A 243,793-nucleotide genomic window follows, 5' to 3' on the forward strand; every position below is an offset into this window, starting at 1 on the left:
TGGTTAGTAATGTTAATGGGACCAGAAGATACAGAGTTAATGAGCTGCATTTATATGACAGAGAGAGAGAGAGAGAGAGAGAGAGAGAGAGAGACAGAAAGACAGAGAGACAGAGAGAGACAGAGAGACAGAGAGGGAGAGAGACAGAAAAACACAGATAGAGAGAGAGAGAGAGAGAGAGAGAGAGAGAGAGAGAAGCTTGGTGTGTCAGATCCCCCGGCAGTCTAAACCTATAGCAGCATAACTATGGGCTAGTCCAAGCCTGAGCCAGCCCTAACTATAAGCTTTATCAAAGAGGAAAGTTTTAAGTCTACTCTTAAAAGAAGAGAGGGTGTCTGCCTCCCGGACCTTGACTGGTAGATTGTTCCAGAGGAGGGGGGCCTGGTAATTGAAGGCTCTACCTCCAACACTACTCTTAGAGACTTTAGGTACCACAAGCAGGCCTGCATCCTGGGAGCGCAATGTTCTAGAGGGGTAATATGGCACTATGAGCTCTTTAAGATATGATGGTGCCTGACCATTAAGAGCTTTGTAAGTAAGAAGAAGGATTTTAAATTCTATTCTAGATTTTACAGGAAGCCAGTGCAGAGAGGCTAATACAGGAGAGATGTGATCTCTCTTCCTAGTTCTTGTCAGCACACATGCTGCAGCATTTTGTACCAGCTGCAGAGTTTTTAGTGACTTATTAGGGCAGCCTGATAGTAACAAGTTACAATAATCCAACCTGGAAGTAACGAATGCATGGACTAGTTTTTCTGCATCATTTTGAGACAAGATGTGTCTGATTTTTGCTATGTTGCGAAGATGAAAGAAGGCTGTCCTTGATATTTGTTTTATGTGGGAGATGAAGGACATATCCTGATCAAATAGAACTCCCAGATTCCTAACAGTAGTGCTGGATGCCAGGCTGATGCCATCTAGGGCAGTTATATCATTAGAGAAAGAATCTCTAAGGTGTTTTGGGCGGAGCACAATAACTTCAGTTTTGTCTGAATTAAGTAGCAGAAAGTTTCTAGTCATCCAGATCTTTATGTCCTTAAGGCATGCTTCTAGTTTAGATAGCTGATTGGTTTCGTCTGGCTTCATAGATAAGTATAATTGAGTATCATCTGCATAACAATGAAAATTAATGGAGTGTTTCCTCATGATATTACCCAGAGGAAGCATATATAAGGTAAAAAGAATCGGTCCGTGCACAGAACCTTGTGGAACTCCATGACTAACTTTGGTTTGCATAGAGGACACATCATGAACATTAACAAACTGAGATCGATCTGATAAATAAGATTTAAACCAACTTAGTGCAGATCCTGTAATGCCAATTAAATGTTCTAATCTCTGTAACAGGATGTCGAAAGCGGCACTAAGATCTAACAGGACGAGTACAGAGAGAAGTCCTCTGTCTGAAGCAGTAAGTAGATCATTTGAAACTCGCACAAGTGCTGTCTCAGTGCTGTGGTGGACTCTAAATCCTGACTGAAAGTCCTCAAATAAACTGTTGTTATGAAGAAAGTCACATAATTGATTAGCGACTGCTTTCTCAAGGATCTTTGAGATAAAAGGAAGGTTAGATATAGGTCTATAGTTAGCTAAGGTGCCTGAATCTAGGGTAGGCTTTTTAAGAAGTGGCTTAATTACAGCTAGTTTAAAAGACTGGGGTACATAGCCCGGCGATAAAGACATATTGATCATATCTAGTAAAGAAGTGCTAATTGAGGGAAAGACTTCCTTAAGCAGCTTGGTTGGAATCGGGTCTAAAAGACAGGTTGATGGTTTAGACGAGCAGTTTCCAAAAATACATCTGCACCAGTTAACGGCAGGAGGTTACAAATTTTGTCTCTAATCTTCAGGATTTTGTCATTAAAGAAGCTCATGAAATCGTCACTGCTGAGGCCTATAGGAATACTTGGCTCAGTGGAGCTGTGACTCTCTGTCAGCCTGGCTACACTGCTGAAAAGGTACCTGGGATTGTTTTTATTTTCTTCTATGAGGGAGGAGTAGTAGACACCTCGAGCATGCCGTAGGGCCTTCCTGTATTTATTAAGACTATTTTGCCAGAGTAAACGAGACTCTTCTGTTTTGGTGGATCGCCACATTCTTTCAAATTTACGCGACATTTGCTTCAAGTTACAAGTTTCTGAGTCATACCATGGAGCTAGCCTCTGTCGTTTAATAATCTTCTTTTTATTAAGGGGGCAATCGAGTCTAGAGTACTTCTCAGCAAACCTGCAGTACTATCAACAAACTGATCAAGCTGAGAGGGAATAACATTAGCATAAGAGCTTTCTGTAGTAAACAGATGTGGTAAAGAATTAAAAGCAGCTGGAATTGTTCCCTTAAATTTAGCTACAGTCCTATCAGACAAACATCTTGTGAGTACATTTTTGTTAACTGGAGAGTAGTCGGTTAATAGGACATTGAATGTTACTAAATAGTGATCTGATAGAAGAGGATTTTGTGGGAAGACAATTAAGTTTTCGGTTTCAAGGCCATAAGCTAGAACAAGGTCGAGGGTGTGGTTAAAGCGGTGAGTAGGCCGGTTTACACTCTGAGTGAAACCAATAGAGTCCAAAAGGGACATAAATGCCATGCTAAGACTATCATTATCAACATCTACATGAATATTGAAGTCCCCTACAATAATTATTTTATCTGAACTCAGGACTAAATCTGATAAAAACTCTGAGACTTCAGTTAGAAAATCAGAGTATGCGCCAGGAGGGCGGTATACTATCACAAATAAAACAGGCTGTAAAGTTTTCCAAGCTGGGTGTGAAAAAATCTGAACAAGGCTTTCAAAAGAGCTGAAACTAAGTTTTGGTCTAGGGTTGATTAGAAGACTAGAACTGAAAATAGCTGCCACTCCACCACCTCGACCAGTGTCTCGAGGAATATGAGTATTAAGATGACTGGGAGGAGTGGATTCATTTAAGCTGACATATTCTTCCTGACACAGCCAAGTCTCAGTTAGAGAGAGTAAATCAATATGATAATCTGATATCAGATCGTTCACTAATAGAGCTTTAGATGACAGGGATCTGATATTTAACAGACCACATTTCATTCTCATATTTTTTGGCATAACTTTGGTTGTTGTTTTAATTTGTATTAAATTGTTTTGATTTACTCCTTTTTTATTTAAGTTTGAATTAACTGTAATAAAAGGCCTGGGTTGGGGGGCAGACACAGTCTCTATAACATTAACATTGTGGCTGGGAAACTGCTCACAGGGAAGCTCAGAGGAGTATGTAGGACTACAGCTCTGCCTCCTGGTCTCAACTCTGGTTTGTCAGGTTTTACGACTAACAAACTTAGCCATATTACGAGACAAAAGAGCTGCTCCATCCAAAGTGGGATGAATGCCGTCTCTTCCGATAAGACCAGGCTTTCCCCAGAATGTCTGCCAGTTATCTATGAAGCCCACATCGTTTGCTGGGCACCACCTCGACAGCCAGCGGTTGAATGATGACATGCGGCTATAAATGTCATCACTCGTCAGATTGGACAGGGGTCCAGAGAAAACTACGGAGTCCGACATCGTCTTTGCAAATGCACACACCGACTCAACATTAATTTTAGTGACTTCCGATTGGCGTAACCGGGAGTCATTAAAGCGGACATGAATTACAATCTTATCAAATTTACAATAATCCTTTGTCAGCAGTTTTAAATTTGACTCGATGTCGCCCGCTCTGGCCCCAGGAATACATTTCACTATGGCCGCTGGCTTCACTAACTTCACGTTTCTGACTATGGAGCTGCCAATAACCAGAGTTGGTTTGTCGCTGAGTGGGGAAAACTTGTTCGAAACGTGAAGTGGTTGGTGGTGAACCGTGTGCTTCGTCTTGCGGCTATGCTTCCCTCTGATAGTAACCCAGCCACTTCATCCCGGCTGCTCGGGAGTTGCCGGGGGAGAAGCTACGCTAGGTCGGCCCGCACCGGCTACTGGCCCTGGGGGCTTGCTGCTGACTACAGCAGCTAGCGATGCTTGGTTTTCCAAGGTGCGGAGCCGCGTCTTTAATTCCGTGATCCTCGCCTCCATAGCTCCAAAAATACTACATTTCATACAAGTACCCTTATCCGTAAAGGAGGTCGAGGTAGAGCTAAACATCTGACACACCGAACAGGGCAGATCAGGAGAGCAGGAGGGAGAAGGAGAAGACATTTCAATTGATTAAGCTAGCTGCTAAGCTAACGGCTAAGCGAGTATAAAGTTAAGGGTTAGCAGATATATGACGCTAATGCAACAACGAGAGTGCTCGATGAAAACTAGTGTCTGTTTAAGTACACAGCAGCTGAATAACCACAGTGATGATAATAACAGAAGATTAATCGATTTAGCTCGAGCTCTAGCAGCAGCTACAAACAGCACAGAACAACACAGTAGCAGCGAGAAAACAGGAAATGACGCAATACGCTCACCTGACGCAATACGCTCACACATGCAGCTCTTTTATCCAAAACAGCGAAAAAACTCTTTATGCACCAGAACTTGCATTTGTGACCTTTTTATCCTTTCAATAATTTTAGCCTCCTCCTTGCAGTGTGGTCCTCGCAGGAGATCCAAAGCAAGCTGGAGGGATCAACCAGGACAGAGGCAATTTTGGACGAGACGGCGCAAGATGGCTGCAGCAAGGTCTGACAGGAGTGTCGAACAGATCAGCAACAAGCTGAAAAAACTAAAAGACAATTACTGGGACCAAAAGAAGGACCTCGGATGAAGCGGCAGCGGTCAGCCTCGAAGAAATCCACACTTTGAGGTGCTTGACTCTGTGCTAGGCATCAGATCAGCATGCAGACTAACCTAGGGTGACCATATGTCCCGATCAAATCGGGACATCCAGATTTACATCTCCACCAAATCCATCACCACAGCAACCTGTACCACTCTGACCAACTGCCTCACCGAAATAAAAACATGGATGCAAGCAAACTTCCTCCAACTAAACTGTGATAAATCTGACATAATAATCATCGGCCCAAAATCCCTCACTAAAACCACCCACGACTTCTGCCTAACCATGAACAATTCCCCTCTGTCGCCATCACCACATATCCGCAACCTTGGAGTCATTTTTGACAGTAACCTCAGCTTTGAACAACACGCCAATCAAATCTCCAGGACTGCTTTTTTTCACCTCAAAAACATCGCTCGTCTTCGTTCATCACTGTTTATTACAACGAAAAAAATTACAACAAAACTGCCCCTCAGATGACAAATTGAACTAAATAAGAAACACATATATCTGGAGAGACCCAACTTTCCATACAGCTTGGTTTAAGGCTTTTATTTCAACCCTGAATAAGTCATACAGGCTGTTCATGATTCAGAGGAGCTTTGTTGAATCAATCTTGGTCTCCTCTTTTTCACTGACCTCTGACCTGCCTAAAACGTATCGTTTCCTCTTTGAGACAAAGGTTGTTGCGCCATCCTTCACCTGTGACAGATGCATGTGTATGTGAGTGTGTGTGTGTGAGAGAGAGAGAGACAGGGAGACAGTCAGACAATGTGTCTGTGTCAGGGCAGGAAGGAGTCACACTCATCATTAGGAAATTAATTCTAGACTTTTTACAAAAAAAAGGAATAATTGAAGAAAATAATTTATGAGTTTAAAGCCCCTGGAAACTCAGCTTGAAATAGCAAAAATGCATATATGATATCAGTTGTGAGTGTGTCATAAAGCATCCACAAAAATCTGAGTGATAATAAACGTTCAGAACCACTAGAAAATCTTCTTGAAAAACAGCTCGTTTGGCTGTGCAGACAATTTCTCAGGACTGTGTAGGCGTGGCAGCTCCCGTGTTGATTGATACCTGCCGGGGTCCGCCTGTCCGAGTTCTCATGGCAACTGTCAACACAACAATGGCGCATGTGAAAGCAGTGTTTCCTCTAGGACTTTCAGCAGCAGGGTAGAGGGTTTGTTGTACCACCCAGGTATGTGCGCATGTGCACATCATATCAAAACTATTGCTGTCAGGTGATTAAAAAAATGAATCTAATTAATTACAGGCTTTGTAATTAATTGATTTCAATTAATCTCATATATCAATGATTTCTGTGAGAAGCACATCACATGTAGACATACCCTCTTACTAGATGGTTATTTCTTACTTCCACACTTTAATTGTACTTTCTTCTTCACCTCATTAAGTTTTAATTCACAAACTACTTTAATCTGATCACTTTGCTTCAGTCCCCCAACACACCTGCACCTCTGCTCCCTGCACCACTACTGGCCCCCCTCAACCCCCCCGCCCCCACTTCTGTCTGTCTCTCTGTCTGCTGTGTTGTCTGTCTTCATCAGCAGTCTGTTTAATTAAGTCACAACAGTTACATATTTTCTCTTTTGCAATTCAGTTCTCACAGCATGTGAGTCGCGTGTGCACAAGGGATGTTATTAATGACGTAGCGATCTAAACGATCGATCGTTACCAAATGACATCTCCTTTTATAAGCTTTATGAAGTGCGACAATCAATGTATTTACAGTAGGGACGTACGGAGTTAGATAGACAATATCTCCTCATTTCAGTATGATATTGTGCAGCTTGCTGGAGGGAGATCGCCAGGGAGCTGAAAATTTGATACTGAGCACACAGCTGATATGGGCACGTGGATTGTTTACACTGCGTGTTAAAACTGCGTATGTATGCCGATGCGGAGCGGACCCTCTTTTGCCGTTAGAAGTAAACTGGTTCCGCTGTTGTTTATGTGGTTGCCAAGACTTCACGAGTTCACTGTTTCAGTGGTCTTCCTCAATGAGGAGAGGATGGACAATCTTTGATTTGCAGCGGAAATCTCCAAAGAGTCGTTCAATTACAACTTCTGAAGCAGCGGCTGCAACAATTCATTAAATGTATGTGACGGAAACACTGCTGCTTCTCCAAGTCCGCCGTATTTAGAAAATAAAAGGATGACACGTTGTCATCTCAGATGGTGGATGTGCACCCGGGGACAGCACACACAGGCATGATGGACGAGTTAGCCCAGAGTCAGAGAGAGGGATTGATCGCGAGCCCAGAAGTGTTATTGCACCTGTGAGGGCGGGGCAACTGCTGTTGATTATTTCACGATTGGTTCGAGAAAATTTATGAGGACATAAATATCTTCACTGACCACGCCCAATTTAACCCCAGCGTCAGGGAAGTTAACAAAGTAAAAATGGCAATAACTCCAGTTTGGATTAAAAGTCATTTCTAAAAATTTTAACATGCTTACAAGTATGTACATAAGACTTTAAATTGCATAGTGAGAAGGATTTTGTGGATTTGGGTTTCCAGGGGCTTTAAAGTTTGTTTGCACATTGTGTATATCTGGTATTAACCTGCTGTATCTGTATCTAAATATATTATTTATATACTGACATATGATCACTGAAGCAATGCTGTTATATGGGCTCTTTAGCATTGCTTTTCCTATTTGCTCCTTGGAATGGTTTTATCATTTATATACCTTCTGAGCATTCTTTACTGGTATTAGATTGTGAGAGTAAGGAGAGATGACAGGAAATAAGGGAGAGATTCCTGTCAAAATTCCATCCATGGATGCTACACTTTAAGGTCAGCATTTTAACCCCTGCCATCATCAATTTTCTACAGATTTTTTAGCTGGTGGCTAGTCTGCCTTTCCCAGTGTGTACTCAGTGCATTTAATCTTTATGCCAAAAAACAAGCCATATATTTCTTACTTGTGTAAATGGGTCTTTGTGCCCCAGTGTACAAGCGTTGAAACACTCAAGTCCAGGACTCAGACTCAAGTCCGACTCGACTCCTGATTTTCAGGACTCTTGATGCTTTTACTTGCGGTCTTGTTCAGCAACTGTTCCGGCTCCACAAATCGTGCATTTTGCTTTCAAAGATTTTACACCAAATGTTAGAAAGCTACCTGGATATCTTGTGAGTGCAAGTGCACAAAAAGAATATCTGCTTGCTTGGATTTTGTGTGATGTTGATTTATACCAAAGTTTAAATGGTAAATGGTAGCGCTTTTCTAGACTTTGCGACCACTCAAAGCTGCTTTTACACTACATATCACATTTACCCATTCACACACACATTCATACACTGATGGCAGAGGCTGCTATGTAAAGTGCCCAACTGTCAATCAGTTATCACATTCATACCCGTTGGCTATGCCACCGTGAGTAATTCAGGGTTTAGTGTCTTGCCCATGGACACTTCGAGATGTAGCCCGAGGGAGCTGGGGATCGAACCTCTGATCTTTCCGATTTAAGGACGATAGCCGCCCCTAGTTTAGTTTACTGCTATGTTACTGTCACTGTAAATATGTGTTTGCAGCATTAGGTGTGTCGTAGTGATGCGCGGATTGCAGTCATGTTACTGTGGATGGGGCTAACGGGGTCTTAAAAATTAAAACTTTTGTTAATAGCGGGTGGGTTGCAGGTATTTTTAAGTTTATTAGACACCTGCAGTGATTGCACAGCAGCAGAAACGAGCACGGTGCGCATTAATGCATGACACACAGCGCTGTAACTTCATTGATGATTTAAAGAGACACACCGACAGGATCAGTCAGTATCTAATTATAATTAAATGAAATGTGTTTTCTACACATCCAAAAGGTCCCACAGTCAGTCAAGGTTACAGTGAAATAGTAGAGTGAAACAGCGGCCCTGCTTATAAATCCTGAGCTCCATCAGAGCTGTCTTCAGAATGTTATTTAAGATGCTAAAAGTTTATTCAGTTCTCTCTGGAGTTTCCTCTGTCCTGTCAATTTATAACAGTTTAAATCAGTTGTTTAGGTTTTGCTGCTTAAACGTCCCACGACATTTGCTGCAGTGACATTACTGCCCACATGCACAATTATAACAGCTTCTCTAATCTTTTAAAGTAAATAGTTGAGAAGACATTTATACATCAATGCAACACACTAAAGAAATCACCTGGACTGCACTGCTCAATATCATTTATAATAATTTATTGATCATCTGGCGCCATGTTTTAACAAAATCACACCCTGAGTACAGTATAAACATGGACTCACAGATGATAGATTTAAAGCTCAGCTTAGTTTGATCATAATTAGACCTTGACTTGAACACTGGGGACTTGAGACTTGACTCGGACTCGAGGTTTGGTGACTCAACTACAACACTGACTGTGTATACCTAGTCAAGAATCTTCCCCAGATCAGGTAGCTGTCTGATTTTAAGTTGATAGTAAATGCATCGTAATGGTCTTGAAAATAGAGAAAAAATGGATATTCATCCATGTTTTTGCAAAAGAAATAAAACTGCTAAAGAGCAAATTTTAAGTTTTCCAATTTTTCAGTTGGGCACTTTGTGTAGCAGCCTCTGCCATGATGAATGTGTGTGTAAGGGTGAATGTGACATGTCGTGTAAAAAGCGCTTTGAGTGGTTCCAAGACTAGAAAAGCACTATAGAAAAGCACTGTATATGTAAGTACAGTCCATCTACCATTTTCATTCACGGCAGTTTTTGATTTAATTAGCTATGTACCTGCTGATAGGTCAACTATATAAGCTTGCAATCTAAGAGATTCTTTTAATTAGGGTCATGGCTAATCAGAAAAATGAGAATGAAATACATACAGGGTTCTTTCTCTGTGCTTTCCTTTATAACCTCTCCCAATGTTCTATTTCACCTCATAAATCACCAAGCCCTTAAATCAGTAATTAAACAACCTAAATTTGTCAAGTTTTTGCAATAACAAATAATGTTAACTTCAATATGTGAGTGCAGTGATTATTTTTTCAGCTGATTAAGGACAAGGGAACTGTTTCCAGATAGTTGTAAAATGTTGACATTACTTTAATATCAGGCTTTGTTAATTTATAGAAACTGCACACAGTCCCCGAACAAGGTAGACTGTGTTTTGCCATAATGTGTTATTAACTTGAGACAATAATGGTCTGTGTTGACAAATTTAACTGGGGAACATTAAGGAGTTAAGGGATTGTTGAGAAATATAGAGGAAGGAGAGATGCATTATTCGATTAAAGGGAAGAGAAAAGAGGAGAGATACAGAAATGTGAAGAAGTTAGAGGTTATAAACAGTATTAAACCTCAGCGAGAACTTCAATATTCCCTTAACTCAGTGTGATCTGTCTGGCATTGCTAATTGTGACAGATGTAGTTGTCTGAGCTTCTGATCTTTTAAATGTGTAAAAGATGCCCACTGTCCTACAAAAATGTTAAGCTAACAGAAAAACTGCAGTTTTTCTGGAATATTTCAAAACCAGTAGAAATATTAGTTTTGCAATCTGTAATTGATTGATTGATTGATTTTATTTTGAACATGTACAAAAGAAATAAATAAAAAGAAAACAAGACAACAAAAGAAAACAATTGAAGAAAAAAAACATCATCTCCAGTGTGATTCCACCCATTGTACACATTAAAAAAGGAGTAGGAAGAAGCATACACTTGTCGGGTCCTACCCCCATGTTCACTAATTATTCATATAATAATAATGATGATAATAATAGTAATATAACAAAATTAATAATATTAGTACCAATTATAATATTAGTATCAATAATAACAACGACAACAATTTACACTATTTAAACAGATGTGCACAAATACACAGAATGACCCAACCCAAAATGGCTGGTGAACATCAAGACCCCTCCTGCCTGTATTTTGTGAAGATTATGCTTTTGTAACTGTTTTTAAAGTGAATCATGCAAAAATCGGTTACTTTTTTTTTTTACATAACCAGACATCTACATCTGCTACTTCTGAAGACTTTCCATGGACACATATTTTACATAGTCTGGACTAAAGATTAATCCGGCACTGTGTAATATTAGTGCAGGGGGAGGCCAGTGAGGGTGCATGTCTTGTCCCTGTATACTAACTTTTAGTGCATAGACTGGGTTCCTGTCTATTAAATTGACAAGTGGCAGAATTATCAGGGATGGTTTGTGTTACATTTCTGAGACAAACAGTGTTGTATTAAAATGTCAACAGAATGCTCAGCTACAGTCTCATAACTCCTGCTGGCGTAAAAGAGGAACTCCCTATATAAAAAGCATGCTCTGAAAAACATTGAATAGAAGCGTAGCATCTTTGCCAAGGGAAACACTTTAAATTCCTTAACCTCCTTATACAACAACAGCCTTCTGTACCCGAGGAGCTTGCATCATACTGTAGAAGCCTCTAGTGAAGTCTCCAGCTGAGTCCCCTCGATGAGCGCTAACCTTGAGGCAGTCCTCTTGACAGCCCTTTCTGCATATATTGCACACAGTCCCTTTCTTCTGCATGCCATTTTACTGCCAACACTATTTTAATGTTTCATTTGACCAGTCAGTACAAGCTTTCATCAGTATTCAAATGGGCACTAAATTACACTGGTGTTGAGTGGTGTGCCTGTTTGTGTGGGTGTTTACCAAGAAGACGACCTCTGTGTAAGTAAAACTTGATTAAAACTAATCTGGCAACATTATTACCTGGCTTGCTCCTTTTCTCCCTTGCACATATGGGATTTGTTTTTCTTTCAGCTGATGCATAGGCATACAGGCATGTAAAGTCTAACTCTAAATGTAATTTCTACGGGGGCCCTGAAGCGCAAAACACAACAGCATTTCTGTGCTGTAGTGTATTCTGCTGTTGTGTTTTCTGAAATGCTGTCATGTTTTCTAAAAGGCTTTGCACTTCAGGGCCACCGTAAATTACTCATAGTAAGTAGCTTTTTAGTTTAGTTTTAACTGAAGACATTCATTGTTGTCCAGCAAAGAATAAGAGAGAGGTTGACTTTCCCCTATCCAGCAACCTTTCCAAAATAAGGGAAATAAAATAATGCTCTGTTTTTATCTTCTTTTTTTTTTTCCTGTTTCATTGGAAAGATGTACCACAAAACCAAATAGTTAACTTAACCCTCCTATTATCCTCCAATAAACTAACCCTTGGGGTCAATCTGACCCCAGGGATATTTGCCTCCAGAAAATGATTTACATTAAATTTTGACCAAGTTTTTGTGTCAGGTACTTTTTTTTATTTTTTTAATACATAAATAACCCTTTGATAATGAAACCTATCAGCGAGTCGACCTGTTCTCTAGCGCCACCATCAGGCCAAACTTTTAAATTAGAAGTAATGTATCTTGAAAAGTTTTCATACAAATATTCTCAAATTTACTGACAACATTAATGAACACAAGAGTATGAACCCTATTGGTTTTGGTGATGATATGACCTTTCCTGTAGCGCCACCATCAGGTCAAACTTTCAGTTTTAGAGTTAGTGTATCTTGAAAATCTTTCATCCAAATCTTTTCTAATTTGGGGTGCACATTCATGACTCTCACAGAATGAACCATATTGATTGATGTTGATGACCCCCCCTTTCCTCTCATAAACATTTTATATATTTTATATTTACTTATTTTTATCTCCTTTTTTTGTAACATATTTGTGGTTAGTCACTATAAAGTCTCACTCACCCCTCCTCTTTTGTTATCCGGGCTTGGGACCGGCAAATTTGTCATCCCAAGTACAATATTTTCAATCGATGGTGTTATGAAGAGCTCTAATGATGACTTGATGTCTTCAACATGGCTGATTGCATATCTGGGGGGGCCTGGAACCATTTTGATAATATCAGTAGCGTCTACCCTGCTGTTGAAGTGGGGAAAGGGACCATATTATCTTTCCATTTTTACCCCGCCCTCCACAGCGTTCTACTTTGGCAGGTTGAGTACAGTAGGGGCCCTGTGATTGACTGGCGACCAGTCCAGGGTGTGCCCTGCCCTTCGCCCAATGACAGCTGGGATAGGCTCCAGCCCCCCCACGACCCTGAACAGGATAAGCGGTATAGATAATGGATGGATGGATGGATGGAGTACAGTCACACATACACACACAGACACACACAGACACACACACACCTTCATGCCAATGGTGCAGGAAAGTTCTCATGAGAATATTGTCCCCCCCCCCCCCCCATGTCATGTTAGCACCAAAAAAGAAAAATGATGGTCCCTCTACTCATTTCAACAACAAGGTAGACAAGGTGCTGCTAAGAGTGTGTCCCACCAGACACACAGTCAGCCATGTTGAAGACATAAAGTAATTATTTGAGCTCTTTATATAACCATCAATTGAAAATATTGTACTTGAGATGATAATTTTAGAGGGGAGGCATGTGTAGTTGGAAAGACTATCAAAGTTCTGGTGGGAATAGTTGTTTTCCCCACCCCCCTGTTATGCATCAACTCGGCACCTGCAGGTGTGGGGATGTCAGGTCACACACACAGAGACAAGTTTTTTTACACAGTTAAAACAGCTTGGGGTCCCCAGAGGAACACCAATGCGTGCAATATGTGTTCAGCACATTGAAAAAATATCATCACGATAATTTTATGCTTGATCAGTTGTCCCCATCAAATTAGGAAAAGTCATGAAATATGAAGCAAAAAAAAAAAAGTACACTATTTTTTTTGAACATTGAATGGGGTCAAATTGACCCCAAGGATAACAGGAGGGTTAAAATTAGGAATGTCAGTATTTTAGAAGGAAATCTCAAATTTTAACTGGTGGTGTGCACCTTTGTCACAAATCAGTCAAGGAACTGGAGTTCATTTGCTATCTTTTTTAGTCATCCAGGTTGCTGATTGGTTTAAAGACCAATCAGCAAAAGAAAGAGGAGCCTTCCCAGAGAAAAAACTGGACATGCTTTCAAGCATGTTGGTTCTTGCCACACTGCAGAGGGGAAAATATCTAAAGAATTGTGCAGTGAGAGAGCTTTCAGTTTATTTCTACAACCATAATTTTATTGCTCAGAAAACAAATGCATTGTTTAATCTACCTTCATTGCAGGTAAATTGTCATATTGGACACTGTGTGCAGCGGTCATTCACATGAGATCACTATGTTTAGAAAAACAAAACTATTTTGCTACTATCTCTTAAATGAGTTTGATAAAGCAAGCTGCAGAAAATGTCACATATTTAGCCCACATCTTAAAAAAAGACTCTTTTATCGAAAATTAAAGTTTAATTAAAGTTTCTGCTTTTGTTGTTTTGAATTAGACAGTTCGTCTAAAACAGGGGTGTCAAAGATACGGCCCGCGGGCCAGATGCGGCCCGCCAGGAGGTCTCATCAGGCCCGTGAGACATTTTGGGGAAGGGGAAGAAAAAAAAAAATAATAATAATAATAAAAAATAATATATATATATATATATATATATATATATATATATATATAGGAGCGGTGCTCAGACGCTTCTTTCAGTTACGCACAGAGATCGCTCAATTCATGGCACAGAGAAGAAAGCAGGTGGCAGAGTAAGATAAGCCAGACAGGGTTACAGGTCTTGCTTTTTCAGTGGACATTACAGAACATTTAATTGTGATGAATGTTAACATGCAGGGCCGCAACAAACTCGTCACAGAGTACTCCGACAGCGCTCGTGCTTTCCAAATGAAATGTGCTCTGTGGCAGGCGCAGCTGTCCCAGCACAACCCAGCCCACTTCTCCTGTCTAAAATCTGTACCTGTGGATTACCAAAGTATGGACACGTACAGGAACACACTGTTGGGGCTCATAGCCGAGTTTAAAAGTCGATTAACTGTCTTCACTCAGCTGGAGAGGGATTACGCACGTGAGAGAGGAACTCTGAATGGAGCTGATCAAACTGCAGTGTAGCGCACCGTTAAAGTACGAATCTACATCTGATCGTTTGACATTACTTTATAACGGACAGCATTTGCATCAAAGGTAGTCTGCATGTTCGGGACAACATATGTATGCGAGCAGGTATTAACGTGAGGGATGAAGTCCAAACTGCGCAGTCGGCTGGCGCACGGACATCTGAGGGACATAATGAAAATCTCTCTCTCTCTCTCTCTCTCTCTCTCTCTCGTCACTACACACTGGATTCCACAGGCCCTGATCCCAGAGCAGCTGGTTTAACACCGATATCAGGTCGGACTTTTTGGACAACAGGTGGCTGTTTTGTAGCCTTAACCAGCAATATTTAAAATGAATAATTAATGAATCACAGTGAGATTTAAACACTAAATGTATTGTTGTTTAGAGTAGTGTATAGGAAAAAGTTTACTATGCCACTTGTTGTTACACTTCCCTGTTGTACAGTATTATTATGTGCTATTATTATTAACATATTCTTTCAGATGTAACAACATGAAATGCTCACTGATTGTTAAAAGTATCTGTCGGCTCTTATTGAATGATTTCAAATAATAAAACTGCAGTAGCCGATATATCTTTGTGTTAAGACATCAGTTAGCGTCCTAACTGTCCGGCCCCTTTGAGGTCTCATCGGAACAAATCCGGCCCACTACCTAATATGAGTTTGACACCCCTGGTCTAAAATGAAAAAAAGTGTTCATGAAACTAATTGAACATCCCTTAACTACTTTTCAAACCTGCACTGTTATCAGAGACTGACAATTTTACATTTCCTGACATTACTGCTCAACAGTAAAAGGGCTGGCACACATGTGGTGTTTTGATGTTACACCAATCCAAATGTCTCACAAATTGACATAGTGAAAATTAATGCCTGACCACAGTGTTTTGATCCACAGGGTGCTATAGAGCTCATCTGGAGTGTGCACTCCAAAAGAACAGACCGTTCTTCTCCATATTATGTTCAAATATATATAATTACAAACAAAATTACATTAAAGCAAATACATTTTGGGAAACATTGTGCAGAGATCATGTTTTTATATTAAAATAAAGAAATGCACTTAATAAACATACTTGGTTACTTGACTTGTAAATGTGAATCCAGCACAGTAAATTAATGTAGTGTTTCTTTCACTCTAAAAACATTTTCTTTGAACATAATTGAAGAGGAAAGTAATTAATGCAGTGCTGTGAAAAAGTATTTGCCCCCCTCCTGATTTCTTGTATTTTTGCATATTTATCACACTTAAATGTTTCAGATCATCAAACAAATTTTAATATTAGACAAAGATAACCAGAGTAATTAAATGATAATTTCATTTATTAAGGGAAAAAAGTTACCAAACCTTCATGGCCCTGTGTGAAAAGGTAATTGCTCTCCCTTGTTAAATCACAAATTAACTGTGATAACCACATTTTTTGGAAAGCTGAGTTCAATTTCACTAGCCACGCCCAGGCCTGATTACTGCCTGACCTGTTGAAACAAGAAATCACTTAAATAGAGCCTATCTGACAAAGTGAAGTAGACTAAACGATCTCAAAAAGCAACACATCATGTCGCGATCTAAAGAAATTCAAGAACAGATGAGAAACAAAGTCATTGAAATCTATCAGTCTGGAAAGGGTTACAAAGCCATTTCTAAGGCAAAGCGAACCACAGTGAGAGCCATTATCCACAAATGGAGAAACTTGGAACAGTGGTGAACCTTCCCAGGAGTGGCTGGCCTACCAAAATTACTCCAAGAGCACATCGACGATTCATCCAGGAGGTCACAAAAGAACCCAGAACAACATCTAAAGAACTGCAGGCCTCACTTGCCTCATTTAAGGTCAGTGTCCATGATTCAACAATAAGAAAGACATTGGGCAAAAATGGCATGGGAGAGTTCCAAGGCGAAAACCACTGCTGGCTCACATTTGACAAAAAAAATCTTGATGATCCCAAAGACTCTTGGGAAAATATTCTGTGGACTGACGAGGCAAAAGTTGAACTTTTTGGAAGGTGTGCGTCCCGTTACATCTGGCGTAAAACTAACACAGCATTTCATAAAAAGAACATCATACCAACAGTCAAACATGGTGGTGGTAGTGTGATGGTCTGGGGCTGCTTTGCTGCGTCAGGAACTGAACGACTTTGCGGTAATTGATGGAACCATTAATTCTGCTCTCTACCAGAAAATCCTGAAGGAGAATGTCCGGCCATCAGTTCAAGACCTCAAGCTCAAGCGCACTTGGATTATGCAGCAGGACAATGATCCGAAACACACCAGCAAGTCCACCTCTGAATGGCTAAAAAAAACACAAAATTAAGGTTTTGGAGTGACCTAGTTAACGCACGTAAATCTGATTGAGATGCTGTGGCATGACCTTAAACAGGCCGTTCATGCTCGAAAACCCTCCAATGTGGCTGAATTACAACAATTCTGTAAAGAAGAGTGGGCCAGAATTCCTCCACAGCGATGTAAAACACTTATTGCCAGTTATCGCAAACGCTTGATTGCAGTTGTTGCCGCCAAGGGTGGCACAACCAGTTATTAGGTTTAGGGGGCAATTACTTTTTCACATAGGGCCAGGTAGATTTGGTAACCTTTTTCCCTTAATTAATGAAATCATCATTTAAAAACTGCATTTTGTATTTACTCTGGTTATCTTTGTCCAATATTAAAATTTGTTTGATGATCTGAAACATTTAAGTGTGACAAATGTGCAAAAAAATAAGAAATCAGGAAGGGGGCAAATACTTTTTCACAGCACTGTATATGGCAGCTGTGGCTCAGCGGTAGAGTCAGCCCTGGCTTGGGGGTTCGATCCCTGACTAATACTGTCACATGTCAAAGTGTCCTTCGGCAAGACGCTGAATCCCAAGTTGTTCCCAGTGATATGGCCATGGGGTATGAATGGGCATAAGTCCTGAATGGAAATTGGCACTTAGGTCATTGCCATCAGTGTGTGAATGGGTGAATGTGACATGTAGTGCAAAAGCAGCTTTGAGTGGTCGGAGGACTAGAAAAGTGCTATATACAGTAAGTACAGTACATTAACCATTTATTTACCATAATATAGATACAACTGTGTTTTCTAAAAGTCAGGGTTTTGAAGGACAGGGAGAGATAGTGCGCAAAGAATCATTAGTTAAGGGATAGTATGATTAGGTGGAATGATTAGTTCAAGGCCACAATTAATAAAAAATGTAATTGCAGGTTTGTGATGAGAAACACCAGTTTGACATCCATAATATAAAATTGGCAGATTGTTTCTCAATGGTGCTGAGCGTTTCCATTGTGGTGCCTGATTTTGACTTTCTATATTTTTTTGCTGAGGTAGTGAAACTGGATTTATTTTCTCCTATTCCATGTACGTCACTTTGGTCAAAAGCATCTGCTAAAGGAAATTGTAACATTGTACCACACAGCCAATAACAGACAGCACCATGGAAAGGTTTGGAAAAAAGACGTTACCTTTATAACATTTTATAAACACTGTTTACACACACACAACACACTGAGATACTAAACTGCCGCTTTCCTCCTTCTCTGTCCTTCACTCAATCTCTTCATCTCTATCTTGTAGACAGAAGGGTGAGATAAGCGATTCAATAAGTGGCTCTCCCACCCTATATCCTTCTCAGTCCTTTCTGCCAAAATTCATGTTTGTATCTTAACATGTCTCATAAAAAAATCGTTTCCTTTTTTCTGTCGATTACATTGTCCCCTTCCCACTGTCTTACTTGCCATCTCTGCATCGGTGAATACTCACAAGTCACTCTCCTCCAGTAGAGACCTAATAGGGATTGCCTTTCACTCCACAATTTCCCCTCCCTTTTAGTCTTTTTCTCCCTCACTTTCCATCCTATGGCCCTTCCCTATCATATGCTCTGGTGGACTATACACATTGATAACACCTGATGGAAAGGGAAATAGTATTAATATGCCAACCCCCCTGACCTCACCGCTTTGCTTCTTTACTTGCATTTAAGTCTTGTCTTCCCTCATTCCGGCTTATCACCTGATCCATACTGTGAGACCAGAGGGACAAATGTGGTCATGCTGCAAGCCACTGAAGTGCATATCTGTGTGTGTGTGTGTTTGTGTGTGTGTGTGTGTGTGTGTGTGTGTGTGTGAGAGAGAGAGAGAGAGAGAGCGAGAGAGAGAGAGAAAGAGAGAGATGCTCCAGACATAAATTAACAATTCAGGATGCAGACAGAGCGAGAAAGCATCCTCATCCTGATCCAGTGTTGCTGCCAGAGGATGGTTAACCCTGGGATTTATGGTTGTGTGTGCATGTGTGTGTGAATGATGGGGATGGAGCAAGCAACTGTGTGGTGGCTCTATGTTTGCCTGAATTATTTACTGTGATGGGTGATGGACTGCTTTGTGATTGACAGGGACAGCAAGGGAAATTTTATTAACAGCATTGAGCCCTAACCAGCTCTCTGTCTCTCTCACTTTGCCTTTCCTTATTGTTCTTCAACAACCTCTAACCTCTACCTCTTTGCTCTCTTTCTCTGCTGAGCAGCCTGAGCTCGGTGGAAGAAAAAACAAAACAGTTTTGTATCAAATGTGCATATATGTGAAATCACTTGTGGACATGCTCTGACACACCTTCTTTGTTACTTGTTTCTTTAAAAGTTCTCTGACCTAAAATAGAAACTTAGCCATGATTTTAAAGGGATAGTTCAGATTTTTGGACACCAAGTTGTATGAAATACTTGCCAGTAGTGTGGTGGATGCAAAGCTATAAGCTTACTCACCGAGTCCCCTGGTCGGAGTTCTGTCCGGTTCTGAACCAAAAAGTTTTAGAACGGCCCAGTTTATGAAATCGTAGGATGATAATTTTGTGTTGAAAATGGATCACCATTACCTGCATGTTTTTTTTGTAGGGTAAAACGTTTTGGTTTTATGACCCTGGCATCTCACCGGAACTACTTATTCTACGTTCGGAACTGGACAGAACTCCGACCATGGCTATGACTTATAGCTTTGCATCCACCACACTACTGGCAAGTATTTCATACAACTTGGTGTCCAAAAATCCGAACTATCCCTTTAAGAGATGAAGGGCGGGAGCTAATGACAAAAAGAAGGTTTGAAAGGAAAAGGAGGATGTCTGCAACTATGATTGTTCTTTAATCGTGTAAAGAGAACGTAGAAGCCTGGGAGACAAGGATAAAGCGGGACACAATGAGATGGAGAGCTAGAGATGTGGGTGGATGTTGGAGAAGGGACAATAGTAACTACTTTAAAAGCCCTGCTGCCCTGGGCGCAAACAATAATTCATTTTCTGCTGAGAAAAAAAACATGAAAACAGGCCCACAAAGGAGAGGGCATTTACAGCTCTGCCCATACTGAGCAGTTCTTTCACCGTTAAAACATTAACCGTTAAGACAAACACGTAGCAAAGTGCATGCCCCTAAGCATGCAACCACATGGTTCACGTGCAGAAACAGAGACAGACCAAAACTAACACTGTTCATGGAAACTAAATGCAAGTTTGAGGGATTCTGCTCGAAGTGAAAGAATATTAAAAGTGGAGTCTTAAGTCAAACAGTTCTTTGAGGCTACACATGCATTTCTAGAGAAAACCAGGTATAATATGGATAAAAATCATGATCATGAGAGGACATGATGAAATACATTTAATACATACAAAACTGTTTGGGGTGTTTGCAGATTATAATTGAAAACAAATAATAGTGTTTGCAATGATGATTTGGTGCCCGCATTATTTAACAAAGCCATTAAACAATAGAAGCAGTTTAAAAAATAAAAAAAATCTATCTTAAAACCAAACTTATGTGGTCATGTGCATCAAAACAGTTTTAATTGTCCATTATTACTATACCTATTGTACAGAGATCCCATCTTAACATGAATAAACAAGGGAGGTGTGAATAAGGGTGTAAATAAGGAAGGTGAGACAGGATCCTAAGACTTTTTTCAATATTGATTATATGCCCTAATTTAGCAAGATTTTAAGGTCTGAGTTACAAATAAATAGTGGAAACCATCTTTAGAAACATATTGACACTGTCTATCTTTATACCCAGTATGGAAGGGAGGAATATAAACAGTGACCAAAATCAGTTTCAATGTACATATTGGCTTGTGAGTTTGGTTTAATAACAGATGTGTCTTAAAACTATCTTTCAAGTTAACAACTGCTGGGCAACGTTGTACCACAGACCTGGGGATTACGCCAGATGAAAAGAGATCACCAAAGATACTGAAATTTATCTTTTAGATAAAATAACTCGACAAATTTCATTGCAGTTCCATACAACAACCGTGGCTTCAAAAACAGTTACCAGATTCATTTTAGGTTACAAAATTTTTGTCTCTAATCTTTAGGATTTTGTCATTAAAGAAGCTCATGAAATCGTCACTGCTGAGGCCTATAGGAGTACTTGGCTCAGTGGAGCTGTGACTCTCTGTCAGTCTGGCTACAGTGCTGAAAAGATACCTGGGATTGTTTTTATTTTCTTCTATGAGGGAGGAGAAGTAGACACCTCGAGCATGCCGTAGGGCCTTCCTGTATTTATTAAGACTATTTTGCCAGAGTAAACGAGACTCTTCTGTTTTGGTGGATCACCACATTCTTTCAAATTTACGCGACATTTGCTTCAAGTTACGAGTTTCTGAGTCATACCATGGAGCTAGCCTCTGTCGTTTAATAATCTTCTTTTTTAAGGGGGCAATCGAGTCTTGAGTACTTCTCAGCAAACCTGCAGTACTATCAACAAACTGATCAAGGTGAGAGGGAATAACATTAGCATAAGAGCTTTCTGTAGTAAACAGATGTGGTAAAGAATTAAAAGCAGCTGGAATTGTTTCCTTAAATTTAGCTACAGTCCTATCAGACAAACATCTTGTGAGTACATTTTTGTTAACTGGAGAGTAGTCGGTTAATAGGACATCGAATGTTACTAAATAGTGATCTGATAAAAGACGATTTTGTGGGAAGACAATTAAGTTTTTGGTTTCAAGGCCATAAGCTAGAACAAGGTCGAGGGTGTGGTTAAAGCGGTGAGTAGGCTGGTTTACACTTTGAGTGAAACCAATAGAGTCCAAAAGGGACATAAATGCCATGCTAAGACTATCATTATCAACATCTACATGAATATTGAAGTCCCCTACAATAATTATTTTATCTGAACTCAGGACTAAATCTGATAAAAACTCTGAGAATTCAGTTAGAAAATCAGAGTATGCGCCAGGAGGGCGGTATACTATCACAAATAAAACAGGCTGTAAAGTTTTCCAAGCTGGGTGTGAAAAACTCTGAACAAGGCTTTCAAAAGAGGAGCAACTAATATTTGGTCTAGGGTTGATTTGAAGACTAGAACTGAAGATAGCTGCCACTCCACCACCTCGACCAGTGTCTCGAGGAATATGAGTATTAAGATGACTGGGAGGAGTGGATTCATTTAAGCTGACATATTCTTCCTGACACAGCCAAGTCTCAGTTAGAGAGAGTAAATCAATATGATAATCTGATATCAGATCGTTCACTAATAGAGCTTTAGATGACAGGGATCTGATATTTAACAGACCACATTTCATTCTCATATTTTTTGGCATAACTTTGGTTGTTGTTTTAATTTTTATTAAATTGTTTTGATTTACTCCTTTTTTATTTAAGTTTGAATTAACTGTAATAAAAGGCCTGGGTTGGGGGGCATTGTGGCTGGGAAACTGCTCACAGGGAAGCTCAGAGGAGTATGTAGTACTACAGCTCTGCCTCCTGGTCTCAACTCTGGTTTGTCAGGTTTTACGACTAACAAACTTAGCCATATTACGAGACAAAAGAGCTGCACCATCCAAAGTGGGATGAATGCCGTCTCTTCCGATCAGACCAGGCTTTCCCCAGAATGTCTGCCAGTTATCTATGAAGCCCACATCGTACTGCATTCTATAGGCTTAAACAAGCTTCTAAGCTGTATGTAGACAAGCATGCATGGATTTTGTAGATAAATGTGTGGCTGTTTATTTTCAACTTGCATGCAGTGTTTGTTCTCCCTGTTTTGAAGCTGCCTTCCGACAGGAGGTTGATTGACTAATCAGCTTATCGAGAAGAAGTTTGCTGTACGTGTATCTTAACAAAGAAACTATTTTAGTTTAACACATGGGGTTTTACAAGCATGAGACTGTCACAGCACCGTGGTGGCAGAGAAAGCCCTTGATATGTCTCTGCAGTGAAGATTTTACCTCTATAACAGAACTTACAGCACTTATGATGGATGTATTGAAGAGGATTGCATTCAAGTATGATGTCCATGAATTACTACTACGTTCTTTCCCCTCTGCTCTTCTCCCTGTACACCAATAGCTGCACCTCCAGTCATCAGTCCGTCAAGCTCCTGAAGTTCGCGGATGACACCACACTTATTGGACTCATCTGTGGTGGGGACAAGTCTGCCTACAGGTGGAAGATTGACCATCTCGCCTGGTGTGGTGAGAACAACCTAGAGCTTAATGCTCTGAAGACGGTGGAGATGGTTGTGGATTTTAGAAAGACAGCAGCCACACCCGCCCCCATCACCATCAGTGACTCCACTGTTTGCACTGTGGAGTCTTTCCGCTTCCTGGGGTCCATCATCAGCCAGGACCTCAAGTGGGAGCTGAACATCGGCTCCCTCATCAAAAAGGGACAGCAGAGGATGTACTTCCTGCGGCAACTGAAGAAGTTCAACCTGCCAAAGACAATGATGGTGCACTTACACCGCCATCGTTGAGTCCATCCTCTCCTGCTCCATCACCGTCTGGTACGCTGCTGCTACTGTCAAGGACAAGGGCAGGCTGCAGCGTATCATCCGCTCTGCAGAGAGGGTGATCGGCTGCAATCTGCCATCTCTCGAGGACCTGTACACCTCCAGGACCCTGAGGTGTGCAGGTAAGATTGTGGCCAACCCCTTTCACCCTGGTCACAGACTCTTTGAGACCCTCCCCTCTGGCAAAAGGCTGTGGTCCCTCACGACCAAAACCTCCCGAACCAGGAACAGTTTCTTTCCCTCTGCTGCCAGCCTTTTCAACAAGGCCCCCTGATTTCTGATTCTGATTACTATGCTCACTGAGAAAAAACCCCTTGGGTAGCTTCTGCACGCTTTTGCATTGCTTCCAGTCCTCTAAGCTAAGCAAGTTAAGAGCATATAGCATGGAGACTCATGCTAGCTAATACAGCATACTTCTTGTTGGCTACCTGAACAAATAAAATTATTTAATCACATAGCTCTTGTAGAATTTCAAATTATTTTATGTTATTTGATGGAATGAATTAAACTCTGATATAAAATGAGTCATTTTACACTGTTTGAACCATTACATATGTATTCACCCATTTACATCTGCTTCTTTTTAAACAACAGTTTTTTAAAGAAATATTTATTTTATCTAGTGTTGGTGGATCAATACATCAAGGTCAAAGTGCCTCACAGCCGAGTACTGGTTCTGGAGGCTTGTGCTTGATCAACCCAGGTGATGAGAGAGTCTGACCTGATGACCCAGGTTACATCACAGATGCATTTTATTGCAATAGAAGCAAGGACATTTTGCACAGTGGTATCAGTAGAAATTCCAGGTCACATCATGTCCAGTGGCTCAAAAACACTTTTTCCAAACACTTAATAAGAGAAATAGCTTTAACTTGATGAGAAAATGTATCAGTGCATGCTAAAACACTCCGGGATGCGTTGAATCTAGGCTCTTTGCCCAGACAGATGCAGACGTCTTATAAAGTTAATTTGCTCGCTTAGAAACAGGAATAATAGGGGAGCTACCCAGAAGTTGGTAGCTCATAATTAATTAAGCCCTGGTTGCAAAGCCCTCCATTTAACATATTTCAGATGGGAGGTTTTGTCTGCAGGATCTACCAAGATGTTAGAGGATTGGATAAAAGAGCAGCCTTAGCAGAGGAGAGAACCAAGACAGGAAAAAAGGAACAAAAAGCCCATTCAGCTAATCAATACAATAGTGTCCATTTTTTCTACTCTCAGCATTTACATTGTCCCACAACAGAAGGAGTAATGCAGTCATGAGTACCTGCTTGCATAACACAAACACACACGCACAAACAAAGTATTAAGTGCTGTCTTTATGCAAATGGTTCAGAGAGGAGTAGCACATTTGTCGCACACACTTCACCTGTGAGGTTGGATATCATTTACTGCTCATGGGGTGCAGGAGCAAAAAACACCAACAACACAGTCCTCTCCTAATTAGAAGCTATCCATCTGGTATCACACTGCTGAAGGATGTGTCGGGACAATATTGCAACAGAGGTGTTAATGTTCCATGTCACTCTCAGAGCTTCTCCATTGGAGCCACAGAATGACTGTGTTAGCCACAGAATTACAGTATGCCATGTACGACAACAGAATCTTCAATGTGGCCATCTGAAACACATTCAGTTGTAGATAAATAGATGGGTATAATCATTAACATTTGTATACTACATTTCAGCAATGTATTGTATCTTTCTTGCCTTAGGGTTAGGCATAAGGGTCAAAGGATTGAGGTTGTAGTGTGCTATACAGACTGTAAAGCCCTCTGATGCAAATTTTGACTTGTGAATTGGGCCGTTACAAATGAAATTGATTTAACCTGACAATATTCCAAATGACATGCAATCTATGTTCTTTGCAGAAAGGTGCACCAATAGGCCTATTTTACTTTGTAAGACCAAAATATCTATATCTCTGAAAATAGTTATTTTAAGCTCCATATGCATACTTTACAGTTGTCACAAACTATAAGCTGTAGGCTATATGAGAGCCGATGCAGGGTTGCATTAAAACAACATGATTAGAGGGTTTTATCTTTACGGTTTACGGTTGTTTGTCTGTTGCCATGAGCAACATGTTTTGCCCTTAGCTATAGTCCAAAGCCCAGGTCCAAACAATATGGCCATGGCCATTATCCTCACAGCCAGAGAGCATTAACTGGCACAAACTCAATAATGACTCACAAAAAGAAGAAAAAAAACAATGTCACAAACATTTTCAATTGCATCTTTGTTTTCTTCTCAATTGTTGTGACAGATTATATACTTCCACATTAAAAAGCTAACTACCATATTTGTGATTTACAAAAAGCATACGTGTTTCTGCAAAAAAGTGACTCTTTGACCAGAACTTCTTGGTGAAAGTGGTAAAATCCCAATCATGACTGGTCTGCCCTACACCTTAACATGAGCACCATAAAAATGACCTCTCCACTCACATGTGTGTGTGTGTATGTTTGTTTGCGAAAGAAAGCGAGTTATAGAGGACATTATTATGCGACAGTGAATTAGAGAAAGAAAATAGTGAGGAGTGTAACGAAAGTGTAAAAAAGAAAGAGAGTGATAGAGAATGCATGGATATCCACAGTGAAGGGAGAGCTTTCTAAAATACGAGTCTGTTTCTTTGTGACAAATCTATTTGTGTGTGTGTGTAAAAAAGATTATATTTCATTGTCATTGTCCTTTTCATTCATCTACAATGAAGAGTAGTATAAAGCTCACAGCTTTCACAATTAAATTAAAATTTCTAATAGTTTGTTTGGGATTCTAGATCAGCCAGTCATGGAGAATCACCGGCATTTTGCATCATATGTAGCCTTTTAAGCCCGGGACTTTTAATGAAGGTCTGCTTAATCTGACATAGACGGCAGAATTTGTGGAGGTCTTTGACATAAAGATGGCAATTACCAATCAATTGCGACAAAAGCCATCTATTGTTTACATGGCAGTGTTGTCAGAGCTAGTGTTGTACTTCACTTAACAAGAACTCACATCTGGTTTATGCTTCAACAGGCCTGAACACAAAAAGCCATACTTCTTCTTTTTTTTCTTTTTTTACAATTTATCTATGTCAATGGGATTAAATCTATTTCATTAAACTGCAACCAAGTGTTGGATTGCAGGGGTTTGTGCATGTGATTGAGTATGGCTGTGTATGTGGGTTTTGTTTAGTATTAATTTCATAATGTGCAACTGTAATTGAATCTCCAGCTTCAGGAGTCGCAGGTTGCAAGCACTGTTGATCTGTAAGAGGTGACTGTGTGTATGTACATTTTTTAACGTGCTTGAAAAGATACTTAGTAAGATAAGTAGATTTAAGAAAACATAGTTTCAGAGTTTTCACATGACTACAAAAGAGACAAATATCAATGATACTGTTTTCATTTGACTGTGATCTAGCTTTGTCCTCATCTATTAACATCATGGGTGGCTAGGTGGGAGAACCAAATGAAAACTATGCATTTCATGTTATTTTACACAAGTGGAATACCTATATCTGCTGGCTACTTCAATACACCACTGCCTCACCTTCCCAGGTACATTTGGCCTGTGTGCCTCTGTCTCCCTGTGCCATTTGTCTGCGAACCTGTATTCAACTTTTTTCCCCCCTGTCTGCCTCACCATTTGTGTTTTGTCTTTTTCAATCAACGTTTTTCAGCATTAATCGAAAAATACATCATAGTTTCTATTGTTGGGCCCTTCCCCCTGTGGTCTTGCTTATGTAGACACAAGTCAGTACATTATGCTTGTCTAAACCTCCCACTTCTCCTTTCACCACACAATAAATGTCACACTGAGCCCAGCAATTGAAACCAGTCTGGCTCAATTAGAGTGCCAGATTTATTAATCCTTTATCTGGTGACAATTTCTAATATTACAAGTAGAAGAAGCTTGGGTTAGGGTGAGGAAATAAAGCTCTGGCTAAAGTTCACTCAGAAGGACAATATTTTGCATGTCACGCCTTTGTAGCTCTTCATACCAATCATCTTTGTCCTCCTCTTCAGCCTCATTGGTTGGTGCATAGCACTGCAAGATGGTGAGTCTGCAGGTTTTGGGTTTTTCCTTTGAGAGTATGATGGCGACTCCATGTGTGTGGGTATTCTCATGACCCGAATGGAGGATGACAGATCCATCATACAGCACAGACGTTCAGAGCCTTACCAGTGACTTTCACTTATCTGTAGGATGTCCAGGTGGTACCTTTTCATCTCATAGAGGACTTGTGCTGTCTTGGAGGTCTTTACATTCTATGCTCCAAGGTGGATCTTGGTTTTTGGTCCAAGGAGACCCTCTCTCACACTCCTGACTTCCTTTCGGCTTTCATCAGGAGTGGTCATACTACCACCCAAAACGTTTGGGTGGCTGGGGTCTTCTATGGGCCTGGTGTCAATAGTGTTACTCATTGTAGTTTCTGTAACAGTGTGTTTTTTATGGGTTGGCATTTTTAGTGCCACACCCAACCCCCGACCTGGAGGGCCAGTGTGTTGACTTTCATCTGGCTCCTCGCCCAAGACCAATCTGGTAAGGTTAGACCTGCCAGGAGCAAGAGGCTGACCATCTATGCCTATCTTCTGACCATCTGGTCATAGCATATCACAATATAAAAGCCCTGTTGGCATCATAAGTATTGTCTACATGAGCATATGTAAAATATGTACAAGAATGTGAATCTGATCAAATCCTTGGAGCAAAAACAGAGAAAAAATAGCAAGAACTGTTCCATAACTCATCGCTCTCTTTCTATCTCTGTTATTCACCACTCTGTTTTCTAAACTTTCCCTTCCTCCAGCTTTAAGGGCTGAGCTCTCATGCAGCAGATACATAAGCAGTGGGATTATGCTAGAGAGCCAGGCATCTAAAAGAAACACTAAAGCACATGCCTTGGATTACTGAAGGCTGTGAAATGATCTATACATCCGGGTACAGATGAAGAGAGTTACTGTTACGCAAAAGTCTTAGGTAGGTTTATCTGCAGATTTTGCATTAGTGTGATCTGATGTTTCATTGTATGTAATAGTGCTCATATTGCATTGGTTTACTGGAACAGCTGACATGTTTGCAACGCAAGCTCTGTGCTAGTTGTTGGGGAGCCTTAAGGTGATTTAAAGCTTAATGTCTTAACATGATTCATGAGACTCTTCGTAGCCTAAAGGTGCGGAGAATTGACTTACAGAATACCATGCATCTCAAGATTTATATCAGATTATTATTAGGCAACAAATGTTGCATAAAACCTTATTAAGCTGTTGACCATTGGCAGACCAGAACTAATGATAACTTCTAATAGACAATCACTCTCTCCTACCTCCAACCTCACATTAGATTGCTATCTCAATTCATCTGTCTTCTCTTGGCCAATCTGTGACCCTTGCATTTTTCAACAGGGAAGTCAATCTGGTTGCAGATCATGACGCAACACTTTGTGGATCGATTATGGTCTATGTCCGGGGTGTCACATTTTCAACACTCCTGCTTTGCCTACAACTCGACTTGCCTGCAGTTCTGCCAGAATTGACCGACTGTCTCTCAGATAGCAAGGCTAGACAGTGCACAACCCCTTATCACAAGCAAGATGGCATTGGAAAATGGTAATTGGTAATTGGACATGAAGCGCCTTTTGAAAGTTGATTTTATGCATGTCAACATGAAAGCATTTGCGCAGAAGCTTATAAAAAAAAAAGGTTGCCATGCTAGATGCCTGCTCATCAGGATCTGATTTAATGCACGTTCACATTTTTGGTTGTTAAAGGTTCTTTTGTTCTTAGTTTTGATTTTCAACTGATTACCTGCTAATTTGTGGGCCAACCCCCTGCTGCAAGACGCTTCAACTTTTAACTTCCGGAACTGATGTCAGTGATCCTGATAATAATGAACAAGCATGTTATGCATTGTTGAGCATTACTAATTGAACTACATTTCTCAGTAGCAAGACAGTAGCATTGTGTTTTCTGAATTGAATAACTTAACTGACTGCAGAGTTTTCTGAGGTCTTAAAAACAATTACCAAAGATCTGTTGATCTGAATTTGGAGCTGAAAGAGGTACTCTTGTATCACAGTGACATTTGACACAGTTATCAATCCTTCAGCTTTTGCCCGTGATATCTCTGCTGCAGGGAAATATATAGACCCAACCTTTTACAAAGCCATAGAATAAAGAGATTAAAAGGCTATGACAGTATAGCTGCAGATCTAACAGTTGTTTTCCCCAGGCTCTGCTAATGTCTCCCTTTATGGATCCTTTAATCCCCCCCTTAAACAATTGATAACTGCTTTATGTATTGATTGAGCCTGAACAGAAAATAACACAAGTACTTCAATTTAGTATTTAATGAGTTTGAAAAGAGCAAAACCCTAGGCATCTGGCTTCTGGTAGTTACTGTAGCAGGAAGAGCCAATGTATTCCCTCAGTGCAGACACAATGTTGGAAACCAAAGAACTCTGTAATAGCCGAGATCACTCACTGGTGCCCCAATTATATGAACAGAGCTGTGGCCCCAGGACAAGACCTAATGACCACCATGGTAAGGCTTGTCTGTCTGCTCAATATCAGCTTAGTGCATTCATAGTGACCAACAGCATCAGCCTTAGTTCAATTTAAACAGGCAGCATGAGGAGGTGCTGGGTGCTTGATGGGACAAGAAAGAGACTATCCTGACTGTGTTTCCCAGGCAGATGGACCAAAACACATAAGCTCTCCCCAATTTATAGCCTTGATGAGGATTAATTTGGACTTTGACATTTCTTGCGGCTGTGTCTGCTCTTTAATTCAGTATGGCTGAGCCGTCTGTGATTACTGACAGGTACTTAGCTGGCAGACTGATCAATAAATGCACTGGCCAAGCAACCTAATACCAAGCTATACAACAAAGTGGCGACAGGCTTTCTCCAGGCAGCAGCAGCAGCAACAAGATCAGAGGGTGTTAATAGGAGCAGGCAGCAAAATGGCAGTATGACTGGTGTCCATTTAACACATGTGTGTCCCTTTTGGGAAATGAAAATCCTGTAATCTTGTGTTAAACACAATGACCACAACATTAACTAATAATGACAGTAGAGTGTAGGGTAATGATAAAACATAATAATTTCACATGCAGGCTATGTTAATGTGCATCCCTTTAAATGCATCCCTGAGGCTGAATGTATGTTCACAAGATGGCTGTGAAGAAATAATATTGCGTATCAAATGTTCATCGGTGTGTGTGTGTGTGTGTGTGTGTGTGTGTGTGTAGTTTGCTCCTCCGGGGCTGGCTGTTACAATACTGACCTCCAGTGTGCGCACAGAGGGACAGATAAGAGCGTGATGTCCTTGGTGCGGGACTGTAGCTGTCAGTGTTTGCGTCTGTATGCCAATGTGACCTCCCCTCCTTTACTTTATTTATTTAAATGGCTTCCAGCACTCTGTTTAAATTGATATAGACCTTCAAAAGTCAAATCAGGAGAAAGAGTCACTGATCAGCTGTGACTTTGCGCAGACGTTGCAGATAAACTGGACACACATTAAACAGGCGCTCCTACAGCAGTAGCCCACGCTGTTCTGATGTGTAGAAATAAATGATGTTATAAACCATTTAATGTTAAATTTCGTTTTCATCTCCTCGTTTTTCGTTTTCATCTCCTCTCCTCTGATAAACGCTCCGTACTCTCCCCCGTGCCGGATTTATCTAATGTAAAGAAGAAAAAAAAGGAAGAAGAAGAAAATAGACACGTGGTTGTACAAACCTCTCTCAGGACACAGCGGGAAGCTGGAGGTGGAGTGATGCGGGCGCAGTCGAATGTCAGAGGACGCGTTGAGAGAGATACACGCTTTCTTATCATGGACATTTTGCCGATAAGCAGCCTGCATTTTTTTCGGATAAGGACTTAAAATACTTTGCATTTTCCGTTCTTTAAATGCTTCTTTCTCTCTTTCTCCTATTTACCCAAGAGAATCTTACATGCAGGATGTGAAAGATCGCAGGTGAGGAGAAAAGAAGAAAAATACCATTCGCTGTAGATGACGTGGGATATTTCTAGATTCAAATGATTTCCGTTAATTTATTTATTTATTTCCTGAATACCTTGACTTTAAAACAAAGACAATAAAAAGTCACTATGGATTTATTTAATAGCTCCAATCTAGAGGACGAGATTGAAGCAGTGAATATCTCTTATAATTCCACATCTCAGAGCCAGTACACCCAGCTCTCGATCTGGAGTCTGGCCGGACTTGTCAGCTTTCTGATTTTATTTACAATAGTCGGGAACGTCTTGGTTGTTATCGCTGTTTTAACAAGCAGAGCTTTGAAACCACCTCAGAACCTTTTTCTTGTGTCCCTGGCCAGTGCGGATATACTGGTGGCCACCCTGGTTATGCCCTTTTCTCTGGCAAATGAACTCATGGGCTACTGGTTTTTTGGCAAAATTTGGTGCGACATCTACTTGGCTCTTGATGTTTTATTCTGCACTTCTTCTATTGTTCACTTGTGTGCTATTAGTTTGGACAGGTACTGGTCAGTTACACAGGCTGTAGAGTATAACTTAAAGAGAACGCCTAAAAGAGTAAAAGGCATGATTGTGGTGGTGTGGTTGATCTCAGCTGTCATCTCCTTCCCACCGCTAATATCAATGGACAGGAGCAGCAATGAGTCCAGTCCACAGTGTATCCTGAATGATGAGACCTGGTACATCCTCTACTCCAGTATTGGCTCGTTCTTTGCCCCCTGTGTCATCATGATTCTGGTCTATATTCGGATCTACCAAGTTGCAAAGACCAGGACCAGAACAATGTCAGAGAAGAAGAGGGATGTGGACGCCCCTCTGGAAAATGGGATGGATCAAGTTGAACCAGGCAGAGGAGGGTCATTAAAGTCTAACAGGGGTGGCAGCATGAAAGACCAGGAACGTGAGAATGGGCACTGTCAGGAGAAGGCAATTCGATCCTCTCTAGCGAATGTGGTGAAACAACCATCAGCTGACCATGATGATGATTTTGATGACAGCAGCTCATCCGATGAGAAACCTAAAAAAAGTTTCAGTTCCTCCAAACATCAACATGACAACAGAAAAGAAATGAAGTCCAGCCGGAAAAACAGCTCAGCCTCTAAATACTCCAGCAGGAAGTCCCGTGCCAGTTCCAAGTCTATGGAGCTCTTCTCATCTCGCCGCAAACGCAGAAGCACCATCAATCGGAAGAAAGTGTCCGCCGCTCGGGAGAAGCGTTTTACCTTCGTCCTCGCCGTTGTCATGGGCGTTTTTGTTGTGTGCTGGTTCCCATTCTTCTTCTCATACAGCCTGTATGGAGTCTGCAGGGATAAGTGCAAGATCCCTGAGACACTTTTCAAGTTTTTTTTCTGGATTGGCTACTGTAACAGCTCCCTCAACCCGGTCATCTACACCATTTTTAACCAAGACTTCCGCAGAGCCTTCCAAAAGATCCTCTGTAAGTCATGGAAACGCTCTTTCTAAATGGTTGCTGCATGGATGGGGTTGTAACAGACATTTTACCACATGCACATAAATTGAAAGTGTTCGGAGCTGAAGGACGAAGTGCTGGCTGAAGAGAGGGTTACACCTTTACATTCAGGGATTTTACTAAAAATGATGGATGGCTTAATGTATCAAAGGATTGAACTTAAGTGCAAAAAAGACTTTTAAAATACAAGAGTAAGCTGACAATATTTACAGCAGAGACTTTCATTTAACACATCAAGCTCTGATGGAGCCTGAGCTTTCCCTCTCTTCTCATAGACTTGTTCTTCCTTCATTAAAATAAAATAAAGTGACTCATAACAGTCATCATGATATATGCACATCGCAGTGGCTAAACATGCACAGGATTCAAATGGTTTACAGAAACACTTTATTTATAATGTGACCTTATTCACTGAACACAGTGTGACAACCTACACCCAACTGTTGCTACTGACAGTGTTATCTATCTTCTCTTTCTGTCTATCAGTCAATTTTTTCTAGCTTTCCATTACAACACACTCCCAACATTTGACCAATGGGATGACAGGGCTCCTTGCTCACTGTTTCAGTGGCAAAACTACAACAAATGTATCTTCAGTTTTCTGTGTGGGGCTCAAAAGTTTCTAAACCAGGAACTGCAGAGGATGCTTTTTATCCTGACACTTCTTTTTCGGTAACTTGTACATGTGGCCTGGACTGTTGCAATGGTTACATTTAGGACATGTAGAACACAAGTGGCATCATGGGCAATTTCCTCTTACAGACAAATGTTTGCAACTTTCTCTGTACAGTCATACAGCTGAAGCAAATGAGGCTTTCAATGTGTGTATGCGAATTTGTGCTTGTGTTTTTAAGTGTGTGTGCATCAGATAAAGAGACGACGAAGTGTGTAACAGTTGGGTGGAATTGTGTTGTGTTTTAGTGTGACGGAGAGTTGACCACATCTTATCTCAATTGTCAGGTATTGATTGTGTGTGTGTGTGTGTGTGTGTGTGTGTGTGTGTGTTAGCCTGCTTTTTAAAATAGCCCTATTAAGTGTCACCACACAGAAGTCACAATCAGACATTTATCAATATGTTCAAAATGTATTGTTTGTATAATGAACAATGCTCTGAAAGATTTTTGTGTTACATCAACCTCTGTTCTTTTTTAAAAGAACAAATGTTTACTTCTCTGCTTTGAGCGCATTCATAAAGATCAAATAAAGAGATGACGTTATTTCAAAATTGCAAGAGTGTACGAGTTCATTTTCCAACCCTGGTAACATCTAATATTTCTGTGCAATAATTGTTTATTTATAATTCATACTGATGCTGTCAGACTGAGAATAAGATCTAATTGAAACAGTAGCCATATCGTAAGCACTTGAGACAGTCAACCCATCCAAAGGTTCTTTGGGTGCTTTTATAGTCACAGAGAGTGATGGTTGCTAAGCTTACACAAATATAAAAAATATATTAAATATAAATAAATTAAATACATTTTGATTAATAAAATATGTGTCACAATCATTTCAATTTTGTCCAATAACCTTTCAACTATGATAAGCAGAGTTGTACCAGAACACCTAGCATGTTAGCATATGTTTATGTACCATCTAAGATGACTGAAAAGTCCTGCTTAATATCCTGCAAGTAAATGCAAACTTAACTACAGACTTTAAATCATGTTATCATTTTTGTTTGTGAAATAATTCCTTTTGAGTTATGTGTAACAGCATCTGGTTCTGGTATAAACATCTTCCATGTTATTATAAATGCTAATACAAAAAAAAAACTGATGAAGGTCCACTACCAAAATGTTGTTGTTCCAATATTGTCTCTGCTGACAGTGTGCAGGACTTGAGACCCACATGAATTGAATGTAATGTATTTGTTTAAAAACATTGTATTATTGTACTTGAGGTTGGAAATACAGAAGCTTGGATCAGAAGAGACAACCAATGATTAAAGGGAAATACGTAAATGATGTGAGAGCTTAAATGTTTAGAGTCCTTATCCATGCAGAAATGATGACTTCAACTCTGACCTCCGATATCGCACGTCTCTTCTGCCTCCCTCACACATGTCATAGCTGGTATCAGCAGATCTGTAAGAGTGCTCAGTGGGCGGAAAGTGGCAAATCAAGATGGGCCAGGTTGTAGCGTATTTCAGTATGTAGCGGTTAATACTAATAAGAGGTTTGAAAGCTAAATTCACCAACACTCATTTTGAATTAAGCTGTTTTAAAAGAAGTACATACTGTTTTCTGAGTGATTTGTGTACATTTCTTTTGGGGGAGTATTTGAGGTATAGATAAGAGGATCTGACTTTATGAATCCATGGAAAATTGAAAAAGCCACTTTCTCACAAGATCCTCAACCAACTTTTCCTCTGTGTATGATTACTTATTCCGCACATTGTGAACTTAGAAACACACACTGTGCAAAAGACTTGAGCCTATCAGCATGAGAATGTACTATGAAGATGTGTGACTGAATTGAAACTCTGACATCCACCTTTCTCTATTGTCTAGCACACATCATTTTGTCAGTGATGGATAAAGGCATCTGTAACAGATTTCACTGAATGTCACGTTCATACCTGAAAGCAAAAAGGGTGTGACCAATACCATTTAATTTGTCATGCTTCTATCAGTGTTTACTCTGTTATAACTCAAGAGTTGCAAGTAAATACAATTGCAAACCTGGATGTGAATACAAGAATATTTGATAAATAAAATAGAAAGGAATGGTAGGATAATATTTTACTGATGAAAAAATAAGTCAAGAGATATATGTGGATAACAGGCAATACAGTTGCAAGGCAATCAATCACACTGTCCTTTTATTTCTCCAGGGTTCTTCATGCTTTTCTCTCATCCCTGCAAGGATACAAAAGCAGACAACTCTATCGCTAACACACCATCTGCCATCAGTCTCACACTCCTCACGTCATTTCAACCTCTGTCTTTCACCCTCCTTCTCTCTCTTACCATATCAATCTATCTCTTCTCCTCAGTCTGACAGCAGCCATTTATCCTGTGAGTTCCTGCTCCACTTACATGAGAGAGCAGAGGTGGTGTTAACACACAGCCTGAGTAAATACGCCCCCATTTCCTTGTGTAGTTTTAGTTGGCTGCATCGGGATTTCTTTGTATCCTTCTAATAAAGCCACCCTTACCAATTGTTTTAGCTGAATTACTGCTTTTCAATTAAATTAAGATGTCTTTCAATTCAAATTTAATTAAAAACTTAAAGACAGAAGATAAGTCTCTGTGGACAGATTATGGCTACTCAAATTAGCAGTAGGGAAGAGCTAGCAGTTGGCCTAAAGGAAGTTCTGGCAAAGCGTCCGATAACTCAGGAGGGGACAGCAGGGCTTAGCTCATGCATCTCTTACCAGGATAGAAGACCTGCTTCATTGGGTCATAGGAATTTGCCCATCCATTCTACATGTGTGTTTTGGACTTGGAGAAGGCTTGCAACTATGGTGTGCACTGTGGGAATACTGGGTACAGAGGCCATCGCCATCGGCTTCTCAGCAACAAAGTCAAACATGTTTTCGGTGAATGTAGGCCTCCGCCATGGTTATCCACTGTCACTGATTCAGTTTGTGATATTCATGGACAGGAACTAGAAAAAACTGAGCTTTTAAGACTGGACAGACTTGTATATGTTCCGTGACTGTGGCGATTATTAAACGCCGACATTGTCTGACACTGTCACTCCGCTTGTCTCTGTAAACAGAGACTCCAGGCTGCAGTTTAGTTCCAACACTTTAATGATAAACCTGAGAGTTACACAGAGCTACATCAGGCTTCATCATCATGACTAGTTTTCCTCTTATTTCCGCAGTTCTGTTCTTACCGTATCGGTATGTGCCCTCTCTCTCGCCCCCTCCGTCTCGCTCTCTCCAGCAGTCCGTTTAAATGTTATTTATTTCATAGTCATTGCCTGTTTTAAAACTCACTATGACTCACCATGAGAAATGTGTAATGCAACTGCATTTTGGCAAAACATTAAAAAAAATGGCAAAAATGAAATAAAATATGAAGTGAATCCCCCTATTAGGTTCAAATTTTTGATAATTCTGTCAGGAGGCAGAGAGATAGCAGCTTAAGTGAAGAGCTGTCTCTCTCTTTCATTTGATTTCTGCATGGACAACATTATACTACCAGCAGTAACAGACATTGTATTTGTATTATATTTGTATTTGTATTTGTTTTCATTTACAAATAAAGACACTTCCATCACAATCTGGGGCATAAAATAAAGAGACCCCCCAGACCCCCAACATACAAGCACACACTATATTTCTTTACCAAAATTGAAGTATTCATTATTATTATTGTAAAATTATGAGAGCTCTGTGTTAAAGTTATTAGTGTTGTTGTAAAAATTATTTAGCCTAATTGTATTTTCTTTATTTGATTTGACAGGCGTTCAAAATGTATAAATGTATGGTACTGAATCATAACGCAGGTTCGACATTATGATGTTGCGGACCTTTGCTTGAGAAAAAAAATCTCTAACTGGACCTCTTTCAAGTTTAATTGAGAGTAAAATGACTGACATCTTAGTGCAGCTTCCACCTACAATACAACACTTATCTGTTGTCATGAACTTTGGGAAGTGACAGAAAGAATGAGATAGCAGATACGAGACGCCAAAAGGAGAGTTCTCTGCAATTCAGTTGGCTCAGGTGACAGCGCTATCCACTGCCGACGTTTTCACCATTGAATAAAATGATCTATTGTACTGTATTGTAATGAAACCTGCTGCTCTCAACAAGAGGTCAAGAGGACATTTCTAGCTCTAACAATATTTCCTTCCTCTGTGCAGAAAATGATAGATTTGTTGAAAATTATTTAACTATCTGCTACTGTGATAACCTCTGACAGGTTTGACTTCATCTTTTCAAGATAAACATCAGAAGTCCTTTACATTCAGTAAAGCTTAGAAGTATTGTAGAAGTGCCAAATCTGTTGTTACACAATTCAATTTCAGTGTAGAAGCTTACAGAAGTGTAATGCTGCCCCCCGGTAATAACAAAAAAACAAAAACACAAATTAGTATCACATAATAATGTGAAAAGCTCATTTTTATTAACAAGATGATTTTCATATTATTATGAGATACAAACTCATCATGTGATAACATGATAACAAATGTTGTTATAACGGGAAATGTTTCATGTTATAAAAAGATTAGTTGGTCTCACGATGAGGTTGACTTCTGAACTGGCACTTGACATTTTGCAATGAGCACATTGTTGTATCAGTGAAGATGAAGCCTGCTTTTACAACCATATTAGAACCTTAGATATAATATTTACATAGATGTATCTTTATTTATAATAAAGCTGCTTATAGGAACTGTACATGTGCCAACAAAAAGGCAGCGTGATGTCTCAGTGTAGCTACTTCAATCGTCAGAAAAAATTACAGTATATAAAATGTGTCATTCATAACAATGCCAGGAAATGAATCATATTTATCTTATTGTGATTAATTAACTACTGTTATCAACCCATTATATCAAATGGTGTCATCTCTTGGTAGGATGGGGGACTTTGGGGGTCAATCCCTTAATATTGAAAATTCTTGTGTCTGAGATTAAGACTTCATGGAACCATTGTTTTGTAAGAGAGAGGCATGTCTAAAACATTAAGTTAACTCTCAAAGTTAAAATCAGCAAAAGCGAGTGAGAATCCAACAGAAGGACTGTCACAATCTCACTTGCTGCTGATTGGTCATTGGTCATAAGTTCATATGTTTGTGTGTGTGTGTGTGTGTGTGTGTGTGTGTGTGTGTGTTTATTACTTTTGTGCATTAAACATACATTTAACACACTAGGACGTTAAAAATTAACACAAAACACGGCCTTCGCACAGTTGCAAGCCAAAGGTGGCTGACAGCCCTGTGTCCTGGGAACAGCCTTTATTTGCTCTAGCACCCGCACCTGGTTAGCCAGGGTTTACAGATTGGATTGGCTCCTGCCCCTTACAACCCACCGCTGCCCTGAAATACAGTAATACACTGCTCAAATGGATTGCACAGTGGTATTCTGCTGACATGCATGATTATATACATCTAAATTTCCACATTATACCTGTATATGCAAAACAGACTGCATAAAAAAATACAGTAATGAAATGAATCATGATAATAATGCAGAAAGTGCCATGAATAACAATCACCTCATTCCAACTGCCTTTTTCCCTTACATGAAGCGCACAGAGCCAAGCCCACTGTGGGCACACGGGTCAGTGAAGGTGTGACAAAGCAGGAGATGTGACAGGGTCATTTTGATTCAGCCTGAAATTTAATTCCACCCAGGAGCTTCTGGGGGAGACAAACCACAATGTGAGCACATTGACTATCTCATTACCAATTGCTAGCCATGTAAGAGCACGCAATAGTCAGTTGCACAGCCACACAATCCTTAGCAAGTCAGTGCCCGTAACTCTCTTCCCACGGGAGTATTTATTCCAGAGCACAGATTGGAACGCCGGTAGGGGACATAACTAAGCCTTACATGACAGTAATTTAACTTTCCATAACCATGAATGTCTGCTTCACACCAACAGTATGAGCTTTTTCTCCAAACTGCTTTGACCCGAGCATTCTTACAGTTTCATGGGGAAGTTAAACGTGTGTTTTGTTGAGATTTTTATTTGCAAGTTAATTTTATTAACCAGCTTGGTATCTGAAACAAAAAGCAGTCTATATGTTACGATGTGGCAAACAAGCAGGTGAATTAGCTGGAAGTGAAAATTTTGTTTTTAATTTAAAAAAAAAAATAGTAGTTAAAATCTGAGTTAACTTGCTCTGTTGAAAGAAAGTGTTCTTATGTGACTGTGCTTGAACCTGAAACAAAGCCAAGAAGCGTTTCAGCAATTTATTCTCCATCACTTTGCTACGAAATATTACTTTACACAAATGGCTCCAAATTACATTTCCAGTGCAAGATGGAAGTGCCACATCTGGGATATTTTGACTTCGCTGTATTTTGGCCATCTTTATAAACAGTCAATGTCCGGGACCAACACCTTAAAAAAAATGTAACTATACAACATGTTGAGTGGGGGTACTGTATGCATACATGAGTCAAAACAGGCTACGTTTAATGCATGGAAACAGCAAAACAATCACACAGAATGCAGCTCTTACCCATATCATTTTCATCACTGTTCATTAGCAAAGCTTTGCAATTTCATTCCTCTAGGTTTTATGGGCCTTGAGTGTTTGCAATATAGCAGTGAGTCATTAGGTTGAACAATCTGCACTTATTAGCTTGTTAATCTACCTAATTAATGTGACTCTTGGGTAAACAGCTGTAAACAGGCAATCTCTTGAGGGCCAATTTTGGAGTGGCACACAGTGAGTGCACATATTGCACAAACTTACCCACATGGGACTGCAGATCTGCAAGCATACACACTTGGTTGAACACAAAAACTTGAACAGACAAACTTCTCAACATTCTCACAGACACAAACAGTTAGTCGCGTGTGTGTTTGTGTGTGTGTGTGTGTGTGCGCGCGCGCGTGTGTGCGTGTGTGTGTGTGTGTACAGATATATGATGGTGAGATACTGATATGCAGATATTAATGGTGATCCTCAAATTAACAATGGATCATTGAGAAAAAAATGGGATGCAGAGGGAGATATTAAGACATGACATCCACAGGGTCCTAAACCATTTGATTTATGTTTGTAGTGATATCATAATTGCTTTATTTCATAAAATGAACTTAAATAGACATGATGAATTTGCTACAGTGGATATATTATTTTACTTTGTAGCAAACAACAAGTTTACTGCAAAGTCCATGGACTGTATTGAAGATGTCAGTACAATAGTAAAATAGATAGCACCTTTCCAATCTTCACACTGGCCTTCACATGTCTCATTCACCCTTTCATACACTGATGGCAGAGGCTGCGGCAAAGTGACAATCTCAAATCAGGATCAAGATAACTTTCTACACACATTCATTGGTGTATGAACCTAATGGTGTGTGAGTAAGTTTAGGTTTATTATCTCGCTCAAGGACAATTCGTCATGAAGACTGCAGGACCTGAGGATCAAACCACTAACCTTTGGATTGAGGGACAACTGATTCTGCCACTGAGCCGCAGCTGCACCAGTAGGGGAAAAAAACAAATGTGCATGGGAACACAAGTCCAGGCGGATCAGGTGTCAGTGAAGGTAATACTTGTAGCAAGTCAACTCAATGTAGTTTTAATATGCAGTGCTGTGTAAGATATTTCTAGACCACTATGGTAATGTGCCCTTTTTGCTCTTGTCCGCACGAGCAAGGAAATTGTGCAGCCAGAGTGCTTTTCCTTAGCTTTAGTGCTCGACTGTCATCACCTGTCTACAAAAGTGAAGCATGAGTGATGACACTTTTCACATGCACCATTGCCATTAAGAACCAGTGCACGCCCCCGCTTTCACCTGTTTGCATATAGTTTGCACAACTACGGGTTTTCAGTATAACATTGTATTACATCTTACAGAACTGTGCTCATTGCCCCTAAGGAACCAACTTCCCTATCCTACCAGGTGCTATTGCCCAAAACAGCACAGCCCCAAGGGTCAGAGGGACAAGCAAATGCCTCCACCATGTTTAGGTGGTGATTCTTTACCAAATGTGTTTTTTGTTGAACTCTATAAGAAACTTGTCTTAGCTTATTACTTTCATTATCAGCAAATGAATATTTAGATTGTTTTGTCAAAATTTAATAACCAATGTAAGACAAAAATAATCATAAAAAATAATCATAAACTGATAAATCTATGAGATTGCATCCCAAGCCTGCATGTTTAGATAAACATGCATGATTTTCACAAGGGTTATACATCAGTTTACTCAAAGGGGACTGGTGTATACTATGCTCTTTACATTTGTGTCATTGGAGAAAAATAGATTACAGGTATCAATGCACATGTCTTGAGCCAATTAAGTTCAAGGTAAGTTGTAGATGTGGTTGCAGTACTTAAAGATTGTATTCATCAGTTCTTTGTTTTGTGTCTTTTTTGTTTTAGTATCTTTTTTACTGTCTCATCTCTCTCTCCTAGCTCTACCTCCTTGTCTCTCTACAAGGTCAGTTCACCCAATTACTTGTTCAGAAGAGGAAAGTGTCCTTTTTCCCTCTTCAGTACTACAAGTGATGAGATCAATAGCACTCCTGTTCGAAAGTTAGAATGTCTCTTGGCTTATTAGAACCAAGCCCCACTCCTGACAACTACACAGTCAACTATATAGCATGTGAACTGCTTCACCCCAAAATTATATATCCTGCTTTTAAAAGGGAAATCTAACCTATGTCCAAGTATTGACCCCTTACATGAAAGGGAAGAAACCATAGTTTAATTTCCGGTGAATTTATATAAATATTGCTGTGCTTCATATGGACAACCAGCCTGTATGTTAGAAGCCAAGAGATCCAGAAGAAAGACTTTGTTCACAGAGATGTTTAACTATATTAAGTTTGGTATTGGTTTAAGAAATTGTTACTTTATTTAAAATACTGTATGAACTCCATAGCAACCTAAATTCTTCTCATTTTTTATCCATAGATAGATAGATAGATAGATAGATAGATGTACTTTATTGATCCCAAACTGGGAAATTGTGGAAATATTTCTTTATATTGTTTCATATTTGTATAATAGGTATGAGTGCGAAAGGTTATCTGCCTCTATGTGTCGGCCCTGTGATTGACTGGAAACCAGTCCAGGGTGTACCCCTCCCTTCGGCTAATGACAGCTGAGATAGGCTCCAGCCCCCCGCGACCCTGAACAGGATAAGCGGTACAAATAATGGATGGATGGGTGGATGGATTTGTATAATACTACAAAACCCCTACAAATGGAAAATATACTGTAATTATATAATGCTTTTCTAGTCTTTGCGACCACTCAAAGCTGCTTTTACACTACATATTCCATAACCCATTCACACACACATTCATTGTCCGGGAGCAATTTGGGGGTCAGTGTCTTGCCCAAGGACACTTCGACATGTAGCCTGAGGGAGCCTTACGATTGAAAGACGACCGACTCTACCACTGAGCCACAGCCACCCCTTCAATAATTTAACTCAGTCACGGTGGTCCGTATACACTCTCATGTTGTTTGATTACGTGTCTCTTTATTGTGTACAAGCTGGTTGTTTATTTTCTCTGATTTACTGAGTTTGAATGTAAATGTATTACCAATGTTGATGATCGTTGTCACATGGAAGTACGGGGGATGAAGGATTTTCTAGATTGATTGTATTTGGGCCTACCATTTTATTACAAATGAGATGAAAAACAAAAGGACAAAACTCCAGATTCTGCAATAGTTGTGCGTGGTTTTGTTGTTTGGTTTTGCGCGTGATGGGTGTGTGATGGCTTAAAACCGGATTAATAATATTTGCGTAAATATGAAAATTCGCAAACTTAAAGAAGCGCATCAAAATTAACTTAATGTGGCAAAATTAACAAAATACAATATGGCACAGATGCTTAATCTTACAGCTCTTCGTATATATTTTCCAATGTTTTGAAAGCTGTGTGTTGTTGTTGGCCTCTGTCAATAGCATCTAAATAGTTTCTGATACTTCCTGCAGAGTAATGCAACATGTATGCATTTCAGGTAATTTAGCGTTTTTAATCTGAAAATAAGAAAGACGTCAGTGAGTTCAAATACTGCTGCTTTACATGGACACTGTATAACAGCATGTGTGATGGGGTTATTGCTGTGAATTACACAGTAAAGGAGAGTTACTGAATGTTACTTTCAAATGTGGACGTTTGGTAGTTCATTTAATATTTTAAAACAATCGACACCACAGAGAGAGAGAGAGGCCTCATAAGGAGCCAAAGAGCGGGAGCGTGCGATTATGCACAGGAGTGGATCATCTGGCCCTAATATTACTTTATCAGGGAAGTGTGTAACTTCACTGAAGACTTCAGAATGACATAGACTCATAAGAACAGCCCCAACATGGTCTGATTTTGCATGTTTTGCGAATCACTCATTTCCTGTATGAAATGATATCCTCACTGTGCTGCACTGTACGATTATATGTTACTGTATGAGGAACAGGCCACATCTGTGTGAACTCTTTGCATCACTCCCTGATTGTTACGTTCCCCTGAATGGGCTAGGGGATGGGGGCAGTAAGAATGTCTTAAAAAACAGGAAAAAGAAGGGAAAAACAAAGTATGGGCAAAGTTAAAGGAATTTATTAGCAAACTAACACAAAGCGAGCTTCTGTTCAAAAACAAACAAAAGAGAAGCTGATATACAAGGAAAAAGACTATAAAGCAAAAACTGTAACAAACAAACAAACACACACACACTAAGGCCTCGAGGGAAAACGCACCCTCCTCCAGTGACTTAAAAGAAGGCTGTGCAAAGGTGATGCCACACTTGACAGACACCAAGAGCTGAACAACTTGCCATCCAGTTGACCAACAGAAGGCACTGACAAAACATCAAACATGGATCACACACATAACAAGGTGGACGACACCTCACAGGGGACAGCCGACATTTTTGTCTGCTTCGTCTGGGCCTCCTTCTTTGATTCGGGATGTCTGGGGTTGAACACATGGTTGGGGAAGAAGCACTCTTATGGCCACTGACTTCCTCTTTTGTCAGCGGCAGAGGCACAACTGGAGCAGCAACAGGCTGCTCAGATACACCTTCAGGCTCACCTGAAGCACAGTTCTCAAGGTCACCAGCAGGTGATGACCTTTCCTCTACCTTTCCTGTAGGAGACACTGGACAGTTAAAGATAACAGGTTCAAGACGTGCATTATCAGGCCCTTTTGGAGCCATTGACTTACCGCCAGAAGACAAGGTCTTATCCAAGCCCACACCTTTGGGAGATTTCAGAGTTGGCTCTTGCCGTTTTGAAGCAGACACCTTCTTCTTACGCTTCAGTGCCTTGCAGGTAGCTATGTTTTGGCCAGGCTTATGGCAAAAGAAACAACATTTCTCATCCTTATGTTCTGACACCAAAACATTGCTGTGTGAGACACCAGCTAGGTCAAACTCATCTGCAAGAGTGGCAGCCTGCTGTAAAGTGGTTACCTTTTGCTCATTAAGGTAAACCACTGCACACTCAGAAAAACGGTTCTTAAATTCCTCCAGCAAAATAAGGTCACACATTGAGGGTTGATCTTTTACTTATAAGGACAAACACCACCGGTCAAACAAAATCCTTTTATCCCTAGTAAAATCAACATAGGACTGGCTAGATGTCTTTTGAAGGTTCCGGAATCACTGTTTATAGGCCTCAGGCACTAACTCATATGCCCTAAGAATGGCGCCTTTAACTGTTATAATTAAGGCTGTCCTCCACTAAAAGAGAAGAGTACCCCTTCTGAGCCTTATCAGATAGTCTAAATTGTAACACTATAGACCACACATCTATAGGCCAGCGCAACACAGTTGCAATGCGCTCAAATATCACAAAAAAAGACTCAATCTGAGACTCCTGGAACACAGGTACAAGAAGAATATTCTTGCTCACATCAAACATGGGCAATGAATCAAAATATGGGCTCCCAGTCAAGAGAAGTTATGTCATAGTGTCGCTATACTATACTTTACTAGGAAACACAAAACACTACTAGTAGTCCAAATCTAGCAATGCCTAACCACTAGGCTACAACTGCTGCTAACAAGCCAACGAAACACTAACAGATAAGAGTGGTGCTGGATGCAACAAATGCAAAACCCAGAGGCAAATATACAAACGTTCAAACATTTTACACAAAAACCTCCCCAGATCCTGCTTAACACAAACTTCACCTACCTATATTCTGGGGCTTGCCGGGCACAAGGCAGCTTTAAAAGCCTGCTATCAGAGGCCGAAACCCTGAAACGCCTACCCCCACCAGGGAATTGGATCCCCACCTAGGATTCACCTCGAAAATAAAAAAGGCGAAATAATAAATGAGTGCCCAAAGGAAGGACTGGCACAGCCCAGCTGGACACTCCTAACTAAACTGAGGAAGCAGTTAAACACTTTACTTGAAGGTTTTACAACATGCATTCAAACAGCAACACTTATCATATAATCACAGGAGATAAACACATAGAAAAAAAAACTTGCACTTGTATATACAAAATTCACTCCAACTCCTTTTTGGATCCTGTGAATTGTTACATTCCCCTGAATGGGCTAGGGGATGATGGGAGTAACAATGAATTAAAACCCAGGAAAAAGAAGGGAAGAACAAGGTATAGGAAAATTTAAAGGAATTTATTAACAAACTAACACAAAGCGAGCTTCTGTCCAAAAACAAACAAAAGAGAAGCTGATAGACAAGGAAAAAGACTATAAACCAAAAACTTCAACTAACAAACAAACAATAAGGCCTCGAGGGAAAACACCCCCTCCTTCCACAAAAAGAGTAAAACTAGAGATGAGTTGAAGTCCAACACACACGCAGATGAATGGCCCACTGGCCCTGCTGCCTTCTCTCGCCTGCTCTTTAGACTCCTGCCTGATTGCTGAAGTGAGCCTGATCACCTGCTGCAGCAAGGGGAAAGCAGCACCTGAGGAGCACACAGGAGAGAGAAACACAGAAAACACAGCACAAAATACACAACACTACGGCACGTAACACTGATACAGTACTTCTTTTTGTTTTTTTGTTTTTTTTGTTAGTGCTTTGATAGTCAAGTTAGACGTGTTGCAGAGTAGTAGGTAATTAATGCACTATTTCTCCAATAAAATCACACCTTATAGTAACCACATTTCAGCTGTAGTATCTAATAATGTTAAGATTCTTTTAAGTATATGGTATAAATTTAGATTTCAGGTATTGTATGAATTCAATGCAAAAGTTTATCTATTTTTGCAGACAGACTGGCTAGTGGGAACTAGATCTTTATTATTTAAATTGAATTAAAAGTATATTATACTCAGATTTGATTGATAAGTCTATAACCAAACTTTAATGAAATGGTGCAAGTTAGACATATTAAGAGATTAACACAAGGAGATAATAGGTAATATTTATTACACCTTAACGTGGTGGAGGGGTTTGCGTGTCCCTGTGAGGCTGGGAGCTATGTTATCGAGGGCACTACCCCCTGGTAGAGACTCCCAAGGCAAATTGGTCCCAGGTGAAGGTGGGAGGGAGCTCGCCGGGGAGCACATGGTGGCTGGGCCTTCGCCCAAGGAGCCGCCGCCCTTTGCGCTCACCCCCTGCAATGGGGCCGGGTGCAATAGGTGGGAGGCAAAGGTGGGGATCTAGGCGTGCTGATCCCCAGCAGCATAGACTTGCATCATCTTTCTTGTAGGGAAGGAAGAGCTGGTGTGGGAGGTGGATCACTATCATCTATTTATAGTTGGGCTTATGTCCACACACAGCACTGGTACTGGAACCAATCTTCTGGAGATGCTGGACTCTCTTCTTCTCTTGAGTTGCCCAGGGTGAGAGGCGCTGAGTGGGTGTGGGGATATTCACTAACCCCTGGCTGGAGTTTTCCCCGGGGAACGAGAGGGACGCCTCCATGCGACTGCAAGTTGCAGAGAGGAAGGCTCTGACTGTTGTTTGTGCTTATGCACTGAATAGCAGTTCAGAGTATGCATTCTTCTTGGAGTCTCTGGGGGGAATCCTAGAAAGGGTTCCACCTGGGGATTCCATAGTTTTACTGGGGGATTTCAATACCCACATGGGCAATGACGGAGACACCTGGAGGGGGTTGTTTGGGAGGAATGGTCTGCCTGATCTGAACTCGAGTGGTGTCTTGTTATTGGACTTCTGTGCTCATCATGGATTGGCCATAACAAACACCATGTCAGACATAGGGTTGTTCATAAGTGTACATAAGTGACTTTGTGGTCATTTCATCAGACCTGCGGCTGTATGTCTTTGACACTCAGGTGAAGAGAGGAGCAGAGCTGTCAACTGATCACCACCTGGTGGTGAGTTGGATCAGATGGCGGGGGAGGCTGCTGAACAGACCTGGTAAACCTAAACATGTAGTGAGGGTGAGCTGGGAACGTCTGGCGAAGGCCCCTGTCTGCGAGGTCTTCAACTCCCACCTCTGGAAAAATCTTGCTTGCATCCAGGGGGAGGTTGGGGACATGGAATCCGAATGGGCCGTGTTCAAAGCCTCCATTGTGGAAGCGGCTACAAGGAGTTGTGGCCAGAAGCCTGTCGGTGCCTGTCGTGGCGGCAACCTTAGATGCTGTGGTGGACAACGGTAAGGGAAGCCATCAGCCTGAAGAAGGAGGCCTTGTGGGCCTGGTTAGCCCAGGGGTCTCCAGAGGCAGCGGACAGATTCCGAGTGGCAAGAAGGGCTGCGGCTTCAGTGGTTGCGGAAGCAAAAACCTGGGTGTGGGAGGAGTTCGGGGAGGCTATGGAGAAGGACTTTCGGTTGGCCTCAAAGTAGTTCTGGCAAACTGTTTGATGACTCAGAAAGGGGAAGCAGGGATTGGCTCAAGCTGTTTTTAGCAGGGGTGGAGAACTGCTGACCCGGACTGGGGATGTCGTTGGACGGTGGAAGGAGCACTTTGAGGATCTCCTGAAACCAGCCAAAATGTCCTCTGATAAGGAGGCAGAGTCTTAAGGTCCAGGGAGAGCCTTATCTATATCCGTGGCAGAGGTCGCTGAGGTAGTCAAGAAGCTCCTCAGTGGCAAGGCGCCAGGTGTAGATGAGATTCGCCCTGAGATGCTAAAGACTCTGGACATTGTTGGGCTGTAGTGGCTGACATGCCTCTTCAATGTCACGTGGAGGTCTGGGACAGTACCTGTGGAATGGCAGACCGGGGTGGTGGTTCCCATTTTCAAAAAGGGGGACCAGAGGGTGTGTCCCAATATCGGGGTATAACACTACTCAGCCTCCTGGGTAAAGTTTATTCCATGGGTGCCGGAAAGGAGGCTCCGGCCGATTGTCAAACCTCAGATACAGGAGGAACAATGCAGATTCTGACCTGGCCGTGGAACAGTGGACCAGCTCTTTTCCCTGGCAGGGCTGCTTAGGGGGGCATGGGAGTTTGCTCATCCAGTCTACATGTGCTTTGTGAACTTGGAGAAGGCCTATGATTTTGTCCCCCGGGGGGTCCTGTGGGGGGTATTGCGGGAGTATGGGGTACCGGGGCCATTGGTAGGAGCCATCCGGTCCCTGTATAACCAAAGCGAGAGCTGTGTCCGCATCCTCGGCACAAAGTCAAACTCTTTCCCGCTGCATGTTGGCCTCCGCCAGGGTTGTCCCCTGTCACAGATTCTGTTTGTGATTTTCATGGGCAGGATCTCAAGGCACACCCGGGGGAAGAGGGTTTTCAGTTTGGTGACATCAGAATTTCATCTCTGCTTTTCGCAGATGATGTTGTCCTGTTGACTTCATCAAGCTGGGACCTCCAGCAGTCACGGGGTGGTTTGCAGCCGAGTGTGACGCGGTTGGGAGAGAGTCAGCACCTCTAAATCTGAGGCTATGGTTCTCTGCCCGAAAACGGTGGATTGCCCCCTCCAGGTGGGGAGTGAGTCTCTACATCAAGTGAAGGAGTTCAAGTATCTCGGGGTGTTGTTCACGAGTGAGGGTAAAATTGATTGTGAGATTGACAGGCAGATCAGTGCAGCATCAGCAGTAATGCAGGCATTGTAATGGACCGTTGTGGCGAAGAGGGAGCTGAGCCTGAAGGCAAAGCTTTCAATTTACCAGTCAATCTACGTTCCAAACCTTACCTATGGTCACGAGCTTTGGGTAGTGACCGAAAGAATGAGATCGTGAATACAAGCAGCTGAAATTAGTTTCCTTTGGAGGGTGTCTGGGCTCAGCCTTAGAGAGAGGGTAAAGAGCTCGGAAATCCGGGGGGAGCTCGGAGTAGAGCCGCTTCTCCTTCGCATTAAAAAGAGCCAGTTGAGGTGGTTCGGGCATCTGATTAGGATGCCTCCTGGGCCCCTTTGGAGGTTTTCGGGGCACGTCCAACTGGGAGATGACCCCGGGGCAGACCCAGAGCTTGCTGGAGAGATTATATATCCCGTCTGGCCTGGGAACGCTTCGGAATCCCCCAGGAGGAACTGGAAAATGTTGCTGGGGAGAGGGACGTCTGGGTCACTTTGCTGAGCCTGCGGAAGGATAAGCGGAAGATAATGGATGGATGTTACAAGCAACATATTCTGTTTTTTTTGTTTTTTTTTTATAAAAATGTATGATAATGATTTAGTCACCGTATTTATTATACTCCCTTTAAAATGTAATTGTATATTTTAATTTAGTAAAATATTTTGATTTTCTTATAGAAATGCATGTCAAAAGATGCTTACATGTGGATGGTAACACTGTTACAATTGCCCTTGACCCAGCAGCTTTGATAAAACCTCATATACTATCGAGCAATACTTAACACTATTTTAATATAGGTTGTCCATGTTAATTTTTAACCAATAGGCTAGAGATATTTATCTCAGTTTAAATTCAATCATCTAAACTTCAGACAGCAGAGAAATAATAAAGAACAACCAAAAAGTAACTTTCATAACTCAATAATTTTTTCTGCTGTGCAGAATAAGTTTCATAACTGTAGCTTGTTTCTTATTGGAGAAATTAAGTGTGTTACAATTGCCCCCTGTTACAATTGCCCCAGTCTCCCCTATATTTTTCTTCTGTTTCTTCTTCAAAGGGTTTTTTATATAATAACAACAATTATTATCAAGCTATATGCCTACATTTGAACCTTTCAAAATAAAAGGAGGGGAAAAATGGGAAAATTGTTTTTTTTCATTAAATGGATCCAAATAAAAATCTTTCAGGTAAGATCAATTTCTCTCAAATGGGGAAGCTGCATGTTTATAAAATAACTTTGCAGTGATAACCAAGGAAACCGGAAAAACCGAAAAAAGAACTGTAAGCTGAAACAGCAGGAACAAAAACCTGGAATCCTGGAAATGAAAAACAAAGCATCATCCAAAAGTTTTACTCACGCTCTTATCTGTGAAGACCCTGCAGATAATATTTACACATAGCTGATCAAGCTATCGGCAAGTCAGTTGATGGACTGTACTTATATAGCACTTTTATAGTCTTTGGGACCACTCTTTTACACTTCATATCACATTCACTCATTCACACACACACATTCATACACTGATGGCAGAGGCTGCTACGTAAAGTGCCCAGCTGTCAACATCATCATCACATTCATACCCGTTGGCTATGCCACCGGGAGCAATTTGGGGTTCCGTTTCTTGCCCACTTCGACATGTAGCCTCTTTGTCTATATGTCTGTCTATAGCCTATATGTCTGTCTCTATATCTGTCTATGGCCTATGTCTGTTTGTGTATCTGTCTATATGTCTGTCTGTCTATTTGTCTATACGTCTGTCTGTCTGTGTATTTGTCAGTCCATTTGTCTATACGTCTGTCAAAATATCTGTCAATAGCATATATATGTCTGTTTGTGTATCTGTCTATATGTCTGTCTGTCTATTTGTCTGTATGTCTGTCTGTCTATATGTCTGTCTATAGCCTAAATGTCTGTCTCTATATCCGTCTATGGCCTATGTCTGCCTGTGTATCTGTCTATATGTCTGTCTGTCTATTTGTTTGTCTGTCTATTTATTTGTCTATTTGTCTATATGTCTGTCTAAATATCTGTCAATAGCATATATACGTCTGTCTGTATCTGTCTATATGTCTGTCTATAGCCTGTATCTGTCTATATGTCTGTCTATAGCCTATACGTCTGTCTCTATATCTGTCTAATTGTCTGTCTGTCTGTCTGTCTGTCTGTCTGTCTGTCCATTTGTCTTTGTGTCTTTCTATTTGTATGTCTTATTTGTCTATATGTCTGTCAATATGTCTGTCTAAATATCTGTCTATAGCATATATATGTCTGTCTGTGAATCTGTCTATGACCTATATCTGTCTATATGTCTGTCTATAGCATATGCCTGTCTTTGTGTCTGTTGATATGTCTATTTGTCTATATCCCTGTCTGTTTATGTTAGTATATGTCTGTCTATAGCCTATGTCTGTCTGTGTATCTGTCTATTTGTTTATGTGCCTGTCTGTATATGTTAGTATATATGTCTGTCTATAGCCTATGTCTGTCTGTGTATCTGTCTATATGTCTGTCTGTCTATTTGTCTGTATGTCTGTCTGTCTATAGCCTAAATGTCTGTCTCTATATCCGTCTATGGCCTTTGTCTGCCTGTGTATCTGTCTATATGTCTGTCTGTCTATTTGTTTGTCTGTCTATTTATTTGTCTATTTGTCTATATGTCTGTCTCTATATCTGTCTAATTGTCTGTCTGTCTGTCTGTCCATTTGTCTGTCTAAATATCTGTCTATAGCATATATATGTCTGTCTGTGAATCTGTCTATGACCTATATCTGTCTATATGTCTGTCTATAGCATATGCCTGTCTTTGTATCTGTTGATATGTCTATTTGTCTATATCCCTGTCTGTTTATGTTAGTATATGTCGGTCTATATCCTATGTTTGTGTATCTGTCTCTATATCTGTCTATGGCCTATGTCTGTCTGTGTATTTGTCTAAACGTCTATTTGTTTATGTGGCTGTCTGTATATGTCTGTCTAAATATCTGTCTATGGCATGTCTGTCTGTGTGTCTGTCTATATGTCTGTCTGTACCCTATATGTCTGTCTCTATATCTGTCTATGGCCTATGTCTGTCTGTGTATTTGTTTATATGTCTGTCTGTCTCTATATCTGTCTATGGCCTATCTCTGTTTGTGTATTTGTCTATATGTCTGTCTGTCTGTCTATATGTCTGTCCATAGACTTTATGTCTGTCTCTAAATCTGTCTATGGCCTTTGTCTGTCTGTGTATTTGTCTATATGTCTGTCTGTCTAAATATCTGTCTATAGCATATATGTCTGTCTGTGTATCTCTCTATATGTCTGTCTATGGCCTATATCTGTCTATATGTCTATTTTTAGCCTATGTCTGTGTATATGTCTAAATGTCTGTCTATAGCCTATATGATTGTCTCTATATCTGTCTATGGCCTATGTCTGTGTATCTATCTATATGTCTGTCTGTCTATAGCATATATGTCTGTCTCTATATCTGTCTATGGCCTATGTCTGTTTGTGTGTCTGTGTATTTGTCTATATGTCTCCGTCTGTCTGTCTATATCTCTGATATAGACTATATGTCTGTCTCTGAATCTGTCTATGGCCTATGTCTGTCTGTGTTTTTGTCTGTATGTCTGTCTCGATATCTGTCTATAGCATATATATGACTGTCTGTGTATCTCTCTATATGTCTGTCTATGGCCTATATCTGTGTATCTGTCTATATGTCTGTCTGTCTAAATGTCTATTTATAGCCTATGTCTGTGTATCTGTCTATATGTCTGTCTGTCTAAATGTTTGTCTATAGCCTATATGTCTGTCTCTATATCTGTCTATGGCCTATGTCTGTCTGTCTATAGCCTATATGTCTGTTTTTTTGTTTGTCCGTCTGTCTGTCTGTCTATTTGTCTTTATGTCTTTTCGTCAATATGTCTGTCTAAATATCTATCTATAGCATATACATGTCTCTCTGTGTATCTGTCTATATGTCTGTCTATAGCTTGTCTGTCTGTGTATCCGACTATATGTCTGTCTGTCTTTATGTCTGTCTGTATATATGTCTGTCTATAGCCTATGTGTGTCTGTGTTTCTGTCTATATCTCCGTCTGTCTATACGTCTGTCTGTCCATTTGTCTGTATGCCTGTCTGTCTATATGTTAGAAAAAGAGACAGACAGAATTAGGCTATAGACAGACATGAGTGTCTATATATCCGTCTATAGCCTATGTCTGTCTATCTGTCTATAGGTCTGTCTCTATAACTGTCTATGGCCTATGTCTGTTTGTGTATCTGTCTATATATCTGTCTATAGCCTATATGTCTGTTTCTATATCTGTCTATGGCCTATGTCTGTCTGAGTATCTGTCTGTATGTCTGTCTGTCTGGTTGTCCATCTATCTATTTGTCTGTCTATTTGTCTTTATGTCGGTCTATAGCCTATATCTGTCTATATGTCTGTTTATATCCTATGTCTATCTGTGTATCTGTCTATATGTCTGTCTGTCTGCCTTTATGTCTGTCCAAAGCCCATATGTATATTTCTATATTTGTCTATGGCCTATGTCTGTTTGTTTATTTGTCTATATGTCTGTCTGTCTGTCTATATGTATGTCTTTCGCCTATATGTCTGTCTCTATATCTGTCTATGGCCTATGTCTGTCTGTGTATCTGTCTATATGTCTGTTTGTCTGTCTATTTGTTTGTCTACCTGTCTATATGTCTGTATGTCTATCTATTTGTCTATATGTCTGTCTGTCAATATGTCTGTCTAAATATCTGTCTGTAACACATATAGGTCTGTCTGTGTATATGTCTATATGTCTGTCTATTGGCCTATATCGCTCTGTATGTCTGTCTATAGCCTGTCTGTCTGTGTATCCAACTATATGTCTTTTTTTCTATCTATCTGTCTGTCTGTCTGTCTGACTTTGTCTTTCCGTTTATATGTTTGTCTATGTCTGTCTATAGCCTATGTGTGTCTGGGTATCTTTCTATTTCTCTGTCTGTCTATACGTCGCTGTCCATTTGTCCAAATGACTGTCTGTCTATATGTAAGTATATGTCTGTCTATAGCCTCTGTCTACCTGTCTCATTGTCTGTCTGTTTCTGTATCTGTCTATGGCCTATATATGTCTGTGTGTCTGTATATATGTCTGTCTATAGCCTATATATCTGTCTAATGTCTGGATATAGCCTATATGTCTGTTTTTATATCTGTCTATGGCCTATGTCTGTCTGTGTATCTGTCTATATGTCTGTTTTTATATCTGTCTATGGCCTATGTCTGTCTGTGTATCTGTCTATATGTCTGTCTTTCTGTCTATTTGTTTGTCTGTCTATCTATTTGTCTGTCTAATTGTCTATATGTCTGTCTGTCAATATGTCTGTCTATAGCCTATATCTGTCTATATGTCTATCTATAGCTTATGTCTGTCTGTGTATCTGTGTATATGTCTGTCTGTTTCTCTGTCTTTTTGTGTGTCTATTTGTCTATATGCTTGTATGTCTGTTTGTCTATAGGTCTATCTTTAGCCTATGTACATGTTAATAACCATCTTAGTCAATATATATGGATATTTAATATCCGGAAATTGGACGCTCTGTTTCACTCACCAACCTCGCATACAGCGCATGGCGGCATATATATGCAGCGCACCTTGAGGTAAGGAAGAATAATGCTGTAAATGTGTGCTAAGGATAACAATAGAACTTCCAAGTGTGCAGCCTTGGTCGTGCTACAGCCGTGCTACAACCTCCTCCTGGAGGTTGGCGATGTGCGGCAACCTGGAAAGGTATTACGTTACCACATTGGCCTTGCTTGATCGGTGTTGGATGGTGAACTTGAAAGGCTGGAGTGAGAGGTACCATCGGGTCAGTCTGCTATTGTGGTCCTTCATGGAGTTGATCCAGGTGAGAGCTCTGTGGTCAGTTTCCAGATCAAACTCCCATCCGAGTAAGTAGTACCACCCAATCCTGTACCTGCTACTGCCACGTGAGACCAGGTATTCCACGGTGGAAAAGGAGGGCCTGGCCATGAAGTGGGCATTGGAGAGTGCAGTGCTCTTCTCCAAGGTCTCTCTGGGCCATGACTGCTCCAAGGCCGACTGCGGATGCATCCACCTGTACCAGAAATCTGTTGTTGAAGTCTGGACTCCTGGGCCCAGTTTTTCAAAAGGTTTAATCTGGATCAGAATGATCTGGATAGGATTAAATCTCAAAATTGGGTATTTCAAAAGCAGAGATGGGATCCTGATCCTACAAAAGTGGGATACAGATTTGGTCATCCAATCCTGCCCAGAATCCAGAACAAATGTTGATTTTGGGTATTTTAAAACTCTAAGGTGGAGATTAGGATAGGTTTGATGCTAAAAATCAGGATTATCCTGATCCCACTGGAAGGGTGGATTCAGGATGGATTCAAGGTGGATGTAGAGACATGAAGAGACATGTAGGACACATGACACATATTTAATCATTCTTTTATTCAATGCTTGCGTAGTAAAGCAACACAGACCGTACTAAAACAATATCCATTCTAAATTAAATAATTAAACCTAAAATATTTTCAACTAGAATTAGAAAAAATAGATGCAAAAACAGTAATTTTACATTTCATCCTCAGAAACTGTAATGCCAGCATCTTTCAGCCTCTCTTCGAAGAGGCCAATACGCAGCTTTGTTTCCCTTTGTTGAAGCAAAGTCAGTTTTATCTGCTCCTCAGCAAGAGTGATCTGTTTCTCTGCCCTCTCAGTTTCTTTCCTCACCAGATCCCCATAGCCATCTTGGCTCTTGGGGTCTTTTACCAGGGGGTTCTTCAGGCTCTGCCTCAGCAGGAGTTAGGATAACAACTTGCTCTCCCAACTCATTAGCAGTCTCCGAATCTGGAGTTTCTGTCAAAGTCCCACACAGTCCAGACTCACCACCTTGTGAGACTGACTGAATGCCATGCAGAGCCTGGGATCTCTTTCCACCAATGATGTCTAGAATGACATCAGTGAACTCCCCCCGCTTAAATGGTCTGTTGCCCGTTTTAGGGTTTTTAGAGTCACTGTGGTCTTTTGTGGCCTTCTGTTTTAAATTCTTCCAGCGAAGTTTTACCTGGTCCAGGCTTCTTAATTGACCACTCCCTGTGGCGTTTACACTCTTTGTGATGTCAGTCCAGATATTGTGTTTCATCTTGGCTGTTACTGAGGTGCCAAGTTTAGCCATCATATTGCCATAATTTTCCCTTACACCATCCAGCAAGGCATATGTTTCAGCTACGGTGAAATTGCTCCCCTTTGAAGTACTTGCTGGCACATTCATTTTCTCTTTCTGTCTGTCTCTCTTGCACACTTGTATTAAATGTGTTCAGGCGTGAACTGGGAAGTTAATTGTGGAGTCTTGAAGCAGCTGTTCTAACAAGGGACCATTCCAACACAATGACATCCATTGTTCACGGTCTACAAAAGAGAAAATTCAACCAAAGGGTGCACATTGCACACCCAAAACAACTTCAGGAGTACACAAATGATGAACTGTATGCAAGATTTAGATTTGGTAGGGCTGACATTATATTCATTGTCAGTCTGCTTCAACCACAGCTGGAACATACTACTAAAAGAAGTTATGCATTGACTGTGGAGGAACAGGTACTTATTGCTTTGCGCTTCTACGCATGTGGATCATTTTACCAAGTCATTGGAGATGGTGTGTGTGTCCAGAAATCCACTATCTGCTCTGTAGTACACAGATTGTCTTCTGTGTTAGCCAGCCTTGTCAACCAGTTTGTCAAATTTCCAACAAATCCTGAACAAACCACGCAGATCAAGCTCAAGTTCTATGAAATGGGGAAAATGCCAAATACGGTTGGGTTAATAGACTGCACTCATGTCCACATCCAAGCACCCTGTGAGCAGGAATGGGAGTTTGTGAACAGGAAAGGACGACACAGCATCAATGTGCAACTTGTGGTAAATGCAAACCTCCTCATCACTAACTGTGTTGTGAAATGGCCAGGATCGGTCCATGATGCAAGGATCTTGAGGGAGAGCCATATTTTTAGACAATTCCAACAAAATACCCCAGATGGCATCATATTGGGTGACAGCGCATACCCACTCTTACCATGGCTTATGACACCTTTTGTCGTTGTAAACAATGATGCAGAGGAGAGGTTTAACTGCGCTCATGGAAGAACTAGGAGCACAGTTGAACGATTGAATGGGGTGTTGAAAAGGTGCTTTGCATGCCTGAACTACCTACGTGTAGTAGACCCACAGTGAGCATGCAACATAATTCTTGCCTGCATCGTGCTTCATAATGTCGCTGAAGAACGCAAGGTTCCTGAATGTGATGGAAGGGGTTATGTATTCACAACCCCAAGTAGATGGCCCTGACCTACCACTGGCAGCACTTCAACCAGATGAAGCAGCTGGACGGTCAATGCGAGAAGCTATACTGAACCATTATTTTTCTTTTGATCAATAAAAGCATTAGTATGCTGACAAAAAAGTGTTTTGACTTTTTTTTTTATCCAGATGAGACATTTAATATACATACCATGTTAATGAAATGTATTACTTTGACTAACAGATGCTGGCCTATTCAAAGACTGCAAATCTAGATTCTGTAATCCTGATCTTGTGGTATCTGGATCAGAATGATCCTATCTGAAAAGCCTTTGAAAAACCAGGACAAAATCTACAAGATCACTTTGATCTGGGATAGCAAAAAAAGGGATTACAAAATCTGGATCATTTTGATCTGGATTAAACTTTTTGAAAAACTGGGCCCTGAGGACTGGGGAAGAACACAGGTGTGCTTTCATGGTGTGGAAGGCTGTTTCACAGTCATCCAACCTGGTAACCGGGTTCCTCTGATCCTTGCAGGCGAGTGCTGTGAGTGGGGCTGCGATCATAGCAAACAGTGGCACGAACCTCCTGTACCAGTCAACCAACCCCAGGAAGGATCGTACCTCCTTCTTGGTGCGAGGTCAAGGGCAGTTCTGGATAGCTTCCACTTTATCCACTTGCGGACGCACCTCTCCTCAGCCCAGTTGGTAACCCAGGTATCGTGTCTCCTGCCATGCTCATTCACACTTGGAAGGCTTAAGTGTCAGCCCTGCCTTCTGGATTTTCCCCAGGACCAGCGTAGTTTGTTGGACATGATCCTCCCAGGTGTTGCTGAAGGCCACCACGTTATCCAGGTAGGCAGCACTGCAATGTCCACAATCCTGAAGGACTCTGTCCGTCATTCTTTGGAACATGGCAGGGGCCAAATGGCATCACAGTGAATTCAGCATGACTCCTCCAGTGGCCAGTACTCCTTACACAGATCCAGCGTAGTGATGTATCCGGCTGCTCCAATCTTCTCCAGCAAATCACTGATCCTGGGCATTGGGTAGGCATCGAACTCTAAGATGGAATTGAGTTTCCGGAAATTGATGCAGATGTGGAGTGACCCATCCTTTTTGAACATGATGACCACTGGACTGCACCACTCGGAGCTGGGAGTAATTGAGCGGTCCGACTCTAACATTTCTTCCCCTTCCTGCTGCAGTTTTGCTACAAGCTGCTGGGGGACACGGTAGGGACATTGGCGAATTTGTCATCCATCCTTCAGACGGATGAAGTGCTCCACAACAGTGGTTTTCCCCGGGCTGGCAGCAAACAGAGAGGGAGCCTCCTGGAAGACCCGCAGAAGTTGTGCAGCTTGTTCTGGGCCGAGATGAGCCAGGACAGGAGAAACGGGTGTCACTGGAGTTGTTGGACCAGTCTCCTTTTCCTCTTTGAGGTCCACGTTCCTCACCAGCAGAGACATTCCTGGGGATTCGCTTTGGCGCTCCTTCCACTCTTTCAGGAGGTTCACATGGTAAGTTTTCATTTTTTCTTCTCTGGGTGATGGACCTTGTGACCGGGCCTATCTTGCGGGTGATGGTGTAGGGACCTTGCCTCTTTGCCAGGAGCTTGCTGTTGGAGGAAGGGAGAAGTAGCAGAACCTTCTGGCCAGGTTGGAACTCCCGGTGACAAGCCTGTTGGTCATACCAGGTCTTCTGGCTTTTCTGGGTCTCACGCAGGTTGACCTCTTCCTTACTCTTGGTACCGGTCCTGGTAGCCGGTCCCTCATCTCCAGAACAAACTGGACCACCCCCCTGTCACTTGTAGTGGTAGATGAGGTCTCCTACCCCTTTCTCAGCAGATCCAAGGGCCCCTGCACATCCCAGCTGTACAGCAGCTCAAAGGGAGAGAAACCAGTCCAGGATTGATGTACTTCCCGATAGGCCAAGAGCAGGAATGGCAGCCGGCGGTCCCAGTCCTTGCCCATGTCAACCACAAATTTATGAAGCATCTTCTTCAGCGTCTGGTTGAACTTTTCCACCAGGCCATCAGTCTGCGGGTGGTAAGGTGTGGTCCTGATTGCCAAGATGCCCAGTTGCTTGTACAGGAGCTGCATCAACCTCGAAATGAAGTTGGTCCCTTGGTCTGTGAGGATCTCATCTGGTATCCCCACCCTCGAGAACAGCTGTAGCAGTGATGGTGCGAAGGGGAAAGGCCTCTGGAAACCCAGTGGGGTAGTCACACACAACCAGAATGTACTGATGGCCACCGCTGCTTTTCATTAGAGGACCAACAATGTCCATGGCAATCCTGCGGAATGGTGTGTAGATGACAGGAAGTGGCTGCAAAAAAGCTCGGTCAGACTTACGGGGAGTGTAGGTTTTCTGGCATGACGGGCATGTAGTGCAATATTTCTGTATGTCAGTGTACATGGAAGGCCAGTGTGTGCTAGGTGCATGACAAGTGCTCTACATTTAGCAGGGATTACCAAATGTCTTTGATCACCACAGACAGCATACAACACATCCTGACCCACAATAAATTTCTCCTTCCCCACACAATCTCCATCAGTCTCTTCCACCACCTTAGCAAACATGGATTTTAAAGTTTCATCTTCCCGTTGCAGCACAGAAATATTACCAGGTACATCCCACATTTTATCACACAGCAAACCCTCCCTTCCTGCTGGTGTTGGCCTTGGCTACTTCTCAGAGCGGCGCTGGCAACAGGATTTTATTGGCCCCTTAGTGCCACTCTCACACAGACTACTGTCAAGGTCTAGGAGTGGTTGGACACCAGCTTTCATTTAGGCTTGGGTCAAAACAGAACGAGAAACGTTCAGATTCATTTCACTCTTCACAGTCTTCCAGTCACTTTCTTCTGGCAGTTCTTTTTCTTGCAGTAAGCCTATGGGCACTGGTAAATCCCATCCCAGGAAGGTTTTCGACCACACCACAAGTCAATGGGTAAGGTTGTCCATCAATTGTGACAGTCAGATCTGCTTTGGGATAAGGATGCCTATCCCCATGAACACACAAAATGTCCTCCTGTTTGCTGTAGTCCACATAGCCTACTGGCACCAGACTGTGTTTAACCAGAGACATGAAGCTACCAGTGTCCAACAATGCAGTAACCTGCTGTCCATTCACAATAACAGTTTTATGTCTAGTTTTTACTTCCATCTCTCCTTCAGGCCCGACCCCCAGCCGGGGTACATAGTACGGTGACCTTAGCTTTGCGTATGGGACACACAAGCTTTGTGGTCTGGCTGCTGTTAATAGAAACAAACAAGGTCCTTACTAGAGGCTCGTTGGTTTGTGGCAGTGCTGGTGTCACCTGAAGGCTCCTGGCTGCTCTCTCCCCTTGTAGGCCTGTACTGGGGTCGCTGGAATGCTGGTTGGTGCGGTGCACTGGAGGAGCATGGAAGCCTCCAACACCTTCCCAGTCAGCAGAGAAACAAGACAGCATGCCCACTCACTCTCCTGCCATTTCCAGGTTTTAGCAATGCGCTCAAAGGTTCTGTGCAGGCGGTGCAACATTCTGGCGAGGCTGGTGGACAGGTTGATGAAACTGCTCAGTCTGTGGAGTAGAAGTCCTCAGGCTTCGGAGTTCTGCCAGCATACCCTCCTCTCTCCTTTGCTGCGCTGCCCAAAAGCCTCTCATCACTGTCACCAGTTCCCCCCGAGTCAACTGCAGACGCTGGGGCTTAAGGAGCTGCCGGGGCAGCCCAGGACCTGTACTCCTCACCATCCTCTTTTGACGATGTCGGCATGGTATCCCAAGCCGGATCAGCATCAGCAATAACGATCTTCTCAAGCTGCTCTCGCCGCTGTGAACGCAGGCCAGTGCGCTGTCTTTAGGGCCGGGACATCTGCTTTCAACTAGCCATCCCAATTCTGACACCAAATGTGGCAGGGTTCTCTCTCAAACTCCTCCAAACAATGGGGGGGGGGGGGGGGAAACACAGGCATTAGTCTCTTTGTTAGTCTCTACGTCTGTTTGTCTGTCGGTCTATACGTCTGTCTTTCTATTTGTCTATATCCTTGTCTGTCTATAGCCTATGTCTGTCTGTGTATCTGTCTACATGTCTGTCCGTCTCTTTGTCTATATGTCTATTTGTCTATCTGACTGAACATATGTCTGTCTTTCTATATGCCTGTCTATCACCACAATGTCCCCAGGATTTAAGTTCTTTTTAACCTTGGACCACTTCTGCCTCTTCTGCATCAGTGTCAGGTATTCCTGGGCCCATCTCCTCCAGAACGAGTCAACCAGGTACTGTACTTGCTTCCACCGGCGCCTGGTGTAGGAGTCGGCTCTGGAAAAATCAGTGGCTCAAGATCAAAAGGGTCAGAGGATGTAGTGGTAATTGGGCAATTGTTAAGGATTGCTTCAACTTCACATAGTAGTGTCTGGAGAACTTAGTTGTCAACTTTTTTTTGTTGTAGAAGAGAATTCAGGACCCATTTCACTGATCTGATTAATCTCTCCCACACTCCACCATGGTGAGATGCTCCTGGTGGATTGAAGCTCCAGCTTATTCCCCTGCTCATCATGACATTTTGGATTTTATTGGACAAAGCCCTTCTTAATTATTTTTCCGCAATGACAAGATTGGTGCCGTTGTCGGACCAGATGTGTTTTACCTGACCTCGTCTGCAAACAAATCTCCTTATGGTGTGGATACAGGAGTCTGTGTCGAGGGAGCAGGCCATTTCCAGATGAACAGCTATGGAAGACATACAGGTAAACAGCACACCATATCTTTTCACAAGACCTCTTCCTCCTTTTATTTCTATCGGACAAAAATAATCTATGCCAACATGTGTAAAAGGTGGAAGATCTTGTAGGGTTCTTTCTTGAGGCAAATCAGCCATCTTCTGTTCCCCTGTTCTGCCTTTAAACCTTCTGCAAGCAATACACTTTGAAATCACTCTTCTTGCTGCACTATTTCCATTAATTATCCAATATTTATTTCGCAGCTGACACAGGATATAGTTTCTTCCGCTGTGGCTGTACCTTTCATGAATGTGCCGAAGCAATAGATCAGATATGTAACACTGTTTGGATAATGGAACGCTTGATGGTCTCAGACATGACCCGTAACAACCTTCCTCCTACTCTCAGCAGCTCATCCATCAAGACTGGACTCAGCCTGTAAATTGAGCTTGTTTTTTGAACACTAGATGATGCTATTGTTAGTTTTTCATACTCGCATTGGAGTGCTTGTTTCTGAGTGTATGATACGATGGCTTTCTCTGCAATGCCAAGATCTTTCAGGGTTATGCACTAACAACACTGAGCATAGATAATTGCATTACACTCAGCCCCCTGGAGGCGTCATCTGCTGGATTGTGTTTACTGTCAATGTATCACCATTGTTGGACACCAGTATTCTCTGTTATGACAGAGACTCTATTTGCCACAAACGTGTGAAATCTTGCACTCTCTTTGGCTATGTATTTTAACACTGTTTGGCTATCAGTCCAGAACAGATAACTTTCTAGGGGGAGCTGGAGCTCGACTTTGAGCATCCAAACTACTCCAAATGGTAAATGGACTGTACTTATACAGCGCTTTTCTAGTCTTTGCAACCAATCAAAGCTGCTTTTACACTACATGGCACATTCACCCATTCACACACATACATACACTGATGGCAGAGGCTGCTACATAAAGTGCCCAACTGTTTATACATTTATTGTTTATACATTCTTTAGCATATGCAGCAACGTCTTTGGCTGATTTTGTCGGCCACTCTTCCACAGGTCGTTTCAGAAACTCTGGTCCATTTTGCCACAAAGAGTCCTCTTTGAGGTCTTCTAGGGTTGCTCTTCTTGTTATGAGGTCAGCAATGTTCTGCTCACCTGGAATCCATCTCCAGTCTTCAACAGATGTGGACTTCTGGATCTCTCCAACTCTGTTTGCGAAAAAAGTCTGGTACCCATAGCTGTCTCTTTGGATTGCTCCCAGCATGGTTTGACTGTCCAGCAGATGGAGCCAACGTTCAACTTGCATTCGACTGTGCTTTTCGATGTATCTTCTGAGTCTTGCAGCGAAGACAGCACCACAGACCTCAGCCTTCACTGCTTCTCCCTTTTGGTCAAGTGGTGTGAGCTTTGCTTTGGACTCGACAAGCCGGACCAGGATCCCTTGTTCGGTTTCCCATCTGAAGTATGCAACAGCTCCATAGCTCTGGTCACTTCCATCTGAGAAGGTTATTCCCCAGGGTCCTCCAATCCTTTTGACTGATGTGAGGCTTCTGTGGAAGGTTATTTGGTTGAGGCGTGTATATTCCTCAAACAGGTGGATGGCTTCTTCTCTCAGTCTTTCAGACAGAGGTTTGTCCCATGTATCTCGGGTCAGAGTTTTGCCTCCAGCTTCCTGAAAAGCTTTTCTGACTAAAATGGCTCCCTTCTGTTTGGCAGGTGTTGCGAGGCCTATTGGGTCATACAAGCTAGCTACTTGGCTAAGCAGTTGTCTCCTAGTCAGTGGGTTTGGGTTTTTTTCTCTCACCTCTTCTCCAAGGAGATTTTGGCTGATTCTCAACTTCTTTTTTCTCTTTGATAAGTTGATTGAGGTCATGAGGTACAGTTTGTCTGATTCGACCAGGTAGCCAACTCCAAGGGCTTTGTTGCCTCCTTCTCTCATTTGGTTGGGAAGAATGAAGACTTGATCTGATGATGCTGGATGTTCTGATGCATTCTTCTGCCTCCCACTTTGACCTGACCGGATCCACGGCCTGAGGAAGAATCCACCTGCCTTCAGGATTTCTTCAACTGTTTTGGTGGTTTCGTCTAGCTTTTCCAAGTTATTGTGGGATGTCAGGATGTCATCTACATAGGAATCCTCTTCAAGGATCCTACGCTCCTCCTCCAGGTGAATGAGCATGGGCAGCTTTGCTGTCTCTCTCATGGCCAGTTGTGCGATGCACCCTGCTGGTCGATCGCCAATGTTGACTCTGGTGATGGCATATTCCTCAATTTCTCTATCTTCACTGTCTCTCCAGAGAAATCTGTGGAGGTGCATCTCCAGGTCTTCAAGCTGCACAGAATTGTACATTTTCCTGATGTCGCCTAGGGCAGCGTGGACTCCTCTTCTGAACCTTAGTAGCACTGCTCAGATGGGATTGAGGACATCAGGCCCTTTCAGAAGGAGGTCATTCATGCTGATCCCTTTAAACTTCTGGCTGCTGTTCCATACCAGTCGCACAGGTGTTGTAATGGAGTGTGGGTTTGGCGCCACCAAGTGGCTGACGTACCATACTGGTCCTTTCCAGTCAGCGATGGTCTCCTTAGTGAGTTTCTTTGCTGCTCTCCTCTCCACCATCTCATGGACTTGAGTTGTGTATGCCGCACACCACTCTGGTTCTTTTTTGAGCTGTCTCTCTGTCCTCAGAAAGGTGGCCTCCACTGCATTCCTGTTGTTGGGCAGGGAACTTGGATCTTCAACCCAGGGATATTTTGTGTCCCAGTGAGGCTCCTGACTGTGAGCATCCGCTTTCACATAGGTGAGGCCTTGCCTGATAATCTCCAGCTCTCTTTCCTCACTCAGAGTCATGTCTTTGCCTCCCGGTTGACAGTTACCGCACCTGCATCCTCCACACATGGGTTGCCAATGCTGTCCCATTTCCACCAGTCTAAGAACTCTCTGCCAGCAACTGTGCCTTTGGTTTCAGCTTTGAATTCTTGCATCTCAGCAACTTCTTGATACTTCACTGCTTTGGTTCTCATCGATCGTGCAAAGTGAGTCTCAGAATTGTGCAGAGCCATGTCCACTACTTTACAGAGGTCTGGATGTGCTCCACCAACGGTCTTTCCTAAAGGGCTTTCCCAAAGGACAAGATCTCCTACTACCTTTACTCTTTGTGGAGCGAGTCTTCCTTCACGGTGGCTGATGAGAAGCTCAACGTGCTCTGGTCTGTGAAGGTCTTCCAGGTTAGTGTCGGGGAAGAACTTATTGAGCTGTTGTGGTTTGATTGCTCTGTGCACTTTTGCAATTTCACCCAAGCCATAGCAGATAAGCTCATGAGCTCTCTCTGTGCCTCTAGGTGTCTTGACTCTCACCTTGAGTAAGTATGAGCGTGATCTTTTCACAGGCAAAGAAAGAAATGGTGGTCTGAGGAGCTCCCTTTCTTGCAGTCCCTGTTCCTGCACAGGTAAGTGTCCATACATTCCTCATCCTCTGCATGACATATGAGGCATCTTCTGCATGCTCCCAGCTTTTCAACAGCATTTAGCTTCTTGCCAGGCTTTACTTCTTTGAACCGCTTGCAAAAGAAGATCTCACGGTGCCTTTCATCTCCACAGACAACACATCCTCCTTTCCTTGTGGACTTTGTGGAGGCATACTTCTTCTCCGGGTAAGTAGGCTTCTTTTCAGATTTTTCACTTACACCCAGTTGGTCTAGTCTCTCTAGAATGTCCTCGAAGTGATTGTCAGGTGTGACTCCGTTTCTTGGATTGGCCATGAATGTCAGCCAGTCTCTCTTGATATTGTCTGGCAGCTTGCTCTCTATGGATCTGATCACCAGGGGATTCTTGATGGCTCCAGTGCTTTCAAGCTCGATGAGGTCATTCAGGGCCTTTTCTACAGCTTGAATTAGGTCAATCACCTTCCTTGGCTGGTGTGACTTTAAAGGGGGGATCCTCTCCAGGTCCTCAATTATTTCCAAGGCAATTGTTGGCTTGTTTCCATACCTGTTTTCAAGTACTCTAAATATGTCTTCAGCACTGTTGTACGTTGACAGGTGCAGGTCTCTGCATATTCTCTCATCCACACTGTCAAGGAGTTGGAACTTCTTCACTTCCACTGAGCCAGTCAGCTCTCCCTGCCTTTGCAGGCTTTCCCAGTCTCTCCTCCATCTGTGGAAATTCCTCTTGAACCCAGTGAATTTAGGTAGACTGGTTGGCTTTATTCTCATCACTGGTTGTGGAACTGTCATGAGTCGAGGCTCTCTTCCTCTTCTTTCCTCCTCTGCTGTTCTTTGTGCGGTGAGGAATTCTGCCCTCCTAGCTTCGAGGTTGTTGCCAAATGCTCTCAGGTCCTTTACTCTGCCCTCCAGGTGTGCTGTCTGATCAGGTGGGATCCATCTTTCCCAGTCTTTCAGGCTTGCAATTGCATCATGGACAAGCCTCCTCACGCCTTCCAGCTGCAGTTCATAGCCATCTCTATTGATAGCAGTGATGGGGCTTGCATGAGCTCTTTCACAGGCTATCCCTGCTTCTTGAATTGCAGAGATCACTTCATTTTCACCATATCTTTGCCAGAGGTTAGATGGACTGCTTTCCGGACTTCATCCAGTTTCGCGTCACACTCTTCCATTGTCTTTTCAAGCTCATCCTGCTGGTGCTTGCCAAGCTTGACTTCTTCACCCTCACCGGTTCCAGCTTCATTGTCTGCCAGTAGGCCAGCCCTGTATTCCTCATTTGCATTGCTGACATGCCTTGCCAGGGAACTGAGCTTGCTGAACTCCTCTTGTAGCTCATGCTTGATCATGCCATTTGCAGCTCTGCTCAGGTAGTTCGCTTGCTTGGTGAAGGCAGTTTTAGCTACAGTCCTCTCTTGCTTCAGTTGCTTGACTGTTTTCCCAAGAGTTTCCTTCACCATGGTGAAGAGTTTCCAGTCAATTCTCTCTTCCTTTGCGTCAACAGCTTGACTGCAGGCCTTTGATCCTAGTCATCACTGCCACGGTGGTTATCAACTGTCAAGTTTTGTGTGTTTTGTGACCACAACTCTGCCCAAACTTGAAAACTGCTTGATCAACTGTTTGAAGCATGCAAAGGACAACTCAGTTCTTCTTATTCTTTGATTTTATTTTTTTGAAGATGGTTTGGGGTTTGATGGTTTCAATGGACATAAACAGAATGATGGAATAGAATAGAATCGAATAGCATCGCATAGGTTGATAACCAGTTGCGTCTTCTGATTGATCAGGAGCTGTGGTCCTGCCTTGTTTCCTGGAGCAGGTGAAAGGGCTAACTGAGCTCCATCCAAACATTTCATGCCATGCCTTTCCAGTGAGTGCGCAGGTGAATATGGTCCCTCTGAGCACTTGCAGAGAGTTTTGGTTCCACCAAACTCTTTTGTGTGCGTGGTCGCCCTCTGCAGGTTTGGAGTGCATCAGAGTGTCTTGTGAATGTGCTCTTGTGAATGAATTGGGATCTGACACAACAGCGATTGACGTACTCCGGTGGTAACTCCATTCACATCGACACATCGTAAATACAAATAACTTTTGTCTTGTCGGGAGAACCATCTAGCAGGGCTTTGAGGCTGAACTTGCCATTTAAAAGACCCTTTTCTTTGTCAATTTCTGCTCACGGTGGATTTTTTTCTGCTTGCTATCCACAACATAACGGCTGCAACGCTTCCGGATTTCTCAAACTATGGGGCTGCGGAGGGTCATGATGATAGAACATGTGTGCGTTAATCACGTGTCAAAATACATTGTGCCGTTAAAGGGAATGTGCATTAACGCGTTAACTTTGACAGCCCTAGTCATTACATTCATACCTGTTGGCTATGACACTGGGAGCAATTTGGGGTTCAGTATCTTACAGCCAACACAGCAGCAGTAAGTTCAAGCCTGGATATGGTCATTTGCTTAAAAGGCACTACTCTTCCCTTTCCTGCCATGAAAGAGATGTGAATCTCAACTTGGTCATTTGTCATTCTAAGGTAGCTTACTGTTCCATATCCAGTCTCGCTGGCATCAGCAAAATGGTGCAATTGGAAGGACTGTGGCTTTCCAAAATTATTGGGTTTGATACAGCGTCTAACATTAAAGTCTGTTAGTTTGGGAAGATCTTGAATCCAACTAATCCACTGTTTTGACTGAAATGCAGGAATTGGCTGTTCCCATCCATAGCCCTGTTTACAGAGCTGCTGTAACAGCTGTTTGGCTGGAAGAGTGACAGTCCATTTACCATTTGTGAGCTGGAAACCTCCTTTGCTACATGGCTCAACTATGTCTGATGTCAGCTGGACCGCTTCCTGGCCACCACAAGAAGCGCAGGAAGCCTATGTCTGACTTGCAGACCCTGCCTTGATGAAACATAGACTTTATGTCTGCCATGAGTGCAATAGGCTCTAGTCTAAACCTGAGTAGGACACCAATTAATGACTTGGTTAGATCAAGCCCTTGAAGGAGTTCAGAGTTGAGCGACTTACCCTGCTACACAGCACCACAGTCAAACACCACCCGGAGGGTTTTCTTCTTGGGGTGGGAGACTCCATGATGTGGCATATACCAGGTTCTTCCTTCTTGATGCATTTCTTCCTGTGGAGCAGTCTCAGCATATCTATTAGCAATAACATCACTGAGTAAGGCAGTGTACTCTTGGTGGAAAGATTAATTTCTCTTAAACTTTCTTATTAGGCTGAGGAGACGTTGCATAGCTATGTGGTGATTGTTAAGCATTTGCAACAGAGATCCTATTAACTGTGGGGGAATGGGAAAAGTCACTGCATCCACTGGACTCACCACCTCTTAAAGGTCCATTGTTAATCCATCCCACCAGGGTCCTTACTGCATAGGGTCCATAACCCTGACTGTTTATGACTTCCCAGGGTTCCATGATTTTGGAGGCATTGGTTCCTATCAGTAGCTCAATACGGCTGTCCATCTCTGGAATGTCAACATCTTGCAGGTATGGCCACCTAGCATGAAGTACAATGCTCCAAAGTTTGATTGCTGCTGCACAGAGAGCAAGAGAGTAGTCCTCTTAGGATTTTAGTGGGTTGAGAGACAGCAGTGGAGACTGGTTGAAAAAATGGCTACCATTGGACTTCGGCTTAGTTTTGATGGACAACTGTTCATTAGTTCTGGTGGGCTTATCCTGAATGTCACCAAACACTGGGTCAGAAACTAACTTCACTTGCGTCTCTAAAAATCCAACAAGATCTGTGAATTGGGTCGGCTGCTTTGTCTCTCCTCAAATTGAAACACATGATCTCCATCTTTCTCTCAGTTTGAGAGACTCCAGACATCCAGACATTTCCTTCCATTTCCTTGTAACTGACTCCTTAGTTTGTGAAAGGCAAAGAGGGTTGTACATACCATGCTCTCAAACAATTAGGCCATGTGCTCATCATCATCCAGCTCTCCATTTTATGCTCCAGTCTACTCTTTTTTGCTGAATGTCCTGTGATCCTTCAATTGGTGAGAGTCTTTTGACTTGATGTAGTGGTTATTCCTGTCCCCATTGTTCTTATAACCACTGTGGTGGCTGAGCAAAAATGTCTGACTGGACACAACCAAGAATCTGTCTTGGGACAGACTTTGAGAATGCTATGCTATGCTACCAGAAATATTTAAAAGACTGGATAGCTTCCCTTGTCTGTCTGTTAAAGACTACACAAAACTGAGGGAACTCAGTGATCCTCTCATGGAGCTGTTAGCAGCTAAAGACGACGGATATCTCCCTGGCCTTGCCTACCTCGATACTCCTCAGGCAATAAAGCCTATAGTGGAGATAATGCCTACAAGAAAAATGTCTCCTTACAGTTTCTCGGTGCAAGGAACAACAAAGAGTAACCTTTCCCCCTTTTTGTTTTTGTCGACTTTGTCCATGAACAAACTAAGGCCAGGAATGACCCAAACTTTGTCTTGTCAAGTGGCGGCCAGTCTTACGGCGAAGGTGAGAGAACACCATCAAATACAGTCGATTCAAGACTGCTATATCCATGAATAAGACAAATGTTTCTGCAACTGTTGACACAGGTCCCACAAGTACAGCAGAGACTGAGAGCAAAGACAGTAATCTTGATTGATATCGCCCTGTTCACAAGATTCCGCTGGATACATTTGTTTGAGCCTTTGTTGTGACTAAAAGGTCACAGGCCAAGGGCCAAATGAGGCCTGATCCCCCTAGACAACACACTATGTTCAAACTCACAAAGTAGTTGAAGTATAAGTTCAAAAGCTCTTAAAGTAGTTAAGATATATGATGAATGCTCTGAGAAGTAGCAGGATTCCAATGAAACACTAGTTTATTGAGTACAGATGATCAAATACAGCAATAAACTCTGAGCTTCACCAGGGTGGAACTGAATACACTTCATAGAGTTTGTTTTTATATATTCTGCAATGCTCCTCCTGTTACGGAGCTTCCTAGCACTGATATATTAATATTTAGTCTGTCCTCTGTTTGTCTTTTAAGCGTGTCAGAAGTTATAGTTTTCACTTTGTTTTGGATTCTATTGGTGGCACACCCAGCTGGAGGAATCAGGCTATTGCTCTGGAATTTGCTGGTGCCTTTACTTCACACTGGAGATGAATATGGTTTTTCAAAATTTCTCGGACACCTTCACAATAAAAATATTGCAAGAACTAAATGCTCAAGTAAAAGACACTGCATTCTGATACTTCCCAGCCCCCTCCTCCAATGCCCATACCAGAACCAGATGCAGAAGGTAGCACTCCTCTCGAGGTAATGTCACAGTGGGGCGGCTGTGGCTCAGTGGCTGAGTCCGTCGTCTTTCAATCGGAAGGTCGGAGGTTCGATACCCTGCTTCCTCAGGCTACATGTGGAAGTGTCCTTGGGCAAGACACTGAACCCCAAATTGCATAGCTGCATAGATATGTGATATCTGATTGACAGTTGGGCACTTCAGTGCTCGCAAAGACTAGAAAAAGCGCTATATAAGTACAGTCCAAGGTCTGCGGAGAAGGCAGTGCTCGCTTGGTGCGGGTCTTCCCTCAGGGCCAACCAGGACTCTCCATGAAGATGTATACTGTGAGGATGGGGACATCTGGGACACACTGATTTGGGTGGCCAAAGCATTTAAGTTACAGAAGCATAAGCACTTTTTCACACAGATCAAAATAGGTAGCTCAAAAGCTCAAAGTTACAGGAAGTTAATTGTCTGTGCTGATTCATTAAACTGCACCGTCACTGAACTGCACTGAAATGATGCCGGCCCTCTGGGAGAGCGCAGGGCTTTTGGACACAGCCGCTCCTGAATGTCTTTTGAGATGTGAGAAACAGGGAAAAGCCAATTAGGCTGTATCTGGTGCATTTTCATCCTGAAGCCTTTAAAGTGGAACCAGCCAGGCAACAGGACAGACATATGTCTTATCTTTAACTTGAACAACAGCTGTCCCGACCCGTTCATCAGCCCCAGGATAAGTATGTGCCACTTTGCCAACAGGCCAGAGAGCCTAGAGCTGTTGGTCCAGAATAATAACCTTGATCTATCGCCAATGACTTGCTGTTCCTTCATCATTTTTGCCTCTACTGGAGGCTGGGCAGATAGTAGTGAATGAATGAGGACAAGAATTGGTCAGCCAGGACCTGGCTATGCCTCCAGTGATGTTTCCTTGGGACATCAATTGAGTCGTACATCACCTGAGGGATAGAGGCACCGTGACGTCCCATGAGGAGGATACTGGGTGTTATTGGATCTGGGTCTGCTGCATTGGAAGATATGTAGCCCAAAGATTTGGCATTTAGATTGCCCTCAACCTCTACGAGCACAGTTCGCAGCACTGGTTCTGGAACAGTTTGTTCCTGGAAAATAACCTTAAGGGCTGTTTTAACTAATTTCACCTCTCTTTCCCAGGTACCCTAAAATACGGGGCACTTGGGGGATTAAAGTGAAAGATGATCTTTTTGAGCCAACTGGTCCTTAAAGCAATTCTTACCTTTCTGGCATGTCCCTCAGCACTTAGAAAAAATTTGAACATGAATAACTCCGCCTCCCTTCAAAGCCCCACCCTCTTCCCCCTGCCTGACCTCTGACGCTCCCCTCCCTCCCTCCATGCATCCCTGACGCGTGCGGTGAGAGAAGCAGCGCGCGTGAAACGGGTCAATGGAGTCAGAGTCAGAGGCACAGGTAAGTGAAAACTAACCAACAGTAATTTAATTATATTCAATTCTGCATGTGGTATAAAATAAAATTCCCTCCCTCGTAACATTTAGTTACCTTTTGTAGTCTGACGAACTACCAACGTTACTATCGTAATTATAGCATTTCATCGCCTGTTTGTTTACAGTCAAATGCGTCGTTTTTCGGCAGAATTAATATTTTCTTGCTGTCATAACGTCTTACCTTGCCTGAATTGTCCCGGTAACGTTTGTCATTAAATTAGGAGCAGTTGAAGCAGTTTTGTTTACAGGTTAACTTTGTTGATAACCTGCTTTGTCAGCTAACGGTAGCTAACTTTAACCCTCATTCAGACGTTTAGCTTCAACATTATTTTCTTTTAACTTTATGTTATATAGTCACAAAGTAAAAGGCTCTTTCTTTTTTTAACGTTACTATCGTAATTATAGCATTTCATCGCCTGTTTGTTTACAGTCAAATGCGTCGTTTCTCGGCAGAATTAATATTTTCTTGCTGTCATAACGTCTTACCTTGCCTGAATTGTCCCGGTAATGTTTGTCATTAAATTAGGAGCAGTTGAAGCAGTTTTGTTTACAGGTTAACTTTGTTGATAACCTGTTTTGTCAGCTAACGGTAGCTAACTTTAGCCCTCATTCAGACGTTTAGCTTCAACATTTATTTCTTTTAACTTTATGTTATATAGTCACAAAGTAAAAGGCTCTTTCTTTTTTTAACGTTACTATCATAATTATAGCATTTCATCGCCTGTTTGTTTACAGTCAAATGCGTCGTTTTTCGGCAGAATTAATATTTTCTTGCTATCATAACGTCTTACCTTGCCTGAATTGTCCCGGTAACGTTTGTCATTAAATTAGGAGCAGTTGAAGCAGTTTTGTTTACAGGTTAACTTTGTTGAGAACCTGTTTTGTCAGCTAACGGTAGCTAACTTTAGCCCTCGTTCAGTCGTTTAGCTTCAACATTTTTTTCTTTTAACTTTATGTTGTATAGTCACAAAGTAAAAGGCTCTTTCTTTTTTTAAATTGTGGTGCTTCTTGGAGGAGAGTGTGGTTGGAGATCCCGACTACGTTCCGGATCTTCGGGAGGAGGATGATGATGACGCTGCAGCTGATGATGATGATGACGACTCTCCCAGCTCTTCAGCTGTCACGAAGTTTTCTAGGACAGAGAGTGGAGGGAGAAAGGGCCGCCCCAGGGGTAGCAGAGGCAGGGGCCGACAGCAGCAGCCCACAGCAGGAACCATCACAGGAGGTGTAAGAGCCCCGAGAAGGGCAGGTCCTTCCCGGGGCTGCCAGGGAAGGAGCAGCAGGGGCCGTGGGGTGATGCAGAGTGGGGAATCTGCTGAGGAGAGGCCCGGAACCAGCAGACAAGCTGCCCCAAGATCAACATCAAGAGCCAGAGGTCGGAGGGCACGTGGACCTGCTGTACTCAGTCCCGATGATCTTATCCGGGTCCAGCAGTTTCAACACGACAGGGTAGCAGCTGAGCAGGTAAAGCAGTACATTATTATAGTCATCATTGTAATGATTCATCTTCTTATTGTTGTTACCAGTACTGCTGCTGTTGTTGTTGTTGTTGTTACGGCTGAGATGTTCAGCAGCTTTTCTATATTTGTGCTGACATTATTGCTCTTGACAACAACATCTATTGACATGAAAATATCTACTCTTACAGGCCAGAATTCAACAATTAGATCTGGCATCAGCACAGGACCTCCTCTTGACCTGCCTGTGAGAGACCCAAGCCTGATTTTTGACCTGATGGCATCCACCCAGGTTCAGGGCTCTCCACAGCTACATCCCCTGCCAGGACAACCAACGTGGTGTGTCTGCAGCAACTGCAGGGAAATGGTTAGAGACATCGAAAAAGTGTGCTGCCGGCAAACACCTCCCAACTGCATCTCTTTACTGCCACACATGAATGCATTCATACTGCAGCCTGGAGTCCTCCGTCTCGCTAGAAGGATGTGGAATGACTCTCGAGCATTGCAGGATGCAAATACACCCGGAGAGAGCAACAAACAATTTCGTTTTGCAGCATACAGGCAGTATGTCATTTGGCAGTATGGTCAATTGGGCCAAGGACACAGGGTTGTAATACCAAGTTGTTGTGTCTGGCAGATCAGAGACAAATACCCCAACCCAAATGGAATTTACAGAGGTTTTATACCGAGCAGATATGGCCCTGACGAGGTGTAGATTCTACCTTATGTGTAAACTTCAAAAAGTTCCTGTTGTTTAGTACCCGTTTTTGTACTCAACCTGTTGAGTATCTTTTTTTGCACAAAAAAGTTTGTTTACATGTTCAATAAAACCTTACCTAACCCTAATTGCCTTTGTCTTTTTACTCACATAAAGTAATGTTTATTATGCTTTACTTCCATTATGCCCCTTTTTTCATATTCCCACTTCATCTGAATGAACTGCAGTGAATTGCTAAAATCAATTTTTTAGAAAAACTATTATTGTTGTACACAGTGTATCTTTTTTTTTACAGCTGTCTTCTATAACAAATTAGTTATTTGGTCCCAATAAAAAAAACAAATAAATAACATAAGGCACTTGCAAGATTACTGTTTATTAATGCAAAATCTTTTACATGTAATATTCAGCTCTCCATGAGTTCCAGGGGTACCAAGTCTTGGCTGGTGCTGGATGTCCTCCATTACTGTGGGAGTGGTGTACCTTGACAAAGAGTGAAAAAAAAAAAATACGTGACACAGGATATAAATTGCATAAACTCAAACAGGCTAGATTTTATATAGATCTTAGGCTGCTTTGGCACAGAGTGATGTTATCACAATGTACAGTAAGTGGAGCAAGTGTATGTATCAACTTACCAAGACCTCTGCTGCGTTGCCTCTCCAACAGTTCCTCAGTTGATGGCGCAGGGACACCACTGAGAGGGCCAAGATGGCGAGGGTCATCTGGTCTCAGTGTTCTTTTCCGGGGCATGCCCTTCCCTTTTGCCAACTGGTCCAACTTGACACAAAGTATGGCACCCTGGAGGTCTGGGATGTACTCGTACTTCTTCTTTTCCCTCTTCATGTATAAGCAGTATCCACCACTTTTTTTGTTATACATTTTTTGGTAACTGAAAGGGGGAAAAAAATTAAAGTTACAAACTTATGAAGCTAGGGTAATTCCATATTGGCTGTGTTTTCCTGTATTAGGAGAGTAACACAATTGAAGGTTACACTGTCAAGAGATCATAAATACTGGGCATTTTTACTTCCACTAATAATGCAGGCCCTGCAGCACTAAAACATTTAATTGATGCGAGAAGTATGAGGCACTGTCACTAGTCAGGTGAGATTCTTCTTGTTCAGCACAAGGTTCTGTAATATGAAAGGTGATTTATGTCTGATTTTTTGAAGACTGCTCATGAATAAACAATCATTTTGCATGATGAGTACCTTGGTGGGCCTATCAATGATGGTTTCACAAATGATGTTATTTTGATTTATAAAATCTTCAGGGTGGGCATCTCTCTCACATCAACCTACCTGTATTTACCATCTGCCTTCACATAGTAGGGTCTGCTGCAATGCTCATTGTAGTCCACGGCAGCCAACAGTGTTCAGGCCGCGTACACAGGTGGTACAAAAGCGATTCTTTTTGCTGCATACATTGTAATATGAGCATTAAAGGACTCAAGGGCAGCAGTGGACCTGATAGCACAAACAAAAGAACATTAATTTATTGTTACATGAGGGGAGACAGCGCTTGTTGAACATTCCAGGTAAATGAATTCAAAATTTTAAAAACAACACATTTTTGCAAAATAATAGTTTACATCGGTTATCCTAAATTACACACTAAATACAGTGCCACTGTTTAGCAGGAAAATATTTAATAAAACCTGTTATTGGCAAGTAATTCGAGTTTGTAATATTCAAAGTTGGTTCATTACCTGAAGGTCAAGTACTTTGGTACTGTCTTTGACCACCTCTCATCCATGATCAGTTCTGTAAGTTTGTGGTGAGCTACGCTTCCCTTTGGGATTAGCTCCTTGTCATTTTTGTCCTCCAATGGCCCATGGCTACATGCACCAAGTCCCCACTGGTGTTCTCCGGTAACATGATGTAACAGACCTGTCCACATGTCCTGATGTGAAGACAATTGAAAATTAAAATGTATTACTGTTTTTAAACATTTAATCATGAAATAGCAACCTCAATAAAGGATTCTTCTTCTCTCTCAATTTTTGTGACATACAATTAAAAACATAGATGAAACACTTGGTAACAATAATTTGGGTGACAACGTACCCAGAAATCCTCCACTGTATTTGCCACCCTACAGCAGTACCAAAAATGGTTGCAGATGTCTTTTTTCCATAAAAGGAGTAGTGAGCAACCTTTTTGGAGGCCAGCCTGGAAATAGAAAAAAATACATTGATTTCACTTCCAAAAGAGGAACAAGAAAATAACAGAGACAAAACATAAACATAACTTACAGCATGGATTTTTTTTGCCCAGATTTTTTGCTCCGTGCCACATGTCTAGAGTGTGCTTGATGCCACTGTCCTTGTAACGTCCTTTGTCTTTGTCTGGGGATGGAGAATAGAGATAACAATAACACATGCATAGTAACCTATGTCACAAACTGCCATGCATTTGTTTTCAGTACGTTTTCTCTTCTTTGCTGGTTTCATTAGGTTTTAAATTGATGATACAATGACTAGAAGATGTATCTACAGAGACACTTACTGAATAGGGCTGATATTTGGCTGTGTGCGTCAGTGCAAAACTCAGTGAGATGAAGGTCTTGTGTCAATGTTTCAATTGTCTTCACAAAGGCCTCTTTTTCCATGTTGACAGACTTCCTTGATGTCTCACGCTTGTCCATATTGACTACGTTTATGATAGTCTTTGTGGCATTGTCCATGGCAACATATGTACAGTACTGTGCACAGAATCCAGGACTGTCCATCCTTGCGTCTCCTTAAAATGTAGAAGTCAAAAAAATATTGTTTTAACACATTTAATTACTTTGTGGTTCCATAACATGAGGAATGAGAGTGCATGAGAAATTCTGATGTGTCCTTATTTAGGCCAACGTGCAGGAGGCTCGGCGCATGCTGGCCGAGCAGATACTGTGTGTGGAGCGGACAAACCCGGACTCTTTAGTTATTGTCCTCAGTGACTTTAAAAAAGGTAACCTCACCCGTGAACTCCCCAATTACAGACAGTTTATTAAATGCCCCACCAGAGAGGAGAACATTCTATCAGAATCAGAATCAGAATCGCTTTATTCGCCATCGACAGCTGTATACCATCACGCACCAGGGTGAGTTACAACAACGACAAACCCTGGTTCACAGCCAAACTAAGACAGCTAAGGTTGGAGAAGGAAGAGGCATTTAGGAGTGAGGACAGAGTCATGTTGAAAGAGAAGTACAGGTTAAGCAAGGAGGTGCGAGCAGCTAAAAGACTGTACTCTGAGAAACTCCAACATCAGTTCTCAGCCAACGACTCTGCCTCTGTCTGGAAGGGGCTCAGATAGATTACCAACTACGAACAACAAACGCCCCACTCCATGAACAACTCACGCCTGGCCAACGACCTCAACGACTTCTACTGTCGCTTTGAGAGACAAAGGGACAGTCCTGACGACACCATCCCCCGTGACACCATCCACCAGCTCCAGCCCTCCTGCCCCACCTCCCCCTTCACAGCTACTCACCTCAGAGGCCCACCCCTCCTCCCCCACCACAGTGACCACTCTCTCCATCCTGGAGATGGATGCGAATGCACGCACCAACAAACCACAGCAAATTCCTTGTATGTGAAAACCTACTTAGCGAATAAAGCGATTCTAATTCTGATTCTGATTCAGGAGCCCTGTGTCATGTATCATAGTTGAAACTTCAGAAGTATACAGATTTTTCATTAACCTATTTGTGATGCTTCCACTGCCTTTGGTCAAATGCAACTTTGTGACTTTGTGTATGTTTGTGTATGTGTGTGTGTGTGTGTGTGTGTGTGTGTGTGTGTGTGTGTGTGTTACCAACCTAGCACAACGGTTGGTCCTGATGTCTTCACATCCGAAATAACTTCAGCTCTCTTTGCATTCCAGAAAGTCTTAATGGTGTCCACACAGTAGTTGTCTTGGATGTCTGCGAAGTATCTGTCATTGATCATCCCCATATTCATAAATCTGAAAAGCAGCTTGATTTTGGTGTAATTGTTCCCTGAGAGCAATATGTTTGAGGCCATAAGGAAGTCACCCAACTGACTGCCAAATTTTAAAGTTGGTTGTGAAGACCACCGCCAAACGACATGACCTTGAGGACAGTGCTGAAAAAGGTTCAGGACAGAAAACACAAAATTTAATACAAGGGATAGAAAGGACCAATTGCAAAATTCAAAAAATATTTCTATGTGTTGTAAACACAAGACTTACCCATTCAACAATGGCAGCTGTGACCCTTGATTTGACATGAATTTCAAAAGGGCCTTGTGCCTGACACTGTTTGTTGTTGCTGGGGTCCTTTGCTTTACACATGTCAACTGGTACTGTGACATGATCACAAAGCTGTCTCAGACAGTGATGGTAGGCTATGGAAGCCGGTTTGCCAATAATATCTTCCTCAACTTCAACTGTCATCTCTGCTTTATTTGGGTGACTTCTTTTCTTTTTTTGTGGAGGGGCTGGTGACTCTTCCTCCTGCTCTGGCTCAGAGAGGTCTTCCTCATGCTGTTCCTGATCAGTTTCATCTCCTGCATCGTGAACAGTGTCTTCCATGTTCACAGATGGGCATTCTTCAAGGCTGAACTCTGTATCTAGAGCTCTGCCTTTCCTTTTTAAATAGAAGTATTTATGAGATTTATTATTGTCATTATTATTAAAGTCATAAATATAAAATAAATATTTTTACATGTTGGTGTGAAAAATGGTTAATTAACGTACCGCACACAAAGACGAGGTATGTAATCAGGATCGTCGCTATCATCATATTCAGAGTCTTCCTCTAAAGTCTCATCCTCTTCCAACGACGATACTGATTGTGTCTCCATTTGTGGTTGCCATGTGGGGTCATTGTCCTCCTCGTCATAATCAATGCTGTTGAAAAAAGCAGGAATACAGAGGGAGTGTTATAAAATCACATAACTTCACTCAGATATTGTTCTGTAAAACATCAAAGTAATCACAACATTAACATTCCTATTAGTAACAAGCTAGAATACAGTAGTTATACGAGTACAGCCTCTTCAGCTCCTCAATGCCTGGACACAGTTTATCACATTGCTTTCGCTGCAAACTGTATGCCCTTTTGTCATGGCCTTCCCAAGGCCTAACAATGAATGTTTAAGAAAAAGAAAAACTTACATAGAATTTGTTATATTGTTGAATTGGTCCTCTGTGATGCCAAACAATGTTGGATCTGTTGAGGTAACGCTGCATTTAGAAAGAAATTAAAACATTATGGCTTATGAAATGATCAATTTAAATAACTGAATATGGGCCTTAATTTGTTTGAAATCACTGGCACTTTCAAACCATTCTAAATTCTGAAGTTATGTACTACTGTACCTTGCACGTAATGGGAGAACACAGGTCTCCTCAGCAGAACAACTGGGTAACTCTTCCACCCCAGGTACACCAAAATCCTCCTCTCTAAAGATATTATGAATAAAAAATGGACATTTTGGCTATATGAAACAAGTAACCACACAGCATGTATAAATGGAGATTATTTGTTGTGTTCTAACATAATTTTATATTTAGATTTTCAGGTGAGGTGTAGGGGGAAGTGGAAATAGAACTTGATATGAACTTTTTCATTGTTACATCAAATGAAAAAAACATATGTGATCCATGTTGAGCATCAACAATAACATTAGAAAATAATGTGTTTTTCTATATTATATATAAATGTACTGACCGTTCTGAGATAGAGTCTGCAATGGTCGACAATGGCAGTGGAGGAGGCCTCATAAATCCAGGCCTTACTGGAGTTGAAGTTGAAGCTGAAGTTGTTTTCTCATAACTGTAAAACACACATACATGAATGGACACACACACACAAACACACAGATTACATAGACAGGTTATAACAATTTAAAATTCTCTACTGGTAAATAGTACTTCTTCCCAAGGATGGAAAAAGTCACAAACATAGACAGATCGGTTTTATTTACACAGTCGCAGCTAGCCAGCATTATCTATTAGCCTGAGAAGTCTTCTAGCAATGTGCTGAGCTAGCTCTGGTTACTGTACAACCAACCAAGTCAAACGCAACACCGGAGTTATAATACTAGAACTGGGTTAATGACAACTTCAAAATAAACACTGAGGCTAACGCTGAAGCTAACGTCACCGGTAGTGTAACGTTAAACTAAACAAAACAAGCTGCGGAGTCAGTTTGTTTACAGTACTGGCGCTAACGCTAACGCTAACGCTAAATTTCCCTGCACAAATAACATAATATTACAGAACGATAGTAACTGGTAACTGATGTTATCACATGTACTGTTGTGTTTTAGGATTAGGCAAACTAAACGTACCTGTCCAGCAGAAACTCCGCGACCATCTCATCCCTTTTTAGCTCCGGATGAAGCTGCATTAGCCTCCTCCATCGCTGAAAAGCAGAGCCGATGTTTACTCGAGTCTTGCCTCTTGCAACATCAAGCTCTTTCTTTGTGGAAGCTTTCTGCGAAACAGTTTTCTTGGTCCTGATAATTTTCTCTGTGGGGGCAGCTGATGTTGGAAGTGGCGGCTTGCCTTGGTCAGTCATTGTCAGGTCTAGTTCGTTTCTCTCTCTCACCGCTCTACCGCTCTACCGCTCTGCCAAAGAGGCGCGCGACTTGCGAGCCGTGACAGCGGTGCAACAGGGAGGGACACGGCGACGGATGACAGACAGGAAGCTCGGCCAATCAATTTATTCGGACCGAATAAAATGATTGGTCAGACTTTTATCAGAAATATATGAGAATTAAATATTGATGAGTTTCAACGCCTAATGGATTTATTTTACATTATATTGTGCTATACGCTTATTGGGAGCATTTTATGATTACAAAAAAAAGTGTAAAAATGCCAGAAAGGTAAGAATTGCTTTAAGATGAGGGGCCATGGATTGGAAGGCTTCATGCAGAAAAGTAAAGCTCGGAGAAGGTCAGCCATTATTGGAACTGCAGGCTTGGCTCTCCATCGTTGACATTTTCTGCAAGTGTGCTGCTGTTTTCCGGATAGCTTCCCTCCCTCATAGGATCCAGAACCAAGTTCAGCCAGCACTTGTTCTGGTCCTGGGTGCAAGAGAGCCTGATCAGTTTTTGATCAGCAGTTTTGTGATGGAATGGTGTGGATCCAAGATAATGGGGTGGATCGTATCCATCTCGAGAGCTTAACACCGTGGCAGTCTACCGCCTACCCTCAGTAATCCTGTGACCTCGTCATGTTCTGGTGCGAGTGACTTAAGACTTCTTAAGCTCAATGTCCTCAGGTTCTGGATCAGAAGCAGACATAACTGGCCACTGCTCTGGCTCATGAAGGAGGAAATCTGGACCTCTCTGCTATCAATGTGGATGCCTTAAATCCTCCAGGGATAGACCACGAGTGATGTCGCCTGCTGGGTTACTGGCAGAGTCCACATATTGCCACCTCTTGACATCTGTCAGGTTTTGAATCTCTGTGACACGGGTTCCCACAAATACCTTGTATCAGCAGGATTCAGAGCCAATCCAGTAAAGCACAGTAGCACAGTCGGACCAGAGTATGACTTGCTGGAAAGGCACATTAAGTTCTGTGCGGAGGACTTTTGCTAGTTCAGCACCAGTGAGGGCAGCACACAGTTCAAGGTATGGCATTGATAACTATTCAGCACTACCCGGGACCGGGCAAGCACATGCCTAGTGTTGTGACCAAGTCCCAAATAAGTCCCAAGTCCCAAGTCTCAAGCAAGTCTCGAGTCATTTTTCTTGGGCAAGTCAAGTCGAGCCCTTAGTCAAGGCAAGGCAAGTCAAGTCCCAAGTCAAGACACTTTTTTTCACACAAGATACAGCACTCTTACCTGTAGTATCCAGTCTTTATAAAGAGAAAAGACGGTATTTTTAGCAGGTATTAGTAGCTTGTCTAATAATTATATTATAGGCCAATTTATATAACTTGTTCAAAAAGTATGACAATGAATTGTATATATATTGTCTTGGCACAGACGCAGCCATGATGATGGTCTGGTCTGAGATCGTATTTATTAGTAATGAGTATGACTGATGAGGCTTCTCTTTGGGGAAAAAACAGGTAGCTGGGGTCTTTGATGTTGCGTGTTGCCATAGCGAGGCAGACTGTGTGTGTGGGGCAGACCCTGGCCACATTAAGTGAAGGGCGAGAGCCTTTCTGGATCTGCAACCCCAACCCTTACCCCGTAGAGGTCCCTCAACGCCAGGCATTGGCCCGAGTGACAGAGGTGGCCACGCTTAAGATACGAGGAGAACAAGAGCTGGTCCTCAACAGTGTGGCACGAGATGTTGTGGAGGTGGCGGTAAGACAGGTAGGGGTCGAGGGGGTCAATGATATTGAGTCGCATCCTGTGATGTCCTCACAGGGAGATGGGCTGACCACTGACCAACAGGCAGAAATGACCAGCCTGCTACAGAGATGACAAAAGACAATTTTTCAAGGCATGGTGAGGACTTTGGCTGCACTGGTGCTGTGAGGCTCCAGATACCAACAGGTTCAGCGCCCTCCAGCCATGAGAGGTACAGACCTGTACCCCCAAGTCTCTATGCTGAATTACAAACCTTGCTGCAGAACATGCTCTCCCTCACCACACCATGAGGGTGAGGGAGCCCATAGGCAGCCCTAATTGTGCTTGTCAAGAAAAAGGATGGCAGGTGGAGGTTCTGAGTAGACTTCTGGAAGTTGAATGCACTCAAGCATAGGGATGCTTACCCCCTACCCTGCTTTGAGGAGTAATTGACTAAGGCTCAAGGCGGCTAAATGGTATTCCACACTGGACCTGGCAAGCGGCTACTGGCAGGTTGAAATGGATCCCTCTGACAGAGAAAAGACTGCCTTCACAACGTCCTTTGGCCTGTACAAGTTTGAACGGATGCCATTCGCCCTGTGCAACCTGGTAAATGATACACTGCTGATTTATCTGGATGATGTGGTAGTGTTCTCCCCAGATTTTGAACAGCCATGTACGGCACCTGGAAGAAGTGTTCCAGTGGCTCCACCAGCATGGACTGAAGCTACAGCACATAAAAGTGCCACCTGTTCCAGCGAGAGGTGACTTACCTGGGACATGTTATCAGAGTAGCTACGGATCCAGCTAAGACAGTGACGGTAAGACATACGGTAAGTGTCTGATTTACGGTTGTTCCTTCCATCTGTCCCAGCTGCCTGCGCTGCAGCGTCCTTAGACGCAGACAGTGAAAGAGCTCAAATCTTTTCTTGGCTTTGCTGGTTATTATGGCCGTTTCATACATGCGTTCTCTAGCAGGTAGCTAAACACATGGTGTTACTAAACATGGACAAAAAACTGTTCCAATCAGCAGGTCAACAGAGTGCCAGCAAGCTTTTGACCATTTGAAGGAAGCCCTGTTGGGTGCACCTGTATTGATATATTCCAACTTGTCTCTCCCTTTTAGACTGTACACAGATGCCAGTTTCGAGGTCCTGGGAGCAGTGCTGGCCCTAGTGCAAGGGGACAAAGAGCGACTTATCGCCTACGCCAGCTGCAGCCTCCACCCAGAGAAGTGCAACGATCAGGACTAAAGAAAGACTATCTCTGCTGTGCTTAATTTACTGTCTTCACAGACAATAACCCCTTGGTGCACCTCGAGACAGCCCGACTAGGAGCAGTGGAACAACATTGGGTGGCCCAACTGGCGAACTTCAAGTACACCATCAAATACAACCCAGGTACACAAAATAGAAATGCTGATGCTCTGTCCAGGTTACCTGAGAAGGTAAAGGAGACGGTGCCATTGCACGCTGAGCAGGTCATAGTTGAAGGAGATGGAGTCTGGGAGGAGGTCTACCAGGTGATTACTCTGAAGGAGGAAGCCAGAGACGTGTGGAGAATGTACCATGATGGAATGGGCCACCCTAGCAGATGACTAGTACCCCTATATCCTAGTGATGACTGACTGAAAGTATGCCCTTGCAGTACCTACCAAGGACCAGTCTGCTAATACGACAGCCCAGGCCCTATACAGCAGTCTCATCTAGACATTTGGCTGTCCAGAACGCATTTTGTCAGATTGAGGGGCTACTTTAAAATCACCCTCAATGAGCGAGCTTTGCCAGCTTTATGGATACCAAAAGGGCCGAACAACAGCATTACCAATGAGCTTGTTTGTAAGTTTGTACTGCTGCCGGGGGAGCAGGTGCTTGTTTGCGTACGTCGCTCTCAGCAAGCTAACTTTGAGTTGTCTCTGGCCAGGTATGGCAATGAGAAACAACTAGTTGCCCCGACCAATCCCGTTTTATTATTTATACTTATATTTTATAATTGGCTCAGTCAGTTTGGATCTGTGTGCAGGGGTTTTACAATGCATGGTTGTGATTATTTTACTTTGCACGAGTTTATGGATTGTTTTATACTGCATGTATGTTCTTATGCATTATTTTACATTTGATGATTTTATGGATTGTTTCACATTGCATGTTTGGAGGATCAAGCTGATGAAAGGATCAAGCAGTGCGTGGCGAGGAGAAGATGAGTAGGATTGTGATTCAGGAGAGCAGGATCGTATTAAATGAGTAAATGAAGAATTAATTGGCCACCTGCAAAAAACCTGCTGACTTGTGTTCAGTAAGACATCAAAATTGACAGGTGGTTGATTGACTGGTAGCCCAGAAAATCTCTTCTATCCCATCTAAGCCTTGATTACAGATACAAGCAGCAATCTGTAACCAGCTCCCCTTGCCACTCTTAGCTTTGATTCCTTCTGGTGATAAAGAGAACTTTATGGACTTGTGAAGTAGCTATTTGGTCAGGAATAGCCTTGGAGCCTTTAAAACAACTCTCTGCTGTTGTTGTAGATGGAAAATTGCTGGCCAATGTCAGACATTAAACAGAAGTCATCACTTTGGAACTCTTGAGGAATCATTATGAAAGCATCAGGTTTAACATTATTTCAGTATTGGCATTGATCAATCTGCTGAGAGAGTGGTTTCTCATTTTGTTTGTGGTCTGCTTTGTCTCCCACTATGGGTGCCATTTGACTATCCAGTTCTGAGCCACCGGATCTGTCTTCGATTTTTGCTTGGTGAGGTGAGATTGCACTCTCTCCTCAGACCTTTTGACTGCGCTATTGATTCCTCCCTTATGCTCCTTTGCTTTTGCTGAAATATAGTCTATGGGTAAGTATGTCAAATATTCTCTGACAGCTGGTATAATCTGCCTATCTTCATCTCCTCTTGGTGGTGAGTTCTTCTTTGTGGCAAAGAAGCACCCAACTTTACGTCACTGCATTGATATTCAATGTTTGAACATCATGAAGAGAAAACAAGTTTCCTCTACCATTAATGCCTTTTGCCTCAAACCAGATGGTGAAAAGGCCCCTGTAACCAATCTATTCCAGATTAGCAAAGTAGAGGCGGTTTGGCAAGAGGAAACATAACTATAAAAATCACTACAGTCATTGAACTTTCCATATCTGTGAATGTTTGCTTCAGACCCAAACAAAGAAGCTGTTCTGCTGTTAAATAAGTTGACGTGCGGAATTCTTGCTGGAGGTTTTTCAGTAAGTTAAGTGTGTGTGTGTTTTGTTTAGCGGAAGTGGCTATGGTGGCTCCACCTGCCTTTGTCTACTACACAATTCTGGCTCCAAATGATGCCACCATCGCAAGATTCCAATACCTTTCACGGGGGCTATTTTGGCTTTAATTTCGTACAGTGAGAGTAGATGGAGACGCTTCATCCATCTATTTATACAGTCATTGGTGTGGACAGACCATAAAACTCTTGCCTACTTTCAATCTCCAAAGCTATTGAACTTCTGCCAAGCTTGTTGGTCTCTGTTTTTAGTGGATTCAATTCCACACTTACCTTTTTTCTTGGCTCTCATAATAGGAAACCAGATGGCCTTTGCCCTCCACACATTGCTAAAGACACTGTGGCGTGGGCTGAAGGGGTGTGTAATCAGCAAGCAGGGTTGGGAGGGTTACTTTAAAAATGTATTCCGATACAGTCACTCATTTTCTGTTAAAGTAATCTGTAACATAATCCAAGTATCACAGTTTTAAAGTAAAGTAGCTGATTACTTTCTGTAACTTTTGGATTACCCTCAATACTAAATCTGCAAATAAAGAAAAGAGAAAATACATTTTAATACTTTTGTAATGAGCAAATGCTCATTCAAGTTAATAGCGGTAATAAATCCAATTAAGTGTTTAAGTATGTTATTCACACTACTTCACACTCAAACTTCGAGTAAACTTATTCCAATCTGGGGCTTGTGTTTTTACCCACACCATCCCGGCCGTGGACATCACCGATTTAAGTTAACGAAGGGAAGGTAAAATGATTGGAGGCCAGCAGTGTGTAGGCTGTGTTCCAGGAGTGCAACTCAACCACCACTTGATGAACTCAGCACAATCAACAATCACAGCAAAAAGGTGTATGTAAAGGTGCATTCCAGTGCTCCACCGACAATGCCTAGCCTCCAACACAAGCCAGCAAACAGCTTCACTAAAGGAAATACTAAAACATATCAGGCATAGACAGGCAATTACATCAAAAGCACTAGTTAAAACAGTGACAATATACTAGTGGTTAAACAGCAGCCGATAAAGGCCTACAATACAAGAAAATCACATTACATGCTATAACAGGTTTACAACACTGCAATAATCGTGTAATTACTCTATACCTCGGACATTGATCATGCCCTACTTAGCACAAACTAATGTTACCCATAACTGGACATGATGATGCATTGACTAAACAAACTTAAAGTTGTAGCCACATCCCTCAAGGTAGACAGAAACAACAGTATAACAGATTAAAAAAAACGTCATTTGCAGTACCACTTCACATGTTATTATGTTGACACTACCTTTGAATTGAACTCACAAACTTTATCCGACCAGACTCTAATACAACAAGGTAGAGAGGCAGACAGGAGACCATTAAAAACAAATGCAACTTAGGCATTTAGTACAATCGCTTTACCCACCTATAAAAAAGTAGCTTTACACTATCTTTTGACTCCATTCCCTACCTCAGGGATGACCTACTTCTAGGGGGGGGGGGGTTAAAGCCATCAGGAGCATATTAACCTGAAGAAGTGTTCTTACTTAACTTCCTCCTGCTTGATGTAGTAACAACAGTAACTTGGAAGATTGACTCAGCAGTAGGGAGGCCTGGAAGGATCAGCCAGAAATTGTCCCCCTTACTACAAGGAGAAGAAGAAATGCCACTGTAAAAAGGTAGTAAGAAGAACTACAGCAGTAGCGAAATCGAAGTACTTTTAAATCAACTTAAACAATGTAAACTTGTGACCTTCCAGAGCATGAGTAGTGGTGTTACAAGTAGCCTACATCAAAAATGCAGCAATGGCAAAAGATCTGTGATGCTGTCAATGCCGTGTCAGCCGAGGGATGCGCGGTTATTGAAATTAAAAATAAGTGGTTTAATATGAAGATGGAAGCAAAAAAGTGTATTGCTCAAGTCAAGTGGTCCATGATAACAACTGGAGGAGGACAGGAGGAGGTGGTGATCTCTCCAACAGTCCAAAGAATCCAGGGAATAATTGGAGAGGTGGCAGTGACAGGAAATGTATTTTTATTTTATTTATTGGTTATCAAGAAACAAATAAAAATCCAAGGAATATAATGTTAAAGTGAAAACACTTATTTCCAACATGGTCCCAAGGTGTGCAGTCAGGTGCTCCACTCGACAGTGATGTTCTGGGTTTGTCAGTTTCTGAAGCCCCCGACACGGACGAAGATCCACTTCCATGCACATCAGGGACTCAAGCCCCTGATTATATTATGCTTTTCTTAATGTTCAGTTTAAAACTTCTATTTCCGTGCATTGGAAAAACAATTTGTGGATGGTGAACTGTGAGGGTTTTTTTTTCTTATCTTGGTAAGAGTGCACTCCACCAATCGTAAAATTTTCTCTTACCTGAGAGAAGAGCAAAAATAAGAAAACATTGGTGAATCCCAGAAATCAGTGGGTATGAACAAAATAAGAAAAAATTATTGATAAGATAAAAAATATTTGAAAAAATGTGTTTGTATGTCGCTTCTTGCATGAGGCCCATTGTCTTGCCATTTTGTCAGTAATTTACCACAGTGGACAGTTGTTTCTAATGCTGTTCATTTTGTTGCTTAGCGCCTAAACTCCTTTTGACGAATCATGTTTTTTGTCTCTATGGTATCCCAGCAGATAAACTGTCTGATCAAGGCCCTATTTCTAGGTGTGGAGAGACTTTAGTCAAGTGTTTAGTGCATCAGTTAGCCTCTCTAGTTTCCATTTACAAACAGTCAGGCTAAGAAAGCTAACCAAGACCTGAAGTCAGCTCTACACTGTTGCTGCATCTAATGCTGCCGCCTGGAGTACCAATCTGGACTAAGGGCGGGTTCACACCAGCCTGATTTAGTCCGATTGAACCAAACCCTGGAGCGTTTGTCCCCTCTGTGCAGTTCGTTTAGGTGGTGTGAACACCGGAATGAAACTCTAGTGCAGACCAAACAACCGGAATGTGGTCTGCTAGAAAAGACGGGTCTCGGTCTGTTTCCAAACGAACCACAGTCTGGTTTGATTCTGGTGAGAATCTGAACAGACTTAAAGTAGGACCAAATACAGGAAACAAACCATAAGACTCTGCATTGTAGTTTACGGGTGCTGATATTTGCGGAGATGCAGACACAGCAAGATGAGTAGAGGACAGACGTAGGGTAGCAATGAGGAAATAGAAATGTGGGCTAACCAAACAATTTTGGAGACTTGGAAAATAGTTTTCCACATATTTTGGTGTGCTAGAACACAATGAGAAGGAAACAGAAAAAAATGTTTCTTTCAAGTGGGGAAAAAAGCAGAATAAAATAGAAGTAGGAGAGAGGTACAATAACATTTAAAAAAGGCTTGAGGTGAGGGTGAATGCATTAACTGTCACTTTGGCTCCAGAGAGGTAAGACTATTTACATATAGCCATCTTTTGTAGAAATTGGCAGATGAACCTCTTAAGGAATATATTTAATCTTTTCTGACAACCAGGATGTGTTTAGGGGCAGATTAGGGCAGAATAGGTCTGGGAGCTATAACTAAGAAAAAAGCAACAACATCAGACTTTTTCTTAGTTAGACTGGCATGGGGGGACCCCAAAGATGGCTATTAGCGGGGAGTGTTGTAGTTCAAATATAGGGCTTTGCCTAATTTATTATTGCCTTATTACTTAAGAAAGAAGAAGAAGAATATTGGCTCATACATAGTTGAAATCATCCTAGTTGCCTTAGCAACTTAACAGCAAGGGAACCCATGGGGAGTTGAGGGAAAGACAAAAAGTGTGTGAACATGATGGCGAGCTTGAAAGTACCTGAACAAATGAGAATGGGGTCAATTGTCCCCATGAGGTCATTAAAGGTGGCAAATGCAGTCAAAATATAAACCAGTGAAGTGAGTCAGACTGTTTTCTCAGCACAAAGTGAAAGCAATATCTCAGTCCGAAGACAAAAACGCGTGGTTATTGCAAATGGGACTGCATTAAATGGGATCAAAAGGTTTGACGTGTCGCCTTAATTGATTCCAGAGTTTTAAAGAGAAGAGCACAAATGGATACTTTAATGAAATCGGGGGAAGAAAAAGTAAATGGGGAACCAAAGATGATCAATCAATCAATCAAATTTTGTATTGTAATTTGTATAGTGCCAAATCATAACCAGAGTTATCTCGAGACACTTTACAGAAAGAGCAGGTCTAGACCGACTCTTTGTTATGTTATTTAAAGAGAGGCCTAACATAAATCCACCATGAGTAGCACTTAGCAATATTCGGCACATTGGCAAGGAAAAACTTCCTTTTAACAGGCAGAAACCTCGAGCAGAACCAGACTCATGTTGTACAGCCATCTGCCTCGACTGGATGGGCCGAAAATGGGATAGAAGGAGATGCAGGATAGAGACAGGCAAAGAGAGCAACAATAACATATGTTCTTGTTACAACAACAACATATGTCCTTGTTACATGAACAACAACAGACACATACTTATGGTTACAATGCCAATAATAGTGGTAGACTAGGGTGAAGATTAGCAAAATAAATAAATAAATAAATTAGCGAGAGAAGCAGAGTACTGATAAAGGCTGAAGTAATCGTAATTGTAACAGTTGAAGTCAACAGGTCTACTATTAGCATTAGCAGCAACAATAAGGATACTATGGGGAAGGCCAATGTTAGTAATTGTTGCAGTCGAGCAGGTCCACAGCAGCAGGTGGTCTGCAGCAACGATCCCCAGGAACCTTCAAGACAAGGGAGCACAAGAACTCCCGGGAAGATATGTGGTTAGTAATGTTAATGGGACCAGAAGATACAGAGTTAATGAGCTGCATTAATATGACAGAAAGAGAGAGAGAGAGAGAGAGAGAGGCAGAGAGGGAGAGAGAGATAGATAAAGAGAGAGAGAGAGAGAGAGAGTCAGAAAGAGATAGAGAGGGACAGAGAGGGAGAGAGACAGAGAAACACAGAGAGAGAGAGAGAGAGAGAGAGAGAGAGAGAGAGAAGCTTGTTGTGTCAGATCCCCCCGGCAGTCTAAACCTATAGCAGCATAACTATGGGCTAGTCCAAGCCTGAGCAAGCCCTAACTATAAGCTTTATCAAAGATGAAAGTTTTAAGTCTACTCTTAAAAGAAGAGAGGGTGTCTGCCTCCCGGACCTTGACTGGTAGATTGTTCCAGAGGAGGGGGGCCTGGTAATTGAAGGCTCTACCTCCAACACTACTCCAAGATGGACGGCAAGAGTTTAAATTTTAGCTGCCCAATAGTAAAATAAGAGATTAGGCATTGTAAAAGAGTGCGGTCTAGACCTGCTCTTTTTGTATAGTGTCATGAGACAATTTTGGTTATGATTTTGCAATATATAAATAAAAATGTATTGATTGATTGATTGATTGACCGCCAATTTGTTTTGCATTTCAGGAGTACTACGATTTGAGCTCTTGGATTTTTGCCAGCCCAAAAACCTTTGAAAATGATTAGTCTAAATTTATAAAAAAAAATAAAAAATAATAAAAAAAGACTGGTAGAAATATTGTTAGACACTGGAAAAGAAATAAGAATCAACCTTGACAGGTTCCACTTGTAAAAGAGAAGAAATTGTACTTTTAAGAGCAGAAATAACATTTATTTTAAATATAAAATATTAAAGAAATAAATTAAGGTCCATAAGCAAGTTTACCCAGAGCAGAAAACAATCATCTTTGGCGGTGCCGTAACATCTACAATAAATATGTGTAGTGCTTCTTGCAACGCCCAGCAACAACAAGCGTATGGTGGAAGGACACCTAAGATTGGCTCAGGATCCAAGCCCAGTCAGACTGTGTTGACAACTGTTTCCAAGAAATTGTCACTGTTGTCAAGGTAAAACTGATCAGTTCGATAAGGATTCACCCAACTTTCAACAACTGTCTCCCAGCTTTAACCTGGGGTAACCAGTCCTTTGTTAGTACAACCATATTTCACCTATACCAAGTCTAGAATATCATTTAAAGTCCTTCCTCTTACCTACAAAGCATTTAATGGTCAATCTATCATATCTAAAAGGGCTCTCAAATCTAAAAGAGCTCATACTGCCCTATTACCCCTCTAGAACATTGTGCATCCAGAATGCAGGCCTTCTTGTAGTACTTAAAGTCTCCACGAGTAGTATGGGAGGTAGAGCCATTCTCTACCAGTTGTGGTTCAGGAGGCAGACGTCCTCTTTACTGTCAAGAGTAGTCTTATAACTATCCTTTGTGATCGATATTATAGTTAGGGCTGGCTCAAGCTTGCCTTAGACCAGCCCCTAGTAATGCTGCTGTAGGCTTAGGTTTTTGGAGAACTTTATACCGAGCTCCTGTGTCTACCTCTCTATAACCGTATGCATTCATGTCCTACTAATGCATGTTATTAACTTTATCTACCTAGGAGTTTTAGTACTCCCTTGCCTCACAGGTTCTTGGGGATTGCTGTTGTGGTACTTCAAATTTGTACTTGAGTACAGCACTTGAGTAGATGTAATAAGTTTCATTCCACCATTGACATGGTTTTTATTTCCATGCTGATAAGGGTGGTATAGGGTAAAGGAGGCTCGACAGACGTCCAACAAACCACATCTCATTTCTTCCGTCACTCCCTCCCATCCTACTCATCCCTTTCTCTTTCAAACTCTAGTTGGCATCACTTCCTTTCTGCTACTCTCTTCTGCTTCTCAGCCTCTTTAATATAATCAATCATCAGTGAACTCAGGAAACCGAGACCCTTATTGAGTTGCAAGGACAAAGGAAGTTCATAAGCCCACACACACAGACCAACAAGCAAGGCAGAAAAGGAAATGCTATTCCTGCTTGGTGTACACCATGACCATCTGCTGGATAAAAGACTAATCAAATTTTCCCATGATTGACTTTCAGCAGACATATTCAACCCATCCACTCACGCTGTCAGCCTTTTAAACAAAATGAGGAAGCTGAGTGATGCGAGTTATGTTTTTTCCTTTCACTCCACTTCATATTGTTTCAATTGTCTTAGTGTTTCTTTATGGGTTATATGCAGCGGTGGAAATGGACATGTTTTACTGGGGGAACCATACTTTTGAACATACGGTTTGATTGGAGGGATCGCAGAAACAAAATCTTGAAGCAAAACTGAATTGTTGCAAATTTTATTTAAAACGGTTCTGTAAACCAAAATATCAAAGCAAACACTCACGATAGAAAGTTGCACACACTTCTTTGTTTATACTATTCATGAGTTATTGCAAATACTTTTGCCAGTGTGCATTGTCCCTTTTCCCCCATGAATTGTCTTGTAATGTATTTTTCTGACCATGCTTAGCTCTAAACATGATATGCATGATGGGAGTTCTTGGCTAAGCAGCCCCTGGCTACTTGCAGTAAAATGGGCTATGAGCTGGACTGTGGTGAGTCTAGTGAGGTCTGTAACTGTTTTCTGAGAGATAGGGGAGAAGGATGTCCTCGTCTCCTCTGTGGTCTCTGCTGGGATGTTGTAGTTTGTCTCTTTTCTGGGACAGAGGGGAGAGAGATTTGTCTTCTCCTTCTCTTGCCTGGACTCTCTGACTGTGCTGGAAGTCCTGGGGGTCTGTGCAGGAGGGGATATTTGTTGTTGGTCAGGACGAGACAGCATTCCTATTCATCTCCTGTTGTTTTACAGGAAAATCACACTTATCATTGGTGCAAATGTCCTAGTGTGCAAAAGATCTGCAATGTCAAATCACATTTCACTATTCTGTAGCTGAAACAATCAATCATTATGTGAATAATTTCTTAACAGCATACTTACTTGTGATCGTAAATATCCATGCCAACTTTTGCTCTCTGCATCTCCAGTGTGCATGTGGGCAAGATGAAGCAAACTTTTCTTTACTTTGAGCTAAAAATTATCGCGTCTTCTGTTTGGTACACTAAACACACACAGCCCAGCCTTTGAATCAGCCAGTCCAGCAAAGTTGAAACACTTCATATTTGCTGCAAAGGCAGTTGCTTGATTTGTGGTTTGTTCAAGTGCACTTCACTATATTTGTTTAATAAACACACTTAAGAAACAGTCTTAAACAGCTGTATGCGATTTCCCCTTATAAAAACATAGGTCTTTAAAATGGAAATGCTGGTCCCTCCTGACTGTTACTCAGGGATCAATTCTACAACTGCTCATAAGAGGCTTTTACATTATATTGTAGCTGAATCCCTGTTTGATCCCCCTGTGTTGAGGTGAAGTTAACAATAAGAAATCTTTTTGCTATTAGCGTCATTTAAAAGGACTGAGGAGGCATATAAATATGTTACTACCGGTATGCACTGAACTTTTAACCCAGGTACTCGGGTAGGATTAACTTTGGTATTTTGACTAACTAAATGTGGTCGATAAGAAGAGAAGAAAATGAAATCTCAACGAAATATAAAGGATAAGGCGAATTATATTCTACATTTGTCTCATTATCTTATAGACAGATTCTCAGTACTTTCTGGCTTCCCCAGACTGTCTTTGACACTCAGCCCCAAGCTCATCACTACTGAGTATGTGAGTCTTTAAAAACTAACCAATGTTTTCTTGAAATTTTTGGGGCTATAATAATTTTATTTTTTCGAGTATAGGGTCAACTCTTTAAGCCTATACTCAAGTGAATATTTATGGCAGCAGGGAGGGAACTAACACTGTTTTGTGTTATTTAATAGTTCCTGGACTCTAAGGCATTATATCGTTCAGGCATCGGTTACATAAACAATAATTGTTACAAGGATCACTTGGTTGTGGTCTTTTCGTGGGGTTTATTTTAAGAAAAAATAAACTTTATGTCCAGCCGTGTTATTAATAGAATGTATAAATAAATATAAATATGGGCATACCTGTTCCACAGTCCACAACACAACTTGTTCCACAAACCACAGAACAGCCTGATCCACATACCACAGCACTTAGAACCTAAAATAATTCGTAGTGATGTTTGATACATGTCAAGGAGTTTATCCTTTGATAATACATTTTACCTATGCAGTTAAACCCTTTATTTTCATATACACTTTAACTTTGTCCTCATCGTTCTGCTCCTCTTCTCCTCTCCAACATCAGTCAACTATCTCCAGCTGATAAGCATGACTCCCTTCCTCTCTGAAACTGTGAATAAGGTGGTAAATGGACTGTACTTATATAACGCTTTTCTAGTCTTTGCGACCACTCAAAGCTGCTTTTACACTACTTATCACATTCACCCATTCACACACTGATGGCAGAGGCCACTACGTAAAGTGCCCAACTGTCAATCAGATATTACATTCATACCCGTTGGCTATGCCACCGGGAGCAATTTAGGGTTCAGTGTCTTGCCCAAGGACACTTCGACATGTAGCCACTCTCTCCACTTTCCCAGCCAACACCACAGTTAGGGGACTCCTCCAGTGACCCGAAGTTTTGAGTCGCACCACAGTTGTGGATAGTTGTAATAGTTAATGTAATACATTAAGAATTAAACCAGAACTAAGTCCTGTTCAGGAGGACTCTGTTTTTTACATGTTTTGACATTCATTGTTATTGTACATTATCTTTGAAAAGGATACGTGAAATAAAAAAAAAAGAATCAACCAAAGTATCACAATAGCATACTATTTAGTAAAACAAAAACACATTTCACTGAACTGGCATGTAAGCACATCACAGCCTGTGAGAAAAAGGACTGAAAATGACAAGAGATAGCATAACTGAGATTTATTGGCACGGTCAGAGCGATGAGATAGCAAATAACAGTGCACTTACTCAGTTTGATCAGTAGCATTTCTCTGTCATGAATCCGTAGCAGCACTGAACCTGTAGGACTGAGTAATCATTAATATGCTATTTATGTCGTAGTCAGTTTCCCAGTCACGTTTGTGTTTTCTTAGTCCCTATTGTGCTATTCTCCACCAGATGTCATAGGACTTTTGCTCCTTTCCCCATCTACACACTTTTTTGAGCTTCTTATGTATGTAGGTATGTTATTTGTCTTATGTATGTAGGTATGTTATGTGTCCATTCTATATGTAAAATTGTTTGTGAGCACGTCTGTGTGCTGTCCTGTGGGCTGTCTTGTGAGGTGTCCTGTAATTGTAAAATTAGTGGTATGTGTTTTTTTTAAGAACCTGCCTTAGGACTACAGATGACATTAACCTATTGTGCTAATTCCGGCATTTTCTTTTTAATCATATTGCTGATAGGTTGATTAATGTGGACTGTCCTCATTAAATAAATAATAAAATTAAATGAATAAATTAAATTAAATTATCCGTGCTGAACTTGCCATATGTTACCCGCCTACCTGCCTAATTTTCCTCCTCAGCTTCACTCTACATATATATAACCAATTTCTGTTTTTGTTTGCCAGTTCATCCTCATTGCCATTTGCTTCGGTGCTGTACTGACACGGACCTAATTGATGGCGGAGAGAAACTGCACCACAAAAAGAACAAAACAAACAACCTGGAACCTGAGGATCATAAGACTTGTGTTTTGTCTTTGAAAATGTCGTCACTTGAACCCGGACCTGTCTTAATCAGTAGTACAAAGCGAGATTAATGGGTAAGCAAAGTATTTTCAGCCTTAAACCAGAGTATTTAGAGGCGGGCTCCTTTTAAACATGGCTAGATCACAAAAAAAACATAAGTTGCTCACTAAAATGGTCAGGAGGAAGTCTGTTCAGAGATTCTGATTTAATTTGGCTGTACTGCACTGCACTTTACTATTTATTTTCCTTAAAATTATATTTGCTTTAGGTAAAATGTATTTGTGTTATTACCTGAAGCAAGTCAGAAAACTGTTTGCTTTGCACTTCTGTGCAATAAAAAAACAGGAGAAGCATTAAGTGGTAAAATGAATCTATTAATTTACTCCAGGGTAACACAACAATTAATGCAAGGGTGATTTAACCAATCCCTCTGCATTCTGCGCGACATTGCAATTTTATACATCACAGCAACTTTTAAGCAAATTTGACCAACCACCCAATTCCCTAGTGTGTGTCATCACGTACGTCACCAAGCTGAATTTTTTGATATTTAAAATATTCACTCACTGAGGATGGCAATGTCATACAAAGGGTATTGTTTACTGTATATTTAATATCTGTGGATACAAGAGACATGCTTTTTAGCCGTGAAGCAGACAGCTGTGAAGTTCCAATGAGGGCTCCAATGTGATTGTCTCTCCTTCAAGAGCTTCCTAATTAGGCTACGAACTCCAGTTTCTTCTTGGAGACTCGATGAATTCATGATAATTAATCCTATACTTGATTATTTATTTTTATATGTTGAAAACAACATATGTGGTTGTCAACTTAGACTAAAGTGATGCTTTGGGTTGAATCTTTCAGCCAATCATAGTTTAGTTTATTTGAAGTGGGGTTGTATGAGATACTTTTCAATGGTAAGTGTACTACATACAGTGGATGCCGGTCGGCACTGACCCGGTGTTTAGAAACTGTCTGGAGTGCCAGCATGGAAGCTAGGCTATATGCCGCTGCAGATCAGGTCAATTTCACATGTCATTTATCCACTTATATGGATTTCCCACCTAAAAGTCAATAGTGGTTTCAATGGTACGCTATATTTGAATATTTACCGCGTTTCACTTTTCAGTAAGAAGCCTCTTTATTTGGTACTATTTGTGTGGACCATAACACATACGTGCCTTTAACACGGCAATGTGAACGCACAGTGCAAATGAGCATTGTAGTTTCAGCCAGTTTGATCATTTGCTGGCAATTGCTCATTTTTGTGCAGAAAGTATAATGGTTTGTCCAGACCCTTTTGTGTAAGTGCACACTGCCTAAAGAACAAACCTCTTATCTCTGACTGGGGCTTTGAGTTTTGTCAAGCCGCTAACGCAAAGAGAGCTAGGGTATGACAAACATGCTCTGTAGTACACCCCTCTGGTTTAAGTCCCTTTCTAATGCACAATGAAGTCATTGTAATGTACCAGTATTCCTGTTACTGTTTGCGTTGGGTTCTACCCTGCTGCCAGCACTCCTAACCTTGACAGAAAGAACTGGACAGCCATGAACCCCTCAGATGTGATGTTTTCTGTGAGATAAGGGGGTAAGTAGGGTGACTTATAGCCTGGTCTCCATAATGGCTGAAGATATGTTTCCAATAGTGATGATTCGATGAAAGCCCTGTCACTGGCCTGCCTGGAAGTGTCTTCTGAGCCTTTTAAGAGGTTAGACTGTATTTAAACCACTGACTCTCCGCATGCTCAACATTGACAAAACAAACAATTATTTGAAATTTGATGCTCTGCAGACCTGCTATTTGTACTCAAATGCAATTATATCTATCTGCGCACACACACACACACACACAGGTGCCCTGACTTTGTTACAGTCCATTACCCATAGGCTTTGCTACTGTGAAAGGAGGAGACAGGCAGGTATTGATTCACAACTGCAAGTCCTGGCAAATACAGAGTGAGAGAGAGAAGAGTAAGAGAGTGCACATCTCATTCTGTCACTTTCCCTCCATGCTCGATCTCTCATCTTTTCATACACACACACACACACGCAAGTTATGTGAGGAAATGTTCTCGGTCAGGTGCAGTAACAGCCTGGAGTCTCCTGGTCATTTTATACTACCGGGTATTCTGCTGAAAACACGGACATATTTTGGGTTATTCTAGGTGTCATTTTAACCTATTGATTAATGGCAGCTGTCTCTTATTACTTTTAGCCTTTATGCTAAGCTACATCGGTCACCTGCTGGCTGTAGCTTCATTTAGTGAACAAATATGACAATGGCATTGAATTTCCCATTTAACTGTTGGCAAGTAAGCGTGATCATTATTGTTTTATTGTTTGTTTATTAAGAATCCCCATTAGCAGCACACCAATGTGAGTGCTAATCAATCATTATTTATTTAAGGCAATGTCACGTTAGCCTTATCTCCAACGTGATTGCTTTGTACTCTGAAAAAAGGATATTATGTCACAGCTCAGATTCCTTAGTACCAGTGAAGAATGAATGCATTTGAGGAGATAACTAAAAGTGTGAGCCATGACCTGCATTCTTTTTTCTGGCCCATTTCTTGCAATAAACAGCCTATGGGGTTGCATAAGGCAGTGGTTCTCAAGGCAGTGGGTATGTTTTTTACATTACATCACCTCTAACAGTGATAGAATTTTCCTAGGAATAGATTTTATTTAGTGCATTTGTGAGTCCCTGGGCAATATTTACAGAGCGCACAGTCCGACCCACTATTGCTAGTTACGTGGTGCACAATCTGGGCGCAAACCGAGGTGCAAGGTGCCAAGAGGTTGGTTTAGGTCCCTTGATTATTAATTGGTGTGTTTTGGGCATAACATGATCAATCAGAGTGTCAGCCCAAATTCCCTTAAATCTAGGTGCAAATAAACTGGGATCAGGCCAACAGTTCTTGGTACCACAGGTAGTTGTGTTTGAGGATTATAATAAATTTACCTCTCAGTTGCGTGTGTGTAAGTGTGTGTGTTTCTGCATGTATCAGAATGAGCGCGCATGATGGAGAGCTGGGTTAAAACCAAACCAAAGTAGTACCATGATGTGACAAGACGAGGAAACCAAAAGCTTGCCGTCTCACAGTCCTCTGCAAGCAATTGATTACTTTGGGGGGGTCGTAACTCTAAAAGGTTGAGAACCACTGGCATAAGGCTCTCTCTCTCTCTATATATATATATTGAGTTAGGTGTGTAAAAAATAATAAACATTATTAGTAAGACCTTGTGAGGAAATCCTCTTCAAAATCTTAATAAGACCATCATAAAAGATATAGTTGGTCGTCAGCTCTTTACCCTAGAGAGTTGGATGGAGACTTAAGCACCCTAGGAGATGATTTCTTTGTCCAGGTGAGTAAAAATATTCTGAAGCATTTGCCACGGTTTTCAACGTTATTTTAGAAGTATTTAACTGGCTGGGGAGGGAGAAGAGTTACGCCAGGGACACATCGGATGACGAAGCACTGCGAAGCGCTGCACAACGAAAATCGCGTGCGAGCCGGAGCACTTCCGTTCACACCAGACGCGCATTTCTCCGCGCTGGTAATAAGCGCCTCTGCTCCTCAGCTGTCGTTTACTCACATTTGGAGCTGTTTCTTCATCATGTTCTCTCTCTCTTGCTCTCTCTCTCTGTTTGCGTGTGTGTTTTGACACCCCGCCCGCACTCCCTATAGACAGTCCACTTTGTGTCTCTCTCTTTCTTGTGTGTGTGTGTGTGTGTGTGTGTGTCTGTGTGTGTGTCTATGTCTGTGTCTGTGTGTGTCTATGTCTGCGTGTCTGTGTCTGTGTGTATCTTCGTCTCTCTCGCACTCTGTTTAGATACTGACAAATATATAAAAGCACACAAATATAACATATACAATATATCGCATTTGTCAATCGCAGTGTTTTATTTTGAAAAATGATCGGATTCTCTCGTTGTTTCATGTGCGACTTCCTGCCAGGATTGACGCGATCGCTCGCGGCTCGCGCAAAAAATAGACCAGACGCCGAAACGATGGCTGTACTCACAAGATTGTCTGATAGGGCTGTATAGGGCTAAATTGAAGGAAGCAATTGCAGCTGCTTTTAATTATGTACCACATCTGTTTACTACAGAAAACTCTTATGGTAATGTATGTCCCTCTCAGCTTGATCAGTTTGTTGATAGTACTGCAGGTTTGCTGAGAAGTACTCTAGACTCGATTGCCCCCTTAAAAAAGAAGATTATCAAACGACAGAGGCTAGCTCCATGGTATAACTCAGAAAATCGTAACCTGAAGCAAATGTCGCATAAATTTGAAAGAATGTGGCGATCCACCAAAACAGAAGAGTCTCGTTTACTCTGGCAAAATAGTCTTAATAAATACAGGAAGGCCCTACAGCATGCCTGGGGTGTCTACTACTCCTCTCTCACAGAAGAAAATAAAAACAATCCCAGGTACCTTTTCAGCACTGTAGCCAGGCTGACAGAGAGTCAGAGTTCCATTGAGCCATGAATTCCTATAGCCCTCAGCAGTGCTGATTTCATGAGCTTCTTTAATGACAAAGTCCTAAAGATTAGAGACAAAATTTGTAACCTCCTGCCGTTAACTGGTGCAGATGTATCTTTGGAAACTGCTCAAAAACCTGATGTTTACCTTGACTGTTTTTCTCCAATTGACCTTCCTGAGCTAAATTCTCTGATATCTTCGTCTAACCCATCAACCTGTCTTTTAGACCCGATTCCAACCAAGCTGCTTAAGGAAGTCTTTCCCTCAATTAGCACTTCTTTACTAGATATGATCAATATGTCTTTATTGAATGGCTATGTACCCCAGTCTTTTAAACTAGCTGTAATTAAGCCACTTCTTAAAAAGCCTACCCTTGATTCAGACACCTTAGCTAACTATAGACCTATATCTAACCTTGAGAAAGCAGTCGCTAATCAATTATGTGAAACACTCCATTAATTTTCATTGTTACGCAGATGATACTCAATTATACTTATCAATGAAGCCAGACGAAAGCAATCAGATAATCTAAACTAGAAGCATGCCTTAAGGACATAAAGATCTGGATGACTAGAAACTTTCTGCTACTTAATTCAGACAAAACTGAAGTTATTGTGCTCGGCCCCAAACACCTTAGAGATTCTTTCTCTAATGATATAGCTGCCCTAGATGGCATCAGCCTGGCATCCAGCACTACTGTTAGGAATCTGGGAGTTCTATTTGATCAGGATATGTCCTTCATCTCCCACATAAAACAAATATCAAGGACAGTTTTCTTTCATCTTCACAACATAGCAAAAATCAGACACATCTTGTCTCAAAATGATGCAGAAAAACTAGTCCATGCATTCGTTACTTTCAGGCTGGATTATTGTAACTCGTTACTATCAGGCTGCCCTAATAAGTCACTAAAAACTCTTCAGCTGGTACAAAAAAGTGCAGCACGTGTGCTAACAAGAACTAGGAAGAGAGATCACATCTCTCCTGTATTAGCCTCTCTCCACTGGCTTCCTGTAAAATCTAGAATAGAATTTAATATCCTTCTTCTTACTTACAAAGCTCTTAATGGTCAGGCACCATCATATCTTAAAGAGCTCATAGTGCCATATTACCCCTCTAGAACATTGCGCTCCCAGGATGCAGGCCTGCTTGTGGTACATAAAGTCTCTAAGAGTAGTGTGGGAAGTAGAGCCTTCAATTACCAGGCCCCCCTCCTCTGGAACAATCTACCAGTCAAGGTCCGGGAGGCAGACACCCTCTCTTCTTTTAAGAGTAGACTTAAAACCTTCCTCTTTGATAAAGCTTATAGTTAGGGCTGGCTCAGACTTGGACTAGCCCATAGTTATGCTGCTATAGGTTTAGACTGCCAGGGGGATCTGACACACCAAGCTCCTCTCTCTATCTATCTCTGTCTCTCTGTCTCTGTTTGTGTGTTTCTCTGTCTCTCTTTGTCTCTCCCTCTCTCTGTCTCTCTCCCTCTCTCTCTCTCTCTCTCTTTCTGTCACATTAACGCAGCTCATTAACTCTGTATCTTCTGGTCCCATTAACATTACTACCCATATATCTTCCCGGGAGTTCTTGTGCTCCCTTGTCTTGTAGGTTCCTGGGGATCGTTGCTACAGACCACCTGCTGCTGTGGAGCTGCTCAACTGCAACAACTACTAACATCAGTCTCCCCCATAGTATCATTATTGTTGCTGCTAATGCCAATAGTAGACCCGTTGACTACAACTGTTACAATTACGATTACCTCAGCCTTAATCATTACTCTGCTTCTCGCGCTAATTTATTTTTTGCTAATTTTCACACTAGTGTACCACTATTATTGGCATTGTCACCAAGTATGTATTACCTGTTGTTGTTGATGTAACAAGGACATATGTTGTTGTTGTAACAAGAACATATGTTGTTGTTGATGTAACAAGGACATATGTTGTTGCTGTAACAAGAACATATGTTGTTGTTTCTCTCTTTGACTGTCTCTATCCTGCATCTCCTTCTATCCCATTTTTCGGCCCATCCAGTCGAGGCAGATGGCTGTTCAACATGAGTCTGGTTCTGCTCGAGGTTTCTGCCTGTTAAAAGGAAGTTTTTCCTTGCCAATGTGCCGAATATTGCCAAGTGCTACTTATGGTGATTCATGTTTGGCCTCTCTTCAAATAACATAACAAAGAGTCGGTCTAGACCTGCTCTTTTTGTAAAGTGTCTCGAGATAACTGTGGTCATGATTTGGCGCTATACAAATAAAATTTGATTGATTGATTGATTGTGTTTCTGTATGTCCTGAAATGGACACAAAAAGGGACTTCCATGCATGGGTTTTTTAAATAAACTTTACTCAAAGTGTGCTACACACACAGTCTGTAAAAGGTTATTAATATTTACAACTCATCTTTTACTGACTGATAACAACTTGTCTTCCCTCAAATCGCTGCTGCAAATCAATTGCCCAATATATTTTCTGGGATGTTTGACTTTCTGAGCTGTTTCACCACCACCTACAAAGGTTTTTCTTTTGCAGTCGGGCTGCTTCTTTATACTTATGTGTACTGAATTTAATAGATGATAATAATAATAAAAACGTAAAAGAAAGTATCGATGCAATTTGAGTTTTACAAATAATAAGCAAAGCATTGCAGTCATGATGTAGCTCCATCAGCAAAGACTTGGAACAGGCAGGGGTTAGGGTGCAGTACATAAACACAACATGATGCTAATTAGTTTATATACTTTTGTTTGTTTCCTGTTTACAGGGCCAGGACTGTGTAAAACACTGGACAAAACATTTTAGGAGATATTCATTGATATGTGATATGTTTAAGAGGCAGAAGTGCTGTTTGTTGAGTTGGAGAAAGCGTTACTAAGTGCTGTCTAAAAGATTGTCATGGCTGAAGATCCTCTCTCCCTCTTCGTCTTTGTCTTCTCTTACTCCTCTCTCCTTCTTCCTGCAACAACTACGGTCTCTACGGCGTGATTTCAGCGCAAGACTGTTCCGTGAGCGAGACTTGGTTACAGACAGCAACAGAGAGCATAAGGTAAAGTAGCATGGCTGCCACAGTGTTGTCAGACACTTATTATAACGTTCTGAGCCTGTCAGTAGCAAAAACAAACGCTTTTAATGGCTGTATATTGGCGTATGCCCCGTTTAGTTACGCTGTATCTCATTCTGCGGCTGCCGGCCAGTGCTCCCTCCCTGGATACTGGATCGATTTCAATAATTGTTGGCTCCACTAGTCACTTACACACAAACACATGGGAAAATAGGGTCTAGGTTGAAAAATCCCGAAGTCATCTTTTAAACTGTCTAACAAGAATTGCAAATGTAAAGGTACTTTACGAAAAAGTAGCTAAACCAAAAATGTATGTAGAGAAATGTTATAAAAATCTGCAAAATACAGTTTTTAAGTTAGTTAAAGTAGTCATTAAGCAGACTAGTTGCTTTTAAAGGTTTATATTGTTATACACTATGTTATTAAACTTCATTATTGAGGCATTAATATGGAACAGTTGCAGCTGCACCAGTTAGATCTTAATTTAACTTATTTATTTAACATTTTTTTAAGCATGCATTATTTTATTCAACACAATTGTGTTTTTTTGACAATTTTTGGTCTGAAGACAGAAATGATGGCTGTGGAAATAAGGCTGTGAAATGCAGTGGAGTAACTGTACAATTTAGCATAAAGTGGGAAAACTAAAGTTAAGTACACCACTGTTAAAAATTTAAAGTACAGGACATGAGTAAATATACTTAGTTAGCTCCCAGCACTGCGTAGTAAATACTGAGAATGACTACGTGTGGGTTTAGACAGCGAATAAGATAATAATGCCAGCCTGCTCACTGTCTTATAGCAGTACTTGATGGACTCTGGGAGAACCTGCACAGTTGTTGACACTGGTCCCTTAATATGAAGATGAAACCTAGACAATGTTTCAGCAGCTACAGAAGTTGTCAGTGTGTTAGTCACCATCAGGCTACTCAAACAAAGGTTGCCTTCAATTTACTCCGGTCTATCTGCCCTTTGCCATCACTCTGCTCCAACTGTCTCTTGGTCCTGACCATGGATGGCATGTCTGAGGTCTGGTACACTGCTGACCTCATCCTGCTGCCATAGCAGCGCAGCTCTAAGGCCACACCCTCCCATTTCCTGTCCAGCTCTGAACCATGGGAGCCTCTGAGGTCCCGGGATCCTCTGCGGGTTTGCCTGCTTTCTTCTGGTTCAAAAACGGCCCCAATTTTGTCCAAATCCAAGGCTCGTTTTGGGGTTGGGTGTTTGGAACTGGATGATGATGACTTGGATTTACGACGTGAGCGAAGAGGAGGACGTGGTGGAGGGGGAAGAGGAGAAGGAGAGGGAGGGGTGGGCTTGGAAGAGATGTTTCCTCTGCTGCCTGTTTTCAAACCTTCTCCTCCTCTCTCCCTCCTTCTCCATCTGTCTCTGTCTTTTCCTGAGGGAGAAACGGCTGCTTTAAAAAGAGAGATGACAAAAGACAGCCAGACAAGACAAAAGAAATGACACTCACCAGCACTGCAAACCATCCACATGCCAGGATCAATCACAGAAAACACTAAATGAGACCACAGTGTTGTGCTTTGCACCACAGTCTGTGGTGCAGTGAGAAATGGAAACACAGACACACACAAACACACACACACACACACACACACACTGCTGTTCTAAACTACAAGATATCTTTATCTCTTGATATGTAATGAGGGTGAGATATTAAGAAGGTTATTCGCATTCTGTCAAATTGAGTAAATTATCACACTCTGACAGCCATGACCAGCACATAGCCAACTGTTCCAACACCATGGATACAGTTAGACGCACATGCATGCTTGCTTGCACTCTCGCTCACACGCAGCATGCTGGGTGGCAGCAGAAAACTAAGTGAATGTGACAGATATTCCCATGCTGGCTCATGGCTATAAGAAAAAAAGGGTCAGATGGTGCTCAGTGTGAAAGTGTGTGTCTGAAACTGTGCCTCTATCATAATACAGACTGCTGCCATCTACTGGTTGAGAGAGAGGAGGGACCCAGTTTTCTTACTTTTCGCTGAGAGCTAATTTTCCTTCTGTTTGCTCACATAGCTGTTTTTTGTTTTGTTTTGTTTTTTTAATTAAAATACTTTCACCTGAAACCTGTTGTTTTATCTGCTATTTTCTCAGTCAAAGTTATTTTATTCTTTTTTTAGGTCTTTATCTGTATTGAGTGGGCAAACAGGCTGCTCGGTGGTGCAGTGGTTAGTGCTGTTGCCTCACAGCTAGAAGGTTCCTTCAAACCCCGGTTCTGACAAAGTGGGCCTTCCTGTGTTTTGCATGTTCGCCCATGCATTCATGGGTTCCCTCCGGCTACTCCGGTTTCCTCCCACAGTCCAAAGACATGCTTGTTAGGTTCATTGGTGACTGTAAATTGCCCGTAGGTGTGAATGTGAACATGAAAGGTTGTCTGTCTCTGTGTCATCCCTGTGATTGACTGGCGACCAGTCCAGGGTGTACCCTGGATCCAGCCCCCCCAGCCCAATATTATTCAACTCGACAGTAAATTACTCAACTGCAAGTAACTGCTTACAAGAGTATTCCTCTGTTGATGAATGGATGTCATAATTAGCCATATAAGAGAAGAGGAAAAAAGAAAACCCTTGACACTCTAGGTGTTTAAAATTATTGCCAGATTACAACACTCCTGCAGTTGCTCTTTATTGATCTCCCTTACTCCTCTATTTGTACATGTGACACAATTGCGTTAGCACAGACATTGACATAATGCACAGCAGTTTAAATGTTTTAATTATTTCAAATGAACATGGAATTATTAAAATAATGTTAAATGTTACTAAATCACCTATAAGTAAATTAAGTTCATGTCAGTTAATAAGTTCAATACTAAATTCAGTATAAATGGTTCCCTCAGTGAGTCTTAGCAAAGAAAATGTTTTCCTTCCCTCGCTTTCTCTCCCTTTTCCTCTATATGTCCAGCATTTTAATGCTTTCTCTCACCAGCAGATGGGGTCATTTGAGATGAAAAGCTAAATTGTGCTAATGCACTAATTATTTTTTTGAAATGAGTCAAAGGCCCCAGCAAGAGCCAGTAAATTGAAACATTGGGCCAAGACTGTGTAACAGATTCTGTAAACAAGGTTTTCCCATACAATTACTGCAACAATGATAACGCCCAAATATTGGCTCATCATATGGAAAACAAAGCACTTCCTTAATATTTAAATAATAATTTTCAACCGCAAATTAAGCTCTTTTTTAAATTTAAGCAGAAAGTTGAATATGAGACACTTGATTATCAGCTGTCCTCACAGATAAAGATTTTTTTCCCCTTCCTTATCTATTTTTCACTGCCATTTAGTTTTCTTGTGAACAATTAAAAGATCCCACAGACTCATTCATCACAGCAAACTGTGGAACATATATAAATATTTTATCTCACTATCTGTCTCAGCAGAGATTTGTTTTACACTTAAATAAATTTTTGGGTGCTGCTGTCACATGTGAGTCCCAGAGGAAACAGAAACACAACAAAAAACTGTGGAGATTCAGTCAAATGAAAACAGCTACAGAATAACACAATCATGTGATGGAAAAGCTACACACAGATGTAGATCTTCTGTTTCTTCATGAGCGCAACGATGTGTGTGTGAAGGGGATATGAATATATGTGTGTTTGTGTGCGTGCATGTGTGTGCGCGTGAGAGGAAGAGTAGGAAACAGAACCTAGTTTTGTTTGTTGGCTACGAAAGGGCCATGCATGACAAAGCTTGCCTAACAAGGCATTGAGCAGGGAACCCATGCATAGCTGATAGCCCAGTTCCCCCCAAAAGCCTTTGTACCCTGAAACAAAAGTCCTGTCCTGCAGAAAACACAAACACACATAGAGAGAGAAGGAGAGGCAACAGAGAGAAGACAGGAATATCAAGTAAGATAAACAGGAAAGAGGCTTTAAAAAAAGATTCCAACTAGCTGTTGACAAATAAGGAAATCTGATTAAGATGATCGATTAATAACTTTAGTTTATGCCAATTTTAGTGGAAGAATTATTTAGATCCTTAACCTAAATAGCTGAAATACAATTATAAAATAATTATAATAATAATGATAATAATAATAATAATAATACTTTAAATATTAAGTTTTAAAAGTAAAAGAGCACATTATGCAGCAGAAACATTATGTTAAAGGATAATATTATAATTTAGTTTTAGTGTGATTTGAAGCACTGTTGTGCAATTGTATCTGTAACACTTCATTAGATTGTATAAAACAATTTCTTTTTTTGTAAGATCTGTAACTAGAGTGACTAAAAACTATCGCTGTCTAATAAATTAGTTGAGTAAAATGTACATATTTCCCTGAACTGTAGTGGAAGAACAGTATAAACTATAGCAGAAATATGAAATACTGATGTACAGTTATTCCAATGACGATATTTGGTTTGAAATATGGATATGAAGATAATTATAAATACTTTCACCTTTGATAAAAACACAAGTTGTAAACACAGAAACAAAATCAGCAGAGGAGCTGAGAACAGTTAGAAACACACACTCATGACAAATGAAGTGAGGAGAAACAGATGATACAGACATTATTGAAAGTCTAAGAAAAGAAATGAGGCCACTCACATGAGGCTCTACAGAGAGAGTTCAACTTTTAAACATTTATTTGATCTATTTACAGACAGAAAAGTCAACTGAACAGAACAGATGAGAATTGATTCCTATTATGACACAACTGAAGAAAACAGTATGTCTGCATTGCATTTGAACAATTACTGCAGCACTGCGTTTCACAAAGATGACTATATACAAATTAATACTTTTAACTGACGGATCTTAAAAGTGAAAAGGAGGTTGGGATAAATTACAGGATAAACTAAGAGTAAAAGCTTTAAAGAGTGAAACCATTTGACTTGTTAGTCTAAAACTTCCAGCTAAAATCCGAAGAAAAGACAGTTTGAAACACTGCTGATTTGTGAGACTGTTGATGGGGAGGAAAAAACAGATGCTGCTTTGCAAGTGCAAAGAAGAAAACTGCTCAGTGCAGAGGTTTCGGAATCATTTGGTCCGAGAGTTGGTTACATGTACACTCTCTCACCATAATCTGTCATCATGACACGAGAAATGCCTGAGGGGAGGGGAGAGAATAGTGTTGGAAACACAGAATATACTGTGCTCGAGTCGATAAACAGCTGAGCAAATGTGTGTGTCTAGCTGAGCATACGTTCAGCATGCTGAAATGCAGTGTGATAAAAAGCATGTAATGAGTTTTGAAATAATGCATTACTTGGTCAACCAATAGTGGATTTAGGGCTTTAGTGATTACTAGAAAATTGTTCACCTGTCCTACAGCAGCTTAATAAAGAAACTGGAATATGAACAGTTGAAATAACAATAAAGCAGGGAGGAAATTATTCTTCAAAATGTGACTAATCAAATAAGTTTGTAATATTAATTGTGTTTGTAATTTGCTAAAGTGCATTTTTAGATTCTGTACACTGGGGGTGAGGAGGTGGTGACACGCGTCATATTTATCTTGTGCTCATCCTCAAGCTTAAGTCACCTGAAGGAAATCCACAGCAAATCGTTCAAAGGTTCACACAGATACACACCATGCAAGAAAACACAAAGGACAAGACCTGTCCCTGCATAATGCATCAATCTTTCCTCTCTTCATGTGCCTGACTTATTTTTTCTTAAGGGTGTTGTTGACTTACAGTAGTGCAATTATCTCTCTATCAAATAATGAATAATCCAGCTAAGTTTCAGACATTTCCCACTGTATCTACACTAATCTGATTTAAATGTTTCATCATTTTACTTAGATAGCTGAAAATGGTTTATACAGTTAAGGGAGGAGAGCTGGATGCATTCTGGGCCGCAAACTAACAAGGAACTCTGGGCTGACTTGACTGGGTCAAAAGTTTCAAGATTTCACACGGGGGAAGTACCTGAGCTAGGCTGACCATCCTGCGCTTCTTGTTGGGGTCGAGGGTGGGGGTTGCACTGTAGGGCTGAGGGAGTGACGTAGTTGAGGCTGAGGCAGTTAATGTCCCCCTCTCCAACAAGAGTTAGATCAGACAGGGCATCCTCCTCCAGCATCTGGACTGATTCCCCCCTGACAGGGTCCTGGAGGAGACCACACTGGACTCCCTGGGACGGATGGATGGGGGAGATAGTGCCAGGAAATGGAGGAGGTGGCCTGGTTTTCCTCCCCCCTCCACTCTCAGTGCCGAGCGCAGAGTCCAAGCTCTGGGACTGATGGCTTGCAGTGAGCAACTGGGTGCTGCCTCCTCCTCCCCTGCCATTGGTGTTTGCCTTGTTGCCCCAGCGACCGCTACTAGGGAAGCTGCCATTGTTGGGGTTGCGGGAATATGGGGTGGAGCAACTGGGCTCGGAGTCATAGGGAGGAGGGCCAGCCTGGTTGGTTGTCACTGGCGACAGGCGCAGAAAGTCTGGGAGCTGCAGGTCACTTTTGTTTAGCAGGCCTCGCTGGTCGTCTGCTCGGTTGCTCTGAGCTTTGGATATGAGGTTGAAGAACTCTGCAGAAACACACGCAAAAACAACAAACAGAACATGTGTAGAGACACACACAAGCACACACAAAGGTGTTTGCATGTGTCCACACAACACACACAAGCAAACTCATGAATAATCACACGAAAGAACATTTTATAACAGTCAAACACATTCTTTGTAGTCAGAAAACATGCAGAAGAGGGTGTGTATTAATTAGTAAAACAAGTCAAAGCTACATTCAGTGTGAGCAGCTACATGTAGCTAGCTAGCTTTGAAAGCATTGGATGCTGCTGCAAAACAGCAGACAGGCAAAGGGTTAGTGTGATCACAGCAACAAAGATACAGAAACAAAAGAGAGAGGCAGGTCGTATAGTTGTTACCTTCAGCTTCGTCTATATTAATCTTTTTCTGCTTTCTTTTCTCCGGAGCCTTATGGAGAGAGACAGAGTGGCTGGGTAAGGGCTGGCTGCTTGTGTCAGGGTTGGGCCCAGCCTTGTCAATTTCCCCATGGGGGCGGGCTGAACTGGCTTTCCCTGACGGCCTGTCCTCACCCTGAGGGCCACAAGGAGAACGAGCGGGGCATTAGAGCCCTGGTGAGTCTTCATGGTGTGAGTATGGGCAAAAGTAATGACAACACATGGAGACTAGTGCTACTGACTATGAGGAGGGTCACACATTGTAAAATGGGAATAACCAAGACGTCCAACACTGTATATACTAGGCACTGCCAACATGTACAGTAACAGTTAAACACACCACAACACCAGAGGGACCAACTTTCCTACTAATTAAAGCCACACTTTTGCCCTTGAAGTGGGAATTCAGTAACAGATGGACTTCAATCAGGTTAAACACCACTAAATCAGGAAAACCCGGACAGCGATCTACAGTGCTCCTGCCACCGCCAACTAAGTCCCTTCCAGGTGCACAGGGAGTTTTTGAAGTTCAAAGATCCAGCAAATGCCTTGTGAGGCTGGGGTACTATCCTCTGGCCAATGTGTTTGTTACAGAAGAAAGAGAACCAGCAAACCGGAGTGAAAAGATGATGAAGCATTTGGCCACAGGCAGACCATAATAACGAAACATCAAGAACCTTAAGTGTTTGTTGAGGCTTTTAGCCCCACATGAACAGTGCACATAAAGACAGTCACAAACAGCCAGGATGCTGCCAGAGACACACATCATATACCTGCGTAGATTTTTTGCACATTTTTTACACGTTGCAAACAGACATGGGAGATTGAAGATAGGGAGGGACACTTAGTAGCGTGACATCATCAACAGGAAGTGGGGACATTCAGTGTGTTATGGAACATTCCAGTGCAAGACAAAAATGAGAAAAGAAGTTGGAGGAGATCTTACTGTTGTTGATTGGTTTCTGCTTGTTGAGGCAGGGACGTGGCTCTTAGAGGGAGTTACTTTCTGTTTGTCTACATAAAGGAGAGGGAGCACATGTAGAGATACATAAAAAAAAATACGCAAAAATGACAATATTTGAAATACAGCCTTTGTGTGTTCCCTACCTTTTCCAGGAGTGTGTTCTGCGATATCTAATACTACTCGCAGCCCATCTAGGTTGGATATAGGAAGACCTAGATCTAATGGTTCCATCTCCCCACTCTGCATCACACAGAAACACAATATAAGTTTGACATTATCACATGTAGTGCCGGTTTGTCTACAGGCAGACACAATTACAATGCTGCTTACAATGCGTGCCACCAAGTCAGAGAGGTGCAGGCCATACTTGGCCACCACAGGCCTGAGGACCTCAGTCACTGGCTTGGTAGGCTTTGCTTTCAGACCCACCGAACGGTTAATGGGAACCAAGTCGAGTCTGGAAAAGGAGAAAGAGGGTAGTTTGACCAGCATTTTCTCTTAGTTTTAGTCCTAGTATTGGTTTCAAAACTGAATATTGCATATAGCTATACCTGAAGAGAGTGCGTTTTTCTAGTCGGAGGTCCCGAGAGCACAATGTCATACAGTCTTGGTCCAGAACAAGAGGCTGAGAGCAAAATAAGAGAGACACACAAAAAAAGACAGTAATCATCATTATAGTTGACTTGCTTGTTGCCCAACTCTAAAGTGTAATTACTGACTGTTAAAAAAACCTATAAATAAAGCTGCAACAACTACTGCTCATTGATCCCCTGACAGATATGAAATGTATCTTATTGCGTAGTTGTAATCATCATTTATAAAACGGCATTTATTTTTGAGCAGCCAGCAGAACTCCAAGATGCTGAAAGTCAAACTTGTTTAACATATTATATTTGTGAATTTTATTTTAAGAATGTTAAGGCATAACATCAAACTATTGCCTGTTTGAGCGTCAAGACTTGACCAAAAAAATGTTTTCTGTTGATTCATCATTGCAACAGAACTCAGCGGCTGGTAATCCTGCACAAATGAGACAAGAAGTGTATTTTTCAAACAAAGCTTACACAAAGGGTTAATGCCCCCTACATTGTGCTGCAAAGCAAATATTGTTTTGGTGTTCCGGTGCTCTTTTTTTTTTTTTTGGCATGTTGCCTTTATTGTATAGGACAGCTGAAGAGAGACAGGAAATGTGGCGAGTAGAGAGTAGGGGAAGACATGCACCAAATCGGCAGATCGGCAGACCAGTAATCGAACCTGTGATCAGTGCGTCGAGGACTGTAGCCTCTAGACATTGGGCGTCTGCTCTACCAAATGAGCCAAACCAGCGCCCCGTATTCCAGTGCTCTTTGTATAATTTTTCAAATCAGTCAATATACATACAATTAAAATTGCTCCCTTTTTCTGCAAATGATTTTCATTGCCAAAAATTTCCAGTTCACAGACAGCAGTGCTAACAGCCACACAGGGTTAAAGTGGACCGCAATCCCTGGGGCACGAGTCCCTCTGATGTGTCTTGTCAGGGAGCGTATTGCGTCAGGTGAGCGTATTGCGTCATTGCGTCATTTCCTGTTTTCTCGCTGCTACTGTGTTGTTCTGTGCTGTTTGTAGCTGCTGCTAGAGCTCAAGCTAAATCGATTAATCTGCTGTAGTTATCATCACTGTGGTTATTCAGCTGCTGTGTACTTTAACAGACACTAGTTTTCATCAAGCACTCTCGTTGTTGCATTAGCGTCATATCTGCTAAACCCTTAACTTTATACTCGCTTAGCCGTTAGCTTAGCAGCTAGCTTAATCAATTGAAATGTCTTCTCCTTCTCCCTCCTGCTCTCCTGATCTGCCCTGTTCGGTGTGTCAGATGTTTAGCTCTACCTCGACCTCCTTTACGGATAAGGGTACTTGTATGAAATGTAGTATTTTTGGAGCTATGGAGGCGAGGATCACGGAATTAGAGACGCGGCTCCGCACCTTGGAAAACCAAGCATCGCTAGCTGCTGTAATCAGCAGCAAGCCCCCAGGGCCAGTAGCCGGTGCGGGCCGACCTAGCGTACCTTCTCCCCCGGCAACTCCCGAGCAGCCGGGATGCAGTGGCTGGGTTACTCTCAGAGGGAAGCATAGCCGCAAGACGAAGCACACGGTTCACCACCAACCACTTCACGTTTCGAACAAGTTTTCCCCACTCAGCGACACACCCGCTGAGAAACCAACTCTGGTTATTGGCAGCTCCATAGTCAGAAACGTGAAGTTAGCGAAGCCAGCGGCCATAGTGAAATGTATTCCTGGGGCCAGAGCGGGCGACATCGAGTCAAATTTAAAACTGCTGACAAAGGATAATCGTAAATTTGATAAGATTGTAATTCATGTCGGCGTTAATGACTCCCGGTTACGTCAATCGGAAGTCACTAAAATTAATGTTGAGTCGGTGTGTGCATTTGCAAAGACAATGTCGGACTCCGTAGTTTTCTCTGGACCCCTGCCCAATCTGACGAGTGATGACATGTATAGCCGCATGTCATCATTCAACCGCTGGCTGTCGAGGTGGTGCCCAGCAAACGATGTGGGCTTCATAGATAACTGGCAGACATTCTGGGGAAAGCCTGGTCTTATCGGAAGAGACGGCATTCATCCCACTTTGGATGGTGCAGCTCTTTTGTCTCGTAATATGGCTAAGTTTGTTAGTCGTAAAACCTGACAAACCAGAGTTGAGACCTGTAGTCCTACACACTCCTCTGAGCTTCCCTGTGAGCAGTTTCCCAGCCACAATGTTAATGTTATAGAGACTGTGTCTGCCCCCCAACCCAGGCCTTTTATTACAGTTAATTCAAACTCAAATAAAAAAGGAGTAAATCAAAAAAATTTAATAAAAATTAAAACAACAACCAAAGTTATGCCAAAAAATATGAGAATTAAATGTGGTCTGTTAAATATCAGATCCCTGTCATCTAAAGCTCTATTAGTGAACGATCTGATATCAGATTATCATATTGATTTACTCTCTTTAACTGAGACTTGGCTGTGTCAGGAAGAATATGTCAGCTTAAATGAATCCACTCCTCCCAGTCATCTTAATACTCATACTCCTCGAGACACTGGTCGAGGTGGTGGAGTGGCAGCTATTTTCAGTTCTAGTCTTCTAATCAACCCTTGACCAAAACTTAGTTTCAGCTCTTTTGAAAGCCTTGTTCTGAGTTTTTCACACCCAGCTTGGAAAACTTTACAGCCTGTTTTATTTGTGATAGTATACCGCCCTCCTGGCGCATACTCTGATTTTCTAACTGAATTCTCAGAGTTTTTATCAGATTTAGTCCTGAGTTCAGATAAAATAATTATTGTAGGGGACTTCAATATTCATGTAGATGTTGATAATGATAGTCTTAGCATGGCATTTATGTCCCTTTTGGACTCTATTGGTTTCACTCAAAGTGTAAACCAGCCTACTCACCGCTTTAACCACACCCTCGACCTTGTTCTAGCTTATGGCCTTGAAACCGAAAACTTAATTGTCTTCCCACAAAATCCTCTTTTATCAGATCACTATTTAGTAACATTCGATGTCCTATTAACCGACTACTCTCCAGTTAACAAAAATGTACTCACAAGATGTTTGTCTGATAGGACTGTAGCTAAATTTAAGGAAACAATTCCAGCTGCTTTTAATTCTTTACCACATCTGTTTACTACAGAAAGCTCTTATGCTAATGTTAGTCCCTCTCAGCTTGATCAGTTTGTTGATAGTACTGCAGGTTTGCTGAGAAGTACTCTAGACTCGATTGCCCCCTTAAAAAAGAAGATTATTAAACGACAGAGGCTAGCTCCATGGTATGACTCAGAAACTCGTAACTTGAAGCAAATGTCGCGTAAATTTGAAAGAATGTGGTGATCCACCAAAACAGAAGAGTCTCGTTTACTCTGGCAAAATAGTCTTAATAAATACAGGAAGGCCCTACGGCATGCTCGAGGTGTCTACTACTCCTCCCTCATAGAAGAACATAAAAACAATCCCAGGTACCTTTTCAGCACTGTAGCCAGGCTGACAGAGAGTCACAGCTCCACTGAGCCAAGTATTCCTATAGGCCTCAGCAGTGATGATTTCATGAGCTTCTTTAATGACAAAATCCTAAAGATAAGAGACAAAATTTGTAACCTCCGGCCGTTAACTGGTGCAGATGTATCTTTGGAAACTGCTCAAAAACCTGATGTTTACCTTGACTGTTTTTCTCCAATTGACCTTCCTGAGCTAAATTCTCTGATATCTTCGTCTAAACCATCAACCTGTCTTTTAGACCCGATTCCAACCAAGCTGCTTAAGGAAGTCTTTCCCTCAATTAGCACTTCTTTACTAGATATGATCAATATGTCTTTATCGACGGGCTATGTACCCCAGTCTTTTAAACTAGCTGTAATTAAGCCACTTCTTAAAAAGCCTACCCTAGATTCAGGCACCTTAGCTAACTATAGACCTATATCTAACCTTCCTTTTATCTCAAAGATCCTTGTGAAAGCAGTCGCTAATCAATTATGTGACTTTCTTCATAACAACAGTTTATTTGAGGACTTTCAGTCAGGATTTAGAGTCCACCATAGCACTGAGACAGCCCTTGTGCGAGTTTCAAATGATCTACTTACTGCTTCAGACAGAGGACTTCTCTCTGTACTCGTCCTGTTAGATCTTAGTGCCGCTTTCGACACGATAGACCATCACATCCTGTTACAGAGATTAGAACATTTAATTGGCATTACAGGATCTGCACTAAGTTGGTTTAAATCTTATCTATCAGATCGATCTCAGTTTGTTAATGTTCATGATGTGTCCTCTATGCAAACCAAAGTTAGTCATGGAGTTCCACAAGGTTCTGTGCTCGGACCGATTCTTTTTACCTTATATATGCTTCCTCTGGGTAATATCATGAGGAAACACTCCATTAATTTTCATTGTTATGCAGATGATACTCAATTATATTTATCTATGAAGCCAGATGAAACCAATCAGCTATCTAAACTAGAAGCATGCCTTAAGGACATAAAGATCTGGATGACTAGAAACTTTCTGCTACTTAATTCAGACAAAACTGAAGTTATTGTGCTCGGCCCAAAACACCTTAGAGACTCTTTCTCTAATGATATAGCTGCCCTAGATGGCATCAGCCTGGCATCCAGCACTACTGTTAGGAATCTGGGAGTTCTATTTGATCAGGATATGTCCTTCATCTCCCACATAAAACAAATATCAAGGACAGCCTTCTTTCATCTTCGCAACATAGCAAAAATCAGACACATCTTGTCTCAAAACGATGCAGAAAAACTAGTCCATGCATTCGTTACTTCCAGGTTGGATTATTGTAACTCGTTACTATCAGGCTGCCCTAATAAGTCACTAAAAACTCTGCAGCTGGTACAAAATGCTGCAGCACGTGTCCTAACAAGAACTAGGAAGAGAGAGCACATCTCTCCTGTATTAGCCTCTCTGCACTGGCTTCCTGTAAAATCTAGAATAGAATTTAAAATCCTTCTTCTTACTTACAAAGCTCTTAATGGTCAGGCACCATCATATCTTAAAGAGCTCATAGTGCCATATTACCCCTCTAGAACATTGCGCTCCCAGGATGCAGGCCTGCTTGTGGTACCTAAAGTCTCTAAGAGTAGTGTTGGAGGTAGAGCCTTCAATTACCAGGCCCCCCTCCTCTGGAACAATCTACCAGTCAAGGTCCGGGAGGCAGACACCCTCTCTTCTTTTAAGAGTAGACTTAAAACTTTCCTCTTTGATAAAGCTTATAGTTAGGGCTGGCTCAGGCTTGGACTAGCCCATAGTTATGCTGCTATAGGTTTAGACTGCCAGGGGGATCTGACACACCAAGCTTCTCTCTCTCTCTCTCTCTCTCTCTCTCTTCCTCTCTCTCTGACTCTCTCTCTCTCTCTATCTGTCATATTAATGCAGCTCATTAACTCTGTATTTTCTGGTCCCATTAACATTACTAACCACATATCTTCCCGGGAGTTCTTGTGCTCCCTTGTCTTGAAGGTTCCTGAGGATCGTTGCTGCAGACCACCTGCTGCTGTGGACCTGCTCGACTGCAACAACTACTAACATCAGCCTTCCCCATAGTATCATTATTGTTGCTGCTAATGCTAATAGTAGACCTGTTGACTTCAACTGTTACAATTACGATTACCTCAGCCTTTATCATTACTCTGCTTCTCTCGCTAATTTATTTATTTATTTATTTATTTAGCCAATCTTCACCCTAGTCTACCACTATTATTGGCATTGTAACCATAAGTATGTGTCTGTTGTTGTTCATGTAACAAGGACATATGTTGTTGTGGTAACAAGAACATATGTTGTTGTTGCTCTCTTTGCCTGTCTCTATCCTGCATCTCCTTCTATCCCATTTTCGGCCCATCCAGTCGAGGCAGATGGCTGTTCAACATGAGTCTGGTTCTGCTCGAGGTTTCTGCCTGTAAAAAGGAAGTTTTTCCTTGCCAATGTGCCGAATTGCTAAGTGCTACTCATGGTGGATTGATGTTGGGCCTCTCTTTAAATAACTTAACAAAGAGTCGGTCTAGACCTGCTCTTTCTGTAAAGTGTCTCGAGATAACCCTGGTTATGATTTGGCGCTATACAAATAAAATTTGATTGATTGATTGATTGAAGTGAAATGACTATCCGTCTACAGAGAGTTGGTAACTGCAGCAAAGTATTACAAAAGGTGTCATGCCAAGACTTTCCAGTAATCATGACAACAATTTCCACTCTTTTTGGCATAAGAATAAAACTGTCTGTTAATATAGCCTTTAAATAATATTTCAAGATTATTATTATAATTAGGGACTGTCCAGGGCCCTACCCCTGCACAAAGGCACACTTTTTTTCCCGGATGGTTGGAGACAGTTTTAGGCCACAAACCATTCTTTGTGAATTCGCTCCACTGTCTTTTGACCTATTGTATTTACGAAAATATGGATTATGGCTGCTTAAAAAATGCTTGTTGTGCTTTATACGTATAGACCAACCCAGAACTAATGTAGGAGCAATTCATGATTTTTACATTTACATTATATTTATGTTTCCTAATGTCTTTGTTATTAGTATGAGATGACCAATCTAATTGTGAATTGAACAATTACTTGCATAAGCACATAAGTACCATAGTGGTTTACTCTTCTTTTTTCTTTTGATATTTGCACTGGAACTCTTGTGTGTTGAAATCATACCCCCTATATTGGTAAGTGGCTCTGGAATTGTTTTCAAGCCACAAAACTTAATTTCATTTGCTTAATTTAGTGTAGTGTTAGTTGATACTATTGTATAATAGGTTTGAAGCCCTGAATAAAGATTTCTAGGACAGCCTCACATCCACTTGTATTGTACCTTCTCCCCTCCGACCAGGAAGAGGTCTATAGCTGCAAGGTTGATGCAGAGCTTCTCACAGATGCCCAGCAGCAAGTCCCTGATGGACACTCCGGCCCTCAATGGCACAGAACAACATGAGCCATCAGGCAAACTTATGTTACACTGCCTCAAGGGGGCGCTGCCCCCTCCACGCTCTGTTGACACTGATACTGCGCCACGGGAAACTTCACCCTGATAAAAGAAAACAGAGATGGGGGGTGATAGTGAGTTGGTTTAAAAAATAAGAGAGACAATGGAAATGAAGGTTGCAAGGAGGAAAAACTGTCAGCATATGTCAGTATTCCCTTTTCCCCATATAGTTTGACTTACTTTAAGGCAGATTAATTGGCAGGAAGAGGGTATGGATGAAGCACCACTATCATGAAATTAATGTCTCCGTGCCCATTACTGCAATATCTAAAATAACTCATCTGGTGATGTGTGATGTGATGTGTCTTTCAAAACTGACCTCGTTTTTCCCCAACCCTGACGTCCCCAGCTCCAGACTGGCTCCTGAAGATAGCGATCCCTGGGATTCACGGCGACCATTGCTGCCACTGAAATCTACAACAATGATATTATCAGAGTCTAGAAAAGGGACAAGCCTCTGTAACCAACATAAACTAGAATGATTGCCCTGGGGCTGTATTCCTACACATCATTCAGCCATGCCTCACAAGACTTATATTATACAGTATGAAGTGAGGACTTTCATATTATAGCAATTTAATGAAAGATATTCAGTGTGAAAATGAGAGTTATCACTATATTGACAAAAAATATTTTAGCAACTACTTTCCATTGAGAAAAATAGTGTTTCTCTTAGGCTGCTATTACAGAAGGGAAGAGAGGACAGCTTTAAAAAGAATGGGATGTATGTGAGATCATAGTGATCTTGACCTTCGACAACAAAAATTTGCTCAGTTTTTTTCTTGAGTCTCAGTGCAGAGGGAAGAAGTTCAATGGCATTACTGAGATATGGCATTCACAAGAATGGGACAGACAGATGGCCACCAGCCTCAGCAATCCATAAAGATAACCCTTCAATTATGAATTTAGACTTTAAGAATCACTGTTTGCTGATTTGTGTTATTGAGCTAGCAATGCAACTGTTTCATGTTCGAGGAAGGAATTTTGTGTTCTTAAGAAAATAAATGCTCAAGATTACTGACTGTAGTTGAAGTCGGCAAGTTCTCGTTTCTTTGGGCCTTTGCCAAAGCTCCTGTTGCGGGACCAGGAGAAGAACATGCCTTTCTTCCGGTCTCCTGAATCATCCCGACTGTCCTCATTTAAAGATCTTCCTGACTTGCTCTTCTTGTCCTCCTACAAGAAACAAACAAATAAATGCAGAAGGGCAGACACAGAGCAGAGGACGCCCAGATGTACACAGAAAAACCCTCATTTTGGTGTGTTTCTGACTGTGACTTCCAATAATAATAATAATATTATTCAATAAGCAATATTAGAGTCCCCCAACTCTCTTTTTCATAATTTTCATATATTTCAGTATATCCCAATAATGTAAATATGGAAAAACTGTAACAAGACATTGCCAGGTAAAGGTGTTGATGAAGTGTTTGTTGTGTGTTACCTTCTTGGGGGTGGAGATGTTGGAGCGGTCAGAGCCGGTGGTGCTGTGTTTGGAGGTGGGGCTGCTGGGGATGTGGTAAGGGTCAGGCAGGGGCCTCCCTTCCACCTCAGCCAGCATACACTCCTGGTATAGCAGAGATTTAAGAAACCGTGTGTAGCTGTCAAACTTCATCAGATTGAAGATCTAAAGAAGAGAAAAGGAGGGAAAGAAGTCATTCCTGGGCAATAAAAAATGCAGGAAGGAATGAACACGCTGCCAAAAAAGGAAGGTAGAAAAAGGCAAAACAAGAGCGAAAGAGAGGTTCAAGGTAAGAAACAAGAACGGAAAAACAAGCAGGGTAAAAGGACTGAGAAAGGAAGGTAGGATAACAAAAATAAGGAAGACAGAGAGAGAAAGGAGCAAGGGAGAAAACAAGATGGTGAGAGGATTAAGAATGGCAAATAGTATCGGATGTACAGACTGAAAGAAATCCCTGATGCTTACACACTTTGAAAGTAGAATGATGCTAACTTAGGTATTATGACAAAAAGTGTCGATTTTGGACAACATGACAACAATAAACACATCTGGTCAGTGAAAAGTAAACAGAGGCGGTGAGTTCTGAGATTGAGCATGCTCAGTTTCGTGTGTCTTCAGCAAAAACCCCGGATGCCCGTTCATGTAGCGAGTCTCTGCACGAGCGCATACAAGAAAGTTGACTGCTGTTCCCTCAGCGACCAACCGTGTCACTAGGAATGAGGATTTTCTTACATATAGTACATAGTTACATAAAGCACCTTTAAAGTTAAAGTCAATTTTCCAAAAAGGAGCCCCTTAGGTTGTTCATAATCACAGATGACTACCGGGACCAAAAATAAGATATTTTCTTAGAGCCCTCAAATCTATCATTCAACCACAGAACAGTGCTAAAGGCCATCTATCCTATAGGAAACGGCATTTCTGTAAATACATACCAATTTTTTAGCTCTTGGTCTTGTGTAAAAGTGCTGCTTTTACATTTATATATATATATATATATATATATATATATACACACGAAAGGAATAGAAATAGTTGAGAGAATAGTGCAAAAGAAGGAAGAGCTCGGTTTGTGTATTGCTGCACGTGTTACTGCAAGTGTTTGTGTGTATTTTTGAGCTCGCATGCATGAGTAAAGCTGGGCTCAAAAATCCTTAACTATGTCTGGTTGCATCTTGTATATTAGGAGAAACTTTACAGATGTTTTCTCTTAACACTACAAGATTGAAAAATACTGCATGTAGTGGAACATATTTCATTAAAAAAATATATTATCATAGCAAATGATTTTATTTTGTTAAGAGGAAGGAGCAGATGTACCTCACTTTACCAGGCTATCAAGTACGTCAACATTTTTATTAAATAACAGAATTTAACCAAATTAATTAAAGAAGTCCCAATCTCAAAGTTGCACAGTTATTGATTCTGTGAACAGTGACATAACATTCCTTGTAAACAAAACCATGGAAAAAAATTATATTAACTACAAACAAGTAATAGCAGTGACTTAACATTTATAACTACTAAACCTACAGATATAAGGATGGGCTAAATGGATGCACTCAGATATAATTATGAAACAAATTCATGAGCCAAAAAGCCAAAATGAATGCACCATGAAATAAAGAAAAAACCAATGAATACAAAGGACTAAAGAACAATAAATGGCGAATGAATGATTTGAAGGACTGCAGGCTGAATTAATATGGTAATGAATAAACCAAAATACAGGGTTTCTAAATAATGATCACATTAGAACAGAGAGGCATAATCTAGCAGGATTAAGTTTTGGAAACAGAGTGAAAATTAAGTGGATTCAACTTTTAAACCAGTCAGGAAAATATCAGGATAAATATCAGGATCTGTAGTATCAAATACATTTGAAACATGAAAAAGTCCTGCAGTCTCCTTGATTGTTAAACAAGGGTGGATCAGGAAATAGCTGAGGAGACTTCTCTCTCATTGGCTATTCAGGTACCACCTAAAAGTACTGATGAAATAATCCAGATCACAAATTTGAATAATTTTTTGGGCTGTTTTCCTTTATTTATAGGACATCTGAAGAGACAGGAAATGTGTGGCGTCGAGCGTGGGGGATGGCATGCACCAAATGATCGGTAGACTGAGAGTTGAACCTGAAATCAGTGCATCGCAGACTGTATGCCTCCAGCACCCCAATATCAAACACGTTTTAAATTATCATGGCAACCTTGATCAGTCTTGGCACCGTACAGGAGGTTTTCAACCGGATCGTAACCATATAATCTGGGCTGAAGATAGACCTAACCAGGGTCCAAGACCAGATTTCTCCACCAATTCTTAGGAGGGGTGAAACAGGAATAATCAGCCCGGCTTAAAAGAAACTCAAAATCTCATGTCAGTGGCGCCAGGAGATCCTGACAAGCCCAGGGATATTTTGGAAAATCTTATCTCATGCTTTGAAGAGTGTTTTATTGGAAAAACACGTGTGTATATTTGATGTGTAAAAATATAGAAGGTGATGATGAGGATACCCTTCTAGTCTTGTGACTCTTATCAGAGTTTAAAAATCTTAGGCTGGCTGTTGAAATCAATAGAGCTTTTCAGCAACATCCCCCCTTCACGACAAGCACATCTATCAAAGCATTCACATTCATAATGTTAGACGGCAGGCAGAGATTAATAGTTGACCTTATGTTGTGTGAGCACCCAGTTGTGAAAACTACATTTTCAATAGGAGTCTGTTTCAGTTTGATAAATTCGTCCTATGGGTTAAGCCTTTTTCCACTTGCCTCTCACGTGGAAAGTCAGAGGTCAGTGTCATCTGAGTACAACTAGAGCAAACACTTCCTGTTTGGCAAAAGTTGTTACAAATCACATTAAGTTCGAAATAAATAGGGTAATGGGTTTGTTTGGTTTATACATTACCTGCAGTTGCTGCTCCTTGAACATGTCAGGCCGTGGGGCATTGAGTATGTCGTCAGCGAGCTGAGCTTGGCTGTCTATGTTCACTGGTGTTGTGGCTTTACTGGACAGGAAACTGTTGTAGATCTCCCTGGCACGCTGGGAGAGCTGTGGAAGACAAGGAAAAAAAACAATTGAATAAAACTTTCCTTCATATTTGCTAGTCGTGAGTGATCACACAAAATCTTGCATGAGTATTACCTGCTTTTTGTCATTCTCAGGGACGTGGCTGAAGAACTCACAAGCCTGCCAGAACAGGATATTCTCCTCACTGAACTCTTTCTTTAAGAACTCCTGCAGCACCAGAATCAAATTTAAAAGTCAGAGGTCAAAAGTGAGTTCACAGTAATACAGTAGGCTATGGCATGCTGCAGCCAGTATTAAAAGGCAATAAAGAATTAAACTATATATTTAAATCTGAAATGGTCCACCTGGCATGGCAAATCAAATGATTCCACAGCCAACAATTAAAATAAGGCTTTTAACTTGTTTGCAACTTTTCTACACAGAAAGTCTATAGAATATACCCAGTACAGCATTCATGATGCGGTTGCCTGCACCACTTATTAACGAGACTTCCTGGATTTTATAATTTTTTTTAACTTTACCTGAGTCACTAAAGAGCTCCAGTCCAATCAGCTATCAGCTATTTACATTTGATAAGATTCCTCCCATTTTTTTCTTGTGGAAAACCAATCTTATAGAAACTAATTAAGCTTTCGACTTTCACTGTGCATAATTAGAAAAAGATCTTTTTATAGTAGCAATGAAACACAGGATTTCTGTTCCATGAATGAGCTGGCCAACACTAGTCATGTGCTGTAATAGTACCGAGAAGTAACGGACTCCCACAGGGTCCTGCAGCAGTCTCTCAAAGCACACAGCCCAGCTGGCAACTCTCCTCTCAGTGTGGCGTCGGTGGCTCTGAACGCTGGGCAGGCTGGCATTGCTGTTTAGACTGTTGTCACTGCTGCAGCCCTGCAGCTCTACGCTGTTAAGTTCTGTTCATACACACAAATAAACACATAAAAAAGTTATTGGTGGAAGTGACACTAGTAGGGTTGAGAATCTATAGATACGTCCCAATTTGCTTTAATCCACAGTTAAATAAAATAAAAACATATAACTTTGATGCATCTCAGTTTTTCATATCCATATGTTTCGCTCTATGTGCACAATAAAGAAATATAATCATTTGGTGGTACAGTCCATTTAGCATTCTCTAGTGTGTCATATGCCAAACTAGTAGCAGGTGAAATGAGACCTCCTCTACCAGCACATTTCCCCTCCGTTGTGTTGCTCACTCACTTCACTTTGCACCCCTACACACTTGGCATGGCATCACTCATGCCATATCAACAATCTGATACCAGATTTGACCAACACATTTATGAGAAGTCTTTTCAACTCATTTGTTCAATTAACTTTTATTTTATGATTTAGTTTACCTCCATGTCTGATATATATTTTTTAATTCCAAGCACCAGAAGCCCTCAGAACATCTCTGCTCCTTATGTTTAGACAGACTTGCAAAGGTACAGAGAAAAACTGAGAATAACCAGAAAAGGAGAGCTTCCGGCCTGTTGAACTGAAAGTGGGCTGCTCAGTTGAGATAAAATAAAATAACAAGAACAGCCAGAGGGAAGGCATCACCAGTCAGGTGCCCTAGACGACGCAGATCCTGCAAATAAACTGAAAGACAAGCATGATGCCCAGAGCTAGAGTACTGTCTGCTTTAAACTTGGCTTTTGATGGATAGTTCCAGTGTGCTGATCGCTTTTGCACATTTTGTTGCTGTAACACTGACAGTTTTCAAATGTTTCAAATGTTTCCAAACTGTTGAGCTCATTCACTCTCATTCAGTTTCAATGCTGTGCATGACAGACAAACATAATTCCAGCCATTGTGTTCCTGCTCATTGTCACAGGACTGCAGTCTTTCACAACACATATCCTGGATAGATCACCAGTCTATCACAGAGACAGTTATCATAACATATAATATAAAGCGATAAACAAGGACTCTCAGACACCATTACATATAAATATTAATTTAGTGAAAAACAACAACTGAATGTTTTTGCTGTGATTCCCACATTTTACATTTTACAAATAACATTTTTAAAAACTGTTGATATTCTTCTGTTTTTCAGAACTCATTCAAACCAACAGATAAACAGAACAAGTGGATTTCATGCTGAAATGCAAGCATAGTCCACAAAATTAAAGTGAAACAATCTTAAATAAATAAGAATTTAAAAATAGGGCAGACAAAGTTTCTTACGGAAATTAAATAGAAATAATCAAAGAATAAGAATTTAAAGGTAAAAAATAATAAGAATGCTGCATAATTTAATGAAAATATGACGACAATTGTGTAGTTGTTTGCTACCTGTTAATCAAATGTGATCAAAGAACAAAAATAAAGTCCTTATGAACCAGATTGGCCGACATTTCAAGGGTTAATTCTTGTTTGTTGCTTAACATTTTTATTGTAGAGCCATACTGAAGATAAGAAACATAAAGTTTTTAGAGGAAGTAAGGGCAACTGGATAACTTTGTACATTTTGACATCTACATTCACCAAAGGTATATTTTGCTGAACATGCAAAAGGAATCAGCTGCCTAGAGAGATATGACTATGAAAATGCTCAACAGACCTCAGTCAGCAAAGTTAGGCGTCTATATTAGAAGAGCAGAAAATGAATTTCCTGTTTTGGAATTTGGTTTAGAGAACACACATCTCTTTATTCTTAATGAAACCAACATCCAATTCAGTTTTATCTTATAATGCTGAGGGGGAAAAGAAACAGCAGAGCTAAGGCATTTCACATGACTCGTACTAGGGACAACATGGTGAAATAAAGCAGCCGAACAAGCCTTTGTACAAACAGTGTACACTCATCTGATCCCCTGTCTGCAGCCGGTTGTTAAAGAAGCATATTTATACCATTTGCATCTTGTGTTCAGCTGATTCCTCTTAAACTTGGCAATCCTTACAAGTATTTTGGTGACTAAAATAAAGCTTAACATCAAAGCTTTTGACAACAATGTTTTATTTACTGGTTCTCTGTGGCTAAAATCAGCATTTTCATTAGTTGGAAAAAAGCATTTAAAGCACCAGCTGAATCCTCACCTGGGTAAAGCTGGTAGGAGCCTGTGTGGTGCCAGCGGGGCATGTAGCGAATCCTGAGGGGCATCCAAGCCCCTCCATCCATACTCACCCTATCCGGGCCACTCACACACACTGAGTTGAACACATTAGTCTAAGACGGGACACATATACACACAGCAGACAACATCACAGGAAGAAGGCGAGCGAGTGGGGGGAAAAGGTGGAGAAGAAGAAAGAGACTGAAGGAGAGAGAGAGAGGCTACCTGGCTGAAAACCTGAGAGACCACAGAAGAGTCAGGTCACAACACGCACACGCACTTGCGTGTCCATTCACAAGCGCACACACATACACACCTTTGCAAGCAGGTAGGTAAGTGATACAAGCACACGCAGGCCTTGTGATGAATAATTCAAATTTAGGAACACACAGGGAACTAGAAACGCTGGAGCACAAGCAAATACATTTGCACATATACACACATGCATGCACATGCACACACACACATACAAAACTGCAGTATTGATGAGGAGCTTGTTAAAGGAAGGCCACTACTGGCAGTAATGAGGTCTGTAGCCTGCTATATTGCTACACACACACACTGATTCAGAGGACGGAGAAGAATATCTGTCTACCTAAACTTTTCTTTGCTTTTCTGACGGATAAATAACCCAAATTTTAAATGTATTTGTTCAAAGTAAGGCGCAGTAGAAAATGTGATACCAATTTACGATATACTTTTCTATCAAAAATCATGTACAAGCAACTACAGTCACTTGCTGTATTCAACAGAATAGTTGGGTGACATTTTAAAGAGGTACCGCACACTGAAATATCATCATCATCATTAATGAATTAATTTCTATTTTGCTTTTTTTTTTTTGTGAACAGTAATTAGTTACGAGAGCTTTCAGATAAATTAAACATACAAAACATACAGTACAGTATTTCCCTGTCAAATATAGTTACAGCATAAAGTAGCATAAAAAAAATAGCTAAGCACTGCTCTGAATTACATTTTTGAGATACTTGTTCTTTGCTTGAGTAAATAAACTAAGTTACATTCCACTACTGGAAGCAGGTAAATGAATGAAATGAACAGAATGCCACAGAATGCCCAGAGCTTAAAAAATGTTTAACTGCTTGTCTATCTGCCATCAATCCAAAAACTGCAGCTGAGGAAAAGGCTTCATTAAAGTAAATTATGCATTGCAAATGGTAGTGGGGTTCTATGTTAGCCAGCAGTTAAACTGACAAAATTGTACTCAGTAAGGCTGGACAGCGTTTGGTCTCTATTCTAATATTGAGATCATCACACATAATATCTACCTCCAGCCCAGGGTCTCACAAACATTTAATCCCTTTTTTAAACTAATGACATTTAAGTCTGTAGTTGACTTTAAAGAGGGGGTATTATGCTGTTGGACATTTTAGGACATATAAAGAAAATATAACAATCCCAGGTACCTTTTCAGCACTAAAGCCAGGCTGACAGAGAGTTAGAGCTCCATTGAACCATGTATTCCTATAGCCCTCAGCAGTGCTGATTTCATGATTTCATGATTTCATGATGGTTACCTTGACTGTTTTGCTCCAATTGACCTTCCTGAGCTAAATGATCTGATATCTTCATCTAAACCATAAACCTGTCTTTTAGACCTGATTCCAACCGAGCTGCTTAAGGAAGTCTTTCCCTCAATTAGCACTTCTTTACTAGATATGATCAATATGTCTTTATCGACTGGCCATGTACCCCAGTCTTTTAAACTAGCTGTAATTAAGCCACTTCTTAAAAAGCCTAGGGCACCTCGGGCACCTTAGCTAACTATAAACTATATCTAACCTTCATTTTATTTCAAAAATCCTTGAGAAAGCAGTTGCTAATCAATTATGTGACTTTCTTCATAACAACAGTTTATTTGAGGACTTTCAGTCAGGATTTAGAGTCCACCATAGCACTGAGACAGCCCTTGTGCGAGTTTCAAATGATCTACTTACTGCTTCAGACAGAGGACTTCTCTCTGTACTCGTCCTGTTAGATCTTAGTGCCGCTTTCGACACGATAGACCATCACATCCTGTTACAGAGACTAGAACATTTAATTGGCATTACAGGATCTGCATTAAGTTGGTTTAAATCTTTTTTTTAATTTATCAGATCGATCTCAGTTTGTTAATGTTCATGATGTGTCCTCTATGCACACCAAAGTTAGTCATGGAGTTCCACAAGGTTCTGTGCTCTGACCAATTCTTTTTACCTTATATATGCTTCCTCTTGGTAATATCATGAGGAAACACTCCATTAATTTTCATTGTTACACAGATGATACTCTATTATACTTATCAATGAAGCCAGACGAAACCAATCAGCTATCTAAATTAGAAGCATGCCTTAAGGACATAAAGATCTGGATGACTAGAAACTTTCTGCTACTTAATTCAGACAAAACTGAAGTTATTGTGCTCGGCCCAAAACACCTTACAGATTATTTCTCTAATGATATAGCTGCCCTAGATGGCATCAGCCTGGCATCCAGCACTACTGTTAGGAATCTGGGAGTTCTATTTGATCAGGATATGTCCTTCATCTCCCACATAAAACAAATATCAAGGACAGCCTTCTTTCATCTTCGCAACATAGCAAAAATCAGACACATCTTGTCTCAAAATGATGCCGAAAAACTAGTCCATACATTCGTTAGAACATTGTGCTCCCAGGATGCAGGCCTGCTTGTGGTACCTAAAGTCTCTAAGAGTAGAGTAGGAAGTAGAGCCTTCAATTACCAGGCCCCCCTCCTCTGGAATAATCTACCAGTCAAGGTCCGGGAGGCAGACACCCTCTCTTCTTTTAAGAGTAGACTTAAAACCTTCCTCTTTGATAAAGCTTATAGTTAGGGCTGGCTCAGACTTGGACTAGCCCATAGTTATGCTGCTATGGGTGTAGACTGCTGGGGGGATCTGACACACCAAGCTCCTCTCTCTCTCTCTCTCTCTCTCTCTCTCTCTCTCTCTCACACTGTGTGTGTGTTTCTCTGTCTCTCTCTCTCTCACTCCCTGTCTCTCTCCCACTCTCTCTCTCACTCCCTGTCTCTCTCCCACTCTCTCTCTGTCATATTAACGCAGCTCATTAACTCTGTATCTTCTGGTCCCATTGACATTACTAACCATATATCTTCCCGGGAGTTCTTGTGCTCCCTTGTCTTCAAGGTTCCTGGGGATCGTTGCTGCAGACCACCTGCTGCTGTTGACCTGCTCGACTGCAACAACTACTAACATCAGTCTTCCCCATAGTATCATTATTGTTGCTGCTAATGCTAATAGTATACCTGTTGACTTAAACTGTTACAATAACATAACAAAGAGTCAGTCTAGACCTGCTCTTTTTGTAAAGTGTCTTGAGATAACTCTGGTTATGATTTGGCGCTATACAAATAAAATTTGATTGATTGATTGATTGATATACCATGTTAAAATGTTGAATATCCATTCTAAACGTGGGTGAAGTTTCAAAACTGTAGGTAAAAGTATGTTGGACTTATCCACTGCTAAAAACATCTCAGTCTGCAGGCGGCTATGAACACTTGCTTCAAGAAGCTTCACTTTGTGATTTCACAAAGTGGAGGAACTCTATATTTCGGCATCTGCCCAAGACACAGCAGAAATTCCTCTGAATTTTTTTGCTCTGCTCAACGGCTCTGGCCGTGAAGTTGGCAAATCAGAAGAAAGTTGGATTGTAGGGGTGGGGTTTCTTAAAGTGACAGAGCTGACTGAGTCATTTTAGGCAGAGGCTGTATGAGGGCCTGCACAGAGCACCAGTATGAGAAAAATGAGGAGTTTTTTGTAAATTATGCTAAGCTACTCCACAGGTATCACAGGGTGAAACATGGAGCTTGAAATAAGCATTTTACCCCCCATTAATGATATATTCTGTGTTACTTACTAACCATTTCCTGGTGTATTTATGGATGGTGTATTTACACACTATTCAATACTGCTATGGGCATAAAGGGAGAAAATGTCATTTTTTTTATACCATCATCAGCTAACCTCAAACCCTAATAAGCACCGATGAAACATTCACACAAAGGTCTATAAGGTGGGCAGCAGCATTACTCAAATATTAGCTCTGGAAGGCAATACAGGGATCCTCAAATAAAATACAGGAAGAAACAGTTTTATCAAGTTTTAACAGTCTTAACAAATGTAAGGACCACTACAATTTATTGGTAGTGTCTATGCCATCACACTCTCTACATCACAAGCACATAGATTTGCAAGGTGAGCACGCTTTCCACTCTCACTGCTCACTGACAACACATCCACTCAACACACACAGCATTCAAATGAATGGCCATAAACACTTTTAAATGGTTAAATGGACTGTACTTATGTAGCGCTTTTCTAGTCTTCCGACCACTCAAACCTCTTTTACACTACATGTCACATTCACCCTTTCACAAACTGATGGCAAAGGCTACTATGCCAATCTCCAGTCAGGATCTATGCACAATCAATTTGGGGTTCAATGTCTTTCGCAAGGACAATTCAACATGTGGACTGTAGCAGTCAGGGATCGAACCCCTAACCTTCCGATTCAGGGACGACCGACTCTATCTGAGCCACAGTCACCCCTTTTACATTCAAGCTGATTGTACACGTCTGCCATGGATTCTACTCCCCTTTGTCTTGTTTATCACCACCTCTTCCTCCTTTAATCTCCCATCTGCCATAAATTGTGTCTTTCATGTAAGGTGTTAAAGCACAATTAGAAGTCCCCCAAGTGTGAGACCTTTTGTTATTATTGACACATGCTTATTGTCCACATGACAACAGCAGTTATCCATGAGGTCCAGTACAACACAACATGGCACAATGAGGGAACACTCAATTAAACAATAGAAAATAACTTCTGAAAGATTTGACATGCTGATTAAAACCAAAAGATTACAAAAGTAGTTGTTTACCAAACACACACAAAAGAGTCGAGTTAATGCAAAACCACACATTTAGCCCTTTCTGGTCTGTTTTGAACAGCACCATGTGCTGTGTGTCTTATCCATGATTTGCCACAGCAATTGCTTGTTTTTCATCTTATGTTTACAAGTTCTGGGACTATTTTGAGGTTACAGCCTGCCAACCTCAGCACAGCATGCAGAGGTGGGGCAGAAGTTGAGCAGGTCAAACCAGACTGTCTTTTGTTTCTGTGAATTTAGTGAAAGCAGTCAGATATTAATGAGCCGTCCACAATGAACATGGCCGTAACCCTTCACACTACACTACATACAAACTGGCTCAACAAAAAGCCATTTTTTCATTGCATTAAATGCTGCTTCATGTAGATCATTACAACTGGAGGATGAGCTGAAAGTAGTGGAAAAGGTTTTGTCAAAAGGCAAAAAATGGACAAAGTAGAGAAAGGAGATAATGAAAAATGGTATGGAATATCAAAATCTACATTGAGAGTGTTAGATGTTGTAAAGACATTCCTACTCACCTCCATCAGATACTGCAGCAGACTGTAAGGAAACACAGAGAGACATGGATTAGGATATTCTCTCATCACACGGATGACACATACTAACTCACACGGTACATGAGTGCCAGAAGACAGCTGCCCGGGCACGCTCTGTAAGTCGCATGGAAAACACAGACACATTCTCACAGGACCCGGGCCATTATCACACAAACTCTCACATTATAACAGAGTCAGGTTAGCTCCCACACTCTTTGTCTTGTGTGTGGGCGGAATCATCTGTAAACTGGCTGTGCTTGATTTGCAACAAAAGCAAAAGGGGCGGGGCTTACTGCATGTGTAGAGGTGAAGAAAAGAACTTCAGGGCTATCTGCCCCTGATTTCACAGTTCAGTATTATGTTTCATTTCCAGCTGCCTTATTTTTTCACACACACACACACACACACACACACACACACACACACACACACACACACACACACACACACACACACACACACACACACACACAGCTTACAATGCAGGGATTTTTATCTCAGACATGCTGAGCTGGGATGAGATGAATCAACGCAGACAGTAGTATTGTAGCTAAATGTGGAACATAGTTGAAACACTCTAAGACTAAGAACGAGTTAAGGGAGCAGATAGAAGCATGAGAGAAAGGGAAGAAAGGAAGAGATAGAGAAAGGAACAAGCCAAGAAAGAAGGGGTGAGCAGAAATACAGACAGAACTGGTTGTCAAAGACAGATAGATACCAAATAAACATGAGCTCTCTGATAAATATCTGAGCAGCACTGTAGCTGCTGTTAATCTGACCACTAATCTTGCTTTATGCTCATTAATTGTAGGCAGGCTATGGTGAAGCTATGTGGACGGATTATGCTGGTTTTCTGAGGTATATTTGGATTCAGAATTTAACTTCTCATCTGTGGAGTCATGATCTCATCATGACTCAATACAGACACATAGAAGTCTCCACATGGAAGATTTGATGTTTCTATTCAACTCATAATAAATATCCTAATTTTTCCAAATTAAATCTTTTATCGTGACCCAGACTCAATGCACACCCTTAATCTAATAAATCTAATTTAGTTAACCTCTGGCGCAGCATAAGTTCTGGTTTGATTTATGTGCGTCTTGTCTTGGCTATTTTCTCACTTGAACCAGGCTTTCCCTGCCAGATGGCAAAGCAAGCGTAATCAGTGGGATTAGCTATTTCAGACTGTCCCTGGAAGAGAAGAGGTTGGCACCAGTGTATGAAAAGAGATTTGATGCGAATTTATAGTAGTTGATTGTGGTCGAGCCACGGGGAAGACAAGACAAAATGACGGAGGCAGAAACCTCAGCAGTGGAAACTGGTTACTTGATCCTTACAACAGTTAGAGTCCCTCACATTTCTAATCTCACACATTTTAACTCCACGTATTCTGTCTGTGATGTGAGTGCGTTTCTTGTGTGTATTAAGACAACGTGTATTTTATATGGGTGTAGCCTATGGTTGCATGTGGCCAACATCTGGAGTTGTCTTTTGTATGTAGGGTGCATTCTTTTCGTGTGTGTGTGTGTGTTCACCCCCATCCCTACTCAGTTCTAGTGTGATCACTTCCAGACGTTCTCTGTAGTGAAGCGGTGTGACCCCTGGTCGAGGCCCCAAGTCTCCTCTCCTCTCTTTTCCAACCCACACTCCCCTCTAACCCATTTTCAAACTCTCTCCTTTGTTCGTGCTTTTCCTTCTATTCGGTCATTTCACTTTTTCTTGCTCTGTTCCTCACAACCACCTCTCTCCTTCCACTTTTCAGTCAAGTCATTCTCTTCTTCTCTCCATACATCCCTCAACCCTTCTTAAGCCATTTCAGTGGTGTTTCCCCTCAGACCCTTGCCATTCCTGACATCCCACAGAGAATGACTGGAGTTTTTCAGACTATCCATCCTTATGCTCCTCTGTGGATATCAGCTTGGGAAGCAAAGCTGATATCCACAGAGGAGCATGCAGCTGGAATATGTTACAGTCTTGATAATAGTGAATTATTATATTATATATACATTTACACACAATATGTAGCAAAGAAGTCCTGCCTCCATTGCTTTCAATCTTAGTATTACTTAAGTCTAGTATTACTACCTTATTATTACTGTTACCGATTTGTCAAAGGCCCAATATTGGCTGCATAGTTGTCAGCAGACTGCTCATAAATATTAATGGGGCCTTTATTTCCCCATCACACGATAACTGTACTGATAAGTCAAGTCAAAAAATGTAAACAGATGGCAATGATTACGGCTTCCACGGAAAAAAGGTCTAAGCAAAATCCAAGAGTATGTGTGCGCTTTTGAATTTGGCAGATTCAAACTAAGCTGAAGCAGTTTTTTCTTATCATCAGTCATGTCAGCATTATTACATGACTGCCATTTAAACTGTCTCTGATATTAACAGTTTTAATAGAATTAATTTTATAGCATTTCAGTGTACAAGCTTGCCGATTACTGTTACTCATAACTTTTCAGATGCAATTTTAAAACAGTTTTTCAGTAAAGAAAACAGTTTGGTCCAATGATTTTAGCATACTTCCCCACAGCACGCAAATTACATTAAAATCTTTGAATTACTATCACAATGATGCCAAGGTTGGCCCAGCAACACAAACTAAGTCAAACATGGACCAGATCATTTTTGTAGTGTTTTTCATACTTTAGAGGCTCCACATCAGAATATTCATTTTTCAAATTAACCAATCTCGGAACCTATCGCCTGAAGACTATGCCTCTGGTAATGATGGCCAAATTCTATGTATTTCGGGTGTAGCCAGCAGTTAGCGATAAACAACTTCCACCAAGACCTTTTTTGTGCGTGGCATTGTTTACAGTTCAATTAGCAATTAGAGAAGAAGTGACAGTGTGTTCAGATTAAAAGCAAAGCAAAATTCACGTCTCCAAATATGGCAAAATAAATTGATTTGATTTAAATGTCTGGGCCCATTTTTCATTCCTAGTTCATCCAACTGGTAACATGAAAGGGGTGTCAGTTGGAACATGGTGTGGTGTTGCTTTATGACTGCTGTTGGATTATTTGCATTTTTTGCCTTGAGGTCAGAAGTTCTTACACCTACATTCTCCTACGTTCAGCTCCCTGAATATAAAATGCGACCTTGTAGCCACATGCCTGGCCAGTTCATGCTGGGTTTATGTGAGTGTCACTGTGTTGCGGTCACTGTGTATACAGGTCCCCAGTGCTTTATTAGCTGTTAGCATTGGGAGAGGGATGGTTTACGTCATCTTTTATGGAGCCTGGAGGTTGGGGTTCAAAACAGAGGGTACAATTTACAGCCATTCATTCTCACTGTTATCATAATATTAATACTTGAAAAGCCATAAAAGTCGGCTTAAACAAGCTCAAGTTTCCAAAATGTTCCCTGTCTGTGTGCCTGCCTCTGAGTGGACGATGATTCCAGGAAAAAGACATTCTTTTTAAGAGGATGAGACACAGAGCAGCCATTAACACTAAACAGGGTAAAATGTCCATCTGAGACAGTCAGGGATAACTGTATGTACTCACACACACAAAGAAAAGACTGTTTGTACCACAGGAACCCTTTTCCTCCTGGAGCTGTAACTGCCAGCTTTGGTAAGGAATGAGATTCGACTCGTGTGTAAATGAAAGATGACTGAACAGACTGAAATATAATACAACAGTGAACGTCCTAGTCCAACCCTGAATCTGTAAACACTGGCATTACTGGAGAAGACCACACCTATAACTGAACAACTGACACACACACACACACACACACACACACACACACACACACACACACACACACACACAAACACACACAGCCACACACAGTTCCAGCTGAGGAGGAAGCTGTTGCGCCAACAGTATTAATGTCTGTGTGCCTGAGTGTTGACTTTTGAATATGAGGTGAATAGTAGCTGCCATTGAGAGGACCAGTCACCCTGCCAGAATTTGTAGCCATGACACTGCTTAGCTTGAGTGTAATTGAAAGAGCATGCAATGAGGGAACAAGCCGATTAGGTCAGAATGATCCAAAAGAGGGTCAAATGAGGCTCCGCTCTACAGGTGTCAGCATGGGTGACAATGCTTAAACGCACCCTAAGATCTGCTCAAATCTATTTACTTCCTGTAAAAAGAGATATTTGGGCAGATTTTCAAAAACGCAACTGACTAAATCAATGAATAAATAAACAGCATACAGCAAACTCACTGTCAATGGACTCTGTGTCCAACATCTCAACCCCCCACAAACATTTAAAAACATAATTTTTATTCCAAAGTAGAATCCTCTGTGACGTCTCTGGAATTCTTGGATAACATCCTAAATCTCTGCAACGCATTCAGGAATCGATCCCCACTCCCTATAAAAGGAAGGAATGCAGATAATGTTTGTTTCCCTACAATAGAGCCACACAGGAGATGTGACTCAGAGGCTGAGCTGGTGATGAATGTTTGTTTTACTTGGTTTCTTGCCTTTGACACACAGACAGTAGAGAGAACAAGATGTAAACACAACACAATCTGATCAAATAGCTTTGTCTATAATTTTACAAGCATTCCGAAAGATTGGTTAGCTCACCTTCCAGTGTCTAAGAGTTGTTTTTTTGTCTCTTTCTTCAACACACAGGACAAGAAGTCAAGGTGAAATGTACAAATCAGATGACAAACAACAAAGAAGCTCTTTCAGTCTTCTGTGCACACCTCTGCTTTCCTTCTTTTCAATTTCTATCTCCTGCTCTGGTTGAGAATACATCTGGTGTTGAGAGAAAGGGAAACAGCCTACAGCTGTCTGAAATTCTTATTAGTCTTTCTTTTTTTTCTGGCTCACTTTACCTTTGAAATCAATTTCCAATTTCCCTTTTTCATGACTTGTTCATTTAAACTTCTGTATTGTCTTTCCCAAGAGCCCCGCCATCCTATCTCCGTGCTTTCTGAAGCTATTGGATTTGTCTTTGTGTACTTTGCTTTAGGTAATAGTCCGCTCTTTCCTCAAAGTATACCCGCCGTAGTCACTTGTAAGAAACACGACAACACTGCTTGCACTGAATGACACTCTCTTCCCCATACCACTCCACACTGATTGTTGACATTAGCTGAACAGAATGAAAACCAAAGCAAGGGTACAAATATAAGTCGCGAAAAGTGCTGCTGAATTTTTGATGTGGCTGAGTTTTTCCGCTCGTTGCAGCATTACAGCCAGACTTTGGTTTGTTTTTAAAACTACTCTGGCTTACAAATTGTATAATGTTTGAATATTTTGAATCCAGCATTTGTTTACTTTGCTTCTTTAACATAAATAAATGGGTTAGAAAGTCTGTCCTTCCATTCTATTCCTCTTGCCATTCAAAAGTTGTGCACTTTCTCTATACAAACCACTTGTAAAGCACTGTAAGTATGTGAATGCATACTACTCACTGTATTGAAGTTCCAGACCCGCTTGAAGGAGAGCCTCTTCCTCAGGCTCATCCTGTTCTCCTCTCACACAGGAGGAAACACACTGACTGCTCAATCTACATATCTGACCAACACACACACACACACACACACACATGAAAACAGTTACACTCACACACACAAGAGCACTGATGCTGACGGAGCTTCTTCAGGAGTTATCTATGGCAGGAAATACATGCACACGGCTGACTTGGATGGAGCCATGCCTCAGCATGCCTGTCTCACACACCCACACCCACACCCCCACCCACACCCACACTCAAATAGTATACAAACACATACAAACACACAGAGGTAAGAATTAGCCTGTAATCTGTAAAGGTGTCATCGAGTAAAAATACTGTATGCTATTGTGAACATACTATTTCTAACTTTATACCTCTCCCTCTCTTTCTCACACACTCCTCCACACAGTGAGCTGACAGACTGACTAGGAAGTTCCATTCTCTGGCACACACACACACTCAGCTCAGTTTCCATAGTGACACGCCCCCATTAGGCGGCGGTTACTGAGAAGGGGCGGGACCAAAGGTTAGTCCACCAATCATGCAACGGCAAAGCCCTTACCTCTCCAGATAATGCTCTAGTAGAATGTGTTTTTGCAATAAAGTAAAAAAAAACTTCTATTTCATAAACATACTCAAACATTTTTTTAAGGGGGGAAAGTCCTTCAATATTATCAATATTTATTACCCATCTTATAAACCACGAAAAACTTCTATTATTAATTATATTAATTTATATTTATTTTCTAATCTTTGCATAACTGCCAGACCCTAAAGCTATATTTCATCTAAATGTTCTCTTCAAATGCATATAAAACTGTCCAGTTATTGAAATATGTATTTTCATTTGTCTGTGTTGATTTATATTGATTATTATTATTGATCCCTGACTGCTACAGACGACCGACTCTACCACTGAGCCACAGCGGCACAGCTGGGAAGAAGAGAGTGGAGTTGACATGCACCAAAGGGCCTCTTATTTTCAGCAACAAAAGTGTCATTTGAGGGCATAGAGCTCAAGACATGGTGCCATATTGTTGTTAAAGTTAATGCCAACTTTCCACATTCCTGTATTATAACCATATCGTGGATAGTTCCAACTTAAGGCCCTCATTACCAGAGATTTGAATGGTATACAGGCCCCCCCAGTGCACCCCTTACTTTAAAAACTATTTTATGGTTCTGTTTTTCTCAAAAAGGTCAGTCAAGCCAAGGGTCACTGGTCTGTCACACATTTGACTAGCCAGGAAAACAATTAGAAGACTATAAGACAATATGTACACCGATTTAGCCCAAAACATATCTGTCAAATGAGGGGAAGTAAGAAGTAACTATCACCAAACAGAATAAGATAGATGTGACAAAATATAGTCCAGGGAAGGAGAGATTAGAGGAAGAGAAATGTAAAGAGAAGAGTTTTCACATGTTGCTGTCCTCTCTTGAGCCTAATTCCTGTGGTCTAGCTGAGCAGCTCTGTTTCCTTTGTGTGTGTGTGTGTGTGTGTGTGTGTGTGTGTGTGTGTGTGTGTGTGTACACTCTTAGAAACAAGGGTTTCAAAAGAGTTCTTCCTGAGGGGCTAAGGTTCTACCCAAGAACAATTGCTTCTGAAAAATCATGTGTATGCTAATACACATGAATAAAGGCTTCTTTGTGAGACTAATGGGCTCCATTAAGAACCCCTTTTATCCACCAAACATTGATATGGATTTATCTGGAATCTTCAATTCATTTTACTTGTGTTCTGCCATAGTTGATATCTTAACCATAATTTCATGCCATACAATAGTTAAAAGTGCACCTGTAATGAACTGGCACTATGTTGTATGTATGTACAGTACGTAGCTTAGTGCATCATACTACCTTACTGGTATACAGTGAAGAGACTATGACTGCACATTATGCAGAGATGAGGTTCATTCCAATCCAGAGCCCGAATGACTACATGTGTTTTTGCTTTTAATCACTGGCCTGTTTTATATTCATCTGTGGTATCTGTGGACGATGGTATTGGTTCCTGATAGAAGAAGGGGATACCCTGTCTATATATTAACTTTCTCTAAGAAATCAGGCCAGCCTTGATTTGACCAGGTCATCATTCAACACACTTTCCTTTACAGATGTAGACACTGGCCTGCTTCTCGTCACATCTCACTACATGCTCAATACTCTTTTTTTGCATTCCTATAGACCTGTGTGGTGAATCTGGAAAGAACCGGATTATAAAACATCTTTTTTTTAAAAATACATTTTATAAGCTCTTCTTTTACTGCTTATTTTTTTCTCTGAACATAAGAAGATAGAGATGAGTAGCCAACATTTTAGCAGACATGATGATGTGTTCTCATATACACATGCAGGACACATGTTAAAAGTTTAAACTGAGAAAATTATCTTTCCAGATCTGTAATACTGTGTCAAGCAGACCACATATATGTTTTCTAGATTAACAAACTAAACACTTCGGTTATTGTTTACTGCCTCATGTGGGTCATATCAGGTTCCAATGAGTATTATTTGCCAGCCATTATACTATCATGTCCCTGTTGGTTATTGCTTATAGGGTTTTTTTTGGGTGCATGGAGAACATGCTGAAATCCTTCTTAAAGTTAGTTTGCAGGTTAGCCTATCACAAGGAATAAAAGGTATATTGTGGCTAAGTACACTTTCTGGAAATTCAGTTTTCAACCTGTTTTTAATTTTTTTTTTCTTCTCACCGATTTGCAACAGCAGCCCTTGAAATAAGACATCCAGAGAAACAGACTCAGCTACCTTGCTATGAACAGTTTTCAGTGCAATTCCCAGTTTCAATGAATTCCCTGTATACGACAGGATTTTGTACTTGTAAAAAAAGTTAGCGATAAAAACTTACAGCAATACAGAAGGAATCAACAAGTGTTTTTGGAACCAGCTCAAAATATTTTTTGAGAAGACTTTATCATCTCAATGTTTCTTTTTATTTTTGCCTTGCAAACAGAAATAAAAAAAATAAACCTCAACACTGCCCTCTGCTGTCATGAAGGAGGCAAGGCACTGAATATAGCACAGGAAAAGGTTTCTTTCACTTTCTTTCACTGCTACTGTAACACTATTCAGCCTGTGAATTAATGATCACTTAGCTGATCAGGCTTATCACTGATCCCCACTGTGCGTTAGCAATATTAGCCACTGAATAGCTAATGGGGGTGGACAAGTCATCAGTTGTGAACAGACTGACATGAACCTACCCATACCAATACTGCTTGGACAGTGCACTTACACGTGCTGGCCAAAAGAACATAAACACTTATCGGGATCCACAGTGTTTGTTCTTAATGCACCATCAGACAGTGAATATCTGGCCTCTTTGTTACTGGTATCTCAAGCGAAAAATCACTGTCACATCTTTATTAATGATGACGCATACTGCTACTTGGTATTCATTCATTCATTCATTCATTTGACTTGCATGTGTGGGTGGTGCCTTTTAAAAGTGGTGATTTAAAGGTGGTTACTGATGTATCAGTGACACACTCTGCAAAATTATGCAAGAAATAGGAGAAATCTTGACATTCAAAATGACTCATGCTAAACTGGTCAGACGTATACTGAGACACACTACAGAGTGAAAAGATACTTGGCAGAGTGTTTGCGTAACTACTACTGCAACGTTAGCTTTTTTCCTGGTAAGCTTCTTAATTTATCTGCACTTTTAACTGAGAACACAGTCATTCATTTGACTTATCACATGACACTGTTTGATTGTGCCTATGTGGTAAACTGCACCCATCTAGCACTGGATGAAGATAAAAAGAAGCGTTTATTTAAAGATGCAGCTCCATCTGATGTGATTCCTGGCCTCCTGAGGTGTTACATGCACAGGAGCAGTGTTGATCCTGTGTTATCATCTGATTTTCCCTTACCAACACATTCTGCTCACAGCGGGTATCACGAGGAACACACACACACCCTCACACGATGGGGATACACACACGCACGCATGCATGCACACACACACACACACACACACACACACACACATACACACACACACACACACACACACACACACACACACACATGCTGGGATGCTGGGTCAGAGGGCTGGAAGGCCTCTCTTTTCTCACTGCTGTGTTTAGTGGAATAAAGTCCTGTGCTGTTTTCCACCAAAGTGCCAAAACCCTTCACACACACACACACACACACACACACACGCACACACACACACACACACAGACACACACACACACACACACACACACACACACACACACACACACACACACCACACACACCACACACACACACACACACACACACACAGTAGTGCTACATTAAAACAATACTTTGGATACCATGATCTAGTTGCAAACACTATTATATATACATACTTGAACTTTTTCAGATATATTCGAATTATTTTATAATACTCAAATAAGTGGTTTAACATTACTTGGCAGGTGAGATTTCTATGCCAGATCACATCAGCCAAACAATTACTAAAAAAAAAATCAATCCTAAGGAACCATGAAACAAAAACAAACCAACAGAATCAACAGGTTTCCCTATCACGCAACAGAACCAAAAAGACCCCGATGATTGGCCTGTACAGGTCACATGAGATGTTTAGCTTTCAATGACAGCTTTGCAAGAACAGCAGGAAAAGATAGCACAGCAGTTAACAGATGAAAATAAGGGGGAAACCCAGGTTTAGTTAGGTTGTTTATACATATAACACAACTACAGGAGTCGATGAGGTTTGAAATTCAGAAATTAACCTGTAGTCTTGCTATTTGTGACAAAAGCAAGACTTCTATCTTGCGTCTTCAATGGATTCAAATATAGACTGCATCAGGTAGAAGAAAAAAACACATAAACAAACATTTTTCCACAGCTCTTTTACTCACTGGATCAGCGGCTCTTTCAGAATCCACGATCAAAGTTTGCTGCTCCATGAAGGAAGTAATCCTCAGCACTGCATGAGAGACCTTCCCCCAGTACACATTGTTATCAGCTGTTGAATGTCTGTGTGTGTTTGTGCCTGAATGTGTGTTGTGAATGTTTGTGTGTGTGTGTGTGTCTGTGTGTGTATCAGCGTGTGTGTGTGTGTGTTTGTGTGTGTGTGTGTGTGTGTGCTTGTAGAGTGTCAAAGCAGCAAAACTTGATGGCTTTCAAATGTCCAAACCGCTACAATGTCACTGCTGCTGGTTTCCTCTTCCCTCTCTCTGTCATCCCCCATCCTCCTCCCTCTCTTTCGTCTCCCTCGCCCTGCCTCTCTGCTCTCCCCCTCCTCTTTCTCTGCTTTCCACCCACCCACTTATAATTTCTATTCCACCCACACTGCTGTGGGATGAGAGATGCACTATACAAACACTCAGACAAATGCGGAGGCACGGTTGCAGAGGGAGACCCCTCGCCATTAAGGAACACACACCCACACATAAAATCAGCGCTGAGTTGAATGTGTTACCCTTAGTGCTCTTCTGTCATCTGCTTAGTATGCTTCATGCATGTCTGGGGCACGGAGAGTAAAGTGACATTCACAATAGCTGGAGGGGGGGCCAAAGCAGAGAGGACAGTGAGACAGAGAAAGAGACATGTAGAGAACATAGGGAGTTCTCCTAGTTGACAGCAAGAACTGATATATAGAGATGATAAGGCTGTTTACAGCTGAACTAAGAAGAAGCTGCATTTCTCAAAATGCCTGGACACACAGTGGAGGTACTCACCCTCACACCCCCTCCTGCCTAGGGTGAGGACAGCAGGTAAAGCACCATCACTCACACAAAGTATAAATAAATAGCAAAAAGAACATTTCACTAAAAAGAGGTAAACTATTCAATATCAACCCAGAGAATCACAATGTTTTCCACAATATGGCTTATCAGAATGTCACTCTAAAGCAACTTTGACAATGTTCTGTGTATATTCAATGTGCTCTAAGGACCCACAGACAGAGTTCAGTCAGGTGTCCATTACACTTATTCTAGTCCAGGCTTACAGTGAACTTTAGTGAATCCCAGCACTAGTTTCAGCATATACGTATATGGGCTGTTCATAAAAAGAAAGCCAGATGTGATTTTTTTTCTTTGTTGAAATATATCTGTTTTATTAAAGGAACTTTTACACAATCAGTTATTTGTTATGGTTAGTACTGATTAGTCTGGAAAAACAGTGATACAATGTCTTTTGTGGCTGCACACCAATAAAATAACCGTAATGATGTCATTTGGAATATCTCCATTTGGGGATTACACTTCTCATTTTTTTTAAAAACCTGCATTAAACAGGAACATGGAGTTTTGCACAGACTGCAAAAAAAAAAAAAAGCAAGTGCACATATAAATATAAAGCACACACACATACACACACAAACAATGTTGATGCGGATAAGTTAAAGTTATATTTTCAAAGTTCTCAGTTTTGTTCTATTTGGCGGCACCTAATGCCGATAAAAAGGTATTGAGGACACATACATCCCACTTTGACCAGATGTTTACGGTTGTCATGTTACGGATGTTAGTTGAAGTTCTTGAAGACGTTTCACCTCTCATCTGAAAGGCTTCTTCAGGTTAACGACTCACCCTTGATTACACATCTATTAGCATACTAATGACCTACAGAGGCTTATATTTCTAGCTCCATCCACCAGTCAGACTAGAACTGAAGAAGCCTTTCAGATGAGAGGTGAGACTTCTTCAAGAACTTCAACCAAGTCCAGCTGCCTTTTGGATTAAGCCTAGAATTTAATGCAAGAAGTTTCATCTTCATTCGCAGAAATATGTGTCAGTAGAAACTGAATTTCAATTATTTGTATTTGAATTTGAACAAGCTGAATAGTTGAATAAAACATTTGAATTAGAATCAAATATTTTTTAATTGAATTTATTACTTTAAAATTGAATTTCAATAAACTTGAAACTGAATGTAAAATTCTGAAATTGAATTCAGATGATCGGAAAATTTAAATTCCACATTTAGTTCTCACAATTCAAATTCAGTTCTTGACATAAAATTTCAATTTACTGAGACAAACATCCAGTTGATGAGGAAGAGCAATCAAGTGCAGATTCACAGCACACCTTTTTGGCCAAAAAGCAACAATTTTGTTTCTGACCATTTCCTTCAATACATGGAGCTTCGGTTAGCTACCAGAGCTAATGATAATTAGTTATATTATTACTTCTGGCGGCTACCAAGACCTGCCAGTGGAACTGCTGGTAGCTACCGAGACCTGCCAGAATTAGCTAATTTAGTATATTAGCTGTTTGCCCTACAGCAGCAGAAGCTCCTGGGGGCTGCTGCCACATATTTTGTTCCCATATCCTCCACCCATCATTATGTTGCAGCTTATGAAGGAACATCAGCAATCAGCCTTGCAATCAGCCTATTGTGTGCAACGTTTTGCACTTGTATTTTTGCATTCGACCTGAATGATAATTGGTCTGTTTAAATTTGTCATGTTGCTTACACAGGTGTACCTACGCAATTATCATGCCTTCCAGATTCATCTGAGGACCACTTGAGAATTGTTTGTGTGATGATTTAATCAGTTGGGAGCATGTTAGGCTGATTTTTCATCGTCTTGATGTTGGCCTCTAAAATGTATTTCTTTCTATAGTTTTTTCTTATTATTTTTTTTATACAGCTGGAGGAGAGAAGATGTTTACATTACAGCTGCCCTTTACTGCTGTCATGATACATTGTCTTTATGTACGTTTCTTTTGTGCTTGTGTCTAATGGTTAAGCTCTACAATCACAAGATATGCTGCAAGTCAAGCCTCAAGGTAGTAACACACAAATGCTTACAGTACACAGAATACACACATGCACACTCACACAACTACTGTAGAGAGTCTGAAACTGCTGGAGAGGCTTAACAGTTAAATGTCACGGCTTGCAAGATGGCTGTGTAGTCTGTGTGTGCAATGGTACTGCAATTATCCCTGTGTGTATTGATGTTTTTTTGTGTTATTGATTCAGCGTTGCAATTTGCTTGTGTATGCATGGCTCCTGGTGTATGTGTGTGTGTGTGTGTGTGTGTGTGTGTCTGTGCTGTGTGTGTATATACTGGATGTGCTTTTGTGTTGAGGCCTCACTAACGAGGGGAATGTCAGCTTGTTGGTCATCAGAGCTCATTAGGAGTGCAGGCCAACACTTCAAGCCCCATTCCCCCCACCACCATCACCACATGAACACACAAACACACACACACACACAAAATCTCTCTCTCCTCCCCCCTCTCACCACACAAAGACCTCTCTGTTTGTGGACATTACCGCATGTGCAGCAAGAGAAAAAGGCCTAACGACCGGAAGAAAAGGTAGAATAGACGGGGCTGGAGGGTTGGGGAGTAATGAGGAGAAGAGAAGAGAGAAACCCTGCCATGGGATGGTCCGGCAATGAGATAGAGAAGGATTTAACCATGTATGTAAACACACACAATGGTTGGCAATTCAAATGTCAGCAAAAATTCTGATAAAACCACCATATGATAAATCGAGAGCCTTTAGTTTGAGGTGATGCCAAAAGACGTGGAAATTTGTGGGCACCAACTTATCTGGAAATTGATTTTCCCCTTTTGGAATTTGATTAAATCCGAAGATTCTTCACACAATAAAATATACACAGCAGCTTTAACTGTAATTAAAATAGTTTTTAGCACCATAACTTTAAATCATAACATCTCTCGTTTGAACTCAGCTAATTTTGTATTCCCAGTCTCCCCCTGGTTCATGTCTCTCTCTCAACTGTGCTGTCCAATAAAGGAAGTATGCCAAAAATGTACATTTAAAAAAATCCCCAACCAATGGAACAGTGTGGGATCTGCTTATCTACTCTGAGCTAGCCTCTGTAGCCACTAAATGGAGGAAACATTTAGCTCTCTTCTGATCATTATCATAGGACCAAAACTAATGTTATGAATTGTCCTCGCAGACATCAGGGCTCATAACACACACCATGACGCCGATGAGAATTACACTCAATATTTTCCACTTCAGTTTAACTTTAATGTACAGAATTATCCTGCAGCTATTTAAGAAACTGTTTTTTTATTCACTTTTCCTCTAAAAGCTAACGAATTAAGCTCCAAGAAATGAAAGGTCTCACATTAACGACATTAACATAATTAAAAAGAACATAAACTGAAAAACTAGGCCTTGTCTTGAGGACATTTATAGTGGTAGAAATGATAGCAGTGTATTGTGTTGTTTCTGCCTGAGTATTACAACAGCGGCTGAAGACAGAAAATGCTGTAAAGTAGAACTAAATAGGCATATTGTTAAGCAAACCTCATGCCTCTCAAATGACTGGATTCTAGGTCATTTCTTGCAGCTAAAAGGGAAGCAAAAGTATAATTCTTTCAACAGTGTAGACGTACTGCATCAGGTGAGCAGAATAGGAATTACTAACACATCCAGAGGAATGGCTGCATGTATGAAAAAATTACCTCAATTATTATTAAGTAATTCCCCTTTTCAAAATGCACAGCATGAATACCATCCTGTACATGTCTGTTGGCTGATTCTATGTACTGGCTACTGGCCACTACTGTGTGTATGTTGCTACGGTGATGTGAGAAGAGGGCTTGATGTGTCACGTGAGGATGTATGATGTGCATGAGCTGCTATTATTAGAGAAAGATGTTGCATGTGTGGCTAAAATGTGACAATAACACAGTGGTCAGACTGAGCTAAAGCAGTGAAAAAATACTAAACACCACAGGTGTAAGTTGGGAGATGGAAGTACTTCATATACTCAGTACATAGTTTGTTTTCATGTGTACACTCCTACCTCCAGGTCATCCAGAGACCGGGCCAGGCTGAGACGTTTGGAGCGTCCAAAGGAACGTCTGGCTGAGGAGCGCTGAGGAAGAGGAGGGAAGCCCATGGTCAAACCACGAAAGCGACCACCCTGAGGAAAGAAATATACACATGTTCAAATCACATGCGATACAATGTGTTATACAGGACATATAGGTGGGGGTGGCATTAGCCTTACAGTCAGAGAAGCAAGCTGGTGATGTGATTGTAATTCTAATCCCAAATGACAAAAAGGTTGTGAAGATAGCTAGTGTCACCCTCCCTCAACAATTGCTAAAGGCGCCCCTTAAGTGAGGCACTTCATTTCATACTCAGTGTATACATGAAAGACAGATGCAAGAAATTATATTAAAAAAAAAGTAACAACTAATGTCTGTAAAGGTTCTCAGTCATCCAGGTCATGGTAATTCTAAACTTAATCCAAAAAGCAACTGGACTTGGTTAAAGTACTTTAAGACGTTTCACCTCTCATCTGAAAGGCTTCTTCAGTTCTGACTGATTGGCAGACAGAACTGGCTCTGTAACTAACAACTCATGTATTTAATACGTTTTAATAATAATAACTAATTTTTTAAAATAGTTTTAATGCTATTGAATGGAAACTTTACAGTGTTTACGCTGTAGGTGGAGTGTCTGTTTGCACAGCTATAACAGCCAGTAGCCAGGGTAATGCAGTGTTAATTTATCCATACAAGTTTGACATCAAAACTTCCCATGGACCATAAACCTTTTTTGCACTATGCAAATATAAATGATCAAAGACATACTAAAGTTCAAAAAGGTTATGATAAATGGCACCATTATAAACAGCATTCCACTGTTTCTCACACACTATGACTGATGCATGTGTGGGACAGGTGATGTAGAAATTTGAATGTCTAAAGTGTCAATTTATTAAAAATACAACATGACATGTTGCCATTCTTACATGACAGCTTAAATGAGGAGATTTCTGCAGCTTTGCCTGAAGCGTACACATGCATGTCTGTTGAAGATGGGTTTCGTTTCTCCACTTAAATGTTAAATTCCACATGTTAGACACGGGCATGTACAGTCCTGTGATTTTGCCTCTACTACCTGGTAGTACTTAGTCAAGCCCTCAACCACAGCTGACACACAAACAGGATGGACATTTTAACAACAACACTTTGTTTATTCCATTAAATAGTAATACTATACAAAGAATATTCAACATGGTGTAACAATTTTGTAAGGTATGCTGCGGTGGTAGCCCACTGACTAGAATTACATTATAATTGTCCAGTTGCTTTGAACTGAAGGAGAATACAGTAAGCTCAGTCAATCACTGCATTTACAAGTCTTTAGTAAGAGTTTCACAACTTTTGTCTTTTTTTATTTAGAGAATAGCAGAAATATTTGGAAATATTCAGCTTATTTCACCCCTCTCACAGATAGCATTTATTCTGCAGGAGAGAGCGTCAGTCAGTGGACCCCCATGGATAATAATGACTAATTAATCAATGCTGCCAGACTCTAGAGGCCAAACTGTGACACATGTTGAATCTGACTGTCTGATTAAGAGCAGGTCTTGTCAGCATTTCATCAGGAGATGACCAGTGGTGTTGCCTGGATACCGAGTCAACCCTGTGTCTGTGTTCGTGTTTGTCTGTCAGATAACACAGACTTGAACACTTGATTACATGTGTGCAAAAAAATTCTTACATGACCTCTCTTTAGCCTGGTCAGAATAAAACATGACTTAATTGTAATCGCAATCAATCATAACAAAAGCATGACATAAGAAAAGGTTTTATGAGAGAAGCTGTGATTTGGATTAAAATGGAAATGAGAAAGAGTTGATCTGACTCAGTAGTGCTGGGGTTGTTTTGGGTGTGGCTGCAGCAGAACTTTTTCAAAAGAACATCTGAGGACTACAATTTTGTGGAAAAGCCTCAACTGTTATCCGTGCAGCTGATCTTGTGCCCCTCTCCCTCACACCAACAGACACACACACACACACACACACACACACACACACACACACACACACACACACACACACACACACACACACAATGTCACAGAAAAGAGGCATCCTTCCTGTTTACAACAACACAGCTGTAGACATGGAAACCAAACACACACACCATTTTTTCATAAAGTGGGCAGAGGGTTTATGGAGGGCGAGGGGTTTAGATGGTAAAACAGTGCCACCATGTGGCAAATACGTAAAATCAAAATAGTTTTAAAAAGGATAAAAAGAACTACATCGATAGTACAGCACAGCTACATTCATCACAGCACAATCTGCACTTATTTGAAGGCCTGAAATAATGGCTTACCATTACCATGACAGCCACATCTTTCAAAGCCAAGTGTCTCCAGTCAGCCTTGTTCAGAGGTGTTAACATCCACCTTCCTGTCACTCACAGCCTCTACCCTGGCTCTGGTCTTGTAAACTTTTCCTCTGACTGTCCCCAGGGGGTCCCTGGAACACTTTTCACCTCAAGTTTTACTTGGTGAAGCACCAGCTTTGCTAAATACCAAGTGACGAGAGTTCATCCCAAGTACAATGTAAGATCATTCAGACCATATGCAGTCAGGCTGTATATATCTTTCCCTCTATGACTCTTTAATGCTTCTAGAGATTAGAATAGAAGAGACACAGTCAATTATGTAATGTATATCAATTCAAGAGGAAATGTATTCTGCAAAAAGAATGCAGCCAAAGTAGTCTAGTCTAGTTTTGTACTAAGTCTCATTACGGTGGGAAGCAGGTGGCTTACAGGGGAAGGCAGATGCGTAGCTGCTGCATAAAACATGATCTGATACTGGAGTAGTGGGGATAAATTACTTATCTATCCATTTGTACAAAGTCTGGGGAGAGAGCCAACTAGGGTACTCCCAATACTCAATATAGTACAGGGATGTTTGGTAGGGTAAGGTTCATTGCAGCTTCAAAACCACTGGAAAAATGTCACATCTGTGCGAGAGAAGTTCAATGCTAGGCAATGAAAAGAAGAGGGTGAGAATGTGATGGGGAGCAGTGGGATGAAAAAAGAAGGATTTATGGCCTCAATAAACTGCACTCTTGGATACACTCTAGTCACAGTAAATTTCCACAGCAGGGGTATGTGATGGGGGATGCTACCTGCTATCTGGGCTTCTCATCTCATGGTCACTTTTAACACAACTCTTCCAAAAGTCTAATGCCCACAATTTGGCACAGCATAACACATTACTGAATGCAGTATGACTAAAAAAAAGTCTCACTATCTAAAAGGATAATATTTTGAAATACAAATGTAAAAAAAAATAAATTGATAGGAAAGACAAATAGAAATGTAAAACTAACCCTTTTCTCTCCCTCCTTTGCATTCCCTCGTTTTTTCTCCCTTTCACTTTTCTCTGCTCCGGCTCTCTCTCTGTCCCCAGCACCAAATAGCTTCTTAGCCCACTCATCTTTCTGAACAGCCAGCCGGTGGGTGTGGGAGTGGGGATGTGTAGGAGGAGGAGGAGGCTGACTCCCTCCAGGTGGTGGCAGGTGGTCTCCTGGGGCCAAGGGGGCCCGGTAGCGGTCAGCTGGGATCTTATTCATGGGTGGGGGCAGGGTGCTGCAGTTAGCTGAAGACCATCCGTCCGTGGATTCAGCGTAGGACTCCTGATCGCTGCTCACGCCCTGAAGGTGGCTGTGGTGGTGCTGCTGTCGCCAGTCTCTTAGCACATGGACTGGCAGCCACCGCTGCTGCTCCACCCCTGCTCCTCCTACCACTCTCTTTTCTCCTCCCCCCATAGCTCCTCCCCGCTTCCCTTGTGAGTAGTGGTGTGGGTGGACCCCTCTGGAGTGCCTGCCAGGAACATCTGGGTGAGCCAAGGGGAGAGGGTGTGGGAGGTCAGCCAGGTGTGGTTCGTGACGATGGTGGCCATTTCTGAGAGCTGGTGGAGGAGGAGGAGGAGGAGGTGGGTGAGGGGCTGCAGCTCCTAGGGTAGGGCTCCAGGCCTGTTGTGAGGAAGGTGGGCTGTCCCAGTGGCGTGGCCCAGAGATGTGGTTTGGAGGACCTCCAAGGTCTACTAAGAGCACCCTGTTGCTCTTCTCCTCTGGTAAAAAGTTGCAGATACCACTGTCACTGTTGCTGCTGGTGCTGTGGTTCTGCTGGGCATCGTTGTCTGGATCATGGAATGCCCGAGCCCGGACCCCCTCAATGTTGTCCCCCATGTCCCTGTAAAGGACGGAGACAAACTGGAGGAGAGGCTGAGAACTGGGTGGGAATTCCAGGCAGCCTCCTGTGTCTGGGTCTGGGGTGCACTCAAAGCCAAACCTTTTTGCTACTCCTGAATGGACCTTGAGAAATGAGCAAAGGAAAATGTTTGCTAAGTTGCTATTTATTTATTACATGAAATGTAGCCTTTTGGAAGCCTCTGGCTGATAAGCAGCATTAAGACTTAGTGAACTTTGGTGGGCACCAGGTTTTCTGTAAAACATCCATGGCAATGACAATGTCATAACTTTATTACTTCCTTGTTAATATTTACTCATTTAAATCATTAAATTCACTTTTTAAATGCCATTTTCAGCGGCTTTGTTAAGATAAAATGTAACACTAATGAATACGGTTTTCTATTGGCACAATACAAATATCCAATACTTTATAATGTCACAGGAACAGCCTATGTCTAAATCTGTATAAATAAAATAACCCAGATATTGTTTTAGTAAAGGGAAGTTAAATTCTGTCAGAAATGTTATTGTATCAACTCACTGTCTCTCTATTCATACCTGGTGGTGACAGAGGTCTGGATCTACGATGAACACATGACAGGAAGTCCTCAAACTGCCCTCTTCACCTCGCCCGTGGCTAAAGAAAGAATCTTCCTGGTCATCAGTGGCCTGCATCGTGACCAGCCCAAAGAATCGGCGGTCATCTGGACAACAGGCACTGAAGGCTAGTTTTTCTGCAGGATAGGTGGCCAGAACCTGACCTCTGTCGCTGCACAGACGCACACTGTCATGCATGACCTGGTGGGAAAGAGTAAGTACATGTTATAATATAAAATAAGGCAAAGAGAATGCAACAATCACAATGTCTGTTAAGCAGACACTCTCTTTGCATGTGGTTTGAACTTCCCTTACTGATAAACACTTTAGTTATGGCTTGCTCAGGCTTGCCTTGGACCAGCTCCTAGTTTGCTGAAACAGGCTTAGACTGCCAGTGGACATCCCATGATGCTTTGAGCCACTCTCTCCTCCATGTGCGACAGACTGACATACACTGCTACTATAATTATTATGATAAGTCATATTTCTATGGTCATCATAGTTGTTATTGTTGAGTATCTTTGTCTGACTGACTGTGTCTGTCTTTCAGTCTCTCTCGTCCTCCCTCTTCTCTTTTTATCTTAGCCCTGGTCATGGCAGATGGCCGTCCACCAGCCAGGCTCTACTCAAGGTTTGTGCCCGTAAAATTGGAAAAGTTGGATCTCTGTGAATAACGTTTATGAGAATTAACATGACTTGATTTACCAGACATGTATTACATATTAAAAGACATTGCATGTTGATACACAGTGTTTAAACTACTAAAATGCAGTAGCTTTATTTACTATTTTCTATTTTTCAGTACTTTCAGAGCAAATGCAGTATTAAAGATCAAACGTTTCAGAAGCCTAGGCAAAATTAATAAGAAAATATTCTCATCAGATACAATGTTACAATGTTACATTTTCATTTAGCAGACGCTTTTGTCCAAAGCGACTAACATCTGAGAGTTAATACAACACAAGCAACGATCAAGACAGGGAACGAAATCAGTAAGTGCCAAAAAACATGTGCGATCGGACAATGGTTCCCACAGGCAGTATATAGGGCGTTTTTTTCCCCCGTTTTTAAAAATAATAATCATCAACATCAGCAACATCAACAAGATCAGTATAGAATAGAATAGAAATTTTTATTTTACCACACCTTCATAAGAACCAGTGAGTGGATCTTTTGCTCGGCCCGGAGGCGTCTCATGCTGCATCTTATCGCTTGCAGGCTGTCATTCTCTAAACTCATCCCTGTGGAGGCCAGCTCAATAGAGCCCAGATAGCCAACAATCATGCCCACATTTAGGATGCCCTCGCTGGGCTCTAAGACCAAGTCACCCCCATCTCCTACGTCCAAGTCATGCTCTTCATGGTGGTGAAGGTGGAGCTGACGAAAATCTGAGTCCAGAAAGACGGAGTCATCATTTAGAACTTGGGCCATCTCCTCTTCAGAGAGAAGGTTGGGGTTGCTCTGGAAACAAGAGGAGTTCTGATATGGAGAGAACTCTGGATCAGAGAGCGGATGTGGCTTTGTTGATGGGCTAACTCCGGGTCTCTCCTTGTCGGAGCTGCTGGAGGAGTGACTGGAGTTTTCAAAGATCATGTTAAAAATTCCTCCGGACTGCAGCTCCGCCACCACCTTCTCTGCCCTGTTGATGCCTTGCTGCTTAGAATCCAGCTTGGGTTTGTACCACCCCCCACGGGTTCCACAGCCTGACCTGCTGTTATTAGTGTTGTTAACACTGTTGTCATAGAAACGATCCAACTCATCCTCACTAGAGCAAGAGTCCAGGTAAGATGCTGCCATTGCATTGCTGCTATGGTGACGACTTCCGGTAGACCGTTGGTGGTGATGGTGCCGCCTGTGATGTTCTCCCTCAGCGATAACCAGTTTCAAGACACCAGAGCAGCGTCCAATCAGTTTGACCACATCTTCATGGGACGCTTTGGAGACATTAATGTCATTGACAGAAAGAATGTAGTCTCCTGAACGCAAACCTACATACTCAGCAGGGCTCCCTTTCAGGATGCAGCTGAGGACACATGGACTTTGGCCTGAGAGTGTAAAGCCATAGCCTGTTCTTCCTCTTGCCACTTCCACAGCTCGGATGCGACCTTGCTGCATAGAGGAGGTGGATGGTTGAGGCTGGTTGAGCCCACTTCCACCACGGGGCCGTCTTTTGGATGATACATCCCCTTGCCTAAACATGGTACCAGGGAACTTCCTTTTGTCCATCAATCCAGTAAGTTTTAATCATTCATAGTTGTCCCAGAGCTCCGATTAAGGAGGAGCATAAGGAGGAGAAACATAAACAATATCTATTGGGTCGTCAAACTTGTCTTCGGCCAAGCTGCTTGAATACTGATCAGTTCTTTATGCAGCAGAGGGGTGGAAGTTTGGCCGTTGTTCAGCCTTGCTGTGGAAGAATTCCCATTGTGGTATCACTCTCTCTCACCCAATTTTCAGGTGCAGTTACCTGCAGCATAACAGAACACAACTAAGTTAGAGATAAGAGCATCTTTAACATGGTTTGGTTGTCCCATTATGAGCCTTTATCATACATTTATTCTGTACATAGATCAAATATGTTGTCTGTCTAGTATTAGAACTATTATTAAAACACCAAAATGTTAAAGAAAGGCTACAGTGTTATGAATGTCAATACTTATTATTGTGAGCACACGTTACTGGGAAGAGACCCTATACACAGCCACACCTGCGAAAGGTGGAGTCACTGTAGCTCTGTCCAATGAAAAATAAGTTTCCACACCAGAAACGTTTTCACACCTGGCCGGCATGCAGGTAAAGTTAGATCCATCCTAAAACAAACGTAACTTCTGGGAATGTCAGTTTTTATCTATAAATTTCGCTTATTGTCAACTTGACTGTGACTTGTTTGTGTTAACATCTGTTTGCTTGTAAAACGTCTTAAACATTCAAAAAAAGACTGTAAAGCCAATGTTAACGTTAGCAGAGATTAGCTAAGGCGTCACTGTTAGCTTAGTTAGCTGTACATGCTAGCACAGCTACACGTAAGCAATGCTTGCAATTGTCGCTGTATTATGACATGTAATATGTTATATGTATGTACATGTTAAACTATGTTTTTCACTTTACAATCAGTGGTGTGTAATTTTGTTTCTGATAATTAATAAGAGTTTAAAAAAACCCGATTCTTTCCGAGACTTGCTGATCCAAAGTGCATTCACCCCTGCTTAAACTATAGTCCCGCCCCCCGATTTCCACTTCTTTGGAATGTCGGTCTGTAACTATAGCAATGGCAGTGTACACAGACTTTTATATCCTGTCATTGGTTTTCCGAGTTGTCAGTCAGACAGCGAACAGTTATGTGGATAAATTGGCAAAAGTTAGTTTGAGAAATCACAAATAAAAGTAGCCACAGTATCATATTCCACAAGTGTTAAAACTCAATATCACAAAAGTAGACGTCTAAGTCCCTTTTGGAATTATTTAGAGACGTTTCGGAAGTAGAGTGCACATATCGATCTGTCTTTTACCATCACAAAGCGAAACAGCAAACGACAACAGCTGGCTACAATACATATGAGTTGTAAAGCAGGGATGGCTAAGTAAAAGGTGGATTCGTTTAATGTTCCACAACAAAGATGTTTGGTCTAGCGGTTTCACTCAGATTTTTAAATACCTTACGTCTTGGTGTCCGACGGTGGGGCTAGTTGGGCAATGCCCATAATTACGTATCCAGGCTAAGTTAGGTAAACTCAGGGACGATGGGTAAACAAAAGAAAAGGCTGCACCATCTGGCGAAGTTGCCTTAAGAGGAGGAGGTCTGGAGGAGAGGGAGGTGTGTTCAGAGCGGGCAACCGGAGTGGGGGTGGTGGGTTAAAAGTTCATTAACTTGCTGCTGCATTCTCTCTGATTACTGTATTTCTGACACAAAGTGTCTTGGCTGTTTGTCATGTCAGTCTCTATGTATTTTCGGGGACTGAAGGCCCTTCAACTGTAGGCTACCACAGCTAACACCTTGAAAAGCTTCCACATAAGAGCAGCTCAATCTAATACTTTCGAGTGGAAGAGTTGTTTTTCCATGCCAGTAAATAGAAGCTGAGAAATAAGAAATCTACTCGTCTGAATGTCACAATAAATACATTATGTTGGAGTGCTTAACTATGATACATGACCCATTTCAGCACAGCGCATACACACATTACACATGTTCTTTGTTTATAACACAATATCACATTTTTACTTACTAAACTTTACTTACTAAAGTTTTAAAATGTTTCAATATAGAGTTGCAGTGGGCTCTATAAACATATCTAAATCACTGTTTGGACATTAGTTCATTGTCTCTCCAACTTTTAATCAAAACCTGTTCAGCTCAATGTGATGTTTGCTTTTTTGGTTTGTATGGCAAATATGTAAAGTGCTTTGTTTATGTGTTCATCATACAGATAATATGGTTAACCACAAAAAATTCAGCCATGTACTGTCTGTGATGTACAGTTGTGCCATCACGATTTCGGCTCATGAACCATATGGCAGCTGTCTGGTAATCCTGTTAATACCTTTTAATCATGAGCCACCCATCTTAATGTATGTTGTAAAACCAGAGCAAACTGTTGTGACTATGAAAGGACATTATAGCCTGAATGAGAAGAATAAAATTAAACAAAATGCTCTAACTCTATAGTGGTACAGGTTAGTTGGAGTTACAGTTAAAGGTTTAAAAACAGGCTTTAAATGTGTTTTGTATAACTCATTTAAATGTATTATCTAATGTCAGTAAATCATGCATTCTTTCTTAGCTTGATCATTTGACGCTTTAGTGGTGAAAGCTTGTTTGTTTGGACAGAGTGAGAGGAAGTAGAATATTTTAATGGTTGTATCCTCATAGTGGATCCTGTGTGTGCGGAGCAGGTGTGTAAAACCTTTATCTGAAACACAACAACCCATCTAGTAGTTTGCCAGCTCAGTAGTTTAGTTTACATGGAGAAAGACACACAAGTCAAACATCACAAAGGATAATATTTACATTATTAAATAATTTATTCATTTCTACAACAAAACAAAATGCAGGTATTAATCTCCTCAAATATTAGAATTAACTGAAGAACACAATATCTTTCATCCATAGACATTACAGGTAGTAAAAATAAATAAGATGGTAAAGAGGGTCCAGTGTCCTGTTAATGGTCCTTTTGCAGCCTTTGCTTCTTTTATAATCTTCAGAGAATTCTTGGAAAATGTATTACCAAGTTTTGGTTACCTGTGTTTTCTAGAAAGAGGAAAACAGCGTGTATTCTTTTAAAAACAAGGACAGACATGCTAATTTTCGAAGAGAAGTGACATTATAATGCATCTAAAACATTTGACAGAGAAAGGAATTAATCATTGATTCTCAACTTTTTTTTTCTTCTTTCTGAGCAGTTGACTCTTCATCTGGAGAAAAATTAAGTCTTAAAGGGAAGCATGTTAAATTAGTTGTACATGACCTTTGTCCACAACCTCCACGCCCATCTCCAAAAACCACAAAAGATTTCTAGTTAACTGCATTATCCCTGCAGGGGTCCCACTCAGCCTTTGCCCTAAGCTGGGTAAAATACTGAAAGACAAGATGAAAAGAAAGGATTCTCCTTCCTGTTTTTGAATATACTTCAACATTTTCAGTAATGCAAGAATTTTTTTTTTCTCCACATACATCCGAAGACTGTTTATTTGAGAAAACAGGGCTCATTTAGGCCTATTTAATCAACTTAAGGGAGACCTAACGTTGGACTTCCAAAAACAGCTGAAGAGGACTCAGTTTTTTATTGTGTGAATACATTATTTTAACATGATCAAAAAGAAGCCAGTCACATTTCTTCTAAGGTTGGAAAGTGGTAACATATTTAGCATACAAATAACCTAAGTTTTTTACTTTTATGAATTGTACGACTCATTGCATATCCAGAAAGCGCCTTACATCAACAAGAGACACATTTCCAAGTTTTCAAGTGCTAGGTGTATTTAAAATTCTGCACAAAGACAATGAATAATGAAATATTAACCAATCTCTAAAAGAGGCAAAATATTCAAAGCTCAACAAAAACAAAACTGCTTTTCGACGTTTAATCACTATGCTACACTTCCTCATCTGTTGATTTGTCAAAGCTGCTGTTGGTTTCTAAGGTTACAAGGCTCCCTTTGGATTGTGTTGCATCTCTTCTGCACAACGGTCATGGCAACCATACCTACAGAAATACACTATTAAAGACTATGCACGAAAATAGCAGTAATGCTAAGCATGCTTTCAAGCTTTTCAGTGTACAGGACATACATATATATTCAGTCTTTATCTAAGGCAAGTGTATGTACAGGGTAACAACGCCCAGCACGCTCCCAGGCAACTCGGGGTCAAGTCTTCAATAAAATACCATAAGCTTGTCGATGTCTGCATTTTGCAATCTGCTAATTCACCATTTTTCTTTTTGTCACGTGTTTGTGTGTATTAAGACAGAAAAAACATCACATAATCTTACTTTCTATTTTAGGCTCTCTCATCTTTACACATTTCTTATTTTATCATGCACCATGGCTTTCATATTACTTTACAATTACTTTTTACAAGATACGAAGGTAACCCCATTTAAAGACCGACTGCAAATTACTTCCAGTCTTACAACAACAATAAATCACATCTTACATCCTGAGAATTAAAAAAGTACAAGAAATGGACAGGTGTAATCATTCAGGTACAATGCGGAGCATACAGGACTTGAATACAATTTAAAAAAAGACGTGGCAGATTAGCAATATCATATAATCATACGAGGAAATGCTTTGTCCCCCTGCTACTGGATTAAAAAAAAGTAAAGACGACATCACTGCTATTTTGGTATTTCTCTTGCTTCATAGTTTCAACCCTCTCAAGTGTTGCTATATGGGCCCTAACACAGTTAAAATTAAATATAATTTTCAAAAGGAAGAAGAAAATGGGATTTAAAAAAAAATTATATATTTTAAGTATGTACCCGTCTAGTTCTTTGTCCACTCAATTCAACATTCACGATAGGTGACCGCACAGACACAGGAATAATAGCAACTTGTTGAAATGGGGGCAAACAAGTCGATTTCTGGTGTGTCAAGTATAATTTATGTATGTATGTATAATTTCATCATTCATCCCCTTCTTCTCATCATCATTAGAAAGAAAAAAAAACAATGGCTATAATTGATCATAATTACACATAAACTATTTTCTGTTTTACTTATGTGTTGAACTGACCACATTAAGGGAAATTTAGCAGGTATTTCTGACCTTTGTGTCAGCCTATTGTCAGTAGCCTAACCAGACCTTAAGCACTCTTAAAATAACGCACCAAAAAATAGATTCATTGAAACTTTCAATATAGTAAATACTTTGCATTTTATATTTTGCTTTACTGACAACAAAATACTTAAGAGAGTTTTCACACGAAAATAAAATCCAAATTTGTATTTTGTTAGTGTTTTTTATAGCTCTTTATTCAACGTGCTGGGTAGGAGGAAGTGTTCAAGGTGCTGTTATTCGAGGAATGGTCTGTGGGGGGCTGGGTGATAGTGGGCAGAACTGGATTTTGAAGGATTTGCAGCCAATGTACTTCAAATAGGTGCACTCTCCAAACAGTCCTGTTATTTAACAAACATCCTAAAACTGACATTGACTCAGACATCCCCTTAGTTTTGCCTTATGCTCACTCCACTGAATTCATCATGGTGACTTCAGTTGTAGTCATTCATATCAGTGTAAAGAAGGAAAGGGATGAGGCTACAGTAGATTTTTCTAAACATTCTCTTCTTCCCCTCCATCAAAACTCAAGGGGAAACTTTACATGGAGATGTAATTTTTTTTGCCCTACCACATTTATTTGAATCCACTTTTCACCCCATGCTTCTCTTCCCCCCGCCTTTCTGTGCATTCAGGTTCATCTCAGTCCGTTGCCTTCAGAGCGATGTGTCTTGATGGATTGACTGCAGGCAGCCCAGCAGCTGGTAATAAGGGCTGCCTGGTGAAGCCACAGTCTCAAAGACAGACTGGAAAGCCCTGCGGTCCAGCTCCTCATCGATCTGGTGCCGATAGAAATCCATGGCAACCAGGCAGAACAGGTTGACATCCACCACCTCGCTGGAGCCCATTCTGCTGATCACTTGTGGCAGTCTAGTTAAGAGGAGGGGGTCAAGGACAACAGAGCAAACTGTTTCGTAAGCTGTGCATTAACAATTTGCTGTTACATCTCCACACATTATACAGCATGGATACAACAACCAAATCACTGTCCCACTTATGTTAGAGGGACTGTTATATAAGGATACAAAGCTGAGATCCACTGGGAGGTGGAAGCCGAGACAAAGAAACAGGAGAGGCTCCACATTGCCATGGCCACTGGTGTCCTCTGAGTGAAGTTGGACAAGGACAGCAGCACCCAGTCCCGCACCATAGAAGACTGGCCTGTGGCATGGAGTGTCTGGAAAACCTGGGGTGGTAGCAGATATGATTGATATGCGTAGAAGGTTTGAAATATGATTTGGAGCTAAAACAAATTGTCATTTTTGTAAGTTTGTTATTTTGTAATCTCTGTCTCGCAATTCTTGTTTCAAATATTAAAAGACATATTTAGCTGTTTGACAAACCAATTTTTTTACTTTTCAATGTTCTTCAAAGTCAAAATTTCCTGTGTTTTACCCTTTCATCTCTTCACAAATTAAGAACAAATAAGTAAGTATAGTAATGGATTCCCTTAGACATACAGCACAAAGACAGTAGCCTTTACTTTTTATATCTGGGGAACAAACTTAATTATTGTAACTATTGCACAGACCCCCAAGATGGTATTTAACCTTCATATAAGAAATGTATTAACCTGAGATTCAATTGTTCCTCACAGTCTATTCTCATTCAGTACACATACATTTAGTCCAGGTTACCGATTTTAAGCACAATATGCGAGTTTCCTCTGTGAGTTCCACGTTACATACATATTTAATTTTTGTACATCTTTATTTCAAGATGTTTGAAATTTGACTTTTCTTTCTTTCTTTCTTTCTTTGTTTGTTTTGAGTATGAACGTATGTTTTGATGTGAATGTAATTGTGAGCCTAATGTACAGAATATTGTAAAAAGTTCTTAATCTTACTGCTAAAAAAGACATTATACATTTTCTTCCATTTGCACGGACTCATGTCCTGCTGCTGACCTTGTAGACGACAGTGGCCATGAATTGTGGATAAGGTTGCTGATTCGATAAGAACTCTCCGATGACCTTATTCATGACATCCTGTGGCGGGAAGAAATCGTCCAAGAACTGGGGCAAAATCCGGGACACCACCCGAGCCTCACTGGGTAAACCTTTCCGGATCCTAGTAACAGGAAACCCCCGAAGAGCAAATGATAATAGGAAATAAAATAAGGTCTTTATGGATATGTACATCAGCTACCGACAAATTATTTTGTACACAGCACACCTGTAGAGGTCAAAGATAAGGAAAGAAATCTGCAGATTCAAACGTGTATTACTGTGTACGGGTTGTCTTGGGTGTTTATTTTAAAACGTGTGCAATTCTTGTGGAATTGAAGTTGTTTGAGTGTTTGTGTACCTGTCAAAGAGCACAGACACCCTCTCCATGGCAACAATGATGGACTCACTGTCAGGGGCCTGAGGGTCAGAGTGGGTGGGGCGACTGGCAGGGCTGGCTTTCTCCTTGCCTGAGGAGAAACCAACATGACCCGTTGTGACGCCCAGCGCCTCTGCTACGGCAGAACCAGAGTCAACCTGACCTCTAACCCCTGTCACGTCTGAACCCGACGCAAGCACCGCTGAGAGGACGAGAGGGGGGGTGGCACCGGTTGAACCAGTGGGGGAGAGGTTAGATTGGGTAGGAGGGACACTGATATCACAAGATTCAGATCAGAATTTAAGCACCAGTGTCTTAAATCTTCAGAATGTGAATTGACTGAACTAAGCTAAAGTAGCTAAATTACAGGGATTTTCAATGCCATGTTTCGTGGGCACAATCTATACAAGATTATCCTCTCCTGTGACCCGAATGAGCTTCAGCTTGTTTTAGAGTACAGGGAGAGGTATGCAGAGGGTTATAAGTCGGTTTACATTTCAAAGAGGGGGTTCAGCAAATAATTTGCTGGCTAGCTCTTGGCAAGAGGTGTTATCTAGCCGAGCACCCTATGGACGAGAAAATGCCAGAGGTTGAAAAAGTTAGTAGAGGCTGACGTAGGGGTTTGAGGTAGGGTATTTAACATATGTACTGTAGGTATACAATACATGTATGACATGCAGGAATCAAGCAGGTGTTTTTGCTTAATACTTTCACAGGCTTCATGAAAAGGTTAGTTAAAGCTTTAAAAATGTCAGTTATGCTGTAAAGATGGATTAAAAAAAGGTTGATCAGTATTATTAGTAATGATGAAAAGGTTCAAAGTAAATACATGTGGGTGTAACTGGCAGTGGTTGTAAAGAGGACTGATATGTATACTTTTAATAATTGTGTCCAGAAAATAAAGAATTTTTCAGTTCCCCCTGTACATTAAAGGGGTTAATAAACTTGGTTTCTTCTTATAAATATACAATATTATATAAGGAAAGTTCTACTTCTTGTACATTTTTTGCCCTGTTGTTATCTTACATACACAGACCTGAAATGCATACAAAACAGGATGTATACATAAGCAACAATATATGGAGAGATGTCAGAGCAAAGGGGACTGCCACATAGTCAGGCTCCCCAAGCAGTTAGGGGTTAGTACCTTGCTCGGTGGCAGTGTCCAGCTACCAGTTCTCACTCTGTACTGACTGCTTTATTCTAGACTTGAAATGCCAACCCTCCTGTCCCCACATATTGAGCTACTGCAGCCCTTTATTGTGTGTGTGTGTGTGTGTGTGTGTGTGTGTGTGTGTGTGTGTGTATATATATATGTATGTATATATTCATGATTTAACACAAAAGTGGAATACTATGTATGAGCCCTGTTAGCACCTTCCTTACCAGTGTACATGCAGGTGAGCATGAGGCCCAGGGCAGCCATGGCTCTGTGTGGCGACGGCATGTTGACTCGGTCCACACTTAGTTTAACCAGCGCTTCACCGTCCACACGTGACAGCTGCTCTGACAGCAAAAGGCGCTCCAGACCACGCAACACACAGTGATAGATGACGGAAGGAGTGGAGTCCTCGCTGGCCGACACTATCACACCACACAACTGGAAGACAAGGCAAGAGATGGAGTAAAAGATAGAAAGAAGATATATTTTTTACAAAGAGGAAATAGAAAGAATGCTTAATGCTAGACAGAGTAAATAGCTAACACTGACACATGAACTATATATGTATATGTTCAGTGTAAAAAAACAAAACAAGAACCCTTTCTTTTTTTATGTTTGATGACATCACATCACATCATAAAAGAATGTATTGTACCTGTATAACTCCAGCCATAAACTCAGATCCGACATCAAGAGGGTAGTTCTCCATCATGTAGAAGGCCACTGCGCACATCACCAACACATGCTGTTGGTTATGCAGGTTCACACAGCTGCAGAATACAAACAGGAGGTCAATTGTTGAAAATTGTGGGGCATCACATAATGGATAAATGTAGCATTGCTGTCTAAAGCTTGTTTCACAACTCCTTTTACATTCTAATAGCTATATATTGTTTGTGTGTGTGCTTAACCACTCTCTTTCCCTCATCCCTCAGGGCCCCACAGTTTCTCATTCGATACTGCTCCTTCTAGTCTTAGATTATTGTCCAATATGCTTGATTTTCTGGAAGGCAAATACTGTATGTGTCAACAATTTAGGTGTCAGGCACAGCCAACCAGGTGTTAAACAAAATGCCTTTGGCCTGCAACATAGAGGTAAGCGTCTGGCCTGATTAGCCATTTCAAACTTCTTATTCATATGGCATTTAGTGCAACATAAAAGCCTCCGGGGACATTTGCAGCCAACGCTTTATATGTACATGGACAATCCTCCAGTTTGTTTTACACTGACGCACAATGAGAATTCAGAATGTTCAACAACAATGGCACTCATCTTTGTTCTTTACAAACATAATTTCTCAATGCCACTTAAACCAGCCCATAAATGAATGGTTGTTATTACAGGGAAATGGATATCAGAAAAGTATGTCGTACAGCAAATAGTTCCCAAGCTAATGTTTAAGACCAATTAAAGAAATTGACACTTGCACGAAACACAACTGCTCCCTAAGGCCCTTTCCTCATCAGTTCAGCTTAATTAAATTATACTCACTGAGCAATAGCCCTGAGGTTTGACAGCAGATAATCAGAGATAGTTGGGATGAGCTGTTTGGCAGTGTCATCCAGCAGGTCACATTCCAACACATATAGCACTCCATGCAGAGCCCCCATACGGCTGGGCAGGTGGGTGCTACGCAGGGTTGTTTCCAGCAGTCGGCACACGGGCTCTGCTATTGCTTTATCCTATAAATATACATTCAGTTTTTATACACTGTAGACTATAGACTTCTATGGTAGAATACTACAACCAATTATAAACACATATCTCTCCACTATCAAAAAGGTCCCATACCCACACACAGCCATACTCACCATTCCCAGTACAGCAGCAGCCTTGCAGATGGCAGGCACCAGGTATTGATTAAGGATCTCATCTTCTGGAGGGTGAAGCTTCTGCAGTTCCATCAGGGTGGAGAACATCATGTCAAACTGATTCCTCTCTGTGAACAGGTCTGACACTGCCAGCAGCTACAGAGAAAAAATGAGGGGAAAGACAGTGGAACAGGTGAAAGGAGAGCGAAACCATCTTAGTCACTAGTCCCTTCTAGGGACGGGTATTAGATACTTATGTGTGTGTGTGTGTATGTGTGTATATATATAGATATATCTATATCTATATATAGATATATAGATATATATCTATATATCTATATATCTATATATCTATATATAGATATATAGATATATATCTATATATATATATATAGATATAGATATATCTATATATATATATATATATCTATATATATATATAGTAGCTCACCGATCGGACCACTTCACTGATAAGTATTGTTGGGGTCCTCCTGTTACTTGGGGAGCCTGGGATCAGCCACTGGCTGTAGAGCTCCAGGAGAAACTGTGAACATGAATGAATGTCCACACCTGCACGATGCTTCCTGAAAGCACAGATGGACAGAAAGTGGTAGGCCATCGTGCTTTCTTATTTCAGTGCATCATGTGTTTAGTTCAAAGAAGCGTGTGAGTGTATATTTCTGCTTTTATTTCTCTGACCTAGAGTTGATGGGAGAAACAGGTGGGGAGGTGGGGGCCGGAGTGTCTGTTTCATCTTCTTCGTCCTCACCCCATTCTTCCTCTCTCAGTGGGGTGATGTTATTACCAAGCCACACTGAGTGGATGGAGACCTGAGAGGAAGAAAAATACATTGGGCTACAGAAATCCAGTAAACATTAAAACACAACTTCATGTTACCTTCCACTTTTCCACCTTTTTTCGCGCATCTCTTACCTGTCCTAGTTTGTAATCCATGTTTCCCATCTCCCTCTCTGTGTTAATCTGAAGCAGCAGCTTCTCATGGCTGATCAGCGTGCCAGCTGAAAGAAAATTAAATAAATAAGAGAGCAAGGTAGAAGAACAGCAGCTGCAGTTAGAAACACATCTAGTTTTGATTTTGAGTTACCAGCTGATGCTGATGAAAGTGATGGTACAGGGTCCCAGGCGTGGTATGGGTGGTGCGTATGGACATTGTCTCTCTTCGACACAAGAGCCTGAATCTCTCTCTCCACCTCACCCCTGATCACTGCAAGTTTCCTTCCAAACCTTGGTGCACATACACAAACAACCATACTTAATACTTTTGCATGCTAATTTAGTTACTAGTTAAGTAAAATACAAAAAGCGGCAAATCACCGTGTCTCCAGGGCTTTGAGGCTCTTGTTGCGGGGTTGCTGTTCCAGACAGCTGACTGCAGGGTTACCAGCAGTAGGCAGGGTCATGGCACTCAGCACCAGGCTGGTGATGGCCTGCACTGCCAACACATTCAACTGGGTACGCTCCAAGTCCTCCTAGTGAAAAAAGGAGAAACAAAACATTGTTCAGTCTCTACATGCTCATTTTGGCACCTGTGGTCCTGTTCTTGGTAGCACGTTAGCCAGTTAAGCCAGACAAAATAAAAAGTAGATTAAGAAAACAGACAGTTCAACAGTGAATGGATGGAGAAGTATGTGTATCAGACACCTTAACCATAAGGAGAGTAGAGGTCCCAGCATCAGACATCTTCAAGTCTATTTTGGACAAACTCAGGAAAGGTTTTGCATCAATGTTAGATTATTTTATGGTGAATGTTTTTGGGAGGATCTACATGGACTAATTCCTTTGGAGGGTCACATGACCGGTGAGATAATATTTTAACAAAACTGTCTCATTCTTTGAGGAGAAAAAGTCGGATTTGGGACGTATTCACATGGTGGAAGCAGATGGCGCACCCACAATGGCGGGCAGGACACAAGGACCATCTGCATCGCAGGAAGTTGTGGTTCTACAGCTGAGATTGCTACATTGCCTGATCTACCAAAGTCTCCTGTGTAAGTTAAAGCAAACTATGGTCTCTGTCATGGAAGATAACTCCAGCTTACCACATCTCCTTTTCCAACAGTTGTTGTCAGACATGTCAGGCCAGTATAATGATTTGCTCATCCACAATGATACTACATGGCTTAGCAAAGGAAACGCATTAGAGCATTCCTTTTTAACTCAGGGAGATCCTGGTGTTTTTTCATAATTTAAAGCAGAAAAAAGCCCATACGTTTCTGTGTCTTATGGAGAATGATGAATTTTCTCCTGCTGTGAACCAACTCAACATTGAGCTGCAAGGCAGGGATAAAACAGTCACTCAACTTGTGGAGAGACTTAATGCATTTTAAAGAAAGCTCACACTTTTTTCTGCTGATCTTAGTCCAGGCAAAATGCTTAATTTCCCCATATTGTGCAAATCAGTCAAACGTATCATGGAGGCAATGAGGCATCTTTACAACACAAACTGTCTCAGGTCATCTGATGACTGAATGTCAATCAGTCATGAACTTTTCAGATCCTGCCAGTTGGAATGACTCATGAAGTCAGCGACAAGAAATTGTCTCAATTCATTTTCCTTACTTGGCTCAACTTACATGTAAATCGTCATTCTCAAACATGAATGCCATTAAGACTAATAATCACTCACTGTCTGTGCACTGTTTTGATAATCTATAGGATCATCAATAGGATGATTAAGGACATACAAAAATATTCTTGTGTGTATATATACCTCCTGCTGCGTCTCCTCTTCCTGGTCCATCGTGATGGGTTGGGTGACCAGCACCCCCAGAAGAGTGGCCCAGGTCTCCTCAAACTGAGTTCTGCTGCTCCAGCCTGTGCATAAATCAGCAAAATATTTCATATAGCAGAAAATACGGTACGTATCTGTCACACTCGCACCAAAAACTGTATTAATGTTGGCATTCTGAGTTTACTATGCTGAATCATTACAGATATGACATGGGGTCTCCCTTTACTGTCTCCTGTCTTAACTGTGCGTGTTTCTGTACCCAGTGTGTTGATGCGGTAGAGGAACTCTCTGAAGACATCCTTTTCCTGCAGGAAGTCCACAGGGATCTCAGGCAGCGTTGTGCCAAATTCCCCTCCTGGTTGAGGGGACCAGCCCAGTTTCCAGACCTACAGACACACATAATATTCATAGACCAAAAGTTTCATGTACACAAACTTGAGGCATAATGTCTTTATCGCACTGACCAGTGGAGGTACTCGGGTGTAGCTGTTGACCAGAGGAAGGCGGGACAGACTGATGACAATGTTGCGCAAGGTTGGTGTAAGGAAAGCAGGGAATGCACTGTTTCTATGGTGACCCAGAGCAAGGACGCTCTGCAGGCCTTCAACCAGCTCTGCCATGATCTCACATGCTTGCCACTCTAAAATGTCTGCAACACACAGGGGGGATTTACCATGATATATCCTCTATAGCTTTTATTGAGATTAGATGCAAAGTAAAAAAAAACACCATTAGACATCAAACATAGTTGCAACATTATACTGAATCTCTAAGTGAGTGCTTACGGTCAGCGTGTGCTGAGTCAACTTGATCTTCTTCATCATCCCTCTCTGCCTTCGTCTTTTTCTTCTCTGGGTGCAACAGCTGGTCGCCAGGACTCACAGCCACTGGGAAGCCAAGAGAAAAAGTCTGACCAGCATTGGCATTGAAATGGCACGGATACATTTTAAGTCTATGTGCACTCACTATGGTCACATGGCATGACTGCCTTAACATATTCTGGTTTCCCGCCTAACCTGCAACAATTATGAGGCGTAGGCAGTAGATGAGGGAGCAGGTGTGACTGCTGTACTCCGGGGTGGAGAGCTTGTTCCAGACGCAGGGCTGCTGCAGGGCCAGACAAAGACAGGACAGAGCCCACTGCAGGTCCACACTCAGGGGCAGGCGGTCCTGGAGAAGACGCCACACAACCACCTGGGCAAATAAAAAGACACAATAGTGAAAGATAAACATGGTAAGACCATAAATGTAATGTAGAGGGTCAACAAAAAAACAAAATGTCAAAATTGTATTTTGAAAAAAAAGTCATATTTATCATCCTTCTAAAAGACCAAATGCACTCAAATGATGTAAGTTTCTTTTTACAACTTTTGTCCCCAAAAATCAGAAAAATACACTATGTGTTGGCTTTTGGTTTGCATAAAGGTCTCTTACAGTGTATTTGTAATTTTGCACACAGGACTGGAATTATGTTCTTGCATGCATGGGAAGGCAGATTTTCTGGGAGGATACGTAGTAGGAAGAAGATGTAATAGAAGTAAGAGGTGACAGAAGTAGTAGCAGAAGAAAAGGAAGAAGTGATGAAGTAGGTAAACGAAGGAAGGAGTAGGGAGGAGGAGGAAGAAGGGGGAGGAAGGACGAAGAATAAGGAATAAGAAAAAGCAGCAGCAGCAGGAGGAAGAAGACAGAGAAGACGGAGAAGAGTATTGCTGTGTTCGAAATGGTGAACTATATACTATATGCTACATACTATATACTGCATACTGCGTTCGGCGGTAATATGTAGTATGGAGGAGCTTTTCAAATTCATTTTGCAGTATGTTACGGCAGGCGGAAGTAAACAATGACCGCCGCTTCTTTAGCTAAAGCACCCCCTTCTGCTGGAATGCTGCTGCTGTCTGTCTTTTCAACTGCCTCTGTGACGTTCCAGCGCTTTGCATTGTGGGATACAGCAGGCGAGGTAGACTGGAGATTTTTTCCGAATCAGTACAACATCCGGGCATTTTTGGCATACTGCACATTTTACTTTTGTTTGCATACTGCATACTATATTTTGGCCAAAGCAGTATGTACTTCTATAGTATGGCATTTCAGACACAGCATATGTTAGGAAAAAGTAGAAGAAGTAGGAGGAGGAAAAAGAAGATGATCCTGACCCCAATCTTTTTATTGATGTCAACCTTTGAAAACCTTGGCTGAGCTGACCTATCCTGTTAAGTAACTTGTAGCCACATGTTATCATATCATTCACAAAGAGCACAACTTATATTGAAAAAATAAAAAATAAAGAGCATTAATCTGTATACATTTATCAGAGCTAATGGAGAGAATATCTATCCTGAAAATTTGAATTGGAAAATTCAGATACCTCTATGGGATACCAATTATATTTTTTGTGTAAATCTATGAACCAAACAACACAATATGTATGTTTTTAGTCATTGCCTTTTACCTCAGTGGCAGTGCAGGTGAAAGTGGTAATGAGGTGCTCCTTTTCAGAGGGGAGGTGTAGTGAGGAAGGTAGCTGGCTTACACTCAGCAGGTACTGGGACAGAGCTCTGCAGAGTGACAAAACCTTCGGGTAGAATCCTGGCTCACCTGAAAAACAGGCAAGAACTTATGAATAAACAGAATACTTAAAACTGTACTCATGGCACAATATTTCTGAAGAGAATTAGCAATCAATGTGGGCACTTTGCTACTAAGTGTTTTTGATAGGGTGGAAAGAAAGGCCCTTGCTATAAAAAAGGGAAGAAACATAATTTTAAATCAGCAATAATTCAACAGCACCACAAAAAACTAAAGGCTGTAGGGGTAGTAGTCGTAATAAAGGCTGGATTAGTATTACTAACAGTAGTAGCCCCTTGGCTGGAATTGAGCAGGTGACCATCAATTCCACTAAGTAGTCATTGACATATATTGTAAAAATCTGTTGAAAGCACTCACGTTTAAATGGTAGAAATCTTTTCCAAAAAAAGAAAACATAGCAGACATGTCTTCAGAACTGGACATTGATATTTTAATGGTTTTAGTAGTTGAAAGCCAAGCAGGAATAGTAGTCGACCAAAACACATCAGATGGCTGAAAATGCTAAAAAGCAGTTAAGGTTAATCTAAGTCAACCCACCAGCTATCGCCTGACCAGGATATGGCCCCTGGGAGCGACGGCTGACAATTTGGGCCTTCCGGGTAGCCAGCAGTTAGCTACAAAAGACAATTGTCCAAGACCTCACATTTCCGGTGCTGCTCGTGGTTTACACTCTCACAAGCAACTTCAGAAGCCAGAATGGAGTTGGGGTTGAGAGATGACATGCAAGACAGTCTGATGTCTTCTAAACAACAACGACGATGACGACATTCCAGCTTACAGCAAATGCCCACTTAACAATAGTAGATAACACTACAAGACTAGAAACAGAAACCAGAATGCTTCCAACACCAACAATAGTGTTGCTTGCCTACAAATTGCTCTGATGAAGTCACTTTAAGTGCAAAGTCAAGTCAAGGACTTAAATCAAAGTTCTGTAATTATAAAAACTGTGATTTAAAATCTCTTGTGTATTCTCATCCCACAATCTCTCCTTTCCTTGCACTCTCACCATACACATCAGCCAGTTGCTCCCAGTAGGGCTGTTGCTGGGAGGGTGGCAGGAAGGACTGGTGTGGGACAGGAAGTGATCCAGTGATGGCCGCAAGACGCTCTAGGGTTGACTGCAAGGTGGTCTCAAACAAGAGCGATCCCTGCCCCCGGGCTAACCGCTGTAACCCCATACTCAGGCATGGACACAGCAGGCTTAGATTGAACTCCTGGGGAGAAGGAGGCAGGTTTATATGCAATTAATTCCAGTTTGCATTTATACATTTGTTCAAGAATATTGAAAACTTTGGGCTGATATTTTGGCATGGCATGTCTGTCTCACCTTGCAGCTCATGATGCTTAAGAGGTCAGCAGGAGGTAGTTTGGTGAGGAGTTCTGTAGTCTCCAACAGGGAAACATCTCCACGCAGACAACACTGAGACTTCACCAGAGCCACGTACCACTCCTAAAAACAACATTTAAATATTTTAGAAGAATGAATTTCTTTACTTTGCAAGACCAAGATAGATAGTTAAAACATGTAATACAAACTAGCACCCCCTAATCTCTCACCTTATCTGCAATGACCTGTTCAGGGGCAGGTGGTGGATCCCCATCTAGGGGGTGTGATGTTACAGGAGGTGTGGGGCTTCTGGTGTCGGCAACAGTGGCTCTAAACCTGTCCAGCAGGGAGTAGAACCTCTGATGCCTGGGATAAAACAGATTAACAGAGGATGTAGCAACTATAATTTAAAATGCCACTAAGAAAATATCAAATATCAAACTTGCAGCAATAGAAGAGTGTTACCTCTGAGCCAGGCCACTGGTCTGGAGGTATTCCTGGATCCTGTCCAGTTCCTCCACAGGCAGCTGAGCTATACTGTTCTGCAAAGTTGAAGGACAAAACACATCAACATGAGGGAAATCACAAGTATACTACAACAAAGTACAACATCTATTTAACATGAGCCCCTCTCCCATCCAGGGTGAGGTCGTGTTGGCAGCACGCTAAGTATTTCTGATGTCCCTCTGATCCTCTCCCCGGATATCCTCTCAAATGAATTTACTAGGAAAACCTTTCAAGGGAAGTGCCCCAGAGGAATCCTAATCCAATGCTCCCCCCACCCCCTCTCTAAGGCTGAGCCAAGCCACCCTACAAAGGAAACACATTTCTGCCACTTGCAAACCCCTTCATTACTTTAAGGTGTAGATATTTGGGGTTTTACCTTTTTCTAAGAAAGAAATTCACAACTTGACCCACGCTTTGCAAAGAAGTGTTTGCATCTGAACATTCATTCATTAATTCATTCATTTTCTGCATTCTGGTAAATTCTTATGCACCAATTTGTAGCTTTTGTGCATCATTTTATGATGATTACTTACTCTTTTGTTCTGAGAAGTAGCCTCTGTATTTGTGCAACATTGCACCAATTCACATTGATTTTACATGCCTTCATCTTAAAACATTAATACATTATATTTATCATATACATTTGTATTCCATTACTAGAAATATTTTATTTTAATTTTGTGCACTTGCAAACGTAGCAACAACAACTATACATTCTCATTCTCTAGGGCAGCAAAATGAAAATTTACTTCCTTGTAGCCTAATGGCAATTTTGAAGGTTTCTGGCCCTTCTATTTATCAACAGAGTGACGGAGCGCATCCCTGTAACCATACCAATTCACTCTTGCTCGCATGCACACAGGTCAAGAGACAAACACATTCAGAGGCACAGAAAGAGAGAGATGCAGATACTGAGACTCACAGAAACAAGACACTCATCAAAATGTGCTCACTTTTTGCCATGCAAGCACATCTGTGTTGCTACGTAGTGGCTAATGGCTGCTCATAATAACCTTACTTCAAAATGATGCGCAGCACAGAAAATAAACACACACAGCCAAGTCATTTTAAGATTGGCAGGTTGAGCTCAAGCTGAGCATCATGTGGGTCAACTTTTAAGGTCAGAAAATCCAGAATTCCAGATCTCTCTCTCCCACCCCCACCCCCACCCCCCAAAAAACATTCCTGATGTTAACTATTGTATCAGTAGATACTATTGTATTGTAGAGTATCTGCAAAGCCCATTAAATCTCCCTACCTGTGTGCTTGTAAGTTGAACTTGTATAGGTAAACATTTTCTTGCCACACAGTAGTTTGACACTTAATTGGAATTTACTGCATAAAGCTCTACCTGTAAGGTCTCAGCCAGCAGCATCTCTACCCTGCGACATGCCAGTGTGTCCACCATGCGAGCCAGAACCCTGAAGGGTGTACTGAGCAGCTTGTCCACATACAGCATCAGCAGGGAGCCAGACTGACTCAGGTGGATGCCTTCCAAACACTGCAGAGTCTTTTTTAACATGGTAGGCTGCGAAGGAAGAGAGAATTCAGTTAGCGAGGTAGTCAAGGTATTACAGATACTAAGGCAAGGAGAAAGGTGAGGAAAGATAACGCTAAATTTACAACAGTGAAAAAACAAACAATTAATGCATAAAACTCTTTAAGAGAGAAAAGGATGTAATCTCACAGTAGTGAGGTTGTCACAGCGTGACTGGATTGCCTGAATGAAGAGGCCACTGGCAGCTGAGTTGCGGTGCACAGCGCTGATGAAATCCTGCACTGGAGGCTCATGGGAAAGGCTGATGAGGTCACGCACATGGTTGACAATCAGCCAGGTCAGATGTTCTGAGTCATGGAGGTTCTGACACTATAGAAGTGAGAAAAATTGTCATAACAACCTCATATTCACATGTGACTAGTATTACCTGGGTCCTCTTGTAATTTGTAATAATTGCAGAGGTCATCTGTGATCTTAATCCCATTTGTTATTTAGCCCAGCATTTTAATCAATGAGAGACAATATTTTGTTTCTCATACATTCTTTAAGTCTCACCACATAGTCACAGAAGAGGATGAGGGCTCCCCTGCGTACAATCTCTCTGTTCACCATGGATAACCGAGTCTCAGGCTTGTCCTCTTCTCCTTCCCCAGAGGAGTGAGGGCTCAGCAGCTTTGTACATGACAGGCTGTGTCTCCTGATAGAAGAAAGAGAGAGAAAGATTGAGACAGGGCAGATGGTCCAAAATCAAATCCCTGTAAGAACTTTTGCAGAGGACTGTATCTTATGACTATTTTCAGCTCCACAAATTAATCCCATGATTATACAGATTTTAAAAACAAAGAAAATGGTCCATTTTGGTCACAGAACATCTCACCAGTGGTATACAATTAATGTATTCAATATTATGATAAACTTGTGATTTGATATTCTGTGATACTGTACACTTGCATTTACATTACTACATTACATGACTGTAAGATGGATGTCCATACATTTTTAACCAGCATTTTAGGAGTATTTCTCCATCCAATTGTGGTTGAATGATTAAGCTCTACACAAAAAACTTTGACATCTGTTCTTACCTAGGTGTCTGGTGCACCTCCGCCCACCAGGAGTAGTTAGTGTAGTTGATGATGAGGAGGACCTGGCACCACAGCAGCACCAGAGAGGGGTGGGTCGTGATCAAGCACTGCACCATACTGTTGAGACCCTCCAAGGGGTAAAACAGGTTAGCATCAGTGCTAGTCTGTCCACCTCCGCTCTCACCCTTAAGGAGACGACTAGCTGCAGCTGTGATCCTGCGAAACATTCCTGTAATAGAAGAGAAAGAAGAGGGAAAGGACTGTAATACATTTTAATAAAGATGGCTTACATATCAAGTGCACGACTTTAAAAGATTATGCAAAGAAGCTTTTCCTACATTTTTCACGAAACAAAATCACTGATAAGCTCACCACTTTTGAATACATGTATGAGACACATGAGCAGTGTGCCCAGCTGCTGGCAGTAGAAGGTGTGTTGCTGCTCTGTTATGTCCACTTTCACCTGTCTGGAGGAAATGTCATCCAGCAACACTCCTACCAGCTGGAGCAGGAACCTATAAGGAGGAGAGAGGGGACACATTTATCAGGGGGAAAACAACACATAGAGGCAAGTGAGTGGTTGCAAAAAAGCAGGGATGGAGCTTTAGGAATTCTTAAAAATACAGACTAAGGAAACTCACTCACCTGGCAAAAGTTTCCTCAGGTGGGGATTTCTGTGCCTCACCATTAGGCTCCTGGTTACCAAGCATGTCACTAGAGGGCGGTTCACTTGGGGTGGGGCTCTGATGATGCAGACGACGAATTGTGTGGCATGAGAGGAGGTGCGGAGAGAGGGAGAGTTCTTGGATCCGGGACAGGACAATGTCCTCAGTGGACTGGGAGACGAGTACTCTGAGCACAGCCAGGATACCAGACACCCACAGTTGGACTGTAGCAACTGAAGCCTGGAGGAGCAGAGGTTTGTAAAAGATAGCGATATGACAACAAATTAATCACTTTAACAGCTGATCTACTATCTGATACTGATCTATCAAGATAAATTAAATAAGTAAGTCAAAAGTTGTTTTCGCATTCTATTATCAGATAAAATGTCTCACCATGCTGGCCGGGGTGGTGAACATACTCTTGAGCAGCATGTCTACAGGTCTGAGAGAGGAGGGTGCCACAGTCTCAAACAGAGTGTTCAACACTCCCAACGCCTCCGGGGAGTCCAGGTGCATCTGCACGACAACACATGCAAATAAGGGTTGTTACAATTTCATGACCTTTGTTATAGTCCATGTCAGGGGTTGTTTAACTAAATTTTTTCTGTCATTGACTGTCTTCAGGTTTTTCAGTCACTGTTGAAAAGAAAAATGTATTCTGTCAAAATGATGGACTGAGGACAATCTATGCCACTGTTATCCCTGTTAAGTTACTCACAGGCAAAATATAGAGGCATCTGTGGTGATGGACAAACTGGTAGCGAGTGTGCATACAAATTAGCTAATTTTGTCTCTAGTCTCACATGCATGACCTAGATGTCTCGCTGGCTTTTAGCCAAGAAAGCTATAATCAAAATGCCACAACTGCTGATTGCCCAATGTTGCTTAAGAAGGCCCAGAAATTGTGACATGTTTAATAAATGGGATGAAAAGTGAGATTGATTTGGTAGAGGATAAAGGATAATCAAGGCATCTTGCTAGTGGGAGTTAACGATAATAAGCAAGCGACTGCAAAGAGTGGGAGTAGTTCACGTGGCAGAGGGGGCAAGACTGCAAAATGTTTTGTGAATTCAGTGTCCTTTCTATGATCCTATTGCATCCTAGATAAATCTGTCACACGTTAGCTTTTACTACAGGTATAACAGAAGCAGGCAAAGCGACATCATAGCTATGAGTTTTTATCCAGTTTTTCAATTTTATATACTGAACATATTACATATGCACTTATAAAAGTTGAAATGCTATTAAAAAGTCTATGTCTGTTCATTATTGTCCAACATTTTGATTTTTTATAATGATAGAATAATACACGACCCTGTCCTTCAACAGGACAGACAACAAGAAAATCATAGATACAACATATATACCTGCGTGGATTGTCCTACCTGCTGCTTAGCAATCATGGGAAGTATAACATCAGCAATCTGCCTAGACAATCGCTTCCACTTGTCCTCATTCTCTTTGTGACACTGCTGCAGCACAAGGATAAACATCTCCAACACCTACAACACGAGTCAACGCAAAATGTCAGGCAGAGAAGAGATTAGCTGGATTAGCATGCTGTGTCTGTTTAAATCTGTAAACATACCTGATGGTATTGCACAAGTCTGAGCAGCATAGAGACCACCACTTCTTTCTGTGTATCTAGCTCTTTGCCTGCATCTGCTTTGTTCGAGCCCCTTAAAACAAACAGGTCGTGCACTATTGGCTGCAAGGCTGGGATGGCTTGGAGGAAGGAGGAAAGTAAAGTTTGATTATGTTTATTTTAAAAAAAAGCAAATACATTTTAGTGTCCCCTCTCAATAAAAAAATAGAAAAAGTAAAGTTTGGTGAAAAAAGGAGAGGATGTAATTGTGTATGTATTGAGCATTGCTTGTATTCATCTCACCGTGAGTGACTGCTTTCCTTCCACTTGCCATGATGCCGTCACACAGCTGGATGATCTTAGGGATGCTGATTATCTGCTTGGAATGGTAACGCTCATAAGACAGCAGCACCAGGAAGAAAAAGATGTTGGGAATGATGGCCTCCGAATCTCTGCCAAAAGTAACACAACAGTTATGTTTTTTAGTTCACGTGAGGGCACTGGAATATATAAACTAGTCTACAGTTAAGCCAAGCTTGATCATTTTTGCAACAAACTCAGACAGGCCTGAGAGCCCATTGGCTTCTGAAAATACCACAATACGTTATTCTTTAACTGAAGTAAACCCACCTGAACTGGCCCACTTCAATGTACTCAAACTGCTTCAGGACAAAGCCGATGAACACCTGAAAAAAAGATCTCTTATAGTAAATAAACTCTTAAATATCTCTTTCTGAGTAAGATCAATTCCAAAAGTGTAAAATAAGCTCAGACCACAGAATGTGTGTTTTGGTTATTTTGTTTCACCTGATCCGAGTCCAGCAGGCAGTAGTTGACTCTGAGCTGCACAAGTTGGGCAAGCAGGTCCAGAACTTGTCTCTGCAGGTTCACGGAGGTGCTGGTAGTGTACTGCTTTAAAGCTTTGATCACCAGCGGCTCAAACAGACGAATGTGGTTGTGGATAGCATTCTGGAAAAACAAAGATGAGCTTATAGAACAGCACATTACTTTGCACTTGCATCTCCTTCTATCCCATTTTTCGGCCCATCCGGTCGAGGCAGATGGCTGTTCAACATGAGTCTGGTTCTGCTCAAGGTTTCTGCCTGTTAAAAGGAAGTTCTTCCTTGCCAATGTGCCGAATATTGCTAAGTGCTACTCATGGTGATTCAAGTTGGGCCTCTCTTCAAATAACATAAAGAGTCGGTCTAGACCTGCTCTTTTTGTAAAGTGTCTCGAGATAACTCTGGTTATGATTTGGCGCTATACAAATAAAATTTGATTGATTGATTGATTGATTGATACTATAAACAAAACTAGGTCAAAACCTAGTATGTGGCCGACCGCATTAGGTCTATGTGCGCTTTTGTGGGCAATGTGTTACAAGGACTGTCCTTATGAAGCTGATGACAACATGTTTGAAAGCAGGTGCGCACTGTGGACGTAGGTGAGGACAACGGATAAGCAGCGGAGGAGCAGCCCCGCCTACTCCTCGAACAAAGTATCCAGAGCCATATAGACAGAGAGTCATGTCACTGGAGGTCCAATATGCTCCATGATCCGCCATTGCGATGTCGCAACTTTCTCTCTCTACGGCTCTGAAAGTACAGTCAGTCAGTCAGTCAGTCAGTCAGTCAGGTGTAGGGCTGACCCCGGCTGTCAGCTAAAAATTAGCTATAAAATGATAATTCATAAAAAAACCATTTGGTGTCTTCTGATCTACAACAGCCATTCCCAAACTTAAGAATGCAGCATCCCGCTAAAAATATTCTGGGGCCTACCCACTATTACCCACTATTCCAATCACACAACTTTGATCAACACCTGAGGCAGAGATCAAGTATTACACAATATATTTGTATTTCTTACATGGAGAAAGAAAAAAAAATCAATTGAAAGGCAATACCATTCAAATAAAGAACCTGTCCACATAAAGGTAACAATTTGTTAAGCAAAGAAATAAGTGCAATTGTAAAAATTCAAATTGAAAAACAAAAACTACTGTATTGTTAATGACCTCTTTTGGCCCATCTAAAAAGGACCTCCACATTCCACCAGGAGGCAGGGACCCACACTTTGGAAGTCACAGATCTACAATCCTCATTTAACTTGTGCAGGAAAAATGCAAGTTTACCTTGTCTCCTCTGTGGCGTGTTGCATTTGCAATGTTGGACCTCAGCTGGTTTGAAGCTTTTTGCATGACATCAAACCATCTAGAAGTGAAAAAGAATGCAGGTTCAGTTATGTTTGACCCATTCTATTTATTCTGTGCATTTATCTGGAAGCATATCAGCATAAGCATGTATGGACGGAGGAGAGATGAGAGTCAATAGTCGTAAAATGTAGTCCAAAAATAGCCCTTCCCACTTTTTAGAGCAAACTATGTGAAATTAGACAAACAGCTTTTAATCCAAGAATGGACAGGCTCTTGTTAATTTTTCCCCATGGGTAGTTAAAACACGTTAGACAAACAGATTTGAAGACCATGACTCTCTTAAGCTCCTTTCTCAAATCTGTGTAGCTACAACTCACCCAGAGGTGTCCTGCTCCTGTTCGGCCTGCACCATGTTGCGCAGACTTGCATCAGCAAGAGCCTGAGTGAAGTGAGTGTACGGCGCCATGAAGCAGTAATGGTAGAGGCCGGGTCGCAGGCTGGACGAGCCAAGGCGGAGAGCCTTTCCCTGGGATCGGCTCGGTCCACTCAGGACGCCCTCGTATTGGGAAGCCAGATTGGTGCCAAACAGAGTCTTCAACAGCTAAAGAAAAAAAGGTAATCAGTTACTAGAAAAAGAAAATACAATAGTTTGGACTGCTTGTTTGTTTAGATGTGTTGTATTCTTTAATATTTTACTTTAACAATAATAAATTCACTTTAACTTTAAGTGTTTAATGTTTGTCTTAGTATTGGACCACCTTTTTCCAAACCTGAAATATATCTGATTGTTTAAATTTTTTTTTACAACTAATTAATATTGATCTTGAATGTTTGAGAGTTAATGTATCCGAGCAAGCCCTGGAGCGGACTCAGCCTATTTTATTAAAAAAGAAAAAAAAAACGCATCTCGTTAACAACATTATTCAGATAGACTGGCTGTGCTAATTGCTCCTATTTCCGTTTTAAGACTAATTTCTGTATTAATATAGAGCAAACTACTTTAACCGTAAGGCAGAGAATTACTTCCTATATGTTTTGTAATGCTGATCCTGTCCAGCTTTAATTTTCTAAGGGAATTTAATGTGTCTGTATATAGATGTATGGAACCATCGCACAGGGAAACCAATGCCTTTACAGGCCCTGTCGGCAGGAACCAGCCTCAATCTGTGTGGAGTCACACTGGTTGCCGCACACTGCTCAGTGCTGGAACCATAAAGACCACCACACACAATAAATGTGACAAAAGAACAAAAAAGTAATCTGGATTCATTGCAAACACACACGTTACTGACCTGTTGTACACAAACCGTAGCCATTGTTGGTTCTCTGGAGAAACAGGACTTAAGGTAGCCCAAGATTTCCTCAACACACTACAATAAAGAAATCCATAAAATTATATGATACATTTTTTATTTTCTTCTGCGCATGAATGGTTATACATTGGCTAATGAGAATGAAACTAATCTGATCTCCAATCATCCAGTATCTTCTCCATCCTGCTTGCACTAATAAACACTTAAACAGTGTCCGATTTCAAATAGAGGTGTTACCTTGCTGATGTCATGTAGTGTGGCCAGCTCCAGGAGCTGGGACAGAACATCTAGAGTGGAACGCAGGAAACCTCCAAACTTCTCTTGGCTACTGTGGAGGTCCAGTGTCACCTAGAAGATAAATAGTTAATGCCATTTCTAACACTTTGATGCTATGATAGGAAGTTAAAAATGGAGGCATGTTCTGACCTTGTAGTTGGCATGAGTAGCTTTGAGGACATCATACAGCTTGAGGTAGGGTGGCAAATGGTAGAAGTTGCCAAGGGTGGTTGATTTGTTTACGGCAGTTGACCCTGTGTTGTCTGCTAACCTGCCTGCTAGCAAAAAGCACAAAATTAAACGTATTGACCATTCACAGACACCTCACTGTGTTTATCTGTACCTGCGCTAGTGCGTGGCCAGGTGTGCATGTACCTGTGTTGACCTCATTGCCTTTCTTTGGGCTCATCGGAGCAACACTAGGCTCAGCTGCATCCTTCTCCTTGCCTTTTCTCCGAATGGGACTGAGGGAGGGGGTGTTGCTCAGGGAGGGGAGGGTGGCCTTAAAGATATGTAAAAAGTTAACTAAATACAATGGCTAACTTGTTATCATAAAAAGATAAATGCCTTTTAAAGTTTAAAACAACCACCTTGTTCTCAGTGATTGCATCTGGTTTGATTGGCTCATATTCAGTTACCTTCACAGCTGGTCCAGGTGGTGTGTCATCCAGCACATGGGCACAGATGTTGAGGATCTTCAGTAGGTGGGAGAAGAGCTGCTCCACCATGGCCACCAAGGAGCGCTCAGCCAGCCCCACCCAGGGTTCCTCCATTTTATTTGGGCCTGCACTGGGGTTCGTGCTACCACTGCTGCCTTCTTCTTCTCCAGCCCAGGGGTTGCGCATGCATTTAGGAGCCACAGCTGGGAAAAACAATAAAATACTGGTTAATCTATTACAGGCTGATGCTTTTTCCCTAAAAGTTTTGTTTTATTAAATGGTGTGTTTGCAAGACTATACAAGTTCAAGCTACATGAACAGTATTTTTAGGTAACATTTGTATGCATATTACCCACCAGAAAGCAAATTGCCAGAAAGCACAAGTGCGTCCTGGTGTGCAGAGAGATCCAGTGGAAACCAGGCAGATGAGAGTAAGGACAGGACCATGTTGGCCATTCCCACTGTCAGAGTCCTCCGCTCAGTGTCTGCAGCAGAGGAGGTGCTCAAAGAGGAAGGGGCACTGCTGAGCACAGAGGGACAAGGACAGAGGAGTTATAGTCGTGTACAGAGACAGGGGAATGGAAATGAATCACAGGTAAATTGTGTTGAAATTGTGCGGCAGACGCAGTATGCAACAAGGATGGCACTAAATGTACAGGTAGAAAATAATTATTTCAAGAGAGAGGTAACAAACCTGAGAGCTCTGCCCCTGCTGCGGTTGAGACTAGAGCGAGAAGAAAAACTGCTACTGGAGCTAATATAGCCGCAGTGCCAGCCTATGCTCCAAGTGCACACTGGAAAATTTAAAGTCAGGAGGCATAATGCCTCACAGCAGCCAAACTGCAAAGAAAAATACATTCGATTTTTAAACACAAAAACAGATGAAATGTATTATATAGTGGGCATAAAAAATGTTAAGTGTTATGTGTGAAAGCTCACAGTCAGGGCTCTGGAGGTAGAGGAGGTGAAAGCATGGGAAACGGCAGTAACAACTCTGGATAAATTGTTCTCCAGTGTGACATCAGCCACAGTGTTGGACAAGTTGAAGCCTCTGTATGTCCTGGAAGTCAGAAAAGAAAAGAACTCTTAAAAGATCTTGTTTTGTGATGTGATTTGTGTGTACATGAGCTTTGCAATTTAAACTCTTGAACAAAGGAAAAAAATAAGGTAAAGCCTAATTTCTACAAGAGGTGACATCAAATGAAAGTGTAGTACCTTGTGATTGTGCTAACTGTCAACTGGGAGGGGGGTTGTGTCTCGTGCATCAGCAGCTGCAGGTAGACTGAACTCTGGTCCCGGGCAATAGCCACCACTGGATCCACTTGACCCTGGTCACAGTCATAGAACAACCTGGGAACCAGCCTGGTGGGAGGCACAGAGACATGAGGGGATGTTAGGGGAAATGAGAAGGGTGACATTACAAGTATTATCTATCCACAAGATAGATAGTGAGAATAGTGTGTGTACATTAGTAGTGTGTGTACTACTAGTGAGAATAGAAAAGATAGTGTACCTGCTGACAGAAGAGGCTGCCACATGTCGGACTCTAGGGTCATCATCTCCCAACAAGCGGATCACCACGTCATTCAGGACTCGTTCCTGCAGCCGCAGCCGCTAGACAGAGAGGAAACACGGACACATCAAAGCCAAACTCAGTTACTCTAACTGAAAACTTCAAATACACATTGCGTGTTAATATATCCACCAGTGGTTTCTTTTGTTTGTTTGTTTGCTGCTTGTATCTGCAATCGCATTTTCTCAGTCACTACCCTAAGCTCATGACCATGGGTGATGGTTGGAATGTGGATCTAATGGTAAGTTGAAAGCTTTGGCTTCTGGCTCTGCTCTTTTCACCAGAACTGTTTGTGACAATACCTGCATTACTGCTGACTAGGGATGCACTGATGGAGAAAATCAGGGCTGATACCGATACCAATGTTTTTTTTCAATAACTGTAATGTTTGTTATTATTAATGCCCTCGTCTGGATAAGGGGTCAAACTTAACTTAAATTATAAAAAAAATATATGTATTGAGGCCTTCATCACACTCTTTGAGAAAGCATGAATTCAATCTTTCAAATTTCCAATGCATCTTTGTATTTTAACTTCTTTCACATAAAAATGATCTTTTTTCAGAATTTGAATCGGCTTTATTGGCCAAGTATGTTGGCACATACAAGGAATTTGACTCTGGGTTTTCTTTGCCATGGTGTATGACCTGTGACATGAAACTGTCTTCCACAATCTCACCTTGGTAGCAGAGTTTGGCTTTTCCTCACCCAGTTTTAAGCCTCCTACATAGCTGTTTCAGCTAATGACCGTTTCAACCTACATGTGAAATTGATGATCATTAGCACCTGTTTGGTATAATTGGTTGATCATACACCTGACTATAATCCCACAAAATCGTGCAAGCGTACCTATAAGAATTGACGCCTGTTTGAAAGCAAAGGGTAGTAACACCAAATATTGATTTGATTTAGATTTTTCAAAAAATAACTGCCCAAATAAAATCTTTGTGAAAACAAATACTTTTATGTTACAATCAAATTTACTGCACAATTAAAGCCCTTAAAGAATAAAAACATCGGCTACTGCCATTGGAGCCTCAAGAGGCTATACAGTCATCGAGGAAAGTTGATGGGTTCCTTGAATGCTGTCCAAGAAACATCAACAAAACACTAAAAGACCTGCATTTCCGCAGCAATAGCACAAGAAAGGAAGAATGCAGAAATTACCCCAGTGTAGTGATGATCCCCTTTGTGTAAAGCCTCCGTTTTCCTCTCCAAGAAATTGAGTAACCTAAAAGCGGTAAGAGTGAAAATGTTTAACAGGTGTCACATGTTTTTTAATAGAGTTGCATTATATTTAGTGCTGTCAGGCCATTAAAATAATCTAATTACAGGCTTTGTAATTAATTCATCGCAATTAATCACATTACATGTAGATTTACTCTGGATTACAGTTTCTAGATGGTTATATCTTACTTCCACCTTTGTACTTTTTTCTTTTACTTATTAAGTGTTATTTCACAAACTTCACTTTGCTTCCCTTCAGTTTAGACATTTCATATGCAGTTTATCACCATTTAGAAAATGCACATTTCACAACAGTGGACAAATGCCTGCAGTTAGCTACAGTAACACACACACACACACACAAAAAAAAATTAGCCTACCGGAAGTCCATCTCAGCCAGGGTCTCCAAGAGCTCAGTACGAACAAGCCAATACGATGAGTCCCTAAGAGCAAGCAGGTCTATCACCAACTGCAGGCCAAGCTCACTCAGGGTACTGCTGCACACAGTCATGATGCAGTGCTGAAACACACCCAAAAGGTCAGACCCACAAACACACAGACTACTGACTTACTCTTGCAGATCTTTCTTACCCTCACTGCAGAACAAGCCATCTTGCAGGTGACAGACGATTCATCTTTCAGAGTTTTCTGGAGCAAAGGCACCAAGTCCACCAGGGACAGAGGGTTACCTGAGGAATAACAAGACAGGCATTAAATACTCTCAAAGCTTTCAATATGTCATACTCCTGACACAAACCTACCTGTTGCACTTTGCACACTGGCCAGCCAGGTGTCTATGTTGAAACGTGTTTTGGTGAGTGCTGCCTGAATAATGGCTGCAGAGAGGATGGCCGTGGCCCCTCTAATCTGGGGGTCCCCATGGTCAATGAGGCCCAGAATGTCACTGACATACTGCTGCTCTACAAGTGGACAGAGAAAGAGAGCGGGGTCACAGAAAGCACTTCAAAAAGTCAGCACTTAATGTATTTCTGACTGCAGTTTAAGATAAGATAAATAAGATAAGATGGTACTTTATTGATCCAATGAGGAGAAATTCGGTTGTTACAACAGCACAAAGACAAGTAGCAAGAAGGCAAGTACAAATAGAAATAGGAATAGATAAAATTAAAATAAAATAAAAAAGAGGTATATACAACTAGTATACAAAAGTGACAATCTAAAGTGACATATATGGGTAATAGCAGCAACATGTAGCAATATGAAATGATACAGTATGAAGTATGAATAGTGCAGTATAAATAAGGTGCAAAATGAAAAGTGTCACATAAATACAGTATGATAAATACAGTATATTATATTACAGTATGTATACATATACATATATATACATACATATATATACATATATATACACATTTCACATACATATATACATATATACATATATACATACATACATACATACATACATACATACATAGTATGATATGGAATATTAAGTCAATAACGGTGTATATTACAGCAGCAAAAACAGCATTAAAAATGCAATGATATAGGTTTTTGCATAGCACATTTTTCTGTAGGCCTTTAAATTATGGCTGATTAAGTCCATTAAGTTTCTTCAGTTTCAAGACTCTGACATTATGAATTATGGCTCTGTATCATATTCACTCGGACACTTAAGTATAGCAGAGCATTGATTAATGTTAGAAACATCTTCCCTTTTGGGACTTTGGCAAAAGTCTACTTCATAATACTCGTAATACTAGAGAATGTGAGGGAACACAAATCAACAAAAATGAACAGCTATTTTAATAAAGATATTCAGGTTCATTCATTCATAAAAAATGATTTATATTCTTAATATTCTTAATATTATACTACTAACACTACAATGTGAGCTCTTAAAGAACAATATTAAACCCACACAGGTGTTTGCACTTACTGCTCAATTAGACCCCTTCTCAAGACATCTCTCTTACTTATCTGTTACTGGTTTAAGAACTTAATTGAACACAGCTGAATCTCAGCATAGGTCCACCCATTGTCAACCTGAGCAGAGGTCTAAAAACAAGAATCTTAGGAAACACTGTGTGGGTGTGCAGAGCCTCGAAATATATGACCCACGCCCCCACCACCGGAATATTGTATGATGTTCATCTTTTTCATCAATTTTAAATTACTAATGTAGACTTTGATAATTAATCTTGCAAAATGAGTTTATTCCATAAACATGAGCCTGAATATAGGGCTTTAGTTGTTACTGATCATTTTGAGGGTCATGACTCGGTTGAGTAAGTTTGTTTTTAAATTCTTACACCCTTACCTCCCACTGGAATGCCGTCCAGCGGCTCCAGGTAAAGGGAATTGAAGAAGGCTTCTGGATGCAGCGCAGCTGCTGCACCAACACAGCTGACCGCCAGAGCCTTTACACTCACTCGCACCTCCTTGTCAGGGGTGAGACCTGGAAACGCATAACGCAGCGAAGATAAACAAAACACACACATACACACAAAGATGTCAGATAAAAACTAATGAAGTGAATGCTGTATGCTGAAAAGCTGATGCTAAACACACTGTTTGGTTTATATGTACAAAAAACAGTAATGTATTAAATATGTTGAGAACTCTAAGGTTTGTTGAAACCTTAAGTTAAAGTGAAAGTGATTGGTTTTAATGTTTATGAAGAAGCAGTTGAAGGAGTATGAATACTTTTGTAGTCTAATGTAGTCTGTGAGTTAACTGCTGACTTAATTTTTGTTTAAAAAGTAGGAAGGGTTCTTGTTGGAATAGATTGATTTTAAAGTTGATTAAAACTCATGCTTGATAGATGTAGTATATCATGTTTAAATGGAGAATCCAGCAGAAAGTAAAATTAAATAAGTTTTAAGCTCAACAGGGTGCAAAAAGGGGTATGAAAAACAGAAGTTTTGAAGGATGCATGCTTAACTTTGTATGAAAAAGTAGCTGATGAGGTATGACATTTGGAAATGCCAAGCTTGAGGCTTCAAAAAGTTAGTCTAAAAACCAAAGAGTAATGTAACAGTGACTACATCCACTTCTTATATACATTCTAGGGGTCGAACACAGGAATTTCACCAAGGACACCACTGTTTCTGTTCTGTGTGAAACATAAACTAAAACTACTTGGTTAGGCATTTAATAACAATTGTATGGAGTGAATAATGGTCAAAAAGAATTTGAGCTCACAAAATAATGTTCAAATAATTTCACTTTGAGATTTCAAAGTCTGAGTTGCAGACACACACATTTCGTATTTGCATGTGTGAACCTAAAGTTGCAAGTTTCTTTATGCCTCAGTTAGCCAATCAGCTCGCCTCCACGTTGTCCACTGACCACCAATGGTGTGTCTCTGTTGGCCATGTACCACTGATTGCTGTGCAAAAATACAACTTTATATCATGAGCAAAAAAATCAGAGAATCATCATGAGAAATGGCTCCTGATCGACAGATACCTTTGCTAAAGTAGCCGCTGCTAAGTGTAGCTTCTGTTAAAAAACTAGGTTAGTTTCACTGGTATTTATTGTGCAATTCTGATAACACGTACCATTCTTTTGTCCTGTCAGCAAGAAGGAAGCAGCAAGTAGCCGTACACAGTGCACCAGTGGTTCCACCTCCTGGTCTGTATAATGTCCAATTGGACCCTTTATCCGCGATGGCTATGAAGCAAGCATATGAGTAAGAGTCTGCAGATTATTCTTTTACCTTATGGTGCAAAATACTGGCATGGATGTTTTTTTGTGTACGTGCGTCTTTACCTTGTTGTCAGGTTCAGGTTCAGCAGGTTCATCCTTTGGTATGAAGCGGTCCACACTGCTGTCTGAACCCTGCCTGTTGTGGCCTCGGCCTTCGAAAAGATGAGGCTTGCTCAGAGCTGCATGCAAACACACATGGAGAGAATAAGCATAATCAATAAACAGAACTTGTCTTCAGTGCAAAGCAATCTCTCTGTGTTTGTGTTCACATTTGTTTACACTAACATACCCAGTGCTGACTGCAGGAATGGTTCTGAGGGTTCTTCTTGGGAGGAAGGTGCTACTCCTTCATCTTCTTCATCCTGTAGTGTTCCAATCTGCATCCCAGAGTACTGGCTTTCACTGCCATCCAGCACCTTATACACAGACACACAGAACAAATATGTCCAGAGGGTAACTAAGCCTAATTTACAGAAACAACAAATACAACAAATTTAAAATGCAACTGCATGCAAAGGATACCTAACAGGTCCGTCTCATGAATTATTAAGTTAGATTTGCTAGATTGATGACAAAGACAATGCATACCAAACAATGGCAAACATTGCAAGTCAAACAAACGTTCCCCTCTAAAGTTTTACTGAATCATGCTTGGATCAATTCAATTTGTAGCAAATCAACTTCAAACAGTAAAAAAGCACAGGTTGGGAACACTACAATGGTGGTTGCCACATTCCACCGGAAGAAGAGCAAACGTTTTCACTTTTAAATGACTTCCTCGAACACTAGGTACATTTCTAAGAGAAAACCTACATGAGGTCCATATAAGATATTACCAGAGAACTTGTTTTTTTAAGCCACATGTGTAAAGTATTCCATATCGAAGAATTTAAAAGTGTTTAATCAGGTTTGGCCTACACTGGAACAAAAGTCTGTCACAGACGCTTGTAGAGGAGACCAAATCCGAATGACAACAATTAAAGGAAAAGGTGGCCTTCATGCTTCTACTTTAAACTTTTCACTTCAAGCCAAGGTCCTTCAAAAGCATCGAATTTTGGGAGGAATCACAGGGGAAACAAGGATAACAGGAAGGGGCATGATGTATTTCAAATGACAACAAGACGGGGAAAGTAGCAATCAGGAAGGCAAATTCTGTGTATGGGTTGTCACGAACAAGCGAAAGAAAGAAGAAAAAAAGAATGAAGCTGAATTCAAGCAAACCCCTCCCACTCAGTTTAAAGAGTCCAACCGTCTGACCTTGTCACTAGTGCTAGAGGAGGAGGTGGCAAAGAAGGAAGAAGAGGAGGAGAAAGAGAAAGACGACGACGAAGAGGAAGCTGTGTAGACAGAAGAGTCGCTGTCTGTGGCGTCAGGACCCTCAGTGGAAGTTGGCGAGGGAGGGGGCTGCTCAATCACCCGCGGCAAAGGAGTGCGCGACTACGCCAAGTTAGGGAGAAGGACAAAGCAGAGGAGGCAAGACCATAGAGGTAGAATTGTTAAAATGGAGAAGTTCACACGTACATGCCTCTGATCGGGAGTAGGTTAACTTTTATTGCCCAAATTTGAAACTCTACCACACAAGGGGTTTGCATGTTGTGCTCCATTAAATACTTATTAAATGTATCAAAAGATAGCTGACAACCCGTTCCAAGAGCTTTGAGATAATACGTACATTGGGCCCATTAGAAAAGTAAATGAAAAGGCTTGCATCCTGTCACTTTCATCATATTTTTAGTATACTCCAAATTTTAAGTCTGGTATGTGAATCATCCCTTCTGTTTAAGATACTACCCAATATGGAATTTCAGACTTTTCTCTGCATTCATAAAAGGTCATTTTAATGGCATGAAGCATGAACTGAAGCTTATGTCTGTCTGGAGGAATGGTATAAAGTTTTGTTTGCAAGTATAAAATGTATATATAAAATATAGAGTTTTTTTCAGTTATTTTTACGTATTTGTAATTTGTAAGTAAAAGAACTTAAACATGCACTAATATAGCCATTTGATGCGTTAAAACAATTGGGAATGGACTATAGTTTGTTAAATATAAATATAGTTTTACATGTTAAGTACATTTTTTTAGTGTCTAGGGAAGCCCGCTGTCCTCTGAATTTCACATACATACACACAGAAGTAAAGTACTGTCGGTTCAAGCTCTATTCTCCAACCACATTCAACCTAATATGCATGTCCAGACAGTCACACTGACCAGTTCTGCTACGTCCGAAGGGGTGACAGCTGAATCTGGTCCCTCTGTGGTGGTCTGGGAGGAGTCACTGGGTGGAAGCGAGCGGTCATTAGTACCCAGTAAAGTCCCAGATGATCCTAGGGGCCCCCCCTCAGGGGTGGCATTCTCTGGAGTGGTATAGTCAGCGGTCTCTGGAGTGATGTTTGCCCCCCCACTTGAGCTCCGACTCAGCATTTCCTCCTCGTTGTCATTGGGTGACTCAGGAGTATCTGGTGCAGAGGTCCCGCCTCCCTGCTCTGAGGAGGAACCAAGGTCCACAGAGTCTCCCGGTTGCAAGGTATGTTGGGAGCGTGGCTGCTCAGTGATGATGTCCACCTGTGCCACAGAGGAGCCGTCTGCACCAACTGATGCTGAGAGGCAGTCAAACACAAAGCATGTTTTATACTGCTTGAAATTTCCGTCTAGTTTCAAAACTGAAGTATGGCAGGTAAGACTGGCAAGTTAACAATAACTTGGTGGGTGCATCTTACCTGTGAAGGCACCAGTAGTAACCTCTGTTCTCTCTGCATCATCTTCTAAACCATCCTCCTCCCCAGAAAGTATTTTACCTGGAAACAAAACATCAGCAATAATGTTTTCTCAAGAGAGCAAAAGAGACATAACCCTCAACTGTGTGCATTATAAAAAAACAAGAGCCCCCCTTAGATTTCCTGGGATATAAACTTTAAAAAGTAATTATTGGAAAAAAAATCTGGACAATTATGAACCACCATATGCAAGTCAGTCAGGGGTACATTTGCTGAAATCCTGACTGAAACATCAGTTAGAGGGCTGTCGTGAGCAGAGGAAATAAATAGACAAGTCACCTCTCTGTTTCCTGAGTAGCAGCGGACTGCAGGAGGACCCTCCTGCTGATAGTGGCAGGAAACGGGAAGTAGAAATAGAAGGTGAGGAAGTGAAAAGCAGTAAAAGCTTAGAAAGACTTGTTGGAAGCTGAACAATTATTTCCTGCAACAAGGAATGAGTAAGCAAGCAAATAAAAAAGGCAACGAACAGAAAGCAAAGCAGAAACTACAAAAGAGCATCAACAACATTATCGGCAATTATAAGTCGGTCAGTACGGGTTAATAAATCAAAAGCCTGCTGAAGCAGATACATTAGTGTCCTGAGTGCCAGATGACTATGTAAAAGACTGTCGACCCCACGTGACATTGTAAAAAAACGGGTAACAAGCTTTATTAACACAATCCTGACTGACTGTTTTTACCAATTAGCTCAAGGATGCTGCCAGATCGCGCACGGCTCTCTGTGTCCTGGCGAAAAACAGTGGCATGTGGAATGCTGCCGGCGGTGATGAGCATGTGCAGAAGCTCTGGTGGGGGAGTCCTGAACATCTGCTGCAGGAGCTCCAGAGATGCTGTGACCACGTTGTGATCCCAGTGCTGTGTGTAGTGTAGGGTCAACTCGTACACCTTCACACAAACACAAAGAACATTTTGCTTTAATTTAGCTACGACTACACAAACCCAGACATCCACACAATCACTCTCTTTTTTCTACCTGGAGAAGTTGTTCAGGTGTTGGCTGTACATCAGCCTCCTTCCTCATGACTCCAAAGCTTCCTTTGAGACTGGTGGTGTTCACTTGCTGCTGCAGCAGAGGCATCAGGTAGCGAAGGGTTAAAAGCACCCCAAGAATTAAGTGACTGGGGTGATCTTCATCCACTGGAACAAGCAGACCTGCAAAAGGAGAGTTCAGTGTGTGTGTGTGTGTGTGTGTGTGTGTGTGTGTGTGTGTGTGTGTGTGTGTGTGTGTGTGTGTGTGTGTGTGTGTGTGTGTGAAATATGTGCATGTCCAGAGTTTGTGTGTGGGTGCCAGCCTTTGTGTCTCATACCCAGTAGCACATTAAGGAGCCAGGTGTAGAAGTAGCTAGTGCGTCTGGAGTGTTGGCACACACTGACAGCTGAGCTTGCTGCTGTCCGTCTGATGGTGGGGGAACTGGACTTCAGGTTGGCCACAAATGACTTCAGCAGCACCTGAGACAAAAATGGTTTGACTACGACGGAGAAGAAGCCTTTAGGAATTTCAGGTAAGCCCATTTCCTAATGCAAGTACTGTGCAGTAGGGGATGCAGAGGATCACTAAACTCTAGTACGGAGTCACAGATCAGATAATTTTTCAGATTAGTATAAGAAAAAAATTAGAGCCAAAACTGCGCCTTCATAATCATTCATTCGATAATAACGGAGGTACAGGAGCTTTAAGCTTTATTGTCTGCTAGTTTCGCAGCGATTACGCTCTAAACAACAAGCTTACACGTCTACACCTCCCTATAACTCCGTAGGAAGATACAGGGATTTGTTTTAATAAGCCATCATCGCGCTGCTGCCAGGTGTGTGTGTCTGTCTACTCCGCCCGCAGCACACCTGCAGCTCCTTCCAGCAGTGAGACACACTCGCGTGCGCGCGCAGGCTATTCTCATTCACAGAACGGCAAATGAAGACGTTTTGTGAAGTCCCTTTCAAGTCTCATAAAGAACTTCAGATACATTTTGAACATATGTGAATATATTGGCCAATATATCGATATCGGAATTTTTTTACTCCCCAACATCGGCATCGGCATCGGCCCCAAAAATCCAATATCAGTCGGGCTCAAAAAAAATGTAATAAAATAACATAAAAGTGAATTTATTTATGATTTCTACTCCTCTGCTAGCCATGACTGTCAGGCTGCATCTTAAATGAATAAGAAGTCTAGATGCATCTTAATGTATCAGCCTTCAACAGTCTCAACCATCAGCAGAAAATTACAACCTCAAAAGATAAGTCCTTCTGCTGTGCTATAATCTACAAAATCAAGATGTGTACACAGTGAATGCAATGCAACTGTGCATTAAAAGTTTAATATTTGTGAAACAAAGAGGAGAAATTTACATTTTGTAAAAATATGACATTTGTCTTTAGTTTGTTTTAATAGTAATTGTAAAGTGAACTAAAAAACATTTTTTTGTTTGATTGACAGGAGAGAAAAAAAAAAGAAAGGAAAAACTAAACTTGAAGGGACAAGAGCTTAAATTTATATTTACATACTACTCATGTTTTTCTGCTTAGTGTGTATACCTTGACCTCGCCATCATTGGCAAAGTGTCCCAAGGCTGCCATGATCTTTGGCATTGCTGCAGCCAGTGTCTCCTGTACCGTCTCCTCCTGTCTCTTGGTGATTCTGGCGAGGCATGGCAACAGGTTGACCAGGTAGGGTCTGGACCAGAAGGGGGGGGGGGGGGGGGGGTAAATGGATTCAAACAGAACAAAGTGGTAGGAAGCATTTATTTATATAGAGAGTGATGTTTCCCTCTTAGTCTGGCATACTGCAATATAAATATGGTTGTCCTGTAAATCTTTTAAAAAACACATTTAGGCATTAGCGTGTGCACCTGCATTTCTGTGGTCTGATGAGGTGGGCAAGCTCAGCAAACCTCCACAAAGCTGCCCTGAGACTCCGAGAGGCACCATTCTACAAAGATACATAAACACTTATTAACACATGCAAAAAAAGTAACTCTGCATTTCTACTGTGATACTTGTATAGTATCCTATAAATAAGTGTTTAATACGTTGAAACAAATACCAAACCTGGGCCATGAGTCTGTGAAAATAATGGAGTTGAATAAGAAAAGTTGACTCGTAACACTGACACATCTCTAATTACCTTTTTTATTTCTTTGTACAGCTCCAGCTGAAGTCTAGGCAGGTTGGAGTCCATCAGTGCCTGATGATAAATATCAAAATTAACCTCCTCGACAACATGGCTTATTTAACGGATTTAAAATGTATTTACTTTAACAGAACTGTGTTTATAGTCTTTATGGATTATGACCAGCATCTTTTAATGTTTTTCAATAAATTAATAAAGGTGATAACACATCTGGTCACATCAAGCACTTATTCCTCCTTGCTGGTGGAATACAGGGTCTTGCTCACTTTGATGATTTTGTTCAGGCACTCATCGGCTACCATCCGAACGTCTGATTCGCTGTCATCACTGCAGAGCAGGAACATCTCCATGGCGATACCCAGCAGTTTCTGAAACTCTGGAGACGTTCTGCTCCCAGGACCATAGAGAGGAAAAGCAAGGCAAATGTCATTATGCACATATGAAAAAACATCTGAAAATACAATAACATAAAAATATCCCTGACATCACACTACTAAGACCAACAGGCATCAGTCAGTACCCTTTCCTCTTTCCACCCTTGTTTTTGACTCTCTGCTGATGTAATTCACTGCAGGTACCACTGTCAGCAGGAAGAGGGGCTGTTTTTTATGTGATCAGCTAAGTTCTACAACTTCCCAGTTTGGGATCAATAAAGTACATCAATTTATCTACTTATTTTAAAAAAATCACATTTTAAGGTTTATTGCAAACTTAGCTGATCAGTTGGACTACATGCAGATCATGTTTGTTTTAGCTTGGTTGTCATAATTGGCTATTAGCTGTGCCAGTGCACCGTGGTTCTGTATAATGATTGTCAAAGAGTGTCAGTGGATGAGAGACAGCAGGCCTACCTCAATGACTGAGCCACAATGTTTTCACATATTGTCAAGCAGTGGGTGACCCTGTCCTTCTTTGTGGTAGCCTGTTCCTTTTTCCTTTAAATGGGAGAAATGGACATGATGAGAAGGAGAGACAGGAAGCAAAAGGCATCAAAATACAGGGAAAGACAGAGGTGGAGAGAGAGAAAACTGAAGAGAAACTATGGAATAAGACGGGGTATACACTTTCTGTCTCCTCAGTGGTTGGATCTTTTTTCCCCTCAAAAGACAGTTGAATAACAATAACAATAATATAATTTGAAGCAAAGAAACACACCTTTTCATACATGGTCTAACAATTATTTTTTTTTTGGTTTAAAAGAGACATCGACAGCTCTAATGGTTCAGCAACAACACAAAGAAGAGCTGTCAGTTGCTAGATTTTGTGAGAGAAGAGATATCTCTGTCTTAGCAACACACTTTTGCACAAGTAGCACAGACATCTCAAAAAAAGTTTTACTCCTGATTTGGATGAATGGAAATGCTATTTTTGTTTCAAACTGATCAGAAGATAAGTGGCTTGTGAAAAGTTCGTCTTGCATTGGGTGAATGTTTGGTGAATATCGGGAAATGGCTCGGTCCTAATATCTGCTTATGTTCCCTTCTCCCATTTGTGTGAACAGATCACAGACCTGCCACTAGTCTCCTAAAGGGGCGGGGCAGTGGCGAAACATATTTGACACAGATACAGGTAATTAATCTCAGTGTGCAGTCTCCCTTTTAAACTGTCTCTCTACAATAGGGAATACAGCACCAGGGTGTTTAACTGCCCAACTGTCAATCAGATATCACATTCATACCCGTTGGCCATGCCACCGGGAGCAATTTGGGGTTCAGTGTCTTGCCCAAGGACACTTCTACATGTAGCCTGAGGGAGCTGGGGATCGAACCTCCGACCTTCCGATTGAAAGACGACAGACTCTACCTCTGAGCCACAGCCGCTTATTATGATGAGTTTGATTCCTAGCACCCTGGGGCTGACCCGTCACTAACGAGGGCGGAGGCACTGACTGGCTACTCTCCCATTTCAAGATTCTCTTGTACCCTTATGACAAACTGTGTCCCTGTTGTTCCCAGAGTGATAGTCCTGGTCAAAACCTCTGTAAATCATATCTGTAATATTAAGTTATTTTCTGGTGTCAAACTGGCTTCCATCTATCGAAAGGATGTGTCTGCTGGAACGCATCTGTGCCCAATTCAATTGTGGGCTCACCTCCAGCCAGCTTTGCTCGATACATTCCCTTTGCCCTTGAGTTTGATACATTTTATTTTGCTTCTCAGACCACTGGTGAGACAAAAAAGTTAATTTAGATGAGACTATGAGCTGATACAGCAAGTTGTGACCTACTGACAATTCCCTTCCCCGAAGATTCCCCCTTCTTCCATGAGAAAGATTATTAACATTGGCCAAATCAAAAACTGACTGGCAACTCTCCGAGGCGACCTACTAAGTTTTAGAATGATAGAGGATTGTGAGCCAAATCAAAAAATGATGACATACTCTCCCCATTTATAGCCCCCGATACACAGAGACGCTTTCGTTTGCAACTATGCGTTTGCATAGCTAGTGCAACCCACTGCTGGCCATTGGCAAAGGTAGTTATATGTACCCTTCTGAGCAAGTAACTATACAATGTCAGGCTAAAATTGTTAACGTGGCTTTCTAAATAGAATTGTTCTTCCAAGATCAAGTTATTGATACGGAATCTTTAAATTCACCCTTGACCTCTTTCGCAGGTGTTTGGGCATCAATTAGCAGACGCCTCTTAAGTCAACTATCACTCATTTTGACTCTAACATTCTGCCAGCCTAACAATCAATGTGAATATCAGGCGAAGCATCGCCGAACGGAGGTGCAATATCTCGCCACAAATACATCTAAAATAGCAGTAAGTTTACATAAAAGCATATAGCTCTTAAGACTAAAAGAGTGTTAGCTTGAATGTTAGCGTAACTAGCTTTAAGCCAACTACTAAACCTTGGTTACCCGGGAGGCACTAAGGTAGCTAGCGAGTTAAACAACTGTCTAACCCAGAGACAGCAATAGCCGTAAGGCAAAAAAAACACTTACTGTCTCTGGACAAGCTCTTCTGCGGTTGGTGGTCCCTGTTGCTGCTGAAATGACTTCAGAGACTCAAAGGCCTTCATCAGTTTCTCCATGGTGGCCATTTTATCAATCAACAGTGAGCAAGCTAGCTTTGCTAGCTAATATTTACTATGTGAGCTAACTAGCTAGCACAGTATGGACGACTTAGCGCACGGAGAGAGCAAGCGGTGCGTAGTGCGACGAGAGTGATAACACTGCTCGTGACAACTACCCCGCCTCTCCGCCTTCTGTTCGTGCAAGCTAGCTCTTATACTTTCCAAATAGTATTCCTAAAAGAACAAAATGTTGGTTCATAATAAGCCATATTTGTTGCAGCCTTGCGTTCCACGGACAAATCTAACCAGGAAGTGGCATATGTGAAAGCTTGACAGAGAGGGCAGGGCTGCAAAGTCGGCGGCCAATAAGACTGGACTTTTATGTTAAGTGACTTGTAAACAACCAATTAGTGAGTAAGATTTTTTTTTCTTTTGTTGTTATTGTCGCTGTCACGGGACCGCTGAAATCCAGATTGTAAAAACATGTTTTGCTGATGCTGTAGCTTCCAATAATACTCGTAGCAATGGCTGTTATCCGTACATTAAAACAGGATGACGGGGAGATGTAACAATGGAGAGGCTGTGAGTCAAATCAAGGAGTGTCAGGATATTTATCTGACTCTCACCTACATATGGACGATTATACCGAAGCTCAGTATACCAACCATCTGAAACAGTGGGAGGGGCAGAGAATAAATGAGTAAAAGAAGGTAACCCAGTAGTAAAAAAATCTGTAACTTTCGTTTGGAAAATATTACTGTGCTACTGGTGGAGGAAGTAGAAGTGAGAGCTTTAAGCATGTTCTACCTCTCATGCCAACAGTTAGGTGTGCAGCAGACAATTCTGGGCCCTCTACATAGCCATTCACTATGGGCCCCATCCAGCATCCATGTCTGTTAATCCTGGTATCTTTGAGGGCCCTACATACTCCGTCCCCTTCCCCCCCAGACCGACACCCCTGCCACCAGTGCCGATATTGGCTTGGTTCACAGTGCAGGCAAATCTGCACTGCCCACAATGTTTTTTTGTAAGTGTACCTAATGTCTTCAAGAATAGAATGAGTTGTAAAGCATTCAATGATTAGGCCCTCTCTTTTGGAATCATCTACCGTTTCAGGTCCACACCCTCTCTGCTTTTAAGAGTAGGCTTATAACCTTCCTTTTTGATAAAGATTATAGTGAGGACTGGCTCTGGCTTGCCTTGGACCCCTATTTTGTTTATGCGTGTATGTTCAATTAATGCATTACTAACTTTATATCTTCCTGGGAGTTTTTCTGCTCCCTTGTCTCACAGATTCCCGGGGATTGTTGCTGCAGAACGTCTGCTGACTGGCAGCTGATACAATTACTATTATTCAGTCACTTATATTATAATTGTTACAGTTTTTGTTGCTAATGTTAGACATATTTCTACTTTTGTTACTGGCATTGTAACAAATTAGTGAGTCTATTATTTGTTGTTATATAACAAAGAGTATGGTCGAGACCTGCTCTACCTGTAAATTGTCCTGAGATAAATTGTAATAATTTGGTGCTATATAAAAAAAAAATTATTAGAAAATTGATTGGCCAACATATCTGCATGGCTGTTGTTTTAGCTTAAACACTGATCTTTTCCTCAACATAAATAGGAACTTTTGGTGCCTACGCCTGACCTGACTATGACTATACAGTTTGCCAAAATAAATGTGGCTTCAATCTGATTTGCAAAGCAAATACCTTTTTAAAAAAAAAAATATTATTTTTGCTGCCAGCCAGTCTTGAATAAATCTGGAAACAATCTGGTTTTAGGCTGGCAGTACTGAGGCAAATTTGGACATATCATTGATTTTAGGAGCAAGACACTGTTTTTTTTATTTTTTTCTATGTCCTAACTTATTTTCTTACATCTATGCCCATTTATAAACAACAATTATTATTACACAAATAAGTCAAAACACAATTTTTTATACAAATGGCAGTGTATTATTTCATAATTACAAATGTCCGATATGGTACAACAACCAGTGATATAACTTGTACAAGAATTAACAATGACTGCAGTGGTTGAACGACATGACTGTACAGATACAAAAAAGAAGGAAAATCAAAAAGTCCCAGGCCCCAATTGAATACCAACAATGCACCTGTCACTCCTCCCTTCCTTGAAATGTTACAAAAATGGACATATCTTGACAGAGAGGTGTCAAACCATGGAGCACTTCCAGGCATTTAATGGTGGTTATCCCAAAACTATACTCAAGTGACATCAGGGAACTATGGATCTGTAACTTCTTAACATTGCTGGTGAGCACCATTCCAGTTTTATTGGGGGGAGACTCATCACCGCTTTGGAGGAAGGTAGGAGAGAAAGAATGCTTGTCATGTATTCAAACGAGGCCATCTCAGCTGGTCACGTTGCCATTTATAAAGTTGTCTTCAGATACCAGTGAGATATGTTGGCACTAGAAGGTCATCATTTACATATACAAGGAGCCTGAAGTATTACAAACTGATACATGCTTGAGTAATAAAACATATGTATTTTTTAAAACAGGCATTACAATGCACTTAGTGCGGACATTCAAAACTGTTGAGCTGTTTAAAGTTCCTTTATGTGAAGGAATTTCTCTCTGGATGGACGGAATGATAAAGAGGTTGAAAAAGGCGGGATATCAGAACTGAACTTGGTAATTGGCACATACAGTACAATAAAGGCTGTCAGTCTTTCTTCAGTTAATTTTCCATTAAAAACAACTTGCATTTACTCAATGTAGCTTTTGGTATCATTGGCAAAAAAAGTTAAAGACACTTCCTATAATCATTGTCAAAACACACAATAGTGCAATGAAACTACACAGAATTTTGTTACTGCAATATGGATGGCATAAGAGTTCAAACGATAACAGAGGCATGGGTGGCAAACAGTTTAGTTTCCCTGTGAGAGTGACTGAATGCATGTTCGAGTTTAGTTACATGTTAGAAATACATAATTTACAAGGTTTTTGAGGCTAAAGAGCTAAAAGGCTAAAATCTACATAGGCAAAAGAAACAGCTTCAAAATGTGCCTGAGAGCAACAAAAAAAAAAACAAAGACTCAGAAACTCAAGTGACGACAAATCAGCAACAGCTTAATGCACGCATTCGATTCCTGATTTTTGATAATGGAATGTGCAACAGGGGACCTCATTTTTTAGAAAAAGCTCAACTCTCCATATTAGTCCATGAGATGGGGGATTAAATGTGTACCATCTGAACTGTGTCTTGAATAGTTTGAAAATCAGCTGTGTGACATTCAAGTCCTGTCATGATTTTTAACTATTGTATTTTTTGTATTTCAATGCATTACATTGAATAAAAGCTGTATTTTCATACAGTCTAATACATACAAACTACCTTTCTGTCACTCTCACACACACTCTCACAGACACACACACACACACTGTCACACAAACGGGTATTCACAGCATTAAAACAGGTGGTTGGAGGTAAACAGCAACTGCCTCAAAATCAAAACTCAGAAGCAAACTAGTTTAAAATGCCTCCAAAATGCACAAAACATTATACATCTGATTAGAACGTGGTGGGAAATGTACAGAAAATTAATTTGTTCATGATTGTTAACTAGGAAGGAAAAACTCATTGTAAAATGAAACAAAAGTGCACATCAACTGTGGTTCTGCACGTTGTTGAGTGTTTCTGTACACAGATGATGGTAACTCAGGGAGGAGTTTAAACAGGATCACCCTGTGCCTCCCTGTCTACACACACACACAAACACACACACACACACACACTAGCAACTGTCTCAAGTCATCCCTATGCGGGCAAAAAAGGAAACAAAGGATTTACATTGAATAGTCAATTTCAATTAAGATTTAAGAAATTTTATTTTACAAACACAGCTTAAGCCACGTGTTCTAAATGAAGATCTATTAGCGTGATATTTGTCTGAAAGGCATCATGCTATCAAGGATCAACAGGCACAGAAACCAAAGCAGGCTGCATCTTGACTCAGCCCCAAGGCTACTAGCTGCTGACAGCTGAATCAATGGAAGTTTGTTTAATGCAACCACAATGTGTTATCTAGATGAAGCCCTTGTCAGCTGCAGGTCAGATCTCTGATACAGTGTCTTCCTAATCATCTTTCTCCATGTTCCACTGAATTCTCCAGTCAACCAGTCCTAGGCTTTCTGGTATTCAAGAAAACTAAAGGATACACTCTGCCTCGCCGGGAAAAAGGCTAAAATCAACTGGACACATCAGGAAAAACAAAGGAAAGCAAGGAAGTTAGATAAATGATAAGAAATAAAGACATATGACCAAAAATGGTTTGGCCAGAGTAAATAATGTCACAGACTTTGATTTAACAGCTTTGCCTCCAAAGGAAACACCGTCTAACATCTAATATTAATGTTGAGATTTTTGGGGAGGTTCAGGAATGATAATTATCGAGCCTTGTAATTACAGGAAAAAGCCTCTGTAATGTGTCTTATGCATCTTCAACGATTGTTGTTGTTGCACATGCTGACTAAAAGATTGTCAGGAATAAATTCACAAAGTCTGCTCGTATCGAGTTGTTACAGGCATCTAGAGGACTGTTCAATACACATGCCCTCCAGGCCAGTGCAACCAGGCTAACTAACCTTAGATAGGGACGATCACTTCCATACCATTTACAATAAAAGGGGCAGGTGGAGATCTGGAAACATATGAAAAGGAATAGGCTGCATGGCATCAACACAGCAATGTTAGACTGGATTTATCTTCCTTATATTCTTTAAATCTATGGGCTGTATTTAGATCCACCTAAGCCTTAGGGTTTTGGAGGCAAAGGGTTAGTTGGGACCAGGTGGCTCTCGTGTGCGAATAACATGTCGAATCGGCCAAAACAATGACAAACATACAGCACAGATAAAAAGAAAAAGGCCTTATGCTACATTGAGAAAATAAAATAAAACGTATAGTACTGTGCTTCTTCAAAAAAGTCCCACATACACATTATCCATTCTCATTCCAAAAGAACATAAAAAAGGAAATAAAAATGTAATGTATGCATTCAAGTGGTACTTTTATGGCTTTTTGTACAATACAACCTTTAGTGAAAATATACATCTAGACATAAATTCAAGTACAAATGTACAAAATCTTTAAACTCATACTTTTTTCTTTAATTATAATACACTTTTAATACAGCTCATAAATACAGGTCAACATTCACTGAGTTCCTAAGATTTGCGCTCGGTTGGAGTTTGTAGTGAAGTTCAGCGGCGAGGGAGAAAAGGAGGCAGGTGGAGGGAGTGGTTTAAAGTCGAGAGGGCTCTTCGATATCGTCGTCGCTGTAACCACTCTTAAAACAGACCTGGGAAGAATCAAAAGTGGGGACATATCACTATCATGAGCAATTTTTATCACCAAACCATCTCACATGGGCGAAATGATGTTAGAGTCTCCGCAGAGCTTGCCTTGAACACATTTGCCCTGGGGTATTGCATAGTAAAACATGCCACTGAAACAAAGGCATAGATGATTTAAATAATGATGGCAGTTATACAAAAAGAACTACAAATACCATTCACAGTTTATCCAAGACACTAGTCAGTGTGTCCAATATTATATTGGGGCGGCTGTGGCTCAGTGGTAGAGTCGGTCGTCAACGGCCTGGCCAACGGGTATGAATGTGATATCTTATTGACATTTGGGCACTTTGCGTAGCAGCCTCTGCCATCAGTGTATGAATGTGTGTGTGAATGGGTGAATGTGATATGTAGTGTCGCAAAGACTAGAAAAGCACTATACAAGTACAGTCCATTTACCATTTACCATAAGATATTGGCGGATGGTATGTAGCCTTAGAGGAGAAATGTAGTTGTGTCAGTTTTGCCCTCACTGCTGCCTGTGAAGTTTACTGCTGACATCACGTGGAAATAGCTGAAGGTCATTCATTGATGGGTTTTGATCAACTGCTTACCCCTCTTATCTGCATTTTTGCCAGTAAGAGCTCACTGTTCAGAGAGACTTGAATTAGAGGACAAAATTCAAACTAAAGAAGTGTGTGGGACAAAATAAAGGGGGAAGGTCGTCCCTGTCCCCAGTGGCACATCTTCAAATTTCGGGAAGGTGAATGTCTCTGTTATAGAGAACAGGTAAAAGTTAGTTGAAACAACCTGTTAGTTTAGTAGCTCCTGCAACCAAGACAATATGTTAGAACCATTTCACCATTGACAAACACTGTCATGAAGCACACTGCTTCATGACAGAAAAAGTTAGAAAGCAATAAATACAGAGATTAATAAAGGAACTGAATTTTTGTTAATTATTGTAACAAACTTAAACCAACATGACTTGAAACAGAACATTTAACAGGGATCCTAGACGGTTTTCGCATGTCGAGTTTGGACAAGGCCTGGAAAAGGAGGAAGGAAGGAAAGAAGGAAGGAAGAGAGGAAGTACCTTAGCCCCCACCCCCTCGGACAGTTGGCGGAGCACTAGCACTTGCCTCTCTTCTGAACAGGCGGTAGAAGAAGCCTCTCTTTGGTGGAGGATTAGGCCGGTTCACATCCAGGTCTGAGCACAGCGTCCCGTCAGTCTCATAGACGTTAATTTCTTTGAAGCACTCCATCTCAATCATCTACAAAGGGTGAAAGGACAAGGTAACTATGTTGACAACTACCTTAACAAACTACTGTCTGTGGGTGACATTTATCCATAACATAACCCTCTCTGCAGGTAGCTGTTTAAGAATCCATCTGCATTAGACATTTTATTTGGAAATGAACACCTCTACATCTTGAGTCATTCACAGAAAAGGGCATCTTCATATTAAAAGCATATAAAGTGATTTACCCCTACGTTACTCTTGAAAGAAGATATTCTACAGTAATCCACCTATTCCTAAGACACCACTGCATTGTATCTGTTGTAAGACTGAATGATGACATCATCTCAGAGGCCCAAGTCCGCAGTACCTCATTCTGCCACGGGATGGAGACACTGCCTGTAACAAACTTGTGGTAGAAGTCATCGTCAGTGGGGTCAAGGTTCACGCCTTTGACAGTGGAGAACTGTTCAATGTCCAGGACGTCTTTACAGTACACGGCCCGAGGCTGAAAGAGAGAAAAAGGGAGAGAGACACAGAAAAAACAACTGTGTATTTACTTTTAAGGGGGAACAATAAACTGCCTAAATTCACAGTTTTAAAATTACATGAAAGTTCACATGATTGGAGAATGTTTTGCTGCTATGTTTTCCTCAGCAAGGCCCTACTGACCTGAATAACCCAAAATAGAAACGCAGTTAACGCTATCTACTTTTAAATGTTGATTCAACCTCTCGGGTCATTTACTCCCCCTCACTCAATGTTTCTCTATAGACAGTTAATTTACTGCAGGCAAAATTGCTAAAAAAGCTTACAGTGTTTTTGGTGGAACTAATTCATCTTGTGACAGAAGTGGTCTGTGTTACACTCCATAGTTACACATATTCAAACATTTTCTTAGTAAAACCATAGCTTTCCACCACTATCCATTAGTTGCTATAGAACGCATGTTTCCATTTTGTCAGTAAGTTTTGTGATTTCCCACAATGACAGTGAAATCACACACCTTTCTTCTAACCTGCCCTTAGCTGCAGTGACAACCAGCTGATTCTGGAAGTTTTGCTTCAAATGTGACATTAATATTTCCTGTATGCTGATTTTGCAGCCTGCCAAGGTTTCAGGCGACAAGCTGTGTGTGATCTTGTATTTGTATGATGTTCTTACGTCGGGGCTGAAGGGAGGGTCCAGCATGTTGGCCTCTAGCCGTTTGAAGTTGATGTTTCTGAAGATGGGGTGCTGCTTAACCTCAATGGCCCCTCGACCCTGACAGCCCAGTCTCTCTTTGGGGTCCTTAGCCAGGAGCTAAAACGCAGCAGGTGGAAGAAGCATGAAAGAGATTTTAACATTGCAACTATGTATAGATGAGCGTTTAAGCCAAAACAGCTTTATTAGATCAATTATAGCTTAACATATTTAATATTTCTCATAGAACAAACTTCCATAAAAGCCCCAGGTTTTATCAATGACACAAACATGGAAAGGAAGGGGTTCTTGTGATGATGGATAACTAATCCCTCTAGTTCATGTTTACAAAGAAAACACGTGGGCATACGTTGCACGTATCATGTAAACTTTATTTTTTTTACAGTTATCTATAAAGTCTTATACAGGGTCATACACCCTAGGGTAAGTGCAGCATCAATTAGACAGACCCATTGCTGTTTCTAGAGAGCTTCTCGAAAATATAACCACCTAAAGTACAGCAGGCTACTAGTAGACATTACCACTGGCCATGTTGTCACACACAAGCTGATTGCATTCACAATCAACAAAACCAATGGCTTTTCATTTTTTCAGCACATCATTCTTTTTCTACTCCTTCTTTCTTTCACTTGTCCTTGTGCGACCCTTTCCTAATTTATGCAGGGGTTCAAAGCAGACTCACTTTCTACTCTTGACAACTCAGATCACTTGTCTATTTTGAGCTATCTCTCCCCCCATCCCCCCCAGGAGTCTTTGAATCAGCTGAACTTCGGGTCACAATGTTCCATGACGTCACACGTCCAGTCTACTCCTGCTCAGAGGCGAAGCATGAAAACCACTGACCCAAAGAGAGAACTTTCCATGGGCTGATACAAAAATATTTTGTAGTATTTTTAAAAGAGGAAAACAAATTATGTTCTGGGCACTGAAATAATGTCAATTAAACAGCATTGTTTCTAATATCTCACCGTGCAACTGTGCAAGATTCTTCACTATAAAGGTAAGGGCTGCTTATATAACTAATGATAAGTAAGCCACTGTAGTGAGCCTCATGTGATTTATAAAGACAATTACTTGATAAGTTTCATGCATACACTGAAATGAATTCATCACTAAGTTGTATGAAAATGTTTATTCTGCTTATTCCTCAAGATCCACATCTATCCATATCCTCATTTACCACTATTCTCAAGGAATGTTGTGAATGTGCTATCCTCCTTGCCCTTTTCATCCACTTCCACCTTTTTCCTAATCCCACAGCAGTCTGTCACCTTCAGCACCTCGCTCTCACCAGTCTGCAGATGTGTTTCGCCTCCTCTGAGAACTTATCGGAGTACTCCTCCTGGTCCTCACGCACTCGTCTATCAACCTCCTCCCGCTTGACACGCTCCTTGCGCTTGCGGAATGGAGACTGGCCTTGTATCATCTCAAAGATCAGGCAGCCCATCCCCCACCAGTCTGGGCTGAAAGTGTAGCTCTCGTTCTGGATCACCTCGGGAGCTGGAGAAAGAGAGGAAATATAGGTCAGTTCAGTTGGGTTCACAATCTGAATCAAGAGGCACAAAGACCGTTCATAAAGTTCATAGGGAGGGGTAGAAAGGTGAATTTTGTAGAGGGATGGTGAAGAAATGACAGCAGTGGATTTTATTAAAGAATGATGAAAGGGATTTGGTTATAAGGGAGGAAGAAGAGGGTGACAGAGATTTTTACCCATGTATCCAACTGTGCCCACTCTCCCTCGTATCGTCTCTCCCTCTGGAATTTGAACAGCAAGGCCCAGGTCTGAAATTCGAATATGTCCTAAACAAGAACCCAATAATAATGAGATCACGCGATACATGTATATACATACTTTAAAAAGTAAAATATGATGGTAAAATGGATGGAGAGATAAAAAAAATAAAAGCTAAAGAAATTCCTCTACTTTAAGACCATGGATCAGACCAGGTACAGGGAATAAATGACATGGGAGTATGTTTCAAAGAAGAGACCGTGATGTGAAGAAGTCAGATAGATGACTTTTTAAAAGACGTTGAGATGTTGTGCTGCTATACTTGTTCTGTTTAAAATGGACGGGTTCTGAACTGTTTGTTTGTTTTATACCATGTGAAGCATGGCTTACATAAAAAAAAAAAGAAAAATATAAGACACTGGCTTGAATTAAAGAAAGAGAAGTAAAAGTTTGGCACATACCACGGTCATCCAGAAGGATGTTCTCTGGTTTCAAATCCCTGTGAGGAAAAAGAACACATTAGGGAGACATTCTGCTGATAATGAGCTTCATTTAAATGTAGTACCAACATTTGATTACAAGGATATAACAATAAAATCCTACAATGATATAATGTATCCCTTTTGAACTCATCTTGTCTTTTTGTCTTTTATTGCCTGTTGTGTTATCCATTTTTCCAGCTACTATAATCTTTACTTTGGGTTAACACATGGCTTATCTGCACACATATCTTTATTTGATATCATGAAATGTTTTGGACTCAGCTTTATTCCTATTCTAAATAGTTTTACAACAGAAGTGCTTGAATGACAATTAAGTTTTACAGTCAGTGTCATAAGTAAACACATTTTCCAAGCCTTTATAATTAATCTCCCTAGTTGTTATTTTTCTGCATTTAGCCTCTTAAGCCACATCGTTTTCTGTTTGATAAAACATAAAACTGACACACTCTAAATAACTAATGCCAAGTACTGTAAAGTTTACAGTCATAAATGCAGAGATCAAGGGGCAGTGTGTGTGTATGACTATGTGGGCTGTGTGTATGTGGGTTCATGTGACCTCTAAGAACATCAGTGTTTATGAGTGACAGGTGCATGCGACTGTGAAATCTGTACACCATCAATCCAGTGACACTCCATCAATCAAATGCACTTGTGTTATACAACAGCAAACACTGCTTTGAAACATAACACCAGAGCTAAGATAAATAGTGAGACGTTAAGTTTATAGGTTTGTCGATTGTCCTTGAAATATAGGAAAATTCCCCCAATTTACTACTATATTTGCTTAGAAATGAGGGAACTTATGAGAGAAAGATTTAAAAAGGGCAAAGTCAAAGCTGAAGCAGCAGCAGCTAGGATATCCTGACTAGTTACTCTGAGTATAGACCCACAAAATTCATCTTCTCCTAACAAGTTCACTTAACTTCATGTTGTCAAATTTCCCTTTAAAATGTAGGTAAAGGCTTATTCATGTATTAGCTTACATAATTTGGTTCAGGGCCTGTAAACCTCACAGTAGAAGTCCACAGAGATAGATAAGTCATGCAAAGTTTCCTACAGCCTCTGAGCAGAACACTGTCTTCATTTACTAGGACAGCATGGGCCATTTCTGAGACTGTTAAAATGTCTCACCTCACTACATATCATACTTTATATACAATCCTGAATAAGATATTGTTTTCCAATTTAGAACCCTCCAAACAGTTTGTGACCCTCTTGTGACCTAACCTGTAGACTATCCTCTCACGGTGCAGGTCCTCAAGGCCACAGCAGATTTCAGCAGCGTAGAAGATGGCCCTCTGTTCATCAAAGCCTGAGTTGCCCATGTTGTAGATGTGAAACTTTAGGTCACCGCCATTCATTATGGTCAACACCAGGCACAGCGCATCTTTTGTCTCATAGGCATATGCTAGACTAACCTGGAGAGGGAGGCAAATTTGGGAGCATGGAAACAAGGGAGGAAGGGACCAGATCAGGAGTCATTGGAGGGGGGGAGGAGGAGGAAAAGGGAAGAGCAGTGGTAAGAGACAGAAATGCTAGATGAACAATATTGTTTCATTTGGTTTATTTAATGCCCCAAATAACAATCCAATATCCCAGAAGGAACGTCTGGAATGTATACAAAGAGATATATCACAGAAATTGAAAACCAGAAGCTTCTTTTCCACTCTGTGCTCCACTGCCTCATGTCCTTCCTCACTAATCGCACCATCTATCTCTCTTTTCTCCCTTCATTCCCACCAGTGTCTCACTCTCTACACTGCTCCCTTTTCTGCGCCCTGTGGGTCAGTGACATGTAGGGTATAGTGCGGGTGCATGTGCTGCTGTGTACAAGCAGGATGTAGCTGCCATCAGGAGGAATCCCATCTGCTCCTGCTACGTAGTGAGAGGATGACCAAGAGGGGATGGGAACATTCTTATTGGCCAAGTGAACAGCACACCGACATACAAATAAATATTTACCAAACTGTATCTTAATAAACATATGTACTGCAAGTCAAAAAGTCTTGTGCACACTTCCAACATGATTATTCATTAGCAATGGACATATCAGTTGAACAGCACAACACAGTGCCTGTCACATTGTCTGCCTGACATGAGAAAACTCCATTGTTTCATTATGTGATAATTGCGTGACGATAAATATACAAATATAAAAGATTTCATATAAGAAATAGCTCATTAGTTACATTAATAAGTTTCAATGTCTATCTGCTGTTCTGTACGTTTTACACAATGTCTGTTTGCACCATGTCCCTCCTGAATCTATCTATCCATTGCGATGATCAGTATTGTGGGGTAATGCGTTACAAAGTAATCCGCTGTAGTCCTCAGATTACTTTTTTGTTCTAATGAGCAACATAACGCATTACTTTTGCAAGTCAAGTAATCCGTTACTTAGTTAGTTTTTCATCAAAAGTGATCTGTTACTGTAAAAAGATGTATTTCCCTTTTCAGTTTGTTGCCACAAAAACAGAAAATCCAAGAAGCACTGTTTCTGTTTATCTCCTACTTCTTGGCAGGTAGCTGCTTTTTTAGGTGAAAGACAAGAGTAACATGACAGTCAAATGTAAGTTGTGTCTGGAGGATAAGTGCTTGTCAGCTTTGAAGAGCTCTACTATCTGCAGCTCTGCAACACTGGTGGGACTAAGAGCCTGTGTCGTATTGTTGTCATTGAAACAGCTGTGCCTAATACTGTATGCCTCTGCCGAGTTCACTGTCAGCTTGTTACCATCATACAGAGCTGTGAAGGTTATATTGAGTCTGTCATTATGTAATAAGGCTGCAGAGTTATAGATTATGGGCCGTAAACTAGGCTACGCAGTGGCGTTAGAGTCAATTCATTCAAAGGTAATCTAACATGTTACTTTTCTTAGTAGGTAACGCAGTAACGTAACTAGTTACTTTTTATTGCCAGTATTCTTGAAACATAACAAATTACTTTTAAAAGTAACGTTACCCAATACTGGCGATGACAATGAAGTTGCGATATACTGCGCCGCCCTAGTTTGGTGTCTGTTTAAACATGCATAAAATTTTATAAAAGACTTAAGAGCTTCCTAACAGACAACCTTCATTTAGCCTCCCCTGGGGCTTAATCTTGTCATAAGAGAAAAAGACAGTCAGTGACAGTTAGTGTTCAGTCTGAACATTTGAATCAGATTTGTATACAGGTATATATTGTTGCAAATTAAGTTAAGTAAATTAAATTAAAAGTTGTTTGACATTTAACCTGGGTCAACATTATCTATCAACACTTCATAAACTGTGTTTCATATTGCTTTGCAGCAGAGAATGTCATACTTCTGAATATAAAAGCAATAACAAATTAATAAAAACTTGTTAAATCAGAGAGTAAAAATACTAGATATGATAAAAAGCAGTTAAGAAGGGAGGAGTGAAGTTGACATCAGACCTCTTCTACCGTTTTCTACAGTCTCTTTATCAAAAGTTGCCAAGATGTCATTCTCTTAGGCATCCTCTCTTGGCTTGACACACATAACCTTCACCTATGCATGCAGGCCCAAGCCTAGCTTGCCCCACTTCATCCTCTTCTCAAGACGACCTTTGCCCATGAACTGAGCTGAAACCAGAGCCGTATTAGCCATGCTGAAAGCTGGCACCTAGCAAACTGTATAAGAAGACACTCTCTCATTCTGCTCCCAACCAACAAGCCAAGTGGGGCAGTGTGAGGATGCTCCTTCAGCCAGTGAAATAGAGAAGGACAGCTGAAGCCAAGTCCCAGGCTCTTTTGGATGTACTCTCGATCTCATGCAGACAGTCCCCCATGTGGGTGCTGGTCCAGCATGCTGCACCCTTGCTTTCCTCCCCCATCCAGAGCAACTTCTTTTTAGGCAATCTCCTTTTACAATAATATTGGGGTTAAGGTTATACCTTACTGAACCTGGGCTTTGCAGTAATAGGATATTCCTTTCAGTGTCATAATAATATGGATACATCTATATCTAGTATCTAATTCTGCTTCCCAACAACTTCTGAACTGCTGAATGATACATTATTCCAATCCTGAGGTTATTGGTTACAGTATACAGTATACATGCAGTAAGCCAGCAGTTTGTCTTGAATAATAGTATGATGAACTGGTCAAAAGAGAAAGAAGAATAGTGAGAGAAAGAGAAATGAGGGGTTTGAGAGAGTACTTGACTCTACTCCTTACTACTGCTGTTTGGTCAGAGTTGCTAGGCAACAGAGCTGCTCTCGTAGGTAGAGAGGCACATGAAGAGTCATCAGTTCTGCCTGCAGCACAGAGAACGAACACACACACACACACACACACACACAGAATCATGTGCCAATCCCAGGTGACAAAAACTGCAGGTCTGAGGTTCTGTAACAAGCCCACTTCAGCCTCTGTGTGTGTGTGTGTGTGTGTGTGTGTGTGTGTGTGTGTGTGTGTGTGTGTGTGTGTGTGTGTGTGTGTGTGTCTGTCTGTTTGCACATGCATGCCCATACACATGGTGCAGCCACAGTGCACTCAAAAGAGGACACGAAACATAGCTCAAGCTGAATCAGACACCGAGTAATCCAACTCATAGTACCACACAAACACATCCATTAAATCTGTAGTACAGCTGACAGTACTACACAGACCCACAGGCCAGATATTAACATGCTTATCTCTCTAGCTGCCCCTCGCCATGTAACAAAAATGTTAAAACTGGATTTGCTGTAATTTTCTTGTCTCTGGAACAATATTTTTTGTAGAGAAAATAACAGAGCCAAAGCAAAGCTCCTGCTTCCTGTCTTAGCACCTGAGATGTTTTTGTGCGTACAGTTGGAGGAAATAAAAACTGCAGCACACATCACTAGTTTTGCAGCTGCGTTGGACTCCTGATGTCAATGTGCGCAGGATTAAAATTCAAGCGTTCCCATTTATATACACAATAAGTGTTCATAGCAGAAAAAAAAACAGAGACAGACACAGCAGCAACATGTAGACTGTACGACATGTATACAGTATGATGAGGGAAGAAGTTTCAGTTTTTACATTTGTGAACTGACTATTTTTACTACCATAATAAAACTACATTTTATTACAGAAAAAGTTCATTTATAAAGTGAATTTCCCTTTTTCTGTTGTATTTCAAACACTGTCATCCTAGAAATGACACAGAAATAGGTTACACGTTGAGGTTATTCATGCCAAATCTCTCTTGTAATTGATCTATGGTCCATAGACTTACCAATGTCTCCATCTAAGTGTTTGAACTACAGCATGGAAGAAATGAAAAATTGTCGCGTTGCTCTTAGCAAGACATTCATAAACTGAGCCATAGCCTTAAGAGCTTGGAGGGATGTTGGTACAGTTACAGTTGGCACAAGTACGGGGTAATGACTACTTTGTATGTACATGCTCTGAGCGGGACACTACTGCCTTCCTTTACATGTGTAAATTGTGCCACAAAATCCACTGTAGTTTGCTTGTAGGAGACAACACTGTGTCTTTAAAAGAGTGTTGTTGGTTAAGCTTTTAGCTGCTTGTGTGTATACGGACAATCAAAAGTAAGTAAGTCCATCATTGTAGTCAGGCTAGAGCACAGAGACAGTTAAAGTCAGAGCGTTAGTGTTATTTTTCAACAAATTGATGACATACACCTGTCAAACAGAACACCAATAAATATCTGACAATTTAAATCAAGAACATCAAGAACATATAACCTCATTAAAAACATTCACAGATGATTAAAGGCCGTCAGCATTATACAAATGAAATCAAATTTGACATGTTTGCACAGACAAAAGAGGAAGGTTTGTTAAAATGAATTCAGATTTGGCTCTGGTTGCTAAAAGCAGCAAGGGTCAGATGTGACCCCCTCCCCCCTCCCCTCCCCCCTTTTGTCGATTTCCACTGTTACTCACAAGCTTCCCACCTGACGTGGACACCATTAAACAAACAGAACTCAGCTGATCAACAGCCTTTGCAAAAATGCCATTCAATTTCATTTGTAGGATTCTGGAGCTATAACAAACAATGCTCTCACATATAGCACACATGCACACTCACGCAAACAAACAGACAAAACAGGAACAATTCTTTTGAAAGGTTGAATAAGAAAAAGGTAGTACTTACTACAAAACTACTGTTAACTTTTTCTAAAATGCGTTTTTCGTTTAGTGCCATTGCTTCACCTTTTCTTTTCTTCACTCGTTTCTTTTCCAGCTTTTTACAGGCGTACATCTTACCGGTGGCACGTACTTGGCAGGCACAAACCTGGAAAACAAGCAGTAAGGAAACATGATCAAAAACACACACATAAAAATACAATTTAAAAGTGTAACTACTGGAAGTTAATATGTAACATAACAGATTGCTCAACCCAACATTACTGGAGTGGAGACATAAACAGCGTTGTAGTAACTGTTAAAGTCTACTTGTAGGAACATAAATCACCGACTTCAACACCTCATTTCTAAATGTACTGTGTAAGGGAACATGATTTTGGCAAAGTATTCATCACTAACAACCACTATAACATATTAGATCATATATTTGAACTGTATTTCATTGCAGTGACACTCACCTCACCAAATCCACCTTTTCCTAGTACTCTATAATGTCTGAAGGTATTTTTGGTTACTGGTTGCCTGCAGGGATTGAAAGAGAACAGAGAAAGAGAAATGAGTAAGGGAGGGACAAATAGAGACATAAAACAACCTTTAGGTTATGCTGTTTTCTCAGACCATGCGATGTGGCAAACAGAGTTGTGCTCTAATATATTATGAATCCACTCTGATGACTGCTGTTTCCAACCTGCTTCGGTTACCGAGCCATTATGCAAAGCACCATAAATTATTCACCACGCACACAGAAACACTGATTGGCAGCATCACCTTTGTGTTTTTAGTGCTCCTTCCTGCTACTATTCTGTGTACTGTATTGTTTGTTTTATCATCTCTGTATTGTTGTGTCAGCATTTCTTCAGCCATTTATTAACATAGGGTTATCATTATCATTTTATTTATTATATTCATTAATAATGTTCTTTATTATCTAAACGGTTTAAGCATGTGCTGGGAATTTAAAGGACATAATATGATGTTCAAGCAGTGTATGAATGATATAACCCTAAACAAAAAATGTGTATTAGATCACAGGTGTGGTTTGCATTTCTATTTACGAAGTGTGTAATGTGCAGTGACTACCCACCTCTCCAACCATTTCCACTGCAGGAAGCGAGAGAAGTACATGGACTCCTGGTAGGAGGAAAATGGAGCTCCACTCAGATAATCACGAACTATTCTGTAAAGAGAGAGGGAGGCAGAGAGAAGGTTGTTTATCATTCAATAAAAGGGAATAAAAAAGTAATAATGTACATGTCACCAGAAAAAAAAAACAAGCACCAAATTTTTCGCCAAATCCTCCAGACAGAAAAAAAAACATCTGGCCAGCGTTCCCCAGATAATTTATTTTAACCTTTACAATGACTACAAACACACACATCCTCTTTATCTGACTACCCCCTGAGTCACATAAGCTATGTGTGCATCCTTGTGTATATCTGAGTGCGTTATGTCTTTTAAGGCATTGCCAGCTGCCTTATGGTTCAAAGCCATTCTCAGTGGAAAGATGGAAAAACTGAGTGCCGATACTCCACTGTGAAAAATTTAAAATGCCTTTGAACAGAAACATTCCACTCAAGTCAACCAGGAAACAGGGGATTTTTGGGAAACCGTTTGGGCCTGAGAAGGAGGTTGAGTGGAAAAACTTAATCTCACCTTACCACACACGTGAATGTGGGAATGAGTCTCTCTGAATGCATTCCATTATGTCATATACTCTGACATAATCATCTAAAAAAACAGGACCTTCTGCCATAAGTCAAAGGACGGGGGTAACTAACACCCATGATGAAAAGTAAAGGTCTTTGAGGAAAGGAGGGGTCATAAAAAGGTCACTGCCTCATCGTCTGCTGACCATACATCAACCATCACTCCACTGAGAGTTGTAAGGACATGACCCTTTGACATGACCCTGCCAGGCTCTCTTATTAATCTCCTTTTTCACTGCTTTGACCACAATCATTTAAAGAGGACATGGTGTTCAAGTCAAACATTTGTAAACATGATGCTTCTGTTAGCTTCCCGTAGAGAAGGACCATGACACTGTCAATCCAGTGTCCATTTTAAGACAAAACCAATGGATGAGTACAGCATTAGCACAGTGCAACTGGCCAAATGTAAATACAAAAGGTAATTTAACATTGATAGGAATCATTGTGTTACAAAATATGATTCCAATATGGGCATAATTTCAAAAAATCCAAGTGCTGGACAATCAAACATTAAAACATTAATATGTACTGACTGACAGATAAAAGTAAAAATATATACATATATATATATATATATATATAAAATATATACAGCATAAGACAAGAATATGTCAATCGAATTATTAAAAATTGACAAACAATACAGGCATTTAAAGGAACATTTTTCTGCTTAATGTAGAGGCAAATACTTGCACCCCTTAATTACCTTTAGACAGGCATAACAGAACAGCTCAACCTGTTTTACATGTCTGCGTTTGTGTTCTAAAGAAAAAGAATGTCTTCAAGGATTTAAGTAAATATGGGTGACAATTTTGTGTGTAAATCCTACTTTTTAATGGTAATTAAACATAAGACAAAATTCTATTTTTCACAATAAATTTGTGGAAATTGAAAATATTATGAATAATAATACTGGTATGTATGTAATAACACGATATGAATGAATAATCCCGTCACATTCCCAGAGATAAATGATAGAACATGTATGGCTTGATTATACGGTATTATTCTTAGTGAGAGTTTAAATCATTAATCATTAAGTGATTAGTTTGGCATTTGTTCACATGTGAAATTTCTTTTGCCAGCCAGGAACAAAACTGAAAACCAAAGTTACAGTGGATATCCTTCTTTTACCACCTAAATGCTGAAAGAATGCTTATTTGATAAGGATATTTTCCTTGACCATATTTTAATGGTACTTTGGAGGATAAAGAAAGCTGCCTGTGGTTACCAAAAGCCCTGGGGTTGCTGATATTAACGAAAGGCTTGAGAGTACAGTTTCCACAGGGGGAGAACCCTCGCTGTGTAAAAGAAAACTGAATGATGACATCATTGGACCAAACTGCTTAGTGCATGAGATACATATCTATCCTCTTCTGTCCCTAAGCTCACAAGGATTTGTTCTGAATGTATACACAATAAATGTCAATTAAAACTCATTAAAATCCCCTTCAAATTGCTACAATGTATACAACACCATGTATTCTATTCAGGCTTAGGAACAGCATACGTTCATTTCCCCCGTACCAAGGGCTGTCTAAAATTAATATCGATCTGTGACCTTGATGTCTAAATTTCTCAGCATGTTCACTTATCAGCTCAATTAGCTTCACTCAGTCCCAGAAGACAAAAGTGCTCCCTTTAAGAAAGAGGGTCCAGAGAGGCAGGAGCCTAGCAGTGCCTGGCTTGGAGTCGAGACTCTGACAAGCACAACTGGAAGTAGAAGTAAACACAGACACAAAATGGCTTTTGTTACAGGAAGGGAGCTGGGGAGGCAAATGAAAAGAAAAGGGGAGCAAAATCAACATATGGACCTTTCTCAAGACAAGCGATACACAAAAAACCATGACACGCATTTAGTACTGAAGGCGACGCTTTACTCTTGGTATGACATAACTCCATGTTCCACTGCAGCAGAAAAAAATCCATGAGTGAGCTAATATATTTCTACTAGTGGGTGTGTGGCTCTGCCAAAAGTCACGTTTCACTAGCTGCACCATGTTTCCTTTCCTACAAGCTTTCCTTTGGAGAGAAAAACTGGAAAAGCCCCGGGTCAGAAATACACATCAGAATAATTAAATTACAGAAAGTACAACTTCCATAATGGAATATAAATAATAACGATAGTGGAAGGAGTGATGACTAAACCTGAACAGGAATCCCATTCCAAAGCATCTGAACTTCTGCTGCTACAAGTCTGCAGTAACACAAACACGTGCCTGTGTTGTTCTGTGTGTGTACTCTGCTGTTTTCCCAACTCTCCTTTTCACTGTCTTTCCATTTCTTCTCACTTTTCCCAAATCCTCAGTTTTGCTCTTCTTTCATGACTCTATATGGGTTTTCTAACTAAGCCCCTCATGCTGTATCAGCCATGCACTTCCTCAATGAATTTGTATTCAATCTAGTCAAGGCATTTGAATGGAGTTGATGCTGTGTGGAAAGTGTGGAACTTTGGTGTTATAATCCTGTGTCGCCTCTCTTTCTCACGCCTTTTCAGAGGTTTAACAAGATAAACAGACTGATGTCTGTGACACACACACACAACTGCATTTCACAAACTATTGATCTAGATAACTTGGGTGGGTCTATGTCTGGAAAACAAAATTAATTACTTTAAAAACTTAAAATTTCCTTAATAGTGCACCTGTTCAGCACAGTCAGCTTGACCAGCGGCTGAACCATAAAGGTTATTGATTTTTATGAATCCAATCATCCATTATTTCCAAAGCCTACTGATTTGGCTAATAGAGTCTGGTACTTTCTCCCCCGGTGACAAAAAATGTATGTACTTTTTTTGGCCTTTTATGGCTTTATTTATAGAGAGGACAGTGGATAGTGTTGGAAAGAGAGTGGAGAATGACATGCAGCAAAGGGCCGGAGTCAACCCTGGGACTGTCGCATCGAGGACTGAAGCCTCTGTACATATGCAGCTGACTTGAACACTGAGCTAAACCGGCACTGGTTACTTAACAACAGTGGTATTTCTAATGTAGCAGGAATGTAAGAATTCTACCGGTTTATTGTTAAAGTCTTAGTGGGTGGGGGTCTTGTACTGGAGTTCATGGAATTTAAAGTTTTCCTTACATTTTGTCCCATGTACACAAGAGGTGCAGAATATTATAAAGGCTTTTTATATAATGCAGTCCAGTTTATCACCAACATAAAATTCAACGTCAATAAGAAAGAAGTAAAATTAATACCTCTTTGACTGCGTCATTCAAAACTGAACATGTTTGTGAAGGTAGAGTCGATGTATTGGATCATTTTAGATTGTACAGCAACATATCATGTATATAACATTAAACAATCATACAAAATAACTAGAGGTGTGAACGTGTGTGTTTCTATGCAATAAGAAATACATTCAGAGTAATAATCCCCGGTCTGTTTGCTTCTACTGGCTCTCAGAGCAGGAAGAAGGAACACCTGCAAGAGTGAGTGTGTTTGTGAATATGCGTGTGCGTGCGTGCTTGCGTGAGTGCGTGCGTGTGTGTATGCTTGAGTATGAGTGAATGTGAGAGAGAGAGAGAGAGAGAGTGTGTTATGTTAGAGTGTGAGTGTGTATGTTGAACACTGAGGTGGCTGTTGTTTTCATGCCAGCCATCCGGATGCTCTCTTTGCCCACTGCTTTCATTCCCCTCAACCATGCATGTATTTGCAAGTCTGTGCGCGAGCGTGTGTATGCGTCTAATACCATGCTGCAGGTGCCAGCTGCCTCATCATTACCAGTGACAGGGTGCACTAGTCCAAACACTCTAAAAGCGCACACACTTTCTGAAGGAACAGGATTATGTTGGTGTCAGTGTACTTTGATGGCAAGACTAAATCAGAAAGAACACAAAATCTATACACTCTCAACAAACAAGCTTTTGTTTAGGGAGAGACTGAGTCCCATATAAAGCTGCAGCTCATATCATGGTCACAAAGAGTAAAAGGGCGGATACGCCAGATGTTTAAAAAAGAGAGAGACTTACTTGGTGCAGTCATTGAAGAGCTCCTTACATGGACTCTGCTCCAGCCTCTCCCGACACCCCGCCACAACATCCTGGGGTATGTCTGGCAGATGGGCTGCCGACTTTAGGGTTACAAAGAGACAGAAAGAGGGTGAGGCAGGCCAGCAGACAGAGAGGGTGGTGATGATGGAGTAATATGACGGTAGACCGTCTGGGCTAAAAAGATCAAAAAGTAATCAGTAGGGACGGCCCCGTCTCTTCGTAAATCTGACATCCATACTGTGGTCACACCTCACCTGTTTGTCATAGGGGGCTGAAAGTGCTATAATCTCTTTTGAGCTTGAGCGGTGAGTACTAACAACAGATTTAATCCTTGTACATGTACATGTACTTTAATAACTTTTTTTGACTAAACTGTAGCTGTTGGACTTGTTTAAATGCAGCATTTCTAATTTTTAGAGAAACCTTACTTAAACACTTGTATACGTTCATCAACTTACCTTTCATTATTCTATGCTTTCAAGCACATTTTTTAAAAAAAGTAGATGTTCCACAGCCATGCCTCCAAATGACTGACTATGTTCTTAGCAGCATAATGAATTTGAGCTAGTAGCTAATGTTTACACACAAATTAGCAGAGCCCAGTGCAGTGGGCTCAGGTTGTGAATACTGCTCTGAGGTCAATATATCTAAGAACTATGCTGTACTATCACTGACCTGGTAGAGCAGTAAATGTATCTCTTGTGTTAAGGCTAACAAGTATAATGCATAATGTATACCGCATATATAAAGCTTAAAAACCACTATCCTGCTTTTTGTTGTAAATATTCAAGTTATGAACACTTATGCTGAGTCACTTACAATACAAGTAATTTTTTTCAATGAAAACTTATTTTGATGACTTCCATACTAGTACTTGTTTTGCAAAGAAACAGTACCATCACTTGTCTACAAATGTAACTTGACGTGTTCTTTTTTTTTAACTGTACTTCTTCATTTCTTTAATAAGTTTATATCACTTTTTTAAATAATTGATCACATTAAGTCAGTGCCTATAATGATGCACATCATCTGACCAAGAGAACCAAAATAGAGGTGTACACATTTTGCAGTACAGTTGAATACAAAGGTGCTAGTAATCCACAAGTTATCAGGGGTAAGGTGTTATTACTTTCTATTTTAAATGATACCCTTAAAATAGTCCAACATTGATACGGCCCAAAGCTATCATACATAATCCCTTAGGGCAAATACTGTATGTGCTTTGTCATTAATAAAATCAGATGTAATAATAACAATTGAATTAAAAAAGCAATAAATCACAGAGATTAATAAAAACACTGATTCTAAACAACAGTTTACTTAATAAAATCACACAGTTCAATGAGATGAAGAAGCATAAGATTTCAATGATCTAAAACTAATATCAGAACAATAATAATATCTGATGTCGTTATTTGCCACCACTGTTATTAAGGAAGCTTCTGTGTGTCATACCCCATTATTAAAGTATGTGTCTAATACATTCAGTCCACAGTCCCTCCTCTTCTCGTCAGGAGCGAGCTGGTACATGGCCTGTCAGAGAGAAACACAAGTGTGAACAACCACACCAGCACAGGAAGCCGTACTCATTTTTAGATATCTTTAATGTGTCTCCAAAAAAGGCCAGAGAGAGATAGAGAGAGAGAAAAGGCACCAGAAGGCGGAGGAAGATTGAGAGAAGGTGAAGAGAGAGAGAAGGGTAGAGGGGTTAATGAGGAACAAGAGAGAGGAAGAAATTAAATTAGTGCAGAACCACAGACAAATAGAGAGATGTTACTAGTGACAAAGTTAAGGCGACAAACTGGCAACAATATTTATCTTCATGCTTAGGGCATTACACCTGTCACCTCCAACACTGTGTTTTCAGTCAAATCTGGCTGAGGGCATGGAGATGGTCTGGAGTTTGACCGCTTCATGTTGTGTGTTTTGTTTGAAAACAAGCTCAGCAGGGACGAATGGGGCTGAATAGGCGACTACACATCTCAGCCAAGGCATGACGTCCTCATTTAGACTAACGGCACATGTTCAGCACTAACATTTTGCTCGTTCCACTTCATGCATTTTTGTCCATTAGTGTGAGTATATGTCACTCCCAGTGTGCTTACCTACGTGCCTGACTTTTTACCTTGAAATAGGCTAAAAGAGGGTCTTATTAATAAGCGTGTTTTCCTTCTGTTTCCCTTTCTTGCATACCTCCAGGGGCCTAGACACAAGCTTGGGCCTGTGTTTGCCTGCTCACCCTGGGGACTTGCCTCTGACGTGGGCTTGACCTCATGGAGGAGTGCATAGAGGAAGGGGGGGGGGGGTCTGCTCTGTACAGCCTGTCTAAGTTGCTAATGAACCCCTACGCCTACCCCACCCACCACCCGATGCTACTGCCAAGAGCAGGCAAAGGACCAAGCGCTGGCTTTCCTCTCCTATTCCTTGCTCTGCAGGGTCTGATTCAGGCCAGTGTCATTGGAGAAATCACAGAGAGACGAATCCGATGAGAGAGATCGAGACAAAGAAAAAAGGACAGCAAAGTGAAAGAGAATGCGTGAAAGAAGGATAGCTATACAAGCACAGAGAATAGGTAGAGTTATAGCAAAAGGATCATTGATAGTCTTACCACTGCATCCATAAACTCGATGCAGCGTTTTAGCTCTGGCCTGGTGTCACAGTACTGACGGAATAACAGCCGTCCAATGGGCTGCTTCTCACATAGGCTGGTGTAGTCCCTCTCTGAGAGAAAAATGAGAGGAGGGAAACAAAGACATATATCATATCATTAAACTAGATAAAAAAGAACCGTGCTTCAAACCTGAGGGTCTGAACAAGAGTCACAGAATCATTCTTGAAAGTCTCAGAAGAGAATAATGAACAAAAAATTTACAGAAAAAAAAAGAATAACTCAATGAAAAAATTAATTATGTACATTAACTATACATTTGAGATTTGATTTTATTATCATTGATAGTACTATCATGATTAAAACATCATAGTTGCAACCATTTAGTCCCCTAAAAGTATACAGATGAAACAATCTAAGGAGGTACAATCACTGGAATATACAGATATGAGACTGACAGATCGATGTTGCTTCATATAAAACAAAGCTGAACGACACAGCTTCAAGCATTTGAAGAGATAGCTTTGACTTTTTGTGTATGAAACAAACTACTGCTATTTGAAATTATTATGGATTCAGGAGAGAGACAGGATATAAACTAGGGATGCACGATATTTAAGTTTTTGCCAATATCTGATATGTCGATATTTTCCAACCCTTTTTGCCGATTGGTGATTTCGATAGCGATATATAAGGCACATGTTTTTTTCCACCTAATTGCAGAGAACATCAAGTCTCCCCTGTAGTGGAATTGATATCATGCCTACTCTTATTGTAGTGGCCCACTGGCAGATGCAGTAAGTAAGTAATATAATACAGTACTTTTTAAAATGTACACTTCACTCAGCAGTATAAGAAAACTACTTAAACTTAGGTTATGTACAAAATGTCATATTTATTTCTTTGTAACATTTTCTTTTCTTTTTTAGGGAATCATCGAGCATTTAGGCATAATTAAAGCCGAGATATCTGCTGAGAAATTACATATATTGACGGATGCCGATAACGTGTTGATAATATCATCCATTATAAACTGTACAGTACTCTGTAAATGATGCTGAACAGCTGAAAGACTTAAATATTGTCACTTATAGCTAAGATGCACTCTTGAAGACATGTTTATTTAATTCTTGTGTGCTATGGACCTTTTATTTGTGTCCTTAATAATTATTAATAATCACACGTCATATCAACATTCCAAAGCTGAACAGTGTCATTACACATCCTAGTAATTTTCATATAATGCAGGCCTATTTTTGAATATATTTTCTCCTGTTGTTTTAAAAGTATGCATCCTAAAAATAACATTACAGCTAAACAAAAAATGTAGTCCTAACGCCCTCAGACGATTTAGTCAACCAAAGCTAACTCTTGGGGTCGATTTTAAAAGGGACAACTTTTACAAACCAGGTAACTTATAAATAAGACCACAGGAACACCCTTTCATCTTTCCAGACGGAGTGAATGAGGAAGAAGACCCAGGACATTTTCCATCACTGGTTGACAGTATGAACACATGTACACACTCGCAAGATAAACATGCAAACAAAAATAGGCCACACACATTCACGTCAACATGTGTGCTTGTGAAAAGGAGGAGGAGGAGGGATGTATGGGATGAACATTTCTGAGTGGTGACAGCCACAGGACAACCTCCAACAGTAAATCAAATCTTCACAACAGCCCTCCCAACTGCACTGTTTATTATACAGCATTCCCCTCTGCTCTGCAGCGCTGTGCTTCTCATTCAAGCTCACCACTTATACAAGCACAAAAACAAAAATATCACTTTGGTGAGCAAACAGCACAGTGCAGAGATACAATATTTTGATCATGTTCCCTTCCACTGCGTCTTTTAAATCTTTAAAACAAAAGCTCTTTCAGAAAATCTCAGTGAAAGATCTTGAAGTGTACTTTATAGCCTTTCATCTTTGTTTTCAAGTTTTCAGAGTTTGGTGTATTCATATCACCTGTGTTCAGCTGATCTGGAAAAGCACCTCAGGCTTACAGTTGAGGCAATTTGAGGGCATCTGTACAGCAAAAATGTTAAAGCAGTTAGGGGCGTCCTTTAGTTCTATTATTTAATCAGGTTAGAACAATTCTGTTTCGATATGCTTATAATCAAATATATGTCACAAAGCCTAAAAAAAAGTCAACCTCTCTAGTTCCACATAAGCAAATGTGTTGACTTCCCTCAAATATTGTATCCCTGTGACTGGACGGGTTATCAACTGTCATATAAAGCTGCTTGTGAGTACATGTGACTGCTGTTTATGAGCTGGTTTGTTTACAAATGGGCAGTGTGAACATAAACAAACCAAATTCAACAAAGACAACTTTTCCACTGTAGTTCAGAAGAAAATTAACGCAAGTTTTCTTTTTTTTTTTTTAACTTTATTACTTTACCCCGACTTTACAATGAGCCTCCTGTTGAGGTGTCACTGTCTTTGCTAATGAACAGGTTTAGCAGTGAGGATTTCAGGGTGGTTTCATTCCAATTGCTAGTGACGTCTTTCCTGCCACTCCAGAGGCCATCAGATCCCACCCTGCGCTGACTCACACAGCTGGTCACCCTTTGAGGTGACACACTCCAATTTGCGTAATAAAAATCACAGACAATGTTGTGCAATTTTCTTGAAAGGATGTATTGTTAAGTAACTGGCCCATTGAGCAACACATCTGACACCAAAGTGACCCACTGGTGTCAGGGTAGCACCAAGCATAATCCAAATTAAAAATAGTGATAGTTTCATTATAAAGTTGTTATTAAATGTTTTATTGTAGAATAAATATAACATACAAGATTTCTTTGAACCTTTGGCTGATTTTTGATTTTTTTATCTTTTTAGGCTGCTAGCAAACACTGTCATTTGGCCTTTTTTTTCCAAATTACCTAGATTTTTTGGCCCGCCTGTCAACACACCACAAGTTATATCTGTAGTCCAAAGATACACATAAATGTGTATGTTCATGTGTAGAAAGAATACCCTCTATCAAAAAATTACCACGTAGTGTGAAACAAGCTAATTTTGAGGATTTTGCTTCATGGTGATGACGTTTTTTGTCTGCTGCCGAGGAATCATTGACTTGTTCTTTTCATAGGGTGAAGTTGTCTCAGCAAGTCTGTCTTTACTTGGTTTTTTGTTTACATTTTAATGGTCCACAGAGAACTGGGACTTGGCAACAATAAATGCCAAGGGACAAATAAATTAACTTAATGTTTTTGTTTACATAATTTAAAGATTAACAGGTAGGTTACAATATCATTAAAAACAGCATATTACTGTAAGAGCTACAAATACTGCAGAAGCCATTTATATAAGCCTACAACAAAAATGGCAGCAATTAAGTTAGTTGTCCACTTTTGAAATAAACGGGAGAAGCTGATGAAAGTATTTTTTTGACTGTATCAATACTTGTCAATATCGATATGTTAAAATGATAGCTAAAAAAAAATGTTAATTCCCGTTTATGTCTTTGGACGTTTGTCGGGCCTATTTCTTGGATGAACTTTAAGATTGGTCTTTTCATTTTCATCATCTCCACTTTGTATGAACTTGTTAGTTTTGCAGGTTTCCATCAAAGAAAAGTTTCCTCTCTTGTGTCCTGAAGAAAAAACAACTGTGAAAAGTGAGACCAGAAAGAGATTAAGAACATACAAGACAGCAAGGTGTCACAGAAGTATGGGACAAGAAAGCAACAAGACTAAAGTATGAAAGGTTGTTGTAAGTGTAAGTAACCTACAATTACAACTTGTTTAAAACTCAGACTAGCCAGACTTAAACTCAGACTAGCCAGACTAAGCTAGTTAGTGAGACAGTGAATGATCTGCAAGATATTCACAAGTGTAACTATGTCCAATGGGTGTGCACATTTGGGAGGCAGAGAAAGCACTGTTTAAGGTGCACATGCACTGTATATGCTGGATGGAAACCAGGAGAGAGAAAAAATGAAGGGGTGATGGAAGGAGAGGAAGATACAGAGGAAGAGGGTTTTAAGGCTACAAAGTGGCTGTAGCCTACATAATGTAATCAAGGCTTCCTAGAAGGACTGCACCCTTGTCAAGGCTAAGGTCAAATGCCCAACCTCATCAAGACACAACAAAGACAATGCTATCAGTTGCTATTCTATATCACGCCATGTGCTTTGAATACATTGTGTTCGGTCATGCGTGTGTGTCTCACTCTGCACACAGATATGTGTGTGTGCGTGTGTGTACATGCCTGCAGTGTATGTTTAAGTAGGCAAAATGATTATTTTGATCCTTCGCTCAGTGTGATAGGGGACTTACGCAATAGTGTCTATGTAATAGTGACGTATGTAACCCTCAACAGCTGCTACGTTTACACACACACACACGCACGCACGCACATGCACACGCACATGCAGCTCATTTTTCATTCTGTGCAGAGTTATAATCCAAATATCAATAAATATGTAAAACCTGACAAATACAATCCTTTTTCACACATAAGGTGACATTCCTGTGCTGTTTTTAGGCAGGCAATCTTTCAACACTGATGACAGATACATTGGAGTTCATGATAATAAGATCTGTGAGTTATCATTTGTAATATGAAGACAAAAAATGGACTCTGTATATCACTGTAGAGAGTGTATTCATTAAGAACTTTTTCACTCAACCTCCCTCCCCGTCTCTCACTCTCTCCCGTCCTTAAGAGCTCTGTCTTCCGTTGTAAAAGCCTCCCTCTCTTTGTTTCAGTTTTTTACTCTCTTCCTCAATAACTCTCCTGTTCTGCCACAGTTATGTTGCCCTAAAGTGGTGGAAGGAGGGAGGGAGAGAGAGAGAAACACAGTGATAGTGGGAGGGGGAGGCATGGAGACAGAAAAGAGGGAGGGAGAGTATGTGGGCGAGGGTAGCACTGCAATCTTTGGCAGAGATTGCTGTGACGCACTATTACACGCACACGCACACACACGCACGCGCAGACACATGCACGCGCGCACACACATGCGCACACACGCACACACACCTACACACGCACGCACACACACACAAAGGGGTGTGGCATTCAAGGGACCAGGGTGGGTGAGGGGGATGAGGAGATAGTGTAGCCAAGGAGTGCAGCACTCTTATGGGCCACAAAGAGAGAACCTGTCCTTATTTTGAGTCACACGTGGATGTGAAAAGCATGAAGGGTGCAAAAGTGACGACATTTTGATTTAGAGGGTGAGCAGACAGGTGGTTATTGAGACACGTAGTGTTAAAAGACACTTTGAGGTTAAGAAAAGGCTGTGCAAATGACAGACACACTCATACACACTCATGCACAGACTGTTTCCTGTCCCCTGCCTGAAACTGCGGGTGGAGACGGGTAGAACAGGAAGGAAGTCCAATTCGAACTTCCTCCCGCAGTCAGACCCACCCCAATGACACAGCATGGCACGTTATCTTTCTGCCTCACACACCCACACATACACACACTCCCAATTTCTTACCGATAGTGCGGCGTAGCTCCTCACACTGGCTGATGTGGGGCAGTTTTAGCATCTCCTTCCATTTCTTACTGCGACCATTCCTCTTCCCTCCTCCACCTGAGACACAGAGAGAAATTCAAATCAGCCCATGAATCAAGTCACTGTTTATACATTGCACTTGTAGTCTTCAACCAGGTAAAACGTTTGTCTTTTTCAACACAGGAAAAACTTTCAACGTGTTGTGCGTCTGCGCACAAGCATGTTGACCCCTCAGTGACCAGAGGCATGGACAGCTGCTTCATCTCACCAGTCGCCTCCAAGCATCATGACAGAACATGTGCTGAAGAATGTTGACAGCTTCAAAGATCATGGGGTATACACAGACACACACACACACACAAACATGCTGGTGTTAGAATGAGCATTTCATATAATATATGGAGTGACCCCGGCGGCGGTTGTGCCTGGAGGTCGCTCACCCCTCACATCATGGTCATCTGAACTGATAAGAGGACTGTCCAACAACACTGTGTGTGTGTGTGTGTGTGTGTGTGTGTCTGTGTGTGTCTGTGTGTTTGTGTGTGTGTGTGTGTCTGTGTGTGTGTGTGTGTGTGTGTGTGTCTGTGTGTGTCTGTGTGTGTGTGTGTGTGTGTGTGTGTCTGTGTGTGTGTGTGTGTGTGTGTGTGTGTGTCTGTGTGTGTGTGTGTGTGTGTGTCTGTGTGTGTCTGTGTGTCTGTGTGTGTCTGTGTGTCTGTGTGTGTGTGTGTGTGTGTGTGTGAAATAACCATTGATTGTTACGTTAGAGTTATGTTTCCCTCGCATATATCTGAGCTCCAGGGAAAGACCCCCCATTGTATGTGTGTTTGGGGATGGATGATCAGCTGATGAAAACATAAACACTGTGTTTAGAACTTTTCACTCATTGTCAGACAATATATTAATTCACACACATTTTATATAAAAAGTGGGGTTGGCTATAACAGCAGCACAAGAAAAATGCAAGAATAAGTAACATATCTTGTGATACTTATTAATCTCCCACAACAATGTGTCATCATCATCATACAAATAATTATACTCATACTTATTTGAAATTCAAAGTAAGTTCTTTAAAATAAGAGTACAAAGCATTAAAAACTAACGTATGTCATATAAGCATTTCAATCTCACACATTTACTATTAAAACACATAAAGAATGTATTTCTTCTTTCTGAGCAAGACAAAATATTTATTGGTTTTCATTTTTTTTCTAGATTGTAGAAAACTTGTAAGGAGTCACATTAAGGACAAAACATTACATTACATCAAGACACGTTTAGTTTCAGAGTCAGTGGATTTAAACTCTACTTTCTTTCAGCACATACTGCTGCTTCCCCATTACTCCGATTTAATGTTTTAAAACACTGAAGAATAAATCATCCCCAGCTCAAGTGCACAGTGTAGGCTGTGACAGTTTGTGGACGACAGAGAGGGAAATCCTCTGCCCTGAAGTCCACAAGACACCAGCTGGTCTGTGACATGTGGCAGCTTTAACACAAACACATACAGGGGGTTACTGAGGTCAAACACCTTCAACACAACAACTAACCAACACGCACCACCAAAACATCTCCAGCCCGCTTCAACTGAATCATGTTACATTTTTGTCAATCTATCATACGTGTCCTATGTTAACACTGAACATAACTTCATACTTCATGAAAGATAACACCTTTACAGGCTGTCACAATTTATTTGCACTAGTACTAGTAGCACTAGTAGAGCACACATTTGAGAAAAGGTGCCCGTTTTTATTCTGTGTTGTACGGCTGGACAAGTTGTTACGTTGTTGTAGAGTTTAGGAATAACTTAAGAAGTGTAACTTCAAATGTAGCTTATTGACCAGTGTTGAGGAGTTTACTTAAGAGACATTGAGAAGTCACACTAAAAAACAGACGAACAGAAGCCTCCTGAGTCACACACATACCCAGGATAGCTTCTCTTAAAGAACAGCTCCAGTCATTTCTTGAGACATATAAAATGCTCTATACTTGAAATAGTAAATTGTGTCTGATACAGGGTTTTCACTACCATATAAACCCATATAAAGAGTTTTTGCGGCGCACACCCAAGCCGATTGATCATAAAACAGGCTAACAAAGGTAAGCATTCTCACGCTGTGTGTGAGCTGCAGGTGTAGCCATTAAGTAAACAGTCCGCAGCACGTCTGCTCCGTGAATGGTCAGTTTATGTAGCCACAGCGTTAACATGCACCGGGACGAGGTGCCGCTGATAACAGGCGCATCGCCTAAGTGGTTGCCATAGGTTACACATAATGATATGCATATCTTCACCCCGTCCATTAATAGGATTGGTTCCTTAGATTTGACGTCTCAAACCTGCCAGTCTGAAAACATGTTGTTTAGCCTGTCCTTGGTACAGTGCAGTTGAAAAGCAGGCAGGCCCAGCCATGGAGATGGCTGCTTATGTTGTCTCTGATATGTCTAGTTGTAGCACATGAAAAACACCACATGGAGATGTTTACAAGGTTAAAAACTGGATTTTCACTGGAGGGGGTCTTTAAGTACTTTGTCCGCAAAGGTCCAAAATAGACTAATGTGAACACAGTGACTGATCTACATACTATTGCTCCATACAATTACAATTTATCTTGTTAGGAAGCATTGCACTCAAAATGTCCCAAAATAACCAATATTCAGCAGAGGAATCCATAACTGGTTTGACCATATGAGGTGTGAAAGGTAAGAAAACACTGTGGTCCACATGTCAGCAACATAAATACCAGTTAGTATAGCCGAAAACAATGCAGATGCCGTATAAATAACATAACTGCAGCCCACAGGTCTGTTTGTATTTATTACATAAAGAAACATGTCACTCCACCTAAACTCTCTCAACTTTTATGCGGGTGTCTGAGTTGGTGGACCAAGAGTGGTAAAAGTAGGAAGGGGGATTTATTTTGTTTGAAGATAACAGACTTAAAAGTCCCAAATAGCCTAATAGAACGTACTATTTCTTGTTAATTAAGCATTATGACACCCTGCAATTATTATATAGGCTATAATTTCCTGTTTTTTTACATCACAATAAATAAACTACACAACCTCAAACTTAAAGAGGATTATTTAAATGTATATTTCTTTAGAAATATGAGAAAATTGTATCGTGACTAAATAGTATCGTGAACCAAATATCGGGATTCGCATCCAATCGTGAGTTGAGTTACACCCCTACTTGGTACACTGCAGTTGAAAAGCAGACAGGCCCAGCCATGGAGATGGTTGCTTATGTTGTCTCTGATATGTCTAGTTGTAGCACATGAAAAACACCACATGGAGATGTTTACAAGGTTAAAAATTGGATTTTACTGGAGGGGGTCTTTAAGTACTTTGTCCGCAAAGGTCCAAAATAGACTAATGTGAACACAGTGACTGATCTACATACTCTTGCTCCATACAATTACAATTTATCTTGTTAGGAAGCATTGCACTCAAAATGTCCAAAAATAACCAATATTCAGCAGAGAAATCCATAACTGGTTTGACCATATGAGGTGTGAAAGGTAAGAAAACACCGTGGTCCACATGTCAGTAACATAAATACCAGTTAGTATAACCGAAAATGTATTTGAAATATTGACTTGAACATCTGATTGTCAGCTTTCAGCACACTAATGAATTAACCTGAACCAAATGCCTTTGCATATTTAGCTGATAAGTGAATACATCCTCTGTATTTGGGATTTGGCTAGCAAACACAAACTGAGCTTTTCTTGTCCTGGCTTTCCGTTGTGTTTGAGGATAGCTATGAAAGTGAGTAAGTATCCGAGTTTTGTAGGCTTTGAGCCCAGTCCAGTGTTTGAAGGTCAGTGTCGGTCAGGGCTCCTTGCACCTCATGCTCACTAAATGTTGGGCCTTCGGTGAGCTACTGTGGCCTTAGTTTTTGTGGTGCGACCTGTAGTTTTGCCATCAGTTTGCCGTTGTCTGTGGCTTCTCATACAGTTGAACATGGTCAATCAGAGATAGAGTTTGTGGGTGACAGAAATCCCTCAGATTGGCTGTTCAGCTAAGCATATTAATGAACCTGAGGAGGAACAGTGAGAAAAGCAAGCAAACAACCAGTCCTTTCTTCTTCCACAAGCAAAACACCAAAGGCCGACAGCGCCAGTGCCACTGGCACCCTTTTATTAAACATAATTCTCAGTAAAAGTTGCGGCTGTGGCTCAGTGGTAGAGTCGGTCGTCTTTCAATCGGGAAGGTCGGAGGTTCGATCCCCAGCTCCCTCAGGCTACAGTCGAAGTGTCCTTGGGCAAGACACTGAACCTCAAACTGCTCCTGGAGGCATAGCCAACGGGTATAAATGTGATAACTGATTGACAGTTGGGCAATTTAGGTAGCAGCCTCTGCCATCAGTGTGTGAATGGGTGAATGTGATATGTAATGTAAAAGCAGCTTTGAGTGGTCGAAACAACTAGAAAAGCACTATATAAGTACAGTCCATTTATCTTAAAAACAGTCTCCATCATAACAACTTTTTATATTTCACCAATCCTAAGTCTTCCTGTTTACCTTTTTAAATGACAACCCAGACTAGCACCACTTGCATGTATAGTTATTTTCTCTCAGAATTTTCCTTCTTAATTTAAAATATTGTCTTAAAGCTCAAATTCTGATAACGTGACAACCCTAGACTGCAATGACTGGCTCGGAAAAACCAATAGGTCAGCTCAGAACTGTCACACAGAGGCTGCCATTTGTATTCGAGGTAAAACCAAAGCTGAGTATTTTAACCTAAACCATGACCTTTCTAAACCAAACCAAATAGTTTCAGAACCTTAATGAAACTAAGTAATGTTGGTACCTGAACCCAACCAAGCATATGGGCAGCGTTGTGAAACGGTTGAAGTTTGGTTAGTTTGTTTTTGTTAAGTAAAAGATCATGGTTTATGTTTAAAGTCAATGTGGAAACAAACAACGCTCTCCTGTCCTGTACTCCTGACACAGCGTCCTGGCAGAAAGTCCTGACGGCAAACTTTGAGGCAACCAGTACAAGCCGCAGCACAGTAATACTAGCCAATCACAGCACAGGAGAGTAGGATTAGACAGAACTCTATTTGGTAAAAAAAAATATACCACAGGTCTCAGGTTGTATATGTTTAAAGGCATGTTGACAGACCTGTTGTGGGGCTGCAGGGCATCCACACACGTATGTACAAGAACATAAACAATTCTGTACTCTTTTCACAGAAGGAAAAAGAGAAAGAAAGAGCAGCAAAGATTAATATTGTAGTTGTATGTTGGATTGGCTGATAGAAGCCAGTTGCACATGACTGTATACTTTCCAAGAGAAATCCTTGGAAACACTTGCGCCAAAAACACACCATGATTAAGGAGTTCAGTCAAACCAGCTAAACAAAGGGTAACAAATTGTCAGAGATTAACTTGTTCCCTTTCTGAGGCTGATATTGTTAGAAGAACTTAAGTGTTGGGCCAATAAAAAGTTGAAAGTGACATTGTTTTTTACTCTACAAAAGACACCACGAGAAATGTCATGTGATAACAAAAAAAAGTGACAAAACCGACAAAGACAGAAAAATGAGAGACAGGGATTTTGATAACAAGCTGTGTGTGTTTGTGTGTGTGTGTGTGTGTGTGTGTGTGTGTGTGTGTGTGTGTGTGTGTGTGTGTGTGTGTGTGTGTGTGTGTGTGTGTGTGTGTGTATGTGTGTATGCACGTGCCTCTCGGAGCTGGCTGGGCCACCCCACCCTGTTTAATGTCACTCTGACGTCAAAGCCATGTGTGCCGGCCCTTAATGCAGACAGGATGGAGCAAGTATTTATTTTACTTTGGTTCTCCCCACGGAGAGAACGGGGCCCTCCATAAACACCAACTTCAGAGCAGTTTCGCTCAGTCATACAGCCAGCGCTGAGATCACTGCAAAGGATCTCAGGACAGGTCTGCGCATGTGCGGCAGGGACCAGATTCCAAAGTCAAATCATGAGATACGCTGCTTGACTTCGAAGATGCACATTCCTTTCCTTAAAAGACAGCAGGGTCATCCTGGCTGCACAGCAGTCCAAGATGTGTAACATGTTACCAACAACTGGCCAACTTTACCTCACATCAACCCACTCTCTCCATTTCCCTGCGTTTTCTGTCGCTCTGCTGTCATTGTTCCAACAACAGCAAAATGCTATATAAAAAAACAACATAAAAAACTGCGAGACAGCTTTTGACACAGATGAATAGATGACCGAACATTAAACTCAGTTTGTTTAAACCAACAGAAGATTACAAAAGTCCCCTTCCTCCTTGCAGATAAAATCCATCAATCTGTTATTTATTATGGCATCTATGCAATTAGATGACAGAGCTTTTAAGTCATTATTGACAAAGTCTCTGGGCATCACTATCCATCCCTCTATCCAACTTGAATGATCTTTACTAAGGTATGGGTTCAAATATAGAAGTGTTATTTACTTTGTGTAAATTCTCACTTGAAAATGGAGGAAACGCAAAGATGCAAACAAGAGAGGGCGTAGACTGAGGATGAATAGTTTTGTTTGTATGCCTCTGCCCATCTGCAGGGAGCTATGAGTGGATTAATGAATGTACATCCATGCGGCTCTTCTGTCTCCACTTTCTCTACTCCCTCTGATCACGCTCCCTTCTCTACCCTCCCTTTCCACTCTCTGTCATCTCAAATAAGAAAAGAAGTCAGAGTGGTGGTCACACAGTAGTCTATTGAAGTACAGTATCTGTTGAGGGTTTTTTAAATGCTTGTTGAGTTGATTGTACATCACAACTAAAGTTCACGCTATTCAGTGCATTTAAGTAACAGCCTTATAAAATATATAATTAAAATAGGTTATGGTTCAATCAGTATTTCCTTTCATATGATTATGTACTACTATTCTGTTCTTTTTGGACTGTTGGTCTAACAAATCAAAACACTATATAAATCTACTATGACCTCTGGGAACCTGTGGTGGGTATTTTATTTAATTTGCTGATATTTTACAGAAAAAGTATTTAATGGATTTATCATTAAAATCTTTAGTTACATTGCTTATTCACCATTTTGTTATTTATGTGAAGAAGTAATCATATATTTTCCGTATGACACGAGGAAAGAAAAAATGCATGAAGTGATTATCTGCAGCTATAATCAGAGAATGAATGATCGGTTTGTAAAAAATAATAAGAAACAGCTGATAAAATCAGAACACAGAGGGAAAACAGCATCACTGGCAACTTTCTCAGATGTTAGCGTGAACACAGTGTCATGCAGCGCTGCTGTCTTCACAACCCATCTTTATTTTGCATGGCCATATGGGAAGCCGCTCACCCATCTGACGAACACATGTCACATGCTGACACTCGGAATAACAGCCACAAGGCCAGAAAATCCAGCTCTCTGACAGTGACAGACCGACGTCGGCAGCAAGCAGACAGTATTTATGGCTTCACAAAATATGTCTCTTTCAGTTGCGCTACACACTTACACAGAGCGACTTACAATGAGGACAAGAAGGTTCCATTCCTTGAACTCAGGCAACATTGAGGTCAAAGGTTAGGCACAGTGTGCACTTTAATGTTACTCTTTTAAAAATGGGTAAAAAAGTAACAGAAAATAAAGGAGTAAGGGTGTAAGGAACTCCTCTACATTTTGGCAGTAACAGCATTTCTTTTACCTTCAAAACACTGATAACACTGTTTACTAAGATATTTTTGTCCAAGCTTATCGTACCCTGAATATTTGGTACCAGTCCATAAACGTCAGATCTTACCCCCACCCTAAAGCAGACACAAAGGTGGAGGACCAGTTAGCTGCGGTTCTGGCAGAAAATGATGTGAGGGTAATGCATAGTTTAGGCCCATTGTAATATGAGCATGCACATGGGCACAATGGAGCCCGGCCATGATAAATGAATGGCCTGTTGCTCTCCCAGTGGCTCTCCCTTACAGTGCGTGATTGGCTGGAGTAGCCCCTGATAAGGAAAACATTAGCTGTGAGTATATGTACTGCCTATTCAAAGCAAAGGCCCAGTGTTTGCACAAGGTAATCCGTGTGTATACTCACACTGAAAGACACACATCAGCTGAGAGAGAGAGGAAAAGAGAAACATGTGAATATCAGGCAGCACTGCTCTCCTCTAATCCTCACCTCTCACATTCCCCTTCCCCTCTTTCTGAATTCAGATTATTGCTCCCCTCCCCCACACAAACTGTTTTCTTCTCCTGTTATGCCTTTGTTAATTATTTATCTCCAGGCTTCTCTGTGCCATATGGAAATAAAGAGAAAAAGAGAGAAGGCCTGGGTCCCATGTAAAAAAAATGTGAACAATGCCTGAGTAAATTCCAGGACATGACAACAAAAGAGCAAGGCTACTCATATGAGCAGAAAAGATACACAGACACACACACACACAAGGCTGCACATACAGTTTTGTTCTCGCCCATTCCAGCAGCATGGTGTGGTGTTTTGCAAAACCTTTCCTGCTCTGCCCCATCTCTTCAAGATATTCCATTAAACCTCGCCAAGACGTGCTTGAAAACTGACCCTTGTTTTCACAGCATCTTGAGGGAGAAGGGGGAGGAAAGAACAGTGGGGGAACATGTTGAGACTAAACTTGAGATATATGCACAGAGTTGGAGTGTGTAAGATCTAGAGCTGTCTCTCAGAAGAAGGGCCCACTGGTTTATTCTGAAAAAGAGGAACACAGTGCCTCTCCAGCACTGAGCACTTGGGTGTGAAACAGATAGCGCATATAACACCTTGGAGACTATCTCAGATAACACATGTTCATCCTCATGTCGTATTTGAAGGCAGGGCCGGCATAAAGTTTAACCAAGGGGGGGCACCAAAAATGTGACTATATGAATGTTTGAACTGACTGAGCCTGAAGTACACTTGACATTTCTTACACTTCCTTCTAGACTTTGACAGACCTCTAAAAACTATCTGCTTGAGAAACAAAATCTTTATTGGAATCATAAAAAAACAACTTGTAAATACACTAAACCATACACATTGTTAAAATCAGGATAACAGCTGGGTTCTCATAGGAAGAGCTCCCAGTGAACATTTAATAATGCAGCTGGAACAACGTCGTTATGATGTTCACAAAGTGCTTTTAAAAGTGCCTCTTCATGCTTAGTCAGCTTGCCCAGAAATTGTGCTAATGACCATCCCAGTAGCCACCAGCTAAGCGTCGCTGGTAGTGGCATGTAGCAGAGCTGAGTACGCAACACACTGCGCCTCGTTTTCCGCACAGCCCATTTGTGGATATAATAACTGTAAAATGAGTCCCACTTCAAGGGAAAGTCACAAAGTGATGTGTTTTATGAGCCTCAGCTGGAGGAAACACCCCAGAGTGATGACAACAAGTGTTAGCCCAACTATGACCACAAAACTAATAAAGCCACGCTGGTTTACGTCACAGAAAAATACTCACCAGTGGTCTGAGAATACCTGCTAGCCTACAATTTAAAGGGTGGTGGAAATGGGCCAGGGAGCAGAGGGAGGTCAGTGACACCAACAGCAGAGGTATCCACTTACACCTGCAAGGCGGTATGGTCAAAAAAAAAAATCAAAGCTTTTAACTTGTAAAGTGGAAATGAGTTATATAAGCAGGATTAGTTTCTTCTGTTAGTCAGAGGAATGTGAGCACTGGACTGTCCACATTCCTTCCTTTTTATGAAGACAGTAGGAATGATAAAAGAAACACAGTAGACACAGTTCTGGTGAAATCTGATCCCAGGAGGAGAGGTAAGACAGAGTGAAGGCCCACATGTCCATTCTCCACTCTTCACATTTATGTATAAGACATCGTGTGAAAATTCGGAAAACATTTGGTGAAATTATATACTAGTTGCTTCGGACAGAGCAGACATCCTCTCTACTTTGAAGTGTAGGCTTAAAACTTTCCTTTTTGATAAAGCTTGTAGTTAGGGCTGGCTCAGGCTTGGATCAGCCCCTAGTTATGCTTCTATATGCTTAGACTGCCAAGGAACTTGACAAACCAAGCTAATGTCTCCTCCTCTCTCTCTCTTTATCTGTATGCAATTATGTTTTCTGTATGCATTAATGCATGTTACTAACTTTATATCTTCCCGGGAGTTTTTGAGCTCTCTTGTCTCAAAGGTTCCTGGGTATCATTGTTGTGGAACAGCTGCAGCTGTGGACCTGCTTGACTCTTGACAACTGCTATTATTATTATCAGTAATAATATCATAATTATTATTGTAGTTGTTATTGCAAATATTACTAACACAATATTGTTAACACATATTTTTACTAATTTTTCTGCTTTTTATTGGCATTGTAGCAATGAGCGTCTGTATCATCTGTGGTTGTTCTATCCATCTCTCTCTTTCTGCATCTCCCTCTATCCCTCTTTCTTGGCCAATCCAGTCGAGGCAGATGGCTGTTTACTATGAGTCTGGTTCTGCTCGAGGTTTCTGCCTTTAAAAAGGAAGTTTTTCCTTGACACTGTTGCCAAGTACTTGCTCATGGTGGATTCATGTGGGTTTTTGTAAATAATATAACTAAGAGTACGGTCTAGACCTGCTCTATTTGTTAAGTGTCATGAGATAACTTTTGTTATGATTTGGCGCTATACAAATAAAAATGTATTGATTGATTAAACATATGTCTATGTTTAATCAATTACTGTTAAATAACTTGAATAGATCTTTAATAGACCACAATGCACCACAATACATTGCAGACATCTAACATGTCTGAGGGGTGCTTCTAATATTTTCAACTGAAGAGCTTTTTGGCTCGCTCTTATAATGTACCCACCACCACACATACTATAAATAACTGACAGCTGAATGCAACAAGTAAACATTGGCTCTCAAATGGCATCCTGGGAGATGTAGTAGTCAAGCTTTAATTGAAAGCAGTGGCGACAAACTTTAAATATACAGATATATATAGTCAGAGTAGCCGAGTAACTGATTATGTCTAATTCCCCAGGTGCTTCTGAGCTGTCCCCTAAAAACTACAACACCCAGAGCTTGCCAATGTAATAACGATTGAGTAAACAGTGAGTGCTTATTTGGTTATAGCTTAAGACATTATCTTCCAGTGAATAATATAATACAGACATTGTGTTTATAGCTCCAATGTCAGGTCAAAAAAAATTTCATTTTTATATAATTGTCTTGTCCAAGAAGGAAAAACTGCAACAATTTATCTAAATAATTCTTGTATTGTTCAGATGCTGTTTTCTAACATTGCAAAGCAGTCAGGGACGAATATTGTAGAAGAAACGTACAATTCTGCACTGTTTAAATGTTACTTGATTTAATCTTTTTTTTTTATTATTAATCAAAAGGACCCTCCAATTTGGTTATTATATAGCTCTATATATCTTATATACCCGAGGCAGGATATTTTACAGCTTAAAAGTAAACATAATTTCTCTCAGCAGACTTCACACCGCCATCTGTTCCGCTATAATAGGTTGCTCTGTCAACTCAGGTGCTGCAAAGTATTGTAAACAGTGAAGTCTGCGGGACTTATGATACGATGTTTCTAAATTATCTCAAGTGCTTTTAACTGCATTTTGTGCTACAAGCTTTCTGTGAATATCAGCAATTACATGCAGCCATTCAGTCTGTAATTAAATAATATAAACCACAAAGGCAAATATTGAATATGGTGCTCCTTATCCAAAAAGGGTTTGGACTGACATTACAAGTAATGGTGATATAGTGCAGATGTTTTAGTATGTGAGATAATGTGGAATCATTCTGCTATGTCCATTATAGCCTAATTCTTTCCAAAATGTTTTAATATATTCTAAAAGGGGGGTGTCGCTATAACTTCCTCTGACTGTAGGAGACTGTCATCTCATGCAACTGTTCTCCTTTGCAGTCTGAGCTGCCCAAAGGCAGAGAAAGCATCTAAATGATGTGATCGTAAACGCCTTTCCACATCTTGTATAAAATGTATGTGAAAAATTTCACAGAGGCAGTGGTGAGGAGCGGGAGCAGTGTCATTTCTACAACACCAAACCACTTCCCTTGACGTGTCATTTCACCCGTGGCTGACTGGACACACCCTGTCATAACATTTCTCACTCTGGCCACCCAGTTTCACATCAACAGGTGTGTAAAAATGGATTAAAAAGTCAGAAGTTATGAACATCTTGTGAACAGAATGTTTCCAGATCCAAACAAACATGAAGAATTTCCCTTTTTAATCAGGAGTCAACAGGATGGAGAATTCTCCATCTCAGCAAACAAATATATGTTTTTTTATGCATCGTGCATACTTATTAGTAAGATGGGAAATTGTCGCTTCCCATCTCTTCAACAAGAGATTCAGTGTGCTGCTGAAGAACATATCTTGGGCAATCTCATTCAATCTTGCTCACTTTGTGGCTGCAGCTCATGCAGCCAGTGGACTGCCTCAAATGTTGATGCCATTTGGCATGAAAGTGAAGGAAAACCAGGGATATATACTAAGAGTTGGCCCGTAGGTCTACTAAGTCCTTAAAGTTGGTGGCCAATGTAAATTACACAATTGTATTCTGTTATGAGTTGGGCATTTTAACACAATTGTAACTCTTGATTTTCCTCGCTGACGGTTGCTTTCCTTTTTAGACAGTTTGCCTTCATCTGAGCGTCAAATTTGTTTTTTTCTTTGGATTTTCACTTATTTTTGAAATTGTATCTGCAGCCATCGATCTTTTTTGTTTTTTCAGCCGTAGTAGATTACCGTTAACTTGAAACATTTACAGAAATCGGAAATGCATCAGCATAGCTCCGCCTACCCTCTCCAGCAGACCAACCACTGCGGGGCGATGGAAAACCCGTCACTAACTGGCTGCAGCTTGTGATTTTTTCCACGAATGTCGCCACAGACACCCAGTCCTTAATTCTACTATATATTGCAAATGTAAAGGCTTTCGTCAGTGGGCCATAGGCTCAATCGCCATTGTCTTAACTCATTTGGCGATAGTGACTTAACAGACATTTATTTACATGAGAATCTTCGAGATTTTTTACTTTAAGTTCTTTATAAACATGTGGTTCATATAATCTCACAGTCTCTGAGTTAACAGTCTATGCTATAGAAACCCCTCCTTACAAGGCGCGGAACACTGTGAAAAGTTGGCTATTAAATGTACATTTCTTCAAATATTGAACAATATCTCAAAAGATGCTGTCAGGCCAAAGTGAGGGTTAGGGTCCGATGTAGCAATAGTGGGAGCTTATCAATACTGCAGAAATAATATTGTATTTGTCACTTCTTAAAAAACAAAAGGAACCAAAATAGCAACAGAACATGAGGAGCAGTTTCAGTTGCTTAACGATTGTGCTGGCTTCTTGCGCAATCTCTTTCACTGCCAGAACCATTAGTTCCATTAGTTCTTGCTGCCGCTGGTGAGAAGAAGTCAGGATATTTGTTGAAGTGTAAGAGAACGTTTGTGTCAGCTTGAACAATGGGAATAAAGGTTGTTGGCAAGTGGGGACCACCCGTATGTTACATTTGATGAACACAGAGTAACGTTTTGTTACCATGGGCCATCTTTCACTTGTTCATTTCGAAAGCTGATAACTCCTGAATGAAGAGATCACTGAACTCTGACCCACAGGAGCTGTTTTCTATACGGTGAGACTTTTGGTTTTGCCCAACAGATTGTGGCACTGGACATGTTGACGAGTGTCATTGTGACACACTAAAACACTTTTGGAAGCTGCAAACACCCACCTCTGGGAAGCTTATTAAATCAAATGTGTCTCTTGTGCACCTAAAATTATATATTGAGAGCCATTAGCCATTTTAATCTGAGTGTCCATCTAAAACAGTTTAGCAGGGAGAAATACAAAAAAACAACACTGACTGTATACCTATAACGTTTGACAGAGGGGTGAGCAGAGGGTTGTCCATGCTAGAACAAGTATCAAAAATCATTAAGAATGCAAGTACGTCCTGTTTTCTTTAGTCATAAATCTGTTCATTCCATTTTTAATTTTTTGTCTAACTGTATAAAAATCAAGTTTACATCAAGTGTTAATAATCCAATAACTGGTTGGTAATTAACTTGATAAATGACTTAGGCTAAATCACAACATTTGTTTAATTAAATGACCAACTGATGATTGAGCAAATGTTTCAGCACAAATCATACCATTAAAGCAAACTATATAATAGTGAACCTGGGCTACATATTGAGCCATAGCCTACCAGGCTCATTCATCTGCATTAATACACTCACACGACTCACTGAAGGCGTTTTGGGGGCCGCTCAAGATAAAAAAACACTGACAAGTGCTGAGCCTGTAGATTCTGATCAGTGTACAATTAACTCATAGAGGAACACTTATGACAATGCCAAGCAAGCACCATTTTACAGCAGGTGAAGAAAAGCCTGATGTCTGGTAATGAGCAGATGATGCTAAGATCTGGATTCACTGCTGCTTTGATTGATCTACTTCACATCTGTGTTAGCGTTTAGGATTGAACTGAAACGCAGTCCGAATATAATGCAAACCACAATCAGGGAAGGCCCTCGCATACGCACACTGAACTGCGACCCCGAGCCATGTACGGCGCTATCAGAGACTTTAGTGTCGAAAAAAATGTATCCAGGTTGGAAGAGGGACAAGAAATGGAAATCTCTGAGCAGTAATAACACCTATTCTACCCTCCTCTGGCAGCTAACACTGTGCTGCACACCCACCTCGCGCCCACTTATTGGCTTCAGAGTAGCCTCTCTGCTCTATCATCTCCAGGAAAACAGATGGATACTCGCCTCTTTTCCACCTCCAGGTGAACTGCTGCGGGATCACCGGCCCACTGAGCAGCGTGCTCACCCTTGGCTATTTTGCCTGGCCTGACGGGGTAACTACATGGTGGGCCTTTTTCCAATCTATCACTGCATCCACTATTTCGCTATTTCATCAACCCAGTAGCTCAAAATCAACAGCCAAACGGCAATGCAGAGGAATATCCCTGCATCACATAATACCACCCGTTCACTTTACATTCCTAATTGGCATTTCAACACACCGAAACCTACAGTGACAGGTAAGAAGAGGCTGTACTGAGACACAGAGCAACACTGCGCAGCTAGGCCTATATTTTGGTCCACACTCGAAACCATGTTATGTGGATACCATTAAATATCCGTTATATCATCGTAAACTGTAAATGTCTACAAACCACTGGTGCTGGTGTGAAAAAAAAATTGCTCGTCAAACGACATGCAACGCTGCCGTCCAAGCGCGATGCTGCAAACACTCTGCGTTGTTCATCTGAAGCCTGCTGGGCCTATGTTAACCTGCCCGGTAAATATGTGTTTTGCTATTGTATAAACCGATTGAAACTGATTTCAATGTAATATGTTTGGCGTTTGCCCGGAGACAAAGCGGTGCGCAGGGATGAGAAACAGTGAAAGCATAAATCCCAAGGAGGACAGCCGTAAGCTCAGGCTCGTCCATGGCCATGTCGTTGAGGGGGGGTAAGGAGGGGGGGATACATTTAAATTTTTCTTTTTGCCATTCAGTTGTGCTTACCTTCTCTTGCCTTCAGGAGAACCGTGTTGGCCACGATATTTTCAATCTCCATTGTCAGAATGTGAATCCCAAGCAGTCGCGATACATTTCACTCAGCGGAAAAAGACGGTTTTTCTGATCGAACGTGCCGACGACGGTGAAGCTGTTGCACGCGCAAAGGGTGAACGCGGCACTGGCGCATAGTAGGTGTCTAGTAGTGGTCGTCGTTCCTCTCCATTGCAAGGCGTTTTATCAAACCCTTCCTACGGAGCTCTATGATTACGACGGGGCTTGTTAGCATTCACAGCCTGCCTCTCCTCGCTCTCTGCCTGCCTTTCCTTCCTGCTTCGGCTCCCTCCTCCTCCTTCTCTTCCTCCTCCTCCTCGCCCCTCCTCTGCACAACTACCCAAGGAGAGTAGGAGGGATCAATTTACAACCAGTGCAACCACACACACACTTTCACACACAAGTGGCATTCATACATACACATGCTATTTCCTAGGCATAGTCTGGTTCATGGAAGGTTATGCCATTTATCGTGCTGCAGTTTTGGATTGAGACATGCTTGTGTGTGTCTCTACAAGTTTCCCTAGGGAATGATATTTCCCATAACCACACGAGTCAAGGCCTGCTGGAAATATCTAGAAGGATGTTTCCTTTGAATAATCTAAAGATTCTAAAATAGCTTTTATCCAAACATGAATGATGATACTATTTAGTTAACCTTCCCTCCTCGTGATTTCCTGCTATACAGCTGTTTCATGTGGTGCTGGGTAATGTATTGTAAGAAACAAGAAAGCTATTGGTCACAGACTCCTGATACAGACCTTTTATTGTGTGGACAATGGTGAGAGTGTTTTAAAATCATTACACTGTGCCAGTCATCCAGCCTGGAGAAAAGAGGTAACACACTGGTTTTCTCCTCCTTACAGCCACACTGTAACCCAGCATCCGGGTCTTTCTAATCTCAGTTTTGGATCAACTTAACCTCCAAATGCTTTAAGAATAGTAGTGTGCCAGCAAAAGGAGAGAAGAGAAACTGCATTGAATTGTAGAGACTAATAACTGTGGTAACTGGGCTCAACAATGAATAGCAAATTGATGTTTTATTCTGTGACTAGGGTAAAAAAAATAATAAATAAATAAAAGCATTAAAGGCAGCCTGTGAGGAGGTCAAAGTTCAAATGTCACCAACCTTCTTTCAAGATGTGTTCTATTTTTCTGTTTTATTTTAGGACATATTTTTCTAAAATAAAATTAATTGTCAAAATGACAAGGAGGTTTTGTGGACTGGATTGTGTGTTTGCATGTAATCGAAAATGAAATCAA

At 41.1% G+C, this 243,793-nt stretch overlaps 4 protein-coding genes and 1 non-coding gene across 11 annotated transcripts; 1 reads left to right on the forward strand and 4 right to left on the reverse strand.

The window, feature by feature from the left end:
- The first annotated feature begins 31,504 nt into the window (after nt 1-31,504).
- On the forward strand, nt 31,505-33,081 carry adra2c (adrenoceptor alpha 2C). Its single transcript, XM_069665232.1, has one exon. It carries the CDS (start codon nt 31,505-31,507, stop codon nt 32,855-32,857), a length of 1,353 nt encoding a protein of 450 aa, XP_069521333.1. The 3' UTR covers nt 32,858-33,081.
- A 75,822-nt stretch (nt 33,082-108,903) lies between these two features.
- On the reverse strand, nt 108,904-155,132 carry rgs12b (regulator of G protein signaling 12b). 2 transcript variants are annotated; one of them, XM_069665383.1, is made up of 18 exons: nt 153,851-155,132; nt 152,666-152,905; nt 151,244-152,230; nt 147,899-148,018; nt 132,672-132,693; nt 124,898-125,067; nt 124,268-124,360; nt 124,031-124,174; nt 121,106-121,288; nt 120,687-120,837; nt 119,984-120,078; nt 119,494-119,706; nt 112,679-112,752; nt 112,458-112,584; nt 112,271-112,367; nt 112,110-112,177; nt 111,128-111,299; nt 108,904-110,770 (listed from the first exon to the last, which is right to left on the reverse strand). In XM_069665383.1, exons 1-18 carry the CDS (start codon nt 154,928-154,930, stop codon nt 110,163-110,165), a joined length of 4,644 nt encoding a protein of 1,547 aa, XP_069521484.1. In that variant the 5' UTR covers nt 154,931-155,132; the 3' UTR covers nt 108,904-110,162. The 2 variants fall into 2 exon arrangements, with proteins under 2 accessions (XP_069521484.1, XP_069521485.1); XM_069665384.1 differs by lacking the exon at nt 111,128-111,299 and having other exon boundaries at nt 110,609-110,770.
- Nucleotides 155,133-158,470: 3,338 nt separating this feature from the next.
- On the reverse strand, nt 158,471-197,387 carry htt (huntingtin). Of its 5 annotated transcripts, XM_069665247.1 has the most exons (67): nt 197,026-197,387; nt 194,928-195,011; nt 194,343-194,463; nt 194,071-194,130; nt 193,796-193,875; nt 193,482-193,620; nt 192,254-192,395; nt 191,920-192,098; nt 191,627-191,831; nt 191,226-191,270; nt 190,890-190,967; nt 190,381-190,769; nt 188,459-188,585; nt 188,233-188,348; nt 188,022-188,133; nt 186,779-186,916; nt 185,253-185,411; nt 185,083-185,180; nt 184,872-185,011; nt 184,432-184,495; nt 183,206-183,306; nt 182,908-183,054; nt 182,632-182,752; nt 182,387-182,532; nt 182,049-182,212; nt 181,672-181,895; nt 181,409-181,535; nt 181,184-181,311; nt 180,995-181,105; nt 180,737-180,814; nt 179,822-180,045; nt 179,424-179,502; nt 178,100-178,261; nt 177,923-177,978; nt 177,596-177,744; nt 177,296-177,432; nt 177,093-177,209; nt 176,101-176,223; nt 175,688-175,947; nt 175,415-175,557; nt 175,043-175,271; nt 174,513-174,654; nt 174,147-174,326; nt 173,811-173,987; nt 172,418-172,494; nt 172,183-172,318; nt 171,953-172,075; nt 171,632-171,839; nt 170,486-170,631; nt 169,050-169,227; nt 168,819-168,920; nt 168,498-168,682; nt 168,293-168,419; nt 168,013-168,116; nt 166,617-166,771; nt 166,387-166,526; nt 166,215-166,300; nt 165,981-166,111; nt 165,733-165,865; nt 165,282-165,437; nt 164,962-165,152; nt 164,125-164,239; nt 163,694-163,907; nt 162,290-162,398; nt 161,890-162,052; nt 161,009-161,169; nt 158,471-160,853 (listed from the first exon to the last, which is right to left on the reverse strand). In XM_069665247.1, the coding sequence occupies exons 1-67, from the start codon at nt 197,121-197,123 to the stop codon at nt 160,640-160,642; spliced, it is 9,453 nt and encodes a 3,150-aa protein (XP_069521348.1). In that variant the 5' UTR covers nt 197,124-197,387; the 3' UTR covers nt 158,471-160,639. The 5 variants fall into 5 exon arrangements, with proteins under 5 accessions (XP_069521348.1, XP_069521347.1, XP_069521345.1 ...); XM_069665246.1 differs by lacking the exons at nt 191,226-191,270; nt 192,254-192,395; nt 193,482-193,620; ... (3 more) ...; nt 194,928-195,011; nt 197,026-197,387 and having other exon boundaries at nt 181,184-181,308; nt 191,920-192,075; XM_069665244.1 differs by lacking the exons at nt 191,226-191,270; nt 192,254-192,395; nt 193,482-193,620; ... (3 more) ...; nt 194,928-195,011; nt 197,026-197,387 and having other exon boundaries at nt 162,290-162,509; nt 181,184-181,308; nt 191,920-192,075.
- On the reverse strand, nt 180,540-180,669 carry LOC138595451 (small Cajal body-specific RNA 14). The gene has a single exon (XR_011308498.1). It is a non-coding gene; the product is annotated as a small Cajal body-specific RNA 14 (non-coding RNA).
- Nucleotides 197,388-199,614: 2,227 nt separating the features above from the next.
- On the reverse strand, nt 199,615-242,848 carry grk4 (G protein-coupled receptor kinase 4). 2 transcript variants are annotated; one of them, XM_069665193.1, is made up of 16 exons: nt 242,486-242,848; nt 226,967-227,062; nt 221,507-221,619; nt 220,354-220,431; nt 218,878-218,978; nt 214,279-214,371; nt 213,653-213,716; nt 213,202-213,342; nt 208,338-208,528; nt 207,069-207,106; nt 206,586-206,675; nt 206,167-206,375; nt 204,837-204,974; nt 204,043-204,180; nt 203,574-203,705; nt 199,615-202,436 (listed from the first exon to the last, which is right to left on the reverse strand). In XM_069665193.1, exons 1-16 carry the CDS (start codon nt 242,535-242,537, stop codon nt 202,380-202,382), a joined length of 1,731 nt encoding a protein of 576 aa, XP_069521294.1. In that variant the 5' UTR covers nt 242,538-242,848; the 3' UTR covers nt 199,615-202,379. The 2 variants fall into 2 exon arrangements, with proteins under 2 accessions (XP_069521294.1, XP_069521295.1); XM_069665194.1 differs by having other exon boundaries at nt 203,528-203,705.
- Between the last annotated feature and the right edge of the window lie 945 nt (nt 242,849-243,793).

This window comes from Semicossyphus pulcher, unplaced genomic scaffold (genome assembly GCF_022749685.1).
Source record: "Semicossyphus pulcher isolate SPU_LCO1_2020_fin unplaced genomic scaffold, fSemPul1.0.p SCAF_17, whole genome shotgun sequence".
Taxonomy (NCBI): domain Eukaryota; kingdom Metazoa; phylum Chordata; class Actinopteri; order Labriformes; family Labridae; genus Semicossyphus; species Semicossyphus pulcher.

Coding starts and splice junctions, on each gene's coding strand:
- adra2c (XM_069665232.1), top strand. CDS start 31,505: ATGGATTTATTTAATAGCTCCAATCTAGAGGACGAGATTGAAGCAGTG.
- rgs12b (XM_069665383.1), bottom strand. CDS start 154,930: ATGGACAAAAGGAAGTTCCCTGGTACCATGTTTAGGCAAGGGGATGTA. Junction 148,019..151,243: donor CAAAGGAGGGAGAGAAAAGG/GTTAGTTTTACA, acceptor TTCTTTCCTCAG/GGTGGTCGCTTTCGTGGTTT. Junction 125,068..132,671: donor TGCTGCAGTATCTGATGGAG/GTGAGTAGGAAT, acceptor GTGTATGAACAG/AACTTAACAGCGTAGAGCTG.
- htt (XM_069665247.1), bottom strand. CDS start 197,123: ATGGCCACCATGGAGAAACTGATGAAGGCCTTTGAGTCTCTGAAGTCA. Junction 172,319..172,417: donor ACCAGTGGCCTGGCTCAGAG/GTAACACTCTTC, acceptor GTTTTATCCCAG/GCATCAGAGGTTCTACTCCC. Junction 169,228..170,485: donor TCACCTGCACTGCCACTGAG/GTAAAAGGCAAT, acceptor TTATTTGCCCAG/GTGGTTGTGTGGCGTCTTCT.
- grk4 (XM_069665193.1), bottom strand. CDS start 242,537: ATGGAGATTGAAAATATCGTGGCCAACACGGTTCTCCTGAAGGCAAGA. Junction 218,979..220,353: donor ACACATACTTTAATAATGGG/GTATGACACACA, acceptor GTAACCCTAAAG/TCGGCAGCCCATCTGCCAGA. Junction 207,107..208,337: donor CGTGAGAGGATAGTCTACAG/GTTAGGTCACAA, acceptor TTTTCCTCACAG/GGATTTGAAACCAGAGAACA.